Here is a 288358-nt window from a genome sequence, read left to right on the forward strand (position 1 = left end):
CTCTCAATGACATTAATAATAGCATCTTCCTACCAAGGTTGTTATGAGAACTAAATAGGATTCTATTTGCAAAGCACTTCGAAAACCTTAAATCACAGTATGAATTTTAGTTGTTATCCTACCTAGATGTCTCTAATCATAGATTCAGAAGGCAGCTAGATGGCATGGTGGAGAGCGTACAATTGCTGTTGTGCTAACATTTCAGTTATGTTTGACTCTTGGTAATGCCTTTTGGAGTTTTTTTGGCAAAGATATTGAAGTTGTCTGCTGTTTTCTTCTCCAGCTCATTTGACAGGTGAGGAAACTGAGACAAACACACAATTGTGTGACCTTGAGCAACTCTTAATCTCTGCCCATCTCTATTTCCTCATCGGTAATATGGGAATAATAATAGCACCTACTTCCCAGGATTGTTGTGAGCATAAAATGAGGGAATATTTGCAAAATGCTTTTAATAATAAAGTTCTATGCATATAATTGCTAACTATTTTTTGAATAATATATTGAAAGCTGAAGCTCTGAGATCATATCATCTAATATCATCATTTTAAAAATGAGGAATTTGACTAGCCCAATGTAGCAAAGCCAGTTAAAGGTGAGAAGGCTTGGTAATATCACATCATAGACGGTTTTTAATGCCAATCAAGGGCATTTAAATTTTTCCTGATAGAGAATCAATGAAGAGAAGTGACAAGACCAATTTTATGTAAAAAGAAGATAATTCTGGCAGCAATTTAGAAGATGATCTGTGTGTGTTGGGGTGTGTGTGTGTGTGTGTGTGTGTGTGTGTGTGTAGATCTTTTAAGAGACTATTGTACTGATCTAGGTGAATGGTAATTAGAACTTATGTTATGTGGTATGTGAATGGAGAGGAAGGAACAAGCATGTGAGATGTTTTCGATGGGGAATCAAGAAGATTTGGTAACTAAGTCTATGTGAGAAGTAAAAGAGAGAGAAGAGTCATATGGATATGGTACCAAAATTTCATACATGGGAAAGTGGGTGAATAATGTTAGTAGCAGATATAGTCAAGTGAAACTAAAGAGAGTTTCGAAGAGGAGAGAGAATAAGCTAATTGGAGATCACGGGGTGGTGTACAAACCAACTTTGGAGACCAATGTAGAAATGGCCCATCTTCCCACCTTCTCTCCCTCCCCAAAGCCCACAGAGCTCCACAGTTGAAGGTGTGCGAAGGTGGAAAACCTCTCATCCAATAAGAACCTGAGAAATGTGACCTCCTGCCAACACCTTGGGGTAGGTTGCCAGGTTACAGTTGCTGAGAGAACTTAAGTTAGAATTCCTTCACTTTGGGGCGTGTGAGCCTCAATCACTGTGATAAATTATGTAGCTTAATGTGAAATCCTTGTAAACCGATGTCATCTCCCAGCATGATTGAAGGTGGCCAGTTTTTTGGTATTGTCAATCATTACTCTCAAACTCTGGAATATTTCTTTCTCTCCTGGGCACAGATTCTTACTAGATATCTCAAGAAGCACTGGATTATATGATTGTAAATCTAAACCTGAAAGGGATTGTATAGGTTATCATAGTTCAACCACTTTATATAACAAGGGGAAACTGAGTTGCAGTGAAATTAAGTGAGTTAGCCATGTATTAAGTGACAGACTCAGGGATTTGAACTAAGGTGCTCTAGCTCCAACGGCAGCATCCTTTCCCATGTCCAGAAGACTAGAATATCAACCTTGTTCTCAGGAGAACTCTATGTGACATTGTTCTTATTCTAAAGAGATTTTAATGAATATACACCCCAGACTTGTGGAGTTGGAATGGGATAGTTAGACTGTCTGGAGAGGGGAGCCGAAGTTGGTTGGAAAAAGTCACATCAATAGGATGGAGAGCTCCAGGGCCAGTAACTTCCACTGGGACCTGTCTGTTCTTTGGATAACTTTCCATTGGTCCATTTGAGGTTTCCAATGGATGTATTGAGAGTAGCTGTTTTAGACTTTTTCCACTTTCCTCCAGTTCTCATCCCTGCCTCTCCCTCCCTCCCTCCCGCTTTGCAGATGACCACATTTGCTACTTTGTGGAGAAGAGTGAGTATCCCCATTACTAGGGGTGACCTCAAGCAGAACTCTGCTGAATCATAACTTATCGAGGATTTGTAGAAGAGATTTCTGTTCATTTTGAGATTAGACAAGATGACCTCTGAGGCTGCAAAATCTTTCTGTGTCCTCATTCATCCTTTTATCCTTCACTGCAGTGTTAGACTGGCTGTAAGAGTAATAGCTAGCATTTCTATAGCACTTTAAGATGGCCATAGCACTTTACATATTGAATGTTCTACAAATCTTTCACAGTTTTAAGCTACAAAAGTCCAAAGCAATGAAAGTTAAAGTTAAAACCTACCCTAAGACCATGAGACCCCCTTTTTAAAAATCTCATTTAATCGTCACAACATCCCAGAGCAGTTGATGCTATTATTAATCCTCATTTTACAGATGAGGAAACTGAGGCAGAGAAAAGTTATATGACTTGCTTAGAGTCATACATGTCTGAGTTAGGATTTCAACTCAGGTCTTTCTGCTTCCTAGTCTATATTAAGTAGAACATGGGATCATTGTTTGGACCTTAATTGCTCCAAGTGAATGAAAATAACAATTGTTTCTTTTTGGAAACCCTGTGGGTCTCCCCCTCTCAAATTTATTTTTTTTAATGTGATAAAAGAGGACAGTCTTTTCCTCATTTCTTAACCAGCCTCAATCAAACTGAGCCTCAATCAAATGAGGAAGATCTTAATTTCTTTTTTTATGTTTTTGCAAGGCAAATTAGGGTTAAGTGGCTTGCCCAAGGCCACACAGCTAGGTAATTATTAAGTGTCTGAGACTGGATTTGAAGCCAGGTACTCCTGACTCCAAGGCCGGTGCTTTATCCACTGTGCCACCTAGCCGCCCTGGAAGATCTTAATTTCAAAAGACCAGGGCCCCTGTTACATCCAGGCCATCTCCAGTCATCCTGATCCATATCTGGACACTGGACCCAGATGACTCCAGAGAGAAAGTGAGACTGGTGACTTTGCCTGGCCCCCCTCATTTAAATTCAACTCACTTATAAGTCATGGCATCACCTTCCTGTTGTCATGATCCTCGTCTAGAATGAACAAACAAAAATGGCTCCAAGTCTAACATTCTCTCCTCTACACTGAAGCTATATATGGACAGAGCAAACCCTTCACAATTTTTAAAGGTAATTTATAATTTGATTTTTAAACATTTATATTTAAATTTTTGAATTCCAAATTCTATCCCTCCATCCTTCCTCTTTCTTCTCCCACCTCCCTGAGATGGTAAGCAATTAAATATAGGTTATACTTATGCAATTTCCATATTTATTATTTTGCTCAAGAAGACTGGAATAAAAGAAAAAATAATATATTGTTACTATGTATAATGTTCTTCTGACTCTGTTCACTTCACTATGCATCAGTTCATGTAAGTCTTTTCAAGTTTTTCAGAAATCATCCCATTTTTCATTTTCTTATAGCATAATTATATTTCATTATAAGCATATATTACAATTTAACCATTCCCTAATTGATGGATATACCTTTGATTTCCAATTATTAGTCACCAATAACAGATCTGCCTTTTTAATATAATTTTTTGTATAAATAGTTCTCCCTTTTATGATCTCTTTGGGATAAAAAGCTAGCAGCTATAATGCTGGATCAAAGGGTATGCACAGTTTTTTAGTCCTTTGGGGATAGCTCCAAATTACTCTCCAGAATCAAATCTTTTGCTCTTAAACTCCTTGCAGTTTGTCTTCTGCTCCCGTTATTATTCCCAGTCAGGAGTCCTGGGCCTTAGATCAAAGGGGATGAACCCAGGACAGGAAAGGAACTATCTTTCACATTTTGAAAGTGTGGTTAATAAGCAAAGTGACCTAGATATCCTAAAGCAAAGAGGCAAATGTGATCTCATAGGAATGTCCCGAGACTTGGTTGGATGAGACGCATCTCTGGAAGAAGATACCTTTTTAAGAAATTGGACCTGTGATTTCAATGGGAATGACCTTCTCCTAATAGAGATTGGCATTGGCACCTACTCTTCTATCTTGTAAACTGATATGTTAAGCCATTTGTCCAGACACTACAAGTCATAGGCAAGAATTGAACTCAGCCTTCTTGAATCTACGGACAGATATTTAACCACTGGAACACATTGCTTCTTCATCACCAAACTTAAAAGATACAGGACTGTTAAAAGGAAGAGAGTGGTGTGGTAGTCTTGCATATTAAGAAGACAGACTTATGTGAGGAAATCCAGGAGCCAGAGCAAGTAATCATAATGAAGAATATTTAGATGAGGATTAACAGAAGCAGTAACAGAAGCTGTCGTCCTTGGAGTGTCCTGCAGACCACCTGAATGTAAAGAGGAAATAAATGGGGACCTTGAGAAACCCAACACAAACCTGGAATGGAAGGCAAAATAGAGTAGTGATGATTTATTTCAACTGTCCGAATATCTACTAGAATATTCTCTCTCTGCCAAGAACTAATCATTTTTTTGATTTGCCTTAATGATCTTCCCATCTTTCAAAATATGTAAGAACCAACAAAAAGAAATTCTAATTAATAGGCAGCTACAACATATAGCAGACTTGGAGATAGGAAAAGCTGAGTCCAATCCTGCCTCTGGTAATTCCTAGTTGTGTGGTTTTCGGCAAGTCACTTAACTACCACTTTTACCTCAGTTTTCTGAATTGTAAAATAGTAATAAAAATAGGGTTTCTGTGAGGATCAAATGAGACAATTTTTGTGAAGTGTTTAGCACAGGGCCTAACATTAATACAAACATTTCCCCTTCTTTCCTCTTCTAGTTTTGATCTCATTCTTACTAAAAAGGAAGCATGACTGCTGGGTTGATAATTAGAGCATGGGAAGAAGTGGTTGCTATCATGTTAAAATTCCTCATAGAGAAGAGAAAGCCAGGCATAGTTTAGTTAATTCACAAGATCTTGGAAGAAACGTTTCCAAAGGACTCAGAGAAAGGGAAAGACAGCCCAAGAGGTCTTGGAAACTTTCCAATTGGAAATTCTGGAGACACAAAATCAGTCTGATGAAGCAACAAAAGGATCCAATGAAACTAAAGTGGATGCACAGGGACCCCACTAACCAACTTGCATTTTAGGTAAACACATACCTAGGAGGAATGACAGATCCCTCAGAATGAATACAGAATTATGACATGGATCTGTAAGAGTGGTGTCAGAAGTGCTAATATGCAAGATGATCTAGACCTGGAAAGGAAAATCAATATCAAAAAAAAATTAAGAAAGTTATATAGGGAAAAGAAGACAATTCTACAAAGGCTCCTGTTGCCCAGGAGTGGATAAGATAATGATGATTGATGACAGAAAGGCAATGTGATTGCTTCTTGTTTTGTATGTTTTCTGCTAACTAAGCTCTATGAATAAAAAAGGAAAGAAGCAATTTGGTTAACAGAGAAATTCTAGGCTAGGTGGCATAGTGGATAAAGCACCGGCCTTGGAGTCAGGAGTACCTGGGTTCAAATCCGGTCTCAGACATTTAATAATTACCTAGCTGTGTGGCCTTGGGCAAGCCACTTAACCCCATTTGCCTTGCCAAAAAAAAAAAAACAAAACAAAACAAAACAGAGAATTGATGAACAAGATAAAAATAAATAAGGAAATAGCAAGAGAGCATCAACCTGAGTTCAAGTCATTTAGTCCAAGGGAACCAAATATATGTGTGTGTGTGTGTGTGTGTGTGTGTGTGTGTGTGTGTGTGTGTGTATTTATAAAATGTATATAACTATATATATGTCATATTGAGACATTTTCAATGATCATTGAAAAGTGATGGAGCATAGAACAATCATAGGATTAGAGAAAGGATGTGGGAGAGGGAAAAGAATGGAGGGAGAGACAGAAGAAAGAAAGAGACAGATGGACAGAGAGACACAGGGAGACTGAGATAAACAATTGAGAAATTGAGAAATAAAGAAACAGAGAAGAAAGAAGGAAGAGAGAGGAAAGATGTTTAGATTATGCCTTGGCTGCTGTTGTTTGTCCTTCATTCTCCAAAAGGGCCATGACATCAGGAAGGAAATGCTATGATTTTTCAAATAAATCAAATTCAGTTAAGGGACGGCTATGCAAAGTCACTAGCCTCACTTTCTCCTCCAGAGCCCTTTGGGTCCAGTGGCCAGACAGAGATCAAAATGACTGAAGATGACTGTGGATGCAGTAGGTGACCTTGAGTTTTTGAAGGTAATGTCTTTTCCAGGTCTCCATTTGATTGAGACAATGGCCATTCAGTGATTAAGGCCAGGTCAGAAAAGAGGTAAGAATGACTGGAAGTAGACATATGAAAGTAGGCTGAGGAAGTATGCAGCAGGGTTAGTGATTTTAAAAATCAGGGACTAGAGAAAAGAACTGCTATCTGTCCATCTGTGATTCCTTATTGGCAGCTAGCAGCTAGCACCTGAACAATTTGCTGGTTTCAAACATATATTTATATATTTAGATTCTGCATGTTGTAAAGACCAATTCATAGTTTGACTACAAAACTCATTAGCTATGTAATCATGGATAAGTTATGTCATCTCTCTGAATGATCATCTCAGTTTTTGCACATCTGTATAATGGGAATAAAACTACTTATCTATTTTAATTTGTTCTTATGAGAAAAAAAGATTTGTAAAACTCAAAGTTCTCTGAAAATGGGAATTATTTTTCATCTAAGGAACTTGAGATTTTACAGATGGTTGGCTCATCTTAGTGACCAATAGTTTGTACTCTGAAATTCTCCCCATTTTGGTCAGGTTTGTGTCCTTGGAAAAGGCTGGCATTGCACTGATCACAACTCAAGAGGAGTTAGGGGATTGGCATGAGGGTAAGAATTCAGTCAAATTCATGTCAACAAATCTTTGTTATGTGCCTATGATATTTGGGGTTATGCAGGGTAGACAAGAGAAGCAGATGGCTTAATGAATGGGGCCATGGTCTCACGGCCTCAGTGTTGGGAATCACAGGATTACAGAATGAAAGATGGTCAATTTATTTTGTCTATATCTTGTTTGTACACAGTTGTTTGCATGTTCCCCCCCCCCCCCATTAGATGGGGAGTTTCTTGAAATTAGGGATTTTTGGAAGGAACTCTATATCTCCAGAGTTTAGGAGTTTATCTGATGTATAGGGGTTGGTCAATAAATGCTTGTTTATTTGATTCATTAAAGCAGAAAAACTGAGTTGAAAGGAGATAGACAATAGATGAAAGAAAAGGAAGAAAGGAAAGAAAGGAAGGGAGAAAGGAAAGGGAGAAAGACAGAGCCTTTAATAAGTGTTTACTCTATGCCAGACACTATTTCCTTTAGAGATTATCTATCTCATCCAATACTCACATTTTTATGGATGAGGAAAAGTCACTGGATGTGGTTCCAGGCCCTCTGGTTCAAAAACCAGCATGTTTCCCATTATATCTTGCTGTATGGACTCAGTGAACCACAGACTATTACAAGTAAAAAGCACTTAAATCATTCTATTTTTACAGAGGAGGACTCTGAGCCTCATATAGGGAAAGTGACTGTCCCAAGGTCATCCAGATGATGAAGCCATCATCAGCATTCTCTGGGGTGAACTTGGGTGAGAGCAAAAAAGAGATAGTATTGGTTTTCCCAGACAGAATCCCAGGCTGGAGCAGGATAAACATACCCTGTTTTCCCCCTTTGTGGTTTCCAATCCATTTGGCTGAGTGATCGTCTGGAGCCACCTCCTGTTTAACATAAATATAAATTATGGGTCCAACCATCACTGTGGTGTAAATCACCAACAGGCCCCCAGGACAGACACCTCTGTGGTCTCCGTGGCAACAGAGTCATTTGTTTTCTGTGAGACTTGGCCACAAGAAGTTCATTATGTCCCAATCCTGCTAATTTATAGGCTGCTGGGTGGGAGAGAAAAGGAGGGATCGGGACTCCTAACACTCCTTCCAGACCCACTGGCATTTGTAAAATGAATTTTACTAGAGCCTTCCATAGACTCATAAGAATCTCAGAGTTGGAAAGAACTATAAAGTTCTTGCTGTTGTCCCCAGACAATGCTGGGACAGCCAAAAACACATTGAATTTCAGTCACAAAATTTGAAAGGTGGAAGTGACCTCAGAAACCATCTATTCTAACCTCTGTCTGAATGATAATCCCTTCTACAAGTGATGACAAAAAGAGGTTACCACATAGCTGGCTAAATACCAGAGAGAATTTGAACCTAGCTCCTCTGACTCTGTCTATACTTTTTATATTACCCATGTCATTTTTATAGTGCTATTATCTTCTTCATTATGTTTTTATAACTGGTGCATTGATAGAGAATAGGTAAATCAAGTTCAATCTTGACAAACCACCAATGTCCCCATCATGACTCATGTTCCCACCCAAGTAAATAAGGAAACATCTGAATTTGTCCCACTTCAGAGGTATTTGAGTCAACTTCTCTCCTAAGAACTATGGAAACCAATTAACACTGTGAACCTAAGCATGTTTTTTTTACAAAACCTATAAGAATGTAAATTTGGTAGGGAACCAAGTTCAACAATAAAAGGAAACCAAATAAAACAAAGCCTCACAACATCAATAAAGAAATTCTTGGAGTAGGGGTAAAATGGGAGCTTCTTGGTTGAAGACTATGTACAATTCCTATTTAGGGTTATCCCTACTTCTACTTTCCCTTTGGAGCTCTCTCTTGTTCACCCTGCTTGGTCCTGGGAATCTTGGAATTACTTCATCTTTTTAATGATACCAGTTATGTTTAAGTTTTACCCCGAAGACATAGCTATTGACAGGATCTACCATTCTGGAAGGGAAACTACCCAACAACTTTCCTCCTTTTTCATGACTCTCTTCTCTTCTAATGATGCCTCCCCCCATTTCTCTTAAGGACAGCAATATCTTCACAGTTGCCTTCAAAGAAGCAGCAAAGGAAGAATTTGAACCCAGGACTTATTGTCTCCAAATTCTCACAGGCTCATATTCCCACTAAATTGTGGGCATCTGCCAAGGCTCTGTGCTTGGTCTTCTTCTCTTCCTGGAGTCTCACTGGCTGATCTCATATGGTAATCTTGTTTCCTGAGGTGGATTCATTATTTCTTCATGTGATAATTCAAACTCCGAACACAAATTTGAAACAACTTCATGAGTATATCTAACTGCATGTCTAGTCATCTTCCCCAACCTCCCCTTCCTACTGATTTCCTCATTTCTCTTTAGGATACCAATATCTTCCCATTAAAAAAAAAAAACCTTTACAGTTTTCTTTGTCACTTTGCACTCCCTCATCTGTCCCCCTTCCACATTTATTCCATTTCTAAATCTCATTGTTCTCTGCTGTAAACACCTGTCTGTTCAGTCCTCTCTATTCTCATAGTCACTGCCACAGTTCAAACCTCTATCATCTCTTGTTAAAAACTAAGAGGCAGTAGCCCCTTAAGTGGTCTTACTGCTTTCATTCTCTCCCCTTTCCAATCCATTTTCCCACAGTTTCCAAATTAAGCTTCCTAATACACCTCTCTGCCTATTTCATTCTCTTACTCTAAATCCTTAAGTGGTTCCTATTGCCTATAGGACAAACTAATTAATCAACAAATACTTATTAAGCACTTTCTATGTGGTGAGACTTCTGCTAGATGCTAGGCATATAAATACAAAGAATGACACAGTCTCTACTTGTCATGAGTCTAGGAGTGATAACAAATGCACACACACACACACACATATATGCTTGTATATAGTGCATATGTACACAATAGATGTAATGGAGATGTACGGCATAATGCAAAGTTAATAAACACAAATCTATACAAAGTAGGTGCATGCAAAGAAATCTGAGTGGATCACTAGCAGTTGGAGTGATCGAGAAAGGCTTTGTATGGAAGAGAGTGACTGAGCTGCAGCTTCGAAGAAGAGAGGGAGGAAAGAGTGTGTATCCCTTGGTGCAGTGCCCTCCTCTGAGATTTAGTCTCTGCCCCTCTCCACCTCACTCAAGTCCACGACTCTAGTTCTGAAATTCTACCCACCCCATCCCAGTAAGCATTTTGCTTTATCTGTCCAGGAATCATATTACCTCGCTATTTTCTGACATGTTGCTCCTCTTCACTCCCCCTTCCCTCTTGTTAGCTTCCTCCCCTCCCACTTCCCATTAGAATATATGTTCCTTGAGGCCATGTTTTGTCTTACTTTGTTGTATTTCTATCTCCAGCATCTGTGTCTGCCATTTAGTAAGTGCTTTAATATTTTATCCATCTATCCATCCATCTCCCCACCTATCCACTCACTTTCCTTCCTTCCTTCCTTCCTTCCTTCCTTCCTTCCTTCCTTCCTTCCTTCCTTCCTTCCTTCATCTCTCCTTCTCTCTGATTTTCTTTTTGTCTCTCTCTCCCCCATCTCTTCCTTCCTTCTTCCTCTCCTCTGTTTTTTGTCTCTCTCTTTTCTTTCTTTCTCTCTCTCTTTCTTTTCCTTCTTTCATTCCTTCCTTCCATCTCTTTTTCTATCTGTTGCTTTCTTTTTTTCTGATTCTATTCAACTATCTTCATTCATCTCTCTCTCTCTCTCTCTTTCTCTCTCTCTCTCTCTCTCTCTCTCTCTCTCTCTCTCTCTCTTTCTCTCTTTCTCTCACTCCATCTCTCTCCAACCATTTTTATCTTTATTATATCATTTTATTGTCTCCTTGAATACTCTGGCTACCTAGTTTATGAACCTCTTCTACTCTCATGATTTTATTTTCATTCTACTTTGAGTATGTTGGAGAGATCATACCCTAAATGTCACCTTCACTTATACCTGGGCTACTTTCTTGATTCTGAACTTGGGATTCTCATTTTTTAAAAAAATTAAAAATTTTTCCCAAGTACATTAAAAAGAATTTTAACAACCATTGAACAACCATTTAAAAAGTTGAGTTCAAATTCTCACCCTCCCTTCTTGAGAAGACAAGCACTTTGATTTTCATTATGCATGTGAACTAATGCCAAATATATTGGAAATCTCTGCCCTTCCAACTCTTCCTCTGCCTCCTTTTCCCCAAACCTTTTCTTCTTCTTCACCATAGCCTCTTGTCTCTTCACCACCTCTCTAAATCTATCATCCCTACTCTAGCTTCACTTTTTATCTTTTACAATCAACCATACAAGAGATGCATTTTTTTAGGTTTGTTTTTTTTTTTGCAAGGCAATGGGGGTTAAGTGGCTTGCCCAAGGCCACACAGCTAGGTCATTATTAAGTGTCTGAGGTCGGATTTGAACTCGGGTACTCCTGACTCCAAGGCCAGTGCTCTATCCACTATGCCACCTAGACACCCCAAGAGATATATTTTAATATATATTTTTCTCCCATGAAACTCTTGTTCCAGTCTTATAGTTACTTTCTCTCCCTCCCAATCAGTTTCCAGTTTGACCAGTGTTATCCCTACAATATCTCTCCCATCTGTCCCTTCTTTGAAAGTTCAGGCTTTCATTAACTCTAACCAAGAATATTTTAACAACTTTTTAATTGATCTCCTTGCTTCTACTCTCTCTCCTTTCTCATCCATTCTCCACAAAGCTGGAATAATCTCCTTAGGCACAGGGCTGATCAAATCACTCCTCTGCTCTAGAATCTTCTATGTCTCTCTCTATTACCACTAAGCTAAAATATATTGTCCTCCAAAATCTTAGTTCAACCTATCTTTCCAGATTTATTTCACAATATTTTCAAATCTATATTTTACATTCCAGCCCAAAGAGCCTCTACATTATTTCCTGAATTCAGTATTTCATGTGTAACATCATTCTGTCATATGTCTAAAGTATACTCCCTCCCATTCTTTGCCTTTTAGAATGCTTTTCTTCAAGACTCATCTCAGGAACCACCTCCCTTATGAAACTATTCTTGATTTCCTTCTCCCTCCTCAAAATATTATTACCTCTTTGTATGGGTTGTCCTCCCTCCCCGCTCTATTCTAACCCCCACTTTCCAACCCTCAGGTGAATGTAAGCTCCTTGAGGTCAGAGAATGTAAGATCCTTGAGGTGAGAGACTCCCCAATTTTTGACTTTAGGTCCCTATTGCATAGCACAGTGCCTTGCTGCTTGTAAGCCTTTAATAAATACTTGTTCAGTTGAATTGAAATAAGAACCTGCCTTTGCACTCAATGAGTTTATAATCTCTAGGGAAGATTATACATGCACACTGGATAAATTTAATGCAAATTAGAACATCAGGACCTTCTAATTTTTTTCTAGGAAGAATTCAAAACAAAGGCAGGAATGGAGAAAAGGAATTAGGGCAAAGATCACAGGCTCCACTTGGTCCTCTTCATCTTTTCCCAAATTGTTCTGTGTTGACCAGGTACATGATGGGAGCTTGGGTAACAAAAGACCACAACATCCCCAAAACTTTTGTCACCCTAGCTCCACAACTTCTTTCCAGTTTTGCTTGGGGGAGTCTCCAGGATGTTTTGAAATAATGTATACTAATGATTGGAATATTATAGGAGTTGAAAGGAATTTTCTAACTCCTAGTCAAATAGAAGACTGGCATCAGGAAGCACCAAGTTAACAAGAGGAAAAAGTGGTTCAAAATATAGACTGCAAAATGCTAAGATATTCTCTAGGTAGGTGTAGGAGGTCGGGGGAGGGTAGTGGAAGGTTGGTTGTACCCCAAGAAGGCCACTGGGGTTATCAGCTTCAAGATCTGGGAGATCCTAGGGCATATACGGCCAAAGACCAGCAGGTGGTAGCAGAGAGCAGTAGAGGTGTCCAGTAGTGGACAGCAGCTGGAAGATGAAGCAAAAGAGAACACCAGGTTGGTGGGGGCAAACAGTGTCCTTGGCAATGGCATCTAAGAACAGCGAGGCTCTGAATATGCAAGCGCCTTGACCACATCAATCAATCAGTCAATCCATCAGGACCTATTAAAATTTTACTGTGTTCTCAGTCTGGTATTCAAAGACCAACATAAAAAAAAGACAAAGAAAAACACTAAAATTAGTTTAAATCTATGGGAAGAGAGAACAACATATGTAAATATAAAATGTATATGAAATATAAACAAAGTAATTTCTTAAGGGAGATAGAGGGGCACTATACACCTGCCCTTTCTTACAAGTTCCCTGCCATCTATATTCTCCAATTATATGTTTTCCATATCCAAACATCTCCAGCCTCCTGGAGGGTATGGTTAGGTAACCTGTGGGAGAGCATGTCTATGAATGGATGGGTGAAATCTTTTTTGTTTTTCATCTTTCTATGTTTGTTTAATTGAATAGCTTTTGCTTTCAACTAAAGTATCCTCTAGTTGGTTGGTAAATGAAAGCCTTCAGTGGTTCTGAGTGGATGCTGAGCCATGTCTATGACATGAATTAAATCTGGGCTGGCATGCAGCGAGAGTTGCAGGTGAAGAGTGTGGCTAGGTGTTGCAGAATATGACAAATTCATAAATACAAAGAAATAGGAGATCAACTGAAGAAGAAGTCCCTCTATTTGGGGCAAAAGCCCATTTTTATCCCTTTTTCTCTCCCCCTCCCATTTTCTTCCCCCCCCCCCAATTTTTAAGCATTAATCCTCTAGCAATTTTTGCACAGGTCACTAGGTATGCCAGGCAGTACAGAAATGGGCTTCACATGGGGACCAGACATAAAGATGGATTGTCCCCTGCAATAAATATTGACTGCTTCATAAATCTGGATGCCAGATTCGATCACATCTACTGCCTGCCTAATCCAGAAGAGCAAAGACGCCAGCTCTTTCTGCACTGGGGCCAGATGATTCCCCAGAGGAAGATGTTGTATGAACGTCAATGTGTCTCAAGTTCATGAAACTTGACAAAGAAGAGAAAGTGAACAGTGAACAAAGGCAGAGTTGGGACATGATCTGTGGAAGTCAGTAAAGGCTTAGATGGGCCATAGCGTATAGTTTGGATGGTGGTGATACTCCATCTTCCCTAAATTCAGTTTCATTGAGAATCTTTCAGAATCACTGACCAAATCATGGGATCCTAACTCTAAAAGGGGTCTTAGAAAGCATCTAATCCAACCTCTGTATTTTAGAGATAGAGAAACTGGGGCCCAGAAATGTTAAGTGACTTTTCCAAGGTGACACAATGAATTAGTGGGAGAATTTGGAACCTCTGACTCCCGGTCTACCATTCCTCTCAGATGATTGACATTCTTCCTTTCCTTCATTGTACACATAGCAAACAAACCCTAACTGTACCCACCCCTAACCCATCTTTCCTTCCTAGGAAGGCAGTAGGTCATCAGGAAGATCTAAGTTCAAATCCAACCTCAGATACTTAACAGCTGTATTAACCTGGAAAACTTATTTAATCTTTTCTGCCTCAGTCCTCAGCTGTAAAATTGGAGCAATAGAATCCACCGCTCAGATTTATTTTGTGGATCATAAGTGATGATATCTGTACAGAACTTAGCAAAATTCCTGACAAATTTTAGTCACATAAAAATGTTTATTCTTTCCCTTCTTCTTTCTATCATACTTAGGCTAGGTTTGTCCCTTTTATCTCCCTCTCTCCTTCATTCTACCTGCAGCAAGTATATTTAGCTTGTCTCAACATGCTGAACACCTGGGTTAAAATAAAAGTTATCCTAGCATCCAGATGATTCTAAAGGTCCAGATGTTTAGTGTTGAATAGGTCATTTATGGACAGCTCCATCCCTTCATATTTAGATGTTTGGCATCATGCAAATATATTCCTAGAGGTCCTTGAGGTTCCATTACTTGGGTTTCAGAAAAAAAATTGAAATTGAGGAAAAAGTGAAGCAAGTCTATGCCCCTTTAGATTGTAGTATGATTTCTTTTCAATTCATGACCAGATGATGGAATCCTGCTTGGATGGAGAGATTGGAGGGAGAGAGAGAGAGAGAGAGAGAGAGAGAGAGAGAGAGAGAGAGAGCCCATATAGGAAGTCAGATGACCTTTTTAGATCCTGGGTCTGTTATTTTCTACCTTTGTACTTGGGTGAATTAACCCATTTAGGCCTCAGTTTCCTCATCTGTAAAATGAGAAGATAAGGGAAAATAACCGGAAAAGAGGGATAAAGGGGAGGCATAACCGATGATATGGTTCTTGATTTAGGCTTTGATTGAAGGGAAGGACTTCTAGAGATGGAGAGTGGAGTGGGATTACAGGGTACATTCTAGGTTTTGGAGATGAGATGAGCAATTACACAATGATGGAAGAAGAAAGAAGAATGGAGATTGGAGAGTAGTTCTATTTGGCTATTATATAGCCTATAAAGGGGAGTAAGATTGAGATAGACTGAAAAAATAATCTGGAACTATTTGAATGCCAGGATATGGAAATTTATACTTTTTGTTTGATGGAGGGCTGGCAATGGGGAGTCATCAAAGGTTAGGAGAAAAGTAATAACACTCCAGCACCATATTAGGAAGATTAATTGGATGACTTTATGATGGATAGACTAAAAGGGAGATAGATCTGAGCCAAGAAGACTAGAAAAGAGGTTATAGCAGTCCAGGAGAGGAGAGAACTAATGTCTGTACCAGGAACAGTTTCAATGGGAATGGAGGTGAGGGATAGATTTAAGAGATATTTCAGAGATGGAAATGATAGGATTTGACAATGGATTGAGTGTGCAAACAGGAAAGGGTCTAAGCTGAGCCCAAAGAAATCAAGTGATTCTTCTTTCCTATGCAGCTTGAATTGAGTTTGGAGAAACCAAACATGTAGGTATACTGAATTTGCTCATCCTCAAGCCACCATGGAAACTCAAATGTGTCATAGTTAATCTAAAGAGAGGATCATTGAGAATTGATGCATAGCACCAAGAGAGAGAAACACAGGTTCTATCTTGTGAACTGAGACCTGAGACACATCTTGTTATCTTTTTTTTCTTTTTTCTCTCCTGGTTTACTTCCCTCTGGCTAAATGGAAGGAAGTAGCATCAGGAAATAACTTTCAGGTGTATAGTCCTAAGACTCTAAGATGGGCTCTCTAGTCTATCCAAATCTTGTCTTTCCCTGGGGTTGGGGAATCTCAACCATAGGTGAATGATAAAACTAGCTCTCTCCCCATCTGACATGCCCCAGAAAGTCAATCATTTCATTCATACCTGATTCTCTGTGACTCTATTTTGGGGGGTTTCTTGGCAGATACTGGTGTAATTTGCCATTTCCTTCCCTACCTAATTTCACAGATGAGAAATTGAAGCAAGCAGTTAAATGATTCTAGTTTGAATTTGAACTCATAAAGATGAGTCTTCCTGATTCCAAATCCAGGGCTCTATCCACTGTCTGCCTAGCTGCCCCTCAGGTTAAGGGTTAAGGTGTGATAATTCTGCTTTTAGCCTGGTCTACAAGAGATGCACAGATTCATCTCCCCAGTACCCTTGGCAAATAGGTTTCCTGCCTTTTTTCTCCACTCCAATCCATCATTCATATCCTTGCCAGAAGCATCTTTTTTATATACAAAGACTCATAGGGCTCTATTTAAATTGGGAGGGACTTCATCAATTATATAGTCCAATATTCGTTGTCCATGCTTTTTGAAGCATGGGCTTCCTCTGCAGCAGCCCAGCCAATCATCCATCAAACCTCCAAGTTCATAGACTAGTGAAGACCTCCAAGTTCAAGGAACTCCCATTCATTCTATTGCTGGACAGCTCTGATGCTTCACTAATTTTTCCTTGTATTAAGCTAAAGATCCCTAAACAGATATGGTCATGTCTCTTTTCTGCTCATGCATCATCCTCTCCTTCTGATAGAAGCTCAGACTTTCTAGCCCATCATTCAAGGCTTTCCATCTACTTTTCAAGTGCTATCTCATATTATTTCCTTCTATCCATTCTGCTTTCTCTGCCTTCAGTGTAGCCATTGCTTTCCTGACTCTGCTTTTGTTCACAATAGTTTCTGTATCTGCAATGTGCTGTTGCCTCATCTTTACCTGTTGAATGCCTACCTAGCCTTTATGACCCACCTCAAAACCTCTTCTTTGTCAAGTCTTTCCTGATTTTCTCTGAGAGGCCTGGTACTTTGCTTTTGCATTTTTTTTCAGGTCCAGAACTGAGAACTATCAATAAGGAAATTCCTTTTATTGTTGCAAAGCAGTACCTACATCTCCACAACTCATAGTTTCAAATTGTTGCCTGGTTAGAAACAGCTAAAATATGGCATCTAATCTGTGTCAGAACAAGTATCATCTCATTTGATCTTCAACAACACTGGGAGGTTTCTATTTAGGAAACTGAAGCAAACAGAGATTGAGTGACATGCCCAGAATATGAGGCAAGATTTGAACCCAGACTTTCCTGAATCTCAGTATAATTCTGTATATACTATACCAGGCTATCATAGTCTGCATCATAGTCTGCATCCATGTCTTTCTCCTGTACTAGACTATAACATCCTTTAGGCCAAAGACTCAATTTTTATCTAAACCTTGCATTTCTTCTGGTACTTAGTACAGTGCTTTGGACACAATAGTCATTTTAGAATTATTTCTTAAATGAAAGAATTCCTACCCACAGGTTAAGGGTAGATCACTTAATCTCTTTGTACCTCAGTTTCCCCTTCTATAAAATGAGGGATTTGAACTAGATCTGAAATCCCTTCTAGCTTCAAATCTTTGCTCCTATTTTTCTATAATATATGACTCTCCTCCCCATTCTCTTCCGAGACTACAGTGTGTCTCTGAAAGCAAAAAGCTTTTTTGCCCCTAAGCATACATCTCTAAAATCATCATGGTCTATTTACAGTCTAAAATCCCCTCTCTCTTCTTCCTTTCCCTTCCTCTTACTCTGTCTTGGTCTCTCTCCCATACTCCTCTCAGCTTTTTTCTCTCCTGTTCCCACTGGATTGGAACATGAGATTTAGGATCATAATTATCAATATGACTGAAGTGATCCAGGAAGAATTTCTCAACCTGCCTTGTCCCTTTCTCCTGCCCTGCTGTTCTTTATTCTTTCTTTTTTTTCCCCTCCTCTTTCTCTCTTCTTTTCTCCATTTTCTTCTACTCCCTTCCTACCTCTCTCCTCCCTCCCTTCCTCCATTCCTCCCTCCTCCCTCTCTTCCTTTCTTCCTTCCTCCCTTCCTTTCTCCCTTTCTTTCTTACTCCCTCCTTCTCCCCTCCCTCCTCCCCTTTCTCCTTCCTTCCCTCCTTCTTTTGTCTTTTTCTCCAAGTATTTATTTTCCTTTACAAAATTTATTTTTCAATTAACAAAAATCAATTTTCTCTCCCTCCCTATCCTTTAAAAAACCCTTACAACAAACATGCATAGTTAAGCAAAACAAATTCCTGAATTGGTGATGTCCAAAAAAATCTATGCCTTACTCTTCTCTCTGAATCCTTCTCCTTTCTCTTAGGGGTAACTGCTTCATATATGTTCCTATGAAATGAAGGTTGATCATTATATCTAACAAATAGTTATTAAGAGATGACTCTGTGGTACTCAAAAATTAAACATTTGTTATGGCACAAAAGCCTTAGATATCTTTCTTTGGAGAATATGGCCCTGATCCTTATATTCTATTTGAGAGGATAGGATGGGGGCATTGTGTCCAAGGAATTCACCACCTCATTAGAGCATGCCTTCCTAATGATAGGTCTATATAAACTCAACTAGACTGGTTCTAAGACAACAGATTGGATCCCTAGGATGGTAAGTGAAGCCCTCCTGACTTGGTAGAGGCTGCATGAATTTGTACCCCACTGGCATGACCTTTTGGAGCCCAGGATCATCCTCAAACTACACTAAGTCATTGATGTAGGAGTCACATCCAAGTGGTACAGAGAACAAATTCTTATTGGCTGGTATAGCAATATAATCAGCTAAATGTGATTTCTATTATAGATACAAACTATAGCATAATCCAGAAGTGGAGCTGGGGATATAAAAGTACTGTATAAGTGCTGATGCAAGGGGGCAGATAGGTGGCACAGTGGATAGAGCACCGGCCCTGGAGTCAGGAGGACCTGAGTTCAAAACCAGCCTCAAACACCTAATAATTACCTAGCTATGTGACCTTGGGCAAGTCATTTAATCCCATTGCCTTAAATAAATAAAAAAAAATAAGTTCTGATAGAGGAGAGAGTATTTTCATTCAAAGGGCAGAAATCTGGGAAAACTCAGGGAAAATTTTTCTGTATCCAAATGTATAATTTCTATATAGTATAAATATTTATATGTGTATATACATATATATACATTTATAATACACATACATATTCATACCCATCCATCCATGCACGCATACATATACACATATAATATATGTATATTATATATGCACATATAATATTTACATGCACACATAATAGAGATATATAACATATCCATTTTATTCATACATATAATATATGTACATATAATACAAGTATAATGCACATGTAATACATATAATAATATACACATGTATTTATAATATATACATTACTGCTAAAATATTCATGCAATGCATGTAGACATACATAAATGTATATATTCTATATACCCATACACATGCATGTTCACATACACATACAGATATACACACATAGATATATATGTTTTATCTATCTATATCTATCTATCCTATCTCTGTATCTATCTCTGTATCTATCATCTATCTATATGAACAAGAAGGAGAGAGAGTGGAGAGATAGTTCATTTGGCTCATAATGAGGACTAAAAATGGCCACAGGTGGGACTCCAGGGAGAGAATATTTGAAGGTTAGGGAACAGAGATGGAAGGAAGCCAAGACACAGAGAAGGGGAAGGAGCTGGCCGAGTTTGGCAAATAGTGAATAGTCCAGTTTGGCTGGAATATGGGGTTATGTGAAAGGGAGCCTTTGGAGATTCAGCTGGATGTGTAGTAGGTTGATAGCAGACTGTGAAGAGCTTCAGATACCAGGATGAGGAGTCTGACTTCCTTTGGCAGCCTCTAGGGAGCTACTGAAGGTTTCTAAGTAGGGTCGGATGACCAGCCAGAGCTGAGCATCATCAGTAGGTGAAGTCTGTTGATGTGCCTGGATACATGGGTGCAAGTAATGGAAGAAACCCATTCCAAAGATCTTGCATGTTGTTGCCTACCTGTGTTAGCTCAGATCATGGAGGCTGGCAGTCTACCTCTCCAGGCATAACCCCCTTGTCATTAATATTAATGTCCATGACATGTTTTATTCATCATTGTGACTGCGCTTGGCTAACATTCATTCTTTCAAAGCTGTGAGGCACTGAGAACAACAAACAGACCCTGGGAACTCTGCATCTCGCTCTAGGTCTCCTGTTCCAAGGCCCTGGACAGGCAGCTGGCAGCAGCACGGCTCATGGTACCCAGAGAAATGCAGGTCAAGTTCACTTACAAGGATCTCCCAGGCCCTTTCCAGGTTCCTTGGTGGCCTCCAGCATTCCTGGCATGCTTACAGTGGTCCCTTGATGAGGGCTTAGAACTCTTGGGCTATAGGGAGATTTTCTTTGTAATTAATCCTGTCTTTGTTGGAATGAGATTTGACCTGTAGTTATTTCAGAGGCTTGTTGCTGATGTGATTTCACACCATCCCCTTCTTTCAGATCTGTTCTTTCTGCAGGATATAAAAATAGCCCTGAACAAGAGAGGAAAAAAACACGCACAGAGTAACACAAACTGCAGACAAGAGACCTGATTCTACACTTGGATCTAACACTCATTAACCATATGACATTGGGCAAGTCACTTCCTATTCTCTGGGTCTCAGTTTCCTCATCTGTAAAATAAGGAGTTGAACTAGAGATATCTAAAGTCTTTTCCAGTTCTGACACTCTACTATAATTTTGAAACCTAGGTGCCAAAGTTTAATATTTCTCACTTTTATGAAGAAGGTTAAAATTGTTTTCTGATGAAAAGAAGAGAGATGGAGACAGAAACATAGAGAGAGAAGCATAGACAAAGGCTGGAAGACAAAAACAGATACACAGAGAGTCAGACAGAAACAGAGACTAAGATACAGAAAGAATGAGAGGGGTAAGAAATAGTAACACGCAGAGAGAATATTTAATTTTATTTGTGCAAATATTCACAGAGAGAAGGAGAAAAATGAGGAGGAAAAGGAGGAGGGGGAGAAGGAAGAGGAGAGGGAGGAGGGGGAGGGAAGGAAGAGAAGGAGAAGGAGAAGAAAAAGATGATGATGATGATGATGATGATGATGGAGGAGAGAGATAGGAAAAAGGAGAGAAGAAAAAGTAAGAGAGGAGGAAGAGAGAGAAAAAAGAAAAGAGAGAAAAGAGGGGAAAAGATATATATATATATATATATATATATACATATATATGCATATAAAGTCAGACAGCAATATAAAGAAACAATGACAAGAACTGAGTATGGGAGAGAGAATAAAAGAAGAGAAGAGGCATAGAGACAGAGAGGAATGTATCTCCGTATGAATATACACATATAAAGAGACAGAAGGGAGAAGACAGATTTAAAGATACTAAGTAGGGAATGAAAGGTCCTATTGAACAACTGTTTCAGGGGCTTATCATTTCAGATATATAAGCATTTTAACCTTGTAATCTCTGATTTAAAAGATTTCATAGGAAAATATGGGAGGTAGGGAAAATTCTTTAGGCAGGAGGGGAAGGAGGTTGAGAAACTGAGGAAACTAAGGTCTAGTATGAAGGCCTGTTGACTGGATTCTAGCATTTCTTTTTCTCTGGGGCCAGGGAGGAGGGCTATTTTCCAAGAATGTTATTATGGAAAGTCCAAAATTTGGAGTGAAATTCTTGCCTCTGCTAATGATGAACTGACTAGTCACTTCCTCTCTCTGCACCTCAGTTTCCTCATATATTCATTCTTCATCTGTCTCCTCATCTCATCATCTTCATCAAATTAAAAAGGATTATGATTTCCAAAGTCCATTATAGGTCCAAATCCTATGTGAAGCTGGGAGAAGCTTTCCCAGTCCTAGATCATCCTTTCTTCCCACAAGAGGCATGACTGTGGTTAGCAGGTTTCTCTTTGACTATGACAGTCATGCCATCTGGTTTTCATTAGATCTGCTACCTGGTTCTTCTGAGGAGTCCATTGTTATTGGTATGGTCTGATTCCTTAATATCAAGATGTCCACTTGTTTTCATTGTTGCTGATTGTCCCCCCCTCCACCCCCAGTCAGAGCACTAGCGGTATCAGAAATATAACCAAGGTTGGTCCATGGGATTTCCCTCAGGGCTCTGAAATTTAGAGAACACTCATGGCACTTTTGATCCTTTAGTAGCATAGGAATGGGAATAGTTATGGATCTGGTGTTAGCAACAAAAACCAGTTAAAATAGAAGGCCACCAGTTGGCATACCATTGATGAGATTGCCCTTGGACTGGTGATATGATACAATCTTCCTCCTGATTCTACATCAGTCTCAAGATATCCCAACAATTTATTGCCTTCCACAAAAATGTGTAACAGTGGGCAGTGCTTTTCAGTCTCCCTTCCAAATGGAATTTTTCTTAAAATGGATCTGGAATGCATTTCAAGTCATTTGCTTTGGTATGTAAGCTACTAGTTATGGATCTGGTGTTAATGAAGGGTTTAGGGGCTAAGTAAACTCAAAGCAATGAGGACTCCTAACGCTTTTAGGAGTTTCTGAACAAGTTCAGTAAGAGCAAATCACCATATCTCTTTTCATTAGAGTAGATGAGCTTTCCAGAAAAGGTGGTATTTCAGGGGCTACTTTCTCTCCACTTCACTTCAAACCTACAGTGTCCTAAAAGACTCCCTCCACCTTCACAACTGGTACTGTGTAACTGAAAAGAGATACATAAACATAAAATTGTTTTTATTAGAAAGGATACTGGAGCCAAAGGAGAAGAGAAAATATTTTGAAGAGTCTTTTCTAGGATTTTATGATAAGATCAATTCCCTTCCATCTCATCCCCCACAGGTCCCAGTCACATCCCTCTCTTCTCTCCTTTCAAACTATGGTCCTCAGAAATAATCTAGTCCATTTTACATATGAGGAAACCAAGATTCAGGAAAGTTAAGTGACTAAGTGTTTTAGACCTAGGACTAAGATGAATTTCAAAGGTCATCTAGCCAAAACTCCTTATTTACAGTGGAGGAAACTGAGACACAAGGGAATTACAGTTAATTATAAGTAAGGGGAGTACCTTGAATTCAGGATTTCTCATTTCAGAAACTGTTCTTTTCACTGACCATGGTGGTTTCTTAGTACTGTGTAGGACCTATCTCTGTTCTTTCTGAAGCAAACCTCTTTGAGCTGGGGAATCCAGAGGTATCAACTCTAAATTTGAGGGGATAATTGAATGGACCAGGAGTGACAAGTCTGGGACAATAAATACAGCACTGAAGTCAGAAAGTCTTGGGTTCAAATCCCAACTCAGACAGTTTCCGGACCAATCACTTAATCTCTGAGTCTGCTTTATTATCTATCAAATCAAGAGATTAGACTTAATAACTTCTAAGGTCCCTTTTTTGGTTCTAGCTTTATGATTTTGTGGCAACCACCTCGCAAGTATACTTGGGAAGTTGAGGTTGGATATATATGAGAAACAGCAGCAGGTTTGAGGAAAATGAAATGGCCCAGAGAGAAAAACCCTCAAGAAAGGAGGGTGAGGAAAGTAGGAGGAGTTGTAAAATTTTAGAAGAAAAATATAATAGGAGCAAAGACTTAGAACTGGATGTGACCTGATTGACCAACCTTCCATTCTAGAGATTAGAAATCTGAGGTTCATTTAATAGACTTACCTCAAATCATTGACAAGGCTGGGATGTGAACCCCAACTCTAAATCTATGCCTCTCCCCATCAGTCCCCATTGACCAAGAAACAATCTAATAAAACACTTCTAAGATTATAACAGTATCTATCTTTCAAGTTAGGAGGTGATCTCTTTTTCCCTCCCTCCCCTGTAGTCCAAAAAGAAAAGAATTATACAATCATAGATTTAGAGTTGGAAGTAACTAGTAGTTGTCTGGCTCAACCCTTTTTACAAATGAAGAAACTGAGGTCAGAGACTTACAGAGCTAGGATTTGAAACCAGATCCTCCCACTCCTAATCTGGCATTCTCTAATCTCAGCATACCACCTGCCAAAGCTCCCAGTATACCTGTATTGTTTTCTTCAGGCCATTTTCAGCCCAGATCAACCAGCTAGCTCAGTTGATTCACAGTAGAAGAGCAAAGGAGGAGGAGGAAATATGCAGGACTTGGCTTCCTCCAGAGTGTGACCTGGGACAATCACTTCCCTTTACTGAATCTCAATTCTTTTTCTGTAAGATGGAGATAGGAGTTGATTTGTATTGTCCCTTTCAGCTCTAAGACCTGTGAATTTAAGAAACCTTAGATTTTAGGAAACAAATACCTACAATGTGTAAAGGCATTGTGCCAAATGCTTTACCAAAGTCATCTCATTAGATCTTCACAATTCTGGGAGGTAGATAGCAGTATCATTATCTCCAGTTTATATTTTGGGAAACTGAGTCAAACCATGGTAAAGTGACTTGTTCAAGGTTCCAATGACTAGGAAGTGTCTGAGACCAGAGTTGAATTCAGGTCTTCCCATTTCCAGGTCCACTAATCCATCTCATTGCCCCTGATAGGTGTAATTTTGTAAACATTTTTTAAAACTGGTCCTTTTGTTTAGGTGTCCCCTCAATGGGACATTGGACCAAGCTAATGAGCCTTCCAGCTGTAGTATTTTGTGACTCTCAGATAAATGCTTCACTGTTTGTATTTTGGATGTCACCTTGGGGTCCAGGCTCAGATGCTTCATCCCCTGGAGATGCTGATTCTCTTTGGATACCCCCAATGCCTAGTCCAACTTTAGTCTAAGCTTAGAATGATAAGAGTTGGAACCAGAAAAAAACTTTGGTTCAATTTTCTCTTTTTTTCAGAAGAGAAGGGCAAACAATTAACCAGTGAACTGGAATTTGATCTCAACCCTTTGGCTTCAAAGCCAGTAGTTTTTTAAATTATTTTTTCCCTGCACCATCTTTGATTCCTAATCAAGCCTTTGAGATCAGAAGCACATTGTGACTAAGGCCTCCTGGGGTGTCCAGTCACTCTTGTCCCTAGATGCTACCACCCCCTTAGGATTTCCTGTTTTGACCCTCTTTGCTTTGTGTTCTTTCAGCTTATCCATCAGAGGTAGGAGCAATTTAAAAAGAGGATGGGTATTACAATATGTAACGAAATAGCAGATGGGGCCAAAATAGGGTGGGAATGGGGGGGGCAATATTGAATTTCATGAATTTAGGGGTGGGGGCAAAGAAAGGAAAGGGAACTCTCCAGCAGGACCCCTAGGAGGTATGGTGTTTGCCTGGCACTCACCAGCATTTTTCTTTGGAAAAAAGAACAAAAATAAACCTCACTGTCATCAAGCAATTAAGTGGAAATCAAATAATGCCAAGGACAAAAAAGCCAATTAATAAAAGGAGCAAGGAAAACTAACAGAACAGCGGGCAGCGGGAGCCGTGGATGAAATGCTAACCCAACACAAACAGAGGCAGGAGCAGACTACAGGGCTGTCTGGAAAAAGAGTCATCCCCTGTGGCCCCTTCCTCTGCTTCTGGGCTACTCTGTGGCAGCTCCCAGTCCGATGGAGAGAGGGAGGGGACCCTGGGAGGCAGATCCCGAACACACAGAACTGGAATTAGGAAAGCTGGCCCTTGTCCTCAGAGAGCTTCTAGTCTGAAGGGGAAGATATAATCTCTTCTTTAAAGAAACTCTAGATGAGGGGGAGAGACAGTCTGGTCCCTTCCTGTATGCGAGGACCCTCAAATCCAATGAGATATATGGGGAAAAGGAAAACCAAAGTAACTGGTACCTTATCAAAAGAACCAAACTGAGTCTTATGGTCATTTAACGCTGGAAGGGACCCCGGAGGCCGTCAAGGTGAACCCCTTCATTTCTAATAACAATAACGACAACAACAGCAATAATAATAGCTTCTCATTTTCGAAGAAGACCATGACATCAAGGAGGTGACGCCATGACCAGCACATGGATTGGGTTAGAACGGAGGGGGGTTGTGCTAAGTCACCAGTCTCACTTTATCTTCCAGAGCCATGGGGATCCAGTGGCCAGATAGGGATCAGGATGACTGGAGATGGCCCTGAATGGGAGGCAATCAGGGTTAAATGACTTGCCCAAGGTCACACAACTAGTAAGAGTTAAGTGTCTGAGGCTGGATTTGAACTCCTGTCCTGAATCCGAGGCCAGTGCTCTATCCACTGTGTCACTGGGCTGTCCTAAATGAAACCCAGCAATGTTAAATGACTTGGCTAAGTTTATACAAGTAGAAATCTCCAGAGATGAGATGCCAGGGCCAGGACTCTTTAGTCCATAAATGCTTGGAGAATTGAGAGGAATCAGAGTGATTGGGGATGGGGGGGGGGGGAATATATATAAATATGGATAGGGAAGGCTTCCTGGAGGAGTGGAAAGTCAAATAGCGTTCAGATGGACATAAGATTGTTGCATAGAGAGGGAATGACCCCTGCAAAGGGTGAGGAGGGCAACAAGAATTGGTTTGCAGGTCACAAATGTTCAGTGAATAATAATAACCATAACAATAACAGCAGCAATAATCACGATCACCATCATCATCATCATCATCATCATAATAATAATGTTTTACAGGCAGTGAACTTTACACACATCACGTCATTTGAGCCTCACAAAAGTCCTGTGAGGTAGGAGCCAGGATTATCTCCACTTTACAGATGAGGAAACTGAGGCTCAGAGATACTTATCCTTAGGTTGTGTTTTTTTTTATAGTTACCCTTAGACCACACAACTGGCAAATGTTGGAAGTAAGAATAAACTCCCTCCTTTCCTCCCTCTCTTGCTCCTTCTCCCTTTCTTGTCCCTCATTCATTTCCCTCCTATCTCCCTTTCCCTATTCTTTTTCCTTCTCTCCTCATTCTCTCTCTTCTCCTCCTCCTCCTTTCTCTCTTTCTGTCTGTTTCTCTCCTCCCTCCCCCTCCCCTCTTCTCCTCTCCTCTGCTCTCCTCTCTTTCCTCTCCTCTCCTCTATCTCTATCTCTATGTCTCTCTCTTCTCTTTCTCCTCCTCCTTTCCTCCAGACCTCCCTGTCTTCCCCTTCCTTTTCCCCTCTCTTTTGATTCCTTCTACTTTCTTCTCTCCTTTTTTCCCTTCACTTCCCCTCTCTTCTATTCCCCTGGAGTATCATACCAAGAAGCTACATTCCTCAGAATAGGACTTGGTCAGAAATGGGCTAGACAGGGAATAACCTTTAGACAACCTGCAAAATATCAAAAGTCAGGGAAGCCTGACTGGCAGTGCCTGCTGTGAGGGGCAGTGTGGTGTAGATGGTAGTACAATAGATTTCTGAGGTACAGGACCTGGGTTCTAGAACTGCCTGTTTACTATACAAGTGACTTTAGAAAAGCTGCTCCCTTTCTCCAGACCACAGTTTTCTCTTCTATACAATTAAAGCTAGGTGGACTAGATGACCATTAGGGTCCCCTACCCCAGCTCTAAATCTTATAATCCTCCACCATCTTTCCCCCTTTTCCATCACCCCAATCTCTATGAGGTATCCTGTTGGAAAAACAGGAAATTCATGGTGAGCTGGCTCAAATTCTAGACCCTGCTGCCATCCCTCTGCTCACTTTGGAGCTAGATCTGGGAAACAGTGATGTACAGCATCCCCATGTGACTGATGACTGCAGGGAAGGAGATGTTCAAATTTCCCACCTGGGGAGCAAATTTATCATCTTTTTGCTGTCTCTCCCATGCGGTGACCTATTTGTGATCCATACAAGTGGAGAATGTCAGAGCTGCCAGGGACCTCAGGATCTTCTATCTCAGAGGAACTGAAAGAGGGCTTCAGGGGCAGCTAGGTGGTGCAGTGAATAGAGCACAGGCCTTGGAGTCAGGAGTACCTGGGTTCAAATCCAACCTCAGACACTTAATAATTACCTAGCTGTGTGGCCTTGGGCAAGCCACTTAACCCCATTGCCTTGAAAAATCTAAAAAAAGAAAAAAAGAAAGAGGGCTTCATATTTTTTTATCTTTTGTATTTTGATAGAATTGCTTTACTTAGGTATATGTTTTAATTTATTTAAAAATGATTCTGAGAAATGATTCATAGGCTTCACTCAGTTGCCCATAGAGTCCATGACCCCAAAAGGTTAAGGACCCCTGCTCTAGTCCCCTCCAGCACTCTCATCTTACAGAGGAGAAAACTAAAACTCTAGAGAGCTGTGGTTTGCTAAAGGTCTCCTTTTTAAACAATATTAAATTTTTGAAAATTATTTCAAGATCTCTTCAAAGATCAAGTAGCAGGACCTAGGACTAGAAGCCAGGGTTCTATCTCGCAATCTCCTGTTCTACCCTAGAAACTATCCTGCCATTCTTACCCTTTTTATCAGGGGAAGGAGATGGTGTGGTAGAGAGGAAGAGAGTTTAAATTCTACCTCCAGAGTTCTTATTTACCTGTGTGACCTTGGGCCCTCAGTTTTATCATCTGTAAAATGGAGGGACTAGACGATATCCAAAGTTCCCTTCAGCTCTGAATCCTAATTCAAAATTAAACCTGTTGTAGGGAGCTAATGGGTTCCCCTCGAGGGAGGCATTCAAAGAGTTGGTGACTTTGAGGATGTAATAATGGAGATTCCAATGGATTGCCTAATGATCTTGGAGATGCTTTCCAAATCTGAGGTTCTGTGGTTCTGTCTCTGAGGAAGAATAACTACTTCTCAGTCCTGGAGGATGGACTCAGTCCTGGAGAATATGAAGATCAATAAATACATTTGGTTTCAATGAATTCCCCATCACCATGTTTAGGTGAGTGATTGTGGCCATTTGGCCTCAGGATGGACTGGAATTATATCTCATAGGCCTGTGGGGCAAGGGAAGAGGAGAGAGAGATCTAGAAACCAGCAAGCTTTTGCCACAAGGCAATCGGTCCTATGGAACTGAAAATAAGAACAAAAGGAGGAAGGAGAGAGAATCTCTCAGGATCTGACATCCAAAGGCCCAATGGAATGGGCTGTTTCCCAAGACAGTATTCTGGTGGGAAAATCCTTGTGACCTTGACTAGGAGATGGATTCTCCAGATAACTCAAGGGCCAGGATATCTCTGGATTTCTACTTCTCTTGGGAACCTTGGGAAAGATGCTTTAACAGAGATGGTGTGGTGGAACTGAGAAGGATAAAAGAGCTTGGGTTTTACCACTTTGCAGCTAGCTCGGGGGATTTGAACACTCATTTAACTTCAATATCTCTAGCAATTTGAATTTGCATTGGGAGTTAACTGGTGTAGGAAAGTTGCATTGAGGAAATGCCCTCCACCAATTTGGATCTGCAGTTGCTTGGCAATTTATAGTTTCAGAAAATTACTTGGGGGCATTCTGCATAGATAGATACATAGATAAACAAATATAGATAAGCATGTAAACAAATGCACAGAAGACCAATAAACACAGATATAAATAAGAGAGACAGTTAATAGATATGTAATTACAATAGATAAATAGATGAACAGATAGATTATAGATGGCTAGTGAGGGGAATGTCTAGCTCAAGCCTGTGAGGACCTCTCCCAGTTCCAACAACTATGAAAGTAACCGAAGCAGAAACTGTGGAGCATTCAGAGATTGGTCAGACATCAAAGATGCCATGATCATCTTCTGCACCTTTAGGCCATTGCCAGTCATCCTGACTTTTGCCTCAGTAGAATTTGGTGATTCTGAAAGAGAGAGTGAGGCCGATGGTTTTGTGCTACTCATGCTACTTGTGCTACAAGTCTAAGATAGTATCTCATAAGGTCTTGGTCAGAAGGACCTGAGTTCAAATCCAGTCTCAGACACTTAATAATTACTTAGCTGTGTGACCTTGGGTAAGTCACTTGACCCCATTGCTTTGCCAAAAAAATGAAGGCTGTACAATAGCTAACTAGCTGAATATAGATGGATGGAGAGAGACAGATACTTTATTGAACTGGGATACAAATACAAGCAAATAACATAGCTCAACTTCAAAGACCTTATATTCTAATGAAAAAAAGGCACATATAAAAGAGTGCTAGAAATGTATTTGCCCAAGAATCTAAGGGCAAAGTCCAACATTTCGACAAAGTATGATGGATGGAGTAGAGAGATAGCAGAGCATGGAAAAATGATTAGCAGGTTTGCTAGAGTCCTTGTTCTTGGTAATTTAAGGTCAGAACTCCTTTTATAGAATTCAGCCACCTGGAATCTAAGAGTGACAAAAGATTGGGAAGCAGTATGGTGAAGAGATGGCAGTTACGTAACCAACTGACCAAATCCATTTGGTTAATATATTTCAAAGATGAGATTTGAACCCAGATATTCCTGAGACTATAATTCATTATATCACACCACCATCTACTTCCATTCCTATGGGGATATTAATTCCTCCCCCATCCCTACTTACCAAGGCTGTGGTCAAGGGAAAGTAATTTGAGAGATGAATGGATATGAAAGTCCCTTGTAACTCTGGAGTGCTTATAGAAAGGAGTGAGGGAACTCTCCATTTCTCTGAGACTAATCTTACTCCAGTGCTGGTTCTATGAGCCTATTCTCCTTTCTTCTTCCTCCTCTTTCTTTTCTTTTTGATTTTTTGTTTTTGTTTTTGTAAGGCAATGGGATTAAATGATTTGCCCAAAGTCATACAGCTAGTATTAGGTGTCTGAGTCAGATTTGCACTTAGGTCCCCCTGACTCCAGGGCCAGTGCTCTATCCACTGTGCCACCTAGCTGCCCTTTCTCCCTCTTTTTTTAGCCCTTCTTCCTTTCCATTCTCTCTATTCATCTTTCTTTTTTCTCTTCCTTTTGTCTTTTTGCTCCCAATCCCCAAGTAAACTCTAGGTACAACTTCTGGAACCTTTCCCTCCCCTCAAAGAATTGGCACAAGCACCTATACAGGTCAGTCAGGATGAGGGGGACCATGTTAGGAGAGTGAGGAAGAAAACTTCAACTTTGTTATGTGTGTGTGTGTGTGTGTGTGTGTGTGTGTGTGTGTGTGTATGCTTTCTCAGGAGCTATGATTTCAAGGAGGAAGGGAGAGAGGGATTTTTTCCAATTTAGGAATTCTTTCCATCACAGCAGCTCAGAAACTTGTCTATAATATTTTAGACTAATATAGGTATAGATGTAACACTCACTCTGTCCATGGACCATATGCCCACAACCCTCCCAAGTGAAGCTCAAACCATATTACAATGTAATTGGGAAATTAACAAAATAAATATAAATACATAAAACAAAGCTAATATTACATTTTAAAAGTATGTGATTGAAGGGATACTTATGTTCAATTTACTGATTCTGAGTTTGACCCTGCTTATCTGGGGAATTGAGAAGTATTACATTTTAAAACTAAGTCAACATATGGTTGAAGGGATATTTATGCTCGGTTTACTGACTCTCAGGTTGACCCTACTGATCTGGGGAATTGAGAAATAAAGTGATTTAACCACACTCATTCAGCCAGGATAAGTCTTGGTTGAATCTGACTTTTTATGATACACAAGTCAGTGTTCTGGTTACAAGGCCATCATATCTTTTGATTTCAAATTCATGGGGAACTGGGATGCAGGGTGTTCTGCTGAACTCGAGGGCCATACATTGAAGTAGAAGAATGAGAGACCCAGGGTAGACTCAAGGAAGAGTTCTTCTCAAATGTCAAGATCCCTGAGGACGGCTCCTTGACTCCTTCCTAAGTGGAAGCACAAGGGAGCCTTTGAAAGTTTAACTAGGATTATGGGACTTGGGATCCTATGATAGAGTGCTAGAGCTGGGAGAGACCCCAGAGACACTCTTGCCAGGGTCCTTCATCCTTTTTGTAGGTCCTGGACCACTTTGTGGCAGCAACTTGAGGAAATAAATGAGGACTCTTCCCAGAATCATGTTTTCAAAGTCATAAATTATAAACATAGCTTTACAAAAGAAATCAAATAGAGTTATGAAAATATATTTTTAAAACTAAGTTTAGAGACCCCAGGTTAAACACTCTTGACTCTATTCCCTTTGGATCCAGTGGGGCAGCTAGCTCCTGGGAGAAGGGGTGGGCTGAGGGTGGAGGAGGCCTCCAGCTGGTATCCTCACCATGCCCAGGTGGACCCATCTGCCTCTGCCCCCCTCCCAGGTGCTTTTGTCAGAGTGGGCACTTTCCCTCTTATTAATTAGCCTGTCTTCCTAATTGATGTGCCAGGAGGCCTGGCCTCTTCTTTCAGTCAGAGAGCTTTGTTTTTCTGTCTGCCTGTTTACAAAGCAAATGTTTTTAAAAGCTTTTCATAGACAGAGAGAGCCCATTTAAGAGGCTTGGTGGATAAAATTATTTATAGAGATTAATGGCGCCTTTAGGAATTCAGGAAGCATATGCTGCCGATCTCTTAGGGAAGGGGGAGCACTGGGGGATGGGGGGGCTTCTCTGCCACCATTCACTGCTTTCCGTCAATTCTGCTGTCTGCTTTCTCCTTTTCCCCTCCCTTCCTCCTTCCCCTCTTTTCCTTAGTCCTTTCCTTTTTCCTCACATCCCCATCCATACCTTCTTCCCACTGTACCTTCCCTGTCTCCCCATGCTTCCTCCCTTCTCTCCCTCTATCTCCTCCAGTCTTCCTTCCTTTTCTTCTTCCCCAATGCCTACTCCATTTCCTTCCTCTCTCTTTTCTTTCCTCATATACCCACTAAGATCTCTCCTTCCTTGTCATAGTATCCATTGGCTGAAGCCTATGGTCTTCTTCTCAGAGAAATGTTTGTAAATGCATAAAATAAAATAAATATAAAAGAAGGCAATATATTGAAATAATTGTCAAGGTATTAAAAAAGGGAAGGCAGATAGATGGCACAGTGGATGGTGCTGGGTCTGGAATCAGGAAGACCCATCTTCATGAGTGCAAATCTAACCTCAGACACTTACTAACAGAGTGACCTTGGACAAATCACTTCATCTTCTTTGCCTTAGTTTTCTCATTTGCAAAATAAATTGGAGATGGAAATAGCAAATAACTCCATTGCCTTTGCTAAGAAAACCCCAAATGGGGAGTCAAAGAGTAGGACAAAACTGAAACAAGAACAAAATAAAAAAAAACTAAAAACCAACAGCAGGTCACAGATGATGGGTTAAGAACCCCTTCTACAAAGGAAGAGGAAAAAAAATCCTACGAATATTGGGAAGGAGGTGAGAGAAGCAGCATGTTCCTTGAAGTTGTTCATCCTTCATTTTCAAAGAAGACTATGACATTAGGGAGGTGATACCATGACATGCAAATGAATTGAATTTAAGTCTGTGTGTGTGTGTGTGTGTGTGTGTGTGTGTGTGTGTGTGTGAGTTCTGTGCAGTCACCAGTCGTCCTTCTCCAGAGCATAGGACTTGAAACGATGAATTCACAGGGGATGGGGGATAGGTTTGAGCTCTCATGAAACTCAGGAGTTCTAGAATCCCAGCCTAAGGATCCATCACTTTGATGCTTCATTTGGACAGATGGGATGACTTATATGACAAAGGGGGTGGAGAAGAAGTGGGAGTAGATTGATCACTCTCTGTGCTCCCTTTACCCCCCTCTCCCCCTTTTGGAAGCATAATATTGGGGAGGGGCTGGACTGCTATTTGCAAAAGAGCAAGTCTGCTCTGATCTTCCCACACTATCTTCCTTTGCTGTCATGTTCATCCATCCATCAGCAGAGCTAATGTTTAGAGTCGTTAATGGCCCTTTAATTAGCCGCTGTTGGATGCTTTCTGATCACCTTCCTTCCCTCTCTATCCTGCTTCCCTGCTGGGAGGGTTTGGGAGGGAGAGAGGAGTGAAGCTGGTATGGCAGCCAGAGAAAATGAATCAGAGAGACAGTATCAAGCAAAACGCAACATGGTGATGGTGTAGTAGAAACAGCAATGGCGTTGGAGTCAGAAGAGATGGGTTCCTAGCCTTGCTTTCACCACTAATGAACTAGGTGGCCCTCATCAAGTTACCTTCTCCTCTTTGGCCCAAGTTCCCTTATCTGTAAAATGAAGAAATTGGCTTAAGTTATGCCTACAGTCCCTTCCACCTTTCCGTGCCTTTGGTCATCTGTCATCCTCCTTACCTACCTTCCTCATGTGTGAAATGGACTAGATTATCTCTGAGGTCCATAGTTTGAAAGGTCTGGAGAGAGAGAGACAAACTGGAACCTGTAGGAGATGGGATGGGAGGGCATAGATCTTACCATAAAACCCTGGAAAAGACTCTTAAAATATTTTCTCTTCTCCTTTGGCTCCAGTATCTTTTCTAATAAAAACAATTTATGTTTATGTATCTCTTTTCACTTATACAGTACCGGTTGTAAGGGTAGAGGGAGGCTTTTAGTAGACTGTAGATTTGAAATAAAGTGGAGAGAAAGTAGCCCCCTCTCATTGGGAATATGACAAGGAGGAAGCTTGTCCCTTCTCAGTTGTGTCTTATGGAGGGGGTGGGGGAGAATATTGCTTCTCTAGGATGATTTAGGTGTAGCTGGCGTGGAGATAGGGGAATGGATCATATTATCTCTGGTAGTCTCATTTGATCCTATATGAAGTGAATATTAGTCCTAACAAGTCTCAGAGTACAAGTTGGTATTACAAGAAGGAGTGGGCGAAAACTGGCTGTTAGGGAGTTTTCTCCTCCTGCAGTTTTTTGAGCTTTGATGCAGATACTGAAACCTCAGAAAAGCCTTTAATCAGTTTTTGCTTGCTCCTAAACTCGACTCTTCTTGAACCATCTAGCTCTTGTCTCCTTTTGAGCTATAGAGGTAGATAGGGGGTGGTGGTCCCCTTACTGCCCCTTGAGTGAGTTAGGAGCTCACCTTCAGGAAGGAGTTGTTGATGTCCTTCCAGAACTGCTTATTAATAGGGAGTGATTAGTGTAGCAGCTGCTGATGACGGCCACCTGGGACCCCACTACCATGGCCACACCATATGGCTAGGGAATGATTGGCAAGGAAAGGCGGTATGGGAGCCAATCAAACAATCTGAGAACCCCCTTACTGGTATGTAGGGAATGGGGCTAGGTACCATCCCCCCCACTTTCACCAATGTACACCCATATCTTTCCAGTTTCCTGTAATCAAGGTTGTTTTTCTCTTTTCTCCTAAACCTAGAAGAAGTCACCTGACCCCAAGTCCTTTGGAAATGAGAGTAAAGCCATCTTAGGATGCCATCTTGGAAATCATGGGTTTGTTGCTATGGCAGTGGGGATTAAGGGAAATATGGTCATAATGTTCCAACAGGGATGTGATCTTTAAGAAATAGAATGAGAGAAACTGCAGAGGGAGTACAGATTGGGGTAGGAAAGGGAAATTTGAGGCCTGTGAAATTAGCTTCAGTCTTTAACCAGATTTACTCTGTGGGTTTGTGGCAGCCAATATCACTCCTAGAACTTGTTTTCCTTCTAATAAAATGGGATCCGATCGTATGAGCAAATCATGAAAATAAAGAAGATCCTATTCAGAGAACTCTCTTTAGCCATTTAAGATGTAGCTGAGAAATTCTGAATGAGTAGTTAAGCTTGGTGGCACAGTCAGAAAGATTATGTTCCCACATTCAAATCTGACCAAAAATACTTGCTAGCTATATGACCCTAGGCAAGTCACTTAACCTTATTTACCTTAATTTGCTCATCTGTAAAATGAGCTGGAGAAGGAAATGGCAAACAACTCTCTCTACTCTTTTTTTTTTTTTTTGCAAGGCAATGGGGTTAAGTGGCTTGCCCAAGGCCACACAGCTAGGTCATTATTGAGTGTCTGAGGCCGGATTTGAACTCAGGTACTCCTGACTCTATCCACTGTGACACCTAGCCTCCCCTTATGGCAAACAACTCCAGTAACTTTGCCAAGAAAATTCCAAATTGGATCACAAATAGCTAAAAAATGAAACATCATCATCATTATCATGAGCAAAGTTGATTTTCTTATTCAACTTCCTCATTTTGTAATCACAGGTTTATCTACTTTAAGCACTTATCTAAGCATTTTGCAAATTATTTGCCTTGTAATAACCCAGTGATATCCTTTTTATAAACTGAGATGAGTGAGATTTAGAGAAGGAAGTGAATTGCTTGGAATCTAACAGGTGGTATTGGAGCCAGAATCTGAACCCAGGTTAGCAGGATCCCAGTCTCCCACTCTTTCCTCTATACCACACAACTTAAAGACCCCCAGTCTCTGTGCCTCCCTCTTGTCCATCATGTCATATCCAATTAGACCTTCTAGATTTTCTGCCAGCAGCCTCCTCCCTGATAATTTTATCATTTACCTTTCTTGGTTACTCCTCCCAGACCCCAAACACACTTCTCTGAAACCAGAAACTCACTCTCTAGAAAGTGTTCCTCATGACAAACTCCATCCAGTTCTGATCATTCCTTCCCTCTTCATCTTCTCAGAAACATTAAGCAAGAATTTCTAAAGAATAGGAAGTCAGATAAGGGTTCTCTTCCATTGAGTGGAATGCACTCTCCTCTTGGCCAACCAGATTGGTTCACATTATGTGAGAATTCAGGGAGCTCTGCACTGAGGACTTTACTGTTGTCTCTGTGGTTACCAGGCCAAGATCGGGCAGACAATGGAGGTCATTGAATTAAGGAATTAAGAAGAAAGCAAGTACAGAATTCAATCAATCCCCCCCCCCAAGAGTTCTAATTAGGGGTGATTTTTGGCTTGAGGGAAGAAGACTGTAATGCCAAGATGGTTTTACTCCCATTTCCAAAGTTGGGGTCAGGAGACTTCTTCTGGGTTTAGGAGAAAAGAGAAGATACCCCATTTTACTTTTGTGTGGTTTTGTACAGTTCTTATTATTAAAAAAAATTTTTCCTTCCATAAGCCAAAATATCCTTCTGATGTCTCTATTACTTACTCTGAGTTTTGTCCTAGATGTAATGAGCTGGTCTCAGTGGCACAATGTCAGACTTCAGGGTTCTCTCTGATACAGGCTTCCAGTGACTCTGGGCAATACTTCACCAGTACATCACTGGTTCATCTTGTTAATGTTTGTTATTGTTGCTCATCCTTCATTCTCAAAGAAGACCCATGACATCAGGAGGGTGATGTCTTGGCTAGCAAATGAATTGGATTTGGTCCTCTGGGACCAAAAGGAATCTCTTTCACATGGCAGATGCCAAGTATTTGAAGTCAGCTATCATCATGAAACTATCTTTTCTAGGTTAAACAACCTAAACTTTTTCAATAGATCTTCAAGTAGGTTCATAAACTCTGAGGATCCTTGCCCCATACCACTCTTACAGCTATCTCTTAAATCCAGAGCAATTTCACTGTCTGTATTCTAGGGGTACCCCTACAGAATCTGGTGATTGTCTAATACCATCGGCTCAAGTTCCCACTGGTGTACTTTGACCAAGATTATTGCATGAGAATCATTTTAGCCAGTCAATTTTAAGTAGCTTTTAAAAGGGGTTATTTCCTAAGATACTGGTAAGAATTGTTATAAAACAGCCCCCTCTCCCACCCCACCCCCCAAATATCTGAAGCACATAGAGTTCAGAGGTAAATGGGTCCAAACTATATTTCCTTACTCTTCATTTGTGGAAGTCGTGAGAAATTCTATACTGGCAAGAAATTTGTTTTCCTTCCTAGGCCTTTTGCCCAGCTATGAATCTACTTACAGTTTGTACTTGGCTCCCATTACAGGTTCTGCCATTAGTTAGTCAAGAATGGTGCTCGGAATCTGATAGAAAGATAAGAAGTCCAATATTCTCTGGACCCTTTGAAGAAGATCCTTGATGGTCAAGGAGGCAGGAAGGAAGAAAAGCTAGGTTGAGGCTGTCCACCTATTCCTCAGTGGTTCTTCCTTAGGAGTCATAATGGAATACCATGCCTTGTGCCAACCTTTCAAATAATTTTAATTCTAATCTGACTTGAAAAATTTGCTTCAATCTTTTGACTAATCCGGGTCTAAATGATCTCCTACAGCAGGGTCATGATTCCTTGGCCTTTTATGGTTGTTCTGTTGTTTTCAGTCACAAATGACTTTTCACTGGCCCCGTTTGGGGCTTTCTTGGCAAAGATATTGGAGTCATTTGCCATTTCCTTCTTCAGCTCATTTTGCATGATAAAACTGAATTAAATAGGGTAAAGTGACTTTCCCAAGGTCACACAGCTAAGATATGTCTGAGGCTGAATTTGAATGCAGGAAGATGAGTATTTCTGACTCTAGAACTGGTGCTCTATCTACTGTGCCATCTAGCCACCCTTGCAAAGTCCCTCCAGTCCAAAACCTTTTCCAAGAACTTTTAATATTCAGTCTAAAGTCTATGACTAAAATTGATTGATCAAGCATCCTACCAATTACCTTAGATGGGGGGGGGATGATTTTATGCAGTAAATCAATGATCTCCACTGATACATTCATGTGGGGGATCTTGAAGTCTTCCACTAGCAGGGATGCTCTATTGTATTCATTCCCTAGGTTCTAATTATGTTTCCTAGAGCATGGCAGCCATGTCTGAATACACTGCTCGCTGCCAGTGACCTGAGCAGGGCAGGATACAGTGGAACTATCCCCTCTGTTCCCCACCTACTGTGCCTCTCTGAAAACAGTCCAAGATTCAGTTAGCTTAGATGTTTATGTTGTTCAGGGAGGTGGGGAGAACCTACTTCTGAAAGATTCAGTAATTTTGTCCGAATTTTCTCTGGGTCCCTGTGCTTCCCAGAACCTTCTTTTTCCCTTTTGTGACTTTCACCTTTATTTTCTCTGTCCTCTCTTCTGCCCAGTCTCTAGTCATCAATCTAGGCCTAGTGACTTTTTGTTTGATTTGTTCTTCTCTTTGATTATATGTTAGATAATTACCCCCAAATTGGGGTGAGTTGCCTTCCTTCCAATTAGCTCTAATGATTAGAATCTTGTTTCAATTACCCTGCAAGTTTCTCCTGACAGGCAATGGCATTGGGAAGACCCCTCTCCCAATTCTGCTTTCTTCTTTCTAAGGGACTTATTTTCTTCATTCCTACTTCCAATGAAATCTTTAATGACTAAACTGTTAATAGCCATCCCACTCTCCACTGATTTTATCTCTACAATCTCTATTCCATCCCCCAGTCCACTGCCCCACCAGACAAACTCCAAGCTTCCTCCCTGCCCTTCCCCCAAAAGCTTTACCATCCTAATTCTTTCATTTTCAGCCTCCACAGCTCTTTAACTTGGTCTAATCTGTCAGTGAGCCTGGGGGGTCTGATTTACCTGAGACTTTGAGAACTTGTGAGTCTGCCCTTTCTCAAAGTCTCCACTTCTCTCAGGGAAATCTTTCATGTATCTATGGTCTCCAGGACCTCTCAACTCAATGAAGAAAATGCAAGATGAATTTGTATAGACCCTCTTGCATATTATCTCTATTTATTCCTCCAATAGCTATCCCCTTTTCTTATTTCCAGCATCTTCTTGGGCCCTCTGATAGGAGTTTAAAAAATTCCAGATAAATTTGTTTCAAAATTAAAATACTCCTGAAACCTCACTAATGGGAATTATTGTCCATTAGTAATGAAAGGTTGAGTAGAGGATCACTAGACAATGCTAGGGCAGGTAGATAGCTCCTTAGACTTATCTTCCTGAGTTCAAATCTGATCTCAGATACTTACAGCTGTGTGACTTTGGGCAGATCACGTAACCCTGTTTGACTCAGTTTCCTCATCTGTAAAAAGAGATCTTGTCAAGAAAAGTACTCTATGAGGACAAGTCATTTTACCCTGCTTACTTCAGTGTCCTCATTTGAAAAATGAGCTAGAGAAGGAAATGGTCAACCACTCCAGTATCTTTGCCAACAAAGCCCCAATGAGGTTCTGAAGAGACATTATGTGACTGAAAACAACAGAACAATAAAAAAAGGCCAAGAGTCAGATATGATTGAAACAACTGAACAACAATAAAGAGCAATTGGTTTACCAGTCAGGCTGGAAGCTCTCTGAGAGTGACACTGTGTCCATCCCAATTGGCTAAGTTTGCTAAGAGGGCAGGGGCTGAGTGTCCCCCCAAAATGGGAACTCCTCAGGAGTAGTGACTATATGACTGTATCTCTCTCAACAGACTGGAAGTTTCTTGAGGGCAGACAGGTCTGTCTTTATCTTCAGGTTGTGATGGAGGGCTGAGTTTTTCCTAACAGATGGGTAGTTCTTTCTAACATTCCCTAGATCCTTCTCAGATCAACTCACTGATTCCAAGTCTGTTGTTACTCAAAGATTCTTCCATCTCCAGTCTTTGATCCATCCCTGAGATTCCTCCTGGATCAATTTCCAATTTCACATATTCACTAAGCATTTTCCTTTCTAGAAACTGGATGTGAAGGCCCATCCCCAGGGAAAAATAAATCATCTAGCATAACCCACAGAGGGGGCTATCAGTGCTGCAGGAAGCCGATGGGGATCCAGGTTTCCTACTGGGTGCTGCCCAATCTCTGCTAGGCCAGAGGCAGAAGGAGGGATGCCTGCTGCGATTGGCAGAAATAGGCAGAAAAGCTTGCTATATACACTCATCTCTGCACCTGGAGCCCAAGAGGAAAAACAGAGAGATGTGGTGGGAGGGAAGAGGAAGAAGTGGTGCTCACAGTCTCAGGAGCCCCTGCAGGGTCCTACCACAGTCACTAATCCCTTTTTAATGAGCTGTTTTCCTTGCCTATTTGCCCCTGGGGGGGTTTCCAACCCACAGAGGAATCTCACAAAGATCTAAACAGAAGTTTGTTCAGATTTGACATTCACAGAGCTTACCTGCATTTTTCCTTTTTCCCCACTGGGCCCATTTCACAGAGGAAACTGAGGGAGATTGTGGGGTGTGGGGGGGAAATGGAACTCATCATCAGGTCCCCCAAAATGAAGATGACTGAATCAAATCCAACCCCTGACTCCAGAGAAGATTTAAACTCAAGGCATTCTGCATCCCTTTATGGTAACATACCAGAGTTCTATTGGGAAATTCTCCTTTTATGTGACCTAAATCTCTCATACTTTAGTTTATTATCATTATTATTATTTATCATTATCATTATTATTATAATTATTTATCATTGTTCCTATCTCAAAAAAACCTGAACAGCTCTTTATCAGGTCCTTCCTTCAGCATTCTTTTTTTTTTTTTTTGGATTTTTGCAAGGCAATGGGGTTAAATGACTTGCCCAAGGTCACAAGGCTAAGTAAGTAAGTATTAATCTGAAATCCAAATTAGAACTCAGATCTTCTTGATGCTCTTTTCTTGGTGCTCTCTCCACTGTACCATCTAGCTGTCCTTCTGCATTCTTTTTTTGAAAACTTTTTTTAGCTTTTTTTTATTTTTCCCTGATTACATGTTAAAACAATTTTTAACATTTGTTTTTAAAACTTTTGAGTTCCAAATTCTCTTCCTTCCTCCCACCCTCCCCACTGCCCCCATCCACACCCCCCCATATACACACATATACATACACACATATAAACATTGAGAAAGCAAGCAACCCAATAAAAGTTATAAATGTGTAGTAACCTTGACATTCTTTTATTCAGAGGATCATCCTCCTCCCTACAAAAATCCCATTCTCTAATTGCCTTTATTCCTTTTAATACCCCCTTCCAGCAGCTTGGAAAGACCATGTGTTTGTGAATCAGAGACCTGGATCCTCATCCTGTGTGTTCTAATAACGAACTATATGACTTGCTGGGTTTTGGTTTCCTCCGCTATGAAGGCAGGATAGTATAAAGGAAAGAATGTTGAATTTGAAGCCAGAGAACCTGGATTCAAATTTTGCCTCTTTTGTCTACTAACCACAAGACCTTTGCAAGTTCATTAAATCTGGACTTCATCTTCCTCATCTGTATAATGGGAACTCGGGACTAGATCAGTGATCAAAATCAATAGATATGTAACACTAACCTATACAGAAGGATCCCCATGGGCCACAAATTGATTTAGAAAACCTTTTGTTAGCATTATCTGGTTCCATTGTATATTTATTTATTTTGTTAAATATTTACAATTACACTTAAGTCTGGTTCCAGAATCTTACAGGACTGTGGCTATGTTTAATAATTCTGAATTAAATGATTTCTAAACCCTACTTCTATGAGATGCTTCACCATCTTGGATGCCCTCTTATGTATACTCTCTACTTCATCATTTTATTTTCTAAAGCATGGTACCTTAAACTCTCTTTCTTTTTTGGAGGGGTTTTTTGCAAGGCAAGGGAGTTAAGTGGCTTGCCCAAGGTCACACAGCTAGGTAATTATTAAAAGTCTGAGGTCAGATTTGAACTCAGGTCCTCCTGACTCCAAGGCCAGTGCTCTACCTAGTACCCCAAACTAAATATACTGCTCCTGGTCAGTGACCTGATCAGAGGAGGGTGCACTGGGATCTTCACTTTTATTCTGGATTCACTCTGCCTCTCTTGATATTACCAAAAATTCAATTAACATTGTTGGCTTCCATGTTCATAGGTACAGAAGAGAAGGTTTTAGTCAGGATTCTCTTCTCTAGCTACATAAGCCTTTGATGATCTCAACAGCTCCCATGGCTTCAGCTCATGAATTCATCTTCTTTATGCAGATAGCTCTCAGATCTATATCTCCAGTTCTCATATCTCTGAGAACTAATACAGCAACTCCATTTCTTGCATCTCTACTTATAGAGATCTATAGCTATATCTATATCCATATCTACCTATATCTATATTCACATCTATAGCTATAACCATATCCATACCTATATCATATCTTCATCTATATCTATCTTGAGCCCTATCTCTATAATCCCTTTCTCTATCCCTATCCCTATCCATCATCTCTATCTCTATCTCTATCTCTGTCTCTATATCCATATCTCTATTTCTATTTCTATTTTTATATCCATAACTATACACACTTATCCATTTATATTTCTATATTTCTACACACACACACACACACACACACACACACACACACACATATATATACACACACCTGGAGAGATAGCTGTATGCCTAAGCACATAATTGTCTGCACATAGTCTTCCTCGTTTGATCATGATCTCTTTAAAGGCAAACACTGTATTTTGCCTCTTTTTGTGTCCCCATTGGTTAGCATACTACCTTGGTATGAGATAGGTGGTTAATAAATGTTTATTGAATGAATGATGGGACATCTACTCAATTCCCCCGATAAAATATATTATCACTCCTAACCTCCTTAAATTTATCCATTTTTATAAGGCCTTCCTCTAGTCACCTAAGATGGAAACCTGGAAGTTGTCCTTAGCTTTTAATCATTCCACAGGTCCAAAAAAATTGCCAGATCCCTTCAATTCAACTTCTAAAACATTGATCAAATGTGTGCCTTCCTCTATAGTCATTTTCACACCAATGGAGTTTAGACCTTTATTGTCTCCCACCTGGACAATGGAAAGAGTCTCCCTTATTTGAGCCTAGACTCCACCATGTGTCTTCCATTGTGCCAAATGGATGATCTTAAAACCTTAGCCTGGCCAAGTCACTCCCCTCCTCAGAAAGTTTCAGCATCTTTCTATTGTCACTAGGATTATGTGCTAAATCCCAGTATCTCTGGATTGGCATTTATAGCCTTTTAGAATCTGGTTTTAGCCTATCTCTCCTGACTGATTATCCTTTACTCCCTCACATATAGACAATGTTCCAGACAAATTGGCCTAGTTTCTGTTTCTTATATATGACATTCTATGTCTTGTCTCCCTCTCTTTGGCCTTTGTACAAACTGAATCCCTGCCTGGAATGTTCTCCCTCCTTATCTCTGCCTTATAGAATTCCTATTTCACCACTTCCCATCAAAGCTGAATTGTTATGCCATCTCCTACCCTTGGCATTCTTGATTTTTCTAATTATTGATGCTCCCTTATTATTGTTCATTTTTCGGTAATCATCTAAGTATTTATCTGCGAGCACATTGTATTTTTCCAGTGGAATATAATCTCCTTGAGAGCACGGATTGTTTGTCTTTGCATTTCAAGAACCTCAGACGACACCTGCATACAGTTGGAAATGAGCAAATGCTGGTTGTTGTCATAGTATATGAGGTTCTTAACCTGGAGTCAAGGCACATTTAAAAAATGTACATTGATAACTCATTCATTTTTCTTGCTTTTCGTTGCAAGTCAATGTCTTGTATTTTTATTCATTTAATAACATTCTTAAAGAGAAGGACTCTATAGGTGTCACCAGACTGCCCAAAGGGTCTAAGACTCAGAAAAAGTTAAGAATCCCTGATGTAGGGTAATTAATAGTTTTGACTTGGTATTGTAAAGTTGAACTAATGGTAATAACACCCTCCTGAATAGGGCTGTTGTTGGGATTGATCAAGATAATGGCTATAAAGCTTTGGAAAAGGTGATTATCGAACATGGATTATTCTTGGAATCAGCTGTCTTGTTCCAGTCTTTGTTCTTCCATTTCCTGTCTGTGTGATCTAAGATGAGACACACAACCTCTTTCGGCCTCAATTTCTTCATCTGTCAGACTGTCAGTCACTAATTGGAAAAGATGATCTTTGAGGTCTCTTCCTGAAGTTCTGTGATTCTGTGAAAAGGGAGATATTATGCTCATCATGTCACAGGACTGTGAGAATCAAATTAGATAATGGATATGAAAGACCTTTGAAGCCTTCAAGTGTTACATAAAGAAAAGTCATTTTCTCTAAGGTCCTTTCCAGTTGGAACATTCCATGATTCTGGGGTGGTAAGACCATTGTTAGGGAATCTTTAGTCATTTCACATCCTGAATCTTTTTTCTACCATGGGAGGGCTCATAGGTGTAGGGTGGTCCACATTTCATGAAGGTATAAAAAGAAAGTCCTAGAGATGGGGCATACTCAATCCATCAATCAATCAAGAGGCATTTTATGTGCTGAGCACTGTGTTTGGAAATGCAAAAAAATAAATAAATAAAAAGGCAAAAACACAGTCTCCACCTTCAGGGGACTTGAGAACTAATGGAAGAAGACAACATGAAAAGTACCATGGTGCAATATACACTGAGGACAGGGAAGCTAGTCTCTAAGGAAAGGTACCGGCAGCTGGATCCTTAGCAAATGAATGGAATAGAATCCAATACTTCTCCCCAGGCATTCTGTTCCTACTAACCTTCTGCCTGTTCCATCTACCTGCTGACTGCAGTCCCTTTGCTGTTCCCCTTAGTATAACTTGTCTCTCCTCAACCCTCCCCCCCTCCATTAAGTTAGAGTGGTTCAATAGAGGGGTCCTTTGTGGCAAGGATACCAGCAGAGCCAGGGATGCTCCAGCTGGGGCAGGAGAAAAGGCTTTTAGAAAGCCACAAAGATCAGAAGAGCAGGGATATGAAAGAATAGTAGACAAAAGGACATTACTGAGGTTGAAAGAATGAAAGGAATGGCAAAGAGAAAGAACCAGGAGTGTATACTGGGGAGGGGACCTAGGCTCTGCACTCAAGATAGAGAAGGACCAACATATTAGAGGCTGGGGTACATTACCACACAGCTATGAGTAGCTACCTGGATTTCAAGCCAATATGAGAAGTCGCCTGGATTTTGGTGAAAGTGTGATTTCAGTCCACTTTCAACTTGAAAGTAAGACCCGGGAAAGCCAACAGAAAGGATTTTTTTTTCTCAGAGATTAGGGAAATTAAGAGATGGGGCTCTCGGGGCAAAATGAGAGAAATGGAAAAGGGAAGTGATATGGGAAAGCTAGCTTAGAGCAGAAGTCCTAAACCTGGGGACAATGAACTCAAGACATCTGTGAATATATAATTCAGAAGATCCATGAACTTAGGTGAAAATTCATCTCTATTTCCACATAATTAATTTCCTTTTAATTCTCATGTGTTTTTATTTTAAAATATTTTTTAAAAAGATCCTGGGAAGAGGTTTGTAGGTTTCAAGGATTAAGATCACTTCTTAGAGCAAGAAGATTCAGGAAAGAGGTTGTTGGTTGACCTTCAGGGGAAGACTGAATAATTACTAGAATGGACTTCAGGTAATCTCTGAGAGAACAGAACAGAGTTGACCTTTAACCAAGAGCTGGTTGGACTTGGACTCAAGAAGGAGTGACTAGGTGATTCCAAGAATCAGGACAAGGGAGTTAGGTATATAACCTCTGTATGATAAAGAAAATAATCATCTATAAGTGTCTTGATGATGATATTAAGTCAAGGTGAACTGATGAACCATTCTGTGTACCCATGATTTACCCACCCTGTATATATTGACAGAGAAAATGTGACATCGTAGAGTCCAAGGACCAGGCTTCAAATTCTGGCCCTGTCACTGTGACTTAGAGGAGGTGAAGAACAAAGAGGTAAATCATTTAACTTCTCTGAGATTTGGTTTCGTCACCTGTGAAATAAGGAGGATGAGCAAGACGGTCTCTTAGGTCCTTCTCCTATGTAAAGTTTTGGACCTGTGGTTTCAAATTTCCTCTCTAAAGCCATTTTTAACATCCCCTAACAGGCTGATTTTGGCATGAGACTGAAAACACCATGGAGAAGGAGCAGCCAAGTGGTGAAGAGGAAAAACAGCAATAATAACAACTTCTAAGCACCTTCTCATGAAGGTAGCTACTATTAGAATGATCACCCCTAGTTTATAGGTGAAGAAACTGAAACATAAAACTATTTCCTTGAAGTTATATAGCGCCTCATGCAAATTAAAACAATTCTGAGGTACCACCTAGGGGAAATGATCAATGTTGCAGTAAGAAAACTAGGAAACTAATGCTCTGTTGGTGGAGTTCTGAACTGATCCAACCATTCTGGAGAGCAATTTGTAACTATGCCCAAAGGGTAATCAAACTGTGCATCCCCTTTGATCCAGCAATACCACTACCAGATCTGTGTCACAAAGAGATCATAAAAAATGGAAAAAAGACCCACATGTACGAAAATATTCATAACAGTTCTTGTAGTAGCAAAGAATTGAAAAATTGGGGAAATGCTTTTCATTTGGGAAGCGGTTGAACAAATTGTGGTATATGAATATGATAAAATAATATTGTTCTGTAAGAGATCATAAGTGCGTAGATGTCAGAAAAGCCTGGAAAGGCTTGAATGAATGGATGCTGAATAAAGCGAGTAGAACCAGGAGAACATTGTACACATTAACAGCAATATTATGTAATAATCGATTAATCGACTTAACTTCTCTCAGCAGTTCAGTAATCAAGGACAATCCTAAAAGTCTTGTGATGGAAAATGCCATCCAAATCCAAAGAAAAAACTGTGGAATCTGAATGCAGATCAAAACATACTATGTTCACTTTTTAAAACTTGCTTTAGGTTTTTCCTTTCTTTCTTATGTGTTTTCTCTTTAGTTCTGATTTTTCTTTCACAACATGAATAATATGGAAATCTGTTAAACATGATTATACATACATAACATATGTCAGATTACTTGCTGTCATGGGGAGAGGAGAGAGCACCCTCCCAAAAGTTATATAGCTATTCATTGTCAGAGCTGGGCAAATCGAATCCTTCAACTTCAAATTTTGTGTTCTATTACAAGTAACTTTCATCCATTAGCAAGTTTAAAAATGATAACAATAATAATAACAATATATTAGCTTGTATTTCTATATCCTTCAAGACTTGCAAAATTCCTTTATAAACATCTCATTCTGTCCTTACAACAACCCTAAGGGGTACGTACTATCATTTTCCCATTTTACAGAAGAGGAAACTGAAGTGCAGAAAGGTTAAATTATTCGTCTAGGGTCACACAGTTGCCAATTGTCTGAGGATAGATTTGAAGTCAGGGCTTCCTGACTGGAAGTCCAACACTCTCCCCACTATAAAGCCAAGTGTCTTCATATTCATATAAAATGACATTTCATGTGTCCTTCTGACAACCTTTTATGGTAGATGATGTTATTTCCCCCATTTTAGAGATGAGAAAATTGAGGCTAAGAAAATTAACTGATTTGACCACAAAGCTAGTAAGCATCAGGAAGACTCAGGTCTTCCTGACTCCAAGTCCAGCCTTCCATCCTCTCTGCTACCTAACTCCTCAGGAATTTGGTCAAGTTTTTAATAACCAGATTAACAAGGAAAGGGGATGAGGCATCCCCCCTGGCACTATGAAGCTATCTTCCTATCAAAGAAGTAAAACATCCCCATCCCACACCATTTTGAGATGGTTCTGGCATTGATGATGTCTCCTGTAAGTGATATGAACCTCCTTCTTGTTCCAGGTAACCTCTGACGTATTGGTTCAATTAATAGCTAAGGATTAATGACTGTTTAATTCATAGCTAATTTCAGAGGACCTGAGTTGTATGCTTCCGTTAGACCTTTTAAAGGCAGAACTTGAGCTAGATTAGACAGGCAGAGGCTCAGAAGGGTGACAGACTCCAACTTGGTTCCCTGTAATGGAAGCCTGTGTAAGGCCCCTCCAGGGAACCATATGTCTCTAGGAGAGAAAGGAATTACATGGCTACACAGATGGCAGGGAATGGAGGCAGTGAGCAGAAACCATAGAATTTCTGGGCCAAGCTGGGAGTTTGCCGGAATGTGAGCTAGTGGGCAGTGGAGCAATGGTAGCAGAGCCAGGGAAGAATTCCTGGACAAGCAGATGGAGCCTCCTGGGCCTAGAGGAGGAGATCAAAGATCAAGGGATCCAGAGCCACAGACCTGCCAGAGATGCAGTCAAAGTGTAGAGGAACAAATTAAGACCTTGATTTTCCACTGATATTTAGTTATGTGGACTGTGCAGGTCTAGGGGAAAGGATATTTTCTGTTTCTTCTTTGGGGATGAAATGAAATATAATATATCATTAGCTTGAAAGCTTATATCAATTCAACAAACCAATCCACAAATGTGGCCAACATTTTCCATAAGGCTGTCCTAATTGTGTGGTATCTGGCACATAGTCATTGTTTAATAGAGGTTTGTTGACTTGTTGACTAATTAGTAGAGAAAATGATGATTGCATTATGGGTAGACTTGGTGGAAGAGCACTGGAGAGTCATCCTTCTTTGCTCCTTGGAGGAAGAATTTTACATATGGCTTCAGACTGTCTTTAGGAAGAGACAGAGGATGCAGATAGAGAAGAGATTTTGGAAAGTGACAGATGTGTTGAGAGTTCATTCAACACTTACTTTGGGCTACTATGCATTATGTTCTGGGTGTACAAAGAAAAAAGCAATCTATATTCTCAAGGTCCTTGCATGGAAGCTGAAGGCATTTTTTTTTCAAGACAGAGACATGAAGTTATATTCTGATGCTCCCAAGTGGAAAGTGTGTGTTCGTTTGTGTGTGTGTGTGTGTATTTACACAAGTGGGAAAAAAAGACACTCTCTACACTCAAATAACTCAAGTAATCTAATGTGGATTATCTAGAGTCAGTATACAAAAAGGAGCCAAAAGGAGAGTTGAGAAGTGATGAATCTATCTAGTATGGGAGCATGGTTTGGAAGTCCAAAAGCCAGGAACTAGACCAGGAGGACAATGAAAGCTGGTCTAGGCCTCTCCACAAAATGGAAGTTCCAGGAAGAATTCACCAGTGGAAGAAAAAGGTGGCCCTTATAGGGATATGTTTCATGTAAAGAAAACTGTAAGAATAGTTGGATGGTCCAGAGAGAGTAGGCTCCAGGCATTAAAGAAAGTTCTAGGATGAGGCAGCAGGGTTTGGAAGTCCAGAAGACAGGAACAGGGCTGAGAAGGGGATGTTTTTCCAAGAGAAAACTTGGAGCCTTTGAGTGGTGACAATAAAAAATTTCAAACTGTAAATGCCAATTTTTATTTGGGGTAAAGTGATAGAGAGGTGAGAAATAGATAGAATGAACATTTATTATTTATTATGTGAAAGGAGAAAAGCAAGATAGTTCCAACCCTCAAAGAATGTACATAATAATGGAGAAAACAACCCACAAAGAAGGAAGGGCTAGAAAACTAAGGGAAGGTGGTAACTTGCAAAGGGCAAGTGTGAAAGAGGAGAGGAAGAAGATTGGAGAGTCAAGTGAAGGGTGAAATGAAACCTAGGTAGGGTCCTATGGTAAAGTGAGTAAAGTGCTAAGCCTAGGATCAGAAAGACCTAAGTTTAGATCTACCTCACACATTTAGTAGCTTTGTAGACTTGGGCAAGTATGTCTCAGTTTCCTCATAAAGTGAGAATGCATGAGATGGTATAGTACAATGAATAGGGCATTGAAAAGAGATTCAGAAAGAGACCAGAGCTCAAATCCTATTTGGGACATTTATTAGTTCTGTGATCCTAGATAAGTCACTGAAATTCTCTATGACTCAGTTTCCTCATTTGTAATATGAAAGATTGGATTAGATGGCCTCTAAAAACACTTTGAGTTTTCAGCTATGATGATTTGACCCTTTCTAATATGAATGCCCTATGATTTGAGGAAAAAACAAAGAGGTAGAAAAAAGTGAGGAGGAAAGAAGAAAAGAAAGGAGAGATGAAAGGAGGAAGATAACAAATAATGAAGCTAAGGGGGCAAACAGCACAGGCTATAACAGCCAGGGATTGGCTGCCTGAGATACTGCTAATTAGTTGATGGGAAAAAAGAAGATGACTTTAGGCTAGTAGATGGTGTAGAAGCCTTGGTAAGTGGGTTCAGACACAATCGGGGTGGGGGGAGGGATGAAGGGAGCCTATCAGGTCCAATGGCAATAAAAGAATCTCACCTTCTTGCATTCCCCTTCCCCATCCCATTCTTGAGGTTGGAGGTCAGTTTGGGTCTTCAACCAGGGAAAAAAAGTCAAAATATCAAATATGAACTTATAGACTCCCTTTCTCAGATGACTTTTCTCATTTGGTTCTAAGGTGGGGGAGGAGTAGCGGAGGGTGACATTCTCCCCTGCTCCTTTTCTTTCCTTTCATGACTTGGAGAAATGGAGGCATATCAAAAGTTTAGTCATTGATTTAAAGCCACTTAGGAGGCAGAGAGACAGGATTAGAAACCAGCAATCCTGGCTCCTTACCCAGCCTTCTGATTGCTCCCCCATGACTTCGGAGGATACTGAGGAAGAATGAACCTGCCAGGGTAGGGATAGCCTACCCCTAGAGAGTATCAGAGCTCATAGAGCCAAAATGTTTTTGAATGAAATAGATTTTTTAAAAAAAATTTAGCATTTTATTTTTTCCAGTTACAGTAAAAACAATTTTAAATATTCATGTTTAAAATTTGGAATTCCAAATTCTCTCTTTTCCTCCCTCCCCAAACCCTTCATTGAGAAGGCAAGTATAGGTTGTAAATATATAGGTTGTAAATGTATAGTTGTGTAAAACATTTCCATAGTAGTCATACTGTGAAAGAAAACACAAGTTAAAAGAAAAAAAGAAAAAGGTAAAAACATTTAACTTCAATCTGTGTCCAGACACCATCAGTTCTTTCTCTGGGGATGGATAGCATTTTTCATAATAAGTCCTTCAGAATTGTCTTGAATCACTGCATTGCTGAGAATAGCTAAGTCATTCACAATTGATCATCTTACAACATTGCTGTTACTTTGCACAAAGTGCATTTCACTTTACATTAAATAATGTAAATCTTTCCAGATTTTTCTGAGAGCATCTTGCTTATCATTTCTTATAGCACAATAGTATTACATCATAATCACATACAACAATTTGTTCAGACATTCCCCAGTTGATAGGCATTCTTCCCAATTTCCAATTCTTTGCCACCAGAAAAGATTTGCTATAAATATTTTGCACATGTAAGTCATTTTTAAAATCTCTTTTGGGATACAGAACTAGAAGTGGCATTTCTAGGTATGCATGATTTTATAGCCCTATTGGCATAGTTCCAAATTCTCTACAGAATGATTCAATCAGGTCACAACTCCACCAACAGTTCAAGAATGTTTCATTTTCTTCCCCACATCTCCTTCAACATTTGTTATTTTATATTTCTATTCTATTAGCTACTCTAATAGGAAGAACCTCGGAATTGTTTTAATTTGCATTTCCCCAATCAGTAGGAGTGAATGAGAGCATTTTTTTCCATGTGTCTATATGTAGCTTTGATCACTTCATCTGGAAACTGTTCTTATCTTTTGATCATTTGGGGAATGGCTCTCATTTTTATAAATTTGATTTCATTCTCTATATATTTGAGATATGTGGCTTTTCCCAGAGAAACTTACTTCAACAATTTTTGTTACTATTGCTATTTCCCCCTGTTTATTCTATTTTGTCTCTCCTTTCACACTGTTCCTTCTCAAAAGTGTTTTGCTTCTAGTTATCCCTCTCCCAATCTGCCCTTCCTTCTATTACTACCCCTTTCTCTTATTCCATTCTCCTCCTACTTTCCTGTAGGGTGAAATAGATTTCTATACCAAATTGAATGTGTATGGTATTCCCTCTTTGAACCAATTCTGAAGGAAGTGAAGGTCATTCATTCTCTCTCACCTCCTCCCTTTTTACCTCCACTATAAGAGTTTTTTTGCCACTCTTATGAGATAATTTATCCCACTCTACTGCTCCCTTTCCCTTTCTTCCAGTACATTCTTCTCTCATGCTTAATTTTTATTTTTTCAAATTTCATCCCTTTTTATTTAACTCATATCTATGCCTTCTTTATATAAATATGTATATATTCTCATATTTACACACATTTATGAATTTATATGTATATATATACCTTCTAACTGTCCTAATATTGAGAAAACTCATATGAGTTATCAGTATTATCTTCTATGTAGGAATATAAACAGTTAAACCTTATTAAGTCCCTTATGATTTCTCTTTCCCATTTCTCTTTTTATGCTTCTTTTGAGTCTTATATTTTTGATCATCAAATTTTCTATTCAGCTGTGGTCTTTTCAACAAGAATGCTCAAAATTCCTCTATTTCATTGAATATCAATTTTTTTCTTCTGAAGTATTTTACTTAGTTTTGTTGGATATGTGATTCTTGGTTGTAATTCCAGCTCCTTTGCCCTCTTAAATGTCATAATTCAAGCCCTCAGGTCTTTTAACATAGAAGTTGCTAAATTTTGTGTTATTCTACCTGATTCCATGATACTTGAATGATTTTTGACTGTTTGTAATATTTTCTCTTTGACCTGGGAGCTCTGAAATTTGGCTCTAATATTCCTGGTAGTTTTCATTTGGGGATCTCTTTTAGGAGGTGGTTGTTAGATTTTTTCAATTTCTATTTTAATCTCTGGTTTTAGACTATCAGGGCAGGTTTTCTTGATGATTTCTTGGAGATGATGTCAATGTTCTTTTTATTTTTTTGATCATGGCTTTTAAGTAGTTTAATAATTTTAAAGTTAGCTCTCCTGGATCTATTTTCCAGATCAAATGTTGTTCCAATGAAGTATTTCACATTGTCTTCTAATCTTCCATTCTTTTTGTTTTGTTTTATTGTTTCTTGATTTCTCATTAAGTCATAATATTACATTTGCTCAATTTTAATTTTTAAGGAATTATTTTCTTCAGTGAGCTTTTGTACCTCCTTTTCCATTTGGTCGATTCTAAGGAGCTTTTTCCTCAATGAATTTTTGTGCCTCTTTTTCATTTCAACCAATTAAGACATTCTTCTCCTCATTGGCTTTTTGTACCTCTTTTTCCATTTGGCCAAGTCTGTTTTTTATGGTGTTATTTTCTTCATTATTTTTTGTTTGTTGATTATTGAGTATTGACTCAATACTCAAAGCTGTTGACTCATTTTTCATGATTTTCTTGTATCACTCTCATTTTTCTTTTCAATTTTTTTTCTACCTCCTCTTCCTTGATTTTCAAAATCTTTTTTGAACTCTTTCATGATCTGAGACAAATTCATAGTCTTCTTGGAATTCTTGAATGTAGGAGTTTTGACTTTGTTCTCCTTTTCTGAATTGTTTTGATGTTCCTTGTTACCATAGTATCTTTCTATGGTCAGATTTTTTTCCATTCTCTTCATTTCCCCAGACTATTTCTTGGCTTTTAACCCTTTGTTAAGGCAGGGCTCTACTTACATGGTGAAGGACACACTATCCCAAATTTCTGGAGTTTTGTGCTGTTTTCGGAGATACTTCTAGAGACCTGCAATATTCCTAGTTCTTTCAGTGATATGTTCTAAGGAAAGGAGTAGTCACTGCTCTCCTGGTCTGTGCTCTGGTCTGTGAGTAACCATTCTTTTCTACCCTAAAACTATGAGGAGAGTCTTTGTTCCACTGTGACTACAAGCTCTGAGATGCCTGCCATACAGAACTGTGGATCCAAATATGGATAAGGCAATAGAGTCCTGCCTCAGTGCTAGCAAAGAAATCCCTGTAATCTCCTTCTGAACAGTTTGAGCTTCTTACCATTAGTGGGATGAGAGCTCTGGAAGCAGCTCCTGCCACTACTGATTCAGTGGCTCCCAAGGTCTGCTACTGGTTTGCTGGGCCTATGGGCAATGCTGGACTGCACTCCACTCTCATCCAGATGGGCCAGACTTTTCTGCTGATCTTTTAAGTTGTCTTTGGCTAGAAAATTATTTCACCCCATCTTTTTGTGTGTTCTGCTGATCCAGGCATTGTTTTATGATATTATTTCAACGTGTTCAGAGGGGTTTGGGGGATAGCTCAGGTGAGTTCCTATCTTCTTGACTTCACCACCCAGATGTTTATTTTTGAAAACCTAAATTTGGGTGACAGTGGAAGGCTGAGGGTTTTGTTTCTCAGATGAGGGATTCTCAATAATGTTTCCCCCTCCCCTTCTCAGGTTATTTGAATTGGCATTATCCTTGTTTTGAATGAAAATCAAGAGATAGTTGTAGGTCAGAAAAGTCAAAATTGCATGATTTTACTTTAGAGATAGAGGGAAAATGGGATTTGAGTAGAAGTACTGGGCTTCAAACCATCTTTCTTCTACTGTCAATAGAACCTGGCTCTCATCCTTCTCCAAGCACAACTCACCTATCCTATAGTGCCCATTTTTCCTTAGCTGGTAGCCAGGATTTGTAATTGGAACAGTGGACACACTCTCTTCCCCTCACACATACATATCCAATCCTCTAGACAGGGTAGACATCTCCCTGAGGACTCATCCACCTGGGGGAAGGCAGTATTGCCACCCCCCCCTTGCCCCCATCAATTTCTGACTTGGGGAGATGAGCAAAGTAGATTTTAGTTGTATATAATAATGCAGAAGTGTCACTGGTTTTCCAGAAGGACCACTGGATAGTACAGTTTGGGAGGTCATACACCTGAATGTGATATAAAAAATCAAAGACTTCAGTTGAAAACAAGCAAAATGTAGACCCTGCCCTCAAGAATCTTAAAGTGTAATCAGATGAACTGGGGAGTAAACAGAACCTGTTATGAGTCAGGTTATTCAGTGCTTCAGATTCAGAATTAGAAAGGGATGAGTTCAATTATTAGCCAACATTTGACAAAAACATTTATTCACTAATAGCATGGAAAGTACATTCTGTAAGAGTACAGAACTGATACAGTATTCCTCAACTCTGTGAAACTGCTTCTGGAAAGAAGCATGTGCTGTTCCTGAGGGGTGATATCTAGCATGCCTGGGGGATACTGAATCCTCATGGACTGGTCTTTTTATGCCCTGTTAACTGGGAAATGGTTTAAGCTCTAGTACCCTGGCTATATGGAAAGCTGGAAAAGCTTTGGTATTTCTCTGGAAAGCTTTGGTATTTTTAAAGGGAAAAAACAATCCAGTTCATAGGACAGGATAGGTCAAAATAGGTGTTTCTACCAATGACCTCCAGAAACCATTTTGGGGCATATGCAATTATTTTCTTTAGTTTAATTTAATTTTCCCCCAATTGTATGCAGAGGTAATTTTAAACATTTGACCATCTGCAAGATTATGAGTTCCGTATTTTTCTATCTTCCCTTCCCTCCCCTCCTTCTTCCATGGCAGCAAACAAAAAAGTTTTACAAGTACAATCATGTTTATCACATTGTGAAAGAGGAATTAGAACTAAGGGGAAATACACCATGAAAAAAGAAAAAAAATAAAAGAAATTTCAAAGAGTGAACATAGTGTCCTTTGCTCTCCATCCAGACTCCATAGTGTTTTTGTTTGTTTTTTTTTTTTTTTCCTGGATGTGAATGCCATTTTCCATAACAGTTTTCTCAGGGTTGTCTTTTTGATCATTGAACAGTTGAGAAGAGCTGTGTCCATCAGGGTTGATCCATCTCTCCATGTTACCATTAACATGCTCAGTGTTCTGGTGTTGTTCACTTCACTCAGCATCAGTCATTCATATAAAGTAACTTGTTCGGCCATTTCCTAATTGACAGGCATTCCCTCAATTTCCAATTCTATGCCTCTACAAAAAGAGCTCTTATAAATATTTTTGAACATGTGGCTATCTGCCCTTTTTATGATCTCTTTGGGATATAGATCTAGTAGTGGTATTGCTGATCAAAGGGTATGTACAATTTTACTGCCCTTTGGGCATAGTTCCCATTTGCTCTCCAGAATGGTTGGATCAATTCACATCTCCACAACAGCACATTGGGGGAACATGCAATCAGGGGTAATTGGAAGGCAAGTGGCTTTTCTGACTTTAGCCAGGATGTTCAAAGGTGAGAGGCATTGTGATGTAGTGAAACTGGATTCAGAAAACCTGGGTTCATATCCAGACTCAGCTATTTGCTATCCATGTGACTTACACAAATAGCTTAATTGCCCTGGGCCTCTATTTACTGATCTGTAAAGGGAAGGGGTTGAACTAAATGATCTCTAGCATTCCTTCTTTCTCTAGTAATCTCATTTTGGCCACAGCCCAGATAAGAGAGGTTTGTAAATAAATATAATAGGACATGTATCTAATGATAGACTCAGCTAAGCTGCTAATAGAGAATAGACAGATTGATCATCTAGGGAATAATAAAAACGATTGCCGTATATTACAGCTTTTTAAGGCCATGCAAACCATCAGATACCCATTACAGAATTTAATCTTCATGACAACCCTGGGAGATGGTTACTGTGGGTATTATTATCTCCACTTTGTAGATAAAGAAATGTGCTGAGAAACATAATGTGACTTGGCCAGGGTCACACGGTTAGTAAAGTTTCAGATAGTTTGAATTTGAATTGATGCTCTTCCTGATTTTAAACCTAGGTTTCTTTTCTCCACTCCCTCACTAAGGAAGTCTGGTGATGACTCTCTGAACCAATATGCTAAAAAATGGAAAAAAGGAGTTTTAAGAACTGGTTTTTAAGAACCATCTGAAAATGAATGGTAATTTTTTTCTTTAATAGTAATTGGAAAAAATGAAATGCAATTAAAAAAAGAACCATCTCAGATAGAACAGGGCTAAGTGTTTCCCACTTGAAGGACTATTTACAACTCAAGTCAGACTTTTCCTTTTAACCTGAAAGCTGATGAATATCTCTACCTTTTAGGCTGCAAGTGAACCAAGAGCTCTCCAATCTACTTTGTGACTTTATTATGCAAACATTAAGGATACAGAATGGATCTACATCACTGGCATAAGGAACTCTTAAGTGAGAAATCTCCCTGGCACTTTGGGTGGAGACTAGAGCACCACTTGGTCAGCCAGCAAATGGTTGCACTAAATAAATTTCAACAAATATTGAAAGATATTTATTAAATACTATATGTCAGTTATATATAGAAAGGCAAAACAAAAGAAAACAAAACCATCCTGTCCTCAAGGAACTTGCTTTCTAATAGGAGAAACAGCATATAACTCGTCAAATGGTATACCCAAGATCACAGAGAAATAGCAAAGGAGAAATTGGCTGTTGTTGGTGTGGCAGGTATGGTTCTGCCATGGAAGGCAGGGTTGGAACTCAGAGATGTGAGATCAGCTGGCACTCTGAAAGGCAATTTCAGAGAGAAGGCATTGGGTAGAAAGGATAGGATTCCTGAAAAGGGTGGAATTTGAGTGGCTTATTGATGGATGTCAGATGGACTAAGTTGTAGAGGTAAGAAGATAGAGTATTTCAGTAATGGAATCCAGTACAAAGGTACACTGTTGAGGAAAGAAATGTTGTATGGAAAGAAGGGCAAGTTGCTTGAAGCTGGATTGTAGAGTAGGTGGAGGGAAGTAAAGTCTAAGAAGAATGGAATGGTAGGACATGGTTAGCTTAAGAAGAATTTTAAATAACCAAGAAGACTTTACTACACTTTATCTTACAGGTAATAGGTAGAATTGGGTTTTTTTTCAGTAGATCAGTGATATGGTTAGACCTACACTTTAGGAAAAATCACTTTTGTGATTTTTGTGTGTGGTGGATGAATTAGAACAGGAAGAGACCTGAGAAAGGAAATAAAATGAAAGGCTATTGCAATAGTCCCTCTGCAGGCATAGAACATGGACATGGAAACAATGGGAGAGACAGAGAGAGACAGAGACATAGAGAAATAGAGGGACACAGAATCTGAGAGAGACAAAGAGAGAAAGAGAGACAGAGGTGGGGAGAGGGAGAGAGAGAAATAGGAGAGACAGAGAGAGAATGAGAAAGAGAAACAAAGAGAGAGAGAGAGAGAGAGAGAGAGAGAGAGAGAGAGAGAGAGAGAGAGACAGAGAGAGGAGAGAGAAACACAGAGACAGAGAGTAGGAATAAGGATCAAGGAGTTTACCTGATGCATTATGACGGTGGGGAGGGGAGTTAGTGGGAAAGAAACCCATCTGGCAGCTTCCTTTTAAAACTAATTATTGTTGCTAACTGAATGAGAAGCTCAGTTGTTTCTATGCTGCTAAAGAAGTGAAAGGGTTGTCAAAATGTAAATAACACATTTCACAATTGTCCAATATTTAAAATAATTATTCATCATTTTCATGCCTCAAAATTTGGGTGCCCTGGGCACAGTATTAGTTACCACATTCTAGTTGTGGGTCTGGCCACTCTGTCTCTGGTCCCTTGTCTCTACCTCATCACCATGTCCTTCATTCTCACCAAGAGAAGCTTGGAATTACTGTGCTTTTGGAAATTCTTATGAGGGAATGTTTACATTTCCCCTTCTCCTACTTGTTTACTTATGCCTGCTGGGAAGTCACTGTTATCATCTAACCGTCATCTTTCCTGTTGCTAATATATGCTCAGCTTTGTCTTTTCATACATGGTACAAGAGCTCCCTTCTCTGCTACATTGCTTTCTGATTGGACTTTTCACAGATTTTGACTTTCTTTTCTGATGAGTTGCAGGGCTGACTTTCAATCAGTCCCAGAATCCCACTGCTACCTGGCAGAAGAGATGCTGTGCCTCACCTCATGAATTGCACTGAGTCAAAGCCCTTTGCTTGATCCAGGGTCATCTTTGAACTGTTGGGAATGGAGTTGGGTTGGATGTGTGAAAAAGACCCTCAGTCGGGGTTACGGTCCTCCCTTCCCACCCCTGTTTTCCCATCTAGAACAGAGGGGCTAAAAATAATAGCCAAGGTTCTAAAAGGGGGATCCACAAATCCTATCTATTGGTAGAGTCCAAATGATGCAAAGCAACCAATTCCACAACATTTCTATGTAGTGACATAGAGGGAAGGCATTGGGTAGAAAGGATGGGATTCCTGAAAAGGGTGGTGAATGTAGATTGATAGTCATCTAATTCGGTCCAAGAGAGAGAAAGTGACTTGTCCAAGAGTGCTTGGGAAGTAGCAGTACTGTCTTGGTTCCATATATAGCTTTCTTCCCAATCTTCAATGGAGGTTTTATTTACTGCTTTACCACTAATTCATGGTGTGACTTGGGGCAAGGTACTGCCCCCTTACTTTTCTCCTTACTTAAGTGAAGATATCTAGCTAGCTGTGTTCTCCAAGTTCTAAATCCTAGTCACCTAGGAATAGCTTAAGAAATATTTTCACCAATGGAACACATGTGCTCAATGCTTGGCTCAGGCTTGTGACAAGGGTTCACTTGTTTGTTTTGCTCAGTGGATTTTGGGCCCTTGGGTTTGGGGGAGAAGGACCTGGATAAATTAAATTCAATGATCTCTGAGGTCTTTTCTGGCTCTAAATCTATGAAATCTTTTCCCCTTGTCAAAGATGCTTGGTGTAAATCTTTGCCCTTTGTAGCAGGAAATATATTACTGTCCTCAAGTATACTGATCTCTCTTCTCTGACCCCACACCATGGTAGGGGCCAGAGACTGGGCGCAGGGACTGGGCAATGGGCCAATGACTTAGGAAGAATTGGCTTTCCTATAGGTGTCTTTGGAATGACTATAAACCATGTGTTGGACCTCAGAGAGGGAGATGAGATGAAACTAAAAATTTTGGTGACCCATATATAAAATATGGAAAAGAATGTCTTTAACTCTGAAAGCAGTGGTTAAAACCTCCCCCAGCCTCTGAAGTTGGAGGCTAAATGCAAGCTGTTTTAGTGAGAGAGGAAGATATGATTCATGGATAGGTGGTGACTACAAGAAATGATAGAGGCTGGGAGTGAGGTGCTAAATGTTCAACATGGGAAAGTACTAGTAATAAATTGAAGCTAGGTATCAGATAGGGAGAAGGATTATGGAATTAAAAGATGAGGGGCTTGAAGAAGGAGAGGGGAAGATAAGTGCCAGGGATGGGTTGAAAGTGCCAGGGATGGCTTTCTAGTCTCATTGATGGGAGAGCTAAGTGCTAGACTTAGAGAGAGGAGGAAGTTACTAGGGATGGGATGATATAAGTGTTAAGGAGAGAAAGGAGGGCCAAGAATAAGAAGGGCTAAGTCTCAGAGAGAGATAAATAGAGGGATTGGGGGAGGTATGAGTGCAGGGAATGAGAACCAAATACCAAGAGAGGAGAGTTCAAGAATGTCTGGGTTGGGCATAACCAGCCCTTTTCACAGCCACTGACCTCTTCCTTCCCACTCAAGTACAGGGAGGGATTATTAGGAAACTCAGCAGCTGCCTGGGGGAGAGTGATGAGCTGTCTCCCTCTAAGGACAAATCTCTTTTAATTTTGTTCTCTCAGAGGAGGGGAGGGTGGGAGGCAGGGTAGGTTGCAGCAGGCACCAGACCTGAGAGATTGTTGGAGTGAGTGATGGCTATGCCATACTGGTTAACTTCACGTATGAGAGATGGGGGAGGCAGGTTAGGGGCTTCTCCCTGGAAATCCATTTTGTGCTCTGACAACCTGGGTATGGTAGAGATATTGGGGTAGGGTGCAGCAGAGGTCAGTGATATTGGTATTGGGGAGAGCACTGGGGATGAGAACAGGAGAGGGGTCTACATTCTTATGGAAGTTGTGTCTACATGTGTCTGCAGATCAGGGGGTTCAGAGAATGAAAGGAAGGAGGGAAGGGGCAATGAAGGCATTTATTAAGCACCTACCTTGGGGCAAGAACTGTGCCAAGTGTTTTACAAAAATTATCTCATGGGGTAGTAGATGGCACAGTGGATAGAGCATCAACCCTGGAGTCAGGAGGACCTGAGTTCAAATCCAACCTCAGACACTTAATAATTACCTTGTGACCTTGGGCAAGTCACTTAACCCCACTGCCCTGCAAAAAAAAATTACCTCATTTGTTCAGAGAAATGGGATTCTTTTATAAGAATAGTGAGTATGGCCATGGTCAGTGAGTCACAGTCAAAGATGAAAGCTCTAAGTTTTTTAATTGTAGAAGGGAATTTCTAAGTTCCCTATCACAAACCTTTTCAAATACCCCAGTGCAAGGGGCAGTTGAGAAGTAGGCTGACTGAATTCCAGACTAAGTAAGGGATGTAGACTAAATGGGAGGGAAATGGTTCTCCTAGAGGTTCTGGAAACCCCTGATCAGGAATTAAGTCACTCCCCTAGCTCTCCTCTACCATAAATGTTTTCTCTACCCCTTGACCCCATCAGTCCTCAGGGACCAGTTTAAATAATCAGTTCAGAATTTCTGTGCCCACTTTTTCTTTTACAAGATTTAAGGCACTGATCATTTTATGGAGGGGACAATGTATATATTTATCTGAATACATGGATTATACATTTGTGTATAGACTTAATTTATTCACAGACAAGAGATAATAAACATAATATAATCTCAATGCATATAACAGAATTCAATAACTTAATTGTTCAAATCTTTTGAGAGGATAATGGGATGATGTTTAAAGCTCATCAGGTAAGTCATGTGCATATATAATAAGTATGTTGGGACAAAGGAGAGTTCTTGGCAAAGGATAATTTGAAGAAAGAAAATACAATTCAAGCCGGGAAGATCAGGGAAAGCTTCCTGGAAGAGTTGGCACCTGAGCTGACAAGGACAGGAATTGGAATTGAAGCAAAGAGAAGGAATCAGAAAGGTTCAGATGAGGAGAGATGAATTCCAGGCAGAGAGGAATTAACTGTTTGGATGCAAAAGATGCCAGGTTGGAGAATATCATCTGTATTCAGAGAAGGAACTGTGGAGTCTAAATGAAGAACAAAGCTTATTATCTTCAATTTTTAAAAGTTGTCATTTTGCTATCTCTAATGGTATCTTTCTTCCTTTTGGATCTGATTCTTCTTTCACAACATGTCCAATTTTGATCTGTGCTTATTATGGATACAAAATTAGTGAGAGGGAGAAAAATTGTAAAACTCAAAACTTGCAAAACAAATGATGAGTAGAATCTGAGAAGATGAAGAAAAAAATAATGATATGAAAAAAAGATGCCAGATCAAATTTAGGAAAACTGCTTCACCTGGCCTAGGTAGAGTGTATGAAGGAGAATAATGTGAAATTAAATCTGAATGGGGCCAGATTCTGGAGGACCTTAAATATCTGAGAGGAATCTGCACGTTACCCTAAGGAGTCACTGAAAGTTCTGGGGCACCTAGGTGGTACAGTAGACAGAATGCTGGGCCTGAAATCAAATCTGACTTCAGACATTTACTAGCTGGGTATCTCTGAGTCACTTAATCCTGTTTGCCTCGATTTTCTCATTTGTAAAATGAGCCGCAGAAGGAAATGGAAAATTACTGCAGTATCTTTGCCAAGAACACTCCAAATGGGGCCATGAAGACATGACTGAAACAACTGTACAACAATAAAAACTTTATCCAGAATATTTAGAGAACTGAAAGAAAATGGTTGGTGTTGGGGTTGGCATTGAAAAGCGTTGGATCTATAGTGAGAAGCCTTCTACAGAATCAAGACCCAGTTCACTTCTTAGTTCCCGATCTTTCTGTGTGTCCATGGGCAAGATGCACCTCCTTTCTAGTCCTCAGTTTACTCCTCTGTAAAATGAGCAGAAGGAACTAGATGATCTTTAAAGTCCCTTCAAACTCTAAATCTCAGGATTCTACGAACAGGGGATTAATGTCTGTCCCAGCCTGCCAGCCCTAGACGGATAAGCCTGCTAACAACAGATGTTTATGGTCTTACGTAGCAAAGCTAAATGAATTTGGGGATTATTTGTTTTTAGGGAATGGTAAGAGAGAAGAAGACAGAATTACCATAGTCTTGTGAGTCTGGCAAAGGACTTACCTGAGTAATTCAACCTGAGATTCAAGACTTCTAGTCTGCATAGACATCCATACCTCTATTGATTTGGGGGAAGCACTGGCATTGTGAGACCTAGGATATCAACCAAGGTCTGCCCCAAGAACCTAGGAGACAGACTTTCCCCAATTTGGCCTCATTCTGTAAATGAAGAGGTCCAGTAGAACAATCTCTAGGGTTTTTCCCCAAGGTTACATTCTGGGCCTTTGATCTTAGTTCTCTAGCTTAGGTGATGGGGCCAGATGAATCTCTCCTGTTCAGTTCCTTTGGTGTATTCTAGGAATGTCCCATTTCATTCAGGTTTTGCCCCTTGCTCACAGAGGCCATAACTCTTGTTGTTTAGGGTGACAAGGACAAAGTTAGGGACAGGAAGTGGGTTGGGTGAGAAGGGGAACAGTGATTGATGGCTCTGGGGACTGGAATTCTGTCACAGCTCCCTTCTTCTCCAGAGCATCAATCTCCTTTGAGGTCATCTTGTAACCGGAGTTTGATTAACCCCAGGAAAGGGAGAGGACCTTGAATAGGGAGAGGAAATGGTGTCTTTGCACTTTGTCCTCCTCCTCATCCTTATATGCTTGATGATGGGATTGGCTAAGTTGGTAGAGCCTACAATGAGGCCCTAGGCTTACAGGGAGTGGTGAATTCACAGAGGACCTCTAATAGTGTATTCCCAAATCTATATTTCTCTTTTTATGTCCCCAATGCTCCTCACAGTGTCTAACACATACTGGGAACTTAACAATGTTTACTGATTGATTGACAGGAGACCTTTTTTCTATTTCTGAGAGTCATGATGACATGGAATATAAATGTTTTGGAGAAACTGGAGTGGGTGTAGACATTCTGTAACTGGCCAGCTGACCACATGAGGAAGAGGGGGCTCTCCAAAAGACCCGACAACTTCAGCCTCTTCCTTTCCATCTTGGGACTTTGTGGATCAGTGACCATTGAAAGGAGCAGAATCTCCCTTGTAAATTCAAAAGTCCATATGTCTTGGAATACTACATTCTAGATTTAGTTTTGCAGCTGTCAGGACTCTAGGCATGAAGGGAATGGCATCTCCCTCAGTATCCTGGCATTCCAGAATCTCAGCTTGTAGCTCATATAGCATCAATGCCTTTGAGAAGCAAGACATGGCCCTTGGGAGAGGCTTTGGGGACCCCCAATTCATTAGTAAGTGAGGCAAAGATTCTTCTACCATCTTTGGCATTAACTTGAGGTTGATGCTATGAGGTAATTTCAGCCTATTCTCCCACAAGACTAATATGGTAGGGGGGGAGAGGCAGCCCCTGAAATGTTGGAGAAAATATTAATTTTTGTTCTTGCTCTATCTTTGAAGTAAAACAGAAAAACTAACAACCCCCCCCCAAAAAAAAACCCTTTGTAAAAGCTACTAGATGTGAAGTGATTAAATAGAACTGGGTTGTTAGTCACAAGTCCTTAATGTGGAGGAAGGAGTTTGAGCTGATGGGCAGTAGAGAAAAGAGACCTTCTGGAGTTAGGGAGTCAGAGATGGCCAGCTCTGGAAGAGTGAGCCTTGGGTAACAAGGTGTGCAGGGGAGACCTTTGAGTCAAGAAATTATATGCTGTATAATCTTGGGCAAGTCAGTTAATTCATTTTCCCTATTTCCTCATTTGTAAACTGGGGATAATAGTAGCCTGCTAGGGTTCTGGCTGTTGTTAGTATCAAATAAGATAACAATTGTAAAATGATCAGCTACGGTGACCAGCACTTAGTAGGAACTAATATTTCTTCTTATTATAAATCACATTACAAATGTTATTAGCTATTGCACATATAGAGCACTTTGTGAAACAAAGTATTTTATAAATGTCAACTATATCATTAAACCCTTCTTGATCATTGACTTCCCAATGGGAAGCAGAGAATTTCCAGACCTTTCTGGGTCTTAAGTCTGCTTGGCTCCTGGGGTTCAAGGGATTTGTTGAACACAATTCTTAACAACCTCTTTCAGCTTTTTCTATTGCCTCCACCATAACTGAAGACTCAAACTTGAAGTTTCCTTTCTTTTTCTCCTCTGTCCTGCCCTCTCAGATACCAGATGACAAGATTGCATTTTCCAGGGTTTAATCACAAAAACCCAAGAGATTTTTGGTATAGTGGAGAGAGAGTTGGCCTCAGGGTTAAGTTCCTGTCTCTGCCATGTTCTGTTTGTGGACCCTGGGTAAGTCACTTAAATCTCAGAGCCCTAATTCTGTAAGACTAGAAACTGTATGCTAATGTTAACCTGTCTGGGTAGAGGATGTTACTTCATCGGGCATTTGCTAGACATGTGAAATCATAGATTTAATAGGAAAACAAAACAAAGCAAAAATCCTACAAAGACAAATAGGAAAGGACAATTCAGAAATAATAGACTAGAATACAGCATAATGAAGTGTTTAGAAGGATCAACTATATAGTTCTTGACTGTTTGATATCTAAACTTTCCAAATTCTTCTTTAACTAAAGTTTTCCAGGCTGGGGGATGTTTTCCAGGTTAGAAAACCCAAAGGCAAGAATCTGGTTTCCTTATTCTCCCAGAAGATACGTTTCTTCTCCCCCCCGCCCCAAGCATTCCTCTTACCCCAACTCTGATTGGGATTCAGTGGAGCCAGAATCCTAACTAATAATTATGCTGTCTGGGAAAAGTAGCAAGAAATGGATCCACAAATTAACTGCAGGAAGAAAGATTCTAGATGTTGCCCTCTAACCCTCTATGAGGGAGGCTCAGGGATAGTTCCAAGCTGCTTTTGGAGAGGCATCCACCTGCTAAGGGTGGCAGAGTTGGGCTAGGCTGGGCATCTCTGGTATGTGACTGCCTAGGAGGCATCCGTTTCCTCATTTACAAATTATTTTTGTTATCTGGCTTCTATCCTGCTGAAGGGGTGAAAGTGCTATAAAAATGTAAATGTAAAAAGGCTATGTTTAATTGCACAATCTTTTAAAATCATTATTGAAAAGTTTTGCACTTTCTAATTTTAATGCCCCATGGGCAAAGTCTTAGTGGTGCTCACTCTGGTTATGGCTTAGCATGGAATTTCTAGGTTGAACTGGTTATGTTTTTTAACTAGTTAAAGCAGGTATATGGCAGATTTAGGGATGCTCCATTTATATTCTTATCCCATCCCTAATTATGCCTCTCTTGCTGAAGGAATAATATAAAAAAAATTTTAAATAGGTGGAGAGAAAAATAGAATAAAATCTCTCCTCTTTAAGTACGTAGAATTAAATTCTTCCCTTTGGAAAGAGCAGCTTATTAAGAGCCTTCTAAATTGCTGGAGAATAGTCCCATTGCCCTGGAAAGGGTGGGAAGACCTTTTGTCTTCCAAAATTCAATATTGAATTCCTTCAGTTTTTTTTTTTTTTTGGATACAAAGTTCCCAAGTGTAATCAAGGAGATAAGGTCTTTTCTGTTTCCTGCCTTAAAGATGGAGTAGGGAAAGTTTCCTACATCTGGAAAGGTCTTAACCAAGAGCCTTGATTATAGAGTCATCCCTTTTACGTTGCTTCAACTGGGGAGTGGAGTAGCTACTAGACAGACTCAGGAGGGCTATTTGGTCACCTTTTCTCATGCTGTGTACCGGTCTGTTCCTGCTTCTTTTTTGGGAGGTGGGGTGGGGTGGAATTTAGAAATGCATAAAAGAAGCCAGCAGGTCAGGGATCATAAAGGCAATAAGTTTCTGTTTAATTACTTAAAAAAAAAACTCATACAAGGGAAGGAACTTAACTTGAGGCACCAATCTGCATGGGGTGGGGTGGGGAACAAGGAGATGGGGGCTAGAACAGTGAGATCACAAATGTGTAATGGAGGTAATAGGGAAACCTATTGCTTTACTAGACTAAAGAGAGAACATAAATTGCCAGATGTAGATTTAAGTATGGGGTACATTGGAATGTAGCTTCTTTCAGCTTTACACTTGGTTTGATACCTCATTATCTGCACCTTGCTTTCTATGATTTTATCCTAGACTTCCTGGGTTGGGGGGTGATGGTGGGAAGAGAATAAACCTCTGCACTGGAAATCGGGAGCAGCAAAATGTTACAGGATGGAGACTCAGCTTCGTGGGAAGTGCCCCAGGTCAACATGTGAGACAGTTCTCTTACACAATTATACCCCCCCCCCCACACTCCATAAGAATAAAACCAGATCTCCATGGAGGTAGTGTTAATATACAGTCATGACCCAGATCCTTCCCTCTGTCCCCATACTCGGGTTTTTTTCCTGGGCTCTTATCATCTCTTCAATTCAGTTATACCTGAGATCAGGGATGAAGAGGTGGGAGCCGTATTTTGTGGGGAAGGTTGGGTGGGGTCTAGCTTAGGCAAATATGATTGGTTTCCCTTCTCTGATGTCATAGGCAGGAATGAGCTAATTATTGAATGAGGAATGGGAAGTTTAGTTAAATATGGGGTATTCTAAAAAGGGGGTAGGACAGGAGAAGGGAATTTATCTGGACAAGAGGCAATTTATTACAATGAAGGCAAGGCCATGTCTTGTTAGGTACTTACAGAGATTCTTGTTAAAATCATATACAGCTCATATTTCTCTTGTGTTGTTCAATTTACAAAGTGCTTTCTTCATGGCAACCTTGTGAGGGAGATAGACATGTTTTATTATCCCCGAAGTCTCTTGCCTCTTGGCAGAAAGGGTGGATGAGAGATGCAGAATGGGACATGCATTTTCACAATGAACACAGTGCAGTTCGGTTTCAATGAGCTCATTGGTTACAAGGGAGGGCACCTACTTGGGAAGTCTTGGGTTCTTCCTTGAGTATAGGCTTCCATCTGGACTGGCTACCAGAGATGATCAGTTTAGGGTTTTGAGAGTTATCAAGTCTCTGTCAGTGACTGACCTCTTCTACTAATTTAATCAAGGAAAACTCCTTTACTCAGATGGGGTATAGACATATCCATTGTCCATTCAGTTCCATGAAGAAAAATTTCTTTATGCTTTGTAAAAGGATACAGGGTATATAGTCCCTTAGCTAATTTAACACATTGTTCTCTGTCCTTACTCTCTGTGATTCTATCTGGGGCTCCTACATTGGAAATATGGGAGCGTCAAGGGTGACACTGAGATTATCCAGTCAAGGGTTTTCCAGTGTTTTGAAATCATGGAAACTTACCATGAAAACAAAAACATTCATGAAACCCTGACTGAACTGTAAAATTTTATTGACATACAAAAAGCAAATGGCAATGAAGTAAAATTTATATCAGCCTAAACCCAATGATCCATTTTAAAGGAAAGATGATGGTAATAACTGAACCCTTGGGGTTACCCAAAGGGCAATGGAGACATGCATGATAGGTATCAATAGTATGCAACCCATTCCCAACAAAGATTTGTGAATAGCAAACATTTGAGAGAATATCAAAGTGGAATGAGGAAAGAAGGCATGCTGGTCATGGAGTAAGTGAAGGATGACCAATGGACAACCCTCTCATGTTGGAGAGACTCCTAGAAAGGCATTCCAGGTCTCCCTTGGAAAGAACTTTGCATGATAAGAAAGGATTAGTCTTGTAACATTGGAGAAAGCACTCAAATAGATGTGCTGCTCATGAATTCACTGAGGTATTGGTCATTTGGTCCCATAAAAAGAGAGTAAAGAATGCTAAAGCTTAAAATGATCTGGGGCTGGTGGGGAAGATAAGGACAGCAATAAGGGTGGCCTTTTTCTTAGGGGTAGGATGATGGTAACTGATAATAGAGAGAAGAGAAATTTGTTCTTTTTTGATTTTGTTTCTCGTCTGGCAAGGAAAATGACCTTGACACTGGAAACGACAAAACAAAAATGACACACAAGTAGTTGATAGCCAAGGAAAGTAAGGAGAGAATAATATATTACCTAGCTTCCCTTGATCACCTTGCCAAGATGAACTCCACCTTAGGGTCCTCAAACGACTGACTGATATGGTTGCTGAGTCTCTCTGTAAGTGATATTCGAAAGATCATGGATAATATTAGTTGTATTCTAAGACTGAAAAGGGGTAAATGTCCCAATTTTCAACAATTAAGAGAATTCATAAAATATAGGAAGATGGGAATAGAATGAGATGGAAGAGAAGTGTGAGGAGGAAAGAAAAGATGGAGGAAAAGAGGATGGGACAGAATAGGTAAGTAGAAAAAAGGGATTATTCGTATATGTAGTGCTTTGTATATAGTTATCCTTTTACAAAGCAGGAATTGGGGGGGGTACAGTGCCCTGGAAATCTAGAAAATTCTCAAAAATTTTTGATCTTTCTTTTGTACCAGAGAAGTCTGAATTTTTTATGATATTAAAATATAAAATAATTTGATATCATATAACACTACATATAAATATATAAATGCATTTCTGAGTCTCTAAACTTTTTCTGTGTTACCTGCAGTTTCCACAAAGCTCCCCCCCAAATTCTCATTTAATTTCTTATGCTGATCCATGATATATTGAAGCTGTGATAGAGAAAGTTATGATGTGGGAAAGATAATTGTATACTCATCCTTTCCCACCTTGTATTATTGTTAGTTGTGAATTTGCCTTATTTTCTCCTCTTGGTGAGTAGGAGGTATGATTCATTATCATTAGTATTAATTCATTTTTGTGTCTTCCTTGGTATCTATCACAGTATTAGGTACATAGTGGATATTTAAAGATGTCTTCAGAATTTAATGTAATAGCAGAAATGGAAACAGGAAAGATGAAGAAAGAAAAGGATTGTTGGACAGATCCTTTCCAGGTTATTTTCTCCCAGGGACATTGAGATGAAGAATGGACAATTGTTTTTACTTCATGTCCTTTAAAGCAAATTAGAATTGGCAAATGTTGTCCACCAGTCTCAGGGTTTCAACACAAATCTTTGTGCTTAGTATTGTATTTTTTTTCCTCCCAGTATTCTAGCTCTGACTTGGGAGACCATCACCACATACTAACTACTAGGGAAGCAAGTTTTGTTCTGTTCAGGCAGCTTGACTATTTATCACATACTACAGACCAAATGGATTACTTGGAAGACACATCTTTCTCCCACCATGGCGGAAATATGTATTTTACCAAGTGCTCCTGACAGGTAAGACATCCATTCTAAACTTGGGGTTGTTGGGAGAACAGAGTTATTTTGCCCTTCTCTGGATATGGGAATAAAATAAAACATCCCCCTCCTGCTTCCCCACATTTTCAATAATCTTTCTTCTTCTCTATGTTCCCCCTTATCTGTCTCTGTTTTACTTCCCACCCATTCCCAGCTTTGAGCTCCACTTTTCCCCTCAGATTCTTCTCTCCTCCCACCTTCCCATTTCCTTGCCTTATTTGGGAGATTCTAATAAATCATTCTTTAACTGATGTTCCAGCCAGAGTAACGTCTTAGAATGTGGTTTGTTTCCTCTCACGTGGGGTCTTTCCTGGGAACATAGCTCATGGGTAGATGTCTAGAGCTATGTATAGAAAAGGTTTTAGCTCCTCTGCAAGCACTCAAGCTAACAATATATATCAAGTTCAGTTCAGTCTTTATTTAACTCCACAGAACGTAAAAAAAAAATACCACGAAAGGCTCACAGGAATTTATAAACAAATCCTTCTCTTTGGTGAGTTCCTTCTCTTCTGCCCCTCATCCCCATCTTCAAGAGGCACATTTATCTCTACATTTTAAGAGTTACCTTTCACTCCTTTAGAAAGGAAATGCATTTAAGGTAAATAGATAGTTGGCTCCCCTTTTTCTAGTCACTGTTCTACCTTCTCTAGGGACTTCTACAATCTATTAGACTTGGGGGCTATTTTGAAAAGGAATTTTTTGAATTGTTGAATTCTTTGATTGCTAAAGAGGAATGCCTTCCTTCTTAATGAACCTGCATGGTCCACAGGTCCTCCTGACTCTAGGGCCAGTGCTCTATCTACTGAACCACCTAGCTGCCTCTCTCACTTTTTTACATACATACATGGATCCTCTGTCACTGATTTTCCACAGTTATCATCTCTGGTCCTAGAGGTTCTGCTACTTCCTTCTTCATTTCTGGAACTCAAAGATTATAGCCTGGGCTCTGGAACTGGTATGCCCAGTGTTCTGGGTGATGGTAGAGATGCTTTCTCCATCTTCCAGGGACCTAGTTCTGTTCTCTGTGACCAAGCTTTTATTTCTACCTCACTTTTGGTTTTCTCTTCTGATATGTTTCACCAGTTTAATCAGTCAATTGACATTTATTAAGTACCTACTATGTGTAAATCTAAAAATAGTCCCAACACAGGTCCTCCTGATTCTAGGATCAGTGCTCTATCTACTGAATCACCTAGCTGCCTAAAAACAACTATTAGAGAAGCCAAGGTAATTCCTCATACCCCATCAAGGTGATGTCCTCCATTACCTTAAAAAGGATATCCATGGCTATCCCTGGTCATAATTCTCCACAAAAACTATTTTCTCTCCTCATATTAATTCTCAGAAAATCATCTAACAAAGCTATTCCAATTGCATCTCACACATCTTAGTATATTTGTGGAAGATACTTTCTTAGAGGAGAGTCTTTATAACTGTTCTTTGTTTTATAGAATTAACTGCTTTTAAAAAGAATCAATGAACTCTCCCTATATATATGCATAAATATTTGCATAACATACACATACACAATATAGTTTGTGTTCTCCATCTTTTAGTAGACTACTAAATGTAAAAATGGGACTGGCTCTAGAAAATTAATTGAGAAAGTCTAATTGATTCCTTCTTGTGTTTTCATCAATAATACTTTGAAAACATAGGAAACATGTACCCTGAGTGATTCCCATAAAGATTTTCTAGTTGGGAAAGGAGGCATTTGAATCAGTAGTCACTGATATTCACTCAACAGCTTTTGTGTGTGTGTGTATATATGTTTGAGATATCAAAGATTTTTTTTCTACTTGCTCCAAATATCCCCCCCCCATCAACTTACCAACTTCAGACATTTTGTGCAAAATTCTCAAAATAGTATTGCCTCCTCTCTCTATGTATATTTGGTCTTATTCAGAGGCTCTTTTCTTAATTTTTCTTTACTTGTGTAAAGAAATGGTTAAGAGGTATTTCCATTCCTGTGCTCCTTTAGGAGATATGAAGAAATTACTCAATCAAACTTTTTAGTATTATACCTGGCCAACTTGAGAAATCATGGCTCAGAAAAAAGCCAGTTAGGGAGAAAGAACACAGATCTTGAGAAATTGCTCTGTATTCAACCTCCCCTCCTCTCTAGACCCATTCAGCAAGTTGGAAAAGGCACAAGCAATTCTCTCTAAAATCGGTGTTCTTTCTTTATAGCTGGCTCTCTTCTTGACTGCCATTGATGACTCTCCTGATTATCAGAAATGACTTTACTCCAGCTAGACAGAGATTTTCCTGTCTCCACCAACTGCCTCCGGAATTGGCAAGCCTTTTTAAAGCAACCAGGGACCTGGCTGCATCTTCAGACAGCCAATGGCTAGCTAGTTTCTGATCCCATTAAATTTAATTAGGGGACTTCTTCACACCTCCTAAAAGAACAAAACAGTATAAGTGCTATTTTTATATGGTGAAAGTTTTACTTATGATGAGTGCTTTGAGAAAGGTGAATGAGTGCCCAATGAAATGTGTCTTGTGCCTTTGAACTCATGAAGACAACAACTCCACAAATTCTTTGAATATGCCACTAAATAAACCTGTGAACCATCTTTTCATTAATTGGAACTTTTTTCTGTCTTCTGGCTTCATTTAAAATGAAAATACCAATATCAGTATAAGAGCAGAGGATCATATTAAAAGCAGGAAGGATCATAGAAGCCATCAAATTCAATCTCTCTCATTTTTCAAATAAGGTTAAAAGACATCACGTGACTTGCCCAAGATAATTGATTTGGTTCCATCAATATAAAACTGAATGAAAAGTACTCAACAAAGATATTCGCCACAGAAGGTAACTACTACAAAGTGCTAGTGGAAGAGGGATTTACTAAAGATGGTGTCTTTTAACACATCCTATTTTGCATAACATTGTGCTAATTACATCAAGTCCTAAAGAATGGTGCTTCCTAAATGAAATCTAAAATCACACACACACACACACACACACACACAATGAAGAATGCCCATTGAATAGACTCTGACATGCAGTATAATGAGAAGTCATTGAGTTAGTCCATTAGTACATATACCTTAGACAGATTCTGAGGATGGATGGTGACCTGACCCAGAAGTGAAGAGGAAGAATTAGAATGGATTGTATTTGAGAATTTCCATTTCATTTTTAATGACTCTAAACTTCTCTCTGAAACAAAAGGTCCATATTTCTTCCCTCTTTCCCTCCCTTCCCTCCTTCCTTCCTTCCTCCCTTCCTTCCTTCCTTCCTTCCTTCCTTCCTTTCATTCTTTTTTTCCTATTTGTTTTTAGACTAGGTCTCTCTCACCCCAAATAGAAATGCAGTAACCAGTCAATGTCCTGATGCCACTACTGATGAGTATGGAATCTTTGATTTCTGTCTGTTTCTGTCCAAGACCAGTTCATCCTTCCTCAGGCAGGTTCTGGTGGAATCTCTCCTCCCTCCCTCCTTAGGAGTTCTTCATATTGGTGCCAGTCAATGTGGATACCCAGTTGTCTTTAGCTTTACAGAAGCTAAGAATTCCTCACTTCAAGTGATCCACCAAGGCTTTCTAGTAGCAGGGATTACAGGCAAGTGCCACTGTGCCTGGCTACAAATTCATATTTCTAATAGCAACATTTTTCTGGTGATGCTGTCTATCATTTACTCATAGAATGCCATGATTTCTAAAGAATGAGACTTGTAGGTCACCAAGAGACCCACAAGGAGAAGGAGAGATACCGGTGGTCATGTGGCCATAAACAGACTGCAGCATGTTACTAATGATGATTTGCATGCAAGAAATTAAACATCTCATCAGAGAAAAGAATGCCTGAATAGGAGAAGGGAGAGTCAAGAACAAAGAGCAAAGACTAACAGATGGACAGTCCACATGCTGTCCTGGTGTCCATATAATGTTCAAAGACCTAGAAAAAACCCTTCATCACATTGGGTGGGCACCCTATGGAGCACATATGGGAGGCAGAGATGAATTGTTGTTTAGCAAAATAAGGCACGGCTGGTTTGCCATCTGCACCCACCTTAATGAAATAATGGATCCATCAAAGAAGGAAGGCTTCCTTCTCCTCAAATCTCATCACTCTTCCTCTCTACCAATCCATGCTCCTTCTCCTTCAAAACTAGTGAATTCTTATTTCCAGGCTTCCCAAGAGTCTGCTGCAAAGGAAAACAGAAATTCTCTCATGCTTAGTTCCTGGAGCCTCATTTACCCTGGAGCCTCAGTTACTCCCAGGAATCTACCCATATTATTCTATTTTTTCTGTTGATCTGACCCATCACTTTGGGTTTCCTTGAAGTCTCACGATATTCTCCATGTTCATTACTCTTTACCATTATTACCTTTAACAGCCCAAAGCCTGTGGCTTCTAATGTCCATGATTTCCCACAGTTCCCTCTTATTATTAATCAGTCATTTAGTTCTGATTTGTGACTCTGTATTGGGTTTCCTTGTAAATATATGGAGTGGTTCGCTCTTTTCTTCTCCAGTAGATTAAGGTAAATGGAAGTTAAGTGACTTGCCTAGGATCACACAACTAGTAAGTGATGGGGAGGGATTTGAATTTAACACTTCCTCAGTACAAATATGAATGCTATTCACTGCCTCCCTCCCTCTCTCCCTTCCCTCCTGCAAACCCAGTTGCCACCACAATGGCATGTAATGAAACTCTGGTGGAAATGAAAAGAAGATAAACTGGCCTGCTGATGAGAGTGAGGGAATAAAAGTGAGTTAGCCCAGGTTCTTCATTAGTTTTCTCTTTGTGTCAAAAGAAAGGGAGGGAAGCTCTTAGCACATCATTTGAATCCCTTTTTGGTAAACTTGCAAAGGGAATTCAGACACTAGTTGCATAAGATGGACAAATCTGGATATCTTGGGGTCTACATTTCTGGAAGGAATATACAAGTATTGATGAGATTACAGACCCACTGATTTTGTTGGGTGCTCTAGTGAAATCTTTGGTCCCTTTCTCAGAATGATGCTTTTAAATATATTACTATAGTAAATATAAATACTTTTAAATATATGAAATAAAATATATATATAAGGTTACAAAGGAAACCAATTATATTGAAATATAGTTATCAAATTAATTTTAAAAAAGGAAGGTCAAAGACTCCAGGTTAAGAAACTTTGCATTCAAGTAATAAATGTTAAATGATTTGGCAGTGTAAGTATCTGTAGCATGATTTGAACTTGGATCTGCCTGGTAGTTGCCCAGTACTTGGGTCCCCTAATAAGGTGGCCCCTAGTGGAAGTGATGAGGATGGCATTCTTTCCCACCTAATCCTTTCATATCTCCAAAGAGTGCCCAAGTTCCATATGCAATCTCTGGACTTTCCCCTCCCCCCCCCAATATCTCCTACCTCTCAGGAAGCCAGAGCACATATCAAAGGCTTCAGGTGTTCCCCAGTGCCCAGGAGCTTAACGAGGCTGTGCCTTCTCTGTTACTGAAGAATTAGCCATGCATCAGGGAGCTCTAATGAAAAGCCTCTCTGGAGCTGTTTGGGATTAGTGTTCATTTAGGAAGCAATCGAGGGTCGCTTGGGGATGGAGAGGATGGAAGGAAAGAGTGGGGAGGGATCAAGCCATCATTGCCAAGGGAGAGGAAGAGTCATCTACTGATGACTGTGGACTAGGTGAGTCAGGTTGACAGAATGGAAACAAGGGTTATGTGGCCATTCCAGTCTTGTTGCGCTGTTTACTAAGTCTTACCTGGATCTCAGTTTCTCCTGTAAAATGATAATAACTAGTATTTTTGGCAATTAGGTGCTATTAGAGATAGAATACCAGACCCAGAGTCAGAGAGACCTGAGTTCAAATTCAGTCTCAAATACTAGATGTGGGACCTGGGCAAGTCATCTAAACCTGTTTGCCTGGTTTCCTCATCTGTAAAAAGAAGGAAGTGGCAAAACCACTCCAGTATTTTTGCCATCCCCAAATGGGGGATGTCAGATGTGACTTTGACAACCGAACGACAACAACCAAAACCAGCATTTACAAAGTATTTCAAGGTTCCCAAAGCATTTTATTTATGTTACCTCATTTGATACAAACAATTCTGGGAGACATGTTTTTTTTTAGGCATGAAGAAACTGAGACTGAGATTGTTACTGACCCAGAGATTTAAACTGGACGACCTCTAGAGTCCCTTTTAGCTCTAACACTCAGCTCTATGAAAATTAAGCTTTGAGAAGAGATTTGAGCAGGACACTTGATAGGATGCCTTCTTCAGGGAGGAACAAGGAAGAGAATGGGGCTATAAGTTGAAGGAAAAATGATGGCAGGATCTCAGAACTGGAAAGTATCTTCAGGATCATCTAGTCCGACTTTTTTATTTACCAAAAAAAAGAGAGAACTAGTTAATCAATAAGCTTTTAAGAGTGTACCCAGTTGGGGTAGCTAAGTAGTCCAGTGAATTGAGCCCTGGCCCTGGAGTCAGGGGACCTGAATTCAAATTAAACCTCAGACACTTAATGCTTACTTAGCTGTGTGACCTTGGGCAAGTCATTTAATCCCATTGCCTTGAAAAAAAACAAAACAAAAATGAACAATAAAAAAAGAGTGTCCCATGAGTCAGGCATGGAAATATTTGACAAAAATGAAAAGTCCCTGTCTTCATGGAACTTACATTCTGGGGGAGGAGTGGTGAAGAGTCAACCTGTACAAATGTATGTATATCCACAAGAAATACAAGGTAATGGAGTGGGGAAAGGCCATATTAGCTTGAAGGATCAGTTGAGGCCTCATCTAGAAAAGATGACACTTGAACTGAGTTTTCAGGGAAGCTAGAGGCTAAGAGTTAGATAAGAATGGAGTACATTCCAGACACAAGAGACAGACTTTTCCAGAGCTTTTTCAAAGACTTCCCCCATGAAAAGTTGCATGAATAACCAAGATGACCAGAACAGAGAACTCATAAAGTAGACTAGGAATTTGGAGCCTAAGTTTTTATTTGAATGTCAAATTGAGGATTCTGCACGTGATCTTTGAAGACAAGGACTAGCTAGTTAATATCTGCCTTTATATTTCCACTGCCTAACATCTTTTCTGGCCCACAGAATCTGCTCAAAAATGCTTGCTGATCAATTGATTGGTTTGGAAAGGTTAAGTGATTTTCTTTTCTGTTTGTATTTCAAAGATTTTTTTCCAATTAGTATTCATCTTCTCTCGCTCTTGCTCTCGCAAAATTGCCCTACTTTTATTTTATTTTTTTTTAGGGTTTTTAATATTTATTTTTCAAGGCAATGGGGTTAAGTGGCTTGCCCAAGGCCACACAGCTAGGTAATTATTAAGTGTCTGAGGCTGCATTTGAACTCAGATACTCCTGACTCCAGGGCCAGTGCTCTATCCACTGTGCCACCTAGCTGACCACCCTACTCTTATTTTGAAGAGAAAAACAAAACCCCATGTAACAAATATATACAACCAAGCAAAACAAGCTCCCCATTATCCACATCTAGTAATAATTCTGTCTCATTGTGCACCCCAAGTCTTAACCTCTTCAATGTCAAAAGATGGGCAACATTTTTCTTCAGTGTTCTGGAATCCTAGTTAATCACTGCATTGATTTCAGTCATTAAATAGTGTTTGGAGATCACAGAGTTGGTAAATGGTAGAGCCCAGGGGTCAGGCTAATGAGGTGCCTTCTACTAGGACCTTGGAAGGGTTTATGAGCTGTAATGACGAGTCTTCACCAATGGACCCTCTAGGTGAGTTGCCTTTTCAGGGACCTTCTTGCTTGGGGATTCCACAAGGAACTATGAAATTCAAAAGCATCCTGGGCATGGATAATTGATTTTCTCAGTCTAAACAAATTTCTATTTGATATCTTATACCTGGTGGGTCTCATCTGAAAGAAATGTTCAGTCCCTCTTCCTCTGGAGCTTATTTTTGCTCAAGCAGGTTAACTTAGAAATGTCAGTACTGAAAAGGTAATCTTAGAAATCATCTAGAGTAATTATCTGATTTTATAGAGGTGTAGAGAAGTTGTGACTTGCCAAAAAGCTTAATGTTTTTGTCACATAGAGTGCCAAGATTGATCGACTGGTATGAAAGGCACGAGGAAGTTATCTTCTGTAGCCTTCTTGATAACCTATGACCTCAGAAACCCTTCACCTCTCCCATTAAGGACAAAGGAATGTGTGCTTAAGATGATGGGGAAAAGTTTGCTCTGGTGTGTGTGTGTGTGTGTGTGTGTGTGTGTGTGTGTGTAGATCACCTTCAACTTCCCAGAAAGAACTCTAGTCATCCTTAGGGAAGGGTGGTGGTGGGAATAAAGATGTACTGCCACCTTGAGACTGATCTTTTTTAAATTATTGTTTCAAATGCAGACTTCTGACCTGACTGCTTCCTCTGAATCGTGCAATAGGCTGAAGGCAAGAGGACCATTTCAAGGTCGTAGGATGACCTTGCCATGTTTGGAGAGCACTGGCTATGAAGCTACTTAGACGTTAGCTGAACTCCCATTTCAAGGTCATGACATGCTGTTGTAATGATAGGACAGCACTGTTTCTGAAACTATTTTAACCAGATCTCTATAGAGTTGATGGGGCAGCTAAATGATGCAGTGGATAGTACACTGGACCTGGAGTCAGAAGATTCATCTTCATGAGTTAAAATCAAATTCAGTCACAGACTCTTATTAGTTATATGATTCCGGGCAAGTCACTTAACCCTGTTTGCCTCAGTTTCTTAATTTATAAAATGAGTTGGAGAAGGGAATGGCAAATCACCTCAGTATCTTTGCCAAGGAAATCTCAAATGGGGTCATGAAGAGTAGAGCATGACTTAAATGACTGAACAACAAACTATAGAGCTGAAAAGCTACTGTGCCTACTGAAGCAATGTTAATATACTACCATAGAGAGTAATGCAGCCTGGGTACAGAACATGTTATAAGCTGCATCTAGGGTAGTCCATTGGAGAATCTCTGGGGATGCTCATGCTTTGTGTCCCAGTTTCTGGGACTACCTGAATGGAATAACTGAGTAGAGGTTGATTGAAAGACCAGCAGTGTGCAGATAAATATATAACAACTGCTTCTACAGGAAAAAAAAATAATTTTGCATGACTCACTTTCAAATTTAATTTGCATCATTAGCATTTTTCCCATCATTTTTTAAATCAATCAAAAAACAACATATCAAGCTCTGTTTTATTCCATTTGTGATTTCTGGAGTAAATACATTGAAAATTTAACAATTGGTTCTTTCCTGTGGGTTTGAACTGTCTCTAGAACATACCTGGATCAACTCAAAATGGTTGCTGGGGAGTTGAAAGTGAAAAGGGGAGAGGGAAAGGGAAAGGGAACACCTAGATGGCAAGGAATCCCTGAACCAAAGAGGAGCAGGATGGTCAAAAGCATCTCGGGGAGGATCATAAATATAGTAAGGAAGAAGAAAGAGAAGGAATATTCCCTTCTTACTATATTATTCACTGACCAATAAGCAGGAGAAAATCCTTCTCAAGCCTCAATATTGACTCCTTTTGAGATTAGAGTTCTATAAAATTCCAAATCTTCTTCATAGGAATGGCTATCTAACCAGGTCTCCCCCATTTCAACTTGTAGTTGATTTTTTTAACCTAAATGTAAGATTTTGCATTTACTTATATCGTATGTTGATTTATTATATTTTCCCCATTGTTCTAGCATGTCAGCAATTTTTAAGATCTTTACTTTTTTATTCTGTGTTGACTCTTCCACCCAACTCTGGTCCTCTTTACAACTAATTAGCACTCCTTTTATACTTTCAAATGATTGATACAGATATTGAAAAGTACAAGATTGGTGCAGCTAGATGGCACAGTGGATAGAGCATCAGCCCTGGAGTCAGGAGGACCTGAGTTCAAATTTGACCTCAGACAATAATTACCTAACTGTGTGGCCTTGGGCAAGCCACTGAACCCCATTTGCCTTGCAAAAAAACTAAAAAAAAATACAAGATCAAGAAGATATTTCAGGAAATTTCCATGAGACCCTTTCTCCAAATTGATACCAAGTCACTAATAACAATATTTGATTCCCAAACAGAAATACATATACATATATATTTATATATTTATTATATATACATACCTACACACACACACACACACACACACACAAACATTTAACCCTCCAACACTTGATTTGTCCCTCCCAAATACATGGAAAAGAAGGACTTTGCTCACTGAGAAAAAGAGCTTAAGTGTTCACCAAAAAGCAGTGAGAGAAGGTTCAGGGTCAAGGTCAGAGATGCCAGGATAGAATGGCAGGGGTGAGAGGCTCATTGCCAGGGACTATTACAGCATGCACTCATTGTAATGCATTAGGGATGAGCTAGCCAAGCTACAACCCAGTTGGAGGTGACCATCAGATGGTAAGATATCAGGTAGAAAAGCACTAACCCGCAAGGGTTTTAATTGGACCAGTTCCTGAGTCCTCAATCCAAAGTGCTAAATTCATTTAAAGAACTGTCCCATCAGAAGTGTGAGTAGAACATTAGTTAGGAATTGTATAATGATAATGATAATAATAATAATAATGCCGACAGCAACAGCAATAATAGCATTTATATAGCATGTTAGGGTTTGCAAAGTGTTTAACAAATATCTCATTTAATCCTCCCAACAAGCCTGGGATCTAGGTTATTCCCATTTTTATAGTTGAGGAAACTGAGGAGACAGAGGTTAAGTGACTTGTCCGGTGTCACATAGCTATTAAGTGTTGGTGATTGAATTTGAATTCAGGTCTTCCTGACTCCAAACTAACTGCCTTTATACAGTATAATAATCCACCTTTCTTACACAGTGTCCTAAAAATCTTAGTGTGGTTTTAAACTTTACTAGCTATCTGTGCTCCCTTTCACTCTTGCCAGAGAAACAAATGTAGAGATTGAAGAAACAGAACCTTGAATTTCCTAGGAATGTCTGCTTCAGAGAAGAGAAAACCATCTAGAAAATCATCTTAATATGGAAGAGGTCAAAGGTATGCAGTCAAATGATAGATGTTTTATTATGTATTGTTTTATTGCTGTTGTTGAACCTCTGCCAAGAATAAAGCATTCTATACAGTTAAGCATGTTCTGTTGGTGGAAGTGACTTCATTATTCAAAAATCATGCAACTGGGGCTCAATGAAATGCCAGAAATACAGGAAGGAGCCAAGGTTTCAGGTAGGATGGGGGCTTGAAGCTGATTCTTAGTGGATATATCTATAGCTTCTATCCTTATTCAACCTGTTCATCCAGAGAAAGGCAGAGTTGGGAATTAAGAGGTCCTTTACTTTCAGAGAAACAGAGGAAGCTTGGTACCTTAACATTTCTACTTGATGGGGTTGAAGGGCTATAATGACCAGGGTTGAGTCTGAGACTTGCCTGGCACCTGTTCTTTTCTGTTGAATAGGCTCCATTTCAGTGCTAGCAGTACCACACAATTACTAAAGTGGGATATGATGCTATTCTTCCACCTTTTATTACTTAATCTGTTTCTTTGGGGGGAAAAAGACATTCTGTTCCATGACCACATTCCCATCACATCCTATCTACCAAATCTCAGTGCTATCTATGAAGCCATGTTTACCTCTTTATATTGCGATCTCTTTAATGATTACACATTTGTGTACAGACATTTGAGGTCATGAGCATTCTCACTTGCTGATGTCCTTGATATTGTCTTCTATGAATGATTGACTTTTATACTGCTAGTTTTCTCCTTTTGTGTCTGCCTTTCTCAGGTTACTTGGGGGGGGGCAATTAGGTGGTACAGTGGACAGAACTCTGGATTCGGCATCAGAAAGATTCATTTTCATGAGTTCAAATGCAGCCTCAAATATTCTAATAGCTGTGTGATCCTGGGCAAGTCACTTAATCATGTATACTTCAGTATCCTTATCTTTAAAATGAGATTGAGAAGGAAATAGCAAACCAAATGGGGTCAAAAGAATTAGACATGACTAGAATATCTCAAGAATAACATTCTCTCTTATTTAGAGGATGGAAAGTATGTGGTTTTCCTTTCTCCCTCAGATTTCTGCTTACAGCTTTAGTCATCAGATCATTAAGTGTCCAGACAAATGTCTAGGCAGCTAGGTGGTGCAGTGGGTAGAGCAGTGATTCTCAAGTCAGGAGAACAAGTCACCTTCACCCTGGCTTCCTGGCATCCAGGGCTTATCTCCAGTCATCCTGATTCATATCTGGCCACTGGACCCAGATGACTCTGGAGGAGAAAGTGAGACTTAGCACAGCATCCCCTTATTCAACTCCAATTCACGTGCTTGTCATGGCATCCCCTCCCTGATATCATGAAAATGAAGGATAGAATTATACCTAGTCCTCAATAGTTATATTCTAACCCTGGCAAAGAGCTTCTCTTTCATTTATGCATCTTAAGCCCAGGTCCGAATACTCAATTCTTTGATATCACGTTTTTAAAACCAACTATTCCCTTATTATATATTCTGTTTGCTTCTAAAGTCCCTTTGACCCAGTTGCAATGAAATAAAGTTAAATATTATCTTGCCCCTAAGATCTTCTATTTTCTTTTCAAGATTTCATAGTCTTGAGAGACAATTTCTAAGTTCCTTCTGGAAGAATAATTTGCTCCCCCCCCCCCCAAGTAGCATCAGAAGTGGAGAATAGTCAACATGCCTGACAAGGTTCTTTCTCACTGTTCATGTCAGGGAAAGATAGCCTACTTTCTCACTATTTATGCCAAGTAGATGAATCGGTGTCTTGGTATTCTTATTTACAGAGTTGTCAGCCACTAAAGCACTTTTCTTCTTCCAGTGCTCAGAACTGGATAGCCTTGTCGTTGCCCCCCCCCCCCCCACAGTGCTTCCAAATCCCTCAAGGAAAAACCAAAAACCATGTCTTTGTCATGGAGGATAATGCTATATTCCAAAAAGTGCCCCACTCCTACGAATTAGCTGCAGAATTTCAGTCATACTTCTTCTCTTCCTTCTCTATTCTTATGCTGGTCACCTTCCTGAAACAGTTAAGGATCACTCCCTTCAGCCTCTTCATATTCATTTTTTTTCCTTTTTTCCTTGAAGCGCTCTAATTTTTTTTTCAGAGAATACTTCATTCTCTCTGATAACTCAAAAAATTGAGAAATATTCCTTCAGACCTCTCACCTTCTCCCAGAGCAGGGGGATAAACTTATACTTGATGCCCATACTATCATTCATAGGTTCTCTTGCTGGGGGCTCCTATGCCAGACTTTTATAATACTCCTTCTGTGATCTAGGAACTCAACTGTTGTCTGTGACAAGGTCTTCTAAAGAAACAGAAGCTTCCATTTGCTATTCACCTGGTCCTTTCCCTTCCTTTGTCTCATAAAAAATTCGTCTTTTACCTTCTTCACTTTACCACTGTATTCTTAATTTGTCCCTCAATTAAACTCATTAATATGGGTAAAGGGGACATAGATAATAAAAAGTCAATCTATCAATTGAAATGCATTTTTAAGTGCCTACTATGCAGCTGGCACTATGCTAAGTGCTGAGGATACAATTATAAAGAATGACACAATCCATATTCTTAAAACCCTTATATTCTAACTGGGAGAAAACCTGAATGGAATAAATATGGAAGAGAATACGTAGACATAAATGCAAAGTGGTTAAACACAAGGTTGTTTGGGAGTGAGATTCCCTAACTGCAGGAAAGCCTTTGTAGGGCAGCTAATACTTGGACTGTGGTTTAAATAGAAGAAAGAGCTTCTAGCTGAAGAGGTCAAGAGAGATTGCATCCTGGGTATAAGGAAAAACACCTGCAAAGGAATGGAGCTAGAAGATGGAATGTTTTGTGGGAAGGTCTGAGAGGAGGCCATGCAAGAAAGAGAATAATGGCCAAGGCAGCTCAAAAGATAAGTGAGGGACAATTTGTGAAATCTGTGGAGTAGGGGAGTGACATGGTCAGATAGGTACTTCATGAAAATCACTTTGGCTGGAGGATGGAGAAAAATTAGAGTAAATTACTCCATAACTGTCTTTGTCAATTTTGGTAAACATTACCACAGAATCTCAGAGCTGGAAGGGACCTTCAAGGACATTTAGTCCAATAAATCCCTAACTAGAAATTCTTTCAATCACATTCCCAGCAAATTATCATTCAATCTCTGTTTGTATGGTGGAATATTTAGGTGGTTTGGACTTGGAATCAGAATCACTCAACTTCATGAGTTCAATTCAGCCTCAGATACTTATTAGATATGTGATCCTGGGCAAGTCACTTTACTATGTCTGCCTCAGTTCCCCCACCTGTCAAGTGAGCTGGAAAAGGAAAAAGCAAACTATTCCAGTATTTCTGTCAAGAGGACCCCACATGGGGCATGGAGAGTCAGACACAACTGAAACAACCAAACAGCAATTTATTTATTACTTATTTATTCATTCATTCATTCATTCATTTATCATTATTATAACTATTGTAACTATCATCAATATATATTATATGGTATTACATTATATATAACTATATATCTAACTACAAATACCATTAATATTGCTACTATAACTTATTGTGCTATATGCAAACTATTATAACTACTGTTATTATTATGACTATTATATATTATATAAAATATGTAATATGCAAACTATTATGATAATTACTATAGCTATTATTATGACTACATAATCTATTATCTGAATATATAAACTATTATATAATGACAATTTTAATACTATATTATGTATCATTTGAAAATATATGCAATGTATAAAATATGATGGCTATACCATTATTTTGATTACTATAAATATTATATAATACATAAACTCTTATAACTATAATTATTATTACTACTACTATTATTATAAGTTACATAAATACATTAAATATAAACTATTAAGATAACTGTAGCTATTATCATTAATATTTTACATGAAAATATATATTAACTATTATAATTAACTATAATTATTATAATTATTACTACTATCGATGATGCTACTATCAACACTATTGTTTCTGATTTATTTCTTTGTTGTTATTTCTGTTTAAGCTTTCTTTGAGCAGGCTCTAACTGATAATCATAAGACAAGAAATTTTGAGTTGGAAAGATGGAGCATGGAGACCAAGTCCATCATTTCACTTGTGAGAAAACTCAAACTCAGAGAGAGGATGAGTGACTCGCCTTGAGTCCCACAATTAAGATTTGTCTGGAGTGCAATTTAAGTCTAGTCTCCCTGGTTTGAGGCCCAGTGCTCTCTCTACTATATTATGTACAATCCCAGAACGAGACCATCTCCACATATGGCTTTTCCCCTCCATTTCCACTGTTTTCTCTTCCTAAGAAAAACCAAAGCAGAATCAGGATCATGGAAAAAGAATTGCATTTGGAATTTTTAAAAGTGGGCTTGAAATCTAGCTGCTGCTTACTGGATGACCTTGGACAGGTTTCTTGATCCCTTTGGACCTCACTTTCCTCATCTGTACATCTGAGATGATGCCAAAAGCGTAGTGTCAACTTTGGCTAAGGTTTTTTTTCCAATTTCAACTCTATGATCATTATTCATCTGTGCTGTTCCCATCTCTGTTGCATTCCAGGGTACCTTGTGCTGATGATGGTATTTATTCCCCTTCTCAGTGTCTCCTCCACTAGATAACCACCCATCTCCCAGACCAAAGGTCAACATCTCACTCATATAGGGGCACTTCCCTCCCCCTTCCATACTGCCCATTCTGATACAAACATATGAGACACATATAAAGCTCTCACAACCTCACAAACTTCACTAGATATCATATGTTTATACACTGAATTTATGTCTTTGGCCTTTGTGCTATATATGTATATCATGGCTAAGTTCATCCATGATCTGGACATGTGTACAGTGTGGACAGATGCACACACAGGATATGAGGGAGATTCATTTATATTCAAAAGTCATTAATATGGTATCTATTTTCTATACAAAGCAGGTAATGCATTCAATGTATGCCTAATATATGTGTGATACATGTATGTGTGCCTTCTAGAAACTTTCTTTAATGGTTTTCTTCCCCCAATCTCAATACACATACTCCAATCTACTTGGGTTTAAAAGAATTAGTGAAGGGTGGCTGATAATCAGATAAAGTAGATTGAACCATGTGCTGGGCCAGGAAACAATGTACCATAATGGAAGGAGATTTGGATTTGGAGTCAGAAAACTCAGGTTTGAATCCCAGGGAAGCCGCTTATGACCAGAGTGATCTTCGTCTCTGGTATTCAGTTTCATCTGTGAAATGAGGGGAGGGAAGACTTGGACTATATAATATGGAATTTTTTCTATGATCTGTCAGATTATGATTCTGTAAGATGAAGGTCTGGGGTGTCAATGAAGACTGGGGTGTGGGTTTGAGTGGTAATAAGTTTGAGCAAAATGCTTTTGTTCAGGCCACGTATTATGTGGACCTGGATGTCTGGAGGAAAGAAGGTAGAAGACATAGAAAGAGGAGACCTGAAGTGAATTTGAGGAAAATAACTGGTTCTCACTCTCCCTCCCCTTACTCTTATGTCATGCTTGGGTGGAATTTGGCAGGAAAGACCTATGGAATGTTGACACTAGTAGAGTTTCCTACTGGGGAAAGGAGTTTTGGGAAGCAAACTCAGTATCAGCTGGGAAATGTGAGGATGCTGGCTGAATCCCCAGCAGCTCAGGGAGGGTTTTCTTTTTGGCAGAAGCTGTGTTTGTGGTTGGCCAGAGACATGTGGCAGGAAAAACCATGTGTATGACAGACCACAGGGGCATTGAATATAAACCCTGAATGAATTTCTTCATTCACCAAAAATTTACTAAGCACCTGAGGAGACATTGAACTTAGCTGTTATCTTTGCCTTCATAAAACTTACAGTCAAGTAAGGAGATGTGATATAAGCATCAATCACGCAAAGCTTTTTTGCATGAACAGGAGGAAATAATTAGGTTGTATTCTCATTATGGCACTATGCAGTACAATGACTTCAAAGTCTTCCAGAAATGAAAGTCATCTTTTATAACTCAAATCAAACAAACATCTATTAAGCTCTAACTGCATATTGGGTGTTTGATATCATATTCTTTCAGAGATGCCATATGGCTGTGTCATGGAATCCTATGGCCATTAAACAACTAAAGTTGGGGGTCAACCAAAAAATAAGGGAGAGACACTTGGGAGACATGAACTTATTGCCACATATGAACAAATAACATAAAGGATGCTATCAGGGAGACAGTAATTGATGGAGAGAGTGTACCCAAGAAGGTGTAATAACTGAGGCATGGGCTCAGAGTTCATTGGTATTCATTGAAATTATAAAGAAATCTAATGGAAAGACTTCACATGTTGGATTCTTCCATTGTGGGAGGATTTATGGAAAGATATGGGTTGTGTTAAATATGTTATCAAAAGGACTTGGTTTTGCCCTTCTTTTTCAAAGAGGATTGGCAACATCACAAAGTGATGTCATGACTAATGCTTGAATTGATCGAAGTGAGGCACAGTAACGCAAAGTCATCAGACTCACTCTCTTTTCCAGAGTCATCAGAGTCTATTGGCAAAAAAAAAAGTCAGGATGACTGGAGATGATCCAAGATGTAGGGGATGATCTTGGCATCTTTGATATCTGACCAAGCTCTGAGTGCTCCATGGTGCCTACTTCAGTTATTGGAACAAATTGTTCCCATTCGCCCATTCCACTTGGGGAAATCTTCACAAACTTGGGGTAGATATACCCTTAAATCCTTGGCTTAATAGCTCTATGCCTATCCTCAACATGGTTTAAATCTTCTGCCAAGCTGAGGTGTGGTCATGGTCCATGCTACAGCTTCTTGGAGCCACAGGTGAGAGTTCAAAGGCAGGTGGACACCAAAGATGGATGAGCATCCCTGAAAAGGCAAACCATGACACCAGAGGCATTAGTCTTCCCTGAATACCCATACACGTTATTAAAAGGAGTACTCACATAGAGTAGATCACAGAGCTATTTAACTGTCTTAACAAAAGATATGATAAGTATATTAGAGAGTTGTAAAATAAAACTTTATGTGAGATCCATAGGATTATTGTTGCTAAAGTAAATCAAGGAAGGCTTCCTGGAAATGATAGTTCTGTTGGGTTTTAGTGGATGAAGTAGATAGAGTACAGAAACTGGAGTCAGGTGAACCTGGGACCATGTTCCAATTCACCACTTTTTTGATCCCAGTCAGACTTTCTGGACTTCAGTTTAAACCCCACCTTCCTTGCCACTTTTATAACCCTTTTTGGGTCATTTAAACTATCCCAGCTTCAGTTCCACAAAAATGAAAAGGTCTGCAATCTAGATGGCAGTTCAGCAGTGGATAGAGCACTGGGTCCGGAGTTGGGAACACAAATTCACATCTAAACTCAGATGCTCAGTCTCCATGTAACCCTGGACTAGTCACTTAACCACTCACTACCTTGGTTTGCTCAACTTTATTTTTTTTGCAAGGCAAATGGGGTTAAATGGCTTGCCCAAGGCCACACAGCTAGGTAACTATTAAGTGTCTGAGACCAGATTCGAACCCAGGTACTCCTGACTCCAGGGTCAGTATACTTCCTAGCTGCCCGGGATCCAAGGATTGTTGGGAAGATCAGATGAGATGATCAAATGAGATAATATTTACAAAGGTGCTTAGCCCATTGCTAATTTAGTCCCTGCTCTGTTCCCTGGCCTATCTTCATTGGTTGAGGCATTTCCTCACCTGGGAATTCTCTCTATCACTGAAACCCCAACTCCAGGCCCAATTCTTATCCTGAAAATGGCATAACTTCTTTTGTGGATAGAATTTATATGTTGATTTTTCAGATTCAGGCATGTGGAAGAAGGATTTCATTTATTTTGCTTGGCCTTAAGAGACAGAACAACACACAATGTAATGAAGTCAATGAGAAGATTTTCAGTGAATGGAAAAGAAAAACATTCCAAGAGTTGACTGGGCTATGAGGAGGTCAAATGGAAGCCACATAGCCAGCAGAAGCGCACTATAATCCAACCCCAACATTTTGAGGAGAGGCAGTGATTTTGTCAAGATGGCACAAATAGCAAGTGATAGAGACAGGAAAAGAACCACATAACCACTAGTAAGTATTGGGTAAGTGGAGGATTGGTCTCTTCCAACTCTGGAATTCTACAACCAAACCCCAAGAAACTCTTCTCTTATGTCCTTCCTAAAGGAAGAGATATTTGACCCTTGAAATGTTGATTCCTCCTGCATCTGGGGATTTCTGCTCCCACCTTTGATTCCCAGAATCATATCTTGGGGAAAAAGAATTAAACTCTTTAACCTTTAAAAGTTAGTAAGCTATATGAGGAGGTGGGCTATAGAATTATTATTGATAAGTATTGTCATATTTATATATAATTAATAATGGTGATAATAATGAATAATAGCTAACATTTCTATTTTAAGGGTTGAAAAGTTTTTTTAACCATATTATTTCAGTTGATCCTCATATGAGGTAAGTACTATTTTTATTATCCTCATGTTACAGATGAGGAAACAGACTGACATCAGCAGAAGAGCATTATAGTCCAACCCCATCATTTTGAGGATGGGAAGTGATTTTGCCAAGATGGCACAAATAGCAAGTGATAGAGACAGGATAAGAACCTAATTCTGCTGACTCAAAATGCTGTATTCTTGCCACCATATGCCCCTCATCATCCTTGGATGTGACTCTGGCCTGTATAGGACCAGGGAGGGTTCTAGGACCTGGGTCACTAGAGGAAAGAGGTTCTTATTTCTCCAGACCCCCTGGAAATTTACCCTCCCCCAGATCTCTTTCTATTCCATCTCCCCCTCCACCCCATCTCCCAACCTCCACGCCCAAGCAGCTAGCTTCATTACGTGCCCAACCAAAGAGAAAAAAGCCCTCCCATCAGATGGGAAATTAGACTCTGCGGGAAACAGGAAATGAGCTACCTGTAAAGAGCTCAGGAGAGCCCTAGCCAGAGAGAGAGAGATAAGGTCCTCTACCTTTCATGCTGAGTCTTATCTCTGACTTACAGATACACATCTAACACATCCCGGCCAAATAGCTGCACATGAGCTCATAATAGCTGGTCCTCTCTTGTTCCAAGTCCTGGTGTGTGTGTTGGACTGAAATACACCTTTATGGGAAACTGAGCTACCTTGTGACTCTCAGCTTAGGGTCCACATTTCTCCTAACCCAGATTTCCTTCAAGTTTCATGTACCTAGTCAATAGTAAGGGTGCCCAACTATTCTGCAACCATTCAGGTGAGAATCATAAGCCTTTCTTTGCATTCTCATATCCCTTTGTTCCCATTTTATGGGGAAAGAACCTGAGTGTCAGAGAAGGGAAGAGGATAACCTAAAGTCTCACAGCAAGTTGATAATACTCAAGATTTCAACTCTGTCCATCTCATTGCCCATCTTTTCCACCTTGCCCTCCTCTCAAGTCCTCATCATCCCTTGTGGCAATTTCCTGATTGGTCTCCTACCTCTAGTCTCTTCCCTCCTCCAGCCAATCCTACCAAGGTGACTTTCCCTCTTTTTTCCCTTTTCTTTTGTAAGGCAATGTAAGTGACTTGCCCAAGGTCACACAGCTAGGTAATTATTAAGTGTCTGAGGTCAGATTTGAATTCATGTCCTCCTGATTCTAGGGCTGGTGCTCTATCGCCTGCACAAGCTAGCTGCCCCCCAAGGTGACTTTCCTTAAGCACAAATCTGACAGTGTGACTACCCTACTCAGCCAACTCCAGAAGCTTCTTATTAGAGTCCTTCACAACTGTGATCCAACCAATCTTTCCAACCTCATAGGACACAGATGCCCCTATGCAATCCAATCAAAGAGACCTTCCTTAGTCCTTATTTATTACAATGACTAGAGACTGAGTGGGGGAGATGAGGCAGATGAAGAGATAAAGGGGAAGGTATAGAAAAGGGATAGTTCTAGGAGAGACTGACAAAAGAGGGAAGAACACAGGGAAGAGAACAGAAAGGAGGGAATACAGATCTTGGGACTGGCAGTGCCCCTTACCTAGAATGCCTTCCTTCTTACTTTTACTTCACAGAGACCCTTTATTCCTTTTAAGACACTTCTCACACATCTTTGGCATGAAGTCTTTCCTGAATCTTCAACTACTGGGTCCATTCCCCAGAAAACCTTGCATTTAAGTATTTTGAGTCTATGCATGTATTATTTATTCACTTTATATGTATGTTGCCTATGTTTTTATGTGTATTTGTCCTTGTGTTAGAATGTCAGCTTCATGAAAGCAGACATTGTATGAACCTCCCGTGGCAAGCACAGTGTCCGGCACATATGAAAGGCTTACCAAATATTTGTGATTGGCTGATTTGGCCAGACTATAATCAGGATCCAGAAGGGAGAGGGCAAGGAGGTGGATTGCTATCCCTTGTCTACAGTGATCGAGAGACATTTAAGCCAAAGGAGAGAGCTTGTCCTTGGCTCCGTTATTGGAAGAATTGGAGTCCAGCTTCTTTTTGCATCAATTCCTGGCTCTTCCCCTAAGAGAAATCTCAAATTGATCTGGAATGAGATATCTGAAATTTATGGGGTTTGATGTTCTCACAGCTCTGTAGGCTGGTGACTATGCTCTGGCCTGGCCTGGAGGATCCGGCTACCTGCCTAAAGTTTCCTTGGTCACTCCTAGGAGTTTTGAGCACACACCACTACCACATAGTCCTGAGCCTTAACCATATGCAATCTCCTCTCTGGATTGTACTTCTGATGGGAGATAAATGGGAAAATATGATCAAAAAGTAGATATGACTGAAGGTTAGAGAGAGAGAGAGAAAGGTGAGAGAGATGTAAGAGGTACTGGGAGGAAAATAGAAGCTTGTGAAGAAACAGACGGGATGGAGGTATGAGAGATGGAGATGTGAGCCAAAGAGAAAGAGAGAGGGAAAAATCAGGGACTTGGGAGATAAAGCAAGTGTAATAGGACAGAGATGGAGAAAATATGTGAAAGAGGATAGAAATTGGTAGGTGTGAAAGACAGATAAAGGAGGAGAAGTGTGGGGGCAATAGAGAGGGAAAAAAAGATGAGAATAGCAAGATGGTAGGTATAGGGGAAGGAAAGACAATGAGTGGATGAGGGAAAAAGAGACAAAGATGAAGGAAAGATGTGGGACAGAAAAAGTGGAGAAGAGGCAGATAAAGAGATTAAAGGGGGAGGCATAGAAAGGGGATAGTTGTGGGAGAGAATGAAAAAAGAGGGAAGAGGACAGAAAGGAGTGGAATACAGAGAAACTGACAAGACACAGAGAGTGTGATAATAACTAATAACTGGTTTTATTCCAAATTTGTCTTTTTTACGCCAGGATATGTGAGGGTGGGGATGGATAGGAGATAGTAGATATGGAGGTTGCTAAGCAATAAAAATCTCATTGAGTGGAAAGGGGCTCAGATGTACCAGAAGAGAGAGGGCAGGAAGCTGGTCATAAAACCTCTTTTCTTCCCATCATTAGAGCTTCCTTAACCCCTGTGTTATTGTTTAGTTGTTTTTCAGGCATGTCTAACTCTTTGTGACTTCATTTGGAGTCCTCTTGGAAAAGATACAGGAGCTATTTGCCATTTCTTTCTCTAGCTCATTTTACAGATCAGAGAACTGAGGCAAATAGAGGTTAAGCGATTTGTCCAATGTCACATAGTTAAGTGTCTGAGACCAGATCTGAGCTCATGAAGGTGAGTCTTGACGGGGTGTTTCATCCACTGCACCACCTTTTTTCTGTCCTTAGTTCTGCTGTCCAAAAGAAGAAAATAAAGGGAAACTGTGCCTTTTTCAAATCTACCCTTGTCCACTCTCCCCTTCCTGATGCATCTATCTTTTCAAAGAGATCATGTGATTTGGACTTGGAATTAGGGCATAGGAAATCTACTTCTCAGTCTCATCCCCAAGCACCTTAAGATCTAGATTATTGATGTGCTGAAATCATAAAATCTCTGTAGTAACAGGGATCTCTGAAACCATCTAAACAGAGTTTCTATTTATGTCTGTGTGTGTGTGTGTGTGTGTGTGTGTGTGGACCACTTTGACATGCTAATGAAACCCACAGACTCTTTAGAACAATATTTTTTAAATGAATAAACAAAATGTGGCAGCTAGAGAGCCTAGTGTGTTGGATTTGGAGTCAAGAAGGCCTATCTAATCACTTTCTAAACTGACACTTATGTGGCGTTGGACAAATCACTTCATACCTGTTTGCCTCCATTTTTCCAACTATAAAATAGGGTTAATAAGAGCACCATCTCCTAGGGTTTTTGTGAGAACCAAATGACATAAATTTGTAAAACACTTAACCCATTATCTGTCACATAATAGACACTCAATAAATGCCTATTCCATTCTTTATTCCCTCTCTTCTTCCTTTGCCTTAGTTTCCTAATCTGTAAAATGAGATGCTAATAATAACACCTACTTCAGACTGATGTTATGAGGATCAAATGAGAAAATACATACAAAATGCTTTTCAGTTGCTATATAAATGCCAGCTAACATTATTAAGAGTCACAATTCCAAAAATATTGAAATGCAGCTATAAAAATATTTCTCAAGCAAGGTTCAAGGACTCTCAGGTTAATGGATAAGTTTAATTCTTGTCTGGTCAGGAATTACCTTTGCAGCTTCCTCTCCAGAAAGCCATGAAACTTTTGCTTGAAGACTTCTTTGATGGAGAAGCCAATCTCCTGCCCCTTTGGGAGAATACTCATCGGGAGGAAACACTTCATTAAAGGAAGCCTAATTCTGCCTCTTTGCAACTCTTGCCTCTTGGTCCGAACTCATTAGGTTAAACAGAAGTACTTAGCTCTATCATTTTCATCTATCAAGAATTGTTAGACACTTGATGTTCCTCTGGGCTTCCTTTATGAGGAAGGTTAAGAATAGTTTATAATTAGCACGTGATTTCATGTGTTGACTGGATGCCATTAAATATTGTTTTTAAAACCTTGAAGACACTGGGCTTTCATCTTTGGACTGCACATATTTTCCTTTCAAAACAAAACCTTAATTTACATAAATTTCTTAGCCATCCCTCAGAGAGCACAGAGATAAGCTTTAACTCTGTAGAAATAATCACAAACTTGTCTTATTGTTCAGTCATTTTTCAGTTGTGTCTGACTCTTCATGACCCCATTTGGAGTTTTCTTGGCAAAGAAATTGGAGTGGTTTGCCTTTTCTTTCTCCAGCTCATTTCACAGATGAGGAAGCTGAAGTAAAAAAGGATTAAGTGACTTACTCAGGATCACCCAGCTAGTCTGTATCTGAAGCTGGATTTGAACTCATAAAGAAGAGTTTTCCTGGTTCTCAACTCTAACCATTGCTCCGCCCAACTGCCCAACATGACTTGGAGAAGCTTGAATTAATGCTCTTTACCATTCATAAAAGGGCTTAATACAAATGTCCCATTTAAGCCACATCATGAACATGTTTGGAAAATATTATAGGGTTTTAATGCTTTCATTTTATAAACGAAGAAACTAAATCTTTAGGATTAATTAGTACTAATAGTAATAAACAGTATTTAATATAGCAAAGCATTTTACATGCTTTTTATTTACTTTTCACAAGAATTCTTTGAGGTATGTGATATTATTACCTTGATTTTATAGATAAGGAAACTAAGACTGAGGAACTTACCTAGGGTCATATACTAATAAGTGCCTAATGTAAGATTTGAACTCAGATCTTCCTGATTCCCAAGTCCACATCCCAACTGCTGTTCTACCTCCGTAGTTCTAGTTGACATCAGAGGTAGGATATGACCACGTGTCTCTCCTGACTTCAAAATGGAGAATTTCAGAGTTAGAAAGAACCTCAGAGACCAAGTAATCCAACGTATGTCAGAAAAAATGTCCCAACTGGCAATATGTCCATTATTTGGTTATCTAGTCTTTTCTTGAAGACATTCTGTGAAGAAGTCATTCCCACCTAAGGTATTCCACTTCTCTTTGTCCATTATGCCACGTTGATTCTCAAAATAATGAGGATTTTTACTGCAGATAGCAATTCCAATTGAAATTTGAATGGGTTTTAACTTTCTTGCTCTCTTCCCAGACCTTGAAATAATACTAGTAGGCCACCCTTATTCATCTTCCATGTGATTCTGGACCATCTGTCTCTGTCTCTCTGCCTATCTTTTCTGTCATAGAATCACAGGATTTAGAATAAGAGTGGACATTAAAGATGATGAGATTAGGAGTCTAGAGATGGGCTCTGAAAGACAACCCAGTCCAAGCCCCTTGTTTTGTAATAACCCCTCCACTTATTCAAGCCAACCCATTTCATCTAGTCTCCTCCAACAGATCACCCCCTCTGTCTTTCCCACTTTCCCCCTCATTTTTAATTTCTTCTTCTTTACTGGGGTACTTCCTACTACCTACAAACATGTCCAATGTTTTTCTTTTCTAAAAAAATCATTATTTGAACCTTCCACTGCTGTCGTTGTCTTATTTCTCTTCTGCCCTTTATAGCTAAGCTCCTAGAGAAGGCCATCCATTTTCTCCTTCCACTTTCTTCTTTGACCCCTTATAATCTGTCTTCTGACCTTATTATTCCACTGAAACTGTTTTCTTCAAAAATTATCAGTGATTTCTTAGTTGTCAAATCCAATGGCCTTTTCTTAATCCTCATTCTCTGTAACCTTTGACACTGATGTGCATTCTCTCCTTGATATTCTCTTCTCTCTAGGTTTTCAGGACTCTCCTCTCTTCTGGTTTTCCTTCTACCTATCTGTCCACTCCTATGTCTTTGTTGGATTTGCTACAGATCACACCCTTTAACCACAAGTATCCCTCAGGGTTCTGTCCTGTTTCCTCTTCTCTTACCCCTCTATGCCACTCTACTTGGTCATCTCATCAGATATCATGGATTTAATGACCATCAAATCTCTATGTTGATCATTCTCAAAACTACATTTCCTGCCCCAATCTCTCTGCTGACCTCCAATCTCCAATTGTCTTTTAAATATTTTGAATGAAATGTCCAGGAGATATCTTGAATCCAACATGTCCAAAACAGAACTCATTATTTTCCCCCAATCCCTCCCTTTCTACCTTCCCTATTCCTGCAGACAGCAATATCATCCTCTCCATCCCTTAGGGTTTCAACCTAGAACTCATCCTTGACCCCTCACTGTCTTTCACTTCATCGTATCCAATCTCTTGCCAAGACTTGAGATCTCAGCTCTGCAACATCTGTGGAATAGTTCCCCTTCTTTCCTCTGATACTGTCATTCTGGAGCAAGTACTCATTATCTCATGCTTGGACTGTTGCAATAGCCTGTTGATGAGTCTGGCTGTCTCAAGTCTCTCTCCACTCCAATCTATAATCCATTCAACCACTAAAGTGATTTTCCTAAAGACCAAGTCCAATCATGTCTTTCCTTATTCACCCCCAGAGGCTCCTTATCACTTCTAGGATCAAATACAAGACACTTGTTTGGCATTCTAAATCCTTCGTAAAATACCTTTCCAGTCTTCTATTTTATTCATATATACACATATATTTACAGCACATATATACATATGCATATAAATATATATTAACATATGTATACACATATATAAATATAAACAAAAAATATATTTTGATCCAGTGACATTAGCCTCCATATAGTTCTAGGAACAAGACTCTCCATATCTCAGCTCTGGACATTCTCTTTGGCCATTCCCCAATGCCTGGAATGCTTTCCCTTCTCTCCTCTGACTACTGACCTCCCTGGTTTCCTTTAAGTCCCAATTAGAACTCCATTTTTCTTTTTACTGGAAACTTTTTCCAACCTCGCTTAATTTTAATGTTTTTCCTCTTTAAATTATTTTTTAATTATCCTATAGATACCTTACTTTGTATCATTTTTTTTTGCTTATTGTCTCTCCCATTAGACTGTAAACTCCATGAGGACTGGGACTATTTTTTGCCTCTTTTTGTAACCCTGGTGCTTAGCACAGTGGTTGGCATGAAACAGGAGCTTAATGAATTTTGACAGATGAAAAAAAAAGCTGAGGTTTAGAGAGATGAAGCAGTTTGCCCAAGGCTGAGCAGCTTGCAAGTGGGAAACCACTGCCAATTTTGTGCTATATCCATTGGAGCACCATCTAACCCTATAATTTTCAGTGGATGAAACAGAATCCCAGAAAAATTGAGCGACTTGTCCAAAGTTAATGATAGAACTGAGATTGGAACTCAGACCTCAGGCAGATCAATTCACCTTCTAGAGACTTCATTTAACTCATCTGTAAAGTCAAAAGGTTGGAGTAGATAGTTCTTTCAGCTCTGTATATGTTAAGTTCTGGTCTCCGGTTACAGATGTTGTAGTTGGACCTAAAGATGTAGTGCCCTCTTCACCACACCAGGAGCCTATCCTTTCTCTTTTTGTGACTCTACCTCTCTCACAAAGGTTAAGGTAGACTAATTTCAAGCATGAATATAGAGTCAGTGGAAGTGTAACTAGAGAAGGGCAATTGGAACTCTGTCCAAAGTTGAGATATTTTAGAGGGCACTTGATGGTGTGGTTTTAGAGCTAGCTTCTATCCCACCTATGAATTGACTATTGGGGTGTATTTGTATGTGGAGGGGATTATCCCAGGGTTATTTCCTTCCCCTTTGGTAGCTTAGAAACTTTATAGTGTCCTAGGGCAGTGGTACCAAATCCAAATAGAAATAAAACCCTTTAACCTGTGCATAAAGATCCCTGTATGTTGCATATTGACTTTATTTTAAAGTGTAACATTATTTGTTTTTATTGTATTTTTGGTGTAGTTTGTTGAATATTGTCCAAATACATTCTAATCTGTTTCAGGGCCACAGTGGAGAATGCCATATATTGCTTGATGACTATGGGCTGGCTGCATGTGGGTTGCCTCTGTCCCAGGGTATATTTTTCCTTCCTCTCCATCACATAGTTGAACTTCAGATATTCTTATATCCTATATTTCATCTATATTCCCCCCATCTCTCTCTCTCTCTCTCTCTCTCTCTCTCTCTCTCTCTCTCTCTCTCTCTCTCTCTCTCTGTCACACACACACACACACACACACACACACACACACACACACACCTTCACTTCTGCTGTTTGCCCCAGGTGTCTCTGAGTGTTTCCTCTCCTGGGATAGAATAAGTAGCAGGAAGGGTCTTTGGCCCCTCCATACCATCCCTGATTGCACTGGGCACCTTGGGTTAATGCATTGAGGCTGCAAGTCTCCAATCAGTGTGGGTTCATATTCTGCTGCACCTGCTCCAATGGCCTGGATATGTGTGTAGCTCTATATGTGTCCTTGGATGCTTGAGGAAGGCAGCAATTTAATCACCTTATTTGTCTGGTGTTTTGTTTTGTCTGTTCTTTGAACAAGGCTTTCAAGGGAGGTAGGTTGTAGGGGAGCCCTGGGACACACTCACACAAACTCATACACACACACACACACACACACACACACACACATATGCACATTTACATAAACACATACACACACACATATACCCCTCTGCAGAATTTTCTTCCAGCTGTGGCTTCCCACTAATATCTATGAAAAGAAGATTTTACTTTTCCCTTAAACCACACTTCATATTATATTTTTTTGCTTCCCTACCCTGGACAAGGCTCTTACAGTGCTCATAGACACACATGAATACACGCATCCCTCTTTCTAACGTGCCCCCTCTTCTATCTACAAATAAACAGAATCAGAGAGTGAGGTAGTGCTGACACTCACTAGCTGTGTGACCCTTGGGCAAGCCACTGAAGTTCAATTGCTTCTCCCAAAATAATGAAACCTCCAAAAAAAGCCCAAATAAATGGAATTCTCACCCAGTTGCACCAATTTTCACCTCTGCAACTCTATTTCTGCTTCTATCTTTGCCCTACAAAGCAAGGACATCATTCTCTCTGGACCTGAGGTTTCCCTATCCCATAAGAGATGGAACTCATAGACTTTGAATAGAACCTGAGACCTACACAGCTAAGTGACTTTTCCAGGGTCACACAGCTAATAAGTATCAGAGCAGCTTTGAATACAGATCCGCTCAATCTAGAACCAGTGCCCATCTTAGGAGGTTCAAACTGAATGGGGAGAAATAATAGATGGAAAGAGATCCAGGAAATAGAATCTGAACCAACTTTCAGCTTAGACACTCAGCTTTGTCAGAATAACCACATCCTTACAGATAGGAGTGCTAGTGAGAAGGAGCAGAGGTGGGGAGTCTATAAACAATTCCCAACCCCAGGGTCAACCTTGTTCTTTTGAATGGAAGAAGGAGAATCTGTCATCCTGGAGATACAAATGACAAAGAGGATAGATAAGAGTCCCTGCTATGCCCCCCATCCCATCCTTCCCATGCCCCAATTCAGTTTCCAGTCCTTTCCATCCTTTCTGAATATAACTGATCCATTTCTTCCACTCTTCCTCTCTCTATCCTCTTCCCCCCATCAATATCAGTCCCTGAAATTGCCTTTAGCAAATTGAATCTGAAACCCAATTCAGTTTTCTCTCTCCTAACAGGGATATCTAAATGACTCCAGTCCACTGGGGCTCCAGAGGTTTCCATATAGCATTCACTGCTCATGGTACCCAATCAACCTCATCTCCTGTGATTTCTTATCATATCTCCTTCCCATCCAAGCTCTGTGCACTATTAGTAAACTTGGTTGAGCTTGCCTCTTTTTGCCTACCTGCAAACTTTTACCCAAGATGAAAGATGGTGGGGATTTAAGAGATCCCACCAATTCATCTGAAACCCTTTCCAAACATCCACTTCTCTCTCTTCCAATAAAAATATGGAATTAAAGTTCATCTTCTTCAGGAAATCATCTCAGATTGATCCCACCCAACTGTGCCAGACTGGCAGTTCCCTAAGGGTGGCAGTGGATAGAGCACTGGGCCTGGGGTCCGGAAGACCTGAGTTCAAATGTGCCCTCAGTCACTTATTTGCCATATGACCTTGGGCAAGTCACTGAACCTCTGTTTGCTTTAATCCACTGAAGAAGGAAATAGCAAACCACTCCAGTATTTTTGCCAGGACTCCAAGGACAGTATGGACCATAAGGTCTTGAAAAGTCAGACAAGAGTGAGCAACAGCAACTGAACAACTTGGTGCTCACTGAGGGCAGAAGTTGTTTCTCTCCTCCTACCTCCACCCAACTGGAGCTTCCAAAGGAGTTTAGGAATCACTTAAAAAATTCTTCCTTTCTTTCCTTTTTCCTCCCACCTACAAAGAACTTGGGGAGGGAGAGAGTTGCAATTTGCTTTCATTTCTTCCCCTCCTCTGTCTCCTGGGATCTTCCAGATGATAGGAATCTCTCTCCTCTCTCTCTCTCTCTCTCTCTCTCTCTCTCTCTCTCTCTCTCTCTCTCACACACACACACACACACACACACACACACACACACACACACACACACAAACACCACAGACACTGGAGGGTTCATGAAGGCAGGAGTCGTGTCCATTCCTGCAGGGATATAAAAGATGAATACATTTGATCTTTCTCGAGGTCCATTCAGACCCTCTGTTTCTTGCATTCTCTGGCAGCTGGCAGCAGGTCCTCCTTTTATTCCATCTTAGTGCCCCAACCCACACACACAGTGAGCAGCTGCCAACAATTGAGCCTCCAGGGCAGAGACAAGTGACAGATAAAAGAGCCAAACCTTCAGAGCGTGGTGAGCCAAACAATCCCGTTAGCCCTGAGGCCCAGATTCTCACCCCCAATCACTGCCTACAATAGTGGAATGGGCATTGAGCCCAGGGTGGGGGAAGAGAGGAAGCCCAAACTTGACTTCCCAAGTATTAATCCAGCCCACAGTTCCCTAAGTGAGAAAGGAGAGCCATAACCAAAGGGCTCAAGATTTTGAAGAGAAGGATGAAGGTGTCTCTGTGGACAAGGATTGGTCAAAGGTACATTCTCTAAGCCCAGAGGTAGCCCCTTGTCTTCTCTTCCTTCCCTCTACCATGATCTGGAAACAGTGAATTTGGGGCAGAATTTAGGAGATATTGAATCCTCAGTTCAAAACTGAAAGGGACCTTTTAGGTTAATCCAGTCCAGCCTTTTCATTTGAGACATGAGGAAACTGAGCCCATAGAACCTAGTATCCCTCAGTTACTAAATAACCAAGGCAAGATTTAAATCCAGGACTTCCTAGCTCCTCATTTAGACTTCTATCAATTTATAAACACTTCTAAGCTCAGAGAGAGGAAGAACAGGAGACCTCAACATCACAGATTTAGTACACAAAGGAGTATTGGAAAGATCATTGGAGCTGGAGAAATGTGGGTTTGAATCTTGTCTCTGACACTATGTAACCATGGACAAATCATTTAACTCATCTAAGTCTCTTTTTCTTCTTCTGTAAAATGGGGGTGGATGATGATATTTCTCCTTTATAAGATTATTTATGAGGATCGAATGAGATAATGTAAATGCAGGGGCGAGGGAGAGTTGATGAGGAGGGCCATGATCAACTAATTTTAACTGCCCCCCCCCATTGATGAAATAACAGGAAAGTAGGAGGATCCATAACAAAGACAATAAGATACTAAGATCTTTAGCTAAATGAAAAGAAGTCCATTAGTCAAAGTAGATGGAATTTTAGAGTTTGTTGTTGCTGTTGTTGCTCCTTTAGGGCTGTGAGCCAGTCTTCACACCAAGTCTTATGGAATTAGAGCATGGTAGTTCTTGGTGGTTCCTTAAAAATAAACCCAAAGCAAAAACCCCAGAACAATACAATCTGCCCTGAGGCTCTCATCTCCAGATTGGTGACTCTCTCTCTAAGAGTGGCACTTTGGAAGGCTCTCAGTCATGTTTCATCTCACTCATACTCCTTCCTCTCTCTTGTGGCTTCCTCACTCACCCTCAACCTTCTCTTATGTATTGTCTCCCCCCTCCCCAGAATCACTGGCTAATAATACCAATAATGATAAAAAACAACACTCATGATAGTAATTTTTAGTGTTTTAAGGTTCCCAAAGCACTTTACAAATCATTTGAGAACATGGAAACAATGTAAGACAGACAAATTGCTTTCTGTGGGGGGTGGGGGAGGGAAGTGAGATTAGGGGAAAAATTGTAAAACTCAAAATAAATAAAATCTTTAATTAAAAAATCATTTGAGAAGGGACAGATGATCCAAGAAACTCCCCCAGTATAGAAATCCTCAGAATCCATTCTAGAAGCTCATAGAATCCCAGGGCTAGCATGGACCTTAGAAACATCAATCATAATCCAATCCCCTTCCCAGGATAGATATATCCTCCATAATATTCCTCGAATGTAATTGGACACTGCTTGAATATCTCCAGAAACTCAGAACCATACAAGGTAGGTCCATTATCTTCTTGAACAGTTCTAATAGTTAAAGTATTCTTTCTAGTGACCAAAATCTGCCTCCCCATACCTGAAATTCTACAACTATAACTTTGACCCTTCTTCAATAGAACAGTCCTTCAGATATTTAAAGAGTAACTGGGTGCCCAACTCCAATACTTAGGTAAACCATTAGGTTTTCTCCAGGCTAAACATCCCAGATTTCTTCAAATTTGAGTTTTTCCACCATTATAGTGATACTTCTACCTATAGCTATCCCTCTTAAAATGTGAACCAAAACTGAATAGCAAACTCCAGTTGATAAGAGAGTAGAAAGTTCCATCGCAATCACTCTAATTTTAGTTTTTGAAAGTCATCTCTTCCCTCTTTCTTTTCAAGAATCATGCCTAGTTTCTTCTATTCTTTTTCTTCTAGAGGGCATCATCACTACCATTAGCCCCCATCTGAAGGCAGGAGACTGACTGCCTCTTTCAGTACACAAACGAGATGATGGACTCCTCACAACAGATGTTAACCAGGATTTCCAGTTCCTAAAACTGTCTCCTTTACCCATTTCTCCTCTCCCCTGCTCTCCTAAAGTGGAAGAGGAAGAGAGGGTGAGTCAGTGTTGCAAATACTGGACTGAGGTGGGCAATGCCCAGGGTAGTGGAAAACATTCACCTTGCCCCAGAAAAAAATGGAGAAAAGCAAGACTGGCAGCCAGGTTGAGAGCAGATTGTCAGACTATGGAATCCCTCCAGAGAGGACACAGCTTGTGTGGGTAGGGCTTCAGACAGGAATGAGGTGCCAGCCAGCCAAGAGGGCTGGGAGCCCACCTGGTTGGCAGCTGGTATTTCATTCTCATCAGGGGAGGGAACCCTAGAAGTGAGGAAGTCCAGAAATTTCCTGCTGGAGGAGGAAAATGAGGGAGGAAGTGGAGGGAAATGGAGTTGGTACCAAGTTGGGTTGTACAAAAATTGTCTGATCTTGACAGACTTAATCCTGAAAGCCCAGTGACCACTCGCCCAGAGCCTGGGTTTCTTGGATATTTGCATTGAGATCTATTGATACAGATCCAGCCTTGGGTTAGACAGAGATACTCAAGATGGGCGCAGGAATCCTTTCCTGCCCTTTGACAAAACATGTTCGGGAATCTTCCAGTCCACCGGACTGCCCTTGCTATTTTATAGAAGATGAATCAGACCCAGAGAGAGGAAGAGGCTTGTCTGATGTTTCAGTGATACAATGAAGCACCATCAGCATTTGAACCCAGGTCTCCTTGGCCTCCATATCCAGTGCTGCTGCCCTTATAAACGACCAATGACCAACACAATCCAACAGCATTTTCCATCCTTTTCTATGTGTCCAAAAGTGTCTGTCATTTGAATCTCAAGCTAAAGCCTGGGTGCACCTCTTGTATGAAATCCACCCTGATCCCCACCAGTTGCAAAGGCCTTCCTCGCTGCAGTTCCTCTATTTACAATGTATACAATACAACCCTTGTTGGTTCTTCAGCTTTGCCCCTGGGGATCTTCCCCCCCCCCCCAATAGTTTTACAGTTTTATTTCACTTTACTTCCTAATACCACTCCTCAGACTCAACCAAATCTGTCTCCCTCCATGGTCCCTTCACCCAAGTAAATCTTGTTTTCTCCAGGTTCTTAGATTCAGAGATTCCACAGTGTTGGATGGAAACTCAATGGAAATCAACTGCCCACCCCATGCTTGACCACAGATGCCTTCTTCCACATTCCCAAGAGTTTGACTTATCTTCCTTAGAAATGATGAATAAGAGCACACCCACTACCCTCCAAGGCAGCCCATTCGATTTGGGAATAGCTCATTTAGCATATGTACGTGTGTGTGTTAGCGTTGGACTGGAGCCCATCCCATGAGACATGTGTTCTGTTCCCAGCTCCATGGAAAGGGCCGTGTTCTGCAATTTTCTGCTATACTTAGCAGCAAACTTAAATATTTCCACCTTCTACCGATTTTTCCTAATTTTCCTCTTTAGAGCAGAGCGGAACAAATCTAACCCCTCTTCCACAAAAGAGTCATTAAAACATTTGAAGAAAGCTATTATAGCCTCCCTGAGTCTTCTCTAGGTTAAGCAGCCCTTGTTGGCAGATGGGACAGCTGAATGGTTTGGAAGCATTGGTTCGACAAGGTCCTTCATTATGGATTGCCTTCTTTGGACAACAGCTTGTGAAATAAAAACTAAACAATTCGTAGGCTGGAACACCTAATTAGTGGCGATGGCCTCTAACAAGCCATCATTCCTAAGAGCATTGGATTTGGCTGGAGTTGAAATACCTATTCTGCTATTTACTGTGTGCGTTTAGGAAAGATATACCTCTTTGAGTCTTAATAGCCTCATCTGTGACATGAGATGGGGGCAGGGGTGGGTGTGTCACTGACTTCATGACTTGTGTCACTCTCAACCCCTCCTTCAGTGAAATGGGCAAATATGGAGGCTCTACTGGCTAGCTATACTGAGTTGGAAAAGGTTAATTAGACCTTTCAGGGAGAGGTGAGCTTTGAAGAAGGCTGCTAGGGCTCCTGGCAACGGGTTCGAAGGGGTTGGGAGTGGGTTTCTTATCGCCTCCCTCCCTCCTTCCCTGGCTCACAGCTCTTCATTAGCCAGTCCCTGGCTTTCCAGGAAATCTCATTTCAGCAGCAGGTCTGATTCATGGACCTAGTTTCCCAAGCATTCCCAGAGCAGCTCTCTGTCAATAACGATTCTTTACAAGGTCCCCTGATTCATTTTCAGGTTGAAGACAAATTTTTAAAGAGGAGTTCAGTGTCGGGGGCCATTCCAAAGGGGCCGTTAACTTAATGTCCCTCCTCTTTCCCCACACTCATGCTCCCTCTCCAACTACACAGGGGTCAGAACTTACTAGTTTCCAGGAACCGTTTCTGCTCCTTCACGTGGAAAGGGGTGAAAGGTGAAGGGAAGAAGTTGGCCAGGGTTGGGATTCTGGGACTTGAGGGCTCTGCCCATGAGACCTGACCACAAATGCCCTCACCATCCCCTGGCTCTCAGTCGACTGCTTTGCAAGAACAGATATGATCATTTAGTCCCTTCTCTGCTTTCCAACCCTGTCTAGATCCCAAGCTCCCTTGTAGTTGTATTCTGGCCTTGGAGTCAGGAGGATAGGAGTTTGAATCCAGCCTCAGACACTTGACTCTTGTGCAGGTCACTTAACTCTGCCTCACATCCAGGGCCACCTCCACTCATCCAGATTCATATCTAACCACCGGATCCAGATGGTTCTGGAAGAGAAAGTGAGGCTGGTGACCTAACATGGCAGCCTCTTACTCAAATCCAATTCACATGTTTGTCATGACATCACCTCCCTGATGTCATGGTCTTCTTTGAAAATGAAGGACAAACATTAGTTGTATTCTATTTGGCTCTTAAAACCCTTTACATTCTGGTTCCAAACTACCTTTCCAGGCTTCCTGTGTGTCCTCTCTTTCTTGCATAACTTGTGACAGTTAAAACAATCTTCCTTCTGCTCAACAAGCCATCTCCCATCACCATGTTTTTGTATGGGCTGTCTAACTCAGCCTTGGAATGCCCTCTCTCTTCACCTCAATTTCCCTTCAAGGCTTAAATGCTACTGAAGCCTGATTCCTTACACTGCTACCTCACAAAAATTCCCCTGTATACATTTTGCCTTAACTTATCTGTATTCCTATTTTCACCCCCAGGAGAACCTAAAGCCTTGAAGGCAGGGGCTGTTTAAATTTTCATCTCCACAAGATCTGGCACAAATTAAAGCCTTAATAAATGTTTGCTGAATAAATCAAATGAATGATTTTCTCTATTTTCAGTCTTTGAAGAAGGCCATCCTTATTCCAAAATCTCACTTTTCTGATGGGGAAATCTCTTCCAGAAATCATTCTGGGCTTTGCCTGAACCTGTCTGACACCAAGAAGATGAATGAGATAGCTAACTGAAAACTATTTGGGGAATAAACTCCAAATTTCTCAGCCTGGCACCAATGCTCCCTGCAACTTGGCAAGGACACCACCCTATCTTCTAAAGCATTATTTCCTATTATTACCTAAGGAAAGTCTGTTGTGTTGGAGTAAGGGGACTTGGGTCTGAATCCTCCATAGGAATGCATCAGATTCTGCCTTTTTCCCTTTCTGAGTCTCGACTAGCACATCTGTGAAATAGAGATAATAATGCCTACATTTCTCACCTCATATGGTTGCTGTGAGGTTGGTGCTTTGGAAATCTTAAAGGGGAATTATTACTGTAAATCTCCAGCTAGATGCTTCCCTCATTTGTTGAAAGCCTAGCCAATTTTCCAAGTGTCCCTTCTCTAGTTTTCTTCAATTTCTTTAGCTAAACGTGACCTCTGCCTTCTCTGAAACTCCCCAAGATTCTTGTTTACATGTATGAATAGTGAAGGAGACTTGAGATCAAATCCAACTTCAGACACTTACCAGCTATATGACTATCTTTTTTTGACTTCTATCTTCTGCAAAACAGGAATTATATAATAGCACCTATCTCCCAGTGTGGTTGTGATGATCAAATAAGGCTATATTGCACCCCCTGTTCTATTGGTCATTTGTGCATCTACCATCTCTCCTGCTAGTCCAAAAGCCCTTTAAGGGCAGTTTATCTTTTCTTTCCTGACATTTTGTCGATATGATCCTGAGTCTTTGAGGACTGGGTCACTCGGACAATACCACTAGGGAATAACAAGATAGAAAAGCTTGGAGTGTCCTGGCCCAGGGATGGGCTATGTGTGTCTCACAAAAACTAGCCTTACTAAGACTGACAACTGTGTTCTATTTTAAAGATCACTAATAAGACAAAGGAGTGGAGTAGAGACTACTCAAGCACACAAGAAAAATAAGAAAGCATAAATAAAAAGCAAAGTAGTGAAGTGGGAGGAGTACTGGTTTAGTCAGAAGACTACATTCTAATTTTGGTCTTAATGTGGATAACTTGTTTGTTCTCTCTTAGCTCTGGTTTCCTCATCTACAAAATTTCATCATGATCCTATGACACTAGTTAGCTGTGTGTCCTTGAGGAAGTCAAAACTTCCCTGGACTTCAGCTTCTTCATCTGTAAAATAGAGTACATGATTTCTAATCTCCTCCACAAGAATGTGAGCTTCTTGACAGCAGGGACTATGTTGCTTTTCTATATGTACCAATTTAAATAATGAACATTGTGAAATAATAAAGTCAATAAATTCTTGATTCACTCATTAATTCATTCATACTTTCTAAGGTCTCTCTCTTTAATCCAGGCAGCTGGAAAGGGAAGAGGAATGATTTCCTAGCTAGTGGGTTTGGTGGCATCAATAGGAAGTGAAACTCAAATCCTTGTAAAATGGTGGGGAGGGGAAGGAACCAGGACCAGAACTAGATTAAAATATTTTTTTAAAAAAATCAATAAAAACTATAATAGAAAATAATGTTAATATGAAATTTTCCAAGTCAATATACAGCCCGTGGGGATTTTTATGTGTGGTTTTCTGGCCTTTCATTTTGAGTTTGTCATCACTGGACCAGATGATCTCTTAGCTCTTTTTCATTAGCTATAGACCCATAATTATCAGATTTGCCACAGGGTTATAAATTTTGGGAACTACTAGAACTCTTGAAGACAAATTTCTAAACTGTTGGAGAATGATCAGATTATAGATTAAGAACTGGAAGGGACCTTAAAGGATATCTAATCCAACTCTCTCATTTTTATAAGGGAGGACCCTAAGACTTAGAAATGTCAAACAACTTGCTCAGGGTCATATAGTTTTTTAGTATCATGGATACACCTTCTGAGTTATCAACTATGCTTTTTTTGAAATGGTAGAATGGAGCAAGTGTCCACAATGGTGGCTACAGATTGTTGAAGTATTAAAGAATCGTCTTCCCCAGATCTCTAGGACAGTGCTCAGATATTTGATAATTGCTAGCTCCGTCACTTTGGGTAAGTCATTTAACCCTGATTGTCTTGCATCCATGGTCATTTCCAGTCTTCCTGATCTATTGTCCGGATAACTCTGGAGGAGAAACTGAGGCTGGTGACTTAGCATAACTCCCTCTCCCCTCACTCAAATCCAATTCACTTGCGTGTCATGGCATCACCTTCCTGATGTCAAGGTCTTTTATAAGAATGAAGGACAAACATCAACAGGACAGTGCTTCATACGTATCATGAATGTCATCTTCACTGCCTTCCATAGGACTCCTCTATTTGTGCAAACTTCAACCCCACTGTCCCATTCTGTATCTTTCCCCTTCATTCCTTTCTGAAAATCTTCCAATCACCATTTTTTTAATGCTTTAATATTTTATGGGAACTGTCCAACACTTGGGTTATTCATTTGTTGGCTCCCTTCACCCATCTTTGGGCCATGAATTTATTTTGACTTTGGAATGCTTTTGCATTTATGTTGGTACATAGGATTGTCTGCCATCTAATGTAGATCCCTTATACTTGGGAGAAAGGAGTTTGGCATGAATTGTACAAGATGAGAAGGTGTGAATGGATGGCAAGTCTGCACTGATGGAGGGAATGCTACACAGGAATATTGGGGATCATGGATCAGGTGTGTCTGCTAATTCTACAAAAGAACTTCCAGGGACATAATGAAGCTACTCTGTAAAGACTGAGAGTTACAGTGAGATCAATCCTTTCCTGAAATTCAATCTACGTTGAAGATGAAAACATCCCTTGTCTGAGTGATCCCACTCTAAAACCTCAACAGAGCTTCCCCTTGATTCTGAGCTTGCTGCTGGCTCAAACTGTTTCTGGACATTAAACTTTTTGGTATAAAAAGACTGCTCCTGATGCAACCAACAATGGGAAGTGGGAGTAAGCAAAATGAAGACAAAGTCAGTACATGCTTCAACTGGCAGAGTAGATGGCTCTGTCAACAAGAACATATTTTCCTGGCACAATTAGTCACAAATGGACATTTGGATAACATCTCCTCTGTGTGTGTGATGAAGCTGGCAACAAGGCTACAATACCAATGCAGTGTTTGTCTCCTTGAGGGCCTTTGGGTTTCAGCAGATGCTGCTATGATTCATTCTTTTTCTTGATGACTTTACTATAGACTCCTCCTGATGGGGGCTCAGAGCCCAAGAGAGGGAAGGTACCAAGACATGTCTCCCTGCCATGATTGGGGAATAACACTCAACTATTTTGATGTGGGTGACACAAGTTCATCAGTGTAAATTCACTAATTCCTAGAAAGTATGGAATCATAAAATTGGAAGGAAATTTAGCAACCCTCTGGCCAACTTGTTCCCCATTCTTTTTCATTTTATAACAAAAAAAACTAGGTTCCAATAGGGAAATGAGTTGCCTATGGTGTGATAGGTGACAGCTTGGAACTGAACCTAGGCATTTTTGTTTTCCTTCCAGAGCTTACAGCTCTACATTACAGGGCAAAAAAATCACAGTGGAGACCAGGTTTCAAAAGGGATTTAAAAGGACCTATTCTGTCAATATCTAGCTGGGGTCCTTCAAGTTTTTTTTTTTTCTTTCATAACTGACATTTCCTTTTGAATCATATTTTATTTTATAGTCAAAATATTCTTTGATGGGGTCCATCAACTACCCAAGGGTTCCATGGCACCAAAAGATAAAAATTCTTGCATTGAGACTTATCAAAGGAAGTCTGGGTCATCAATAACCCACATGTAGCCCAATTCATCCCTCACCTCTCCAACTAATTAAAGAGAAAAGATTCTCAAATGTATGACTTGGGGAATTGGGTCAAAGAAGCTTAGGGGGAGGACAGTAAGAGCAATTCACCACAGACAAATAGGCCAAATAGGGTGGATTCTCTAAATAAAAAAATCTGACATTTCTTTTGACTGTTTCAATTCTGCTTTGCTCTTAGGACACAGAACCTTCTCTGAAAAGGGGATTCAGTATCGGACAGTTCTGGTCAGTGTCTCTCATGTCATGCAATAAAGCTAAAGTTCTTACGAGAGACCACGAGTGTCCTTGTATTGATTTTTCTGACTACCATGATAGGCAGCACATCCCAAAGAAGAGAGAACTGACCTTCAAGCCAGAGTGGTTGGGTTAAAATCACTTAAATGACCTTGACCAGATCCTTAACATGCTGAGAACTCAGTTTTTTCATCTGTAAAATGAAGTGGTTGGGCTAGTTGGTCTCTGAGGTTCCCACTATCCCACCATTCTGTGATCCTACATATAGTCTTCTCCCCCCTTATCTGTGGCCAGTTTCACACTAGAAGACTTAGTAAGTAATGTGAACAAACCTATCCTCTTGTGTATATATATCTTCTCCCTTCCACTCACCCCAGGCCCATTTCTAGTTGTGTTTCCATGTCAAACAGTTATATCTTTGAGGAGGGAAAGGGGCATGCATGACCGCATGTGAGTTTGTGTATAGAACAAAACAACCAGGTGTGAAGCAATCTGTTCTCCGGGTCCCTCTGCTCCCGCCCCATCCTGTCTCTTCAGTTTATTTATTTAAGAAAAATCAGACACAGTGGTGGGTAAAAACCCAAATGGAGAAATCACATCTGAGAAGTCACATCGTCCAATCCAGCTGTCCCAGGGTGGTGGTGGTGATGCTGATACCTTCAGCTCCCACCCTTAAAGACAATATGTCTCCTGGTACCCTTGGACCCACCCCATGGGGGTCTGTGTTGGTGGAGGGGAAGAAAGGCAGCCTCTCCTAGCGCCTCCCACACCCTCCCACCCCACCCGGAAAAGGAATAAACAGCTGGCGAACCCATGACCATGGCTAAGGCGTGGTGAAAACCTAGCTGAGGAAATCACAGGGTTAGAAGAATTCCCACCTAACTGGGAAAGTAAGGGCAGTGCCCTTGGGTTGGGAGCAGGGGTGAGACATTGTGGGGAAGCCAAGAGAATATGGGCAGATGGGGCTCTCCCCCTTCTCTCTTCCACCCCTTAACCCTTTCTGGATCGTCTCATTGCCAGGACCCCTTCCTTCTCTGGGCAATGAATTTTGGGGGGTGGAGGGGAATGGTCATGGACAGAGTAGACACCTCCCACACACCAGTTCTCTGCCCAGGGCCTCCAAGGGAAGGAGGCAAGAGGAGAGAAGCCCTCAACAATCCTTAAGGAAAGGAGATTTGAGGGTATGGGCAAGGTGAGGATGGCAGAGTCTGGCTCTGACCTTGACTCCCATGGAGACTCCCCCATGAGGACTCCCAGCATCTGAAGAGGGACTCTCTACCAATTAGGGGGGTATGACTTCCCAACCCAGCCCCAATTCTTCAACTCTGCAGCTCCATCCCTCAGGAGGGATGGGGGGAGTCCCCTCATCCCCATCCTCAGGACAGAAATCCCTGAATGTAGGTTTGAGAAAAGTCATTGTGCAGCTTGGGGGAAGGGAAGGAGGAGAAATGGGGGCCACAAAAGGAGAGGGAAGCAGACCCCCATGGAAAAGATAATCCTGGGGGCAGACAAAGCTTGGGAGGGACACACAGGGCAAAGCCCATGCTTCTTTCTCCTTCCCCCAACTTCTTTTTGTCTCTCGTCTACACACCGCCTCTTCTCACTCTTTGATTTTAGAAGGCAATGGAGACACTGAGATTAGGAAGATGGGGCCCCTCCTTCAATCCCTTTCTACTGGGTCAGTCCCCCAGAGGGAAAACCAACTGCAAAGGGAGGGGAAGGGACAAGGCCTCAGAGCCAGCCCTGCCTGGGCCTAACTCAAAGTTAGGAGGTGGGGGAGCAGGTTAGGATTTATAAAACCCAATCCAACCAGGCCCAGAACAAGCCTGGGAGGTTGAGGCAGACTCTTCCCGGAAAAGCAGCTGATGGGGCTGGAGTGGAGGCTTAGGGTCATTGTGGGAGCGCCTCACCCATCTAAGCAATCTCTTTGATTCTTCGGATGTAGTTGTGCAGGTCCTGGGGGGCAGCCAACGTGCCCCCTGCCACATCTGGGCAGCCCCACCTCAGGTCCTCCTCCTCATCTTCTCCAGCAGGAACCGAGTCATACGCCAGCTCCTCGGAGGGCATTGTGGTGAACGTGGTGAACTTGACCCGCTTGCGCTTGGATGTGGGAGAGCTGGCCGGGTCCTCTGCCTGGTCCCGGGCTGACCCTCCTGAGCTGCCATCCCCTCTCCCATGGACTTGACTCTGAACACTGGTCTGGGAGCTGCCACTGCTGTGGTGGTCCCCATGGCAGCAGGGGGGCACGGCCTCCAGAGGGTTGCCTGCAGGTGGTGAGAGCTCACCCTGGGCCCTCAGGGGCTGTCCGTTACCCAGAAAGACCCAATGATGGGAATGATCCATGCTGGTCTGACCCTCGGGGGGGATCCTCTTGTGTCGATACCGGAGTACAAACACAATACAATTGATGAGGAAGACGAGGATGGCCAGGCAGAAGACACCTAATAAGGCATACATCCCAATCTCCAGGTCCGTCAGCCCCCTGGGCATCTGAGTGAAGCCAGTGGGTATGGGTGGGAAATCCTCTGTCGGAGTGTGGACCGGGCCAGCAGTGCCTGGCGTGGGTGGCCCCTGAGGGGAAGCAGTGCCTGGGCGGCCAGCCCCCATGACCTCATCCTCAATGTCTCCGCCACCCCCACCTGGACCAGGCTGGCTCGGGCCTGGGTAGTCATAGGTGGGGTCCTCTTCCTCATTCCCAAAATGTACTCGAAGCCCTACTGCTGCTGTGGCCAGGATACTCTTCCTCTTGGATTTCTGACAGCTCTCGGCAATGGTGAGATCAGCCTGGAGCAGTAGGCCTTCACCCTCAGCCTCAGCCACCACAAGGGGGAAGGCCCGGTCCTGGGTCACTGTGGCTACCCTCTCATCTCGGCTGCTGACCAGCAGGGCATAGTCTCTCGGACTGTAGAGGGACAGTGGAACTGTGGTGCCATCACTGTAGGACAGCCAGAGGCTCAGGAGGGCTTCCTAAAAGGGGGGACAACCAGGGAAAGGGGAAGGCAAAGAAGGGGGGCGATGTCATCAAAGTTACTGTCCTTTTGGAGGACGGGGAGGGGCAACCCTGGGTAAAGCGTGATGGTGGAGGGAATGGAGGACTGCTCTAACACGAATGGAGTGGAGGTTACCAAATCCAACTCTAAATCTAAACCATCCCAGTCATTCATCATGACAAATATGGTGGCTAGAGCACAGGACGCGGAGTCAGGAACACTCATCTCCCTGGGTTCAAATGCACCCTCAGACACTCACTAGCTGTGTGACCCTGGGCTAGTCACTTCACCCTGCTTGCCTCAGTTTCTTCATCTGTCAAATGAGCTGGAGAAGAAAATGACAATAATCTACTCCAGTATCTCTGCCAAGAAAACCCCATGTGGGATCATGAAGAACTGGACACCACTGAAATGACTCAACAGCAACCACTACCCTTTTTAGTAATCTGTCTCACCTTCAACCATGATATAAGTCTCACTATGCTTGGATCTCCCTCCCCCCACTCACTAGACTGACCTGCCAATGCATTCAAAGGACCCTGGACCCTGCCATTCACATCATGTCTATCCCTTTAGGATTTACAGGCCTTTATATTGGCTCTGCAGTTGAATTCTCTTATCTGTTGTCTTTCAATGAGAGGATGAGCCCCTTGAAAGCAAGGATCACCTTGTATTTTCTGTTTGTATTCCCAGAAATTAGTTGAGCAATTAATAAATGATTTTTCATTCACTATCCATTCATTCAAAACCTTCCCACATCACTTTCCTGACTCCAGTTTCTTAATGGAATCTAACTCAAATAATTCATCCTGCAGCATCAGCCTCATACTTCTTTTTTTAACTTTTTTTTATTTTTAAGGCAATGGGGTTAAGTGACTTTCCCAAGGTCACACAGCTAGGTAATTAATTTTTAAGTGTCTGACGTCAAACTTGAACTCCTGACTTCAAGGGCTGGTGCTCTATCCACTGTGCCACCTAAGCCACCCCAGCCTCATACTCCTTGTCTTGCTTTGGAGAAGATAGAGGAAAATCTGTTTTTATGTGCCTTCCTATGTGGAGGGGACTGTTATTATCTCCTTTTTTCTCTAGATCACACTCTCCTTGGCCTTCTCACCTCCACCCTAAATAATTGTAAACTCCATCAGACCTAGAAGGGATTTTAGAAACAACTCAGCCCAACTGCTTCCTTCCTTTTTTTTTTTTTTGCAAGGCAAATGGGGTTAAGTAGCTTGCCCAAGGCCACACAGCTAGGTAATTAGTAAGTGTCTGAGACTGGATTTGAACCCAGGTACTCCTGACTCCAAGGCCGGTGCTTTATCCACCTCGCCACCTAGCCGTCCCTCAATTGCTTCCTTTCAAAAAATAGTATATTCTCTCAAAGAAAGAATAAGGAATTTGCCTTTGATTGCACATTGAGTCAAGTCAGAGGCAGCAACAGAATTTAGATAACCTGAGTTCCCTGCTCAAGTAATATAGGTTAACTTAAGCTCTCAGGGCCTCAGTTTCCACATTTGTAAAAGAGGGATGGTTTCCACATCCTGCCTACATCTTTTCCAGCTCTAAGCCGATGGTCCTGTGATCCATTGCTCTACACAGTATTTGGTTAGCTTTTTTGCATACAATTCTTATTCCCCTTCCTCCACCATCCCCCTTTTCCTTCTTCCTGTTGCTCTTGATTAGGGAGCAGAGGGGAGCAGCTATATTTAGGGTTTAGGAGTCCATGGAGTTAGGGAACTTAGGTGTCTGGTCCCCAGAAACCTGAGGACAGGTTTCTTAAGTTTCCAGGAGTAGCACTCTCCAGGCACTGAGTCCAGAAGCATGAATGACCAGACTTCCCATAATCACCCAGCCAGGACAGAGCAATGAAGTGAGGAGAAAAGTAGTTAAATTCCCCACATCTGAGCCCCTCTTGAGCCTGGAGAGAGCAATGGCGGAAGGATAAATAATGTACCACTTGTAGGTGACCCAACTGGCAGAGGGTAGGAATCTGAGAGGTCCCCAGCATCTCTCAAGAGTCTTTCCCTTCCATCCCACCACTTACTCACCTGCTTGAGGAAGCTGAGGGTCTGCTGGGCTGCCGTGGTAGCCAAGATGGTGTGACTATTCCCAGGACTGGGGTGGAGGGAGAGGGACAGGCTGGCCACCACCTGGCCTCGGAGTTCTGTGATGCTGACCTTCTCCTCTGTCACGGTCACCATCGTCTCTCCCAGGACAGCCTCGGTCAGTGGGGATACAACCTAGACAAGGAGCACATTGGATGCTATGAACGTAGGCCGAGGGACGAGTGCGGGGAAAGGGAGAGTTGGTTCAACACCAGTCTGTACCGGAATCTCCATCTTTCCCCCAACAAGGATCCTTCTGTTGATTATTGCTCATTGCTTCAGAGGTAGGAAACAAGAATATGTTTATGAGAGGGACAGGGTGCATGGAGCCTGCAGGGTCTGCACCAGCGGGGTTGGGAGTCAACATCAGAGTTCCCTTTGCCTCTACAGGGGGGCTGAGTTAGGGGGATTCTGGGGTGGGTTGGGGTGGAGGGGGAGCTCCATCCTACCTTAAATGAAGTAGTCCCAGGCTCAAGACCAGCCAAAGTGCTACTGTCCACCAGCTGAGCCACTCGGGGGTCACTCACCCTCATGAAGTCACTGACCAGGTCGGTCACCTCCACCAGCCAGTCAGGGCCCAGCATGGTGACCACCTGGTCAGTGCCCTCAGAGGACGTGGTATGGAACTGGGTGAAGACCTGGAGGGTAGAGTGTTGGTACTGCAGAGTACATCCCCGATTCTGCCGCCTCTCTTCCTCTTCTTCCTCCTCATCCTCACTCTCCCTAGCAGACCTAGGTATAAACAGGTAGAGTGCAGAGTGAGGATGAATCCTTGGTCCCCAGCCTGTGCTGCTAGAGGACATATAAGTGTGTGTGTGTGTGCGTGTGTGTGTGCGTGTTGTGAAAGAGGAAAGGAAGTGAAGAGGGCAGGGATATGAGGGGCCAATGGGGCTAAATCCTATCCCATTAGATTCTCCACATATCCTGAGTAGTTCTTTTTTCTGTATGATCTCACTTTCCCCCAATGGGCCTTCCCATTTGCTTGAGCTCTAAAGAAATAGAATCTCTTGTGTTGGGAATCATGGGAGGGGGCTGCTGGCCCCTCACCCTTTTGTTCTTTGGTTTTACCCACTCTAAACAAAACATCCTCTTTTAGGAGATTTTGTTTCCTTTCCTTCCCAGCGTTTCCAGGATTGGACCGAACAGCTTTTAAGGTTCTTTGCAACTCTAATTCTAGGAGGCCACGTTTCACCTTCCCTGGCCAAACATGCATCCTCTTCCCTTGTGGTTATCCATGTCTCCCTTCTTTCACTTAAATATCCCAGAGGAACAATCAAGCCAGCGTCCTCTACTCCAGCCTCAAGGGTCTGACCAGCTTGGCATCTCTCTCAATAGCGTGAGATACAGGGAGAGATGATGTAAAGAGTTGTGGATTTGCAGGTAGGAGAACCTGGGCGCAGACCTTGCTTTGAATCATGTGGTTGTGGGCAACCACTCAGCCTCTTCTCATTCTAAAATGAGGGGTTTGAATTCCTCTCTACTGTTCCTCCTCCCATTTTAAATCCTGTGAATATTGCTTTTCTTTCCTTCCCTCTAGACATCTTCCATGTCCTCTGCTTCTCTATCTTTCTGTCTCTCTGTTTCTTTTTGTTTCTTTGACTTGGTTCCCCTCTTTGTTGCTTCCCTTTCAACATTCTCTTGTCTTTTCTCCAATTTTCCTATTGGATTTTTCCCACCCCAGGAATTCAGAGTGGGTATAGACAGTATGCGACTTTGAATATCAATACAGGACTAAAGGGAAGTATATGCCTGCCCCTGACTGGTGTGTGTGTGTGTGTGTGTGTGTCTGTGTGTCTGTGTGTGTCTGTGTGTGTGTGTCTGCGCATGCATAAGTCTATCTTGGTGAATACACTGGAGGCTTAGTGTGGAACCCAGCAAGGTCCATTTGGGACCCCACCTGGACATCATGCCTGTACCTTCTGTCTGGGAGAATGGGTACCCTCCAGCCCTTCACTTGGCTGAGTCGGGCATCAGAGAGCTCAATGTGTAAGGGCAATTTGGGGACCCAAACAGTCATCTCCAGGGGGGCGCTCAAGACATCATATCGGAAAGTCACTCGTGCATTCATGGAGCCCCGTGACTCCTTCCCACTCACAAACACATAGTCACAGCTGCTGGACACCTGTAGGAAAGGGAAGGGAAGAGAAGAAAAGAGAAGGGAAAGGAAGAGAAGTAGGGTCATGAATTAGACAATCAAGAACTTGGGCTTCCTATAAAGCCCAGTGATTGGATCCGAGGAGTAGATGACTTGGCAGAGAGGAGGCTTGGCAAGGGGGTGCTAGACCAAGAGGAGGACATCTGGAGGAGAGATGAGGGAAAGAGGAACCTGGTAGAGAGGAAGCAGAGACCCCCATGGGCGTGAAGGAGAGGCCAATGAACAGTGACATCCCTGCAAATTACCCTGGCTTCTACTCTGGTTCATTTTGTTTCTCTGCCTGGGCTTCATTTTCCTCCAGCAGGCAGATCCCAAAAGGCAGGCAGATTCCTCCAGGAGACGTTCCCAAAAGACTGCTGACTGCCCAGACCAATAGTCAGTGAGGGCCCACCATCCCCGTGACTAGACTATCCATAGGACAAAGGAAAGAGCATGGTCTTTGGAATGAGAGGATCTGAGTTCAAATCCTACACATATACATATATACACACATAAACATACACAAGACATGTTCAGGGACAGATAAGAGGAGAGTGGAAGGAGTGGGGAGAATGTTTGGTCTGGATTTCTTCCAACTTCTCTCCCTCCCTGACCTCCAAGAGTGCTAGGACTGTTAGCTCAGAGTTCCTAAATAAGCGAGGACATCATCCCATAGTGGTTGGAAGAGGGGCTGGTAGGGTAGGTAGCTGCCAAAGTAGCTTATTTGCCCATTTGAAGTCAGATCTAAATCTATTCCAGATTTAGGCAAATTTCACTATCAACTTTTGAAAAAAAAATCTACTCTATTTTCTAGAAATGGGCACTTGGATGGGTTGGTGGTAGGGTTGGGAGTAGAAGGTTCCAGGTTCCAAGGGAACCTATTGTTTTAACTACTCCTTCTGAGCTCTGTAACCATAGATATCAGTTGGTTGAACCTCAAGAAATTTCTCTTAGCTACAAGAGACCCCAAGGGCCTGAAGGAGAAGCCATTGAACAAACAGTGACATCCCTGCAAACTACCCCGGCTTCTGCTCCTGAGAGCTTGAGCCTGAGAGGATGGACAGTTCTCTACATTGGGATGATTTGGGGGGTAGCTAGACAGTCCAGTGGATGGAGTGCCGGGTCTGGTGTCAGGAAGTCCCCTCTTCAAATCTGGCCTCAGCCATTTACTATGAGACAAATCATTTAACCACTGTCTAACACCTCAGTTTCCTCCTCTGTAAAATGGCAATGATAATAGCACATACTTCCCAAGGTCGTTGTGAGGATAGAATGAGCTAGTGTTTGTAAGGTGCTTTACAAAACCTTAAAATGTTATATGAAATATTAGCTTTTAATATTATCCTTCCTGGAGGCAGGAGCATCTCTGGATGAGATGAATGACATACACTTCAATCCCAGGGAGAGTGAAAGATTGAGGAGAGAGGGAAGGCAGCAGCAGAGAGAGAGAGAGAGAGAGTGTGAGAAGGATGAAGAAGGAACAAAAACCCACAACTCCCCCCTTTTCTGTTCTCCTTAATGCTGAATTATTTACAGGAGCAGAAAACAGATCCAGCCATGTAATCTTTTGATTTATGGAGCCCGCCAGGAACCCTGACACCGTAATCATAGCTCTCTGGTCCCCAGGTAAGAGGCCTAAGCCAACTTCCCTCCTTCTTCCCTCATTCCTCCACTTCCCCATTTACTCCCCGCCCCCATTCTCCACCCCTTCCTCTGCATGCCTCCAATCCACTTTCCATACTGGGCAAGAAGGGATAAATTGGGGGGCCCCCTGGAGGTAGTCTGACAAATGATTTATCACAAGCTGGGCCTCCTACATCCCTGGAATGCTGAGGACAGGCTATACCTACAATAATCTTGTTTAAAGGAAGCAACTTGAGGTATTTATGGATGGATCAGAGATGGAGGAATGGGGGATAAGGAAGCTACAGAGAGTCATAGATTTTGAACTGGAAAGGACCTTAGAGATGATTGGCTAATTTTCTTTTTTTTTTTTTTTTACAGATGAGGAAACTGAGGTTCAAAGAAGTTAACTTTGGATTACATTATTTATTTAAAGTGATTTAAATTCAGTCTTCCTGCCTCTAAATCCTTTACCTAATTCACTGTCATGTTGGATTCAGAAGCTAAGAAAGGAGAATTCTGTCCTCTATCTACTGTAAATAGTTTTCCTCAATTGAACTTCTCTCCAATTAGTCTCTGAAGTGTTGTCAAACTACCTCTCCCCCATTATTCACGCATCTTCAAAAGGTCACCTCCTCCAAGCAGCTTTTCAAGACTCCTCAGAACAACAAAAAACAATGATAAAACAATCCACTAAAACGAATACATTTTCTCCAACCCAAGACAGAGGACATGCAAATCTCGTCATTCCATCTTTCCTTCTCTCCATCAAGATGTTACTGTGCCATCCAAAGCTCTACCCAAAATGAATCCGTCCTTGATATTATCGAAAACTGATATAACACTGGGGCCTTAGGGGAACCTTGAGGGACACAGTGCCCACCTTGATGATGTCCTCATTGTTGGACTCACACTCCACCAGGGATGAGACATCCAGAACTTGGCCTGTCACTTCTATAGCAATGACCTTGACTGGTATGGCCACCGTCCGGCCAGTCAGGATGGCTGTGTTGATGATCTCAGTGTCCTGTGGCAGGAATGACGGAGACAATGTTTTATAAAAGGAGGTTGGCATGGTTCTATCTAGACCCCCAACCTATGCATTTCCTCTACCCTCTTGGAGAAGAACTACATCAGTCTTCCCTTCTGGTTTCCTCCGTCACTCTAAACACGCCTCCCCTCTGGTCTTCATTTATTAAATGAAGGGTAAATCAAGTGTGTCTACCCTTCCCCTTGCACTGACATACAGGTTCAGATTCACCAATTTAGATACACACATGATGCATACTCACATATTCTCAGGTAAATACATTCAGTCTCACCTCACGATTGCATCACTGAGACAGCCTCCTAACTGACCTCTTGGATAAGTGGCCCATTCCATGACGATCCCTCCAAAGGACATTTACACAAGCAATCCCCGATGCCTTGGACACATCCCAACGGCATCACCAACTGCTGAAATGACCTCTTAACCACTCTTCTGTGAAATGCTCCCAGATCCCCCCAGCTAAAAGAAATCCTTTTTTCCTCCATTTTCCTGGATCAGCTGGTCTGGATCTCTTTCTAAAGAGAGCAAAGTCACTTCCAGGTCTAATTCTGTGTCTATGATCCTTTGCCCTCATGTTCTCCCAGGAGTCATAACTTTCTCTGTGTATTTGTGGTTCTCTCTCTGCTAGACTGTAAGCCCCTGAGGCCAGGTAATATGCTGCTGCTGCTGGGTTTTTGTTTTCTTTACTCTAGCGGAATGCTTCTTCACTTGGAGGGCTTGGTAATCATTGAACTAATATTAAACATTGCTGTCAGATATAGTTTCACCAATTCACTCAGTCACTCCTAAACTTAGTCATTTATTCTAAGTACATTCACTTCCTCTGTCTTTTTCTGTCTCTCTGGGGGTCTCTCTCTCTCTCTCTCTCTCTCTCTCTCTCTCTCTCTCTCACACACACACACACACACACACACACACGGATCTGGAAAAAAAACCATTGAGGGTCGATAGTCATATCTTCTTATTTTATAAAAGGAAATTCAGCCCCAAAGATTAAATGCTTGTCTGTGGTTAAACAGAGAGCACATGGCAGTATCAGAATGTGAACCCAGGTCCCCTGACTCCAAAGACAGTGACCTTTCCACTGTAGCACACTGCCTCTATGACACTCATCAATCATACATACATAACCATAAGTACACAGTTAAACACACAGTGGTGAGGGCATGTATGTGATCACACAATTACAGACATTCCCTGATCAATCAATTAATGAGCAATCATTTATCAAGCCGCCTCTCTGGCTTCAATACAATGACAGATGCTCTGGATACAAAGACAGCAAGGAAACAGCTCTTGCCTTCAAGGGACTTTCCGTCATCAAAAGACACGTGTGATCATGTACAAATATGTATGACACACATGAGGGCACCCTGGCTGCAGATTCCAGGGAGAGATCCTTCATTTAGGAAACAGCATTACAGACACAATTCCATCTCACCATGGCCAGGGGCAGAATCGCCTGCACATCCCTCTGGATGACGGTCAGCTCAGTCACTGCCCTCTCTAGATCGGGCAGGGGGCTCCTGCCTCGGTAGTCAATATGCCACATGATCCGTCGCTTCACGGACTGGCTGGTGAAGTTCTCCATCTCAAAGTCCATCTGCAGGATCTCCAGGGGTCCCTCAATCTCCCTGCCAGATATGAAGGAGGTGGGAAGCAGAAAGGATGAGAAAGAAGGGCCTGGGGTCTTTCTTCCCCAGTGGGATGGGGAAGCCCTGAGAGCAGTCTAAGTGGTGGTGAGTCAATCTCCCTGACCCTTAAAACTAAATAATTGGGAGTAAAATCACACCAATCCTGTCCCCTCACCCAACCTCTGACTTTACCAAAGCTTTCCCAGCTCTGTCTACTGCTTCTCTACCTTCTCGCCTGTGATGGTCACAGAAGCTTTCCTGTTGGCAGCCAGGATTTCTGGATTCTGCCTTCATCTGGGCTTCATATTTTTTCCTCCCTGCCATTTTCTGCCTGCTCCTGCGCTCTCCCCTAACCTCCCACCATCAGTGGGTACAGGTTGATAAGTGTCAACAGGGGATCACACTCCAGGAAGTTCAGATGGCTACTGGGGCTGACCTGGGGAGCAAGGGGGCACTTGGAGCTCTGGATACATCCACGGTAGCAGTCGAGTGCTTTCCCCCTGTGAGCAGTTCTGAAGTCACTTGCCACTGGCCATTTCGAGCTTTGGTACCTAGCAGGGTTACTCCCTTCTTGGCCTTCACCCTGGGGACAAAGAGGGAAGAAGAGACTAGGGTCACTACGGAGCCCAAAGCTCCTTCCAATTTTAGAGGTCACTAAGCAACGGCATTCATCATGGAACCCTAATGTAAGACTTGGTGGTGAAGGCAGGATGGACCAAGACTCTGCTTTGGATTCAGAAGTGTATTCCCTATGCCTGGGGGAAGGCAATCCAATTATCCTCTTTGTGCAGGGATTCTCTCACCTCCAAGGGTCCAGGGAAAGTGCCTCAAATATTCTTCAATTTGGAGCAGTATCTGGTGAGCTTTCTCACACTCAAGTGTTATAAACTTGTTAGTGTTGATGCTTCTTTATTTACAATCCAATTCAACCAATATTCACTAATCACCTATGAAGCTCAAAGCTACCCTTCAGGGTAGCTCTTCAGGGGCTCTTTTCCTGCCCTCAAGGAGTTTAAAATCTCATTAGGCTAAACTAGGTGGGGAGAGGAGTAAATTACTAAAGGTGGTATCTCAGGCTCTCTCTTGGATGAAGAGAGACTTTTTTGTGTGTGTGGGTGACCTGAAAAGGGCCTTCCTTCCTTCTACCCCTCAGTGAAAAGTATGCTGGTACTGGAGTCAGAGCATATGGGTCTAAATTCTTGCTAACTAGTGTATTGAAAAGAACTAGCTCTTGGCTTGGAGTCAGGAAGACCTGAGTTCAAATTCAGCCTCAGACATGTACTAGCTATGTGCAAATCACACCTCTGTTTGCCTCAGTATCCATATAAAATGTGGATAAAAAGAGTCATTGGGAAGATCGACCAGGGTAATAGTTGGAAAATGCTCAGCATGATGTCTGGTCCATGTTGTCACTCCATATAAACTTATTCTCTTTGCCACATACTACCTGTGTGATGTTGGGAAAGTTATTTAGCCTCAGTTTTCCTCAGCTGCAAAACCAAGGGATCAAACTAATTAATGCCTTGAATGTCTCCTCCAGTTCTTGCTATGCAAGACGTCCTTATGGGACTGTGATCTATTCATAAGGGCAGTTCAGTCTGGGATTCTCATTTTCTGGAAGGCTTTCGAAAGTTAGGACATTTAATGGGACCACGTTGGTGTGGAATGCATCTCTAAGACATCTGAAGCCAGTGAAGGGCGGACCATGCACCAGTGGGTCTTCAATTTGTTGAGACACTCTGGGAAAATGTGGAAGCTCACTCTGGGAAGCTAATTCCTAAACCTCACTCTTCTTCTCTTGTTCACCCCTCTAGGGACAAGGAAATTCCCGTGACCTTTCACTAGCCCACTCAGTCAACAGAAGTCAATAGAATAAACCTTGAAACTTCCCAATGGCGCTTAATGAATATGGAAAGAAAATTTGACCCCGGCATCTAATCCACCTATTGGAGCCCGGGAGAGGTAGGCAGGAGGGGAACGTTGCACCCTGGGGACCCCTATCAGTTTCTCAGGTCCCAGTGGTCGTCTGCCTCACCTCTTCCAATCCTCCCATTAACAGGCAGCTGGGGGGTTCAGTAAATAAAACGTTGGACTTGAAGACCTGAATTCAAGGAGAGCCTCTGCAAACCATTCACTTTCTCTGAGGATTAGGCTTCCCATTGGTGAAATGAAGATAAAAAGCACCTTTCTCCCAGTGATGTTATGAAGACCCCAGGAGGGTGTGTGTGTGTGTGTGTGTGTGTGTGTGTGTGTGTGTAAACTTTAACTCCTACATTAATGTTTGGCACTGCTGCTGCTGCAGCATCTCTCACATTCCCCACCCTGGACTTCCCGGTCCAAAGTCCAACTCTGGCCCCCCTTTTTCTCCAGTAACCTTAAACAACGGGCCGAGGGAGGGGGCCGAGACCTGGGTGGGACAAGCGAGATTATCCCTAGGATCCCGATGAGGGTGCTCGGCCCAAATGCAAGTTAAAGGTGAAGCAGAGCCTCAAGGCCGCAGGTCTTTCCTGAAGGCCGGAGCCGGCCCTCGCGGCTCTCCGGGGCTCCCTGGAGAGCCACGTGCTCCGGAGTCTGGGTCCAGAGGCCGGCCGACGGGCTCGGCCGGGTTCCCGTCCCGCCCCTGGCCGTTACGAGGCTGACCCCCTCCGAGCCTCCGTTTCCTCATCTGCGGGGGGACCCCCGGGGTGACCGGCGCGAGGGGCCCTGCATGTACCTGAGGGTGAAGTGCTCCACGCCCGGGCTGGAGGAGGTCGAGTTGGGGGCCAGGTAGAGGAGGATGCTGAGGACCTCCCCGGGCTTCAGGGGCCGGTCGGGGAGGCGGATGACCAGGTTGCCGTCCAGCCGGTGCTCCTGCAGGGCCGGCCCGGGCGGCGGGCGGACGAGGCTGATGCTGCCGATGCGCAGCAGCGGGTACTGGGTGGGCGCCTCGGGCCGCGCCGCGGCGCCCCCGGCCCGGCGGGCCCCCTCGGCGGCGCAGCCCCCGTGCGCGTCGGGCGCGTGCAGCCGGTAGTACAGCTCGGCCTGGCGGCTGTCCCCGCCGGGCTCGGGCTCCGGGGCCCCGGGCGGCCCGAACCAGGCGGGCGGCAGCGCGGCCCGTGCCAGGCAGGCGGCCAGGGCCCCGCTGAGGCGGCAGGAGCCCCTCACCTCGTGGGCATCGCGGACGGCGTGCAGGCGCACGCAGGGCAGGCGCTCGGCGGCCCCGACGTTGTCCCAGTCGCGGCCGGCCACGTAGAAGAGCACCTGGGCCAGCGGCCGCGCGGCGGCCACGCGCGGCCGCACCACGAAGGCCCGCACCTTCCAGCTGACCGTCAGCCGGCCGGGCACGTCCAGGGCGCCGGGCGGCTGCAGCAGCTCCCGGGCCACCGCCTGGCTGGCGCCGAAGGGCCCCAGGGACACGTTGAGCACCGGCGGCTGCTCGGCCTGGAAGACCACGAAGGGCTCGGAGCGCCGCAGGGGCCCGCGCCCCCCGCCCGGGGCCGGGGGCTCCGGCCGCAGCTCCCGCAGGAAGAAGGCCAGGCGCGCGTGCGACAGGCGGTAGCTGACCGGCAGCGCCGGGCCGGCCCCCGGGGGCGGCGGGGTGGTGGGCTCCGAGGAGCGCCCCGAAGCTGCAAAGAGAGCCCCGAGGGGCGCGGCCCGTCAGGGGGCGGCGGGCGCCTGCCGCCCGCCGCCCCCATTCTCCCAGGGGTGCCCCGGCGCCTGGTGAAGGTGGAGCCGTGGCCCTGGGGGGGGCGTGTGCCTATGGGAGCCCCTGCAGAGCCCAGGATCCGAGGGAGAGACCCAGGGGGGCCTGGAGTGGAGAGAGAAGGAGCCGCTTCCTAGGCTGGCGGGGGTCCCCGGACGAGTCCCCTAATCTCTCCTCTATGACACTAAACTTAAGCCCCGGGGTCAGGAGGACCTGAGTGCAAAAAAGCGGCCTCAGACACTTCATAAGGACTTAGATCAGTGGCCTCTGGCAAGTCTCTTTAAGCCTTGCAAAAACTAGAGAAAAAAGTAAAAAAAAGACTAAATTTCAGAGAAGGTGCTGGTAGAGTTGGCTTATGGAACCCTGGCACTAGTCAGAGCTCCCTGGGCTCCCCTGACTCAGTGTTAGGAGGTGCGGCTGAGTCTGGTTTCTACGAATATATACATATAGATAGATAGATAGATAGATAGATAGATAGATAGATAGATAGATAGATAGATAGATATAGATATAGTCTTCTCCCTCCCTTATCAAAGGCACAGCACCCCTCACTCAAATCCAATTCACCTCCCGATGGGGTGGTCTTCTTCACTAATGAAGGCCAAAGATGATCCCTGGCCAGGAAGAAGAAGAATTCGTCAGGCGTGAGCAAACCTATCCACTCCTGTATCTTCTCCCTTCCACTCACCCCAGGCTCATAGCTAGCTGTTTCCTTGTGGACATTGGAGTCATTCTTCAGACTCAACCAAATCCACCTCCCTCCTCTTCTCCCTCCCTCCCCAAGCAGGATTTCCATTTTAGTTTAAGTAATCATTCTCACACCACCTAACAAAGTCTCCTAAATAATCAGATCTGTGAGGCGAAAATAGCAATGATTCAGAGGGCCTGGGTTCCAGTCTGGACTCGGTCCATTTAATACCTGTGTGACCCGAGGCAGAGTCAGTGAAGGGTTGATTAATGTTTCCCAGGGATGCTGAAGATAAGCAGGATAAACTTCAGAGAAGCAAAATAGGTGCCAACACCATTTTCCCCAAGAGACTCACAGGGAAAGGTGGGGACCATTGTTGAGAATGCTGCTTAATGTATTTTCCTACTATTTGCCCAGAATTTCTATTTTAAGTAAATTATGTCTTTTTTGCAAGACTTACATAATGTACGGCCTGTAATTAATGTTGTCTGGTTGGCGGGAGAGGTGTTCAGGGAGAGAAAAATTGAGATTTTTTTAGCAAGAATTTAAGTAGTTCTGAACCCAAACTGGCCACAAATACCCAGAGGTAACATTAAGGGAAATGTTTCCTTCTTTATCCTTCTCTAAAGGGTCCAGGATCTCCCTCTCTCCAGGGGCCCCCAACACTTGCACTTCTTACTTATATCATCATTTAGGGACAGTTAGGGTAGGCCATTCCCCCATCCCCCTTCCTTCTCTCTGCTCTCAGCAGGGAGGTGGTAAAGTCAATAGACCACAGGATTTGACAGCAGAAAGACCCCAAGTTTTGGCACCTATTAGCTGTGTGTCTCTGGACAAGTGTCTTAACTTCTATGTCTTAACTTTTATTCCCATTTTAAGTTTCTTTATACATAAAATAGAGATAATCATAATACAGGGTTGTGGAATCAGTTGAGTTAATACAGTATTTTCAGTATTTTTCAGTATCTTCAGTATATAACACATCTTTTGCAAATTCTAAAGCACTATGCAAACATATATACATACAATTCAGTTTGTCCTAGATGGGAGATCCTGGCACAGGACCACCCAGCATGGTGTGCCCTCATCAGAGAGGGGGCTGCACTCTATAAGGAAGGCAGAATGGAAGCAGCTCAAAGGAAACGTGACCTACATCAGTTTAGAGGACCCACCCCAGGTGTTCACATGGACTATTTGTGCCCAACCTGTGGGAAGAGCATTCCCAGCCTATATTGGTCTGATCAGCCACAGTGGGATACACTGTCATTTGTCTCAAATGTGTGATGTCATTTTGGTCTTCTTCCATAATGAAGGACAAGAACCAACCAGTTTGTCTTAGAATCTGGCTCTATCAAATGACTGGTGTGATGGTTTTTTTTCCTGGTCCTGAGGCCTTACTTTTTTGCAGGGTCAGGGGGCACAAGTGGGCAGGGGCAAATGGAAAATTAATGTCTGAGTTGAGAATGATTTGGGGTGAATTGGAAGAGTAGGGAAAGGGGCATAAGTTGAGGGATCATGATGACATGCACTCAGTGGGTATAGAACTCTTAGGCACAAACTTGATGCATTTTGAGTCAGAGCATTCAGTTTCAAACACAAGACTTATAACCTAAATATGAATCAAGGGCGTTGCACTATGGCCTCTCCAATTCCTTCCAGCTCTGAATTCTGAGATCCTAACCTGCCCAGAAGAGATATCCTTATTGTGAGAATAGCCTTGACTGAGACTCTCTCTCTGTCTCTGTCTTTCCATCTCTGTCTGTCTGTCTCTCTCTGTCTCTCTCTGTCTCTGACCCTCCTCTCTATGTCTGTATACTCACCCACTTGCACATAGCAGGTTGGGGCAAAAGGGGAAGAAGATAAAAGAAACTTCCATTCTAAGCAGCGCTGCTGGCCTGACCCTCATCTCCTGTCTCCTGTATCTGATAACATTTCCAAGGCTAAATTACTTGAAGAAACACCCAGAGGACATGTTCTCTCTTTAATTAATTCAATCAGCTTCTATGAGGCATCCATTATGTCCCTGCCCTCAAGAGGCTGAAATCTGGGGAGGGGCCGTTAAAATAGAACATTTAAGAGGATCAATGAGTGAAAAATAATTTGAGGCTTAAGGAGCATTCTATTCTGCCTCCTCCCCAGGGTCTCAGGCCTGATGATTCCTTACCTAGGGCTTACGGGGGGGGGGGGGGGGGGGGGGACACCTGACATTCTATTCTCATCAGGAATGCAGGGACTATGGTCCTGTCCCCATGGGCAGACATCCTTCCCTTTTCATCTCACCATTAAGTGGGATTTTCCCTCATTAGAAAATATGCTTTTTGAAGGTCAGAACATTCCTATCTCCTTGTATTTGTACCCTCAGGTCTTAACATAGGGCCTAGATTCAGAACAAAGTAATTGCCTAATACCTCTTTTATCTACCTACATTTCCTTCCTTTTCTTATTTCTTTCCATCTGTCGATCCATTCATTCATCTGTTTATCCATCCATGTATTTATCTATCTTCATTTCCTTCCTTCCCTCCTGCCTTTTCTTCATCTATCCATCCATCCATCCATCCATCCATCCATTAATTCCTCCTTCTCTCTCTCTCTCTCTCTCTCTCTCTCTCTCTCTCTCTCTCTCTCTCTCTCTCTCTCCCTCTCGTCTGTCTATGGCAGAAAGTAGGGGGTCATGACCTGAGGACCCACATTCCCTTTCTCTTTGGGGACTAAAGAGAACAGCTGCAGTAATATAGCAGGCACTTCCTGTTCATTAGGGACTCTGACATCATACCCTGTGGGTGGGGGGAGGAAGGTAGGAGAAAGGGAATTGTCAGAATCAGTGACCCTTCCCCATTTCATTCACCCACAGGGGACCCTAGTACTTCCTAAGTGGCACTTAGCTTTCCTTAGCTCCATCCCCAGTTCCCAAAGCTCTAGTCTGACCATCTGGATGTCTGCCAGGCCCAGCTGAAGGAAGGGAGATGGCCAGATGGACTCAGATCAGCAGGAGGGAAAGAATTGGATAAATATACCTGGCCTTCCCCAAGGGTGGAAGAAGTGGGGGACAGTGACACAGGTAAGAATGATTGGAGTGCCTCGGGATGTGTTTGTGTCTGTGTGTGTGTCTGTGTGTGTGTGTGTGTATGTGTGTGTGTGTGTATAAAATGCACAGGACTAGGAGTGAGGAGACCTGGTCTCAGCTCTACCACTTGCAAACTGACCTTTAGTTTCCCCAGCTGTACAATGGGCAAGGCAAGATATGCCCTGACTACCTCCCAGACTTGCTGAGAGGGTCAAATAAGATACTGTAAGTGAAGACTTTGGAATCCAAGGTTGTTGTTATGTCAGGACTCTTAGTGACTCCATTTAGGATTTTCTTGGTAAAGATGCTGGAGGGGTTTGCTATTTCCTTCTCCAGTCCATTTTACAGAGGAGGAAACTGAGGCATATAAGGTTAAAGAACAGGGTCACATAAATAGTAAGTGGTCACAATTGAATTCAGGTCCTCCTGACTCTAGGCCAGACTCTCTAATAAATGTGTCACCTTGCTGCCTGGAGCCCTGTTCAAGGGAACAACACATTTCTGAATTTTCCCATTTATTCTTCTCCCCCCCTGCCCCCTCCTCCACACACAATCTTTCAGCATTTAAAAGAGGACAAGACTGGGGTGGAATATTAATGAATCATTATTAACTGTCTGCTCTGTCATAGACTTTGGGCTAGGTCCTGAGGAAAAGAGAGGAAAGATAAAACAATTGCTGACTGTTAGGAGCTTCCACTCTATTGGAGGAGATAAGAGGTCAAGGTTAGAAATGATATATATGCAGAGAATTAGAGGGAAGGACGTAAAGGAAAGATTCCAATGAAATAGTTCAGGAAATGTTAAGGAAAAAGAGAATATTGACAGTTAGGGGTTCAGTGAAAGGTCCAGAAATGCCTTAGAAGAGAAGCTTTTGACAGGTGAAAATGGAGATGGGCAGCCCAGTTCTGGAGCCATGTGGCGAATGCTCGGGGGGCAAGGGGAGTACACTGAATTCTGAAAACAGCTGGCAAGTCAATTTTCTTTATTTGTAGAATGCATGGGGAGTCACTGTGGTAGAGTGGATAGAGAACTGGCCTTTGAGTCAGAAAGACCAGCCTCTGGCTAGATGGCCCTGGCTACATCCCTTAACCTTCTCCAGGAGCTCAGACTGGCTAGATGACTTGCCACGTCTAGCTTTGTGACCCTGTGGTCCACCTAATTCAATATCCACTGGGGACACCACAGTCTTTAATCATGCTAGCCTGAAAGGCCAGGTCTGCTTCCAATCTGTCTCCTTCCCCTATCTTAGCAGCTGCCAAGTTCCCCAGATTCTTCCTCTGAAGCCTCTCTCACTAGTGGCCCTTCCTCCACATTCACATAATCACTACTCCACTTCATATCTTCCCCATCGCTCTGATCACTTCTTATAATTGCCTCTTTGGGGTGGGGGTGGGGAGATAAATATATAAATGATTATGTGTCATTAAAAACAAGAAATCACTAACAGTTGCTAGGAATCAAGTATGGCTGGGATTCTCAGGCATGGTAGGGAAGAGGGAGAGCATCATTCAACCTTTGCAAAGGCTGGGAGAATGGAGGCAGGGGATTGTGTGTGGGACTGGAAGGTAGAATCAATCTGTATTCACTGATTTCCCCAAAGTCACTGGGCAAAGCCCTGGTAAAATCACTTTGGGAGGTGTTTGGTGAGGTATGGTAGTGGGGAAAGCCCATCTCGAAACTAGGAAGATCAAAGTTCAGCCTCTAACACAACTGGGCTGGGTGACCCTAAACAAGCCAATATTCCAGGGGTGCCAAATCTAAAGCAATCAATTAAGAAATGTTTATTAAGTGCTGAATCATATATAAGGATCCCTGTGGCCATACATTGACTTAGAAAACCAAAACCACATAATAACATGTTCTATTGTATTTTTATTTATTTTGGTAAATATTTCTCAATTATAGTTTAACTTGGTGGGGGTAGTACTGGGAGTGGGGGCGTGTGGTAGATGAATTTGATGCCTCTGCTGTAGACAAGTTTTTAAGATAATTAAGGGAAGAGAAGGTGCTGACTTGCATCGATCGAGAGACAAAGTTTCCCAGTCAGGAGTCCCCCACGACGAACAGATTCTGGATCCTATCCAAAGTACTTTGTGTGGCTGTGTGTGTGTGTGTGTGTGTGTGTGTGTTAAACAAGGCAGTGGGGTTAAGTGACTTACCCAAGGTCACACAGCTAGGTAATTATTGAGATCATATTTGAACTCAGGTCCTCCTGATTCTAGGGTCAGTGCTCTATCCACTGTGCTACCTAGCTGCCCCCCTATCCAAAGTACTTTTGGATGGAGAGGGGGACTGAATTGGAGGAACTTTGGAGATTTCTACCACTTTCTCAAGATTGCTTTTCATCAAACTGAGAAGAAAATCCAGGAAGCTGAGGTTACTGCTGTATTAACCAGCAGTCTCTTGGGTAGTTTGTGTGTGTGTGTGTGTGTGTGTGTGTGTGTGTGTAAGCATGTCAATATGCATGTGCTCATATGATGCCTTACACACGGGTAGAACTTTATAAAGATTTTTTTCCCTTTAATGAATGGAAGGACGAATGAAAATTTGAATGAATAAATGTACACACTTATATGTGCCAGTGTGCCCACTCCTTGTACTCAGCATAGAAAGTCATACAATTGTTCCTCAGTCATCAGGGAGCCTGGAAAGGGCAAAGAGGAAAAGAGCTGGGAAAGAAAAATCCTCTGAATGTTTTATAAGGTCAGATGCGGAGGAGGGAACCAGCCCAGACACAACAAGAACAGCAGCTGAGAGTGTGTGTGTGACTACGTGTGCATCTCAGACACACTGGAACAGAGACATACAAACACTGGCATAAACAAAACAGTCTCTCTCTCTCTCTCTCTCTCTCTCTCTCTCTCTCTCTCTCTCTCTCTCTCTCCTCATTCTCTTCTAACTATTCCTCTCTTCTCCTCCTCCTCTTCCTCCTCCCTCCATTTTCCTCTTCTGTTTCTCTCCCTCTCCCCACCCTCCTTCCCTTCCTCTCTTTATGTCCTTTTACCCTTTTCTCCTTCCTTGTTTCTACCTTCCTCATTTCTTTCTTTTCCTTTTCTTCCATGTGTCTCTCTCTCCCCTCCTCCTCTTCTGTTTCTCTCTCCTTTCCTCTTTCTCCCTCCCTCCTTTCCCTGCTCTTACACACACACACACATACACACACACTCAGTCAAATACATCTCCCTTATATCCAAGGATTACACAGGGAGGCTATAATTTTCTTCTCTAGGAAACTTTAAGGATTATATAGTATATATTTAGAACTGGAAGGGCCTCAGAAACCAGTTATTCTGACATTTACTCCCCCCCCCCCCCCATTTTACAGATAAAAACCCTGAGGCTGGGAGAGGTTGTGATTTGACCAAGATCACAAAGCAAGTAACTTACAGAATCACAGGTTTAGAAGCTGGCAGGAAACTCAGAGACCACTGAGTCCAACCTCCTCATTTTACAGATAAGGATTCTGGCCTTGAGGAGTTGAATGGCTTGTCTAAAGCCACACAGCAGGTAAACAGAATCCAGATCTTTCTGACTTCAAGTCTGCTGCCCTAACCACTCTGCACCATAGTTGGGTTTTTTTTGGGGGGGAGGGGGATGGTGGGTCAGAAAAAGGCTGTAATTCAGTTCTTCTGGGTTCTGATCAGCAGTGTTTCTACAGTGGAGCAGAGAACTCCGTTTCTTTGCATCTTTCCCCTTTCCTCCACTCACAAAGCCACCACTTACCACCTGAGCCTAGAATAAATACAATTGCTTCCTAATTGCCTTCCGTTTCCAGTCTCTTCCTTCTCCAATTCATCCTACATACTGTAGCGAAAGAGATCTTCCAAAACGATCCTCCCCAGCCCAGCACCAGTCGGCTGGCCATTCTTTTCCTTAATAAACTCCAGCGGCTCCCGATTGCTTCATGTATTAAATACAGACTCCTCTGTTTGCTCATTTTAAGCTAGTCACAATTTGGCTCCAAATGACCTTTCAAGTCACATTATCCATTAGCACCATCCATGCCCTAACGAGCGGCCAAACTAGCAGGAGTCCTAATCCTGGTACAGGTCATTCTTTCTCCGCTCTATGAGGTTTGGCTTTATGTGTCTCACATTTCTTCTATGATGCAATCCCTTCTCCCCTCTGCAGTCTAGATTCCTTAGTCCCTCTCAAGACTCAGCTCAAGTTTCATCTCTTAAAAGAAGCCTTCTTGAGCCCCCGGCCCCTCGCCTTTGTGGTCAGTCAGTAAGCACTTGATTAAGCACTACCATGGTTTGTGGCCTATGCTCCTAACTGAAGAATATGCTAGATTTCAAGGAGAAGCTAAGGAAACTAAAAATGTACTCCCCCTCCCCCCCCCCATTCAGGTTCATGTACTCTTGGAGTCTATGGACCCTGATGTAGAAGGTGGCAGTGGATCCGAGTTTTTCCTGATTCTTGCCACTACCCCATACTCCCACCTTTCAAATCAGGTCCCTATCACTGGGCAGGAAGAGAATGGGAAGAGAGGAGGAGGCTGCCTCTGGGAGACTGGAAAGGCTCATAGACTTAAACCATAGGTAACACTTAACTCAAGTCCTTCATTTTACGGAAGAAAATGAGTTCCAGAGAAGTTCATAAGTAACAGCCAAAGTGACAAGGGCCAGAAGTGGTAGAACCCTTCTCCTCTATCTATCTATCTATCTATCTATCTATCTATCTATCTATCTATCTATCTATCTGTCTATCTGTGTTCCTGTCTATCTATCTGTGTTCCTGTCTATCTATGTATCTATCTGACTGTCTCTCTATTTGTTCTTCTGTTAGTTTCTGTATCTCTGTCTTATCTAATTTATCTGTTTATGGATTTGTCTATTTGTCTAGCTGTCATCTTTCTATGTAATTTGCCTATCTATCTATTTTTCTATTATCTATCTCTGTATCTAGTTATCTGTCAGTATTTGTCTATCTATTTATCTGCCTCTGTCTGTCTATGTATTTATCTGTCTAGCTATCAGTCTGTCTATTAAATCTGTCTATTTGTCTATCATCTATTTATCTATCTGTATGTCTACATGTCTGTCTTCCCATTTATCTGTGTATGTATCTCTTTGCCTTTATTTAATTCTTGAGAGCCCTGACACACACGTAGTGGGTACTTTATAAGACCATGTAGACTTGACTCTTTCCATGGTCCTACTGGTGGGGTGGGGAAGGGAGTGGTAAGGAAAGCTGTTGGTCATGGAAGGGCCTGGTGACCCAAGAACCCAGGCCCAGAAGACAAGCTTTTGAGCTGCCAAGTGTCAGATGAAAGCTTGGAAGAGAAGGGGAGGGACTCGCTTGCTCTGCTCAGGGTAGATCAAGTCCCCCATCCCAAGATGAATCATCACTTCGAACCAAACTCCCCAAATCTCTCTCCAACAATCCTCCCATCTGAGATCAGAGAGGCTCCCTGCCCCAAACAGCTCAGTCAACAGCCTGCTCCTCGCCGGGGAGGCTGTAACCTTAAATTATCCCCTCTAATCGCCTGCTATTCTGGCTAATATATTAACTACTTGGTCAAAGCACAGGTCGTCCTAATGTAAGAAGCTGTTGGTGGAGGGAGAATTTGCATTCTGTGACCTGCAGAGAAATCCACTAACTCTTCTAAATTGCCTAGTGCAGAGAAAACTGCCCCCCCCCTTTCCTGGCTGCTTTCCCCATGCTAGGGGAGGGGGGAGGGGCTGTTGTTTTGGGAGAAAAGAGCCTTGATTTCATGGATTTCTCAAAGTCATTCCAGGTGGTGATGTGAAAGGAATCATCTTTAAGCTACAAGCATTTATTAATCACCTTTTATGTCCCAGACACTCTGCTAAGAATTGGGGACTCTAAGAATGACCCCCAAAGTCCCTGCCTGGATTGGACTAGGTGGCGATGACCTGCTATCAAATCCAGGACAAGGTGATCTTGGAAAGTAACGTGATACAGAGTCTAGAGCCTTGGCTCTGGGGTTAGAGACCCTGGCTTTGGCTCCCACCTCTGCACCACTACATGAGTGACCTTGAGTAAGTCACATCCTCTTTGGTTTCCTCAGTTAGAGAATGTGGTAGATGGCATAGGTGAACTAGTCTCGATGTCCCTTTCAACTCTAAACTATGATGCTATGTCATTAAATCTCTTTGGTTCCTCTTCTGAAAAAGACAATCTCCCCATCTCCATGTAGTCCTATAACCTATTACACAGGGGAGGGCAAAGGAAGGAGGAAAGTCATGAAGCAGATTAAAGTTTTCCATTTTCCAGAGAAAAAATCCCTACTATTTTCTCTTCTTCCAAAATTAACTGGTATTTTATTTATTTGTCTGTCTGTTCATTCATTCCTCTGTCTGTCTGTCTGCCTGCCTGTCTATACCTGTCCATCGAGCTATTTATCTAACTCTGTCTAACACTGTCTTGAAAGAGAAGGGTAGAACCTTCTGGGACCCAAAACCCATGCTGGGGTGATTAGATTGGGAGAAAAGGGCACTGCTGGCCTTGTATCCTTTAGGGCAACCATTCCTTAGACTGAGGGGCATGCAGGGACCTGGAGACAGCCAATGTCTAGGTATACTCATAGTTCTTAAGATGCCCCACATGCTTGCTCTCAAGACACCAAAGGTACAGTTACCGTCTTCTCCCCATCTCTACTGCCTGCCACAGAATGAGAAATTCCTGCTTCTCATGAGCAGACTCCAAAGTTGAGATCATAAATCTCCCTTATTTTAGGGCTAATCCTGCCATATTTGCAGCCATAAAATTTAGTGGGGTTTGGGTTGGGGGAGGGGGTCAATGCATGGGGAGTAAAAACCTGGCAGGAGATCATTTTCTTTAGTGGGCATTCAAGGTCCTGCACAGATAATTTAGACATACATCTGACTCCCAGACTCAGATTCAGGAGGGCCGGCTCCTGGCTCTTCTGCTAACTGATTATGTGACTTTGGACAAGACACACCCCCTCTCTGATCCTCATTTTCATTATGTTTCAAAACAAAAGCAACAGAATAGTCACCAGATCCCTTCAGACTCTAATAGCCTGACTTATTTCCCCTTTCTAAGACTCAGTTTCCTCATCTGTAAAATTCGGGATGGAAGGGGGTTGGTGGTGGTAGACCAACTAACTATGTGGATGGAGTATTATTCTTGGAGTTATGAAGATCTGGGTTCAATTATCCCTTTGAAAACTGACTATGTGGGCCTTGAGAGTCACTCAAATGTCTCAGAAGCTCAGTTTTCTCATCAGAAAAATGGGAAAATGGACAAGATGGCTCTAAGGACCCTTTCTTTCTCTACTTCCGTGATCTTGTGATTCTCTGGAGCACAGGGGATTGAAGATGGGCCTGGGAGTCAGAACTGCCAGATGGCTTCGCTTCTACCATCTCTACTGGCCAATACTGTAGACTCTTTCAGTCTGCAAGACGGTGCTCATCAAATGAAGGGATAGGATTTAGCCTTTTTATAGTTAAGGGACAGGAGGGGGAGTTGCTCAGAATGCCCTCCTTTCAGTTTGCTCTCTCCACTTAGTCAAATTCTAACCATCCTTCAATGCTCTGCTAAAATCTCACCTCCTTTAGGATGCCTGGAGGGAGTGTATTCCTTTATGTGATGGCATCAGAACTTGAGTTTCTTCACTTGGGACTCCCACCTGAAAGCTGTTAGCTGCCAAGTGAATAAGGGCTAAAGACAGGCATAGAGGGAGGGGAGGGGGGGAAGGGAAGGGTATAGCAGGGAGGGAAAGAGAAGGGGGGGGAGGAGGAGGAGGAGGAGGAGGGGGAAGGGAAGGGGATGGTGGAGTGGGAATTGCCCACCTTTATGAATTGTAATGAAGATCAGATGCTTCCTTTCTTTCCCACTAATTGCCCCCAAATTAAAACTAATCACTTGCAATTAAAAAAAAATTCTCATTAGAGTTTGGTGTTCCTTGAAGGCAAGTAACACTGTAAGTGACCAAGGAAGGAGGTCCGGGGGAAGGGTTTCTAGGGATGGGGTGTGTGTATGGGGAGGGGGTGTGCCAGAGTCTAAACAGAAACACCAGATCTTTGCAAAGAGGATAGAGCAATAGGACCTCTTCGGCTTGTGATCAATAATATACAATAACAATGATTTATAGCATTAATGAGGATGAGGAATATTAATAACAGTGAGCAATAAGAATAAGATTGATGATCAATGATGGTAATGATAACAGAGCTCAATGAAATGCGGCATAATGATGATATAGACTTGGTATTAGTATCTGATCAATTGCCTCCTCCTGTGTCTCCCAGGTCCTCCAATTGGAATAGGAGGGATTCAGGAATGAATATATATATACACCAGACAAGGAGGCAACCAGGTGGCACCACAGTTCATAGATCACCAGGCCTGGAGTCAGGAAGACTCATATTCCTGAATTCAAATCTGGCCTCAGATACTTACTAGCTTTGTAACCTCAGGCAAATCACCTCACTGTTGCCTCAGTTTTCTCATCTGTAAAATGAGCTGGAGAAGGAAATGGCAAAACCACACCAGCCTCTCTGCCAAGAAAATCTCAGATGGGGTCATGAAGAGGAAGACTGAAATGACTGAACAACAATGTCCAGACACAGTATTAGAGAGGCCAGTGAACCATGGGGGATACTATGGATCCCCTACACTATAAAAGGATTAAAAGACCATAGGTTTAGAACAGGAAGGCATCTCAAAGGTCACCTCTTCAAATTCCACTATTTTATAGATGATGGTTCTGAGGTTAAGGAACTTATCCAAAGTCATACAGGCAGAATCAGAATTTGACTCCAAGTTTGCAGGTTCAAGACTCAGCAATGATCCCATAGAATGGTAGAAAGACCACAGATCTGGTAATCATAAGATCTGGGTTCAAGTCTACTCCTAAAAGCTATCAGTAACATGTAGGTATAATCCTGGGACTGGCAATTTTTTTTTGAAGCAATCAGAGGTAAGTGGACTTGCTCAGGGTCACACAACTAGGAAGTGTCTGAAGTGAACTCAGGATCTCCTGACCGCAGCACTGGTGCGCTATTTATTCCACCACCTGACTCCCTGGGATAGGTGATTTTGTAATTGTTATATGACCAGTCCTGACCAGCATCCTTCAAAGAAGAGGACTAGATCAATCCAGCATGACCACTACTATGTCTGAATCCTAAAGAAATCATAAAAAGGAGAAAATGACCTATATGTACAAAAATATTTACAGCAGCTCTTTATGCAATGGCAAAGAATAAGAAATTGAGGGAATGTTTATCAATTGGGGAATGGCTGAAGAAGTTCTAGTATATGAATATGATGTTCTATAAGTATCATGAGCAGGCAGATTTCAGGAAAAAAACTCGGAAAGGTTTACATGAACTGATGCTGAGAGAAGTGAGCAGAACCAGGAAAACATTGTACATGGTAACAGCGACTCTGTGTGATGATCAACTATGATAGTCCTTTAAACTTTTCTCAGCAATACATGATCCAAGATAATTCCAAAAGATTTGGGCTGGAAAATGCCATTAACACCCAGAGAAAGAATTATGGAGTCTGATTGCAGATTGAAGCACATTGTTTTCATTTTTGTTTTGTTTTTTTCTCTCTCAGTTTTCCCCTTTTGTTCGGTTTTGTTTCTCACAAATTGACTAATGTGAAAATATGTTTAACATGATTGTACATGTATAATTTTTGTCAGATTGCTTACCATCTTGGGGAGGGGGAGGGAAGGGAGGAAAAATTTGGCACTCAGAATCTTACAAAAAAGAATGTTGAAAACTATATATGTAATTGTAAAAGAAATAAAATACTGTTTAAAAAAGAGAAGCTGACTTGACTTTCAGGTCTGAAGTCTCTTCTGATTTAGAACACAGAATTCCCAACCCACTCACTGGCTAGGTCTAGGTGTTCTGGGCAGTGTAGCACAACGGTGACAGATGCCCAAGACTTATCCAGGGGACACAAGCAGGACACACCCTGCTGGTTTCCCTGCCCAAAGGGAAGGAGAATGCAAGGATAAATGGTGTGGAGGATGGTTACTTCTCCACATTAAGACATGTGGAACATGTCCTCCTTGACATGTGGAACATTAAAATGGTCTTCAAGAGTCTGAAGGTCTATGTGGAAGATGAAATACTCCTGAGTCCAGCCATGCCACAGTGGAAAAGAGACAGGGGGATGACAGATTTGGAGTTAGAAGGGACCTTACTGGTCATCCATTCCAGTTTCCTTCATTTGATGGATGAGAAAACTGAGGTCCAGATAGGGGAAGTCAATTTTCCAAGGTCACATAGATAGTAAGAATCACCCAGACTCCAAATCTAATATACTCTCCACTGAAAGCCAATAGGGGAAATGTGCCATTAAAGGTAGGTGAGTGGAGCTATTGTGTAGTGTTGGATCTAGAGTCAGGAAGCCTTGAGTTCAAATCCAAACTTACTTTCTAGCTGTATGACCCTGGCCAAATCATTTACCACCTGTCAGGCTCAGTTTCCTCATCTTTGAAATGGGGATGATAATAATACCCCCTTCCCCAAGGGTTGTTATGAGAATCAAATAAAATAATAATTGTAAAGTGCTTAGCACAGTGTCTGGGGAAGTATAGCGCAGTAAGCATTTTATAAATGTTAGCTATTAAATTACAGCTACCTGAAAGCAGAATTGGTTGGATCTGGAGATGGTGTATAGCCTATGACTAAAGGTCTTCAGGTGAAGACTGCAAGATCATTTGTTTTGGAAACTGTAAAAGGGATTTTAGGTCAATTTAATTCAATTCAAGGAGAATTTATTATGATCAGATATCATTAATTTTTGTGGGTGTGTCATGGTCCCCCCATTAGCAATCTGGTGAAGCTTAAAGACTTCTCAAAAATGTTTTAAACACATAAAATGGCTAGGTATGGGGATGTACGATTGTAGTCCCAGTTATTGGGAAGGCTGAGGCTGGCAGATCACTTAGCTGATTGGATGTTCAAATTAAGTCTGGCAGCAAAATGGTGTGTCTTTGTGTTGGGGGGTAGGTGTGGGAGAGGCTAACTGGTTCAGGTGGGAGATGACATAGGTCACAGCTCTGGTGCTGACAAGGTCTTTGAGTGGTACATATAGTATCAGCCAGGTTGAGATAAGAAGAATGAGGAAAAGTCTCCAAAATTAAAAAAAGGCAAAATAAATGAGTGGATGAATAAATGAATAAAATAAATTACACAGGATTACAAAAGAAACTAATTATATTGAAATCCAGTTATCAAAACATCTATTTGTCTCTGTCTCTTTTTCTTTTTGTGCCTCTGTCATTTTCTGCATCTGTGTGTGTGTGTGTGTGTGTGTGTCTCTCTCTGCCTCTGTGTCTTTTTGTCTCTTTCTCTTTGTCTCTGTCTTCTTCTGTGTCTGTGTCTGTCTCTTCTAAACTATATTCATGGACAACAGGTAACAACTCTCCAAAATAGTTCTCTGCAATCTTTTACAGTTCTGACCTTCTATGAACTTGTGTCTCCTTCCCCCTTCACTCGGGTTCACTCTGGGCACACATAATGCTAAATGTTGGGGCATGTCTCACCATCATCAGTAATGACTACATCTCTTCTCTTGATCAAGCATGATGACTGTATTGAATCTTGATGACATGGGTAGAAATACACAGTGGGGTAGCTAGGTGGTGAAGGGAATTGAGCACTGGCCCTGGAATCAGCAGAACTGGAGTTCTAATCTGACCTCAAACACTTAATAATTACTTAACTGTGTGACCTTGGGCAAGTCATTTAAACCCACTGTCTTGTAAAAACCAAAAAAAAAATGAAAAATAAAGAAAAAATGAAAAACACAGAGAGTGAAGAACTAGATTGTGACTTCTAATTAGGAGGACCTGGGTTCAAATTCTGCCTCAGATAGTTACTAGTTTTATCACCCTGGGCAAGTCACTTTAGATTCAGTTTTCTGACCCATAAAATGAGGGGTTGGACATAACTTCTGAGGTTCCTTCCAGCTAGGTGGAGAAATGGGAAAACAGGAACCAGATCAACAGCTTCTTACTCTACTAGAGTTCTGGAGGGCAGACCCATTCACCTCAAGCCTTTGGATAAGGAAAAGGATGGGTCCATAATGAAGCAACATCCACAACAGCCACGATGAGAAGTAGTCCTTGAGTTGAGAAGTGCCCCAAGATACTGGGCAAATATTCTGGCCCATTAGGGGATGGGACAGGAACTTAATTCTAAAAAGGATGGGTGTGAGAAAGCAAGTCAGATTGTCTGTATCACTGGGGTGCATCCAAGAGGATTGGTGACTGAGTCAGGAGAACTCATTTAAAATTGAAGATGAAAGTTACTTCTTGTGTTGACTTCTGGCTGCTTTCCTTTGGAATTCCAGTGAGGAAGGGTTGCCCGCCCCATTCCCCAAAGGATAATGGTGAAATGAAATGTGTTTTAAAAAAGAAACCTACTATGTCCCAGACAGTAATATGAGGATAATGGTGAAATGTTACCTCATATGATTTATTATTACCTCATATGATTCTCATACATAGGAGTAGTTACTATTATTATCATTATTATTATTCCTATTTTCCACTTGAGGAAACTGAGGCAAACAGAGGTTGCCCATGATCACTAGATATCTGAGGTGGTATCTGAATTCTGGACTACTGCTCTATCCACTGGGCCACCTATCTGGTGGAAAAGAAAATAGTCTATTTTCTCAACCCATCTGAGATAATCCTATTAGTTACATAGGAATTGAGGAATTTTCCTCATCTCAAAGGTATTCCTGGTAATTTGAATCAAGGTGAGGGATTCAGACAACCTTCTGTCCAGCAAAAAAAGGGAGAAACAGAGGGTCCAATTTAGATGCAATAGGCTCCCCATCATTCACCCCCTTGCTCCAATATCTGAAGGGCTGTGTCCCCATTCTTAAACTTGAGCTTCATCCTTTCAAAGAATCCTGGGGAATATTCATCTGGGGGAATCTGAGGCCCAGAGAGGGGAAAGTCATTTTTCCAAGGTCATGCAGTGAATTGGCAGAGAAAATAATGAGGGTATGTAGCTGACTCTGAAAGACTTCTCTGCAGAGAAATGAGGAGCTGCAGGGAAGCAGCATAGCATATGGGAAAGAGGACTGATTCAGGAGTCAGAGGACCTGGGTTCAAATACCTTCCCAAATACTTTTCCTTATTGCCTATGAGGCCTTGGCCAGATCACCTGATTGGGTCTCAGTTTGCTAATTTGTAAAATGGATTAGTTGCACTCTGAGGCCCCTTTCCAGATCTGGGTTCCTATAATTCAGCCTCTGCCCTTTCTCCCATCTCTTTGTGACATGGATTTGGATGAGATGGAATCAATACCTTCAAGAATTTGGGTAGGTTATTTAGGAATGATGGGAAAAGAAAGTACCCCTGACTGGAAAAGGGCAAAGGATCTGCCAAGGATTTGAACCAACAGAGCATTAAGAAAGTGTTTCTCCAACACAATACTTCCCCTCCATTGTCTCTCTGATGTCCCCACTGGTGAATAGCTTGCCCTGATTAATGAAACCTACCTGATTAATTTTAAAGTATTCTTAAGCCTGCAGGGATAAGCCAAGGGGTTCCATAGTGCATTGAACACCAGGTCTGGAATCAGGAAGGTCTGAGTTCACTGATCACAGAAACTTGCTAGCTGTGTGACCTTCAATAAGTCACTTAACCCTGTTTGCCTCAGTTTTCTCATCTCTCAAATGAGCTGGAAAAGGAAGTGGCAATCCAGTCCAGTGTCTGTGCCAAGAAAACTCCAAATGGGGTCACAAAGAGATGACCACAACCAAGCAATCTGAAGAACAACAATTCCTCAATATGGATTAAATCATCATAGGGAGACCATCTAGTCCAAACCTCTACAGTAACTATCAGTGCTGAGACTTGAACCCAGGTCATCAGACAGTTAGATGGCACAGTGGATAGAATTCAAATCTGACCTCAGACACATACTGGTAGTGTGACCCTGGACAAGTCACTTCTCCCCGTCTGCCTCAGTTTCCTCATCCGTTAAATAACTTGGAGAAGGAAATGGCAAACCACTTCAGTATCTTTGCCAAGAAAACCCCAAGGCCAGCACTGCTATGCAATGCCGACTGAAGAAAAACAGCATCAGTTTGGACTTGTGGGCATAGTGTTCCTTAGTCAGTGTTGTGCTTGGATTTGTCTGTGTAACCTGCTTCAATCAAACGAGCCAGGCATTGTGCAGATGCACTTGAAAACAGTGCCTAAGCTCAAGGAACTGACATTCTATCTGGGGAAACAAAATGCACCTGTTGGGAAAAATCAATGCAAAGCGACTGGGCGAGGGAGAGAAAGCAGTGGTATTAGGGGTAGGGGAAGCCTTATGAGGGGGTCTAGACTGAGTCTTGGAGGGAATTTAAGACCCCCTGGTGGTAGAGCTGCTCACCCCCCCAGTGAGAATTCCTTGAGCAGCAGAGGCTATGCCTCTGCATGAGCCTGGAAGCTCTTGGGGGGGTGTGTGTGCAGGATTCTATCTCCCCATCTCAAGCTGGGGTTTTTTGAGAGCAGGGCCAGCTGGGTTCCATCCCTCACCCCATCATCCTTTAACACAATTTTCCCTTTGGTGGTCCCCACAATGCCCCACGGTTCTGTGCCAAGCTTATATATAGACCTGCAGTATGGAAAGGTAGAGGAGGGAGGGGAGAAGAAGGAGGGAGCCAGGACTGGATCTATCACACACAGGCTGCAAATAAATCCAAGCTAGCCGGGTCCCCTCCCATGGCTAGCAGCAAGGAAAATGAAATGGTGTTGTTTTTCCCCCCTAAAAGCCCAGAATGGGAGGAATAAACCGAGGAGCCAGAGTTCCCCAGGCCAGGGCCCCTTCCCCCATGGTAGCGTCATTCCCAAGCTGGCTTGGCAGGCCATAAATCCAGTAGATTCGACTTCCCGGCACCATAACCCTCCTCCCATCCCCCCGTCCTGGACTATAAAATAAAATGCTGTAATCAGTGGACTAGTGGTGAAATAACTCCCCTAGATATTCTGAAGGAGCTCAGGTTTCATCTGCAGGGGTACCCCCGTCACACTTGTGGTCACAAACGCCTCCCTGACTCTCCACTGCCAGCATTTTTACCATCCTGTCTTGAAGACAGGAGCTGGAGGGGGGCAGGATAAAGCTGCCTTCTCCCTCCTCACCCCAATAGCCCCAATAGTTTTATGTGTAGGAGAAAGAAACCCAGATGATGATCCAGAAAAACCTGTATTCAGTTTCAAGGTTTGTCCTTGGCCAGCTGGCCTGGGAAAGTCATTTCCTTGAGGGCAGAGGTTGGGTCTCCCCCCACCCAGCCTGGCAGTAAGTCCTCTGAGCTTTTAGGAGGAGATGGGACAAGATCAAGGGTTCTTAACCTATGTCTCTGAATTTTTTTTATAATTTTCAATATAACTGTTTTCCTTGTAATTTTAAAGATTTTATGCATTTAATGTTATTCTGAGCAGAGAATCATGAATTTCATCAGACTGACAAATTTTGATTGACCACTGAGGATCATGGTTCTCAGTGGTCTTTACCTAGTCTGTGACCCCTTCCCCCAGAGCAAACTTTCCTTAACATCTGAACTGCCCACATGAATGCTTTCTCCTTCTCCCTTTCTGCTGCGTGGCAGGGGCCATTTCTGGCCTAGCTTCTCCGTGAGACTGGGAGCTTCCCAAGGGCAGGAGGAAGATTGTTAGAATCACGTCTAGAGGAAACTTGAAAAGTCACGCAGTACAATTCCACTCCTGTATCAGATGATGAGACTCAGCTCAGAGAAGGGAAGTGACTTTGTCCTAAGTCACACAGTCAATGACCCTCAGAGCTAGGTTGAGCAGGGCGACTGATGTCTGGTGTGAGGAAGAAGCAAGGTTCACGTGAAATATTTCAAGTTCAAAGAGTCCACAGTGTAACTTGGCAAACCCCCTCCCCCCCCAAAAAAAGAAATGAACTCACCCTAGGTTACGGAAGAAGACTCGAGGAATAAGGAGAAGGTCTTGGGGTGAGGAAGGCCTCTAGAATCAACTACGTGTGAAGTGGAGAGGGAGCTTGACCTGGAGTGGAAAGTCCTGCATTCAAATCCTCCCTCAGATACTTACTGTGTGACTTTGGATAATTCACTTAACTTCTGCCTGTCTCTGTTTCCCCTTATACAAGGATAATCATAGGGATTTTATGAAGATCAAATGAGATAATAATTGTGAAGTGCTTTGCAAAAACAAAAAGTGATGTACAAAGGCTAATGATCAATAGAATTATGTAACTTTTACTATTATTGCTACTTCTATTGCTATTTCTCCTCCTCATACTACCACCACCGCCACCACTATTACTACTACTACTAACACCAACACCATCATTCCCATCACTCTCACTACCTACCACTACCACTACCACCACCACTACCAGCACCACCATTATCACCACCCACACCACCACCACTACTACTACTATTACTACTACTACTACTACTACTACTACTACTACTACTACTACTACTACTACTACTACCCAGGTTACCATAGCTAAATCATCTCAGTCTCTCAAAAGACTTCTCAGTTATAGTTGAGTTGCTGATCTGCAATTAGGGAGGGACTATTACACTGATGAAATAACAGATCTTGACTCCCTCACCCCAACAAAATGAAGCCATTCAAAAAAAGACCCTAAGCTGTGCTTTGAAAGGTACAGTGCCCAAAATGAGAGTATGAGTTCCAATATATTCTGCCCTGGTTAGATTTTATCTATATTGCTCTTTTCAGTTTTGGCCACTACACTTTAGGAGATGCCTAGACCAGTTGGATTGATTCTAGAAGATTCCAATGAGGATGATGAGAATGAAGGGCCCAGGCCATTTTAAGCTCAGTTGAAGCAAACAGGGGAAGTCCAGTCCAAAGAGGAGACTCCAAGGGGATGTGCCCATCTTCAGATAACTGAAGGACTATTGCCTGAATAAGCAGTTACATTTATTCTACAGAAGCAGAGATCATCAATCCATCCAACCATCACTCAGTAAACAGTTATAAAGATCCTATTAAGTGCCAGACCTTTTGACAAGTCCTTCCAAAAGCTATTGTAAAATGGGGGAGCTATTGCTGAAATATGGATTATAGGCTGGGTACAAGGAAAACCTTCCTAATTAGCACTCTCTAAAACCATAGGGGACTGCTTTGAGAAATGGTGGGTTCTCTCTCTGGGATCTTTGAGCAGAGGCTGGATCAATCAATATTATTAAGCACCCACTATTTGTAGGCACTAAAGTTATAGGTGATAAATGTTGGGCTTCCATCTTGGAAAGGACTAATACTCTATTATGTTTTGGAGTAGATGGCCTTTGGAATCCCTTCCAGTTTGGAGGTACTAGTAAGTTTATATCAATACCCAATCTATTTTGGGGAGCTCATACCCCAGTCTCTTGTTTTGAATGCCCTTTTAGGATCATGAGGTTTAAAGCTAGAAGAGATCTCCAAAGTTGCTTAGTCCATATGCCCCAGCTTTAAGATGAGATACAGCAGGGTCACCTGGCTAGTACATATATGTGACTAGATTTGAATTCCATGACCCTATCTATTGCATCCCACTGTCTCTCCTAAGGGACCATAGCATGTGGCTCAAGGCTCCTGAAAAACTCTTCCTGAACATGAATATTGCAGTTTTGGACCATGCTGACCCTCCGAACCAGCACTATAGAAGAAAGGGAAGAGCTCTTGAAGGTTCCCTTTCTTCTCTGGTGCTCTCTCTCTCTCTCTGAACTCCCCGCCTCCTTCCCTCATCAAGGCTGGTGCTATCATTGTTTATTCTCCAGCTGTTCCCTGAGCTGGATCGGGGGTCAGCATGGCCCAAGATTGCAGTACTTATGTTCAGGGAACCTTGGAATGCATCTCTTCTTTCCCACATTACTAGAAAAAAAACATGGGAAAGTGGGGGAGGCTGGGCAGAAGGTACCCCGCCCACCTGAATTCTTCCTTCCAGAAGCGACAAAGAGGACTTGACCATGACTCATAGCCTTTGGAAATGAGAAGAGAAGACAGGGAGAGGAACACACACTACATACATAGAGAAATAGTAAGCCAAATATAAGGCAGCCTTCACCTTCAGAAGCCAACCAGTCCCTTCCCGGACGGTAGCTGAACCCAGAACTCTGGGGAACACATGCTTCCTGGGGTCCACGGTAAGGGAAATGAAGAAAGATGATGTAGAAGACCCCCAAAGTTAAAGACTTATGGGCCCTGCTTCTTCCCACCTCTGGATGGGAGAATCTGGCCAAGGAAACTACTGTTTGAGGCAGCCCCGGGGGGGGGGGGGGGGAGTCATTAGCAAGACCTTCATTAGTTAACAGGGGTGTTTCTTAGTAAATGATGCTGTCACTAGACTCACCTCTCACCTTGCTACTTCTTGTGGAAATGCTAATTAGTTTTTAAATAAGGACCTGATGGAAGTGGGAAAGGAGGCAGAAGGGGGAGGGGCTACTGCTTCATGAATGGAAGAGTTGCCTCTTCAAAATATGTAGTCACGGTCTCAGAGAACTGGAGGGTTCATTAGACTGGGTCTGGGGGGCCCTGGGGGCCACCAGGGTGCAGGCCAGCTTGCTCTGGGATTGTGATGGAAGCTTTTGCTCCAAACATGATGATGGGAAGATGAGGCTACAGAAGGGCTTTCAGCTGCATCTAGGCTCTGTGAGAGCAGGTGGATGGGGGCAGCATCTGGAGGCTCCTTGCTGGGCTGACAGAAAGACCCTGCCCTCCCAGTATGATAATAGAGTGTCATTTCTTCCCTCAGGGATCTTCTAAGTAAGAAAAAATAAGTCCCTTCCCCTAGGAAGGTATGTAGTCTGAGAAGGGAGAGCCAGACTCTGCATCCTCAGTCTGATGGAGACTGGGTAAGCTACAGTTTCCAGGTTCTCTACCCACCTCTACTCTACTATGTGCCATTCCAGGCCAGGTCACTACTGACAGCTGCAGACCTGGCCAGGGGCCATGACAGCAACAGTGGAAGAGCCTGGACTCTGTAATTTCCTCTGATTCTCCTCTCTCCAATCTATCATTCCCTCTTTTGCAAAGCAGGGAACAAATAGCAATGTTTGTCTGAGCAAACACTGGCAGACAAATGACGGGTTCTGGTTGCTGGGGAGCATGTCAATGCCCATTGACAAGGCTGGAGAAAGAAAGAGCAGGTCTGACTCATCTAACCCCAAAGGACAAGAGATCAGGCTACAGGGTATCTTCCCCCACAGATCAGACTGGAGGCAGCTGAAAGCCCACCGTGACCTTTATCCCCTCCACCATCACCCTTAGATCTGTCTACACTACCCAAATTTTCATTTATTGAGAATCACTATGCATAAACTCAGACCTTGGATAGATGCTCATTGCCCCTCCCCCATATACCTATATTTCCCGTCCTGCTTCTGTTCCTAGAGAACTATCCTAAAAATGTGTCTATCTATCTATATCTATAAATATGCACTCCCACAAATTATCGGCAAGTTACTACCCTCTCTATCCTCAGTTTCTCTTTTGGTAAAAAAAAAAAGGGACTTGATTTGAGGAACTCCACAACTATAATCCTAGGTAATTCTCTCTAAACCTTCCTCTGGGGCATTCTTTTCTTTCCTCTCTTTCTACAACCAAGATCAGATTTCCCCCATCTCTATTTCCACTGGCTAGGTGCTGGGTGAGGGTGGGGAGCCAGCCCAGCTCCTTTTCCAAGGGCCACACAGTCCAGACATCAAGAAGCCCTGTCTGCACTGTCTGGTGGCATCTAGTTAGAGGGCTTGGCCAGGGAATGGTGGGGGCTGGGAATTGGCAGCAAAGGTCTCAACCACAGGTTCACCCTGGCCCCTACTGCCAGTCCTTTCAGAGAACAGGAGCCAAGCTGTCTGGGTCACTCCTGATGACTGAGAAGATGTACCAGGTGTCTGTCCACCTGCCTGTGCCCCCTCCCCATTTCTAAGTCACTTGACTTTTGATTTTGTCTCTGGCAGGTCCTTAATATAGGTAAGAGGAAGGCAAGAGATTACCATTGCCATACACCTTTCATTTTGTGTGTGTGTGTGTGTGTGTGTGTGTGTGTGTGTGTGTGTGTGTGTGTGTGTGTGTGTTCATGTGCATCCAATAGTTATCAGCTGCATTTTGACTCTGAGTTGACTCTTTCTCATAAGGATCAAAACCAATTGTCTCCCAAGCTTAGTGGATGGTTCCTAAGCTTCTGGGACAGCTGCCTCCAGCAATCTCTCTGCCCTTTTCTCCAACCCAGTTGAGCAACCTCCCCCACTATTGGCACCAGAGCACATTCTCACAGCACTTTACAGTTTATGACAAACCTAGGAGGTTGTTGGACTACGAGATGTTCCCAAAATTCTACGTGATATCTTCCACCTCCATGAATTCACAAACAGCTTCGTTCGTGATCGGCACTCCCTCCCCAATTGCTTTCCTGTATTATGATTGCCCGTCGAGGCTCAACTTGGCTGCTATCTCTTCTGAGAAGGCTACCATAATCTTCCACCTAACTCCTCTGGCTCTACCCCCCACTCCCTTGTTTATGAAAGTCCTACAGCAGCCCTTTTTATCTCTCTCCACACTGTCCCCTTTACTCTTTCCTCTGGAGTTTATGTCCTAACCTCCTTGAGGGATTATGTCCTGTTTTTTTTTTTTTTTTTTTTTTGTATTTGTGTCCATATCGGGACAGGGACCAGATTTCACTAATAGAGGAGACTCCTAATTGAGGAAGCACCCTCACAATACAGGTGAACATCTTCCTTACCATTATTACTTTATTGAGCTGGTATTTGAAGGACAAACGTGACAAAGTCAATATATATCCAAGGGGGACTTGAACACTGGACTGCTTAACTGAAAAACTCTACCCACTGTCAAACTTCCTCAGCCCTTAATCTAGATTTGTTGAATTGAATTAAAATCATTCAAATGAGATTATATCCACTGTACAGATGAGGGAAGTGGAGTCAGGTCTTCTGACTCCAAGGCCAGTGTCCTCTCTACCACAATGGAATACAAAGTTGGAAGGACCATAGGATCATGGATTTTGTGTTGGAAGGGACCCTTTCAAAGGACATCTAGACTAACCTTCATAAAATACTTGAGTCTAAAAAGATTTAGTGACTTGTCTAAGGACATATCATTTTAGTGATTACAGTAATACATAATAACTCATTTATATAGTGTTTTAAAGCTTGAAAACTTCCTTGAAAAGCTCTGAGAGATAAGTAATACAAGTATTACCTTTATTTTAAAGATGAGGAAACTGAAGCTCTGAGATGTCAAATTTCTTGTTCATTTTCATATAGTTTTCCAAGGCAGGCTTCAAATCCAGATCCCCCTGACTATCCTGGTCTGATGTTCTGTCTGCTAATTATTTCTGGCTGCCTTTGGGGTAGGGATGGATCTTCTGACTCCTTTTCTGTCCCTGTCTCTCATCATTCCATCTGCATCTCTTTCCTTTTCTTTTTTATTACTCCAACATTTACTTACTATTTAATATCTGCTAGATCCTGAGGGAGATTTAAAGATGAAAAACACACGATTCCTACCGGCAGGCAATTTACAATTATATATTATATTTCAAGTTAGTAAAGTGTTTATATTCATTAACTCAGAAGCTCCTAACAGTCTTCTAAAGAAGGAACTATAGCTTTTATTGTTGTTTAGTTGTTTTTTTCAGTTATGTCTGACTCTGTGACCCCATTTGGATTTTCTTGGCAAAGAAGACACTGAAGTGGTTTGTCATTTCCTTCTTCAGTTCATTTTATAGATTTAGAGAAAATTTCGATAAACCTGCCCAAGGTCACACAGCTAGTAAGTGTCTGAGGCTAGATTTGAACTCAGGAAGATGAGCCTTCTTGATCCTAGGCCTGAAGTTCTAAGCACTGCTACATAAGTATGTGTAATTAAAAATGAAGAGACTGAGTTTCAGAGGAATTAAATGAGTTGACTCCGGTTACACAGGAATTGGGATTTGAACCCAATATTTTTCAGTCAATCATCCTATTCCATGTCGGCTATAGGGGTGAGGAGATGGACACAGATATAATATTATTTAGAAACTTATAAATGCAAAAGAATGCTAGAAGTGAATTATATGACGAGTGACATGGAATAGCGGAGAGAGAGCTGGTCTCGGAGGCAGAAAGATCTGGATTCAAATCCTTCCTCTGAAATACAACTAGTTATCTGCAACCAATCTCAGTGCTCTTAAGACTGGAAACAGCAGAGGAAGTGAGTTTTCATCACCTGGACCTGCCATCCCACAGCTCTAACCCCAATCCATATGGAATATGTAAACGAGAATAAGACTGGAAAAGTAGGCTGGAACCATAATGCAAAAGGCCTTGAATATCATGCCAGTGAATTTAGTAGGCAATGGGGAGCCACTGAAGATTTTTGAGTAAGGGAATGACATGATCAGAACTATGCTTTAGGAAGATCAGAGGCATACAGGATGGATTGTAGGAAGGAGAGATTCATTGTCTAGTGTGGGGTAACCCAGATGAACTACCTCTGCATTCATCACTAGAGTTTCCCTAGGGTTAAAGAAGAAACAGCGAAGAAGAGAATAGAATGAAATGAGGAAAAGAAGCTATGGATATGTATGGAAGGTTGGAGTGATAAGGACTCTCTAACCAGGGTTCCCCCATCTCCATCTCAGAGAGTTTCCTTTTCTCCCTGGGAGCAGAAGAGGCAGAGGGTAATTCCATCCTGAGGACAAAGAGACCTTGGGTGCTGCAAGGAAATGTTCCCTTGTTTCTGGTTGGAGTGATAGAAGCCTCTGATGTCTGTCTCCTCCCTTCCCCTTCTGCTCATCTCTTCTTTTACCTGATAATTCTACTTCTGATTTCTAGCTCATTGGATTTCTCTCCTCTGTCTCTCTCTGTTGATCATCTACGATTTCCCTTTTTCTTCTACTTTTGTTCCTTCATCTTTCTATCATCTCTCAAGGTTTATGCAGACACAAATCCATATGTGCCACACAAACATATTATATAAGACACAAACATATTATATAAGATATACATCCCCATCTAATATACTCTACCACAAATAGGTGCACACATACACAGACATACAAACATACCCATCCCACTTTGACACAGATATCACAGTTGTTCAGTTATTTCAATCATGTCTGACTTTTCATGACACTATTTGGGGTTTTCTTAGTAGAGATACTACAGTGATTTGCCCTTTCCTTCTCCATTTCAATTTATAGATGAGGAGACTGAGACAAACAGGGTTAAATAAATGTCTAGGGTCACACAGCTGGTAACTGTCTGGGGTTGGATTCGAACTCAGCTTTTTCTGAGTCCAATGCCTGGTGCTTTAGCTACACCGAGCAACCTAGCTGCCTGGATATCACAGATACCTTCCATGATTCACTCCACTGAACACACACACACACACACACACACACACACACACACATTCACAAACACACACAAACCAAATCGTATATTATACACAAACTCACAAATATCCTATATAGCCTCAAACATCACACATATAGATGTTACAACCTCAATGTCCACAATGTATAAACATATACCCAACATCTTTATAACCTCACTATTCTTTTATCCTCTCTCCTTTCTCTCTCTGTTTTCCTTCTCTTTTTTCTTCTCTCTCTCTCTCTCTCTCTCACACACACACACACACACACACACACACACACACACACACACATTCACCCCACCCCCACCCTCCTTTTCTTGTGTTCATTAGCTGACCCCTTTGATGGAAGGAGACTTGTCCTGGACTTGTCCTCAACTGTCCAGGGCTCTCAAGTTACCATCTCCTGACCCACTCATCTAAGGATTTTGTTGCCACATTCTTTCCTCCTTAATGTGATTAATCCTATAACTTCCCAATGAAATATCTCATCTCTTTGGGCTTTCTGAGGGTAGTTGTGATGATGTGGCAGAAAGGATGGCCCAAGAAAAGCTGGACAGATACCTTGATACCTGGCTCCTTGACTGTTATGTGACTTAGCTTTCATCCTTTCCTCCATATACTTCCCACCCCAAACAGGCCTGGGAGCTTTGTTTATCTCACAGTTTAGACGAATAAATTCCTAGTCTTAGGGACCTGGAGTCCTGAAGGAGCCAGAAGGAGACAGATACAAAGAGACTGGCAGACATGAGAGGAGGTGGGAAGAGAGGTCAGAAAACTGAGAGGGAAATCTAGAGCTCTAGGTTTGGGGAGGTAAAGGGGAAAAAAGGAAAGAGAGGGAGTAAGAAAGAACAGGAGAGACAGCCAAGACAGGAGACGACAGAGACAGGGAAAGAGAGAGTGGAAGTAGCACTAGCAGGTAAACCAAAGAAGAGTGGGAAGAGAGGAAGACTCTAGAAGGGACAGGGTGCTTCTGCATAGGGGGCAAAGGCCAGCCCTGACTTCTCATCAGGGATGAAAATCAGAGGAGTGGAGAGGAGAAGAGAGGGTGGCAGCAGAGAGGGAGGGGAGGGGAAGGAGCAAGCGGAGGAGGGGGTGCTGCTCTCTGTATACCCTAAATGAGTAATGTGCATTATCCTAATTATAGCAGAGGCAAGCTGAGCCTTCCCACTGGTGCAACTGCCTGAATCTCCTAATAAACAATTAGATGAAGGAAAAAACCCTCACACACACACACACACACACACACACACACACACACACACACACACGCGCGTACTCAAACAATACCACCCAAACAAGCCAACCTGAAGAAAGACATCTTCAGGTCTGGAGTTCCAAAGTGGAGATGGGTGGGCCCTAGGGAGAGACCTTGGAGCCTGGGTGAGAGCCTCTGCTAGGGTCTACTGAATATTCATACTCCCTAACCTCACCTGAACATGGACTTTGGCTACTAACCAATCCCTTTCTTCCCCTCTAAAAATTGCTCACATGGTTAAGGAGCTTCTGGGTTACAAAGTATTTTCTTCAAAAAGATATAATGAAGGAGGGAGTATCTGTTTTTTTTTTTTATTAATATAGCTAAAGCTTTTCACAGCTTGACCTCAATCTATCTTTCCAGTCTTATTAGATTCAAATCCAGTTAAACTGTAAGCTCCTTGAGGGCAAGGGACTGTCTTTTGCCTTCTTTTGTGTTCCTGTGTATCACTGCTTAGCACAGTGACTGGCCCACAGTAGGTGATTAATAAATGTTAATTGATTATCATCCAGGATCCCCTTTCATGCACCTCTGGCCAACCTGACCTTACTGCTTCTCCTTTCTGGTGCCTAAGGTCTCTTTCCTCAATGCTGCCTCCTAAAATATTTAATTTTCTTCTTGGGTCTATTCAAGCACTGCCACCTTTGGATTTCTCCCTCTTCCTCCCACCTGACTGATTATCTTCCTTCCTTGTACTGTTTGACACCAGCCCAGATGTTCGGATAGGATCTCTTCCCTTACCTCAATGAACTGGGCAGTGGTTTACATCTACCTTTGCCCCCAGAGACTAGCACATAGTAGGTCCACGGAAAACACTTGTTGACTGTCCTGCCTCTATTGTCCTGATTCTTTCCTATGGAACTATGCATCCTCTTAGTGTGATTGGCCTCCTATTACACTTCCCATTGCTGATTCCTCCAAGGCAGGGATTTTTCAGTTTGAGAATGTTGATTCTTATGATATAGTTATTTGCATACATTATCTCACCTTCTCTCCTAACACTTACCTCAGTCACCACTTCCAGAGGGCCTGTCTGTCTGGTGTTTTCTGTTTTTTGTTTTTCCCTAATCTTATATTCCCAGGGCCTTGAATATAATCATCATTTAAAAAAAATGGGAAACCAAATCTATGGTTTCATTGATATAGGAGATTCCTGGTGAGGAAATTCCCTCTCCCAATGCAAACTGGCATCTGTACCTTATCATGGGACATGAAATGACTTGCCCAGGGTCACACAGCCAGTATATGTCAAAAAATGAGATTTGAATTATATCTTTCTGACTCAGAGGTCAGCTTTCTATCCCTGGAGACATGCCATCTCATTGCTTAATAAATGTCTCAATGGGATTGTTTACTTTTTTTTTTTTTTTGGTTTTTGCAAGGCAATGGGGTTAAGTGGCCTGCCCAAGGCCACACAGCTAGGTCATTATGAAGTGTCTGGGGCTGGATTTAAACTCAGGTCCTCCTGACTCCAGGCCAGTGCTCTATCCACTGCCCTGGATTGTTTGTTTCCAATCTCTCTTTTCTTAGGGAATCAATCAGAACCCTCATCTCCATTTCAGTATGGAAGATGACTGTATCTCTATCTTTACTGAGACAACTGAAGCTAACCATTGGGAGCTCACTCATCTCACTTCCTCTACACCTAAAAAACTCTTTGCCTCTTCTCCTATACTTACCTCCCTCCCTCTGTTCTTAGAACATGGTGGAGCATGATGGTTTTCTGCCTAAAAGAAACCCTTTCCCCATGCCCTCGATTCTGATGAAGGATCCAGCCCCTGGACTAACTTATGTTTTCTTGAGTCTTCTTTCCAGAGACCCTAGCTCCTACTCAGATTGATCCTCTGCCTTTGGAACTTTATTGTTAATTTCTAAACTTTTTAATGATTTCTAACCCCCAATTGGGAGGTTTAAGATTTAACCCATCTTATCCCTTAAATGTACCTGGCTTCCTGAGTCAGAAATCTATCTCACTGGGCTCACTAAGTGCTTTTTAAAAGCCCTTTCTGCCAATGTCATTGTAATTGGACGCCCAGCTATGGCATCTGCTTCCCTCCCCAGACCACAAGGGCTGATTTTCTAGGGGATTATTTACAATGCAAAAGAGAAGATACAGATTCAGAAATATTATCTTTAGTATAGTAATTAAAATGTGCATTTTAAAAATGTCTAATGCTCCCTGAACAGGCAATTTTTAATCTTTCTTAGCTACTGTCTAAATTCAGGTCCTGGGGTACAGCTCTAAGCCCCAGCCCCACTCCTAGAGTACAGAAAAAGATGGTGATGCTCATTCTTGAAGGTCATTTGAAGAATATATGTAAGCACAAAGAGATCAGAAGATGAGGAAAAGGATCCACATATATAAACATTCATAGTAGCTATTTGGGGGGTGGTGGTAGCAAAGAATTGTTAACTGAGGGAATGATCATCGATTCAGAAATGTTTGAATGCTATGATATATGCATGTGATGGAATCTATGTCATTGTATTGAAATGATGAAGGAGATAGCTTCAGAGAATCCTAAGAAGATTTGTATGAAGTGATATATAGTGAAATGAGCAGAATTAGGATAGTTATCTATGTAATAATGATAAGATTAGGATATTCAGCTGGCAAAAGGCTTAGCAACTCTGGAGAACAAAATGACCAATCACAATTCCAAAGGACTCATAATAAAATAGTCTAGCTACCTCTAAATAGAGAGCAGATGATCTCAGAGTGCAAATTAAAGCATATTTTTCACTCTTTTTCTTTCATTTTTGGGGGGTTGGGAGAGAACATGGCTAATTCAGAAATTTATTTTGCACAAATATACATATTTGTAATGAGTTTTGTTTTTCTTCTCAGTGAGCATAGGACAGGAGAGAATTTTGGACAACAAAAAAAAGAAATAAAATGAAATGAAATATAAATTAATTTAAAAATTAGTTAATTAAAACAAAACAAAATAAAGTATATGTATATGGGGAATATAAAAACTATCATGGGAATGTGAATTTAGAGTTACAAAAGATGTTAGGCAGAACTTTTTAGACAGATAAAATAGATGTTTTTTAAATGCATAAAATATACTGCATAGAATTACAAAGGAAATCTGCTGATACACAATTATCAAAATGTTTTTAAAAACAAAAATAAAATCAAGTTCATGGGATCAAGTTTAAGAAACTCTGCCATAGAGATCACTTAGTGTGACTCCCTTCCATCATTACAAAGAAGTAAACTGAGGCCCAAGGAGAGGTAGTGTGACACAGTATAGTGGTTTTACAAGTATGATTTGGGGACCCTGGAGGTCCCTGAGATTCCTTTAGGGTTCCTGAAGATCAAAACCATTTTCATAACAATTTTAAGATAATTTAATTTTCAATATGATAAATGTTGATATGATTCACATAAATAAAAACTATTTGAGAAGCCTCAATAATTCTTAATAGTATAAAAAAGGTCCTGAGACTAAAAATTTAAGAACCGTTGGCAGAGTGGATAAAGTGCCAAACTTGGTTTAGATCCTGCCTCTGACACTTGCTGGGTGTACCTGGTTAAGTTACTTAACCTAATCAGTAAAGTCTCTTTGGGTTGGAATTTAGGATCACACATCTAGAGACTGGAGGACCTTGGAGGACACCTAGTTCACTCCTCTCCCCCCTCTCCATTTTACAGATGAAGAATCTGAGATCATCCCATTAAGTGATTTAATAAAAGAGGCAGGAAATGAAACAGCTTCCTCCAACTCTGAAGTCAGTGCTTTTCTCTACCACACTCCTTTTCCTCATCTGAACTGAAAGTGTTAGAGTGTTAGACTAAATGGCTACTCATGTCCTTTCTAGCTCTAACGTGTTGTCGTTCAGTTGTGTCCTACTCTTCCTGATATTGAAGTGGTTTGACATTTCCTTCTCCAGCTCATTTAACAACTGAGGAAATTGAGGTGAACAAGGTAAAATAACTTGCCCAGGGTCACACAGTCAGTAAATGTCTGAGACTGGATTTGAACTCAGGACTTCCTAATTCCAGGTCCAGTGCTCTATTCACTATACCACCTAGGTGCCCTATGACCCTATACACCCTCAAATTATATATTCCAACTTCTCTGTCCCTTGATTACAAAACTTTAGAAAAGTAGTCTTTGTTGTTTCTCATTTTTCAACCCATTCATGGCCCAATTTTTTATCATCAGGTTCTATCCAGATCCTCTGATCAGGTTCCATCTAGCATTTTAGTAGATTTCTCTCCAAGATCACTAGTGACTTCCTTATCATTGAATCTGAAGGTCTCCTTATCTCTTTCTCCTTGAACTCTTTGCAGCACTGGACAGCTCCCTCCTTCTGGGCAGTCTTTCTTCTGTGATGCTGGTTCTCTTTCTACCTTCTTTCCTTGTTTCTCTTGCTTCCCTTGTCCCCAAATATCAAATATACTGCACTTTGTAAGAGCTGTGGGGCTTGCCCAGGTTCACATGATTCATAACTGTGTCTGTAGCTTAATTTGAACTGAGGTCTTCCTGTCATATTCTCTGGCTATCTGCTAGGTCTGCAATGCTCTACACCTCCCATCCTGACCTTCAAATTTCAGCTAAGTCTCCCTTTAATAGGAAGCCTTTCCTAATCTCTCCTAATTCTGTTGTCTCCCCTCTATTGATTATTTCCTACTTATCTTATGGATCACTTGCTTGTATACAGCTGTTTGCATAGTGTCTCCCCAACTAGATCAGAGTTCCTTGAGGACAGGAAGTTTGTCTTTTACCTTTCTTTTTACTCTTGGTGATTATCACACTGCTTGCACATAGTAGGGACTTCATCAATGCTTATTGACTGATTGATACCCTAATGGAAGAGACTGTGGGTAAACAACCAAGGGAATCACACCTGTGATATTATCTCTTGTATTGGTACTCTTCTACCCATCACACTGAAATCACTCTTGGATGTGAATCTTATTACTTCATGGAAGAAAGACTGAGAGGAAAGAATGGATTTGGAATTAGAATGATTCTGGCTCTTCCACTCCCACCTGTGTGATCCCAGGCAAACAATTTAAGCCTCTCTAAATGCCAGTTTTCTAGATTAGTTCTATGACTTCGTCTAGTTCTAAATCAATGGCCCTAGGAAGTGTCTCCTTACCTCTTGTCCATCCCCTCTTCACAGCTGCCAAAATAATCTTATTAAGAGACTTGTGCGGAGGATACAAAATGAAGCAAGTGCCAGCAAAAAATGGACACTGGTGACTGTAGTTGCAGAAATTTAAAGTTCTCTAAAAAATAAAACTTTAGCTCTGGGTGGTGGTTGGAGTTAATATTGGCCTTGGGGACAAATGTTAAATAAACTTCCCTCCTTTCAGCAGAGAGATGTGGGGCTATAGGTGTAGTATAGAGAAATCATCTAATTCTACATTTTCATTTTGTTAGAAGAAAACACAAAGGGGAAGTGACTTGGGTTATGGAGGATTAGTCACAAAGTCAAAGAATTAGGTCAAAGTCACCTAGTTGGTGGATCACAGGGGGAGCTGGCAGGAGAAGGCACATCCGTTACCCCTCAGTATGGTTTTATCTCTACTGAGCCACACTGTCATCACAGCTAAAAGTTCAAGGCACTTATCCTGAATTAGAAGCTCCAGACATCAGAGGCCTCTGTGTGAGCTCAGGTGAGGGATGTAGGGTTTCAATGCCCAAATTACTTCCTTTGTTCCTTAAAGAAGGACAATAATGAACTTCAAGAGGGCCAGCAATCAGTTCAATAGAAGAAGGCAGCCTGATGCTGCTGAGCTGGGCCCTGGAGTCAGGAGGATTGGGAGTTCAAAACCAATTTCAGAGACTTCCGAGCCACATGACCCTAGGCAAACCTCTTAACCAATCTCAGCCTTGGTTTCCTCATCTGTAAAATGAGGGAGATGGATTTGAGAGTTCCTTCCATCCCTAAATCTATCTGATCCTATGAGTCACATTAACCATTAATCACAATACAATGAGTTATATGGCATGAAGACGAGGAGACAAGAAATCCCAGTTCTGTCATTTATTCAAAATATAACCTCGGTCATGTCATGGTCTCCCTTTGGGCCTCAGTTTCCTACTCTGTAAAATACAAAGTGGGGAAGGGATGAATTTTTGTAATTTTTAAAATTCCTTCCAGATCTGATGACTAGTAGAGAGAATCACCTATGGTCCAGTCCCAGGAGGAAAACCTAGGGTAAGCCAGAATCTTACCCAGAACAAGACTGCTCTTGGAAAGCAAAGGAATGCGCCTACTTTTCATTCTGAAATTGTGTCTTCCCAAAGGGCCTAAGTAACTCTCAGGAAGTGGGTTATACCAGGAATTTCCAGCTTAGCGTCTATGAACTTTAAGCTAGTGAGAAGAAACAGTCAGGCAAGCAGAAAGGATTAGAGAGAACAAGAGAAAGAGATGGTTATCTCCTCAGGCTATGGAATCTTGGGGGAGGGGAGGAGGACTGAGGAGGAGGGAGAAGGAAAAGGAACAACTGAGAGGTATTTTAAGGGAACCAACTGAAAGGACAGAGCGCACCCAACTCAAGTGAGTACCCAACTGTCCTGGGCCACCAACAATGCTTCTCCATCAACCCATACCCTTTTGTCCCTCATCTAAGTCAACTCAAAATCTTCCTCCTGGCAGCCTTCCCAGATTACCTAGGAGGATCATTTCTTACATATTTTTACATTCACTTAAATAAGTTTAACACCCTAATGTCTTTTGCAGAGCTTCTAATAATTTTGCAGAGAATCATAGTATGTCAGAGCTAGATTTGGCCCAAAGTAGGAAAGCTGCATGTTCAAGGTTGAAAAGATGATTACAGGCAAGGCAGGTCTTGAACACAGGTCTTCTTTTTGATTTGGGCTCAAATGCATGTTTCTTTTCCATTAGATTGGAAGCTATCAAGGACAGAACTATATTTCATTTACCAGTTTGGACTCTCCCTGAAGTCAAGAATTGTAAAGTGAGGATAACAACAGAATCTATCTTCCAGGTGGTGCGAGGATCAAATGAGATATTCTGGAGTACTTTGCAATGCTTCTATCATTATCCTCATCATCCTCATCCTCATCTTTATCATTATTATTTCTCTCATTAGACTGGAAGCTCTCTGAGGGCAAGCTCTCTAATCAAACTGGAAGCTCCTTAAAGGTAGGGACTATGTCTCTCCCCTCTTGGGAGTCCTTGAGAATAAACACTGTGTTTCTTTCTCTCCCAACACATGAGGAGCTCTCTGAAAGTGGCAAGCATACCTTCACTATTCTGCTTATACAATAATCCAAATCATTTCCTCATTTGTCATTAAGGTCTTTTTCCAATACGAAGGATAACAACAAACAATCCCTTTCTACTGGATTAAGGCAAACAAAGATTAAATGACTTACTCAGTTAGATGGGGAGAGAGTATTGGCCCTGAAATAAGGAGAATCTGAGTTCAAATCTAGCCTCAGACACTAACTAGCTGTGTGACCTTGGGCAAGTCACTTAACCCTTGATCAGTTGTCCTCATCCATATAGAGCCACTGCACCCAGATGGCTCCAGGGGAGCAAGTGAGGGTGGTGACTTAGCCCAGCCCCCTCTCACTCCAATTCAGTTCACATACCTGACATGGCATCACCTCCCTGATGGCATGCATGGTCTTCTTCAAGAACAAAGGACAAACAGCACCAAACAACAGTCCAAGAAAACACATAAAACAGTCTCTGTCACCTTGAAGAAGTAAGTGGGGACAACTAGTTTCCCAGGAGGTATCAGTAAAGTGAGTAATTCATTTCCTGAACTTGATCTTAACAGTCCCACAGATAACAGCAGCAAATGGATTTCATATTTCTGTGACGATGCCTGCCTGCCTGTCTGTTTCTGGCTGCATCTTTCAGCATCTTAATGTGAGAAAAGACCCTCTCTTGGATGCTTAGCTCTTTTTCTCTGCAGGGGACGAGAAGAGTTTCCCCTGTGTTTTCCCTGCAGGGATAAAAAGGGCACTCAGTACTGTTGGCCAGGTGAGAGGAGATTGATGCCTTTGTCCACACCCTCAAGGACCACAGTTAACTGACCAAGTTACACAGAAAGAGAGGCAATGTGAAGTAGCAGACAGAGAGTTAGTCTGGGTTCAGGTGCTGTCATAACCCACATAGATGACCTTGGACAAGTTGATTTCTCTAGACTTTATCTACAATGGAAAACTGAACTAGGCAGCTTCTAAGGTCCTCTCCACCTCTGAATCTTCTTTTACCCCAAGGGCTCTAGTGAGAGGAAAACAAATAGGGCTGAGTTACTTTGTGTTCTTCTGATTATCCAGAGGACTATTTTCCAAGGCCAATACAGGACTCACTCTCTGAATATTACTTGCAAGGTGTGAGAATTTGGTCCTGGGTCATTCTAAAGATCTTTAAAGAAAGCCATATTCCTGTAGCACCCAGGGTTAGACATGTAGGCTAAGACAAGGAAGATGAAAGAAAGGGAGGCAGCATGTTGGGATGAACAGAACAGGGACTCTGGGAAATCAAACTTGCTTTCATTCAAATCAAATTCTCAAAATTTGCAATGCACAAACTATATAGCAGGCAGTGGTTTAATGGAGTCTACTGGTTCAGAGCCAGGACACTTGGTAGGAATTTTAAGTCTGCTACTTACTGAGTGAGCAAACTATTTAATCTCGCTGTGGCTCAGTTTCTTAATCAGCAAAATGGGGATGCTGGACTAGACAGTCTCTAAAAACCCTTCTAGATCTAAATCTCTATACTTCTATCTCAACTTTGCTTTGTCAAGGTGGCAGGGTGAGGTGGGGAACTAATCTGAGATCCTTGGATGTGGGGGAACTCTCCAACAGAGGTTTTCAGTTTTGGACTTGGCTGCAAGGTGGGTAGACTTGGAAAGCTCCAGTGAGGGTCCCTAAGACTCCCATTCAGTCAGTGTAGCTCATCTGGAGGCCTGACCTTGTAAAGGGGGAGGGAGCTGGAATTCCTCCATGCAGACTGTCCAGAAACAGCCCCAGGTTTTCCTACCTTTCCCAACAGCCAAAGGAGTGGGCAGCTGACATCTCCAGCGTTTGTGGTTGAGAGAGAGAGAGAGAGAGAGAGAGAGAGAGAGAGACTGATGTTCTGTACTTATCTACTGAGCAAACCCCTGGAGTTACATCAAAGGCCAGTAAGCAAACCTCTAGGGTTCTCAACACTTAAGATCTGCAAGTCAGCCCCTCTAGCAACACAAGATCCTTAGGATAGAGACCAGTAACAAATCCCAAAATGAATGAGAAAGGTCAGAGAAAAGCAGGGTCTATTGAAAGTGAACTTGGAGATAAGGATGGGCAAAACACTAGCACAGAAAAGGAGGGCAGAAGCTTCAGAGGAGAATATGAATTGGTCTCCAGCCCAGAAAGATTTCTTGGAAAAGCTCAGAAAGTAGTTTAAAAATCAAACAAAAAATTGAGAAAAAAACAAGAAAAAATTAACATCTTGAAATAAAAAGTGACAGAAGGAAACAAATCCTTTAAAAATACAATTGGGCAAATGCAAAAAAAAGAAACTAATTCCTTCAAAAACACAAGGGAGAGGTAGCTAGGTGGCGCAGTGGGTAGAGCCCCAACTCTGGAGGCAAGAGTACCTGAGTTCAAATCCGACCTTAGACACTTAATAATTACCTAGCTGTGTGTCCTTGGGCAAGCCACTTAACCACATTGACTTGTAAAAACCTAAAAACAAAAAACAAACAAACAAAAAACCCACAAGGGAATATACTTGGGCTGAAGGTATGGTCCATATGTTGATTTTTGAAGGAATGACTTAAAAAACATAACAGATCTTTTAAAAATAGAATTGACCAAGTAGAAAAGGAGATGCAAAAGCTAACTGAAGAAAATGATTCCTAGAAGAGTAGGCTGGACTAGTGGAAGCTAATGACTCCATGAAATATCAAGAATTAGCTAAAGAACATTTTTAAAAAATGAAAAATAAATAAGATAATAGAAAATACCTCAAAATACAAAATACAACTGATTTGGCAAATAGATCCAGGAGAAATAATTTAAGACTCCTAAAACCACCTGAAAGTCATGATCAAAAAGAGTCTAGATAACATTCTTCAGAAAATCTTCAAAGAAAACCTCCCTAATATGGAAACAGAGGGTAAAATCTTAATATGGAGACAGCAGGCAAAATAGTCATTGAAACAATCCATAGATCACCTCCTGAAATGGATTCCAAAATGAAAACACCAACAAATGTTGTAGTCAAACTCCAGAATTATTAGATCAAGGAGGAAATCTTGCAAGAGGCCAAAAAGAAGCAATTCAAATGCTCAGTCAGGATTACATAGGGCCTAGATGCATCAACAATAGAGAATCAAAAGGCCTGGAAAATGATATTCCGGGGGCAAGGAAGCTTGGATTACAATCAAGAATCAGCTACCCAACAAAACTGAGCATATGCTTTTAGAGAAAAAGATGGTTATTTACCAAATATATTTATATTAAATTAATTAATATATTAAATAATATGATTTAATAGTAATAAAAATATTCAACAAAATAAGAGATTTTCAATTTTTCCTGATGAAAAGACAAGACCTGAAGAAAAAAAATTGATCTTCAAATAGGAGATTCAAGAGATACATGAAAAGGTAGACAGGGGAAAAGAAAAAAGACCGCTATTTAATAAGATTAAATTGGTTATATCCTTATCTGGAAGGAAGATTCTCATAACTCTTAAGAATTTTAACTCTATTAGAGGGAATATACTTAGGCTGAAGGTAGGTCCATATGTTGAAGGAATGATTTAAAAAAAACTGAGACACTGAAAAAGGGAGGGGACTGTAATGAGACAGGAGAAAGGGGGAGGCAGAATGTGGTAAATTACATCATATGAAGAGGCACAAAGGGCCTATTACAGTAGAGAGAGAAAGAAAGGACAGGGTGAGAACGGCTTGAATCTTACTCTCATCAAATTTGACTTAAAGAGGGAATAGCACATACATTGAGTTGGGTTTGGAAATTTATTTTATCTTACCCTTCAAGTAGTAGGAAGGGAAAGGGGGTGGGGAGGGAAGGGGAGACTGACAAAAAGGAAGGAAAGAAGAATGAAGGGGAAAGGGGGGAAGGCAAGAAAAGGGAGGGTGACTGATACAAGAGGGGAGAGATTGAGGGAGTATTCAGAAGCAAAACACTGGTGAAGAGGAATAGGTGAAAAGAGGGGAGAAAAGTAGAGTGGAGATAACATGGAGGGTAATAAAGAATTAATAATGATAACCATGAAAGTGAATGGGATAGACTCTCCCTTAAAAGAGAAGCAGATTGCAGAGCAAATTAGAAACTAGAATATTAAAATACATTGTTTATAAGAAACACATTTGAAATAGAGAGATACACATAGGTAAAAGGCTGGAGCAGATTATATTATGTGAAAAAGGTAATCCTTATCTCAGACAAAGCAATTACAAAAATAGCTCTCATTAAAAGGGATAAGGGAGAAAATTACATCCTCCTAAAAGGTACCAGAGACAATGAAGTAATTTAAATCCTAAACATGTATGTACCAAGCAGTATAGTATCCAAATTCTTAGAGGGGAAGCTAAATGAGTTACAAGAAGACACAGTCAGCAAAATTCTACTGGTGAGGGACCTCAACCTCCCTCTCTCAGAATGAGATAAATCTAACCATAAAATAAACAAGAAAGAAGTTAAGGAGATGAATAGAATGTTAGAAAAGTTAGCTATGATAGTCCTCTGGAGAAAATTAAATGTGAATAGAAATAAATATATACTTTTTTCCCCATGGCAAATGGCACCTACACAAAAACTGACCATATATTTAGGGCATAAAAACCTCATCATCAAATGTAGAAAGGCAGAAAATTTTGAATGCATCCTTTTCAGATTACAATGCAATAAAAATCAGGTGCAATAAAGAGCCATGGAGAGATAGATCTAAAATTAATTGGAAACTAACTTAATTTTAAAAAATGAGTGGGTCAAACCACAAATCATAGAAATAATTAATAATTTCATTCAACACAAAGACAACAAGAAGACAACAAACCAAATTTTGTGGGATATAGCCAAAGCAGCTATTAGGGGAAATTTTCTATCTCTTATTTATATAAATAAAATAGAGAAAAGGGAGCTCAATGAATTGGGCATGCAACTAAAAAAATTAGAGAAAGAACAAATTAAAAAATCTCCAATTAAAAATCAAATTAGAAATTCTTAAAATCAAAGGAGAAATTAATAAAATCAAAAGAAAGAAAACTATTGAATTAATAAATAAAACTAATAGTTGGTTTTATGGAAAAACATCCAATAAAATAGATATACCTTTGGTTAATTTAAATATAAAAAAGAAAGAAGAGAACCAAAATACCAGTATCAAAAATGAAAAAGGTGAATTTACCACCAATGAGGAAAAAATTAAAATAATTCATAGCTATTTTGTCCAATTATAGGCCAATAAATTGACAATCCAAGTGAAATGGATGAATATTTACAAAAATTTAAACTGCTCAGGTTAAAAGGAGAGGAAATTAAATACTTAAATAACCTCATCTCAGAAAAAGAAATTGGGGGCAGCTAGGTGGTGCATGGGGCAGCTAGGTGGTACAGTGGATAGACCACTGGCTTTGGAGTCAGGAGTACCTGAGTTCAAATCTGACCTCAGACACTTACTATTACCTAGCTGTGTGGCCTTGGGCAAGCCACTTAACCCCATTGCCTTGCAAAAAAAAAAAAAAAAAACTAAAAAAAAGAGGTTAAGAAATTGAACAAATCATTGATGAATTCCTTAAGAAAAAAACTCCGGAGTCAGATTAATCCACATCAAACATTCAAGGAACAATTAGTTCCACTTTTATATAAGCTATTTGAAAAAATAAGTGAAGAAGGTGTTTTGCCAGATTCCTTCTATGACACCAATATAGTGCTGATACCTAAACCAGGAAGAGTCAAAGCAGAGAAATTAAATTATAGACCAATTTCCCCAATGTATATGGATGCAAAAATCTTAAATAAAATATTAGCAAAGCAATTACAGAAAGTTATCACTAACATAATACACTATAATCAGGTAGGATTTATACAGGAATGCAGAATTTATCCAATATTAGGAAAACTATCAGCCTAATGGATCATATCAGTAACAAACCTAACAGAAATTATACAATCATTTCAAATAGATGCTGAAAATACTTTTTCCAAACACAATACCCATGCCTATTAAAAATACTACAGATCATGGGAATAAATGGACTGGTCCTTAAAACAACAGCTAGTATCTAAAACTATCAATAAGCATTATATGTAAAGAGGATAAACTAGGAGTATTCCCAAAAAGATCAGGGGTGAAACAAGAATGCGTGTTATCATCACTATTATTCAATATTGTATTGTCGAGTTGTAGAAAATCATAGAAATGTTAGCTTTAGCAATGAGAAAAAAAATAAAATTGAAGGAATTAGAATAGATAATGAAGAAACAAAACTCTCCTAGAAAATCCACTTGAAACAGGACTTTAGCAAAGTTGCAAGATATAAAATAAGTCTACATAATTCATCAGCATTTCTATATATTACTAACAAGACACGATAGCAAGAGATAGAAAGATAAATTCCATTCAAAGTAACTGCAGACAATATAAAATACTTCAGAGTGTACCTGCTAAGGAAAACTCAAAAACTATATGAAAACAACTACAAAACACTTTTCACATGTATAAAATAGGATCTAACTAATTAGGCAAATGTCAATTGCTCATGGGTAGCTGAACTAATATAATGAAAACGACAATTCTATCTAAATTAAATTACTTTTTTAGTCCATACCAATCAAATTTTCAAAAAAAATTACTTTATTGAGCTAGAAAAAATAGCAACTAAATTCATATAGAGGAACAAAAGGTCAAGAATATCAATGGAATTAATGGAAAAAAATGCAAACGAAGGTGGCCTCACCATGCCAGATTTAAATTCTATTATAAAGCATCATTCATCAAAACTGTTGATGCTGGCTAAGGAATAGAGTAGTGGATCAGTGGAATAGATTAGGTGAAAAAGAAACTATAGTAAATGACTATAGTAACTGCTGTTTGAAAAACTCAAATAATCCAGCTTCTCGGGGAAGAACTCACTATTTGATAAAAAACAAAAACAAAAACAAACAACTGCTGGGAAAACTGGAAAAAAATATGGCAGAAATTAGACATAGACCACTCAAGATAAAGACAAAGTGCTTAGATATAAAAGGTGATATCATAAGTCAATTAAAATAAAAAAAGTTTACCTGCCAGATCTATGGAAAGGAATGCGGTTTATGACCAAAGAATAGATAGAAAACATTATAAAATGTAAAATGAATAATTTTTATTACTTTAAAATTTTAAAGTTTTTGCACAAATAAAACCAATGCAACCAAGATTAAAAGGAAGTCAGTAAGTTGGGAACTAATTTTTATAGCAAGTGTTCTGACAAAGGACATTTCTAAAATATATAGAGAACTGAATCAAATTTATAAGAATATTTTTGTCATTCCCCAATTGATAAATGGTCAAAGGATATGAAAAGGCAATTCTCAGATGAAGAAATTAGATCTTTAGTCCTATGAAAAAATGCTCTAAATCATTATGGATTAGAGAAAAGTAAAACTAATCTGAGCTATCACCTCACACCTATCAGATTGGCTAATATAACATAAAGGAAAATGATCAATATTGGAGGGGATGTGGGAAAACTGGGCACTGTTGGTGGAGTTGTGAACTGATCCAAACTCTCTTGAGAACAATTTGGAATTTTGTCCAAAGGACAAAAAAACAGGGCACACATTGTTCCAGAAACAGCACTACTAGATCTGTATCCCAAAGAGATCATAAAATAAGGGTCAAAAACCCACAAATACAAAAGTGTTTATAGTAACTCTTTTAGTGGTAGAAAAGAATTGGAAATTGCACAGTTGCCCATCAACTAGGAAATGGATGAACAAAGTGTGGTATATGAATGTGATGGAACATTACTGTTCTATAAGAAACCATGAGAGTCTTGACTTCAGAAGAGCCTGGAAAGACCTGCACGAACTGAGGCTGAGTGAAGTGAGCAGAAGAAGAACATTGGACACATTAACAACAACATTGTGTGATGATCAACCATGATGGACTTGTTCGTCTCAGCAGTACAATAATAAAAGACAATTCTAAAAGACTTGTGATGAAAAATACCATCCATATCCAGAGAAGGAATTGTGGAATTTAAATGCAGATAAAAGTTTATAATTTTTATTTTAAAAAGTTGCCTTATGTATTATGGCTTTTTCCTAATGTTTCCCCCCATTTTTATTTGATTCTTCTTTCACAACATGATTAATATGGATCTTTGTTTAGAATGGTTATGTAGAGCCTATATTAGATTGTTTTCTGTCTGAGGGAGGGGGAGGTAGAGGGAAGGAAGGGAGAAAAATGTGAAACTCAAAACCTTGCCAAAAATGATTGTTGAAAACTACTGTTGCAAGTAGTTTGAAAAATAGATAAATTTTTTTAAAAAATCTGCTCAAACCCACCATATATGGCCATGTTTCGGTCCTTTCGAATAAGAAAAAACATCATTCATAATTTCTATGTAGAAGACTTCTAGCCTTTCTCTGGTCTCCTGAGGCCAGAGGTAAGAGTATCAGAATCAGTATTCAATAGTAGTAACAGTAGAAGTAGTGGGATGGTGGTGGTGGTAGTAGTAGTGGTAGTAGTAGTAGTAGTAGTAGTGACAGTAATAACAATAAATGATGATGATTAACTTCCCCTTGAGAATAGGCATTTATCCATCACCGATTAATATCCAGCACTGTGTTGAGCACTTTTACAAATAAATTTATCTCTGTTGAGGCTTGCAACAAACCTTCAAAGATGATATTAGGATCCCCATTTTACAGATAAGGAAATTGAAGCAAACAGGGAAAAATGACTTGCCTGGAGTCACAAAGCTAGTTGGTGTCTGAGGGTGGATTTGAATTCAGGGCTTCCTGGCTCCTGGTTGAGTGATCTATTCTTTATATCACTTAAATGCTTTTTTTTTTCTTATAAAGTGCTTTCTTCCCAAGGGGGGGAATTAATTAGCAAAAAATAAGAGTGAGTGTGTGCTGAAGTCAGGATTCAAACTTGAGGTCCCACAATCTGTGGACACTATTTCCCTCACAGTAGATGCCTCCTTACTTCAGTTTTACAAAATAGGTTCATAAGGCCAGAAGTTGGGGAGATGTAAGTATAACATAAATGAAGATTGCAGTTTTAGAGGGCTTTGCAATCACCTCCTGTTCCCTTCACCCTTCAAAGCTCTATGTATTTTCCTGATCATAGAACCCTCAACCAGAAGACAGGAGACCCCTGGCTCCTGTATCCATATGAGGCTTGAGGTCATCAATCTATTAATTCTGTCCTAAGAAAATTGCACATTTATGGCCCAGTATACAAGGACTCTGCTAGAAAGGAGGCAAGAAATATGTTTGTCTGCATCTGTCTATATATGTATATATGAGAAACAACGGAAACCTAGCTATGTGTTCTCTTTTTCTGGAGGGGGGGGGTGACACATCGTAAAGAGAAATGTATTTGGGACCAGAAGAACTGAGTTCAAATCTGGTCTCTGTTGCTTCCTACTTCTGTGACTTTAGGCTAAGCACTTAATCTCACTAGGACCCAGTTTCTTCACTTGTAAAATGAAGGGAAGGGTGGGGTGGATTTCTGAGGCCCTTTTCAGCTCTAAATCTATGCCCACATATCCATGTGACTCTTTCCAGAGCATAAACCTTCTTCTTTCTCTTATGCCTCCTCTCCTCACTTCAGGCCACAAAAGTACATTTTTTAGACTTTACAGAAAATAGTCGAAAAGACAAACCAAGAAATAATATGCCAGAGAATGGCCATTAAAGGAACTATTGACTTTCCATTCTTCTTTGTAGAGGTGAGGACCTATGGATAAAGAACATGATGAACACTTTCAGATTTGCTTGATGTCTGGATCCTGATGAACTGCATTTTCCTCCCCTCTTTCTTAAATGAAATATAACAATAATTATTTTTAGGTTTTTGCAAGGCAATGGGGTTAAGTAACTTGCTCAAGGTCACACAGCTAGATAATTATTAAGTGCCTGAGGCCACATTTGAACTCAGGTCCTCCTAACTCCAGGTCTGGTGCTCTATTCACTGGGCCAACTAGCTGCCCCTACCATAATTTTTTAAAAGATTTATAAAAAAATTCTGGCTAGGAAGGCTGAATATCACCTAACCAAAATTCTTGGTTTGGCTGGTTTCTTCTCATTCTCCCTCCTACCAAAGGCCTATTGCCATTCCTGGTCCCAGAAGAACTGATGGGAAATGGCAACTTTTATTCTAGATGACTAGTTGGATGATGCTCACTGGTCCATAGTCCCCAGTCTGAGCTCAGTCTCAGCCAATCAGAAAGCTTCCTGATGACAAGGCAAGCTTGTGATGCTGCTAGGTCAGCCATTAAGTTAATGAAATTCTTTCCATCATGAAGAAAAAAAATCAAAGAATTAGCAAATAGATAAAGACTGGTTTCCTATCAATTCCCCACAGTCAGAAATCAACCACCAGCTAGTTCCAGAGTTCACATGATGTCTCAGTCTTTAACAAACATCTTCATCTTATGAATCAGAATACCTTCCTTCCTCTCTTTTCCTTCCTTCCTTCCTTCCTTCCTTCCTTCCTTCCTTCCTTCCTTCCTTCTCCTTCCTTCCTCACTCCCTCCCTTCCCCATCATTCATTCAGTAAGAATTTATCAAGCTGACCTAAGGTCAGTTAGGTGCTGGAGTGCTGAACTTCAAATCAAGAAAACTCATCTTCCTGAGTTCAAATCCAACCTCAGACACTTACTGTGTGACCCTGGGCAACTCATTGATTTCCTACTGGCTTCAATTCCTCATTTATAAAATGAGTGGAGGATAAATGGCAAACACTCCAATATCTTTGCTAAGAAAACCTCATATGGGGTCATGAAGAATTGGACGTGATTGAAACGACTCACCAACAACAAATAAACAACAAATGACATCCGATTGTCACTGTGCTAGGAAATGCAGATACAAAGAAAAAGGGAAACATGTCTGCCGTTGACATGTAAGCAACAGAACTGGAGGAATAAGGGTAGAGGAATCAGAAATGCCTTTATGTTGAAAGTGGCAATTGAGCTAAGCTTTGTAGGAAAGATGGGGTTCTAAGTGTCCTCATAGCCACTATTTGTAGAAGAGCCCATCATCCCCACTTTTCTCTCTCAGGCACAGTTAAGTGACTTGCTCTGAGTCACAAAGCTAATAAGTATCTGAGGCTGGATTTGAACTCAGGTTCTCTTGACTTCAATGTGCTCCACCCATTGTGCCACCTAGTTGCACCATTCCCACATCTTTTAGAAAGCTCCCTGAATTGGTCAAAGTAGTGGTCAAGACCCTTCCTAACTTGGACATGGTACTGTCATAATTAACTACTCCCTCCATTAAGGATCAACAAGGCCTCAGCACTTGACTTGCCCATAGCTCAACTACTTCCCTGTTAGACATTGGTATTGACCCCCTGATTTAGGGAAATACTGAACATGGTTAGTTCTGGTTGGTTCCTGTCCATTACCCAAGAAGACCAAAATAGCATTGCTATATTAGAGAAAAACTGAAATGTGTCTGGCCATGGCTGATCAGATCAATATGAACTCAAGTGTTCTACCACAGGTTAAGCACAATCAGTTCATGTGAACGCTTGGAGGGTTTGCTCTAAACTTACATATCTCACATTTCCTATGATCTGCTTCAATTCTTCCTTGCTCATAGAGTGCAGCAACCCTCTGATTAGGGTAAATCATGCTGGATGGTCTTGTGCCAGTGTCTCCCATGTTGTATAATCAATTCAAAGTTCTTAAGAGGGTGTCCCAGTATTGGTTCTGAACATGAGAGCTGTAGGGAACCATCATCTAGTTCAATATATAATTGGTGAAGGACAAGATTGCAGACTTGGGGTGATCATCTATATCAGATAAGGAAACTGCGCTTAGAGTGGTTAAAAGAGCTTGCTCAAGGTCACACAGATTGTAAACATCTGAGGTAGGATTTGAACTTGGTTCCTTTGCCTCCTGAGCAAGGGCATTTCTCATAATACCATCTTGCCTCAGGATTGAGAAGAGATCTTGTCTGACAATAATGATGAGCCCAAATTCCACTGATTTATTTAGTGCTTCAATGATTTGTGAGTTTACTGGGGTGGTTATTCTCTCCACTGTCACAGATCACAAGCTCTCTGTGACTGTGGAGTTACTCGTCCCCCTGCAGCCAACCATGTGATGAGGGTTTTTGAACTTGGCAAGGCTAGTCCTCAGAGGGCAGATATGCCATCCAGGCCTAAACTCAAAGTCGTCCTGGCCTGGTAGGATCTGTCAGATCTAGTGTTTTGCTGGCACAGCCTTAGACATCTCCAGGTCATCTCCTGCCATGATGAAACATCAGAACAGGACCTGACTGGAGGAAGGTTAGATGTACAGGGATATGGCAGTTCTGACATTTAGATTTTAAAAGTTAACAGTAAAAGTTGAGGGATACCATGTTTAAACTCCATTTAGGTGAAAAAGAAAAAGACCTAAAGTTTATCAGAAATTCAAAGTGAGTCAACAATGTGATTAGCTATTTAAAAAGCTAATGGGGCCAGGCGTGTGGGCACACACCTCTAATTTCTGCCAGTGGGAAAGCTGAGGGTGATGGATCACTTGAGCCCCAGAGTTCAGACCTGCAGTAGAGCTAAGCTGATCATTGTCTGCACTAAGTCTTGTGCCAATGTGATGAACCCCAGGCGTGGGGAGTTATGGGGCTACCTCAGATCCAAAGGCAGCAGCTCAAAGCTTCTAGATCAATCAGGATTGGTCTGAGACACTTCAAGTTCTCCAAAACAAAAAATCTAATGTGATTTAAGATATTCCAGTATGAAAACTCCCTCTATCAATGTAGATCAGAGTTTGCTTTGCAGTTTCCAGTTTTAATAGAACTCTGAGGACATTCAGAGATTAAGTGACTTGCTCAGGTTAGCACAACCAGAATGTTTCAGAGGCGGTCCTTGAATCCAGGTCTTTATGACTCTGAGCATGGGATTCTGCAGCTTCCTCTCTCCATGGGATCACAGTCAGCATTACTGGCAGTGCAGGTCCAGAAGGAGAGAGATGAAAGTAGCATTGTATTCTACCCTGCTCAGACTAAAATTGGAATGACCTCTTCCTTTTTGGTCCTCTCTGACACTGAAACTAATAAGGTCCTGAGAATGACAGAAGTATATTGAGGAGGGGCATTCAGGTGATGCAGTGGATAGAGCACTCATCCTGGAGTCAGGAGGACCTAAATTCAAATATGACCTCAGATAGTTAATACTGCCTTGGCTATGTGACCTTGGGCAAGTCACTTAACTCCATTGTCTTGTAAAAAAATCCAAAGAAACCCCAAAAAAGGAAACCAAAGAATGACGAGGGGAAGGGATCTAAACTCCATCTCCTCAAAGGAACAATTGAAGAGATTCAGTAACAATAACCAATCATCAATAATATAGTATTTAGCACAGTATTTGACATGTTATTGATGGTGATAGGATGATAAGTCTTGACCCATTTGAGGGTTTTCTTGGCAAAGACATTGGAGTGGGTTGCCATTTCCTTTTCCAGGTCATTTGACAGATGAGGAAACTGAGGCAGACAAGGTGAAGTGACTTTCCCAGAGTCATACAACTGGGAAGTTCCTGAGGCCAAATCTGAACTCAGGAAGATGAGTTCTTTCTATCCTCTATACCACCTAAGTGCCCATAAGTAATAATAACCAATAATAAGTAATCACAACACAGTGACATAGCAGATACTTAATTCTTTTTCTTTCCTTCTCCTTTCTCTGAAAGTAGCTAGAAACTATAAGCACTTTCCAAGTTTGCAAGGTGTCTTACAAATTCAAGAAACATGAGAGGAGGGTGCTATTAGTTCTTCCATTTTTTTGGATGAGGTAGACAGGAGCTAGATGACTTGTCCAGGGTCACATGGCTACTGAGGTTGGATTTGACTCAGATCTCCCTGACTCCTAGGTGGCACAGTGGATAGAGCCCTGGGATTGCAATGAAGGAAACTCATCTTCCTGAGTTCAAATCCGGCCTCAGGCACTTCCCAGCTGTGTGACCCTGAGCAAGTTACTTTTCCTTGTCTGCCTCAGTTTCCTCAGCTGTCAAATGAGCTGGAGATGGAAATGGCCAACTATTCTGGCATTTTTGCCACAAAAAACAAAAACAAACAACAAACAACCCAACAATCCCAAATGGGGTCATGAAGACTCGGACATGACTGAAATATTTCCTGACTCCAGATCCAGTTGCTCTAACCGCTGAACCATATAGTTTCCTCTAGGCAACTGAATCATATTAGGCATGGGGGGAGGAAGGGGTGTTGGGCTGTTGGGACAGCAATGATCACAGCCTTCACATAGCAGAAGTGCTTTCATGCAGAAAAGGGATTAGATCTCTGTGCAGCTCTATAACACAGCACTAGAATGAATGGGCAGAAACTGGAGGGAGGCTGCTTTTGGCTCTGGTGAAGGAGGAACTGTCTAACAAGGAGAGTTGGTCCAACAGTGGGTGGGGTGGCACTGTGAGGCCGTGAACTTGTCATCCCTGCAGGCACCTGCACAGAGGTTCACCTGCCACGTGCAGAGGGCTCCACTGATGGGGAAGGAGGTGGGACTGGCTGGCCCCCTGGATCTCTTTCACTAAGGTTTTCTTGTACTAATGTTTCTACACTTCTGGATATACTGGATATTTGGGGGGGGGTAGGAATAGGATCCTTGAACTAGAGCTGGAAGGGACCTTGAGATCATTTTGTCCAATCTAGATTTGACAAATGAGGAAACTGAGGCCCAGAGGGGGTAGGAGATATATCCAGGGTTATAGTGCTAGGGTTGGAGGCAGGGAATATGAACTCAGATCCTCTGACTTTTGTAGGCAATGCTCTTTCCATTGAACCCAGCTGCCTCTTGGTAGTGGTGGTGGGGGAGGAGGAGGAGGAGGTCAGAAGCAGATGACTGGAGGGACTGTGGCTGCCACTTGGGTGGAGGTAGCAGGAAGGCAAGGAAAAGCAGATGGGATGCAAGTGTGGAAAAACCCAAATAGTGGCGCCTGTGATCATTAAAAGAAGCCGTGGGAATGAGGATGGCAAACATTCTCCCTGTTGCCTAGCCAAGCTAGGGCTCTCCCAGCCTCAGGCTTAGCAGAGATACAGTCTAAGATAGCAATAGGGGTCTCAAGTCTGAACAAACTCCCATCACCATGCAACAACAAAAAACAACACCACCACCACCACACACACACACACACACACACACACACACACATTCTTGAATGCCTCAGGTACCTGGCAAGATACCTGGCAAGCCTGGGATCTTACTTTACTTATGCTTTAGTTTCATTTGAAAATGAAAGCCCATGGAACAGTACAGTGAGAAAGGACTTTGGAGATTGTCTAATCTTGGAATACTTAACCTGGGATGCCCCAACCCCCAGGGGTTCTGTAATAGATTTCAGGAAGCCTATGAACTAGGGGAAAACATTGCACTAATCTCTCACTGAAATTTAGCCTTTCTTTCAATTATTAATGTGGGAGACAAACCACAATTGTATTAGGCTCCACTGGACTGCCCCAAGAATCTGAGACACAAAAAATAGGATACTCTGATCTAATCTAACACTTTTTTTGGTTAGAGGAAAGGACTGATGCTCAGAGGGGGGGGGCAATTTCAGGTCCAAGGCCTCTAAACCAATTCGTGATTGGGCTGAGACCAGAATCTAGGTGTCTGGACATCCAAAGCACATCATTCCTATTCCCCAAAGGAGAAATGAGGGGAAGGGAGACAAAGGAGCACCACTTGGGAGGGTCCTTGACCCACTAGGATCCTTTAGCCTAAGAGACTGGGGCTGGAGTGGGAGAGGCCCTTTACCTGATTTACCTCCCTGCCTGAGCCTAGGCTCCGGGACTGTCTCCCTTCCCCCTGCTCCCAGATCCAGGAGGCAGACTCCCAGAGTGGGGAGAGGGCGATGAGTCACGCAGCTGATTATCGGTAGTGATTCACGGCATCCCACACCCAACCTCCACATTGCTGATTCCCAGCTCAGCCAAGGAAACTCTTGGTTCTAGTAAAATAAGCTGTTGGGGGCTGGAGGCTGGGCTCCAGGTAGCTACAGATGTCAAAGGCTATGCTTGAGATGAAGATTTTAGCAGGAGAAGGAAGCTTTCCTGCACCCTCAAAAAGCAATAAAGAGAAAGGAGTGTTAGACTTAAGGTGGAGAAACATGTTCAGATCCTGCCCAAGTCTTCCTGATACCAAATACAGTATGGCATTCACCATACCCCTCCAGTCCACTGCTCTGAGTCTCAATTTCCTCATCTGTAAAAGGGGAAAAACAATGCCAGATGACAATGGATGCATAGTGCTACATAAAACTTAAAGCACTTTGCTAATCTCATTTATTGTTATTTGTTCCTATCAGTTACTCTTTGGATTTTTTTTGGGGGGGCGATGAATTTTGATCTTAAACATAAAAAAGAATATTTCCACATACAGAGAAGAACACAAAATGAGGATTCTCTATGGAACTCTCCATTCCATGCTGATTTTTTAGATACTGTTTCTACTGAGGGGATAAACCAGCAATGGCCTGTACCCCAGAGGCTCCTCTCCAGTACCCTCCCTGTTTGTCATATGAGATGGAAAGATGCAGCAGGACCCAGGTGATGGGAGGACTTGAAAAGCTATTAGTTCAACTGCTTCATTTTACAGAAGAGACAAAAGCTATGATCAACAGAGCTGGGATTATAACTCTGGGGCTCTACTAGCCTAACTTTTTCCCCCCACTTTTCTCCCTAGTTCTGAGGTGAGGGGATGATCCAGTGACTGGGCTAGAGGCCTTACTGATCAAACTTAATGTCCCCTCCCTTTGTCTCCCACTCATTGATGAGAAAGACTAGGCTTGCTATCCTGGCACCCATTCTCTGTCAGGCAAGGAAGGGCAAAGAGATCCATCAGTTTAGCAGAGATACCCTGGCTGCTGTCGGAAACTCCGGCTGATCAGGACCTTGAGGGAAGACAGCTGATTCTGGGCAATCAATGGGGACTCAAGATGCCCATAATTCCACAGAGCAGAAAAGTCCCCCAGTTGTCGCTATAAAACCTTGGGAAGGAAAAGCAGGTTTTTTTTTGAGTTTCATAGTAAAGTTATCTTCTACATGATGCTTGCTTCAGGCTGACAGGTCCATAAGTTTGCCTTCTCTGGACATATACTTGAACTGAATGGAACTAATTGGGAGATGTTCTTTGGTTTGATTTTTCATTAAACAGGCCAGAACTTATAGAGAAGAAAAGGTACCTAGGAGGCTAATCCTGCAATGCTGCTGACAAATGGGTAAGTTTCTGGAGCGCAGATGAGATTTTTGTCTTTCTTTTTTCCATCAAGGAGCACCAAAGCCTAGAATATCGATTGGATATTGATGATGGCAGCAACAGCAGCTTATATTTCTGTGGAATTTTCAAAGTGAGACTATCATGGGAGCCAGGTAATGTGAACATATCTCAAACCCTTTTTGGGTCCTAAGTATATTGCTAGGATGTCTTCAGCAGCAGCTGAACAATGGATGGATTTTATCTGAGGGACTTTGGAGCCAAATTTGAGGAATAATATGGGTGACCAAGCTGGGGATTTACATGTTAGGTCAAAGGAAAGGTATGATTAAAAAAATTAACTAAGGTGACCAATATTTAGTTTTCTCTGATTTTTGCATTTCACTTTATCTTATTTGATGCACACAAACAACTCTCCAGGTAGATACCACAGGCTTTTATCATACTAATCATGTAAATGAATAAACTGAAATTGGGAGAGTTTAAGTATAGCTAGTAATAAAAAAATACAAGCTTAAAATCTTGGTCTAATTTCCCTGTGAAAGTTGTAAGCTGGGAATGTGAGTCAGATGAGCCTGAAAAGGTAGGATGAAATCAGACTGGGACCTGACTTTAACAACAGGTTCAGGAGTCTGTAAATTAGTTGGGGGCCCATCTCTAGTCTCCATGTCTTTGCAATCAATTCCTGGAAAACATGCCATTCTCTATGAGAATTTCTAGCATTCTTCAAGATTTAGTAAGCAATGAAAATCTTTCCAATCACCATGGACTCTAGTATCTTCTGCCTAAAAATTGTTGTTAAGTTTTGTCCAACTTCTTGTGATCCCATGGCCTATACAGTCCAAGTTTTTGGACCAAGATATAGATTGATTTGCCCTTTCTTTCTCTAGTGGATTAAGCCCAACAGAAGTTAAATGACTTGCTCAAGGTTACACAGCTAGTAAGGATCTGATGCTGAATTTGAACTCAGGTCTTCCTGACTCCAGTCAGTTACTCAAGATCAATCCTTAAAATTACCTTATTTCAAGTTTATAACTTGCAAATACATATAAGGAGTCATGTCTCTTCATAGACTATAAATTTCTTGAGGACAGGGACTGTTTCCCCTTTTCTCTTTGTGATTAGCACAAACCCAGGCAAATCAGAAATTCTAAGTGACTGATTAACTTCACATGAAAAATTACCTTTTAGGGATCTGACTATCTAGGCAGCACGGTTCGTCCCCTGCTTTCACTTATTTCTTATGCCTAAACCCAGACCAAACACATGGGAGATAAACCTATTTGGAAAGATTCCCCATAAAGGGATCCCAACCCCCTCCCCCTTTCCATCCCACTCCCATTTGTGTCTGGCTCGGAATTCTCCTTTTACAGGTCTAACTTGCATCCATCCTGCTGCAATCAATAACTCTTCATTTCCTCCATTTTCCTCAGATTTTTTTCCTACCTGGTGGCCATTTGATGATGTTCAGATGCCCTGCCCACACCTGTCCATAAGACTTCATGCTTTCCAGGAGCTAAATTTACTTCCAACCCACACAGACCTGCTGTTCCTATCTTCCTTCTCTTCGTGTAAATGAGTCAGTTCACATGGGGGGACTGAAAAGCTGGGGTTAGTAATGATGGGGACGCTATTTCTGCCACAGTTGCTAATCTCTCCCTGCTCTGCCTCCACAGTTTCATATGGACTCCTGTGCATGGGACATCCCCATCATTCCTCAGGAAGTGCCACACCTGGATCCCCAGGAGAGGGTAAATAGGTCAAGTTCCTAAACTGTAGTAGTGTTCCTGGTATATTTTGAGTGGAGAGATGATGTAACCATAGGTAACAGGCAGGTGAGATTTTTATTACATCTGCAAGAGGTCTTTGATGAGACATAGATAGGATGGGGCATGCTATCTGAGAGAGGGTAAAATGGTCATCAATAGCCTTCTCCCAGGAAATTGGTCCATCTCCCCAAATCTCCCTCACTATGAAGCCCATTTATGGGCAGAGTAGAGCTGAAGGATGCACAAGGAAGGAGGAGAAAGGCACATGAAACAATCTTTTGATCAAATCATGGTAGCTGTACTGAAATCCCAGACAAAGGTTCAGGATAAGATTAATTTAGATGAAGCACTTTAAGGGTAACCAGGGACCTTGGAAAGTTAACCCAGATTTCCTCCACCCTTACTGGGCTTTAAAATGCCATTCTCTTTCTCTCTTTTCTCTCTTTTTCCTCTCTCATCTCTGTCTCTGTCTCCTTTCTTTTTTTCCTCTCCTCTGTCTCTCACTCTTTCTTCTCACTCTATTTTTCTGTCTCTCTATTCTTTCTCTTTAGTCTCTCTTTCTCTCTCCTCTTGCTTTCTTCTCTCTCTCTCCCTCCTCCCTTTCTTCTCTCTTATTTCTGTCTTATCTCTCTCTCTTCTCTCTGTGTCCGTCTGTCTGTCTCTGCCCTAGATTTTGTTGGTAGTAATAAATGCTTACTATGTCCCAAGCACTATACTAAGTACTTTAAATATTATTTTATTTGATTCTCACAACAACCCTGGAAAATAAGTGTTATTATTCCCATATTACAGTTGAGGAAACTAAGGCAGACAGACATTGAGTGACTTACTCAGGGTAACATAGCTAGGTAGTGTCTGAAGCTGTGTTTGAACTTGGGTTTTCCAGACTCCTAGCCCAGCACTCTATTTACAGGCCACCAAATTATCTCCAACTTTGAGTGTGAGAATCACTTCCTCTCTGCCACATTATAATTTCCTCAGTTGTTAAATGACAGTGGAGTCTACTTCTAGTCTGGAGAACACAAGGCAATTCTGAAAAAACAGCTTATATGAGGGTAGGAATGTGTAAGAGCATGATTTGGGACTCCCCTCCAGCATGGTCCTCTATAGTAGAAAGATGATCATCTCTAGAATATGAGGCACTGAGTTCAAATCTCACCTCTGATACTACTTGTATATAACTTTGGGCAAATCCAGGGATGTGCTGGAAAACAATCAACTTTCCAGCAAAAAAAATAAATTAATTAAAGTTTAAACTGTAATATTAATATTACGAAAAGACTATTATTTCAGTCTAGAAAATCAACAAAACAATAAAACAAGTCCTGATTTATAGCATTTGGTGACTTCTACATTGTAAATATTCTCCCTGAAAAGATAACCATCAGATCTTGCTAGTCAGTTCAAGCTGGCTCCAGGTACCTCTGCTAACCTTTTTTGGGTCTCAGTTCCTTTATCAATAAAATGAAGAGATTAGGTGGACTTTGGGGTCTCTTCTAACCCTAAGTCTATTATCCAAAGAGTCTTCCCTTTTTTACCCTACCTTCCAAATTCTCCTCAATCTCAAAAAGAACTTTTCAGTCTAGATCTCGAGAAAAGAGAGATTAACTCTTTATGATAGGAAGAAATGTTTCATGAAAATGACTTTCTATGTGTTTTGTGGCAAACACATTCAATCAACTATATTATCTTAAAGACTTGTCCTGCACCATTCTCTAAAGGGTGATACTAGTTTTAGCTTCCCACCAAAAGCTAATGATGGGATGTTCTGTATCACTTGGAAAAGACAGAGAGAAAGCACTGTATAGCTTTCACAGAATCATGAAATTTCCAGATTGGAGGGGCCTTAAAAGTCAATTCATCTAATCAGACCCTATTATACTATTTTATCCTCAGGAAAATCTGAACACATCAGTCAGATATTTATTAGGGAATTAGAAAAGTTCTGGTGCAAAACTTTCTGGGGTTAGGGGATAAAGAATGACTTCTAGAAGTTGGAGGTCCCTGTTGCCTATAAAGAATGGGTGGGAAAGAGGCTTTAGCAAAACAGTTGTTGCAATTATTGTTATTATGGGATTTCCTTTCATTCTTGTATTAAATAAGTACTGGCCAGCATCCCGTAACTACTAGGGTCCCACCATTTTATATCTTACTAACATGGCTGCCAAACCATGTCTGGTTTCTGGGATTTCCCCAGATTCTTTTGGCTTCAACATGGACACCATTCCTTTCTTCTTTTTAATTACTCCTAAATCGAAGGTTGGGGGTTTTCCAAAAGGAATTTTCTGGCACTTCAAAGAATCAAGGTCAAATGAAACCAAGGACAGAAATGAATGAAATAGGCCCAGATCCAGTTGTATGGATGAACTATTCTGCCATCTACCTAGAACCTGGACTTATTGTATTTTCTTCCTGGTCTCACCTAAATGCAGAACCCAGCTCTTCCTCCACTGTCAAGTTGGTGTCCCTTCTGATCCTACTCATTGACTTCTGGACTCAAGGTTTTCAGAACCGTTAGCTGGCAAAGGCTCAACCCATCAAAAAGAAGGAAAGAAGATTTTCTTCCCATATATACTATTGATAGACCCAAAGTCAGACGATCTGGGTTCAAATCCCTATTCTGTCCCTTTCTACCTTGGTTAAGTCACTTCTCTAGGTCTTGTTTTCCTTATCTATAAAGGAAAAAAATGAAATGATTAACTTTCGTCCTCTGAGGTCTTTTCCAGCTCTAAATCTGTCATCCTATTTGGAGAAAAAGCTTTAATTGATTTATGATTATAGTATTAACCTTATAATCACAGATTTAGAACTGAGGGAGGAACCTCAAGGTTTATCTAGCCTACTTCCTACCTTCATGCAAAAAATCCTACAAGCAACATGTTTTCCTTGGAGATTACATTGGCAGAAGGACAAAAACCTGAATCCTTTGGTTCCAAAGTCAGTGTTTTTCCACTGAAGTACACATTAGGTAAAGACAGTCATTAAACCATATGAGTAGGAGAGATCACCAAGAGAGAGAATGGAGAAAAGAAGGCTTAGGACCAAGCCTTGGGGGAATACCCATAATTACCTACAAATACAGTTATCCAGCTTAACTCCAATCATCCAACCAAGAGCTTCATCCTTCAATTAACAAATCTCCAGTCTCACCCCACTCAGATCCTTCTTCTACCCTGCTACCAAGATTATTTTTCCAAGTGTAGATCTGATCATGTCACCACCCCCTGTTCAAGGAGCTATAGGGGCTCCCTATTATTTTCAAGATCAAATAGAAAGTGCTCTGTTTGGCATCTAATATTCTCTGCAATCTGGCCCTTTCTTAGCTTTCCAACTTTTTTTCCTTTTCACTCTCTCCCTCACCCCCAAAACTGGGATTCAGTGACACTGGCTTACTTGTAATTCCTTAGATTTGATACTGCATCACCCCCATTGCTGTGTCTTTGCCTCCACTTCTCCCCATGCTTGGAATGCTCAAACTCCTTACTTCCCATTTGGTTTCTTCGGCTTCCTTCAAGATAGCTTAGATCTTCACTTTTGCAGTAAGATCTTTCCCATCACTCTCTTTTCCTTACCCAATGTCTTCCTTCTGAGACTGACTTCCATCTACTTGATATGCTTCTTATGTGTAATCTCCTTTATTAAACTGAAAACTCCTTGAAGGCAGGGAATGATTTTTTCTTTCTTTGTATTCCCAGACTTAGCAGTGCCTAGTATATAGAAGGCACTTAATAAAAGTATGTCCTTAGAGTCTTCCCTTGGAGACTCCCTCCAATTCATTCTGTCTATATCTTGTTCGTATTTGTTTATTGTAGGGCTGTCTCCCTCATTTAGGCGGTGAGTTCTTTGTTCTTTCCATCCCCAGTGTTTAGCCCAGAATAAGTGCTTACTAGTACACAGTAAGTGATGAATAAATGTGTTTTGACTGACTAAAAGTACTATGTGAAACTATTCTGAAGTGAGATAACTGGGGGAATGAATACTAAGCTGATTTTTTTTTCTTTGCCTATTCATCCCTGCCAGGCCCATACTGATTGGCTGGGTGAATTTGGTGAGGGGGGGGATTCATGGGTAGGCAGGGTGGGGAAAAAAAAGAGGGAGTTTGAAGTAGGAATGCTATCCTTCCAGCTCCCTCCTACCCTTGGAGGCCTTGGAAGGGGCTGGAGTCATTAAAGGGGAGGAAACTCAACTGACAGAGACAAACTGGCTTAATTGTGACCTAAATTAGTGTCAGTGAGGGCTGGGAATGACCTAGGCCCGTGATATCTTTAATCATTGTCATCCTTGTGGCCCAGAATAAGGAATGAACAGAGCCCCCCCCCCCCCCCCCCTTGCCCTTTTCCTCTCTCCCTTTAGGCCTGGCTCTGAGCTCCCTGGGGTCATCTTCCCCATCTCCTTTTATTAAATACACCCCAGGGCCAGTCTTTCCTTACCTCCTTCTCCTCCCTCCCAGGAAGAAGCATTGGATTTGGTGCCTGAATGATCAGTGTTCAAATCTGGCCTCCTGTACTTACTAGCTGAGTGATCCACTTCAGGATCCTCATCTGCCAATATGAGTTATACCCATATTACCTTATGAGTTATAAGGATAACACGAGATAATATCTGCAAACCACTTGGCCAACCTGAAATAGCTAGATCAATGACAGCTATAATTATTCAGTTCAATGATTATTTATTAAGTACCTTCAGTATGTAACATATTGGGGAATACAGAGACAAAAAGGAAAGTCCCTGCCAGCAAGGAAAAGCAAATGAACCTTGATGGAGAAAGGAGCGGGAGCAAGCTTCATGTATGAAGCTCTTCCAAGCCCCCTACCCCTGCCCCCTTCCCAGTCCCTCTCAGCCTGAGGATCTTGACCAGAAAGATGCAGGCCTGCTCCCCAAGAGGCCCCGACCCTAGGACAGAATGACTTTCCAGGGACCTTCTCCCTCAACACACACAAATACATAAATCCAGAGGAAGCTCCAGACCTAGAAAGAGACCTCAAAGACCATCCAATCTAACTCCCTCATATTACAGATCAGGAGACTGAGACTTAGAATCCTCAAACCACAATCCTCAAACCACAGAAAAAGCAGCAAACCCAGTGTTTAAGTTCTTTCTTTCCCCCCAACCCTAGGAGGATAGAGGAAAGAACTCCCTGATGCTCAATGGAAATGATGCTTAACATGGTAAAGGAGGGCATCTTCCACATCAGTTCCCTCTGTTGGCACTGCCAGAGTTGAAAAGGTCAGAAACCTAATATTAATAACCTGTTGACTGTGGCTATCTTGTGGCTAGGGTTCGAGTGGGTGATATCTGAGAAATACAAAACCACTGAATATCAGAACTGGAAGGGACTCTTAGAGATCATTTGGCTTTAGCCATTCATTTCACAAAAGAGAATACCCAAGGCTATGGAGGGACAATGACTTGTCCAAAGTCACAAAATGATTAAGTAGCAGATCCAGGCCTGGAATTCATGCTTCCTAAATTTCAGGATCATAAACTGGTCAAAAATTATCCAATCACCAAAGACTGAAACTCTTCCACTGAGTCAAGCCATCCATCCACAAACATTCAGGTATCTATTCTGTACTAGGAATGGGAAACACAGTCCTGAAGGAACTTACATTCCATAGAGTTTGGCTATGTGCATGTACCACATTTTCCAACCACTGCCCATATATTGGGATTACTATTTCTTATTCCCATCCTCAATGGTCAAATTCCCTTACTTGACATTTCAGTCCTTCCTCCCAGAAAACAATTGTCTTGAATTAAGTAGGGTGGGAAGGGGTGGATGATCCTTTCTTCTCTGGAGTAAGAGGCAACATTTAACTCCAATCAACCAAGTAGAAGAATTTGCTCCTTTGCAGATGATGTCTTGGATCTCTGCTTTGACCTTTTATTGATGGACCTCCCATCTCCTGTTTTTCTACTTCTCTCTTGCATTCCTGAGAAGTCTCTCTGCTTCAGCCTCTGGATGGTGTTTGTTTATCTGGCTAGGAATGAGGGCTCTGCTTTGCAGATAAATGTAGGCTCTGGCTCTGAGGGCCATGGCTGACTAAGCAAGGCCAGTGCTTTTCTAGAATCTTGTCCAAAGGGGGAATAGAGCCCAGAGTAAGAATGCTGATAAGAGGAGATAAAGAAAGAGGAAAGGAATGGAAAGGGAAGAAGGAAAGGGAAGGGAAAGTGAGAAGGGCAGGGCAGGGCAGGGCAGGGCAGGGCAGGGAAGGGAAGGGAAGGGAAGGGAAGGGAAGGGAAGGGAAGGGAAGGGCAGGCAGGGCAGGGAAGGAAGAACCGGAGTTGAGTAACTAAGGGACTCAATGAAAATTCTAGGCTTGCCAGAAATTTGATTAGCATGCTCAACATCTCACAGTCATGTGAACATGCTAATAAATAAACTTTCTGGAGCCTCAGTTTTGACCTTTCCTAGCAGTACATGTGGCTCGTGGGCTTGAACTCACTGAACTCAGATTCTGACTGCGGATTACTACCTGTGTGATCCTGGGAAAGTCTTCTATGGCTCTCAGTCAGAGGCAGATAGGGTGGTGCAGTGAATAGAGAGCTGGGCTTGGAGTCAGGAAGATCTGAGTTCAAATCCAGCCTCAGCTGTGTGACCCTGAGAAAATCATTTCACTATTGACTGCCCCAATTTCCTCTACTGAAGCATGGGAATAGTAATATCACCACCTCAAATGAAGGAATATTTGTAAATCTCACTTAGTTTACTTTTGTTTGATATATATTAGGTGCTTAAGAAATACTAGTTTCTTTCCTCAGCATTTTATATGTGAAATGAGGCAGAATCAAAGTTTCTAACTCTAGTCTAAATCTTTGATCTTGAGGTCCTCAACAACTGCAGTTGTTCCTCTGACAGTTGAGCTAATTAATGACTCACTGTTTTCCATCTGATGGTCTGGCTCACCTAGAAGGCTGGTGAGAATTCTGGCACTGAACACTAACGTATTAAAAATCCTATCTCTGATGCCTTACTCTCTGTTTGACCTTGCTCAAAACAATTAAACTCTCTATGCCTCAGTTTCCTCATCTGTAAAATAAGAAGGTTGGACGAGATGGCTTATGAGGACCCTTCCAGCTTCAGATCTTTCTACTTAAAAAATTCACAGACCAGAGGTAGCTAGGAAGAAACCTTAAGGAATTAGATAAATGTATATAGATATATGCATAATATATATTTATATATAAAATACCCTTGAACCTCCCTAATCTACCCTTTTTATTTGGGGTTAAGTCACTTCTTGGAGTCACATAGTAAGTAGCAGGATTTAAATTCACTTTCTTCTGACTCAAGAGACGATACTATCTAACTGTCTCCACACTAATTTATCTTTGAAGGTTCTTTCTTCCAGTTTAATATAGCCCAGATCTTTCCTAGGCATCCTTGAGTTCCCAATGAGCAAACTCCCTTTATTAATGTAGGGTAACACTGATTTTAATACATACAGAGATGGGAGAATTGTCTTGGGGGGGGTATGGATTTGTCTGGGGATATGGATTTATCTAGGGTTAGCTTTGCTTTTTCTTGAGTCTAGGATCAACCCTTGATTTACTCAGGATATCTCCTGTAAAATTAGGAATGAGTCCTGTTCCAAGAGTCCATGAGTGAATCGGCTGGAATGGAATTTTGAAACACGTGTTGCAAGAATCCTAGAAATTTAGAGATGGGAGGGGCTTTATCTAGTCCAATCACCCATTTCCTCAAAGGAAAAAAATGTTACAAAGGGTGATTAGGATCACAGGAAAAGCATATTTAATCTACAACATACAAGCCAATATCCTTCTACTCACATCCTCCTCTGTTGCCTTGTTACGACATGCCTATGATAACCTTGGTCCCTCCAAGATTATTCAAATAAAATATAAGATCAGATAAGACCGCTCAAGTTGGATGCCTTTGAGTACAGGCAGGCCCATGATGGACTGTTGTTCAAGCACCAGTCCGGAACTATGTTCAGTGAGATCTCAAACCAAGTTAGCTCAAGGACACAAAGCTCTGGGCTATGGCAACTCTCCAAGACCAAGTCTTAGAGGAGCTGGGAGGTGTCTGGAAGAACCAGTGAAATGATTGGTTTTGATGGATATTTCTTGAAGGAAAGTATTAGAGATTTAATGCACTGGCCTAAGATCTGACCATTTCACAACAGCTGAAGCTTGTCTGACAAGGCCTGAAAGAACGATTAGGAGGATGAAGTTTCCTCCCCATTCCTTGCATTCGGGGCTGTCACTCAGAAAACCTTTGAAAAAGGCAGACTTCATTTTTGAAACTTGTCCTTTTTTGAGACCTTTTTGAGAAGTGGAAACTGAGGGAACACTTGTCATTTGGGGGATGGCAAATACATCATGATAAGTAAGTACAATGGAATACTATTATGCTTGATGAAATTATGAAAGGGGGGATTTCAAAGAAATGTAGGAAGATTCATATAAAAGGATGCAGAGTAGAGTGAACAAAAACCAGGAGAACAACGTATATAAAGAGACAACGTTGCAAGAACAAACAACTGAGAAAGACTTCAGATTTCTGATCAATGTAGTGGCCAACCACAATTCCAATGACTCAAGATGAAGCATTCTAACCAGCTTCTGATAGAGGTGTGATGGCCTGGGGGTTCAAAATAAAATATACATTTTTGGACACAACTAATGTAGAAATTAAGCATATTTGTTACAAGAATTTTGTTTTTCTTTTTCCTTGTTTCCAATGGGGGATAGAGGTAGGTGCGGAAGAAAACTGATTTTTATTAACTGAAAAAAACAAATTAAATAAACTTGCTATTCCCATTCTTACTCAGCAGCAGCAGGGATCCTTAACCTGGAATCTCAACTTTAAAAACTGTAATAACGGTATTTTAATGTAACTGATTTCCTTTGTGATCCTATGCATTTTTGCATGTAAAAATATTATTCTGGGAAGGGGTCTGCAGACTTCCCCAGATTGCCAAAGGAATACATGATTAAAAAAAGATTAAAATCCCCTGCCCAACATCCTTCTTCCCTAGGTCTTATATTATTGCCCCAAGCTCCAACAAGCAGTATCATATAGTAGAAAACAGTAATTGGGGAGAAAGGAGCCCATTCTATGAGTTAGTATGGTATATAGTAGGAAGAACACTCACTAGCTCTGGAGTCAGAAGACCTGGATTCAAATCCTATCTTTGAAATTTATTGGTGTGACTGTATTCAAGTCACTTGATCTCCTGATGCCTCAGTTTACCCATCTATAAAATGAAGGAATTTGGACTAGATTGCCTCTATGGTTCTTCCAGTTCCAGGTTAATGATTCTATGAAGCTTCCTAGTAAATCACTTCATCTACAGCATCCCAGGTTCCTTATTTATAAAAGAAAGGGATTTGGAGGAGGTACTTCATAAGGTTCCTTCCCGTAGTATAAAAATCAATTTCTCTCACTTAATACACAATCTGGGGAAACTTTACCCAAGAACAATCAAATCCCAAATTGTCCTAGGGTCAAAAATGACCTGTTTTCCTCCCTCTACTCTATAAATTCTCATTCCATCAAATTATTGATTATATTAATTCACACTAAAATGTGAGTGACTGCTAACATATTTCTTTCTATAGGGACTTTGAAAGAGAAGACTTGTGATCAATTTCTCATTGTAAGAAATTCAGGAGGGAAAACAAAAGGAAGGGGAAAACTCTGATATATCAAGAGAGCTGTCTTGGGCAGGATGCCCATTCAGTAGGCATGCAGGCCAACTCCTCCTAAGAAGCAACTTCTAGGATCAGCTTTCCTCAGCTGTTCCTACATTTCATAACTTCTTTCCTTCCTCCCTTCTTGACCCCTGGTTTCTCCGAAAAAGCTTAACACAGTTGTTCTCAAGCCAGCAGTGTGGAGCAGCTGGAGAGGGAGAAAGGAAAATTCTGGTGGTGGGAGTGTCAGTATCTGAATTCATGTGTCATTTAGAAATGAAACATTTGTAAGTTTGGGCCTGCCTGTAACATGTGTGTGCATATCTGTATATGTCTAAATATATATATATATATGTATATATATATATATATATATACATATATATATATATGTTCTGGGCTCAGTAAGTTTCTTCTGGATGTGCTACTGACCTCTGATAAGAACAGAAACCATCAGTTAGATATAACAAGCATTACACTGAGAATCTGTGTGTTCTGGACCAAATGATTAATTGATGTTTGTCACTGGACATTAGTCAGTTGCACGATTTGGGTCTAGAAAGTCCCTGATTGTGACTATCTAATCTACTATCACTGTGGAAACCCCTATACTCATTCTCTTCTTTCCCCAGTCCCTATCATCTTCTCAGTCTACTGAGCACCTGATTCACCATCCCTTCCAGAACCTCTTAGCAAGACCAGAGCCTCCCCAGAAGGTCCTTTATTTTCTGGATACATATCCCTGTCTCTCTCTTCCCTTGGGAATTGTCTAAAAGCAACTAAGGCAGATGACTGGACCAAGTGACCCCTTGGGAGCTGCTTCCCTGCTGTAGACTTGGAAGGTCCTATGGGCTGGTTCATAGCTGAGGATGGAAGGGGGTAAGGTGACAGACAGAGGCAGAGCCAGGGCTCTCAAGATATCAGGATCTGTACCAGTCTGCAGATTCTAAGCCAGAGGGAGCCTCATCAGCCAACCAGGGAGGTGAGAGGAAGCAGGAGTGATGTTCTAGGCCCCACAGGCTCATTTTGAATGCAGACTTAGCAACTCATTTCCACAAGTTGGTGGAAGGTAATTTTACATTTGTAACAATTATTCACTTAATTGGGTTCCAATTAGATTGGAGGGGAAGGAAGGGCTGTGTGTGGTTTCCCAACCCCCTTCCTCCTTCCTCCCTTTATACATCAAAGGGAATTCAAGTGACATGGTCTTTTTATCTCATTCAAAACAATTTCCAGCCCTTTTGTTAGGAAGGAAGGATGGTACCCCCATACTGTGTTTATCTCTGACTTGCTTCGTTTGTCTGCCTCTCCTTAATGGTCTGGAGGGTAGGCTTATTAACTAGGGGAGAGGATGCGGGAGGAGTTGGCACCCGGTTCAGGAGGCAGGAGGCAGCTGAACCATGTCTCTTAAAGCCAGGACAGTTTCAGTTGGGGAAGAGACTCTGAGGAAGGGGGGCAGGGCAGAAGACTGCAGGCAAAAAGCTCTACTGTGGGTAGATGTGGGTCATGAGATCACAGTCTTGGGGCTGAAAGGATGTTTAGAGCCCATCTCAGCTGTGAGAAGAGGAGTGTGGAGTCTTACAATTCTGAATCTATGAGGCAATGAGACCAATGTACATTTAATGAAATGGAGACAAGGGACCTCAAGGGACTTGTCCAAAATCACTTAGTAAAATACAAAAATGAGGACTCTGAAATTGGAAGCAGCGTTCTTTCCATTGACCCCTTCCTAGGGTCTGATGCGTAGTGTGGTAACCATAAGAGAAGCTCTCCTTGCTCCACCAACTCTATTTTCCTCATGTGTAAAATGGGGACAATTAATGATCTTGGAACTTTCATTCTTCTTTCAAGGACTGCAGGTCAGTATGTTCTCTGCAAGTGCCAATGAAAACAAGATTGTTTGTTGGATGCCAGCATTTCTTTATTATGTAAAGAAAGAAATGTTCAGAACCATTAAAACTCCATTGGCCTCAGTTTCCTCTGTCAAATGAGATGGAGAAGGAAATGGCATACCACTCCAGTATCTGTCAAGAAAACCCAAAACTGTAAAATGATTGCTGTGTGACCCTGGGCAAATCATTTAACCTTGTTTTCCTCAGTTTCCTCATCTGTCAAATAAGTTGGAGAAAGCAATGGCAAATCACTCTGGTTTTTGGTTTTTGTCAAGAAAACCCCAAATGGGATCTTGAGGAGTTAGACATGACACAACACCAATAATAACAAATTGTGTTCTTTCCATCAAGATCAGGAAGTCCGTAAGAGGTCTTGGGGTGGAAGGGAACAGGACACTCCTCCCCAGGAAACAGCCTGGTCTGTCCAGGGTTTGGGCAGGAAGATGCCTACTTTGACTTCGCATTTCAGGAGAAAATGGATAGTTTAGAGTCCTCAAATATTTGTTGGAAATTAACTGGGGAGTTGCTGTCCAACCTGGTGTAAAGGAATAGGAAATCACCAGGCAGGATTTACTCCCCATCCCATCAACTTGAAGAACCAACAGGCCATGATTTAACTCCGTGTATCTCAAATGTGGAGGCCAAATGCTAAACTCAAGAGAGAGAAGGATGCGGTGGGATGTGGTGGAACCATTCCATCCAAGTCAGGCACTTTGCCAAATGCTAACCCTGCTCCTGAAGCTGAAGGATGAAGACTTCACTTCCATCTCTCTTAGCCTCAGTGTGCTCCCCTTTAAAATGAGGGAAGAGTTGAACTCTGCTGTTGCTTCCAGCCCTAAGATCTGTGGTTCTCCATGACCAACTGCCCCCTAATTCTGTTTCACTCCCAATCAGTAACCTTGGCATTGCTGTCTACACTGATCCCTGCTCTTCCTACTGGTTATCACCACAACCACATTCTTTACCCTAAGCTTGATGGATAAGGGCTTGAACTGATGGAGGAGGGATGAACAGTTATGACCTATGGTTGTGAACATTCCCAGGGTTTCCTTAATGCAGAGTCAGACATATACTAAGTGTTTCATGAATTGAATGGAACTGTCTTAGTAAATTCTTTGGAATGAGTTAAATGAATAAAGGAATGGGGGAGAGTTGGGAGGAAAAATTAGGAAGGAAATTAGGAAAATATCTTCTGAATGTCCATCTGCTCTTGGCCATCTGTAGTGGTTAACCTTTCACATACAGAACAGACTGCCTATTACTTTTATTTTTGTATTTATGTTTATATTTTATTTTATATTTGTATTATTTTTATTTTTGTATTCACAGTGCCTGATATATAACAGATGTTTAATAAATACATACTGATTCATTTGAAAATAATTTCTTCCAGATCAATTTGTTCTTTCCAAAGTACTTTCCATTCATGATATCATTTGGTTCTCAACAATCCCACAAGGTAGGCAGTAAAAATATGATTATCCTCACTTTACAGATAAGGAAACTGAGGCTCACTGAGGTTAAATGGCATGTCCAAGGTCACTCAGTTAGGAAGCAGCAGGGACTGGATTAGCATCCAGGCTTTCTGACATCCTGACTAGGAATCTGTCTATAAGTAACCTACTTCTGCCAGACTCACCTATTCTACAACATTAGAAATTAGGTTGCCCAAGGACACAGGGATACTGAGAGATAGATAACTGGGCCAGGGAGTGGGCTCTGTCCTATGACAGCAATGTCTTTGAGTTCCTTTATATTAGATAACCAGTGGAAAGATTTGAGGAAGAGATGGGAGAGTAGGAGAGGGAGGAAATCCATTCCCATTAGTTCCATATTTGCTAGGAACATGGGGAAGGAAAACTCCTAGAAGTTACCTGGAAGGATAAAGGGAAAACCAGAGGGGGAAGGTGGGAAGGAAAAGGGAGGATTGATTCTTATTTTTTAAACATACTGTTGATACTTTTTGCTTTCACGTCATATTCATTTTGCACACATATCACATTTATTTTCACATAAAACCTTCTTTCTATGCAACAAACTATCTTTTAAAAACAAAGATTTAAAAAAGAAAGGAGAAAAAAGCAGCTTTACAAAATCAAAGAATAAACCAACCATTTCTGGATCCTTATGAAGCAGGGAGAAGGGAACCAATCCTTTAATTCAAGATGAGGGATTCAAAGTTAACTATACCATTCTTAAGGATGCCTCACTTATGTGTATTTTCATTGTCTAGGGAGGACAAACTAATAAGACATCAACTCTAAATTGGGGATATTTTCACTGCCCTGAAAAGATGATACCATTTGACCTAGATATCTATTGGAGGACAAAGTTCTGAGTGGAATCCATATATGCATAGAGAGTTGCCTTTACTTTTGTGCTAAAAATCTGATTATTCCCCAGGGGAGAATTTGGATCTGAAGGCCTTTCTACTTCACTAATCTTGAAAGGGAGCTGTCTCAGAGCTTCTTTTGGTTCTGAGGGTTCTTAGAGGAGGGTATGAACTCCCATTCCTGAAGGAGGTCAAGAGAGGAGCAGAACCTACCTCTAGCCATGACCTGGAGCAGTTAGGTGGTGAAGTAGATAGAGCACCAGATCCTGGCATCAGCAAGACTTGAGTTCAGATCTGCCCTCAGACACTTAACTAACTGTGTGGACCTTGGGCAAGTCACTTAACCCTGTTTGCCTCAGTTTCCTCATCAGTTAAGCAAGTTGGAGAAGGAAATGGCAAACCACTCTAGTACTGTTGCCAAACCCCCCCCCCCCCAACAAAACACCAAATGGAGTCACAAAGAGTCAGATATGATAGCTCAACGAGGGGCAATAACCCTGGATCTTCCAGTCAAGTATTCCATACCTGCCCTCTATAGTTTATGTATGTACAATTTATTCTATTTTTAGCTTGTTTAGTTTTGTTTCTAAATTATCTCCTCCATCAGACTGTAAGCTCCTTGAGGGTAGGGGCTACCTTTTGTCTCTATATCCCCAGTGCTTAGCACATTGCCTGGCAAAGTGGGGATTAATAAATACTTATTCATTCACTGACTGACTTTGTGGGTCTCAGATTCCTTACCTGTAAAATAAAAGAGTTTAAATAGGCCATGGATCTTTTTATAAAAAATAAATTTATTATTTATTTTAAATATTATTTTCTTTTTAAATTTTGAGTTCCAAATTCTCTCCTTCCTACCTCCACCATCCACGGAGAAGACAGGCAAAATAATTTCAATTATAAATGTGAAATCCTGCAAAACATATTTCCATATTGGTCATTCAGCAAAAAAAAAAAAAGAAAAAGAAAGCAAGAAAGATAATCATACTTCAATTTACAGCATTCATCAGTTCTCTCTCTGGGAGTGGATGGCATTTTTCATCTTAAGTCCTTCAGATTTGTTCCGGGTTATTACATTGATTAGACAGTCAAATCTTTCATGGCTGATCATCAGTACAACAGGGCTTTTACCGTGCACAATGATATCTTGGTTCTCCTCACTTCACTTTGTATCAGTTCATACAAGTCTCCATTTTTTTCTAAAACTACTCCCTTGTCATTTCTTGTAACATAATTAATATTCCATCCCAACCAAATTCCACAACGTGACTGGTCATTCCCAGTTGTTTAGCATCCCTTCAATTTCTAATTCTTTAGAAAAACTGCTATAAATATTTTTGCACATATAGGAGCATTTTTTCCCTTTAATCTCTTAGCCCAAGAGTTCTCAGACTTTTTTTTAATATCATGGAGACCTTGGACAGCAGTCGGATAAAACCTATGGACTCCTCAGCATATTGTTAAATGCATAAAATTACATAATATTACAAAGGAAACCAATTACACAGAAATATAGTTATAAAAAAAATCACAGACTCCAGTTAAGAAACCATGGATTAGATACTCATATGTGGTCCTCAAATTACATTTATGAGGCATTATTACTTTTCATTATAATATTTGCTAATAATATAGATTACATTGTAGTCATAAATAAACATTAAGTTCAATATGGTGGACTTTGACAAGCTTTTGCTGGGCAATTTGACCCAGAAGAGTTAAAAGTTTGGACACCCTTGTTCTAAATCTTAATCTTATGACCCAAAGTCCTTATGGATCCAGATACTCCTGAGGTGATAGAATATATACATGCCCAAGAACCCAGCTGAGAACATGATAGGATTTAGGACTGGAAAATAACTTTAGAGAAGAAATAGTTCAGCCCATCTATTTGACAGATTAGAAAACTGAGAGCCAGAGAGATTAAACTTGTCTTAAATCATAAAGCTAGTATGTAGACGAGTAGAAATTTGAAATTAAATCTTCCATTTTTATCCTCTAATCACAATGCTGGCTTTATATGTCCCTCCTTTGACATATTTGGGTAGGATATGAGGAGGAAGAGTCTGAATCACTGACCTGGGGAGAGATTTGACTAGCTCTGGGAGGATGACCCTCCCTGGGTCAAAGTCATATTTATTCATCCAAGATACTCCAGAGGGAAATCTGAAATCTTTCCTCAAAGGAATAAAAGGTCAAACCCAAGGCTCTGCATTTTGTAGCTGTTCAATAAACATCAATTTGGTGAAATGAATGAAGCAGAAGGACTGTCCCTTCATGAAGCACAATGATGGCATCAGATCTATGGTAAAACCAGAACCGAAAGAGAGTGTCACCTACTGGATCTCTACCTGCCAGATCTTTGAATCTGGTTATTCTTGTCCTCATGGAGTGTCCCAATAAATTAGGAGATACAATCTCTGGCCTCAGGAGAGCTGGCAGTCACTTGGGGTGGGGGGAACCCAGTTCTTGGCCTCAGAGTGATGCATAACACACCCCAATTTTCAAAGGGGATGCTTCCTGTTCCTAGTTCTCCTACCTTACACAGGCCTAGGGAAGAGGAAGAAGGCCTGGGTAGCAAGAGGGAGCTCTATTGGCATTCTAGTCAGGCACAGAGACAGTGAATTATTATATTTTTTTGAGCTACTTAGAGCAATCTACAGAAATCATTTAGGGACCGTTTAGGGAATGGAAAAAAGATGAGGACTTTTAAAGGTATAACCCAGGGATGCTTTTATGCAGAAAAGGTTTGCCTAGGGTTGAATGAGAGAGAGAGAGAGAGAGAGAGAGAGAGGGAGAGAGAGAGAGAGAGAGAGAGAGAGAGAGAGAGAGAGAGTGTGTGTAAGGAGTGTGTTTAGAGTCCCAGGAAGGGCTACACTGACATTCTGGCTGGAAAAATATGACTGGGGATGAATGAATGAGGGGAGATTCTGTGAAGGTCTGCATGCTGCAGAGGGGAAAATGTTAGATTTGGAGTCAGAAGCTTTGAATTCAAATTACAGTTCTGCCACAGACTATTTTTGTGGGCAATTCACTTTCCTTCTATGGCCTCAATATTCTCTTTAAAATGAGGCAGATGGAAAATTCCATTTAAGATGACAGTGTGAATGACAAATGTACTCCATTCAGCAAAGATTTGTAAAAATCGGGATTATTATATTCTATCCTTCCTAGGATTGTTGGAAGGTTAAAATGATATAATATTTGTAAAGCATTTTGTAAACCTCAAAGCACTATATAAATATCAGCTAAAATAAAAGCAATAACTATTATTAACCAATGAACTATTAATTAGTTAATCAACTAAGTAACAATAACTAATAATACCATTATTTTTTATTACTTTTTTCAAAAAAAGAGGACCCAGGTCAAATAGTGCTCCAGAAATCTCAAAACATTCTCTAATCTAGACTAGGATTACATAAAAAGATGAAAAGAAGCCTGAGGGCATTGGGGGAAAAATCCAGTTCAAACATAGTCAAATACATTGATTGTCCCCCAGCAAGGATCAGAGACACTCTAAGGGCTCCTGAAGTCTGCAAAGCAGTGAGAGGAAGAGGAAGGGGTAAGGGAAGGACTGGCATAGGGGGACTAGAATGTTCCACTGAAAAACAACCATATGTCTAGGAGTCAGCAGCACTTGGAGTGAGATACTCTAGGGGTGCTAGAAATTCTCACCTTTCTTACCTGAGTGTCTCCAGACATCCATGAAAACACAGTCCTACAAACCAGATTCACCAGGGGAGGTGGAAGTCCCCACAAAAACCCAGGGAATAAAGGTCAAAATTAAACTGAATTTGTTTATCACATCCAAAAGTGTAGGACAGGGCAGAGCCCACCCATGCCACAAAGTCCCAAGTCGGGAAATGAAGATGGAAATAGGAATAAACCAAAGAAGACACTGAACATTACAAAGAAATTTTATGGATTCCGAGAGAAAAGAAGAAAACTCCAGAACAGTGAGAAATTTTACAACTAAGCAGAGTTTAGAGAAAAAATGTCTTGGCCACAAGAACTTCATTTCTTCTAGATCTTCTAGATCTATAAAATTTAAAAGAACAGAAGATAGAAATCTTCACCAAAACAATGGAATCACTGAAAATTAGAACAGAACAAACAGATGACGCCATGAAGCAAGAAATATTAGAACAAAATTAAAAGATTGGAAAAATAGAAGAAAATGACCTGGAGGGGCAGTGAGGTGGCCCAGTGGATATAGCATTGGCCCTGGAGTCAGGAGGAGATGAGTTAAAATTTGGCCTCAGATATTTAATACTTACTTAGCTGTTTGACTTTGGGTAAGTCACTTAACCCCATTGTCTTGCAAAAAAAAAAATGACCTGGAAAACAGTTTATGGGGAGATAATTTTAGAATAATCAGACTAATTGAAGACCGAGACTAAAAAAGCTTGGATACTAATTATTTTTCAAGAACTCACATGTTGAGAAAACTGGGATACTAATACATTGTTGGTAGAGTTGTGAACTGATTCAACTTTCTGGAGAGCAATTTGGAATTATGCCCAAAGGGCAATAAAACTTTGCATACCCTTTGATCCAGCAACATCAATATCTCTGTATCCCAAAGAGATCACCAAAAAAGTGTTCAAAAAACCCACATATACACAAATATTTATAGCAACTCTTTTCATAGTGGCAAGGAATTGGAAGTTGAGGGAATGTCCATCAATTGGGGAATGGTTTGAACAAATCATGGTAAATGAATGTGATGAACATTATCGTTCTATTAAAAAAAAATCATGAGGGATGGGACTTCAGAATAGCCTGGAAAGATTTACATGAAATGATGCAAACTGAGGTGAGTAGTACAAGAAGTACGTTGTACATACCAGTAATGATATTGGGTGATGATCAACTATGATGGACTTGTTCATTTCAGTAGTACAATAGTCAAAGCCAATTTTAAAAGACTTGTGATGAAAAATACCATCCATATCCAGAGAAGGAACTATGGAGTTAAAATATAGACCAATTACTATTTTCAATTTTTAAAAGTTGTCTAATGTTTTATGCCTTTTTCTCTCTCGTGTTTTTTCTCATTTCAATTTGATTCCTTTTTCAACACGATTAATATGGATTTATGATTAGCATGGTTATACAAGAATAGTCTATATTATATTGTTTTCTGTCTGGGGAGGGGGAGAGATGGGAGAGAAGGAGAAAAGAATGAAAATCTCAAAACCTTGCAAAAAATGATTGTGGAAAATTACAATTGCCTATAGTTGGAAAAATAAATTAAATATTTTTTAGAAGAACTCATATCAGTACTGCCTAGGGCTATTAGAATTAGATGGTAAATTAAAATAGAAAGAATATGCCAGTTACCACTTTCTGAAAGAACATCAAGATGAAATCTCTCCGGAGTTCAAAATCCAGTTTTCAAAGCAAAGGACACTTATTGCAAGCAGAAAGAAAGAGTTCAAGTACTAAGGTACCACAATTAGGACCCTACAAGACTAGGCATACTACTACATAAAGAGGAAAAAAATCTTGGAATAAAATATATCCAAAAGACAAAAAAAATACAGGTTTTCATTAATCAAGAATAATGAATCCTGCAAAATCAAGTATATCCTAAAAGGGCAACTGGACCTGCAATTTCATTGGTATGAGGAGCTTCTAGTGAGGAACATCCTATACCAAAACTGGTCAGAAAGTGCTGACCATGCAACTCAGTCTTAAATGATTACCTAGAGCCCTGACATTTTGTTGACTGTGTGTGACATCATTAAAAAAATGACCAAATGTTTGCTCTCTCATCACATTCAAATTATTTTTTAAAGATTTTATTTATTTTGAGTTTTACAATTCCCCCCATCTTATTTCCCTCCCCCATCCCCCACAGAAGGCAATTTGTTTGTGATAAGAGAGAAATCATATTCCCCAAGAAAGAAACATAAAGTACAAGAGACAGCAAGATCAGACAACAAGATATCAGTTGTTTTTTTTTTTCTAAATTAAAGGTAATAGCCCTTGGTCTTTGTTCAAACTCCACAGTTCTTTCTCTGGATACAGATGGTATTTTCCATCGCAGACAGCTCCAAATTGTCCCTGATTGTTGCACTGATGGAATGAGCGAGTCCGTCAAGGTTGATCATCACCGCCATGTTGCTCTTAGGGTGTTCAGTGTTATTGTTTTTCCTGGTTCTTCTCATCTCACTCAGCATCAGTTCATGTAAATCCCCCTAGGCTTCCCTGAAATCCCATCCCTCCTGGTTTCAATAGTGTTCTATGACATACATATACCACAGTTTGCTAAGCCATTCCCCAACTGAAGGATATTTACTTGATTTCCAATTCTTTGCCACCACAAACAGGGCTGCTATGAATATTTTTGTACGAGTGATGTTTTTACCCTTTTTCATCATCTCTTCAGGGTATAGACCCAGTAGTGGTACTGCTGGGTCAAAGGGTATGCACATTTTTGTTGCCCTTTGGGCATAGTTCCAAATTTCTCTCCAGAAAGGTTGTCATCACATTCAAATTAGATCAATGTATACCATGGAAACAATATAAAGACTAACAGACTGCCTTCGGGGAGGGGGGGGGGGAAGCAAGATTAGGGGAAAAAATTGTAAAACTCAAAAATAAATAAAATCTCTCTTAAAAAACTGATAAAATGTTAGGGCAAACAATTCTCATAAGCAAATTCAGAAAAGCAGAAATATTAAACACATCTTTTATTGACCACAATGAAATAAAATTTAAAATCAATTATGAGACTTGGAAGGAATAAAATTTAAATATGACTAAATAATTTAATCCTAAAGAACTAGTGGGTCAAAAAACAAATCACAGAAGTAATAGATAATGTAATAGGGAAAAAAGTTGGGGATGCAACCAAGTAAGTTACGGGAACTTATGTAAAGATTTTCATTCACAAAAGAGAAAAAAACAAACTAAAGAATTGTTCATGAAACTTATCTAATAAGAAAACAGCAAAACAAAACCCTTAGCTAATGACTAAATAGACATTCTAAAAATCACAGAAGAGATGAACAAACATGAAAGAAAAACCACTGAATTGATTAACCAAACTAGTAATAGTAAAAAAAAAATTAATAAACTAGATAAAATTATAAGCCAGTGTGATTAAAAAAAATTTGGCTAGATCAAAGAATACAAAATGAAAATTCACCAAAAAATTGAGGAAATAAAGAAAATGATTAGTGACTTGTTATCAAAACTTGTAAAAAATAAAACTAATTTATAAAAAATAGAAAATAAAATAACAGAACAAGAAATAGAGGATTTTAAATAAATTAAATGAGCTGTAAGCAAACTACAGAAAAAATATCTTCAGAAATACAGTGATTTATAATCAATAATTCAAACAACAACTTAATTCCTTTTAGGGAAAAAATGGTATTGATAATCTAAACAAAGGAAAGACAGAAAACAAAAATATGAACCAATATTCTAAGTGATAACAATGCAAAAATAATAAAAATACTAGGTAAGAGGCTACAATTACACTCATATACATGCATACATATTAAGGGATATATACATTGTTAGAATTATATATATCATATAAATTCATATTTAAGTAATATGTTATAACTAGGTTGGATTTATACCAGGATTGCAGGGTTGCTTCAATATTAAGAAAATTATTTAGACCATATGAAAAATAATACAATTAAAACCCATACCATTTTGGTCTGCTAGGTAGCACAGTGAATTGAACACCGGCCCTGGTGGAGGAGTATCTGAGTTCAGATGGGACCTCAGATACTTAATAATTACCTGGCTGTGTGGCCTTGGGCAAGCCACTTAACCCCATTGCCTTACAAAAAACCTAAAAACAAACAAACAAACAAAAAAAACCCCATACCATTTTAACAATAGATTAAAAAAAAATCTTTGGTCAAAATACACAAAATACACCCATTTATGGCAAAAGACCATTACACAGAAGAAATAAAATATCTAAAATCAAAATCCAGAATTCTATAAAACAGAGAAAACTAAGGTTTTTACCAATGAAATCGGGGTAAGACAAGGATGTCCATTATCACATCTATATAGTGCAACAATGTTAACTAGCACAATAAACCAGGAAAAGAAAATAAACACAAGCATAGGATCAATTACATTTTTTTGTAGATGATTTGATGGTTTGCTTAGATATTTCTAGAGATTTAACTAAAAATGAATTGGAAGTAATAACTTCAGCAAAATAGCAGTGTATAATATAAAATAAATTCACTGTGCTAAAACAATCTAATATAGACTATGCTTGCATATATCCATATTAATTGTGCTGTGAAAAAAAAAAAAGGCAAGCAAAACCATCCTGCCCTCAAGGAACTGACATTCTAATGGGAAAGACTGTACATAAAGAACTGAAAAGTAAGAGAAGGTACATATATCCAGACAGTGGCATGATGTTGTTATGATGAGGGAGGAGTGAGAGAGAGAGGTCTGGTTTATGACAAGAGAGAGAAAACTCACTTAACAAGAAAGGAAAGGAGTCTATTTGTATTTGATCTCAAACTATACTGCCTCGCAGTAATCACTGAAACTGTCTGGTACAGAATAAACCACTGAAATGTTGACCAGTGGAATAGATTAAATACATAAGATCCAAATGTAAATCACCATTTTAGCGTAGTGGTTTAATAACCTCAAGACTCTAACTTCTGGGATAAGAACTTAATTATCTGACCAAAAATCTGTTCAGAAAAGTAGAAAATAGTCTGATAGAAATGTAGGAGCACCACAATATATAATAAGTTATGTACACAGGACCCAAACTTCGCGAAGAAATTAGAGGAGTAGGAAAGGAGATCCCTTTTGCATCCATGGACAGGGAAAAATTTCTTGATGAGCTAAAGAATAAAAAGGGTCACAAGAGATTGAAAAGCTTCTGCATAAACAAAATCAATACAGTTAAAATTTCAAGGGAAATAATTAACTGCAATAATGTCTCTGATAAAGTCTGATATTAAAGATCTATATGGATTTGATATAAATATACAAAAGGCTCTATGTTTTTGTATATGTGTGTGCTATTATCACAGTTCTACTAGCAATATACATACTATATATACATATATAGGTATATATTACATAATGTACATATGTGAATTAGTATACAAATATATTTTATGTGAATAGTTTTCAAAGCAAGAAATCCAAGTTATCAGCAATATTATAAAAATTTTCAAATCACTAATTAGAAGAGAAATGTAAATTCGAATTGCTTTACTATATCTCCAAAGTCACTAGACTGTGCAGGGCACATCCTTTAACTTAGCAACTTACTGTTGCTAACCTTTTAACCCAAAAAGATCAAAGGAAGAGAAAAGGAACCCATGGGTACAAAAGTCTTTATGACAGTCCATTTTATTGCACTGGAAATAATGTGGTTTTCTATCAACTGGAGAATACCTAGATAAATTCTATTATAAGAAAGTAATGGAATAGTACTTCATATGAAATGATGAAAAGGATGCATTTTAAAAAAAACATGGGAAGACTTGTGTGACCTGGTATATAATGAAGTGAGCAGAACCACTTCAATAACTACACATTATAAGGAAAAACAGCTGTGCAAGACTGGGGAACTATGATGCCATATAGAAAAGATGTAAAAACACGATGACCAATTACAACTCCAAAAGAGTGGTGATGAATCATGCTTCCCACCTCCTGGCAGAACGGTGATGAACACTAGATGTTCAGAATGAAGCACACCCTTTTCAGAAATAGTCAATATGTGAATCTGTTTTGAGTGATTGTATTTTTTTTTTTTTTTGGTTATAAGAAAGGGTTTTTCTTTTTTCTTTTTCGGGGAGGAGACTGTGGTGGTAAATCTTTTGGGAAAGGAAGAAAAGAAAAGAGATAGCATTAAAAAGTTACTAAGAATAAATTGAAGAGAGAAGGAAGCCCAGAAGACAACTATGGTGGTTTGGAAATTACTATATAAATGTAAATTCTTTTTTTTAGGTTTTTGCAAAGAAAACGGGGTTAAGTGGCTTGCTCAAAACCACACAGCTAGGTAATTATTAAGTGCCTGAGACCGGATCTGAATCCAGGTACTCCTAACTCCAGGGCCGTTGCTTTATCCACTACGCCACCTAGCCGCCCCTATAAATGTAAATTCTACACAAACAAAAACAAACATAGCTGTACATTATAGGTAGGAAAAGTCAATCTATATGTAACAGAACTTCATAGTGTCCTATATAGTTCTCTTTTTCTGTCCATATTTAGTTCTTTTTGATTCATTTATATTTAAGTTGTAATTTTCAAAATTCTTTTGAATTGATGCCAAAGAACTTTAATACATGGATTGCTTACTTCATGAGTGCCTTTTCACTAGCCTAGGTTCCTAGTGGTAGTGTGAATAGTGTTGGGTAGATCTGAGTTCAAATTCAGCCTCATACACTTATGAGTTGCATGCTTCTGAGCAAGTTGCTTCATTGCTGATTGCTTCAGTTTCCTCATCTGTAAAATTGGACTAATAATATCATCTACCCCTAGGCATGCTGTGAGAATAAAATGAGATAATAATCATAGTTTTAATGCAATTTTTGTAACATTTAATAAGGACTTGTTTCTTTGTTTCCTTCCTTTTCTTCACCAGTCTCCATGAACTCAGAGGAGTGAAGCAAATTATATCTTGCACCTGGAGCCTGCCTTATGGTTCCCTGTTGCTGCAGTATCTCTTTGGTGACCATCAGAACATATCCCCGAAGCAGTAGATATGAACTCTACTTTACCCCATAAAGGAAAAGAAGATAAAGGAGAAATGAGGTAGAAGGTGCTACCATATGCACTTACACTGACACTGAAAAAAAAGAGGACTGAACCTCAGGAGGATCTCAGAGGGCTAGCCGGTGTAGGGCCTCAAGTGTCTATGCTTATCAGCAAAGCCATTGAGACAAAAAATATCAGTGATAAATAATAAAATAAAAAAGCTGGAACATCAAAAATATAAAGACAAAAAAATCTTCAATAAAAGTTCAGCAAACTAGTATATAAATCTGGAGAGGTTCATAAAAATAGAAAGAATAAAGAGTTAAACCTTAAAAAATTCAAAATTCTTTAAGTAGGTATTATACTATGAAAGAAAATAAATAAATAATGCCTGATGGAAAAAAAAAATCCTATAGACTGCCCAGAGAACAAGGATCAGTGATATACTCTAGAATGAGTGAAAAGAATCAAAAGAAAAAATTCGGAGACAATTAGGTCAGAAATTAGAGTTCTCAGTGCAGAACTAAAAACATAATTTGCAAAGTAGGGAAAATTAAATCCATAATGGAGAATCTCTCTCTCTAAAGAACTGAACAAGAGAAAAATAGACAAAGAATGCAAAAAACTGAAGTAGATGAAAATTTAGCAGAAGAGAACCAAAAAGCAACATTATTAAATATTAAAACAATATAAAACAAATAAATTCTACATGAGCCAAAGCAACTGACTGTGAAGACAGATTTTTTTCAGAGCAACCTTAAGGAACACAATGTCTTTCAGAATAACATGACCTATTAAGAAACCCAAATATAGCAATGGAGGAAGTAATACAAGAAAAATGTCCAGAATCTCTGAATACAGGCAATAAAGCATCAACTGAGAATATTCACATATCACTACCAGAAAACAAACAACCCCATTCTATGGTAGATTAAAAGAGCCATCAGATCTGTCATCCAAGCCATTTCCCTCTACGGGATTATTTATAATCAAATCATTCCAGAAAGATAACTATGTTCAGAAGCTATGTTTTCCAGTACCTAGCATGTCTTAACAAATGATTGCTAAGCTACTGATTTATTCTTTAATAATATACAGTAATGGTGGAAAATAATGAGATGTGAAAAATTAGACAAAAATAGAAAAAGGAGAGGTTGGAGCTGAGATAGCTATAGGAGGAGGTTGTGGTAATAGTGAAATCTCTTCTTATTCCTTGTGATCTCTGCAATTTTTGCCATTGTTAACTTTGCTACTCTCTCCTCTTTGAGCTCTCATGGCATTGTGTTCTCTCTTGATTCTCCTCTGATCTGTCTGCCTGATGGTTCCTTCTCAGTTACCTTTCCTGGAGGTTCATCCATACCCTATACATTAAACATGGATGCCCTTCAAGATTGTCATTGGAACTCTTCTCTCTATACCTTCTCAATCTCATCATCTCTCATGGGTTTAATTATATCTCCATATTGATTCCCACATTCTGAGTTCAACCACTATCACTAGTTGGACATTTAGACCTAGACATCCTGTAGTCATTTCAGACTCAACAGGTCCACTATCTTCTGCTCTAAACTCATCCCTCTTCTAAACTTCTCTATTACCACTTGCCTAGGTTCATAACCTAAGTCTTCAACTTCTCACTTTCTCACTCACTCAACATGAAATCAGTTGACAAATCTTGTCATTTCTACCTTCATAACATTTCTCCCATAAATCCTCTTCTTTCTGCTCACACAGCCTCCAACTATTTCAGATTCTAATTACTTCTTTTTCTGGAGATAATTATGTTGCTTTCTATTTCTAATGGTCTTCTTGCCTCAAGTCTCTCTCACATTCTTTCTCCTTTCAGTTGTCTAAGTGGTTTTCCTAAAGCACATCTGACCATGTCATTTCCACTTAAACTCCAGAGACAACTGCTAGGGCCATGGATCAAGTCCAGAAGACTCGAGTTCACAACCAGCCTTGGACACTGTGTAATGCTAACAAGTCATTTAGCCTTTGCTTGCCTTGGGTTCCTCAACTGTAAAATGGGATAACAGTAGTTCCTAACTCAAGAGTTATTATGAGGGTAAAATGAGTCAATATTTGTAAAAAGAACTTAGCTGTTTGCCTGCCACATTGTAGGCATCGTGTAAGTGCTAATTCCCTTTCCCTAGAGCCTCTTTCATAACTCCAGGATCAAAAAAAAAAAAAGATTTTTGAAAACTGGCCCTTCAAAGCATTCTACAATCCAGCCAAGGAAGCTGACTGATAATTCCTCACCCAAGACTCTATTTCCCTTTACACTATTTCCTTCCAACATCTGGAATTCCCTTCCTCCTCACTGATGTCTCTTAAAAGTCCAAGTTTCCTTCAACACAGATTAAATGTCACCTTCAGGAGATGGGCTGTCTTCCTGGGTCCCCAGATGTGAGAACTTTCTTCTCTAAGGTGATCTTCCATCTATTTACTTGCATATCGTCTCTCCCACTATAATGGTTTCTTCCTTTGATTTCCAATTGCTTAATAATATATGGTTTGGTGCAATTATTAAGCATCATAATGTTTCTTGATTGACAGACTCTACTCTCTGGGGTAGAGAATGTATTATCTGCTGCCCTCCTCACAGAGATACCCTGTCGTTTACTGCTTACTTAGGGCCTTATAGGTAATATGGTTCTCTCACTTGCCTCCTGGCCATTTTTCTGCTCCTTGGATGCAGCTCTTGAACTGGCTTGAACTGACTCTATTTTCCTAAGAAGATTGTGTGTGTTTGTGTGTGTGTGTGTGTGTGTTTATGTGTTTGGTGAATTGAGGAATGAGAGATGAAAAAAAGCTGTACATTTAGCAACAGTTCCAATTTCATGCTGTTTGGTGATGTGATTATAGAAGATGAAATCAAGTTACTTTGTGTAAACACCAGGTTGGTGACGCCCTGTATGTTGATGACTGCATTAACAGAAAAGGAGGAAAGGTGGGGAAAAAGAAAGAAAAAAAGAAAGGAAGAGAGGTGGAAAGGTCCCTATGGGTGGTTAACCCTAAAGAACCATTGGCAAATGTATCTTCCCACATCACATTCTTCCTCACCCCACCCTGATGACCTTCCCCCACCACTTTTTTTTTTCAGTTTTCCTAAAACCCTAGTAAAAGGTACAACTGGGCAAGAAGACATTTCTGCTGCTAACTAGCCAAAGAACTCCCTTTTTCCAATCTGTCTTTTTTCCTTGTAAAATGAGAATTGGAATAGCTCTTCGTGTTATTTTTCAGTCATTTTTCAGTCTCTTTGTGACCCTAATTGGGGTTTTCTTGGCAAAGATGTTGCAGTGGTTTGCCATTTCCTTCTCCAGCTCATTTGACAAATGAGGAAACTGAGGCAAACAGGGCAAAGTGACTTGCCATCACACAGCTAGTAGGTATCTGAGGCCAAATTTGAACTTAGAAAGATGAGTCTGCCTAACTCCAGACTCAGTGCTCTATCCATTGTGCTACCTAACTGTAAGGTATTCACCTCCCTAGAGATATGTCCTCTCTTGAGAATGAAGAACAGATAATGATAGCTTGTCATAGAAGCATAGATCTAGAGTCAGAAGGATCCTCAGACATCATTTAGTCCAAATCTCCATTTTACAGGTTAAAGTACTTGCCCAAAGCCACGTCCATGACTTCAGAACCAGTGCTCTTTCAATCGGAAAAAATACCCCAACTGGAACAGTCTCATTCTAAGTCTCTTGCTTCCCATCATAACTTACCCCAATCAAATCATTCTTCTTGACTTAGTCATCCCTTAAGCTGAGAGATCATAGGTTGTGAGCTGGGAGATCATCTAGCCTAATGCTTTCATTTTACAGATGAGGAAACTGAGGTACCTAGAAATGAAGGAATTTGTCCCAAATCATCCCTTTAATGAAAGCCAAAATTTCATTCTAGGCCTTTCTGACTCCTGATGAAAGACTCTTTCCTTTCTGAATCATGCTGCTTGAGAAACAGATTCCTCATAGGAGAGAACAAAAGCCCAGACAAGGAAAATTTGTCCAAACAAGGTCACCCACTGAGTCAAAGATAAAAGGAATTGTTTATTTCTACATAGTCTTTATAGTTATGCTGTACAAAACCAGCTAACTTTTATATGGCACTTAAAGGTTTGCAAAGAATTTATGGATATTATTAACTCATTTCATTTTCATAGCAACCCTGGAAAGTAGGTTTTCTTATCAACCCCATTTTACAGATGAAGAAATTGAATTAGACAGAGACTGTCAGTCAAAAAAAATTAATTGTCTACTTGCCAGAATGGTGCTATAGGCTGAGAATACAAAAAAAAGAAAGAAAGAAAGAAAAAGATAATCCCTGCCTTCAAGGAGTATACCATCTAATGGGGAGGAAAGAACAACAGAGCACAAAAGCATGAGAAGGGACCAAAAAGAAAGTACTCAGAACATGGAGTAAGAAATTAAGGGTGATTAGCCCAGGGTCAAAGATAGAAAGGGCCAGAGAAGTTTCTCTCTACTTCAGGTTATATTCTAGCCAATGTGCCACCCACTTATTTTCTTCATTGTTAGAAGGGCTGTGAGCAGGGATCCTTTCATTATCTGCATTTCCATCTCTAGAACCTTGTAGGTAATGGACCCTTAATGTTAAATGCTTGACTCCCCCCCCAAAAGAAAAAAAATAAATATAGATGCTTTCCCATGCACCTTTGCAAAGGTGGACATATAGAACAATCTAATTTTTAACGTAGTTTTTTCAATATATCGATCAATTTTGTTGACTTGATTTTTTTCTCTTCTTCCTTTTCTTTAAAAAAAAATGCTATAAGGGCCAGGAAAAAGAGAGAGGAAGTTATGTAGGAAATTTCTAGGATAATTAAAATGAATATATATAAGAATGTGTATTAAATATGACTATTTATTAATTGATTGATTGATAAGAATGTTGCTCTGAATGAGCATTGAGTCCCTAGAGGCTTCAGGAGAAAGGGAGAGTTCAAATGGGGGATGGGTTAGGTCTTTTCTTCAGTAGGTAATTTAGGGTTAATAACCAAAATCTAGGGGTCTCCCATTCAGAAACTGTAATTCAGAACCCAAAAGTACAGCAGTTGAGAATTAAAGCAAGTTTTTTTTGCAATATGTTGGTTGGTTATATTCTTTATATAGTGCTGTTATGTGGAAAGGCTTCCTCCCCACCAGACCTATCTCCAAAATGCCTTTCTAGCCTCTAGCTTCCTCCCCACCTTCCTAGCCCCAATTTTCTCTCCGACAGTCTTTCTGTCTCTCTTTGTCTGTCTGTTTCTCTCTCCCGATCTCTCTCTTTTCTACTCATCCTTTTCATTCTCATCTCTCTGACTTCCCACTGCTCCTGCTCCTCACTAGGGCTGTAAGAATAGAGAGCTTCTGAGTGGATTGGATAAGCGATAGAAAGGAACAGCCTTAATATTGAGATATGGGCTGTTTGCTGTATCCTTGGGGAGGGGGGAGGGGCAGGGGAGGGATGCAGTTCTAGATGATACTGTATACTTCATCAGCCTGGCATTCTGATGTATTGGGAAGCAAGTCAGAGTTAGTCCCAGATGAACCATGTAGGGACTGGTCCCTGTGGAATACAATCACAGATAGTTCATCTCTCCCGTCACCCTTCACTGTGAATGTCCTCTCAGGTATACTCTGCTCCTTACCCCCCCCTCGGCTCTAGCCTCAGCCCTGGGGAGGACAGAAGAGCATGGAGGAGGAGAAGGATGAAGGAAGAGATTCTGGCTCAGTAGCAGTGATGAATGGGGCTTTAGTAGCTCATAAGACTGGGAGGCCTGAGCCTTCTTCCCTCCTAGCAGCATTTGCTAAATTAACAAGACAGACATCCCTAGAATGAATCATCTAGACATTGGGCAGAGCCAGAGAGGTTTCAGATGTGGCTGGGAGTTTCCAGAGATTATACTGAGGAGGACAGAGAGGTGAATTGTGTTGGCAGCACCTCCCTTAACTATTGCTTTGCATCCCTTGCTCTTAATCCCCTTTCTCCCATTTCACTCCAAAGGCACTGAAAAAAAATCCCAAAATCATTTTAGTGAAGCATCTCTGAAAAAACTACAGGATATTAGGACCTTGAAAGGAACTTTGTGATCATACAACCCAACTGTCCTCATTTTATAAAGGAAGAAACAAGAGGCCCAGAGGAAAAAAAATTGTGATGCTCCAGGAGAAGCAGCAAATGGGTGGCAGAACTCCCCCTGCCTACACATCTTTGGAAGCCTGGTCTTGCAAACCTTGAATATCTCACTAGGCAGTGCCCTAAGGTTTAAAAAGCACTTGTCTTATGGTAACTCTGAGATAAATAGTACAAATATTATGGTCCCATTTCACAGATGAAAACACTGAGGGTCAGGAAGGACACATGGTTCGCATAAAACTCAGCTGTTAGTATAATAAGCAGGATTTTGACCAAAGTTGCTGAGTCCACATTCACCCTTCTTTTTATTTAACCAGGATGTTTCTCAAGTTTCAGCTGTTTAGTCCTCAAGGATTTCTCCCATATTTGAATTCTTAGGGCATTCACTACCTGGACCATATGTTTGACATTATTGTGTAAGACCTAAGTACTAGATAGGATTGAAGGGGCAGGTAAGGGGATTTCAAAAAATAAGAACAGAACAGCTCCTTCCTTCAGGATGTTATATTCAATTTGAGCCTCCGTATGTGGAGAAGACAGCTTTCTCAACTTTAACTCAACCAATAATTATATTGATTAAGCACCTACTCTATTTGAAGTCATCTTGTACTACAAAGATAACCAGTTTCTGCCTTCAAGGAGACATAGCTTTGTTGAGGAAACAAGGTAACACAGGAAGAGTGAAAGAATTGTAAAAGGGAGATTAGAAGGTAAGCATCTTGGAGGAAGGCTTTACAGTTGAAGAAATGGAGGGCTAAAGAGTTTAAGGACTTGTTTTGAGAAAATATAGTTAATTAGTGTCTGAGATTGGATTTAAATTCATATTTTCTAACTACAAAATCAGTATCCTTTCCTCAGTACCACAATGATGAGGAATCTGGCAGATGAGCCTATTCATCTAATGGTGGCTTAGGGAAGTAACTTCTGCAGATAGGGTTGAAAGTGAGGGGAAGGTGGTTCTGGGACTAGTGGGGAAGGGAAGAAGGAGAAAAGTCCATGTGTGGTCTTTTCAAAACAAAAAGACTAATAATTTACAGTTTTCTTCCTTTCTCTTCATGATGGAAGGTGTAGAAGCAATGTACTTTGTTAATACTTTTGTTATTGTTTGAACTAATGATTTTATTACTTCTATCCATGAAGCTGGATAACTTCTCTGGAGCGTAAAGAAGTTTGAAAGTGGTGTGGTAGCAACAAGATGTTAAGTGACCAGCCCAGGATCGCAAAGCTAATACGATTCAAAAGCAAAATCCCACCCCTGGTTTTCCTGATTCCAATGCAAGAGCAAATCTCTACATAATAAGTCATATTGCCTATCATCATCATCATCATCACACCCACCTCCACTCCCACCCCCACCATCATCACCACCATCATCTTTATTATCTTCACAGATGAGGCAAAGGAATTCAGAGACTTGCCCAGGGTCCCAGAGCTCCTTAAGTATCATCATCATTATTAATAATTATCATCCTAATGATTAATTATACCAATAATGTAATTATCATAGTTTATATAATTATAACTATTAAGCATTATTAATAACAAGTGGTCCAGACCTGTGAATTCATTAATAGAGGGAGTTCCAGATCAACAGAATCCCTTTGTCAATGCAGATGAGCCACTTCCAGGGTTACATGAAGGTGGGGCCTTGAACCAAAGTTGTCCTGATTCAGAAGCCAGCTCTACCACTCCATGCTGATAGCAGTAATAACAGCTCACATTTATACAGGCTTTAGAGCTTTCAAAGGTCTTTCCATTATGTCATTTAATCTTCACAACAACCCTGTCAGGTAGAGGCTATTATTAGCCCCACTTTACAGATGAAGAAACTAGGACTCGGAGAGATTTGGCTGGGGTCCCACAGCCTCCAACGTGTCCCATGTCTTCCAGGCAGGCTTCTCTGAACTAGTTGTCTCTAACATTTCTACTGATATACTTGGAGCTGGGGCTGCTATTGAGACAGACAGGACAACGAGGCAGAGGTCTGCAGGGCAGTCATTCTCTTCATGATGGAAGGTGAAGAAGCAAGAATAGTTCGGGCTGATTGGTGCAAAGGGTCTGACCAGCCCTGGGGTCTGCATTTGAGAGAAGGGTATTCCCTCCTGTTTTTGTTTTTTTTTTTTTGAGGATGTGAAGACACTGAGTGCAAGAGAATGGGGAAAGACAGGGTCAAATAATTTCCCCCCAAGCAGATTCTCATCACTAATGATGCTTTTTTTGACTTCCTGCTACCATGCCAGATAACAGTTTCACCTCATTCCTTCCTCTCAATGACTTCTCCAAGTGCCCTCAGCTCACTGCTGCCACACCTCTCCTGACTGCCACCCCCAGCATCAGCCCTAAGGGCTAGCATTTGCAAGGAACCTTCCTGCCCTTTAACAGATTGGAACAATGAGGATCCTACCAAAACATTCCCTTCACACACACACACACACACACACACACACACACACACACACACACACACACAGAAAAGATACTCTTGTCAGTAGTTACACTAAGGAATTGATTGGGTTTTTTTTTTTTGTTTTGATGTAATAAGAAAAACTTTTCCTGCTATGAATCTAAGTGCTTTGAATTCATATGTGTCACTATTCCTATAGAGCAGGAACTTACTTCTCCACCTGGCCTGGAAGCTCCCAGAGGGCAAGAACTAGATGTTCACATATCCAATACTTTCCATTCAATTCAGTCATCAATAAATACTTACTAAGTGGTAGGGCAATGAGCTAGACAACATGGCAGCCACTTGGGATGCAATTTTGAAAGAATGAAGCAGTCCCTACACTCAAGGATCTTACATTCAAACCTTTATAAAATGCCCTTAATCTTTCAGTTGACCATGAAAAGAGAGGTGATGGGGTGGGGATGGACCACAAGTAGACACTGTATGAGGTCTGAGAACCTGGGCTGAAATCCTTATTCTGATGATTACTCTCTGTGTGACCTTGGATAAGACCACTTGGTCTCAGGTGTCTCATGTCCAAAATGAGAAAAATTCTAGAACTCTGATCCTTAATATAAAAATAACTATTGATCAATAAGCATTAGTTAAATTATATTATGTATTGGACATTGTACAAAGGATGCACTGAGGGTGCAAGAGTAGGCATGCAAGGTTAGCAGAAACATTCCCTAGCCTCCAGGAGCCTCCATTCTTTCAGAAAAGTCACATGAAATAATTAGCTACAAATGAGGAGATAGAAATAATTAGCTACAGAGGAGATAGAAAATAACATTAGAAAAGGAGGCTGTAGCAGATGGGGAGACCAAGAAATGGCCTTTGCAGAAGGTGGGATTTGAACTGTGCAATGAAGGAAGCTACAGATTCAAAGAAGCAGAGATGAGGAGGGAAAGAATTCTGCTTTTGAAGAGGAAGGAGAACAGTCAATTCAAAACCATGTTATGGTTTTGAGAAGGGAGATGGTACATCAAGTTGTTAGAGTCAGTAAGTAGACTTGTGTGGCAAGATCACTATATGATTATCATTATCATCATCATCATCAGCAGCAGCAGCAGCAGCAGCAGTGTATGATAAATACAGTTCTTAAATAGATACCAAGGAGCTAGATAGGATAGAGGTTCTGAATTAGTGATGGCAATGGAAAAGGGAAAGAGGGGTGAATGCCAGAAACTTTGCAAGATAGAAAAAAATTGACAGAAGTTGGCAAAAGATTGGATGCAAGAAGTGAAGAAGGAAATAGAGTCTGAGTTTCTAAGGCTGCATGATGGGTGGTACCATCAACAAAAAGGATGGCACCATCAAAGCAAGAACAAAGACCACATCTTCTCTATGAGACTAGGTTTCCCTTGGGGGAAGGAAATTATGCTTGGTCTACAATGTACATGATTCTGTCACTTGGTATTTAACTAACACTAAAAATATCAAAGAGCATCACAGAGTTCAAGTAGAATGAACAAAGATAGGACCAGGAAGTAAGAATCCTGTGGTCTAGGTCAAACTCTACTACTAAATAGTCGTGTGACATTATATAAGGTCCCTCACTGATCTGGCCCTTTTCACTATCTGTCAAATGGTAAGGATCATAACTGCAGAATTTGCTCTACAGGCTGGAGAGTGAAATGAGATAATGGATGTGAAAATTGTTCTGAAAAGTATAAAATATACTTAGCAAACTTTCTCAAGCTCTGGTTAGACTACAGTTACATGATTTAAAATGTCTGACCATGAAGTCATCTTCATCAATAACAAAAACAACGCCATCACCATTACTGCCAAATTTTAACTCTGATACTGCAATTTGTCATCCTGAGGAAATTACTTTGCCTCCTCAAGCCTCAGTTTCTTCATCTGTAAATAAGAATAATAGCAGCATTTACTCATAGGGTTGTTGTCTTATGAAGTAATGTGTGGAAAGTACATTGCACAACTTAAAAAGATTCAGTATAAATACGGGCTATCATTTTCAACAATATCACCACCATCATCATAATCAAGACCCTTCATCACTGTTAACATCATTGACATCATTTCTATGATCACCTCCAAGTCCTCCTTAATCATCATCAGATCACTATTTGATTATCATCATCATCCTCATCCTCATCACTGCGACCACCATCATTGCCATTACCATCTCCCCTTCATTACCAATCATTACCACTGCCATAAATATCACTATCACAACCACCATCATCTTTGCTATTACCATATCCCCAACATCTTCAATCATCATTACCAATATCATAACTAGCACTATCATCATCATCATTGCCATCACTATTTTTATAAACATTATTGTTCTGACTTCCATTAGTATCATTACCATTACTATCACCACTGTCACCATCATGATCTCTATTACTCTATCATAATAATCATCATTGTTTTCATTATCATAACCATTACTCTCCTCACATTGTGACAGTTATCACCACCATCGTTATTATCATTCCTATCACTCCACTGATATCATTATCATAATCACTGTTATTATATTATTATTATTACCACCATCATCATCCATCAAACACAAATTGGGTACTAATCCAATTAATGAGCAGTGTTAGATACTAAAACTACCCAGAGATATGGGATATGGATTTCCTGGGTTCTAGCCCCACCTCTGTCTTCACTAAACTGTGTGACTGAGGACAAGTGCTTCCCCTTTTGTGGGACTGGTTTTCTACTCCAATAAATGAGGGGGTTAAACTAGTTCCATGGCCTCAGCAAGTTTCTCATCGAGTTCAAGAGAAAAGAAACACATTATAAAAAGCAGTGTATGACAAATACAGTTCTTAAATAGATACCAAGGAACTAGATAGTCAGGGAAATCTCCTTTGGTCAAGAGGTTCACATCTGATGACTCAGGTATCAGAGTTCATGTCCACCCCTAGCTCTTTGGAAAACTCAAACCAAAACAATAACTGATCTTTTATCTCATTTGAGACTCACAACAACCTTGTGAGGTAGTTAAAATAGTACCTATTATCCCAGTTTAGTAGAAGAGGAAACTGAGGCAAAAAGATATTAAATAACTGACCCTAAGTGACACAGGTCATAGAGCTAAAGGAAAAAGTTTCTATAAATGAGAAGATAAACCATCGAGCTCTTACACCACTGATGCCAGGGGACAAAATAAGTCAAGTTAACTACAGGTTACTTCCTATGTCTTCCGAGAAAGAAGAGAAAATATTTGTCTTCTTCAACCCGCCCTCCACATACCCTAGCCCCAAATTTCTGTCCTTTTAGCCAGCTAGGGGTGAGCTTCTGATTGAGGAGGAGATTAGAGAAGAGCTGTGGGATATTTATTCTGTTGTGCAATCTCCTGGTGAGAAGTCACTGAAAATTGGGCTCATTTACACAATGTAGAAGGCTGAGAAAATGATCATTCCCTGATGGTTGCTTTTCTCAAGTTACATTTTCTCTCCAGGGGACAAAGGACCAATAAGCCAGTCTCTCTAGGAGAGAAGGAGCTATAGAAGATGTGGAAAGTATTGGGGGTGGAGGCGGGATAGGAGAGAAAGGTGAGCCACAAAAACTTAATAAAAATGCATATGAGTAGTAGGCAGGACACCTAGGTTCAGTGCCAATTCCTACATGAATTGACTAGATGACCTTTGGATAAATGACATCCTTCTCTGAACCTCAATTTTATCTTTAAAAAATCACCTCACAGGTTTTTGAGAGGAAAGTATTCTGAACCTTAAAGCTAGAAAAGATTATTATTTAATGATATCAATCATATTATGCTTAATTATATTTATTAATGAACATTATATTTAATATTTATTTTTATAAGTATATGCATGAATGAGTAGTTTCCAATAATATTTCTTAATAAACTTTATATTTAATAAATTAATTAATAAATTGGCTTGTGTTTAATATTAGTTATTTTTTAAGATCTGGGGTGATGTCTTAAAGATCATCTTGTGTAGGCCGCTCCTTTTATAGTAGAACTTTACTCTCACCTACAATTAACAATCAGTTGCAAAGTTTTTTTCTTCCTCCATGGCAACTCTCATGACCTTCTCTCTGGCCTGTAACTCCTTTTGCCTTGAGTACTAAAACAGCCTCTTCACTGGTCTCTCTTTATTCTCTTTCCTCTCTAATCCATCCTCTATTTAGATGTCAAAATAATCTCCCTAAAGCGCTAGTTTAATCATTTCAGTCCCCTACTCAAGGACCTTCTTTGGTTCCCTATTGCTTCCAGGTGAAAATACAAATTACTCAACTTGACATTTAAGGTCATCCAGAATCTGGTTCCAGTGTTCCTCTCCAGGCTGCTTTAATTTTCTTCTCTTCTACACTTTGTATATTCCAGTCAAACTGGTCTTCTTTGCTGTTCAGCATACTTAGATTTCATCTTCTGCCTAAGTGCTTCTGCATGAGCCTTGAATGGATTCTCCCTTCCTCCAGTTCTTAGAATGAAAAGAATTCTAGATTTAGAGTTGGAGTAGGAAGGGACTTTAAGTCAACTCCCCTTCATTTTACAGATGAGGAAACTGAGTCACAAATAAATTGGGGCCGAAGCAGGATTTGGATTACATTTTCCTGAATCCAAATTCAGAGCTCTCTCCAATGCTGCCTCTCTAATCCTTAGCTTCCATTTGCAGCTCATATGTTATCGCCTAAGGCAAATCTTTGCTGATACCTCATAGCTGTTAATGCTTTCTTCTTCCCCCTCAAATTATCAAGCATATACCAATCTATTTACACACTCTTCTTCTCCCCCCCGCCCCCTCCCAGTAGAACACACGCATTTTGACTTCCCAGAACCTTGGACAGTTCCTTGCAAATACCATTAATAATACTTTTTGGATTGACTTGAACTGAGGAGTTGTAAATGGTTTGTTCAGAATCTCACAGTTAGGAGGTACCAGAGCCAAGATGGGAATCTCTGACTCCTACTCTAATTCCCTTTCACTAACAGTAGATTTCCTTACATTTCCTTGTGCTGCTGAACCGGCAGAAAAATATTGGTGTGAATTGTCTAGTCCAACAAATCAAGGTCCACGGATATCACATGAACCATGATTTTGTTTTTTTTACAAATGGATAAGTGTTTCAATATAATTGATTTCCTCTGTAATCTCATGTATTTTATTGTGTTCATTTTTAAAAAATCACATTATTCTGAAAAGGGTTCCATATTCTTTAAGCTGCTGCCAAGATGTCCCACAAAATGTGCCAGTGAGAGAGAGAGAAGAAGAAGAAGGATGAAGATGATGATGATGAAGGAAGGATGATGAGGAAGAAAAAAGAAGAAAAAGAAAGAAGACAATGAAGAAGGAAGATGATGAAAGAGGAGAAGGAGGAGGAGGAGGAAGAATTTGGTCAAAAATCACAAATTCTGCTGCATGAGACAAGTAGATAATATACTAAATGAAAAGGGGGAGCTGACCATGTTTTCAAGTGTGGCTTTGAGTCCAAGTGGAATGAATCAATGTGACTGCCTACTTTCTTTCCTTCTTGTTCTTTTTCCTGTCCTATGATCATTATCAAGTTAGAGGAAGATGGGGAGGAAAATATTCTTGGGAGAGAGGTGGGAGAAAAGTGTGGCTGCCACATACTGAACTTCCAAGCATGTGCTTCTACCTGATAGGAAGCCTGAAGTGGGGCACTGGGAGAGTTAATCTGGGAGAAATACTAGAAACTAACAATGGTGAGAGGACTGAAGAATACTTTCCAAGCAGCCTCTAGAATAAGCATATACTACTACCATTAGCAGATATCAATTATTGGGAACCCAGCCAGTCTGACAATTAAAGGCTGGAAAGGGAAGTGTGTTTTTGTGTATATGTGTTTATGTATCTGTGCAAACATGTATGTCTCTCTATCCACGTGGGTGTGAGTGAACATAAGTATGTCCAAGTAAGATTATATGCATATGTTCAACTCCCCACTGTCATTATCTTCTCTCCTAGTGACAGGTTTGCTGCAGATTCTCAACTATGCAGTCAAAAATAAACACAACGCTGCCTCTTAACTGGGCTTGGCACCATGGCTAAGGAGGTTAGGGAGGTGACATTCAGGGTCCTCAGGACCAGTGAAGAGTGGTCAGAAGTACCAAGTCATTTCTTTTGGGCTCTATTGGTGATGGGAGCCATGGGATGGTCAGTTTGCACTAAACTACTAGAGAAGAGTGTTGGTTCTGGTCTAAGAATTTTCTTATCATCTGTTAATGCTGTAGGTATTTGTGTGTGTCCTTGGAAATCCACAAAGATGGCCATGATGTGTTCCTGGTATTCCCCTGTCCAACTGGGAACTAGAGGTGGTAGAAGTAGGACTGGGTTTCCAGGGCTAATATTCTAGTTTTATCTGAGCAGGATACGCTTTGAATTCAGTCCCACTTGAGGAAGTGCCCAGAGGGCCCTGAGTGTGCTTTCGAGGCCCTGGTTCAAATCTTGTCTCTATCTCTTACTTATGTGACCTTGGAAAAGTCACTTCAACTTTATAGGCTTTAAGTTCCCTCAACTGTAAAACTACTACGTGGGTTAGATGACTTAGAAGGTTGCTCCCTTAGTTCTTAGTTCTAAGGCCACTCAGCCTTATTTATCAAGTGCCTACCAGATGCTGGCTAGCTTGGTGGCTCAGTGGCTAGTTAGAACAGTAAAGGAGGTCTGGAGCCAGGAAGATTCATCTTCCTGAGTTTAAACTGGCCTGACACAGGGGCAGCTAGGTGGCGCAGTGGATAGAGCACCGGCCCTGGAGTCAGGAGGACCTGGGTTCAAATCTGATCTCAGACACTTAATAATGACCTAGCTGTGTGGCCTTGGGCAAGACACTTAACCCCATTGCCTTGCAAAAAAAAAAAAGAGTCATAAATTGGCCTGACACTAACTAGCTGTTATGCTGGGCAAGTCACTCAATCCTGTTTGCCTCAGTTTCCTCATCTATAAAATAAGCTATAGAAGGACATGGCAAACCACTCTAGCATTTTTTCCAAGAAACCCTCAAATGGGGCTATGAATAGTTGGACAAAACTAAAAATGACTAAACAACATATAGCATACTTTGGTGAATCCTGAGGCCACCCAAAAAGCTCCCCTGCCCCCCCCAAATCATGGTTTCCTCTGCTTCTTCCAGATACCCCTCTTAGCCCAGAGGATTCTTACTTGTTAAAGGTAGTAATACTTGTCCTTTGATCATGAAGAAGACCGTAACATTAGAAAAATGATGTTATGACTTGCATATAAGATTGATTAAAGTGAGGGGGATGCTGTGCAAAGATACTATTCTTACTATTTTTTCTTAGCCTGTCATCAATGGAGAACACTTATAGGGGCTATTGGAGCATGTTCCTCAGGGACTTGAAGGAAATTTGCCCACAGGCTCTTTCCCAAGGTGCTTGGACTTTGCTACCAGAGTTCAGCTAACATTAGAGACCCTTGTAGTTCCTTTGGGGGATATTTTGAGTGTTACTAATAATATGTGTAGGGTCAGTCCCTCTACCAAGATAGTTGAGCACCTTCTCTGACCTTTACAAGTTTAGATGATAGGTTGATTTGCCCAAGGTCACACAGCCAGGATGTGCCAGTGTCAGACTTGATTTCATACCTTCCTTGTTTGGATATTACCTCTTCTATAAAAGGTAACATTTATATCACATTTTAATGTTTGTGTTATGTTCTTTGGTTATCACAACAACCCTATGAAATAGGTACTATGGGCATAAACCTGTTTGCAGATGGAAAACTGAGGTTCAATGAGGATTTGTGTCTTGCCATAAATTATCCAGCTCATAAGTGTATTGGAAACAATTCAAACCTAGAACTGCTGACTCCCTCTCTCTCTAGCAGATTGCTCCCCCTACTTAGCTGAGAGGCAGAAAACGGAAGTCCCTTTGTCGGTTCCTTATACTAGTAACTGATATTTAAATAATGCATTAAAGTTTGTCAATCACTTTACAGACATTATTTCCTTTGATCCTCAGGATAACTTTTTGAGATAGATGTATTATCATCTATTTTACCCTGAGGGATCAAGGGCTTGCCAAATGGCTTTAAACACACAACTTGCCATCCTCTGTCTAATTCCCTAGTGGTAATGGGTGAGGGACCTGGGAGCCGGGTTTCAAAATGGCAGTCACCAGTTCTCCTCTCGCAGCCTCAGTGCTGGGGAAGGAAGGGTCATTGTAGAGTGGTCAGTGGGCAGCACCCTTCTCCCACAGTCTGAGAAGAACCAGGGAGATACTATAGCATGAAGGATGCAAGTTTGATAAGAAGAAGAACTTTCCCAAGCAGAATCAGCACAATTATTGGACAATCCAGGCACAAACCCAAAGAGATTTGCTTCAATTACTACCCCCCATCTGAATTATTCATTCCCACATTCATTTATTCATGCAACAAGCATTGAATTATCCAGGTAATTGCCTCAATTTTCCACTCCACCCTGCTGGGGACCCAGCCAGTCAGCTAGGGAAGGAGTGCTTGTTGAATGCCTGCCTGAATGGGTCAGAAAAGGAGGAAGGAACAAGATGATCTCTCAGAGGCCTATCCTCCCCAATCCCCTTGAGGCCACCCCACTCTTCCTTTGTTTCCCCAAATCGGCCTCAACCATCTCCGGTGCCCATGAAGCCTCAGGTCAGGTGATTGGCCTGGGGAGCATAGGGCACCCATCAGAACCCTGGCACAACTCAGCATCCCTATTACCCCTTCCCCTGAAGCTGTTGAAGCACAGACAACACAACATCCAGCTTCCTTGGCAGCCTGCAAGACATGCTTTCCATTTAGTTTAAAGAAAGGAAAATTGTTTTCTTTTTCTTTTTTTTTTAAAAATTGGACTCATTAATCTCTTATTCAAATTGCGGTTTGATAAGGGCCAAGAAAGAAAGGGGTGGGGGAAGGGAGCCAAGACTGAAGGGGGGGAAATGCTCTAAGCAAGGGAAAGGGAAGAGCTGGTGTGTCCTTCTGCTCCCAGGATGAGTACTCTCCTAATCACTCGGCACTGGCACGGCCTGTCTCCTCCTCTATAATTGAGTTTCCTGGAGCCAAGTCCCTGGGGCTGGGGGGATGAGAGGAGGGCACAGAAGAGGGAGATAAATCAAGGTGATCTCTTATTTATCATAAAAAATGGATGTCAGTCCTTGAAGGGATCCCAGAGACCATCATGCTTAACCCTCTCATTTTTCAGAGAGGAAAACTGACTTGCCCAAGGTCACAGAATAGTTGATCCATCTGGATTCCTAAAACTTTCCTTTCTTCCTGAGGCATTTATGATTATTCTGTAATAAACTTAGAGAAAGAGGTAGGGAATAAACATTTATGTAGGGTCCAGTAAGTGCCAGCTGGGGGTACAGTAGGTGGAGCACTAGCACTGAAGTCAGGAGGATCTGAGTTCAAATTTGATCTCAGACATTTACGAGCTGTGTGACCCTGGGCAAGTTACTTGATTGCTTTGCATCCAGGGTCATCTCCAGTCATCCTAATCCATATCTAGTCACTGGACTTAGATGGTTCTGGAGAAGAAAATGAGGCTGATAACCAAGCACAGTGCCCTGCCTCACTCAAATCCAATTCATGTGCTTGTTATGGCATCGCCTCCCTGATGTCTTGGCTTCAACTACAAAGGACAAACAGCAACAACACTGTAGAAATGCTTCACAAATATTCTCTCATTTGATCCTCATACCAACTTTGCAAGATGGATCCAGTTATTATTCCCATTTTAAAGTCTGAGGAAACTGAAGTTAGGGGACCTGCATAAGGTCACAAACCTAGGAAGTTTCTGGGGCTGGATTTGAACTCAGATCTTCCAGACACCAGGACTAGCCCTTACCTACTGTACCACCAACCACCTAAGCCACCTCTGGGTAATCAGGAGGGAGCTGAGTCTTGACTGGGTAATTAAGAGGCTAAATGGCTTAAGCCAGGGTCACACAACCAACCTTCATCAGAGGTGAGACTTGAACCTAGGCCCTGCCCTCTCCTCTCCAGCTGGTTCTCTATGCTTTGAAAAATGCTACCTGGCACATACTGTCTTGTATTTTAGGTAGTCGTGGACACTCAGTCCTCATCTCTATCAAAGCAAAAATGTTGTCTGGGACAGCTACATATCCCCTCTAAACCTTAGCATAGTGTCTACTCCATAATATGGGCTCAAGAACCATTTGCTGAATTAATGAAAGCTGGTAAAAAGCCAGTTATTGTCTCCTGCTATTCACTTGGGAGAATGGGGGTTGGAGATGGGGGAAAAAAAGACAAAAGAAGTTGAACCTGCTGATGGAATGACATTTTACTGACAGCTCAGGGGCATCATGGAAGAATGTTGGCCTTGGAGACAAGAAATCTTGCCTTCAAAGCCTGCCTAGATATTTGCTAGCTGGGTACCTCAATCACAGCCTTAATTTCTCATCTGTAAATATCTCCATGTCGTAAGGACTGACTTTAAAATCTATATAAGGCTCTTTGAAGGCTTTAAAATGTCATGCAATGCCAATTATTATTATTATTATTTCTACTATTACAAATTTTTTATAAAGTTGGAAAAAGAATATCCTTGTGTTATTACCGACTTGATTTTCTTTCCCTAAATCTCCCAAGGATCTCAAAGTGCCTAAGACAAAATCCCCATGGCTTTTTCTGTCTCGTTTCACTTGTGGCTTCCTGTCTGTGTCCCAGACGTTCATTTCCAATCTTTTGACCATCTACCTATTGTTTGTATGCCTCTCCCACTGGTGGTATCACACTCTCCTCTCCAATAAAACTCTTTTTCAGTGTATTCTTTATCATCAACAACCTTGAGTTTATGGAATTAAGACAGGAATTGATTAAATGACTCCTCCATGCCCCACCTTAAGTAGTGAGAAATGAGAGCTATCTTGAAAAATGGAGGGTGATTGCACAGTTATTGGACTGGGTAATATTCAACCCCAAATGGATGAACTTAGCCCTATATGTGAATTGTTATATACAATGAGAACTTGATAGATGATTTTACTCATCCTTTAAAAAAGTCAAGTCTTCCCTCTTTTCTGGGGAAATACCTAGGACCACAAATCTAGAACTAAAAAAGACTTAAAGGTCCTTGATCCAACCTCCATCCTTATCCACTGTTTTACAGATGAGGAAACCGAGGCCCAGAGAAGAAAGGGATATATGATCAAGATTGAACCCAAATCATTTAATGCTTAATTCTGCACTTTCCACTGTTTTCAATGTCATAACACACACACACACACACACACACACACACACACACACACTCATAATATCCAAATCAATACCGAGATCAGTAAGAAAAACCCCCCAACTACATTTATATAAAAGTTTAACATCTATAAGATGCCTTATGCCTATTATCTTATTTGACACACAACAGCCTCCTGAAATAGGTGCCCATTCTAAACCCATTTTGCAGATGAAGAATTGAAGAGATTTCAACTTGCTCTTGTTCCCATAGCTAGTAAAGTTGGATTTGTTGTATCCACTATGCCAGAGGGCCATTCAGATTCCTGTAGGAGCTCTGAACTGCCATAGCACTGATGGATGGTACTCCTTTCTTGAGACTTAGCACAAGCTATCCTATGCAAATGTTATCTCTCCAACTAGCCCGGAAAGTCATCTAGTGCAGAGACCACCCCCAAATAATTCTTATGTTCCATCACTGTTGGGAGAAGAGTCATTCTCCATCCTCCCTCCCTCCTCCCCAAGCTGGCACTTCACCAGGGCAAGCTGATGATAACAGCTTGATTGTCTAACTCTCAGATAAGCCTGTCATCGGCCATCTCTAGACTAGTTATCTAGTCTGGACCATTCCTGAGTCTGGAGTCTTGGCTACAGTGAGGTTTCCACCTTCCTTTATCTTCTTTCCATTCCCATCTCAATGGTCCAATCCAACCCAGCAAGTCCTGATGATGGGTCCTACCTACCTTTGTGGATTAAGTTCAAATCACTTCTCTTCACTGCTTTTACTTTCCAGTCAAGTTGGACTACCTTGTATCCTCTAGGGTTCTTTCTGTGTCTGGGTTGTACCCCTCCCACTGCCACTTTTGGCCTTTCAGAATTTTCTCTCCCTTCAATGTCACCTTCTCCATTGAGCCTTCCTCGATCTTCACTGATTTTTCTAGAACGTCTTCATACTATATTGATTTGGGTGCTTGTCCTAGCCCCCCCCCCACTCAGTAGAATACAATCTCCTTGAGGGTGAGATATGTATTATTTTAAAAATCCTAGCACGGAATCTTACACATAGTAATAAATGCTTATTGAACTGAATTGGAAAGAAAACATTTATTCATATTTAGACACCCATGTTCATGCTTAGATATTCCTGTGATCTCCAAAAGAGAAGTAAGATGAAAGTTGAAGCCAAAGGGAACCCTTAAGAAGCGCCTTGGGGAAGATAAAGCATTTAAAGGGAATGTCCTAGACTCCTTTTTAGAATCTTGGCGTCTAGTTACCCAATGAGTTGTCATTGATCCCTCTGGGCCTCAGTTTCTCTAGCTGTATATATATATATACATACACACACACACACACACACACAAAAGCCTGCCAGTTGCTGACCTCAGGAGTTGAGTCTGTGAACTATGGAGAGAGTATTATTTCCTACAGGATGCTTCCCAGGTTAAGAAGGAGGGTGCTGGGAAATCACATTAAAGGTGCAAAAGCATTACAAAGGCGCTCTCATTATCTCTAACCTCTCTTAGCTCTAAAGTTACCTCCATCAGTTAGTCCCATATGAATCTAGACCCAGAATGACTTCAAATAAACCTTTTTTTTTTGTCAGCAAGTTTATAGCACATCTCCACCTACTGGTCTTAAACATTAACTAGTCTGCTCCACAGAGATCTTCTCCCAGAGAGAAAGGCAGGTGAAATGGGCATGGGATTAGATCCGGGCAGAGAATTAACTGTGCAGCAATTTGGAATATTTCCTTTCTTCCCCCTCTTCAGTTCATCCCACAGACCAAAGAGCTCAGGTTGGAAGTTCTAAAATCAAATAGAATGAGAAATCTGAGGTTGACCAGACCAAGGAAAGGTGAGAGAGGGCATCCTTTCTCCCTTTATACTGGGGACCACCAGGTCAAAAATGGCAATAGCCTATACTATCATGTGTATCCATCCAAAGAGGGGCATGATAGCCTAGTGGGTAGAACATTGCCCTCCAAGTTAGGAAGACAGGGTTCAAAGTCTCCTATCACACAGATTAACTGGCTGGCGATCCTAGACAAATCACCTAACCTCTTAATGCTTCTAGGAAACTTTATAAGTCCCTGAGATGCAGAGAATAAGTACAAAGATCTATTTGGATGGAAGAGATTCTTCATTGAAAGCTCCTCATACCACAGAAATCATTGGTCCAGTGGAAAAAATACACATGAGATCATAACGTTGCCTACTTTACATATAGATCTGTGGATTTAAAAATGTTTCTTTCATCTATTTAGGGCTTGACCTGGGATTTTAAATAGAGACTAAAAGCACTGAGGATACCCAGAAAAAAAAACACAAGCATTCTCTACTCTCAGTGAGCTTACAGTCTTTAGAAAGATGCAAATTGTACAAAGACCAAATACAAAAAAAAAAATGTGAAGAAAGAGACTACTGGAAAATGGTGGGGGTCAGGAAAGGTTTCCAGGGATGCTTGAGGCAGGTATTGAAGGAAGGCAATGATTTTGAAAAGCAGGGTTACATATGAATGAGGGAATGCATTTCTTTCATGAGAAATGGGTGCTTGTGAGAGGCAAATACATGGAGGTGGGAGGTGGAACATCCAGTTCTGAGAATGATGGCTAATGCTGGAAAGAGAAGGTGCAACTCTTGCTGGGTCCTTGAATTTTAGCCTTCCTCTACCATATTTTCTCTCCTCTCTTATCCCTTAGATTGCTTCTGTGAATTGGGGGGGACTTAATTTTTGGAGAAGACTCTTCAATATCAAACAGGCACTGCTGACCAAGGGTGTGATGCATCCTGTCACCTGCCTTATGACCACTTCAAGAGGCCATTTTTCATGTAGACACCAGAGATCAGACAGAGTCAACACCAAAATAAGAGGAAGCAAGACCATTCTTTCACCAATTACATACCTTTTATCCATCATTATGAACCCAAGGGATTATCAAAGCCGATACAATGAAAAAAAAAGCTAGATGAGATGAAGAATCAGAGAACTTATGTATGACCTTAGGTAATAGGCCTCAGTTTCCTCATCTGTAAAGTGACTAGATGAATGATCTTTTGGGTGATTGAGGCAGCTAGGTGGTGCAGTGGGTAGAACAGCGTCCCTGGAATCAGGAGTACCTGAGTTCCAAGTCTGGACTCCGACACTTAATTACCTAGCTGTGTGGCCTTGGACAAGCCACTTAACCCCACTGCCTTGCAAAAACCTAAAAAAAAAAATTAATCTATAATCCTGCTTTGTGGAGTTCTCTCAGGTCACTACCTCCCCTCCCCTAACACAGCTATCACCACCTTTAACTATATGGAATAATGACATCTGTTTGCATAGATATATTTATATATTGGATCTGCATGCTATAGTCACACAGATTTGGGGGTCAGAAAGGAATAGCAAGAAGCATTTCCCTTTTCCCTTAAGCACAGAGAGGTGGAGGTAGAGAGAGAGAGGGGACAATCATCAGATCAAGGTCACCCTGCAAGTTATCACCCACATTAGAAATGAAACTCGGGCTTCTTGGCTCACCGTTGGGCTCTATGAGCTGAGAAATTATATACCCCACCCCCACCCCCTTTCCAAGGCCTCAGGCTCGATCTAAGGTAAATAACTGCAGGCTGCCACACATTCCTTTACTCCATCTCTTTCCAAAGGCAGCTAGAATCCAGTCCCTCCATCCATCCTGCTTTGGGATTGGCAGGTCCTTAGTTCTTCCATCTTTACCCAGGTCAGGAAGGACCAATCCAGAATTCATAAGAAAATAAAACAAGCTGTTGGGTTGATGGCCTCTAAGGTCCTTTCCAGGTCAAAAACTATGATCCTCTGCCCTGGTAGGGATGGAGAAAGGAATCTGTAGTCTGGGTCCTGAAGTCTGAGAGGTGGGAGAAGGTCTGTGTGCTCCATGTCTTTGCTAGATAGACAATTTTTAAGCCCCGAATGCTCTGATGGCAAGCCGTAGCCTTCCTTTGGATAAGAAAACTTAGGCTGAGCATGAGGAGACTGACCTCAGAGCAAAAGAAATAAGCTAAGGAGAGGGCCTGGGCATTCCCGGGAGTCGAGGGGAATGCCTGCCTTGTCTCTCCACGGATTTTCCCCAGTCCTCCTTTAAATAGATCCTCCTGATCGAAACCTCCAAGCAACTGTTTCCTTTTGGAAATTGCCAACTCTCAGCTTTCCCCATCCCCAGGCTCTAGCAGGGAGAGGCAATGGGAAATGGTGTCCACGGGAGAAAGCCGACCTAGCCCTCCCGGGGTGGCTTCAGGCTCACATGTGTCCTCCCCACACCCATTCTTCCCTGTCTCGGGAGACCCAGGAGAGACCGGGATTCTGAATCTTCCTTTGCAGCCCCTTTAGTTGAATACCGTCCTCCGGAGGAGGAACCGAAGTCAGCTCTCGGTCGCTGGGGGATGATAAGCCCCTTTCCCGCTTGCCTGGGGCTCATTTCCCCACCTCACACAGGGATCTGCCCTCCAAAGGGCTCTAGGATTTCTTTTTTCTGGAGAGAATGGAAATCCAAGTCGCCCCATCTGCTTGGCCAGCAAGGCCATTTTGCACCGGTCATTTAGAAACAACAACCCAGTCTTCTCGCTACCCTCCGAGACCGTTTAGTCTTTCTTTAGAAGGCTTTCTTTAGAGGCTGTATCAGGCTCCTCTCTTCCTCTTTCAGCCCCGGGTGGTTCTAGGTCTCCTCCTGGTTTAGGATTTCTCTTTTCCTCCCACTTTTCCGGAGGAGGAGAGGCCCCCCCCCACCGGGAAACCTGAAACACTTTTGGGGAGCCCTGGGGCAGGGGTCGTCTTACTGGGGGACTGCAGGGGCTCCCCAACCCGCGGACCCCGGGCACAAAGGGCTGGCTGAGGGTCTCCGGAGCCGGAGTGCGGCCGAACTGGCCGCACTGGGGGAGCGCAGGGTCCCCCTCCGTGCCGGGCTGCCTGCCCTCTCCATGGGGGCCCCCGTTCCGGACCCGGGGCCAGGGGCAGCTCCGCGGGAGGCCGGGCTGGCGGGGCTGAGGCTTGGCTCGGAGCCCGGGGCCCCGGGCGGCCGGGGGCTGGGGAGGGCTCGGGGCTCCACCCCGGCCGGGGCCATCGGGACCCGCCGAGCCAGGATGCCGGGGCGCCCCGGCCCCGCTCCCCGCCGCCCCCCGGGCCGTCCCGCCGCCCAAGCCCCCCACGCGGGAGGCCGCCACGCGCGGGCTAGGGAGGGGGCGGGGGACACGCAACAGATTACCCTCCGGGGGGGCCCCGAGGCTCGGCCGCCCCGATCGCGCCGGCCCTGCCTTCCCGGGGACTGCGGGGAAGGGGCGAGCCGGCCCCCGCGGCCCCCGCCCGCCGGGCTGTGCCCGAGACCCCCCACTCTCGCTTCTGGGGGGCCGCATGGGGCCCAGGCCGGCCCGCCGCGGCCCCCGGCCCCCCGCCCTCCCGGGGCCGCGATGCGGGGGAGCGCCTCCCCTCTCTCGGCCCCCGCGTGTCCGCGCCGCGACACTCACCGTGGGCCAGCAGCGTGGAGAGGCAGCAGCACAGCAGGGCGGCGGGGCCGCGGCCGGGCCTCCCGGGGGCCATGGCCGGGCCGGACGGGCGCGGGGGCAGTGGGCCGGCCGCCCCACCCCTCGGAGGGGCCGCGCTCGGGTCCGGGGCCGCGGGGGGCTCCGGAGGAGCCGGCGTCGATGCGGGCCCCCGGGGCCGGAGGCGCGGAGCCCGGCGGCCGCAACTTTAATCCATGCGCGGAGCGAGTTTCGGGGCCGCGACCCCCCGGCCCCGCGGCCCGGCCCGGCCCGGGCGGACTGGTCCGGCTCCGCGCCCCCGGCCCCGGCGGCCCGGCCCGGGCGGACTGGTCCGGCTCCGCGCCCCCGGCCCCGGCGGCCCGGCCCGGGCGGACTGGTCCGGCTCCGCGCCCCCGGCCCCGGCGGCCCGGCCCGGGCGGACTGGTCCGGCTCCGCGCCCCCGGCCCGGCCCGGGCGGACTTGTCCGGCTCCGCGCCCGCGCCGCCGCCGCCCAGCTCCCGGCCGGGCTCCGCGCCTCGCAGCCGGGCCGGGCTTAGCGCCGCCTCCCCCGGCCGCGGCCGGGCTCCCGCTGCCCGAGCGCGTCCGGCCCGGCCCGGCCCGAAGCTGCCATGGAGCCCGAGGCGGCCCCCGCGCGGCCGCTGCGCAAGCACGGGGGGTCCCCTCGAGGGGCTGCCTGCAGCCCCCCTACATCCTGGGCGCCGTCACGTCCCGCGGCGGGGGGGCGGGGGGCGGCGGGCGCGGCGGGGGGCGCTCAGCGGCTCCGCGCTCCCTGCCGAGGGGAGCAGCCGAATGGGCAACTTTTCCCGGAGAAGTCGGGGGCCCCTCCCCGCCCCTCCCCCTCGCCGGCCTCGCCCTGCCCCCGCCTCCCCCCGCCGCCCGGGGGCTCGTCGATGACTCCGAGTCAATTTCCCGGAGCGGCGCCGGGGGCGGGGCGGGGGCGGGGCGGCGGCGCGGGGGGTGGGCGCGGGGCGGGCGCGGGGCGGGGGGCAGAGCCCGGGGCAGCCCCGGCCCGCGGCGGGTCCGCGGGAGACACGCGCTGCTCCCGCCCCGGCGCCCTCCGCCCAGACCCGGCTCGGCCCGCGGCGGCGGCGGCGGCAGAAGCGACAGCGGCGGCCTCGCGGCGGCGGCACGGCCGGCGCTCCCGCCCCCTCCCCCGCCCGCCCCGCTACCCGGTCACGTGGCCGAGGAGCGCGCCGCCCCGAGCTCGCGCCCGCCGGAGACCCCCAGCCCCCCCCCCCGCCCCGCGCCCCTCCACGTGTCCATTCCGCATTCCCAGCCTGGGGGCGCGCCGCCCCCTCCCCGACACACGCACACAGACACTGACACACGCGCACACAGACACACATGCATGCACGCACACACACACACACACACACGCATGCATGCACGCACACGCTCACACGGACACGCACACACGCGCTCTCGGTCCGAGTTCGAGTCTCCTTGCGCCCCTCCCCCTCCCGAGGCCGGGGAGCCCCCGGCGCGGCCGGGGCTGACAGGTGGCGGCGCCCGCGGGGTCCGCCGGAATGCGGGGTTCCTCTCTGCGGGCGGCGCGGGGGGCGCGCGGCCTCCCCTCCCCCCGGCCCCGGAGCAGAGGGAGGGAGCCTGGGCACAGCCCCGTCCGAGCGGGCGGCAGGGTACGGGGCGCCGTACAGCTCGCGGGGAGCCCCCCGCACCGTCCGCGGCGGCCCCGCGGCAGGGGCGGGGGAGGCGGCGCGGCGAGCGGCGGGCCACAGGTGGCCCCCCGCCCGGGGAAAGGGACCCGGGGACGCCCTCCCGGGGAAAGGGACCCGGGGGGCCCCCGCCCGGGGAAAGGGACCCGGGGACGCCCTCCCGGGGAAAGGAACCCGGGGGGCCCCCGCGCCTCGGCTCTGCCCGCCTGCGGGGGGACCTGCGGGGGCCGGGAAGTCACCCTTCGGTATGGCAACAGTTTGTCCCCCCCCCCAGGATGCCGCGGGACGAGGCCGGCGTCAAGGGAGGGGGACCCGGGCCGGGGCCGGGGCCGGGGCCGGGGACGGGGAGGCTACGCGGTCCACCCGGGGGAGCAGCCCCTGGTGCGGCGGGGAGAGAGGCAGAGAGAGATGAGAGAGACAGAGACAGAGAGGAAGAGAAGGGAGAGGAAAGAATGAAGGAGGAGAGAAGGAGAGGGGGAAAGAGACAGAGAGAGGAAAAAGAGGAGAGGGGAGAGAGGAAAGAATGAAGGAGGAGAGAAGGGGAGAGGGAAAGAGAGAGAGAGAGAGATGGAGAGACAGGTAGAGAGACAGAGAGAGACAGAGAGAGAGAGGAAAAAGAAGAGGAGAGGAGAGATGGAGAGAGGAAAGAATGAGGGATGTGAGAAGGAGAGAGAGAGACAAAGACAGACAGAATGAGAGAGAAACAGAGAGTGACAGAGAGAGGGATCGAGAGTTAGAGGAAGAGGGAGGGAGACAGAGACAGAGAATAAGAATGAGAAAGAGAGACAGAAAGAGAGAGAGGGAGAGCACTTCCCCACCCCCTCTCCTACCTCACACATCTGTCTGGAGAGTAGAGACTGCATCCTCAGCACAGAGAGTTGGCAGAGATTCCTTTCTCTGGGAATGGAAGGTGCTAGAGCCTTCAAAGAAGATTATTCTCATTAGGCTCCTAGTACCTGATGGCAATTAATGTCACCCAAGGGCTTATTAATGATGTGATAGCAACCACTAATCAGCCTTCAAAGGGAGAAGGGAAAGGAGGTGGCTCTTCAATTGAGGAAGAGGGTAGGAGAGGCCTATGGGAAGTGCTGGCTCTCATTCCACTTGACTCTCTGATTTAAAGGATCAGGGGTTGGGGCCAGGGTTGATAAAGAGAAAGGCATCTTACTTCCTGGCCTTTCTTTTCATGGGCAGTACCCCTCGGATGCTATCCTCCAGGGCTTTTCAACAGCCCCCCCTTTTTATAAAATGGGGGGTTACTTCTTTGTCCCCAACTTCCCTCAGAGAATAACAATATTAACAACTCACATTTACCCAATTTTCACTTTTAGACTATAGATAATCATTTAGGTTAAAATGCATACCTAAATGCGCCTCTCTCTGCTTGAGTGGGGTACTGGATAGAGCACTAGGTTTGAGACTCATTTTTTTCTGAGTTCAAATCTGGCCTCAAACACTTACTAGCTGTATGACCCTAGGCAAGTCCCTGCACCCTATTTGCCTCAGTTTCTGTTTTTCCTTCATTCTCAAAGAAGACCTTGACGTCAGGGAGGTGATGCCTTGACAAGCACATGAACTGGCTTTGAGTGAGGGGGGCTGTGCTAAGTCACCAGTTTCACTTTCTCCTCCAGAACCTTCTGAGTCCAGGGGCCAGATATGAATCAGGACGACTGGAGATGACCCTGGATACAAGGCAAACATTGTTGCTGCGTTGGTTACATTTGCACTTTTTTCTCTATTTTTTCTTTATTCTTTCTTGTGAGTTGTCTGGGAGGGATACATTTGGAAAGGAAGGTAGTGTTTAAACAATAAAAATAAACATTAAAAATTTTTTAAGTATTTTACAGAAACAGCCAATGCAAAGTTATGTTTAATTTTCGTTTTACAGGTGAGAAAATGGAAATGTACTTTAAATGATTCTTCTAGACACGTAAGGCTTATGATAAGAGTTGGGGTATCTATTCAGAACCTCCCACTCCAACCTAATTTGGGTCCTTATCCTGAATTCTCTGCTTTCTCTGCAGATGACTATAGGAAGATAAAGTCTCATCTTTCTCCATACCCTTGGGGCCTCAGTTTTCCTGTTTAACAATGGGAGGAAGGTGTGTAAACAATCTCTTAAAATACAGTGCCTTAAGGCCACCTTTCAACAGAACCAGTGAAATCACTAACAGAAGAACAGATGCCTCCATTTTAGGGACTGGATGGGGGTGGGGGTGGACTAGATCTGTGATTTCCCTGGCATAGGAATTTACAAAGAAAACTAACCATTCAGGTCAGCACTTTCTCTGCAACTAATAGTCTTAGAGAGTTCCCTAGAGCACTTACCAGTCGTTTAGTGACTAGCCCAAGATCATTTGCCCAGTGTGTGTATGTGTCAGAGGCAAAATAGAATTTAGGTCTTCATAGTTCTAAGAGAATGTATCAATGAGCCAGTCAATAAACATTAAGTGTCTACCATGCATCAAACATTTTGCACAGCTCTAAAGATACAAAAAGACAAAAAAATATCTTCTAGGAGTTGATAATCTAATGAGGGAGACAACAAACAAATGTATACAAAGTAAGCAAGCCATTTAAAGGAGAATTAGGAAATATTTTAAAGAGGGGAAGTAGTGGAATTAAGGGGGATTGGGGAAAGCTTTCAATAAAAGGTTGCATTTTAGTTGGAACTTGAAAGAAGCAAAGGAGGGAGAGCTTTCTAGTTATGCTGGGCAGCTCCAGAGCCCAGAGATTAAACTTCCTGTTGGTGAAACAGCTGTAACAACTGGAACAAGGAGTAAGGTGTAGGAAGACTAGAAAGGTAGAAGGGGGCTTGGTATGAGGGACTTTGAATGCATGCTATGTGATTAAGTCTGAAAATATCCTCAGAATCAGAATGTGAAGGGTTTTAAATGCCAGACAGAATCGTTTGTGTTTTTCTCTGGAAGCAATAGGGAGCCACTGAGACTTCTTGAGTTCCTGTAGTCTTGCAGAGCGCTGATCTGGCACAATTACAGATTTGGCCTCAGGACCACATAACTAGATTCAAAGGTCGCCAAAAGGCAAAGCTCCATTTCCAGAAAGCTAGATTGTTCAAATGCAGTCTTAAATGTGTTTCCCCATTTCCTATGAGGGACATAAATTACACTTAACCCTCCCAAGAGAGTTGCCTCCTGGGGCCTTCCTATGACCTGGCTTCGTGTGCCTTTTGAAGAAGCAGGTGAAATATATCTATTTGTACTAAAAGATGTGAATAGGTTTCATTATGAGCTGGAGGAATTTCATTATGACTAGTGAGGAAGAAGTGCCTGAGAACACTTTTGCAGAGAGAGATGACAAGGGTGTAGCTAGGACCAGAGCTGACAGTGATATGGGGTGGAGCTCAGGGTGGGCAAAGTCACAGGGAATTTCATCGACGATTAGCCCAATAAAAACAGCCATGTTAATGTCTTATTAATTAACTTTACTGCAGATATCTCCTTTCTGCTATTTTAATTTTGTTTGGTACTTAATGAGTTTTTATAGACACTGAAGTGAAGAGCACTGGGTGGCTCTCACTGCTGGCCTCCCTATACTAGCCCAATGATTAGGCTGCTCATTTCCCACATCTCCCTGGGTGGTGATGGACCATATAACAAGAAAGGTTCTGACTACCTACCTGGCAGCCTTTGGAACTGTGGGCATGGATGGATACTGTTTCAGACCCTGAAGCTCAGAATAGCTGCTACCTATGGACTTCAGGCTGGGAAAGGAATCAGGAAGGCAAATATCCAATGGAGTTCGCTCACATTCATCCTCCCATCAGATTCCTCATAACAAAACTTTGAAGATAGGACATAATAGAGGAGAAAGAGTTGAACTTTTGATCTAGGAAGACCTCAAAGTTTTTATTGGTAAAATGAGGAAGTTAAACTTACTCGCTTCTATGATTCAAGGAGTCTAAGATCTGGGTTCTATTTTTGCCTCTGAGACTTGCTCAGTGAGTGACTATGGTCTAACTACAAAAGGCTAACTTGTGATTGAGACAGAGAACCTCAATTTAACATTCCATCCATCCTCCTTCTGAAGTCTGAATGGAACCTGATACAGGGGTTAAGGAATTGAATCTGAGGTCTGGAACAACTGGGTTCAAATCCCACCTCTCATTTTTCCTAACTGTGGGACCTGTGTCAGGAAATTACCTATCCTCCCTGTGCCTCCCTCTTACTTATAGAATGAAGGAGTTGGACTTGATGGTTCCCAAGATTCCTTCTTATTCTAAATCTATTATCCTACCATTCTAAGACTTGAATTCAAATCCTACCTCAAACATGTTTTGGCTACAGAGCTTAATGTCCTCACAAAATGAAGGAGTTGAAGTCTCCTTCCAGCTCTGAATCTATGATCTCATGATGAGGGTGCTGGGAAGGATATATTACCCCCATTTCACAAAGGAAAATGGATCAGAGGCATCTTTGGATCCTAGATTGGATTTAGAAGATACCTCAGAGACCATTTAATTTATTCTCATTTTACAGATGAGGAAACTGAGCCCCAGGCTGGTTAAGTTACTCCTCAGGGTCATCATAGCAGAGTTGGGCACCTCACTCTCTGGATAATGTCCTGCCCAGTATACAAAGCAAGCTTCCCCCCTTCCCCCCCATGCCCTGTTGCTTCCCTTATTTGGTTCTATTTTCCTTTAACAGGCAGTATTCCAATTTTTCCATTTAATAGTTTCATGTCTTTTAACAAGCCAACCTCTCTGAGCCTTAATTTCCTCACCTTTAAATTGGAGATATTTATCCACCATCACTCAGAGATGGTCTGTTTCTTTAGAAAGCAAGGTTATTTAGCTGTGTGATCTTGGACAAGTCACTTAAGCCTGATTGTTTCTCCTTCTCCCCCTCCAAAAAAAAAAGAGGAGGCTATGTTATTGATGGATGTAACAATTTTGGAGGAACTAGTTTAAAGAAGGTTGGAACCAGTCTTATCCTGCCCTAGAATAAAACAATACAAAATAAAACAAAACAAAATAAAACCTAGTCACCCTAGGACATTGAGTCTCATCAAATTGTGTTAATTATTGTGAAAGTCAAACCCTTGATGTTATCTCAGAAGTTAACTATCCCAGTTTCCCCATTTGTACTGAGGGCAAAAGAGCAGCCAAAGACTCTTCAGTCAGTCATAAGTTGAAATCATTAGCGTTTCTACCAGAACATTATACTATTCCAGAAACTTTTCTATAAAGGTAGACCCTCTTGCAACTAATTAACATATATATATACATGCATAAACACATCCATAGGAGTATATACACATCTACCTGCAGCAAGGTTGCTCAATGGATAGAGCACTGACTTAGAGTAAGGGAGATCTGAGTTCAAATCCAGCCTCAAACACTAGCTGTGTGTCCTTGGTATTAATCCACTGGAGAAAGGAATGTCAAAGCACTGCAGTATCTTTGCCAAGAAACTTCATGGGCAATATGGTCCTTGGAATCAGGAAGCGTCACAGATGACAACAACACACCTATTTAACACACTTTGTCACACTACTGATGGGGACCTTGCTTTACAAGGTTTCTCCCCTCTAGAATTATGACCATCTCCAGGGCCATTCAAAGAGGCTGCCTTCATTTGTCTACCTAAGATGAATTTGCAAGACTAACCACAAGCCAGGCCAACTTTAATGCCCTAAAACCCCAAAGGCATAGATTTAGAATCAGAGGCAAGAGATAACACCTTGTGTCATCAAAAATGAAAATGCTAGAAAGTCCAAAGAGGAGAGTGGGATATCAAAGATAATACATTAGAAAGGGAGGAGGCCAAATATAAAAGTAAAAAAAAAAAAGTCTGAGTCATTCTATGCACTGTCATTCCCTGTGGACACCTTGTCCTTCACCTAGCTGTGGGACTACATAGACCCTGGGCAGACAAGTCTCCTGAGGAGAAAGGGAAAAACACATAACAGTGGTCCAAAGACAGCCATATCTTACCTTAATTAAGGACTCTGAGACGTGTATCCTTGCTGTGTTGTTGAATTAAGGTAAACCAAGGACATGGAAGTGTTTGTGTGTGTGTGTGTGTGTGTGTGTGTGTGTGTGTGTGTGTATTTTCTGCTTTTTTTTTCCTATTGAAAAGAATTCGGAATTTCAGTGAGGCAAAGACTTCACACATGGAAAGGATCAATCATCTCCCCCAGAAACTTGAGGGAGGAAAAAAATCTTGTTTCCTCAAGTAAGACACTACCCTGTCTCCAGATGACTGTCCCCCTGTCTCATCCTTCTGGCTTTGTTTAGATCTTAGAATGAGGGATTCTATCCAGATACCACCGTCTTCCACTGGCCCTTTCGGTCAGCATCCTACAGTATTCTGAGCCCCTGTTGCCTTTCTTTACATGACCTGAGCCATTCACCCATTCAAACTCATATCTTTTACTTGGAGACAAGGACCTAAACTCAAATAGCAATTATGACATTTACTCACTGTGTGACCTTGGGAAAATCAGAAGGGGGATTTCAGTTACTTCACTTACTCTGCATTTCAGTTACTTCATCCAAAATGGAAGGTAAGGAAGGAGGTCTCTCAGCTTCCTTTGATGCTTCCAACCCCCTACTTGATCATAAACTTTTCTATTTTTGGAAGAGAGAAGGAGAGAAGAGAATGAACACTTATCAAATGACTTGACAATGATCTCATTTGATCTTCACAATAACCCAGGAGATAAGTGCTATTTTAACTCTTATTTTATAATAGAGGAAACTGAGGCAGACAAAGAATAAGTGTCTTGCTCAAGGGCACAGAATTGTCTGAGTCCAGATTTGAACTTAGGTCTTCCTGACTCCAGAAACAATGTATGTAACACATCCTTATACTATCTATCTCATAGTATTATTTGTTTATGGATAGTACTGTAGAGTTCACTGGGGAGACTTGATCTCTGCACCCTCGAGATCAAGGAAGAACCTTAGAAGCATGTGAATCAGATGTGGAATTGATGTGAAAGCAGATTGTAAACAATTGTTATTCAAGTGCTTTTTATTTTTAAAGACCTCTTTGGGCTATATCTTCTCCAACCTCTTCAACAGCTCCCAGTAAAGTGTGGGGACACCCTGAAGTAGGGCATAAAAGCTTGGTGACTGAATACTTGCCCACTCATCCACACACAAAGCCTATCCACACTCAGACTATTCACTTCCACTCAGTGACAATGACAGAGAGATACATGCAAATTGATTTACACACTTCTTTAAAACACATGTACATGTGATTTTGAATATATAACAGTTCTAAAAACAGATATGCAAATAATCCTAGTTTATTGATTTGGAAGAGATCTCAAAGACTAGTCCAAATCTCTCACTTTACAGAAGAAGCTGAGGTCCAGAAAAATTAAATCACCCCAGATCTCAAAGGGAATAAATGTCATAAATATTCTAAGTTCAGCAGGAAAGTTCAGGTCTCTTTCTACTGCACCATAATGCCTCTCTATATTTATGGACACACAATTAGACACACATGCCAGCTAAAATAATGAATTATCTTATCTAGCATTTCAAATTTTACAAAGGATATTATATAGCCTATCTCATTTCATCCTTTCATATCTATGAGGTATGAAGGTGCTACAGCCATTATTATCAAGGACCTGGGAAACCTGAGGCATGGAGAAGGGTTTTAGGATTGGAGTCATATCATATTTTCCATAAAATAAGATCAGGTCATGTTAATTTTTGTTCCAAAAGACACATTATGGATTATTTTCAGATCATATCTTATTTTTCCATGAACAACAATCTGCATTTATTCATGTAAATAATATTTATATTTAATTATATATCAACATTACTATTTTATAATTCAATACAGTTGCAACAGACACAATAAATGTGTGTGTCTTGATGATCATGGCTGGGGCTTATTTTTGGGTGGGGCTTATATTATGAGCATCCTGAAAAAAATCACACTGGAACTTATTTGGGGGAGAAATAAGGTAAAATTAGAGCAAGAAAGTGCCTCAAAGTCCTTTGATCCTAGTCCAAGGCTCCCACTTTACAGAGGAGGAATTCAAGGTCCCTGCAGGTGAAGTTAGTTGCTTAAGGTACAGAGCTAGTTAGTGGCTTTATTTTAAAAATGCATAAATGTGGCTTTGAATGGTTAATTAATTTGCCTAGGGTCAATGATGATGATGTTCACCCTTCATAATCAAAGAGAACCATGTTGTCATATATATGATAATATGACTTGCACAATTATTTTTATTTTAGCAAGGGAATGCTGTGCAAAGACATCCTTCTCACTTGCCTTTACCAGAACCATTTCACCCCATGATTTGACCTGATAGGAAACTAAATTTTTGGTGATGGAATCATGCAATCAATTAATATTGAAGGTGAGGTTTGAACCTAGGTCTTCCTTATTCTAAGCTCAACACTTTTGTCTAGTGTACCAAAAGTCATCTTACACGGTTTTATACACACATACACAGAGTTATACACACACTCAGAATTATGCCCACAGAGGCATATGCTCAGTCTGTCTATGTGGCAGTTTGGACAGAGCCAGGCTCCTTGTAGACACTTACCCACCAGGTGATACTGCCTTTTGCCAAGAGGGCTTTCTTGGTCAAGATGACTTCTTTAAGGTCATTTCAACTTAAGATGGATGATCTTTGCATGCGTGTGTGTGTGTGTGTGTGTGTGTGTGTGTGTGTGTGTGTGTGTGTGTGTGTAGGTTTTTGCAAGGCAAATGGGGTTAAGTGGCTTGCCCAAGGCCACACAGCTAGGTAATTATTAAGTGTCTGAGACCAGATTTGAACCCAGGTACTCCTGACTCCAAGGCCGATGCTTTATCCACTACGCCACCTAGCCGCCCCCAAGATGGATGATCTTAAGAAGGTCTTCCAAGATAAGTATTCCTTGCAATATAATCCTTGGCACCCCACTGGGATTCTCCCCCTCTCCCTACCCCATTCCATCCATTCCATTTACAGATATAGAGGGAAGGAGTAAGACAGTATAAGAGACTGATTCACCTTCACAGGGGTTAACCTTCAGGGCTTAGAATTCAAACTTAGAATTCTTGGATCCAATGTACAATGGGGAGGGGGATTGCTTTTTACTTCTGAGAAATCAAATGAGATATTTGTAAAGTGTTTAACATAGTACTTAACATATAGTAAAAAAGTGCTTACAAAATAAATCTTTGTTCTCCCACTCTGCCTTAGAATCTCTTTGTTGTTGTTCTATTGTGTCTGACTTTACATGATTCTTTCATGATTGCTTGGCAGAGATATTGGAGTGGTTTATCATTCCATTTTCCAGCTCAATTTTCAATTGAGGAACTGAGGCAAACAGATTTAAGTGACTTGCCGAGGGTCACCAAGTTATGTGTCTGCAGCTAGAATTGAATTCAGGAAGAGTCTTCCTGATTCTATGCCTAGCACTTCAGTTCAAATATCATCTCTTACATGAGTCCTTTTCTCAGCTACTGCTCTCTCTCTCTCTCTCTCTCTCTCTCTCTCTCTCTCTCTCTCTCTCTCTCTCTCTCTCTCTCCAAAGAAATTGTATTTATTTTGTAGATATTTATGCATGTATGCATTGTTTTTCCTAATAGAATGTAAGCTTCTGGAGGGTAGGGACTGTTTCATTTTGATCTTTGTGCCCTGTGACTAGAACATTGCCAGGCAAATAACAAGTGTTTTACAAATGCTAATTGCTGGAATGGGGATCATTGTTTTTATAACACAGAGGGGATTTAATCTGAATTCTTCATTTTATTTTCTTTTAAAACATTTCATTGAAACCTTTGGTCTTTTACACTATATGCCTTTCCCAATATCCCTCCCTTCCCCAATCTGTCCTAATTAAACCCAAACCTAGAAGAAAAACAGTGACTGCATTGGACAGCATAGACAGCAGGCACCCCCATCTCTTTACTGATCTGAGGGAGTTGTGTTTTGACATCTGTTCCCCAGTTCATAGAAGTAGAGGGAAAAGAATACTGGTATTGAGAGTCAAAGAACTTAAGTTCGTATCCCATTCCCAAACCTTTCTGTATGACCTTAGACAACTCAATTACTTTCTCCATCTCCTAAGCTTTTATAAATGCAGGAGTTGGGACTGATGACCTCTGAGGTCCCCTACAGCTCTAGAAGGTCATTTTCTGTGTAGATTGCCTCTTAGGTACCTACAAACCCAAGGTAATTGAGTCCTATGAATTTCCTCTTGTTTTAGAAAAGAGAACTGATTCTTGTGGCTTGCCTAAAGAAGTGAGTATCAAATTTTGGATTTGAATCCAGGTTTCCTGGTAGATTTTGATTTAGTGTCCTTTCCTCTACACCAAGCAGACTTAGAGCCTTAACCTTGCTTCCCCCCTTCTCCCCCACTCCAATTCTATTCTTCGACCCTCATCTTATGGCTTGAATTTTAAAAAGAACAGGTTGGACTGAATAGTTAAATCTTTTTTTCTTTGATTCTATGACCTCTTCTTCCCCATTAGCATCAAAAGAAAAATTGTGAATGCCAAACTGTCAGGGAGAGAAAGACAGATAGACAAAACAACAGTGGGGAAAGAGAGGAGAGGAGAGGAGAGGAGAGGAGAGAGAGAGAGAGAGAGAGAGAGAGAGAGAGAGAGAGAGAGAGAGAGAGAGAGAGAGAGAGAGACAGCACATAGACACACAGACACACACAGACAAACACAATCACACACATAAGCAGGTAGGTAGAGAGACAGACAAACAGTAGGGACACAGAGAAAGGCAGAGACAGACACAGACAGAGAGAAAGAGATGCAGAGATGAAGAGAAAGAGAGACAGAGAATGAGAGAGTATGAAACTCTTTGTCACAGTCTTTTGCAGCTAAATGGCAATGAAATACAGAGTTTGTTATGATTTACTCAACATTTCCTTTGTTAGCCAACTTGGCTGATAGATAAAACTGAGAGAGCAAGAGACATAACAAAGGGATAATGAGCCAAGCCTTTTCCTCAGGGCAGGCATCTGGAGCTGCCTGTGGCTGCAAAGATCTGGCCTGGCCAAGCAATATCCAGTTAGCACAAGTCAGGCCCAAGAGGGTTTCCAGGGTTGGAAGTACCCAGGACTCCTTTGGGGAGTGGAGAGAAATGAGGGTAGTGAGTAGAAAGGACTGTACCTAGCAAAAACTTGGGGTGGTAGAAAATAAAAGTGGAAGATAGAGCCTCCTAACAGCTGGAGGGGGAGTAGTGAGTCAGATGGGACTAGGAAGTTAATGGAGAAACAGGAGAATTCAGCAACTTTTGAGGAGTGCATAAAGATTCTCTCATGTGTCTTGAGAAACCAAATGATTTATCTGAAAAAAGCCATTTTGGTCTACGGTCCAAGAGAAGATTAAAAAAGAAGTCTTTCCCTATCCCCTTCTCACACTAAATGGATAGACAGATAGATATATAGACAGTGATAGAAATTGAGTGATAGATAAAGATGGCTAATATATCAATGTAGATAAGTGGTAGATGAATAAAGATAGGTAGAATGATAGATAGATAGATAGATAGATAGATAGATAGACTGTATTCTCTCTAGAAGATCCCAGTTTCTCAAATTACCCATCCACCTACCAGTCTACCTAAATCCAGGACTCTATACATTCTATTTATAGAAGAAAACTCAGTTTTGCCCTATAGATTTTCTTGCCTCATTCCATCAGCCCCAACCCTCAAGTGATCTCTGAACTCTGCTATCAGATACAGCTATCAGAAATACTCCTCTCACTTTCTGTAGTTTCAACTACAAGATCCCAGTCCTGAATCTGCCACAGATTCCCTGGGTGACCTTGAACACCTCAATTGCCTTCTCTGGTTCTCAGTTTTCTTTGCCATTGGATCAGATGGTCTCTAGCATCCCTTATGATGCAGACTTCTATGACTTGATGATCAGCCTGTGCACCAAGCAAGGCCTGCTATTGTGGACAAATGGATCAATTGCTTTGTGCTTCACTTTCCTTACCTGCCAAATGGGATAATGATGCTAATGCTAGCTACTTCTTGACCTCCTTGTAAGGATCAAGAGAGATCTTGTATTATCTATTATTTTTTCTTTTTAAAGCATGATGTCTATGTCAACAATTTTAATCATGAAGATGATGACTGTAATGACATCAAGGACTTCTAATTTCACTCTCCTCCAGCTTGGTGACTCATTTACTTCCTGACCTTGGACAGATCTTTTAATCCTTTTTGAGCCTCATCTATAAGAAAGAGAACTTGGTCCTCTGAAGAGTTGAAGAAAATCTTATTAAGGTGACTTTTTCAATGATAAATGCTTAATTGTAACTACAAATTCAGTTGAATTGATATGAATAAATTCCTACTTTTTTGTTATGGCTGTCTCTCTCTCTCTCTCTCTCTCTCTCTCTCTCTCTCCCTCCAGAAAGCTCAAAGCTACAACTTTCAAATCCATTCTAAAGAATAATTATAGGGAAAAGAAGTTAAAAATAGTAACTCCCCCAAATCACACCCATCCCCAAAATCTTCAGAAGTGGAGTGGCTGCACAGTTTCCTGGAAAAATAAATTATAAGAATTTATTCAGATTCCTCAAGAGTTGCTGCTCCTTGTTTGCCATTTATTCCAAGACCTCTCTATCACACTGTCAACCTGTTGAGTCATGGAGCTTCAAACTCTTCTATCAGGTCTTGTCAATTCAAAGCAATTAAATTCAAAACAATTATTAACCACCAATTAATTAGGGAACATGGTACCACTTTCTGGGAGAAGAAGAGAGGATATCTCCCTTCATGGCACTTGTAGCCTAAAGAATGATAACTCATATTTATATGATACTTCAAGGTTGGCAAAACATTTTAAATTCATAACTTATTATAATTTCACAGCAATTCCATGAGGTAGGTGTTACTATTATCCTCATATGCTTTTTGTCATACAGCCCACTTCCCTCAGAACTCTGGGTTAACATTGACCAGGATCAATCATTTCCTCTCTGTGGTTTATTTCCTGGGAGTCCAAATTGAAGCTTAGCTATAGCTCACATCTACAATTTTTCAAAGTTGATAACATGGCTCCAACATTATATGGATACGCGTCATATACTAATGGGAATTGGATATATGGCAGTCCCTGTTCCACCTCCCAGAAAATGCACAAACTTTAAGGACTTGTAGGAACCTATGAACAAAAGCTTTCAAACAACCCATTAGACTCCCCTCAGTAATGACATTGTAGGGGGTTACTGCTGAATAAAAGAATTTCCCTTTCATCTCAGACCTATACTTACCAATCAACTCCCAACAATAACAGGGTTTGTAAGACCCAGATCTCATGTTCAGGTGCCAAGCCTCTCTCCCTCCTCTCCTCTACACCTTCATGGCTTTGATCTTTTAGCTACAGAGTAACTCTCAGTTGCTTTTCCTCCTCTAAGAAACACAATTCTGGGGAAATCTTCTGTCTCTAGGAAGCCAATGCTGGTTTCTTGAACTTAAGAACTCTCAATATCTTGGGAACTCTGGAGCTTACAAAGAAAGTCTTTTCTCAGAACTGCTGGTCTCTAACCTATACTCAGAAAAAAGGAAATAAGAAGATAGGAATTAAGGTTCATAATTCTCTTCTCAGGTCTCTTGAACCAGCATCAGCAACATGTCCTGGGCATTGGACAGTTAACATTTTCTGCTTCTGAAGATGAATGGAATTTTGATTAGAGAATCATAGTTGATATATTTGGAAGGAAGAGGGACCTTAGAGATCATCTGATCAATCTTCATTTTATCGAGAGGAAATTGAGACTCAGAGTTTAAGTCACATAGGTAGTAAGTAGGGGACCAGGTATTCAAACCCAGGTTATCTGACACCAAAGCCCATAAATATTTTCTCTCACTGTACTTTCTTGAAGTCCAAAGGAGAGAGAATGTTTCCTGCCCCCTTCTCTCTACCAAAATGCTGAGCTGGCATTAAAACTCAACTTAATATATCATACAAAAAGTTTTTTAAAAAAATCAAAATACTCTTCTCTCTTGCTTCAACTCAGTCATTATTTATCTTGGAGACAGATTCTTTCATTGGTTTCCAGCTTAATAATGCTCCTGGGTTCATGTTTAATCAACTATTGTATCCATTTTATAGGTGAAAAAAACTGAGACATAGAGAAATCTAAGTGCCTCACCCAGGGTTGCACAAGTTATCTCAGTTGGAATTTGAACTGAGATCTTCCAAACACCAAGCCCAGTTCTCAGTTTCATACAGAGACAATATATAATAATATATAATAGATGCAAAACAGAGTGGCAGCTATGGAAAGAGTATAGGCAGTCAAGAGCCAAGAACTGAGTCTAGGAGAATATATACAGGGTGGGTAACCATTGTAGATAAGGAAACTGAGATCCAATGAGGCAAATAACTTGAAAAAAGTCACAACTAAGAAGCAGAAAAATTCAACCTCAAGTTTTTAAGTTTTAAATCCTATACGACATCACGTATTCATTCAATCACTTGTTTGCTTATTTGTTTATTTATTTGTTAATTCATTTATTTTAAAAATATTATTTTATTTATTTATTTTTTTGTTCTTTGCTTTTTATTTTTTAACTGTCATTTAAAGTCCAGCATAAATGCTACTTCATTCACGAAGGTTTCCTTTTAAATCATGTACTTGGATTGAACAGAAACACTCTAATTTACCCTGTTATTATCTTATATCCTTAATCTATCTGTTTTTTGCTTCATCCCTCTACTAAAATAGAAGCTCTGTAAGGGCTTTTGACTAAGTTTCTACGTCTTCGACACTCCCAAGCCTCCACACTGTGCCTAACAGTACTCTGCCCATAGCAGCTGCTTAATAAAAGGTAACTCGATGACACACACAGTAGATAAAACACTGACCTTGGAGTTAGGAGGATGGGAGTTCCAATCTCTCTTCAGACACTTGAGTCTTATCAGTTATGTGACCTTGGATAAGTCACTTAACCCTGATTGCCTCACATACAGGGCCATCTCTAGTCATTCTGATCCATATCTGGTCACTGGATCCAGATGGTTTGGGAGGAGAAAGTGAGGCTAGTAATTTAGCAAAGTAGCCCCTCACCCAAATCCAGTTCACATGTTTGTCATGGCATCACCTCCCTGATGTTGTGGTCTTCTTAAAAAATGAAGGACAAACATTATTATTATTATTATTATTATTATTATGTGAAGGTAAGTTGAAAAGGGTAGGATGTTTTCTATTCTCTATCATATTCCTTCTCCCTCTCCTTCCTTTCACAGAACAAGACTCCAAGCACAGCACTCTGTCAGAGCTGTGGACTGTCTGACTAACTGGAAGGGCAGGGAGGGTAAATGCCTTGACTCTTCTTGGCAGAGAATGAGGGCTGTTTTTCTCCTCTTGCAGATGGATGTGTTGTTCCTGAGAGGGCTTGCATTTTTCCTTTATGGGAAAGCCTGAAGTTCCTTTCAGGGGCCCTGTGATTGAAATGTGTCTCTGTTTTGTTGGGGCTGTTGCCTGGGGTGGGCAGCTGAACATTGGGAAAGATAGATGCCATTATTTTAAGCTAAGATGATGCAACCAAGGTCAGAATAAAATGTTTAATTAGATTGTCAGGGGCCTGGTTCCAGTCTTACTAGAAGTGATTGATTTGAAAGCAATGCATGCCAAAGTCACAAGCCATCAGTGGCCAGGAGAATTTCATGATGTTCAGAGAGGAAGGGAGAAAGGAAGGGAAGGAACAAAGAGTGGGTGAAATGGGGCTATTGCCCCTCTTCCTTCAACCATAATAAGGATCCAGAAGGGCCATAGAGGGCCATAGACCATAGGATTTACATCTCAAAGGGAATTTGAGTTGCTCTAGTCTAGTCAGCTTTTTTCACCTTACAAATGAAGAAACTGAGACTTAGAGAAGCACCTCAGCTACTCGCCCAAGTAAATCACAGTTTTTAATTTCAAGTGCTGGTCTCCTGACTACAGTTCCTATGCCTCTCCCACTATACTGATGCTTCATTATTCCACAAAAGGGGAATCTGAGGTACAATGACCGGTCATTAATGAGTAGATGATCCTGGAGTCCTGAGTCTTAGACTAAGATTCTGTTCATCAACTGAATCCTTTTTCTCTTGCTCCCCCTTCCCCACCTGCACACAAAAAATGATTATGAGCCCCAGTGTTCCTCTCCCCAGTAGTATTCCTACCCTGAGCAATGAACACCGTGGAAGGGAAATGATGAAATGATATGGTGAAGGAAGACCCTAAATATCCCATTAGGGGTCATATCTATGTAAAACAATCTTTTTTTCATGGAGACACTGTGGAATTCTGGGTGTGAGGGAAGGCAGAAATCAGAAGCTCTTATGTTCTGAGCAAGGAGGGACCCTAAACCCTGTCCAAGGTCCTGATTTCATGCTATGCCTCAGACTCAGAATTCAGGTGTGTGTGTTTGTGTGTGTGTGTGTGTGTGTGTGTGTGTGTGTGTGTGTTGTGTGTGTCGGGAGAGGTGAAGAGGCCTGGGCTCTTGCCAGAGAGACGGCTGGTCTAGAAGAAAGAGTCTGGTGCTGACGTCCATTTTGTCTTCTCTTGTAGTAGAATGGACTACTTTGCTGTGCTTGGTGGAAGGACGCCAAGGTATAACGGAGCTCGAGGTGTCTCTGGGTATAAATAGCTATGGAGAGTGTGATCGTTCCCCCTTCCTGGGCTCTGGAATCTGGAGATAGAACAGGGATGAGGCGGGGGAAGAAAACATTAAAGCTGGGGAGAGATAATGCAGATCAACAGCTAGCCCCCAGAACCTAGGCAAGGGGAGAGCTAGAGATGAAAGGCGAGGAGGCAGCCTTGTTTTGGGATGGTATGAGACTAGGGGAAGGGAGGGAGATCAAAGCCCCCAAACCTAACCCCTGGCTTAAAGACAAGAACTTTCTCTACTGAGGCTAGCTTCAAATGAGTGAGGACTGGGTCTAGGTCAAATCAAGAGGCAGGACATGCCCAAGGAGACTAGAGATGGGAGGAGGCCTGGATCTGGTGAAGACAGGACCTCAGAGGAAGAGACACCACCAGTCATTATCACAGATCTGAGAAATGAGAGGGGTCCTAAGAGGTCATCTAGTCTAATTCCCTGCCTTCTTGGTAGGTAAAATATCCTTTTAAACTCTGTTTTAAAAAGTTAATCAATACTTTAAAAAAAATTACCTATATTTCCTAGTCTGGGTGTCCCAAAAATCTTAGAGCAGTTTTAAGCTATTAAAACTTAAGACAAAGTTTTCTTGAACCTCTTCTTTGGGATGAATATTGGTCATTATAGTTTCACAACTTTTGATTCAGTTTTTGACCATTTTGGGGGATTCCCCCTTCATTTACATTGTGGTTTTTATTGAATATGTATGTATATACATACATATATATATATATATATATATATATATATATATATATATATATATCTTTTTCCCCTGGTTTTGCTTAATTTATTTAGCATCAGTGGGTAAGCTATTATTAACCCCAATTTCAAATTCTTCATTCTCATATACAAAACTCTCTAAAAACCTGGTCCCAGCTTGTGTCCTCTAGCGTATCTTTTCCTATTCTCCCCCCTTATATGAACTCTTTGTTTAAGCCAGATTGGTCTACTCACTGCTGCCCTTCCAGTATCCCCTGACCCTAATTCCTACCTCCATATATTTTCTCATATCCTTCTTCCATGCCAGATGCCCAATTCATAGAACATTGAGAGTTCTTTTTTAAAATCAAACACACCTCTGTGTTTTGTGTTCAAATTCTCTGAATGAGATTACATCCTTGTCTCTACCTCTCCTTTTTGAAAATATTAAAATGATATAGAAATGCCAATTATTACTAATTATTATTACTCCAAATCCTACCCAGACTTACAGTCTTTAAGTCTGACTTCTTCCTAAAAACTTTCAATCCACCCAACTTTCCCTCCTATGTTCTTTGAAGTGCATACTTCCCATCCAGACTTCCAGAGCATTTCCTAGACACTTAGGATGTAGGGCTGGAAATTAGCCTAGGAAGTCATCCTTTATAAACTTTGCATTTTACAAAGCAGAATACTAATGTTCAGGGAGATCAAATGATATATTCAAGAACACAAAGTCATAAGAGTAAGTCTTGCTTAAAATATTGCCACTACCATCACCATTATCATCTTTCTCCTCCTCCTCCTTCTTCCTTTTTTCTCTGCCATTCCAACCTTATATCTTCTCTCCTTCTTTTTCCTTTGCTTCTCCTTCTCTTCTTCCCCTGCCTCTTTTTCTTCTTTGTCTACATTGTCATCATCATTACCAAACTGATAATGTAGGAAAAAGAATGCTGGATCCATTGTCAAGCTGTATTGATTTGTATTCCAACTCTGCTACCTACTTCACTTAGGACTTTAACCAAGCAAACTTTGTCCTCTTTCTGGGTCTCAGTTACTCCTCTGCAAACATTCATATTGGACCAGATAATCTCTCAGATTCCTTTCAGCTCTGGCATTCTGTAATCATTTTCATCATTTGCTGATTCAGTTACCAAAGTCTTTTCATAGACATTATCTCTTGACAACAAGCCTGGCTGGGAGAGAGGGAGGTAAGGGAAAGTATTATTGTTTCCCCTTTATAGATGAGGAAATCTCATCTATAGGAGGGGGTAGGTGACTTGAACAAGCTTGTAACACTCAATAGTGACAGAGTTAGAGCTAGAGCTCAAGTCTGCTACACCATACTGCTTCATTTCTCAGCTTCTTCATCTGAATCAATGGTAGGACAAGGTGATGTCTAAGGTTCTTTCCAGCTCTAAAGTCCTAGTGAAGAACCAGGCATGCCCCCACTATTGTTAGCAAAGGATGAGTTAGTGATCATATTTTATTTGATGCTGGGAGGGGAAGTGCGTGTGTATGTGTGTGTGTGTGTGTGTGTGTGTGTGTGTGTGTGTGTGTGTGTGTAAAACAGAGGGAAATATCTTGATTCAACTCCCTCTGTTTTCCTGTTTTCTCTTCCCTCAACCCTTTGAATGCCCAATCCTATACTAGATGAGGTTATCTTATGTCCTCCTGCCTCCCCAGACCGTTGTGCCCCCAGGTCCCTTAGACCCAGTCTGGGAAGTAGAATTACCTCTGGAACTGAACTGAAGTCTCTTATTGTCAAATCCCCAAGTGCTCAGCAGGCAGCTTGGCTAATACCTCTCTAGTGAGAGCTTATTTTCCCAGCCCAGAGACAGAGGATTTCACAGGCAAACATAGTCCAGAAAGGAATGGGGGAGGGAAAGCCGTCAGACTAAGACTGGGCAAACCATAATAATAATGTATGCTCTCTCTCTCTCTCTCTCTCTCTCTCTCTCTCTCTCTCTCTCTCTCTCTCTCTCTCTCTCTCTCTCTCTCTCCCCCTTCATTTCCTGCATGTTTATCCAGGTGAAATCAGGCTAAAAGGAAAATCCAGGGTAACTTAAAAGGTTAAATAAAGGAGTTACAAAATGGTAGGAAAGGTTTTTTTTTTTTGCCAGACAATTCAATTCCTCTATTCCTCTCCTTACTCCATGCCCATTTAACTGTTTTTATATACCTATATAGATCCCATGTCTTTTTTTAGCAACAGGTAGGGATTGAAGGACATCACCTCCATCCCTGAAAGCTGCCTCCTTCCAATTCCAATCCCCACCAGGGAACCCACTTACCCTCAAAAAATTAAAACAATGTGGTGCAGTGTGATTGCCCTAGCTCATCTGAAAGGACAGAAGGAAATGGACATATCATTTTATTTCCAGAAATCACTTGTAATCATCTCAGAAATTAACCTCTTTTAGTATGTTATGGGAAAGAGAAATCTCTAGGGAAAAGGGGAAGGTCTTTTTTCTCTTTTTATAAATAATTTAAAAAATTTTGTATGGATGTCTTTTATTTTACCTTACCCTAAATGTTACCCTATATCCTTTCTTCTATCATAAAGTCATTCTTTATAATAAAGAATTAAAAAAGGAAGAGAGAAAAATAATTCAGTAAAACCTACCAACATATCAAAAAAGGGTATAAATTCATTATAAGCAATGTTCCACACCTCTGAACTCCCCACCTTTGCAAAGTGGAGGAATCAAATTTAGCTATTATGATTTGTAACATTTGCGTCCAAATCCTTTGTTGTTCCTTTATCCATTTCAATTATTTTTAATTTTTTGTATATTTATACCTAAGTTCATATAAGTCTTTCCATGCTTCTCTATGCTAATTGTTTCTTATAGTTCAATAACATTTCATTTTATGTTGCATAACTTGTTGAAGCATTGACTGATTGATGGGATTCTACTTTGTTTCCAGTTCTTTTCTCCATAAATAGTGCTGCTATAAATGCTTTGGTATTTATGGAACTTTTCTTTTTATCAATAGCCTCCTTGGCAAGACTATGCCCTTAACAGTGGATTCTTTGCATCAAAACCATATAAATTTTACTCAGCTTATTCAAATAATTCCAAATTGCTTTCTAGAATGGTCATACCAAATCACAGTTCCACCAACAATGCATTAGGGTCATTTTTCCTCCCTGCCTAGTTCCATTGCACTCAATCTCTTTGGGATGCTTTGGTGATAGTGGAACTTTTTATTCCTTTTTAGTAAGGAAGAAAGGACATTTTTTCCCATAAAGGCTCTCCTCTCCTGACCTTAATCTGGCTAACACTAATAGATGCTTTGTATCACTGGACTTGATTTCAGAAGATCTGGCTTTTTTGGGTAGCTCTGCCATTAATTTACTGCATTACTTTTGGCAAGTTATTTCTTCTGTCTGCACCCCAATGATCTACTATGCAAAATGAATAAATTAATCCATATGGAAGTTTCTAAAGTGACTTTAATTTTTGACATTTTTCCATCCATGGGGTGGGGGATGCTAAATGAATGGTTTCCCATTAGTGTACATCTATCGCCACGCCTCGTACTATCCAATGAAGTTACAAAAAATCCCTTTCCCCAATCCTGACTACTACAAATCTATTAGCTTTGCTATCCAGAAAAGAAAGAGTAACTTTTGCTCCAGAGTTCAGAATTTTAACTCCTATCTATGTACCTCTAAGCAAATGGGAAATGTCACAGAACCAGCTTCATTTAGTGATCCAGGACCAGATATTCAGAAGGCTGAATGACCACTTTATTTGCAAATCCCTTCCTGATTGTCTTATATAGTTCTAAGATCCGAGGAAACATGATGATGATGATGATGATGATGATGATGATGATGATGATGATGATGAAACAAAGCTTAAGGTTAGACAAGATCATCTTATTTCCCTATCATTGATGTTCAAAAACAATAATAATGTATTGATTTTCAGCTAACAAGCATTGATTTTTCTCTTCCTTCTCGCCTCTTCTCTCATTGAAACAAAAAAGGGGAAAATGTCATTGTAAGAAATATAGTAAGCAAAACAAATTCCTGAAGTGGCTGTGCTAAAATGTATGTCTCATTCTACATCATGAGCCCATCTGTCACATTTGTTAGATGGAAAGTAGTATATTTCATTATGGCTCTTCTTCATGTGATTGGTCCTTCCATTGACTAGTGTTCTTAAGTCTTTCAAAGCGGCTTGTCTTTAAAATATTGGTTTTTTTTTTTCATATACACTGTCCTGGTTCTGCTCACTTCACTCTGCATCGGTTTGTTCAAGGTTTCCCAGATTTCTATGTCACCTTTGTCTCCCAGATTTCTGTGTCACCTTTGCCTTCATCATTTCTTTTGGCAAAGTGTGTTCCAACGTATTTATATAACACAATCTTATTGTTTAATTTATACAACACTTTGAGGCCTGCAGTTTCTTCACAGTAGTCCTTTAAGCTAGGTAATACAAATATTAATATTTTACAGATTGTGAAACAGCCTTAGAAAAGTCACAAGGTTTTCATATATAGTGGATAGGCCATGGAATTTGAAGTCAGGATGACCTGAGTTGTTAGTTATGTGACTATGGGAAGGCTATTTAAACTTCTCTGTGCCTTGGTTTTCTTATTTTCAGAATGGAAAGAATGGTGGACTTGAATCAGATTGCTATGATCCTTCCCATCTCTCAGTCAAGGTTACTTGTTTTAATGACCCAGGTCTCTTGACTTTAGGTGAAATACTTGATTTTAGATCAAGTATTAAATCAAATTCTGCTTCTACTCAGAGGCAGTTTCATTTCTCTTCTGGAAGCTGGAGTATCTATGCAGCTTTCAACATCTCATTCATAGTTCCTGGCTTTCTTATCGGTGTCTGATGACTGTTTTCCTTATTAGTTAGGAGGCAGATGAATCAGTGAAGTCTTTGGTGACTGTTTCCCTCATTAGCTAGGAAGCAGACGAATCAATGAAGTCTTTGATAACTGTTGGGGGGCTGGAGCTTACAAAGATGTATTCATCATTGGTTCATATTCCAGGTGTTGCTGCCACCTGAGTAGTCTCTGTTCTTGGAGGCTTGGGAGAGTGCCTTTGTACAGTCTTAGATTTAGAGCAGTAATCAACCTTAGAGTCCATCTCATCTTGATGGTGGTGTTGTTCAGTCATTTCAATTACACTCCACTCTTGGAAAAGATACTGGTATGATTTGCTGGTTCCTTCTCCAGCTCACTTGATAGATGAAGGTATGGAGGCAAACAGGGTTAAGTGACTTGCCCAGGGCCTCGCAACTGGTAAGTACTCTGAGGTTGGATTTGAACTCATGAATATGCATCTTCCTGATTCCAAGTCCAGTGCTTTATCTACTGTGCCACCTAGCTGCCATTCTAGATTAACTCTCTTATTTTGCCATTGAGGAAATTGAGACCCAGAAAATGACGTCCCCAGGGTCATACAACCAGCAAGTGTATCAGACTTAGATGCTGTAAGCATGGCTTTCACAATGTACAAACTGCCTATATGTTTGTGTAGAAGTAGGTGTGATGGTATATTATATGTGTAGCAGTGTGGGAAATATTAATGTGAGAATGACTATGCTGGCCTGGATGGGTCCACAAATGTGAATGCCGCCACACTACATGGTAAATAGACTGCAGGGGGAAGGCATGTGTGATTTGAAATACTGAATCAGGCAAGATTTGGTTGGGCCCAATCCCAACACTTAACCTCCAAATCTCTGCAAATAATTCTTAGCAGACTCTGGTGAAAAATAAACCATTAAAAATTTACCAACCCTGCCTGTTGAATGGGCTAGATATTTTCTACAACAGTCAGGGGAACAGTGATTCACTGTTTCTGTCATCTTAGTAACTCAGTGGCTCCTCCTAATCACTGGAGATGGTTGAGCTCCCCCTATCTACTGAAGGGGAACTAGAAAGAGAGAGAGAGAGAGAGAGAGAGAGAGAGAGAGAGAGAGAGAGAGAGAGAGAGAGAGAGAGAAATATGGTAGAAGCAGTTTGGAATTTGAAGGACTTGTATTCAAATCTAATCTCTTCATGTGTTATTACTTGTGTGACCTTGAGCAAGTCATCTAAGAGTTCTTCATTTGGAGTCAGTAGAATATAGGTTCAAATATCCACTCTGTTGCTTACTTCTTATATGGTCTTGGATAAGTTATTTAAGAATCATGAAGATCTGATCAGCAAACTTGGGTTTAAATCTTGACTCTGCTGTCTATTACCTTTGTGACAGAGAAACTACTTAACCTCTATCTCTTTCTCTCTCTCACTTTTCCCATATTTGTCTGTCTGTTATCTATCTATTTTATCTATCTCACATCTATTATTTCTACCCACTTCTTTATTTTTATATGTCATCTCTTTATCTCTGTATATGGGGTATATGGGAGGTTCAAGAGGATGAACATTTCTGATGTGAGGACTTGTTGAGGCCTTTTCAGGACTGTTCATTCATCTTTGGTGTTCCCCTGCACTCAATTCTCACCTGTGACTCCAAGGAGCTGTAGCATACAAGCTGTCTTGGCAGATGGCTTAAACTAGGTTAGAGGTAACTGTTGAGTTTCAAAGCCATTGGCAAGTTAAGTGGGGATGTCTCCCCCTGGCATTTGAAGACTTCTTCCAGTGGAATGGGATGATGAGAACAATTTGTTCCAATGACCAGGAAGGTGACTGAAGTTCTGTGGAACACTTAGAGCATGGTCAAATATTAGTCTGCACCATATTCCAGGCCATCACCAATCTTGCCACTGGACCCCAATGACTGTAGAAGAAAGAATGAGGTTGATAACTTTGTGCAACTCTGCTTCACTTAAAATCAATCGAACAAGTCAAGACATCTTTCTCTATCGATCCATCTATTCATCATCATCATCATCATCATCATCATCTGTCTGTTTTATCTTCCTCTTTATCTTCTATCTGTCTCTGTTTCTTTTTTTCATTTTTGTCTTTTTTCCCTCTATCTATTCACATCCAGACCTTTTATTTCAACAATGGAGGGAACTTCTGTTGTGGCAACTTCCAGAATTCACATAGGTACAACTTATAGGGTTTAGACAGCTACCTAAAGCCTTGAGAACTTAAGAGAGGAAGTTTGCATCAGAAGGAGTCAGCCAGGTCTTTCTGATTTCGAGGTGACCAACATTTCCATCCACTAGAAACGTAAGTAGTACCAAACAGAAAGACATGGAGACATCTAATCTGAACACATGAATCCTTGAAAACAGCATATTGATTTAGTTTTCAAATATTTATTATAAATTATCAATTATCTATTTTAATTGAATTTTTATTTATTTTATTTACAAATTACTTTTTAATTTGGTTCTGCCTCACTTTGGTGAATTATGGGTTACATGCAGCCCATGGGCCTTGTGTTGACACTTCTGCCTTAGAACATGCTGCAGGATACCTTTTCATTTTTACTTACATAAAAATTTTAATGTTTTGCCTTGTAGAGTTGGTTTTCACATGTATGTGTTCAGGGGAAGCTAGGTGGTGGAGTAGATAGAGCACCAGCCCTGGAGTCAGGAGGACCTGAGTTCAAATGTGGTCTCAGATACTTAATAATTACTTAACTGCGTGACCTAGGGCAAGTCACTTACCCCCATTGCCCTGCAAAAATAAAAAATGCAAAACAAAAAAAAATACATGTATATATTCAAATTCCCTCATTGAGGATGATAGCAGTCTTTCCCATTAGCTTAGAAACTCCCCAGTTTAGGGCTTAAGTCTATCCCTTAGACTGAGAGTCTCCTGAAGTTAGAGGTTCTACCTTCCCCATTAGTCTAGCAGTTTTCTGGGTTTGGACACCATACCTTTTCGCTTTCACTTGCCCAATACTCAACATGGGTCTCTCTATTTGGTATAGTGCTGTACAAAAGGGTGATTGACCTAAGTTCTCTTTGCCATATCTCCCAACTCAGAGGTAAAAGTGGGGTTTGAAGTGGGGGGGAGCCCAGGTCTGAAAAACAGTACTTCTACATTTTATACCTAATTTTCTGCTTCTTCCTACAAAATCAGAAAATCTCAGAGTTGGGACATTTAATGTAAAGCTTATTTAGGCTCCATATCAGGACAAACTTTGCATTAATTAGAGCTGCCCTGAGAGGCAATAGGTTTCCCCCTCCTTGGACATCTGCAAATCAGAAGTTGGATGACCACTTATGGAGTATTTTATAGTGGACTAGCTGGTCGCCTCAGTGCCTCTCCCATCTCAGACTATATGATCTTTGTTGTGGTTTAATTGTGTCTGAGTCTTTAAAACTCTGTGGATCATACTTCCTTGGATTTTTCATGGCCAAGATGCTGGAGTGCTTTGCCATTACCCTTTTCAGTTGATTGAGGCAAAAGGAGTTAAATAATTTGCCCAGAGTCACACAGTTAGTGTCTGAGGCCTTAAGCTCCTGACTCTAGACCCAGCTCTCTCTCCACTGAGTCATCTAGCTGCCCTTCTTGTAGGATCTTTGCTCTTTAAATTTTAAGTATGAAAGGGAAGTCAGAGGACAGCTTCTTTATTTTTAGTTTAGTTTTTCTTACAGTTTTATCACTTTTACTTTTTACATTATATTAATTTCATTGTAAAATTTCTTTTTGACACATTTTATTTTGACATTACTTTCTTTTCCTAATATACCACACTCCTCTTTCTCCATAATCTATATTAGTTGTTTGAAAATAGGGCAACTACTACAAACAAATATGCTATATACAAAATAATTTGGAGATAGCCACCAGAAAGGTTAAAAAAAGTACTCAGTTGGGCTCAAATGTGGTCTTTATAAAAAGTACACAGAATTCACTTCCCCCACTTTTGTAGTCATAGGTATTATCTTCCTCATTCTGCTTATTTTACTCTGCATCCATCTGCAAACCTTTTCAGGCTTCTCTGAATCCTTCCTATTGTCTCTTGACCCACAAAAACATGTCATTGCATTTATACATCACAATTTTTCATCATTCTCTGATTATATGTTTAGTTCTTTGTTAACCCCCCAAATGGTGCCATGAATCTTTTGGTGTATATGGGACTTTTCTTGTCTTTTTTTTTATTATATAAATATTTTCTTTGTTTTTTCTAACTACATATCATGGAATTTTTACCAATTATTTTTGGCAAGATTTTGCGTTTTGCAATTTTTTCTCCCTCCCTTCCTTCCCTCTCCCCTGCCCCCAACAGAAAGCAATCTAACATATGATCTACATTTGGAATCATGCTAAATATAGATCAAAATTGAACATGTTATAAGAGAAGAATAAGATCCAAAAGGAAGAAAGAAAATGGTGGAGATAACTAAATTAAATAATACATAAAACAACATTTAAAAATTGAATAAGCGTTGGTCTTCATTTAAATTCTACAGTTTCTTCCCTGGATATGGATGGTATTTTCCACCACCTTAAAATTGTCTTTGATTAGTGTATTGCTTAAATGAACAAGTCCAATATAGTTGATCATCATCCCACGTTGTTGTTAGTGTCTATAATGTTCTTCTGGTTCTGTTCATTTCACTCAGCATCAATATTCATGCAGGTCTTTCTAAAATTCCATCCCTCATAATTTCTTATAGAACAATGGTGTTCTATCACACACACACACACACACACACACACACCCATACACACACACACACACACACACACACACACACACACACACACACATATATATCACAATTTGTTCAGCTATTCCCCAATTTATGGACATCCCCTCAATTTCCAGTTCTTTGCCCTTACAAAAAGAAGTGCTATGAATATTTTTGTACATGTGGGGTTTTTACTCTTTCTCATGATCTATTCAGGACATAGACTCCCTAGTGGCATTCTGTTCTGGATCAAAGGCTATGCACATTTTTATTACCCTTTGGGCCTAATTCCAAACTGTTCTCCAGATCAGTTCACAACTCCACCAACAATGTAAGATGGGACATTTCTTTCTGTCCTTTGCTTCCATCGTTTTTAAAGTGTATGCCTAACAGTTGGGTCTCTGGGTCAAAAAGTAGGAATATTTTTGGTTCTTTTTAAAAAGAGTAATTCTGAATTATTTTTAAGAATGTTTAGGTCATACAGTTTCATCAGGTTGACATTAATCTATTCATTATCATTCAGTGGGTTATTTCTGAATCTACCTATGTCCCTCATATTTCCATCATGCCTACAACAATAATTGTAAAATCTGCCAAAGACCTGGTTGGAATACAGACTTATTTTTATACAAGTACCCTGACCTATCAGTTTCATAACCCTGTCCAAAAAAAAGAAATGAGCTTTGTCTGGTATAATTTGTTCTTGATATATCCTTGCTGTCTTGTATTATGTATACTTAGTGCTCATCCCAAGTCATGTGTGAGGAGGAATTGGGAATAAATGCAATTGGTATAAATAAGACAGGCAATGCTAGAACACAGCCCCACCATCATTAATTTACACTATTATAGGGTACAGTATATGTGAATGTCCCCATATATCACAGCGACAACAAAGAAGGAGAAGACTCAGGACCAGAATCTACAGATTCTGAAGATAGATTGCTCCCCAGCATGAATAAGTTTCTCCTTTTTACTCCTGGTGCTACTTCTCACTATGTTCAAGTACAGGTGGATATAAGAATATAACAATTTCTTTTCTATTATCTGACTCTCTTCAATAATCCAGTGGAAATGCTAGTTCAATCAGATATTTTCTAGGCTCTCACTTTGGGGAAATATCCTTATGGGATTTGCAAGCACAAAAGTCTGTTCTCTCTGCCACCTTTGTGCCATATTCTATGCAGATAAATTATAGTGATCACTGCTTCCCTTTCTAAGTGCTCACAAATCATCCCTTTAATAATACTTTCTTGAAATCAAAGTCATCCTCACTGGCCTCTAGTTTGAGGAAACTATTTTCTTCTCCATTTTGAAAATCAGCACACTTTATATTTATCACCAGTTACTTGGCACCTTTGCCATCCTCTCTAGTTTTTCAAAAAATCACTGATAATGGTTCAGCAATCATATCTGTCTATTCTTTTAGTATCCCGGATTATAGTTTATCAGGGACTGATAACTTGGATTCATTGAGAAATGCTTGGTGGTTCTTTCATTGTGGTTCAGTTATGTCTGACACTGACCCCATGGACCATAGTCTGTCAATGCTCTTAATGGAATTTTCTTAGCAAAGATACTAGAATAACCTGTCATTTTCTTTTCCAGTAAATTAAGGCAACCAAAAATTGTGACTTTGCCAGGCTCACATAGTTAATAAATATCCTGACTCCAGGTCCAATATTCTAACTACTGAACCATCTAACCATCTAGTTTTACAATGGCCTTATTTAATTTGGTTTTTCTTGGTGATTTTTCTTAATGAAGAAAAAAGAGAGAAGTCACTTGGAATATTGGCTGGAGTGCCCAAGTGGAGGTAGAAGGCTTACCTCTGACAGTTATGGTTGCTTGTCCTTTGTTCTCAAAGAAAGCCATGACATTGGGAAGGTGATGCCATGACAAGCAAGTGAATTAGATTTGAATGAAGGGGTGCTGTGCTAAATTACCATACTCATTCCTCCAGAGCCATCTGGGTCCAATGGCTAGATATGGATCAGGATTCCTAGAGATGGCCCTGAGTGCAAGGCAGTCAGGATTAAATGACTTGCTCAAGGTCACACAGCTAATAAGTGTTAAATGTCTGAGATTGGACATTGTCTTATTCATCTTGGCTTTCTTAGTTATTCATCTTGTCATAGAAAAAGGAACTTGAAGCTAGGAAGGCCTGGGTTCAAATCTTGCCTCTGACAATAAATTATAGGCAAGTCACTTAATCTCTCCAAATACCAAACTAAAGTCATAAGTGGTTCTAAGACTTTGAGTTATAAGTGCATTGTGATGTGTCATAGTTGATGGTCTTCCTATGTCCTTAAGATCCTGAGATAATGAAAACTTTAGCAAAATAACAATTAAGCAATTAATCTATTACCTTAGACTTATCCACCCAGAACACTGATCCTATTCCTTCTTTCATCTTCTCATATTCAAAACAGTCCTTTTTGTTTTCCTTAGAATTCATTGCAAGCGTCAGCTCATTTTAGATTTAGTATTCCTGGCATTTTTTCTTACTGGATGCGCTTTTCTTTTGTATTTGTACTCAATTACCTGACCTGACTTCCATCTTCTGTATATATCTTTGAAAAATCTAAGATGGCTAACAAGAATGTCAAATCCTCATTTGATTCTCTCCCCCGGAACCAACAGTCGTCCCTTATTTCCCCATCCATATTATTTTCTCTCAGGATGGAGAACCAATTAGGGCACAGGTTAGCCTGAGAGTATAGACAGGAGGGGATTCTGGGTGGGTGAAGAAGGTTCAATGAATCTCTTCTCCACCTCTTCAAGAACACAAGCTCTTGTGCTAATTCACTGTATGACCTTGGGTAAATCATCGCTCCTTCCAAGTCTCAGTTCTTTCATCTGTGAAATGAAAAGTTTAAACTAGATCAGGGGTTCTTGAACTATGGTCCATGAACTGTAGATTTCAGGGAAAGGGAGTGTAAATGTCTATGGGGAAAAATTTCTCCTTTATTTTCACTAATATTTGGTTTCCTTTGTAAACCTATTTTTTTATTTTATGCATTCACAAACATTATTTTGAGAAGGGGTTCATAGACTTCAGGAGACTCACTACCAAGGGGTGCAAAACATTAAAAAAAACCCTAGACAAGATGATTTCTTAGGGGCCTTCCAATTTCAGATGCTATGAACTATGAACATGAAAACCCTGGTTAAATGAGCGAAGCATCCCAGAGGGAAGGAGGTCTTTGAGAGTGCAGGATATGAAGCATGATTCTTCCTTCTGGCCATTCCCAGGGCCTTTACCACTTTGGCCTAATCCACTCCAAACGAGGAAAATGACCTCATGAGTTTCCTCTTGGGACCAAGATATGTGCAACCAATTAGTCCCAACAGAGGGAGCCCTTGGACAAACTTTCTAGTTCCACCTAGGTAGCCATTCACCCCAGTTTCAGGAACCCTGCTTTCATTGTGACAGGAGGTCTTCTGCTCCTCTTGGGAGAAAGACTGCAAAAAGAGAGTGTGGCTGATTTTCTACTCTAACAACCTACAATGGACTTTCATTTTAGATAAATGTGACCATATTCACAGCTGTGCACTTGGGAACAAAAGAAAAACTGAAGTTTCAAATTGCGTTGCTGAAATTGTATTATACCAATTGAACATTTTTGAATATAAATAGATTTTATTACTGTTGTTGTTTTAGGTTTTAGCAAGGCAAATGGGGTTAAGTGGCTTGCCCAAGACGACAGCTAGGTAATTATTAAGTGTCTGAGGTCAGATTTGAACTCAGGTCCTCCTGACTCCAGGGCCGGTGCTCTATCCACTGTGCCACCTAGCCATCCCTTATAAATAGATTTTTAAAATTTCTCCTTCTCCTATTAAAATAAACCCATAGAGAGCTGGGAGTGTCTTGCTTTTCTATTTGTATTTCCAGTACTTAAGTATATAATGAATGGCTTAAAAATTAAATCCTTATTCATTCATTCATTCATTCATTTAATCACTATGATTTAATTTTTCTTTTAATATTGTGACCTCAATTTCCTCAACTGTAAAATGAAAGGGTTAGGTTGACATGGGAGTTCTTCACCTTAACACCTAAAATATTTTGATTTTATATTTCATTATAACTAGTCTTCTTTATAATTGATGTATTTTGATTTAGGCATTTAAAAACCTTATTCAGAAAGGGGGACTACAGGTTTCACTTGAAATTGCCCAAGAGGTCACAAAAGACTCTAAGGTCTACAGAAGGATGGCCTTGGAGGGAAAGAGAATTGGACTGAAACACTTTCTCTAAGTGGAGATACAACTTCTAAATGTGATTCTGCATCTGGGAAGGGAGGGAATCCCCCACTTCAGGTATTTCCTCAGGTGAATTCACTGTTATACACAACCCCCCAACAGAAAAAAAAAATCCTGGCACCAACTATTTGATAACACAGTCTTAAGCAAAGTGTTTTGTAGTCATACTTAAATATATTTAAATGTTCTACTTTTCAGGCTTATTATAACTTTTAAAAGTTTTATTTCATTTAAAAATTTATTTCTTTTGTTTCCTTTTAAGTTCTGAACTGACTCCGTCCCTCCTTATCTACCTAGCCACACTAAAGAAAGCTACCATTTGACACAGATCTCTCTCTCTCTCTTGCTCTCTCTCGCTCTCTCTCTCTCTCTCCCCTGTAGTTATATATACATGTAGATATAAATAACATGTCCATACCCACACATATAGACATATGTCAAACCCATAGAAATGACAAAGATCTATATACTTGCTGGCAAATATATCTGACATGTGTGTCATATATCTTTATCTATGTATCTAAAACCTTATTATGTGCATTTCTATTTTTCAGTTCTTTCTCTGGAAGTGGATAGCATCTTCTTTCATAGGTCTTTTGTAGTTGATTTGAGTATAATACTCAGAATTACTTAGTCATTCAAAGATTTCTTCAATCAATATTGTTGTTACTGCATATACAGTTCTCCTAGTTCCGCTCATTTCATTCTTCATTATTTCATGCTAGTCTCTCCGTGATTTTTTCCCTAAAATCAACCATCTTATCATTTCTTAAAGCATATTGTATTCCATCACAATCATATATCACACCTTGGTTAATTATTTCTCAAATGATGGGCATCCCCTCAATTTCCAGTTCTTTGCCACCACAAAGAGACCTACTATAAATATTTTAGAACATATAAGTTCTTTTTCTTTTTCTCTGGTTACCTTGGGAATAGATCTAATATTGATATTGCTGGGTCAAAGAGTATATGCATAGTTTCTTTCTTTGGGCATAAATCCAGACTGCTCTCCAAAATGGTTGCTTTTTCTATCTTACTGACCTTCACACAGTCTTCCATTCTTCAAAACAGCCCCCTTTTTGCTGTTCTTCACACACACCAATCCACATCCAAGTTATGAGCCTTTGGCCCATAGCTCCAAATCATGAATGGAATGTAGCTCCTTCTGACTTCTGCCTCTTAGAATCTCTAATTTCCTTCAAGAGTCAAATGTCACTTACTCCATGAAGTCTTTCCTGATTTCCAAACTACTAATGCCCCCATCCAAAATTACTTTGCACTTTTTTTGATGTGATACCTTTGTATTTATGTGTGCATGTGTGTTTGCTTGTATAGATGCACACACATATACACATAAACATATGTGTGCATGTGCATTTGTGTGTATGTATGTTTGTGTATATATGTACCATCCTAAAAGATCCTTTAGGGATGAGACTGTTTTACTTTCTATATATCAGGTCAAATGCTTTACAAGTATTATCTCATTTGATCTTCATAAAACTGGGAGGTGAGTGTTATTATTCCCATTTTACAATTGAAGAAACTGAGGTAAGCAGAGATGAAGTTTCTTGATCATGGACACCCTTATAACTAGTAAGGGTCTGAGCTGCATTCGAACTCAGGTCTTTCTGATTCCAGGCTGAAGCACTATCCTCAGAGCCACCACAAGCTCCCCTAGTTCTAGCTTTAGCGTCTAATCTTTAGGCAAGGTGCCCCTGCTGTTGGGTATCACTCCAAATCTGACTCAGACTCTTGTTTTCTACTTTCTTTAAGACAAGTCTTGAGAACTAGGAACAGCTGCTAAGAAGAAATTTGTTCTGCACAAACTATGGATGACCTAGGACAAGGTTTTCTGGCATAGCCTAGGTAGAGAGTTTAAGAATCGGAGACTGAAAGGAGAGGAAAAAAAAGAAAAACACACAGAGAGAAGAGGAGGCTGTGATTGAGGCATAACTTTTATTATTTATTAACTATTAATGCCCACATTTTGGGTACTTGATGAGCATGGTTAGATCCCAGGACTTAGACTTAAGCTCTCTCCTCTATATCTTGCTCTATCCAGGTCAAGTTTCTCTGTGAGAAATCAGTAATGACTCCGGAGGCTGAAGATGCTTGCCTTGGGCACTTCTAGTCTATATAAGGTGACTTTGTATTCTAGGGAAGGGACAAATGAAGAATTAACCAATCTAGGTCCTGATTAATAGTGAGGTTCATTTCTACTTCCATGTAATTGATTCAGGTTACTGTTGTGTAATTTCTTTCTTAATAAGAAATTTTCACTTGGATAGATATGTTAGGGATTGGAGGAGGGAGGGTAGGAGTGGTTTGTTCTGTTTGGTTTGCCCCTGACCAGAGTTTGATCATAGGCGTCTCAAAGACTATGGGTGAACTTCCATAGTATTATTTCCCAGTTTTTGTTTACTATGATAATAAACACCAGAAAATATGAACATTTCCATATACAACGAACACCAAAAGAGGGTTGAATATGAAATATGTGCATGTGTTATCGTTGAGTTATTTATGTCCAACTCTTCATGATTCCCCTGTGGGGATTTTTGTGGAAGAGATATTGGAGTAACCTGCCATTTCCTTTCCATTTTACAGATGGAGAATTTGAGGCCAAAAGAGATTAAGTGACTTGCCTAGGATCACACAGCTCCTAAGTGTCTGAGGTCAGATTTGAACTCGTGAAGTTGAATTTTCCTGACTTCAGGCCTGGCACTCTATCCATTATGCCACCTCGATGCCCCAAAAGTGTGTATTCAACTTATGACTGTTAGATGGTACCAAGTGAAACACTGGCTCTGGAGTCAGAAGGACCTTAATTCAAATCTGGTCTCAGACACTTGACATTTACAAACTGTGTGACCTTGGGCAAGTCACTTAAACACAATTGTTTTGAAGGAAAAAACAAAGGTTAAATTGAATATAGTAGTACTACAATTACCTTACTTGTCTGCATTTCCCCCTTTTACTACTCCTACTGCTTTCTTGATATCTCAAAAATACTTTGCTGATGCTCATCTATTTTTGAAATTTTTGCATTACAATTACTCTCTCTACACCAAATCTTCCAACTAAAACAAATACAATCCCCTTATAATCATTAAGTATTGTCAAGCAAAACAAATGAACACCTCTGTCATGTCTGGAAATGTAGGCTTTATTCTGTACCCTGATTCAATCACCTCTTCCAAAAAATGGGAAGCTTATTTTATCTTTATTTTATTTTTTTCATTTATTTTATTTTATTTTATTTTTTCATTTATTTTATTTTATTATTTATTTTATTTTATCTTTATTTTATCGTCCACCATCTTTTTGGTTGAGTGCTTCATTGATCAGCTTGAAAGTCTTTCAAAGCCATAATATGGCCATAATATGTCATTGAATAAAGTGTTTTCCTGGTTCTGTTCATTATACTCTGTATCTGCTCATGAGTCTTCTTAGGTTTCTCTGATTCTGCCTCTTTAATAATTTCTTATGATCCAGTTTTATAGCACTTATATCCTGTTCAGCTCTTTGACAATTAATGAACCCCTCCTTAAATTTCCAGCTCTTTGCTACAACAAAAATTGTCATTCTAAATGGACTTGGACACTTGGGTTCTTTACTTTATTTCTTTGACCTCTTCCTAGTAACATCACTGCATTGAAATATATGTCTAGTTGTGATGCTTATTTTAATAAAAGCATTGGGCCAATTCTATCATAGAATTTAATGTGTTAGAAGAGACCTTAGAGGTTATCTACAACATCTATGCTTAAACAGCTGAGGAAACTAAGGTTAAGGGAAAGGAAGTACCTTGTCCCAGATCATATAAGTAATTAAATTTAATTCAATTCAATGAGCAGTTATTAGGGGTGTACTATGTGTCTCTGACACACTGTGAGATCCTGGACAAGGAATTTAATGTCCTTATGCAACTTTATGCAGTTAATCTAGTCAACTTTCTTTTGGGGAGAGGGAAGGAATCCCTAGGTATTAAATAGCTTCTGCATTTAATTTCAACTTACTCCCCCCCTCTCCCTTGGGATGACTCTGGGTCCAAAAGCCCCTATAGATTATTCTGTGATGAACTGGCTCCTCAAAAGAATCCTTCCTGCCACACTCTCTCTAGCAGCCATGAATGAGTCCGTAAGAGATCCCTATTAGGAAGGATAGAAACTCTGAAGAGTCAATAAGCCTATGACTATCTTATTATGACAGGTTGCATCCTGCCCTTTGAGTTTTCTTACACATTAATCTCCTTCTAAGTACTGTACAACCAGCTTCCATGATGTTGCTTACTCCAGTCCCAGATTCTGGCATTTTCTCTGACCATCTTCCATGTTTGGAATGCTCTCCCTCCTGACCTCTACCTTTGGCTACCTCAACTTCCTTCAAGTCCCTATCTTTCCTGAAGTCCTTTAATGCTTTTGTTGATTATCTCTAATGTATTGTTTGTACATATTTGTTTTCATGTTGTTTCCTGCCTTAGACTATGAACTCCTCAAGAACAAACTTTAGCGTAGGTAGCCACTTCATACATTCTGCTGCTACAACCTATCCTGAAATGTCAGAGAGATGCAATCAAGTCATGCAACTGAATGATGGAGGGAAATCTAATAGCACCACAGTTTGGTGTGAAAGAGAAACCATTCTCTCAATAGTTGCCAAGAAATATGAATTATTCATTGGCATGAATGCCAAAGAGACTTCTGGGATTTTCTGGGCAAATTTTCTAGGCAAGAGGCAAACAATTCCCCCTGAGGAGACGTTGAGATCCCAAAGCTCTGGAATCATGGAAGCTTTTTTTTTTTATCCTGAAATCCCAGAAGAGGAGTTAGAATGTTGGCAAAGTATCTCCCTGGTTTACTCTTGGTGATCAATTGGTTTGTATGCTGGAGGTTGTTTGAAATAAGAGGAGGGAGGGATAGAGATATAGACGAGTGTGATGGAAGGGCTATGAAATTTTAGCACTGAAAAGGATGGACCTTCAGAGGTCACTTAATGCACTCTCTAAGCTAATGCTGGAATTGCTCTATAGCATCTCTTATGAGGAGTCATCCAATTCCTTGGAGGCTATATGGTGGTATTGTGGAAATGGTGACAGAGTCAGAGTGAGTGGACTTCTGGTTTTGCAGATGTCTTTTCCCCATTCCTACACACTCAAGGACTTCAGCAAAAGTAGACAACACATCAACCAAGGTTGACAGCATATGACATATTTAATATCCATAGTCTTCTGTTTTTGCAAAGAAAAGGGGAAGATATACACATTAAAACAAGCAAATGCTATTCTGAGCTTCATAAATGCAGATTAAAAAAACAAAATCAGTGAATTATATGTGAAACTACAAGATTCAATTATGTATTCAATTTGTGAATCTATAGATATATATGTTTGTATGCATTTATCTATCTAGATAGATATATATGTTTGTATGTTTGTATGTATTTATCTAAGCAGATAGCAGGTTCTACATAATAGAGATTTATGTATGAATGCATATATTCCAGCATTCCAGACTATTGTTATCTTTGTGTATATATATGCATATGTATGTGTATATTTCAACATATATTCAAAACTTCCTGCTTTTCTCAGTTTTTATCTACACATTTTTTGAATATCAGAAAATCCTACTTTCCAAGGCATTTATTTCAGGATAAATTAAATCAAATGCTTCAGGGGACAGTAAGCCACAGGAGAGAAAGGGAATGATTTGTACACTTTGCCCAGGGCTCACCATTATCTTGTTTCAGATCTGCTATACACATATGCCATATTCTGGACCTTAGTTGTCTTATGGGTGAGATGGGAATCATAACATTTAGCTGGCCTGGTTATTACCAAATGCTAGTCTGGGGCTAGATGCCTGAGACAGAACTTTGATGGGAAGTGGAAGCATAAGGTGCCCTTGCTGTTGGGCCATGAGTGCCACCATTGCAGCCATTATTTTAAATATTCTATAAGACAAATCTTTGGAAGGAATGGAGGCTACCAAGAAGATCTGGCTAAGTTCTAGGCAGCAATTGATGATGTAAGGCAAGATTTCTTGATCCAGCCTGGATTTGAACACTAGTAGGAGCAGGAGAATAAGAAAATTACAGTAAGGAGGGAGCAGGCTGTAATGTAAGTAAAAAGTTTATTAGAAATGCTGACGGTTTTGAGTCCTCATTGGGATGTGGTAGTAAGAGACCAGGGCTTGGGCTGTTCTCTTTCTTCTTCTCGTTCTTCTGATTCTTGTTCTTCTCGTCCTTCTTCATTTTCTTTGTTCCTTCATTATTCTTCATCTTGGTCTTCCTTTGTCCTTTATCTTTTATTTTCTTTCTGCTTTCTACTTATTAACTTCTTTGTCTTCATTTTATTCTTCCTTCATCTTTCCTTTCTTTTCTTCATCTTTGTCATATCATCAGATTTCTTGTTCATCTTCTCCATCATCATCATTATCATTATCATCACTACCACCATCTTCATCATCTTCTCCTTCTTCTCTTCTCCCTCTTTCTTCCTTCCTCACTTCCTTCCTTCCTTTCCTCCCTCTTCCCCCTCCCTTTTCTTTCTTTCTTTCTTTCTTTCTTTCTTTCTTTCTTTCTTTCTTTCTTTCTTTCTTCCTTTCTCTCTCTCTCTCTTTCTTTCTTTCTTTCTTCCTTCCTTCCTTCCTTCCTTCCTTTCTTTCTTTCTTTCTTTCTTTCTTTCTTTCTCTTTCTCTCTCTCTTTCTTTCTTTCTTTCTTTCTTTCTTTCTTTCTTTCTTTCTTTCTTTTTTTCTTCCTTCCTTCCTTCCTACCTTCTTTCCTTCCTTCCTTTCTCTCTTCTTTCTTTCCTTTTTCCTTTCTTTCCTTCCTTCCTTCCTCCTCCTCTTCCTCCTTCTTCTTCTTCCTTCTTCTTCTTTAGAAAATCAAAAGTGCATATAAAATAAACTACCTGGGGCAGATTTGGCAAATTATTCCCCGGCTAAAGTTCTACAGTGTCCCTCAATTCCATATGCTCCCATCTGTTCCCCAAATGAGAATATTGCTTCTTCATCTATAACTTGTCACTATCAAATTGAATTTGGTCTATATGACCCCCCCCCCAGTACTCACCCCTCCATTAAAATGCCACTTCATTTTTCATTAATAGGGGAGCTTCTTTACCTGGGCAGTCCTTTAGGACTCCACCAATACAGAGTCATGAAATCACCAAAGGAACTACTAGGCAGTTGGTTCTCTCTTTGCCTAAGGTGGGAGAGTAAAAGCAAGATGAACATTACAGTTGCACCTTATAGCAACACACACACACACACACACTAATAATTAATAGCTTGTCCCCTATTTATACAAACAATGGCCCCTTTTTTCACACAGCCTAGATAAAAGCTTGATGGAAATGAACGTAGATATTGCCTCTCATTTCACAGTTTCAAGGAAATGAAAGACAGAAATCAAAAGGGAACCTGAAGGGAAAGAGGGTACTATCATTCAAGTTGCCTTCTCTCTTTCATACTTTGGCCTTTACTTTTCGTGGTCAGAAGACCAAGAGAACAAAGTCCAATTTGCTTATCTTGGAATTAAAGGCTGCTTCCTATGCTATCACTAAACTGACCCCCAACTACCTTTCCTATCTAATTGCTTATTACTCTCTTTATACCTATCATCCAATCAAATCAGAGCACTCTGTCTAAATATAGCTTCCATTTTGCCACCTCCATACCCTGACTGCACCTTTCCTGCTCATTCCTGTCCATATGATTCATTCTCCAAGGTTCAAGGGACCATCTCCATGAAATTTCCTTGATTCTTGCTCATCCTCTCCCTTCCCAGATGCAATCTTTCCCTCCTCTGAAGTTCAATTGCCCTTGGGGTGAATTCAAGAATGGTGATGATGGGGTGGCTAGGTAGTGGTAGATAAAGCACTGGCCCTGGAGTCAGGAGTACCTGGGTTCAAATCTGGTCTCAGACACTTAATAATTACTTAGCTGTGTGGCCTTGGGCAAGCCACTTATCCCCACTGCCTAGCAAAAACCTAAAAAAAAAAAAGAATGGTGATGATGATGACGATGATGAAGAGGAGGATGGCAATGATGACAACAATAAAATAGGTGGCATTTATACAAGCCCTTACAAGTTGCAAAGCTCATCGGATGTGTTATGTTATTTGAACCTCACAACAACCTTGTTAGATAGGTTATTATGATTATCTCAATGTTAGGCTAGGAAAACAGAATAAACTAAATGACTTCCCCAATCAGATAGCCAGCCAATGCCTGAGGCGGGATTGGAACTGAAATTTTCCTGACTTCAAGTTCAGTACTTCCCAGTCACCTTGGCCTTTCATCTTATAGCTAAGTGTGCACTGTCTTTTCTCCCTGTGCTTAAATGAGTTTTGTACCCTGCTTTCCCACAAATGCTTACTAAGTGTTTCATAATATTTTTGTAATGAATAATTAAAATCTTAGAGCTGCTAAGAGTTGGAAGGGACTTCACAGGACTTCTAGTACAATCTTCTCCTTTTTTCCAGAAGGGAAATCTGATTCCTAGAGAATGGGAAAGGATTTGCTAAGGCAATAAAGTAAGTGATGACTTAGGACTTCAAATCAGGTCTGATGATTGCTAATTTCATATTGATTACTGTTTACCAACCTGCTCTCCAATTATAAAATAAGGCCATTTCGCTTTCGAGAATTCCTGGAGACCTGCACAATTTCCACCTCTCTTTCTTTATATTTTTATTCCCCTATACCCACACCCCTGTCCAGATTCTAGGCACATCACATTCAATGTGCTCTGTAGAAGGGAGGTGAAGTAGCTTTTTTGCAAGAATCCATCTCCACCATGTGTCTGCACTGAAAATTCTTTAAATCACTTCTTTCCAGGGAGGCCCAACTGAGCTTCAAGACTTCTGTTGGTGGGGTGAGGGAGAAGAAGGTGTTTTAGGATTTTTGAAAAGGACCTATTGTTGATACAATTACAATAGATTTTTAAACCAATAACTAGCTATGTGTCCCTGTGTCAGTAATTTCCATTCCATGGGATTCTGCTCTCTTTTATTAGATTCTTAGATTAGATGGATTGATTTCTAACATCCCTTCCAATTCTTATATTTTGTGACTCTGGGTTTGGATGTGGGTTTGCTTCAGACCGAAGCACCATGAAAGCTTCCATTTTTCTTGTTTAACTTACTTTGTATAGGGCTCAGCAGGCAGTGTATAAGGTACTTAAGAGCCCTAACATGACTAAGATGGAGTGATTGAGCTCCTAAGAGTCCCAACGAGAGGCTGGAAGAGAATGGGGGATGGAAGGATTCCAAGTGGAAGACCACCACCCAGTGGAAGAGAGGAATTCGTTTCAAAAGTAAAACTGGACCTGTTCTGCTCTTGCAACAAAATACTCTGATAACAGATGTCTAGAGAGTTTGCCTCATTTGTGTTAATCAATTCCTGAGGTTTATCTCCTGTTTATTATTATAAGATGAAGTAGGTTAAGGGGAGGGAGGGAAAGAACAAATATTTATTAATTATGTACCTATTATGTTCTAAGCATTGTTCTAATCATTTTACAAATATTATGTCATTTGAGTCTAACAACATCCTTGGGAGGTAGATGCTGTAACTTCCTGCTTCTAAATCCAGGACTCTGTGACCTGTGGCACCACCTAGCTGTATTGTAAAGTGGAAAAGAATACATGATTTGGAATAAGGAAAGCCAGGTTCAAATTGTGCTTCTGTTATTCACCAGGTGTGTGACTTGGGGCACAGTTGCCAGTAGGGTGATAGCCAGATAGTACAATTAATAGAACACTGAGTCTGGCGTTAGGAAGATCTGAGTTCAAATCCAGCTTCAGACTCTTATTAGCTGCATGACTCGGCAATTTGATGAACTTTTGCCTCAGTTTCCTCAACCAACAGCACCCATCTCCCAGGGTTCACATGGAACTTAAATGAAATAATATTTGCAAAGTGTTTTGTAAAACTTGAAGCATCATATAAATGTCTATTGCTATTATTAATTATTATTAATTACAATTATTGTATTTTATCATTATTATTAATACATGATAATCTATTGTTTTGTTATATAGAGAATAATTTTAAAAAATGATAATAACTAAATAAAGTAACCAAGTATTGCTTAGGATGTTGACATCTGGGACTTTCCCTCTGAGATAGTCCTTTTACTGCTCAATACTAGACTTTTCATTCTCCATTGGTTTCACGCTATCTTTCCCTAGGTGTCCTGCCTCTGTCCACTTTCCCCCATGCTATGCTTCCCTATCTTATCCTTTTTATCTCTAATGCTTCCTCCAAGCAGAGGTAGAATTAGGGTCTGAGTTTATTACAAGTAGGAATGGATGGATTACCTCCTCATTGCCCAGGGTGGATTTTCTGCCCTTCTGCCCAACTGAATTTGGACTGGGCAATTTACTAAAGTAATTTTTCCCTGGGGAAATACTTCCTCAAAATGGGTATTTAAAATTTTCTAGCTCCCAGAAGCATTAGGAGGAGTAGTTAATATATCTGTAATTTCATCATTCAAACTTCTCTAGATAGTTTCTGGGAGTAACTATGGTCAGAGAATTCCCTATTGTGTAGTCAGTCTGGTGGTGAGCCTCTCTATGGGCTCAAGTTAGCTGGTTCTTAGACAAGAAGCATAAAGGTCATCATAGCGAGGACCCCCTGCCCCCAAGTGAAGTACAAGATAAATTGAATTGGTCTTCCTCCAAGGATGTTTCTGACCAAAGAGCAAATTCTCTCTAATATTTCTGATTCTTGTTATTATCAGTTATTCAGAAGGGGCTGGCCAACTGGCCAACTAATTGGATGGGTGAGAAGTGAAAAGGAGAGGGTAGCTAGGTGGCACAGTGATAGAGTACCAATCCTGGAGTCAGGAGGACCTGAGTTCTTATCCAGCCCCAGACACTTAATGATTACCTAGCTCTGTGACCTTGGGTAATTCACTTAACCCCATTGCCTTGCAAAACCTTTTTTTTTTTAAAAAAAAAAAGAAGTGAAGGGCAGAGAAGGAAGGAGTCACAGTGGCAAGGCCATGAGGGGATCTTGGAGAGAAAAGGAAAAAATTGGGAGTGGGGTAGAGAGGCCTGCAGGTTGGAACAGAGATCCTTGAAGAGAACCAGCCAAGCATGGGATGAAATGAGCCTTCTTTTACTGTTAGTGAAAATTGTATGCTATTATTATCACATGCTTTAAGTATTTGTGCTATCTAAAAATTGTATGGTCAGCTTAGCACAGGGCCCTTGAATGGTGTAGGCACATTGATAAATGGGCATTGAATTGAATTGGCCACTTCTCTGAGGGCAGGAGCCAATCTGTAAGTCACCTTGAGAACTGGGAACAGGATGGAGATAAGAAGCTAGGCTGGGACAAACAGAAAAGGTCCTTACTGTTATATCTTCAGAGAGGCCTGCTCAGAACCAAGTGCCAGGCTTCCCCTTTCACCTCTCTAATTTGGTGGAACCTCAGCTTGGTCCAAAAGAAAAATAGTGGAGCTGCGGAAGTGGGGGAAGCAGGATGCGATTCTTCTTACTCGTCCTTCCTTCCCCCCACAAATATCAGTTTTGATCACAGTTGAAAGTGTGTATTTGGGACAAAATTAAATGGAAATATTTTCGATGCTTATGTAAAGTCAAACATTTTAAATGTCTTTCTCTTTTATTTGTTTTTATTTTCTTTAAAAAATTCTCCAATAATTCTCCACTCTCTCATACTTACACACTCAGCTTTTAAGTTCTGACATTTCTACCTGCAAAACCATCTCTTGTATAGGATCACTTTGTTCCTCTTATACCACAATCCCCTTGTTATGGGCCTTCAACAATAGCCATCAAGGAAATGGCCTGTTATGCCTCTCTGCCTCATCCCAGACCTCTCTACTCAGCTGTCAAACAGATCACCCTAAAACTCAGCTGATTATAACCCTGCACAGCATTTATTAAACCCAATGCCTCCCTATTATCTCCAGGATCAAATGGAGAACCATCTGGTTGGCTTTGAAAGCTCTTTGTAAGCTTCTTACACCTAACACCCCACCATATACTCTTGTTCAGTGACATTGGCTTCTATGCTGTTCTTTCCACATGCTCAGAACTCCAAATGAGCTGTCCCCCATCCCTGGAATAATTTCCTGCTTCATCTCTGCCTCCTGATTTCCATCAATTACCAACTAAAAATTACACCTTCCCCCTTTAATTATTTCCTTCCATTGATTATTTGCAACTTATCATGTCTAAAACTTGCTTGTATTTAGCTGTTTGCATATTATCTCTTCCATTAGATGGAGAGCTTGTTGAGAAGAGGACTGGTTTCCCCTCCTTTCTTATTTTCTTAGCATTTAGCAGTTAGTTTGTCACATAGTTGAGGACAATTAATGAGGACAAATTGATTGATTAAAATGTTTAACCCTAACTGTACATGAGTTGAATCATCGAATCATTATAGACTTAGACCTGAAGAAATCTTAGAAGACAGTTAGTCCAACTCTCTTATTTTTATAGATGAGGAAAGTGAGGTCTTGGGAAATTGTGATTTACCAAGGTCTGGATCCTCTTTAATGCTCTCTCCATTAACACTATCTACAATAGGGGTTTTCTTCCAAGTTTAGGTCCAGAATGTTGGGAGAATTCAGTACAAAAAGTTTTAGGCAGTGACAGTGAAGACTGAGGGGCCATTAACTCAGTAACTTAAGGTTTAGCATATTATTGAAAAGAATCTCATGAATGGAAAGGAATCTGAGGTTCTACTGTGTAGGCTAGTGTCCTTCCTTCCTGAGATTTTTCTTTATCAATCATTCCCTCATCCCTCTTCACATAGGCAGAATGATTTAGTGGAAAGTGTCTTGGATTGGGTCTCAGGAGACCTAGACTCTGGCTTCAGTTTTCCAATGATTCATTGTGGTATTTTTGGAAAAGTCATTTCATATTTCATGACCTCAGTCTACTCATCTGTACATGAAAATGTAGAATTAAGGGCAAGATAGAATTGGTGGGAGAATACTGTGTAAGGAAGTGGAACAGGGTTTCTCTGTCACTTAATGAGACCTCAGAGCAACTTGACATGATTATAAGGTTTGGAACAAAATCTTCCCTCTTTTAAATAGGAAGTTGGTATTCAGGAACCACAATGTCCTTGAATTTTCTACTCGAATAGAGTTCAAGTACATGCCTTCCATTGCTACGTGCTTCTGCTCTAAGTCAATGTTCCTCCTTTTGGTGAGATGGGGGTGGCGGTGAGAGCAATCCCTCCCCAACTGCTCCTTTTTTTGTAAATTCTGACACAAAAATCCAGGTACAGAAAATGTCTTTAAAGTGTCCCAGGAGTGAGTTGTTCTTTAACTCACTCTTATAGACTACAGAGAATGTGACAAGAGTCCATCCTTGTGGACCACAGTCATACAATTATCACCCTGGTAACTGGGGACCAATCAGAGAAGTTCCCTCTGTCTTCTTAGTGAGTGGCTAGGCATGTCTCTCTGCAGGGAGCTCCAAGGCGGGTGTCGTTTTCCACCACTTGAGTGCTGATCTACTAGTCATCTCTCTCTTCCCCCATCACAACCTGATAACTTGGAATAAGAGGATGGGTATTCCAGTTTGGTTCTGTGATTTACTACCTTCATTAACAGAGACAAGGCATTTCCCCACTTAGAGCCCCAGTACAGAGAAGTTGGACTAGATGAACTATAAAATCCCCTTCAGCTCTTATATTCTCTGCAATCTAACCCCTCATCCCATGATTCCCTCAATCCCACCTATCTTTCTCCACCCCAACCCACCCCATAGCTTACTTTGTTCCCTTGGACATTTTCTGGGGAAGACTCTCATTTCCAAAGGAAATCAAACCAGTGTCATTTCCTTTTGGGTATCAGATATCTGGTCGAGTTACTCAGCGGTAACACAAGCCAATAGTTGGATTTGGACCCTTTAAGATTGAGACATTAAAAAAGGCCTATCAAAAATAACTTGTCAGTAGTAATCATCCTTCCTCCACTGGGGGACCTGGCTTGCTTCATAGGGAGATAATATATCTCCAAGAGGCTTTATGACTCCCCTGGGTCAGCAGAGGCTGATGCTCAGGTGCCTATTGCTTCAACTGAGGCCCTCTGTGTCCCTTATCTTACCTCCCACTAGCCCTACTTCTCCAGCTCAGTAGAATTCCTTTAGGGACAAATGACTCCAACAAAAGGCAAACAGCTTTTCATCTTTCTCCTTCTATCCTTGTCTCTCCAGATCACCCCTGATTTAGAGCTGGAAGGGATGGTAGAGATTTTTAGTCCAGTGCTTTCAATGTACAGATGAGGACTTTTAGGGAAGAGATAGGGATTGAGTGGTTCAAAGGCATGTCAGGGACTAGAGAACAGACACAAGTTTGAACCTGGAGCTTCTGAGTCAAAACCTGGGGTTTCTTATCAGTGTACCTCACTGTCTTCTTTTGTCTCTGGTTGCCCTCTCATTCTTCCTCTTATCCTCTCTCTTTCACTATCTTCTTTTCCTATGTTTTCTCCCTTCTCATTCTCTCTTTTCCTCTCTGTCATCTCTCCCTCTCTCCCTCTCATGCCCTCTTTCTCCTCTTTCTTTCATTCTTCTCTTGTTCTCTCTTCTTCAACTCTTTTTCTTTGTCTCCCTTTTCTCTCTCTCTTTCTATCCCTTGTTCCTCTCTCTGTTTCAATGTTTGTATTTCTCTCACACATTTTCCTTTTGTTTTCTCAGTTTATCTCTCTGTTTCTGAATTTCTCCCTCTCTGATTATCTCACTCCTGCTACTTCAGAGGCATTTGCTCTTCCTACTCCTATTCTATCCCTTTCTTCTTCCTTTCCTCTCCTGCTCTGAGGCAATTGGTCCAGGAAGAGAAGAGAGGCCCAAATTAAGAAGCTCCAGGCCACTTTGGTTGTCTGGTTGATTATTATTAGTCTGCTGAACTCTCTTTTCCACTTTCCTCCTCCCTTTTCTTTGGGTCAATATTTTAATTTGTTTCCTGGGATCATTTTGAGAGTTCCTGAAATATTCTCTTTGATAGAGGAAAGTACATCTTAATTTCTGAGATTAGTGAAGAAGATGGTCACTATGTGTGAGAAATCTTCCCCTGGAAAAAAATCCTAAATGCTTTCTTACTCTCAAATACTCTCACATGGAAAGGGATCCTATCATTTCAGCAGTTTCTCCAGTGCAAATTACAACCCTGCCATATCTGTCCATCCTGTGGGACTCTTGTCTGTAAGTTCACCCAGTTCATTTGTTGGAAGTCTTCTTTGTCTTCTGCTGACTCTGGAAAGGTGGCACTAGAGCACCCTGACAGTCCCCATGCCATTCTTCTGTGACATGGCCAGTTCATCTTAAACACACACACACACACACACACACACACACACACACACACACAAACACACAAAACTATCATCTAATTTCTTGATAACATCCTTTACTCCTATTCTTTGGGGTTAGTTGACTAAATGCTGCTGTTCATCCTTACCATGCTCTTCTCCACTGCTCTTGTGTGATATCCATAGTCTTTGGAATTGCTGTGTCTCACTGCCTTTTAGCTTCACTGGTAAAATATATTGAAAAGAGAGGACCTTGCTATCATGGGAAGACTGAGTTTGGAAAAAGAGCTTTGTGGTTTCCTGAAAGCAGGTTGGTGCATGCTCTTCCTCTTATTCAGGTCTAGGCCCAGCTCTTTGTAAATATGTGCTATCTGTCCTAAATATACACATCTGACAAGTTCTAGAGAGTGTCCAAAATTTAAATGCATGTTGACTCTAGGCCGCGCACTATGTCAGCTCGCTGCACCACCTAGCTGTCCCAATAAACTGCAGTGGCTTCCTAGCACCTCCAAAACTAAACATCAAATCTTTTTGGCTTTGGAGTCCTTTGTCACCCAATCCCTTTCTATCTTTCCACTCATCTTGCATTTTGTACCCATCCATATATTCTTCATCCAGTGACTCTGGCCTCTTTGTTGCTCCTCAAATTAGACCCTCCACATCTCAGTTCCAAGTATGTTTTTGAATGTTCTCCCTGTCTGAAATTCTCCTCCTCTTCGTCAACCCCTCCTGTCCTCCTGAATTCCTTCAAGTTCCAACTAAAATTCTACTTTCTCCAAGAAGTTTCTCCTGATTATTCCCTACTTCTAGAGACTTCCTTCTGATGGTTATCTCTAGTTTCTCCTCTCCTATGTTTGTACATTATCATAAGTATGTTGTTGTACCATTAGGCTTTGAGATCCTTGAGAGCAGGTACTATCTTTTAGCTTTCATTGCTCAAAGCACTATTTAGAAATGGTTGTTGATTGAGTAACCAGCCTTTCCATTCCCACATACAGAGTTTACTGATTTCTACTTCCTCTCAGTATCCTTGAGAGTCTGGAACTCTTCATTCTCAAAAAATCTAAAGGTAAAGAGTAAATGCCTTCTCATACCCTTACTCCAGATAGAATACTGGGTCTCTATGGGCCAGTAAGTTCTGAATTCAGATCTGAACTCAGTCACTTACTTGCTGTGTGACTTTGGGCAAGTCGCAAAGCTTTCATTTGCTTCAGTTTCCTCAGTTGTAAAGTGGTGGCAATAATAGCATCAACCTCTTAGAGGTGTTGTGAGGATCAGATGAGATAATATTTATAAGAAACACTATCTATAATGATTTATCTCTTCTTTTCCTTATTCAGTTTCTGGAAAGGACTTAGAGAACCTTATAGATCTTCTAGCTCAATATTCCCAACTATAATAGTGTGGAGGGAGAGCAGAAGGGAGAGAAAGGGAGGGAGGGAAGGAGAGAGAGAGAGAGAGAGAGAGAGAGAGAGAGAGAGAGAGAGAGAGAGAGAGATGTTTCTTAAGGTTTGCAAAGTCTTTTGCATATACTATTTCATTTGTTCCTGTTTATTAGGAATCTGATACTCAGGGAGGGAAAGACCTGAGTTCACATACTAAGACAATCTGATGAAGTGGTCTTAGAATTTAAGACTTTGGAATCTCTGCCTCCTAACCTTTGCATTCACTCTGCTGCTCAGCTCAACAGTAGATACTATGGTCTCTTTTTGTAGAGGGGCAGCCCCTGGCAATAGGCAGAGGAGTAAGTTCTTCATTAGGAGTAGGAGGCAGAAGTCCAGCTTCCTTGCCTTCCTTTTTACTTGGCATCCTGCCAACTGCCAATCCACCTACCGAGGAACTCCCCCCTCCAGAGTTCACCCAGCCAGAACCTTGGGTTGCTGCTAAATTAACTTCAAACAGAGACAGAGGGCATCCTGCAGGTGGGAGCTCATTCAAACCATTTCTGGAAAGGTTCAATCCAACCCCTGCTGATGAGAGGAATGTCCCCATAGTCAGTATGTTTGGAGAGATGCCTCTGACCAAGCAGTCAGGTTTATGGAGTTTGTTGGTTTCTTTTTCCTCCCCTCCTATCCCCTCCCCCTCCCCTCCCCTTTCTTCTTCCCTCCTCTTCTCTTTCCCTTTCCCCTTCTTCCTTTCTCCTTCTCCTTTCCTTCTTTTCTTTTCTCTTTCTCTTTTTCTTTTCCTTTCTCTTTTTCTTTTTCTTTCCTTCTTTGCTTCCTTCCTTCTTTCCTTCTCCCTCTTCTTTTTTCTTAATTTCCATCTGAATCCTTTTTCTCCTCCCTCAGACAGTCATACCATATAATAAATAATTTTTAAAAAGAAAAATAATTCCCCAAACCAATCAGCACACCAAAATAATCTAAGACTATATGCAGCCACTGCAAAGAAGTGGAAGTGTCTCTGTTTGTGTGTCTGTTTGTGTGTGTGTGTGTGTGTGTGTCTGTGTGTGTGTGTATGTGTGTGTGTGAAGGGAGAAGTCTGTTGGCTTCTTTCCATCCTGTTCATCTGTTGGTGGATAAACCTTTATACTACTGAATCCAGAGGAAGAAGCCTTTAGTCCTAGACCAGTCCAGATAAGGACTGTGTCTCTATTCCTTGTGAAATATTTGCTCTATTGTATTGTATTGTACTGTACTGTACTGTACTGTATTGTATTGTATTATATTGTATTGTATTGTATTGTATCATAATGTGTTATGCTATGATGCATGTATTATGCTATATTGTACTTTGTTGTAATATGATAAATATTGGAATTTATTGTGTTGCATTGTGTTATTATATATTGCGTTGTGCTGTAATATATATATGTTGTGTTGTATTGTGTTATATTATGATATATATATATATTTATAATGTATTGTACTTTGTTATGTTGCTATATATTCATTATTTTATATTGTCCCATATTGTATTATATATATATTTCTGTGTTACATTATGTTGTTCTGACATTGACAGATCTCTGTATTTGAGCTTAGAGGATCTGGGTGTGAATCCTGATTAGCTGAGCTCTAATAAGCCTTCCAGTATTATGATCTTATTTGTAATTTTGGTGAGGCTTCATGGAACTTGAGAAGTTAGAAGAAGGGAAGTGAGACATAGACAGGACCTTTGAGATTAGGTTTTTCAGGAAGGATCACAGTACTACCGAAGGTATACTGGATTTAGAGTCAAACAAGTTGGCTGTGTTATTGACTGGCTGTGACTTTGGGCAAATCACTTTGTCTCTCTGGGCCTGGTTCCTAAATGGTAGGGATAGGGGTTGGGAACTCAGATCTTCAAGGTTATTCCTTAAAACCAGAGAATAGCAGTCAACTACTTTTTGGGTTTTTTTTTTTACAAGGCAGATGGGGTTAAGTGACTTACCCAAGGCCACACAGCTAGGTAATTATTAAGTGTCTGTAGTCGGAGTCAAACTCAGGAACTCCTGACTCTAGGGCCGGTGCTTTATCCACTGCACCACCTAGCCGCCCCTAGTCAACTACTTTCTGAGGACCCGGAACAGCTATGGGAGTGAGGAAGAGAGTATTCCTGTAGAGGTTATCTTGTACAGCTGAGGAAACGGAGGCCCAAAGAACCTCATTTCACTAAGGAGGAAATGTGCACTTAGAATGATGTAAAGAACCCTAGTTTTAGATTCAAAGGTTTCCCAGCTCTTTAACTTAGTAACTTTAACCTCAATCTCCTCTTCTGTAGAAAGAAGAAGCTATAATGAATGACCTCTAAAACACTTTCATGACTCAGCTTCCTTCTCTGTAGGAAGAGAGAACAATAAATGGATGACATCCATACCTAAAATCTAATGTTGCTATAAATTGACATTCAGAAAAAAGTGATTTTGATAGGATTTGAACACAATTCCTCTTCCCCCAACATTGAATATGTGAACCAAACAATTTAGGACTTGGATAGATTGAACTTGATGGCAAGAAAAACCTGGGGTTCAACTCCTATTTCAGTCAATGACTAGGGGTAAACTTGGGAGAAATCACTTAACCTCTATGAAATGAGGAGGTGAAGTCAAAGCTTCTAAAGTGTTCTATTGCTCAAAACTCAAGACCCCAGGGAGGCAATATGACTCCAAGGAAAGACCCTTGGCCTGAAATAAGAGGTCTTGTCTGTATTTAACACTGACTGCCTGTGCAACTTTAGCAAATCTTAGGCCTTCTCTGGGCTTCTGTTTATTGCAACATTGGAATTTAGAGCCTGAAGGGACTTTAGAGATCAAAACTGATTATGCCTATTAGAGCTACTCTAAAGGACTAAATAAATGTTAGCTTGTCATTGTCACCATGCAGTATTGCTCCTTCACTGGAAAGAGGAGGAAACTGAGGCACAGGCTAGTAGGTATCAGAATCAAGTTCCAAATACAGGAAATCTGATAAGAAATCTAGGACTCCTTCCATTATTCGGAGCTCTTTGGTTCATCCATTAAATAAGGAAATTAGATCAGAGCTCTGAGTTCCTTTCTGTTAGGAAAAAAGGGCATTTTGTGTATGCTGGTCTTGTCTCATGGGGCTCTGGAGGGTGGAGAGAACCCCTTATTCTTTTTTGACATCCCCCCACAGTGCCTAATTTAGTGCTGGGTCTATTCTAGGTGCTCAGTAAAGGCCTGTTGATTGATTGATGAAAGGGTGAGAACTGTAGTATCTCTTCTTTCTTTCCTCCCTCATTAACACCCCCGCTTCTGCCTTCCTTCCCATTTTGCAGCTCCTGATGGTGTTCCCGTCTATCTTTTGCTCTTTCAATTCATTTAATAATTGTATTGATTTGTCATTTATCATCTAGAATAGGTTCATGGCTCAACTCCCCAAATATACTGGGGGGAAAAGTAAATACTAATAAATAAAATAATAAGCACAGTGTATGCAGGGACTAATGGACTTATTTACTTCTCCCCCTTTAATGTGATGTATAGACAAGCTGTCCAGCTTAACATGAATCACTCTGGATGGGAAGGAAGTTCAAGCATGTTGATATGAGCCCCCATCATTTCCTCACTGCTCACAATTCTTCCCTGCCCACCCCTCCCCCCGAGGAATACCAATGGTCGATTTGGAATTGAGTAATTTTCGACTTAGAGTCTTTCCACTGCAGATTTAACAAATCAAAAGCATTCCTTTTTTTCCTTGCAATTTTTTTTGATGCTTTGGTTTTTTTTTTTAATAAGTCTCCCCCTTTTCAATAACCTTTTCCATCTCCCACTAATAGAACTATCCCTGGTAAATAAGAAATACAACTAAAGAAAAAAAAGCAGAATTGCTTATTTGACAATTAATGACCCATTTTTTTGGCAAGGCAATGGAGTTAAGTGACTTACTCAAGGTCACACAGCTAAGTACTGCATTTCTCCATGTATAAGGTGCACCTTAATTTTGGGGGCCTGAAATTTGAAAAAAAAAGATTACATAAAATTATTGAACTCAAGTTTTATTCATCATGAAATTCAAGGACCTTCTGCTCATCACTTTCAGGCATCTTTTGGGTAAGTCTGGTGCATGGATGCATGCTTAGTCATTCCGTTTCATGAACCTGAAGCACCAATTATGTCCTCCTTTGAAATCAGTCGCTTCTTTTTCCATCAGCAATTTTTGTTGTCTCATGCTGAACTATCTTTGTGGACACAAGAATTCCACTGGCCCTTTGCTCTTCAATCCATCTCTTCAATTCCCCCTTGCACTCAGGCCATTTGGCCGACTTGCCTCTCATAGCCTTCTTCTGTCGTGGCATTTTCAGTAGGGTTTCTTCTTCCCATACCTAGTCTTGGATTCTTTTCTCAGCTGGAGGAGGACCAAATTGATGTTCAGCAGCACGATTTCCATTCACCTTTGCAAAATGGATCACTTGGAACTTGAATTCATCACTGGACAAAAGTCTTTTCTGAGCCATTTCTGGTTATCTTTTTTTTAAATTAGGTTTTTTTTTTTTTTTTTTTTTGCAAGGCAATGGAGTTAGGTGGCTTGCCCAATGCCACACAGCTAGGTAATTATTAAATGTCTGAGGCTGGATTTGAACTCAAGTACTCCTGACTTCAGGGCCAGTGCTCTATCCACTGCACCACCTAGCCACCCCTCTGAGCCATTTCTGGACAAAACATGACAAAACATAAACTAATATACTGGTAAGAAATGTGAAACAATGAGTGCAAAGACAATCAGCAAGAAAAAAGTGGGAAATGCAAGTAAAAAATCTACAACCACTGTATTAGATGCTCCTAATTTTTAGACCCCAAACTTTTTCAAAAAAAGAGTGTGTCTTATCTATCCACTGTGCTATCTAGCTGCCCCTTATGACCCATTTGTAGTCCTCTACTTTTCTACCAAGAAATATTTAGGGTTAGAGGACCTAGTTTTGACACTTAATATCCCTTGAATTGGTACAAATTATTTAGCCTCTCTGGGTCTCAGTTTCTTCAAATTGTAAAAATAGAGATCTGCATTAGATGACCTCTAAGGTACATTTCAATTCTAAAGCTAGGGTGCTGTATTCATGATAACTTCTTTCAATCTACTATAAGCTTTCAAAACATTGGAACATGTCATTTTAATCCCCCCCCCCCATGTTATAATGATGAAGAAACAGAAAGCTCTGTCTCCCTATCCCCATCCACCACTCCTAGTCTGTGTCTATGTGATCACTTGAAGATGGAGGAAGGAAACCTAAGCATTTTGGAAACCACTAGCCTCTTATTCATGGTTCCTGAATAAATTCACAAAGATTCATTTGTATTTTTTCTTCATAGCTCAGCAGTTAATTAAATTCAATGGTAATCATTTATTAAGTGCCTACTATGTTTAAGACTCAATATTACTTGCTTCTTTTGCTTTCCCTCTCACACTCTTGTAAACACTCAGCAATCAGATTCTCAACTTCATCACTTAATTGAAACTGCTCTCTTCAAGGTTTGTTGCTGTTCAGTTGTTTTTCAGTCATGCATTGAGTCTTTATGATCCAATGGAGGGGTTTTCTTGGCAAAGATACTGGAGTGATTTGCCATTTCCTTCTCCAGCTCATTTTATTTTAGATGAAGAAACTGAGGTAAGCAGAACCAAGTGGCTTGTCCAGGGTCTCACAGCTAGTGTCTGAGGACAGATATGAACTCAAGAAGATGAGTCTTCTGATTCCATTACTCTGTGTACTCTGGCACCACCTTTCTTTCCAAAGTTATGAGTTTTTTCTCTGTTAGATCATAAAATGGTCAATCATACATTTAAAGGTAGAAATACTGCAGAGGTTTTTTAATCCAACCCCTTTATTTTACAAATGAGGAAATTGAGGAATTTAACAGTTAAATGACTTACCCAGATTTCTGCAAACACCAAATGTCTAAGGTAAGATTTGAACCTAGGTCTTTGGACTCTAGGTTATCAAAGTGGAGATACTATGTCACATTGGTTCCAATGCCAATGATTTTTCTCAGTTCTCATTCTTATTGGCTTTTTTTCAACCTTTGAAACTATTTGAAGCTATTGACCACCTCCACATTCTTCTATTTTCCCATGGTTTCCATGTTACTCATTGCTCTTGCTCCTTCTTTCCTGTTCTAAGTCATGGGCAGTTAGGTGATACAGCTGATAGAATACCAGACCTGGAGTCAGAAAGGCCCATTCCCTGAGTTTAAATCCAACCTCTGACATTATGAGACCCTGGGCAAATCACTTAACCCAATTTGCTCAGTTTTCTCATCTGTAAAAGGAATTGGAAAAGGAAATGGCAAAACCACTAGAGTAGCTCTGCCAAGAAAACTCCAAATGGGGTTTCAAAGAGTTAGACACAACTGGAATGACTGAACAACAACGACAAATGTTAGATAATCATTCACTTTCTACCCATAAAACATGGGCATCCCTAAGACTTTCTACATTCTAGCTCACTGATTTCATTTATGCCCATGAGTTCAAGTATCACCTCTATGGAGATAAATTTCCTCATCTGAGAATTCCCTATAGCAATGAAATCAGAGGTCCAGGTCCTCCCTAGTACCTTGACACATAGTAGGTAACTGCTTACTGAATCATTGATTGCTAGAATCAATGGGATAGCTTTAAAAAAGCCTATCAGTTAGTAGGGGAGATAAGCTATGTTCATAAATATCCATAATGCAAAGCACAATATTAAACCTATTATGAGAGAAGCACCAAAAAAGTGCTCTGGGAGTTCAGATAGGGGAGATCAGATTTAGGTAGGAAGCTCAGGAAAGGCTTCAAGGAGGATACTGACTCCTTAGCTGGATCTTAAGAATGGATAGAATTTCAACAGACAGAGATTCATGAGGAAGGCATTCCTGGTGGATGGGGAGGCATGAGCAAAGGTCTTGAGGTATAAAAACAAAGTCATGCTCTCGTAGATCCTTCTGGTTTGATGCATATTTATCCACATCAGTTTCAATTCTACACTTTGGTACCCAAATCTGGTTCAATTCTTAGTTCTTTTCTCAATGAGATTCAACACTTTCTCTAAGTAGGAGAGAAACAGAAATTGCCTTAGGGGATTCCAAGGCTTGGAAATTCCCTTCACCTATTTAGTACTACATAGGTTTCCTACAATTTATAATCTGAGAGATTTGCCTACATAAAACATTTTTTTCATTATATAAATATTTTTTCCAATTACATACTATGGTAGTTTCTACCAACCATTTTTTGCAAGATTTTGAGTTTTACAATTTTTTTCTCCCTCTATCCTTCCCCCCCCCCGGAGGCAATCTGATACAGTCTTTATATTTGCATCTATGATATATATATATATATAATATATATAGATCAAAACTGAATATATTCAACAACATTTTTAAATGCTTACTATGTGTTTGAAACAAAAATTGTATGTCTGAATGAATGAATGAAGGAGTGGTGATTCTTTTACCAAAAATAAAGAATAGGGGAGATGGGTAAGAATGGCTATAATTTGCTCTGATTGGTTTCCTCTTCACCATCATCAAAGATTTTACTTCAGCTTTACTCACATTCCTTCAGTTGCTCTGAGCCTTTGATTAGAGAACTAAAGGACAGAGCAAAAACATTTTTTCAGGCTCTTTCCCTTTGGGAGATCAGACTGCTTCTAAGGAATATGATTCCCCTAAACAAATGCCTTCACTGGAATTAGAAAACAAATTCCTCTCATATCCTCTTTACAGAGGGCTCAAAATCCCAGCCATCTCTTCATTAGCCACCAGCTGCTCTGCTTAGTTTTGATTCTATCCACCATCACCACCACTATACTCCCAATGCTCTCTGTGTCTCTCTCTTTTTAGCTTTATTTTTGTGTATTATTTTCCCCAATTAGATTCTAAGCTTCTTTAGGGCAAGATTGTCTTTCTTTTTCTTATTTGTCTCTTTTGAAGGTGCTTAACAAATGTTATCAAATCACATCACTTGGAAAAAAAATGTGAGGTCTGTTTTGAACATAGTGAGTTTGGGTTATTGGTGGGGCATCCAGGGAGAGATGTCCAATAGTCAGAGATATCCACTCCAGGTTTCAAATGCTATGGGATTGGAATTCAAAACAGAGATTAGAGTACTTCACCACAATTATAACAGAGAGGTAGTGTGGAGTATTGGAAAGAACACTGGATTTGGTCGAAGTAGAGATTTAATTTGAGTCCTGGTTCTAACACTTGTTGGTGGTATCAAATCTGGTCAGTCTGTTTTCTTTTTGTAAATGGGGATAATCATTCTCATATCATTGGGTGGAGGAAAACACTGAAAACTTTAAAAAATACTTTAGAACCCTTCACCTATAGTCTTTCCCAAGGGATTTTACAAATCCTGTCCACTAGTAACTCTGAAAATTATAAAAAAAACTCAATGACCTCACTGGTAGAGAGGAAAAGACACTGAATCTAGGTGAGAGGACCTTGGTTCAAATCCAAAATCACTCATCACCTGTGTAACTCAAGCTACTTGGACTTCAGTTTCCCTTTCTGTAAAACACAAGAATTATATTATAATCCCATGATCATTTATAGTGTTATTTCCATTAGTATGGATAACTTAGCCTATGAAACCCTTTCCTATGTTCCCCTATAACTGTTGTCTCAGTGACTGGACTCAACATGCTAGGGACTTTCTTCATCTTCTCTTGCATGGAAAGGCATGGTCTTTCCTTTGTTGATCACATGCTTTTATATCTAATGCCCTTTCCTTCTTAATTCCTCTATTTCTGCTGGAAC

General features: G+C 41.1%; 1 protein-coding gene across 1 annotated transcript; it reads right to left on the reverse strand.

Moving 5' to 3' along the window:
* Positions 1 to 102228: 102228 nt before the first annotated feature.
* TMEM132E (transmembrane protein 132E) lies at positions 102229 to 230156 on the reverse strand. Its single transcript, XM_074188951.1, has 9 exons — positions 230040 to 230156; positions 124721 to 125612; positions 122444 to 122590; positions 121815 to 122007; positions 120206 to 120349; positions 117482 to 117687; positions 116015 to 116297; positions 115509 to 115700; positions 102229 to 113440 (listed from the first exon to the last, which is right to left on the reverse strand). Exons 1-9 carry the CDS (start codon positions 230110 to 230112, stop codon positions 112388 to 112390), a joined length of 3183 nt encoding a protein of 1060 aa, XP_074045052.1. The 5' UTR covers positions 230113 to 230156; the 3' UTR covers positions 102229 to 112387.
* Positions 230157 to 288358: the final 58202 nt, after the last annotated feature.

The sequence above is a fragment of the Macrotis lagotis genome, chromosome 5, assembly GCF_037893015.1.
Source record: "Macrotis lagotis isolate mMagLag1 chromosome 5, bilby.v1.9.chrom.fasta, whole genome shotgun sequence".
Lineage (NCBI taxonomy): Eukaryota > Metazoa > Chordata > Mammalia > Peramelemorphia > Peramelidae > Macrotis > Macrotis lagotis.

Bases quoted from the DNA above. Each gene is read 5' to 3' on its own strand.
- TMEM132E (XM_074188951.1), bottom strand. From the start codon at position 230,112: ATGGCCCCCGGGAGGCCCGGCCGCGGCCCCGCCGCCCTGCTGTGCTGC. The intron at 122,591-124,720 runs GTACATGCAGGG...CTTTGTCCCCAG, and splicing joins GTGGAGCACTTCACCCTCAG to GGTGAAGGCCAAGAAGGGAG. The intron at 120,350-121,814 runs GTGAGATGGAAT...TTCCTGCCACAG, and splicing joins CGATTCTGCCCCTGGCCATG to GACACTGAGATCATCAACAC.